General features: G+C 47.5%; 2 protein-coding genes, 1 long non-coding RNA gene and 1 other non-coding gene across 5 annotated transcripts; 3 read left to right on the top strand and 1 right to left on the bottom strand.

Annotated features, from left to right (window-relative positions):
- Window positions 1-42074: 42074 nt before the first annotated feature.
- ALDH1A3 (aldehyde dehydrogenase 1 family member A3) lies at window positions 42075-81225 on the top strand. Of its 2 annotated transcripts, none has more exons than XM_060617825.3 (13): window positions 42075-42338; window positions 47456-47560; window positions 49552-49692; window positions 54142-54271; window positions 55019-55080; window positions 57296-57424; window positions 58991-59104; window positions 61538-61640; window positions 64289-64473; window positions 70073-70237; window positions 71435-71592; window positions 72893-72967; window positions 79325-81225. In XM_060617825.3, exons 1-13 carry the CDS (start codon window positions 42240-42242, stop codon window positions 79395-79397), a joined length of 1539 nt encoding a protein of 512 aa, XP_060473808.1. In that variant the 5' UTR covers window positions 42075-42239; the 3' UTR covers window positions 79398-81225. The 2 variants fall into 2 exon arrangements, with proteins under 2 accessions (XP_060473808.1, XP_060473809.1); XM_060617826.3 differs by lacking the exon at window positions 42075-42338 and adding an exon at window positions 46366-46467.
- A 3119-nt stretch (window positions 81226-84344) lies between these two features.
- Window positions 84345-217557, top strand: LRRK1 (leucine rich repeat kinase 1). The gene is made up of 34 exons (XM_060617827.3): window positions 84345-84753; window positions 90074-90289; window positions 131301-131464; window positions 139809-139980; window positions 142630-142809; window positions 143235-143383; window positions 164346-164572; window positions 165798-165925; window positions 166039-166202; window positions 167026-167163; window positions 169743-169855; window positions 170943-171019; window positions 176121-176250; window positions 176919-177031; window positions 177465-177679; window positions 179727-179891; window positions 180606-180778; window positions 181818-181938; window positions 182480-182639; window positions 183029-183305; window positions 186581-186752; window positions 189519-189682; window positions 190665-190804; window positions 192592-192841; window positions 195911-196077; window positions 198399-198596; window positions 200445-200722; window positions 202342-202536; window positions 203507-203658; window positions 209126-209243; window positions 210321-210437; window positions 213032-213879; window positions 214260-214361; window positions 216159-217557. Exons 2-34 carry the CDS (start codon window positions 90193-90195, stop codon window positions 216334-216336), a joined length of 6042 nt encoding a protein of 2013 aa, XP_060473810.2. The 5' UTR covers window positions 84345-84753; window positions 90074-90192; the 3' UTR covers window positions 216337-217557.
- LOC132670534 (U1 spliceosomal RNA) lies at window positions 132123-132286 on the top strand. The gene has a single exon (XR_009606766.1). It is a non-coding gene; the product is annotated as a U1 spliceosomal RNA (small nuclear RNA).
- Window positions 178624-180610, bottom strand: LOC144616726 (uncharacterized). The gene is made up of 2 exons (XR_013556400.2): window positions 180105-180610; window positions 178624-179975 (listed from the first exon to the last, which is right to left on the bottom strand). It is a non-coding gene; the product is annotated as an uncharacterized LOC144616726 (long non-coding RNA).
- Window positions 217558-282595: the final 65038 nt, after the last annotated feature.

A 282595-nucleotide genomic window follows, 5' to 3' on the forward strand; every position in this document is an offset into this window, starting at 1 on the left:
CAGCCCTGTGGAACTAAGGCCTACTATAGTCGATAGCATGTAATACAAAACACATTTGTCATTTTCCTTTATATCTAAATAAATAAATGTCCAGGGGGAAGGGGAAGCTTACTACAGTAATCAGATTTGGTGATGTGTCTCAAGAAAGAATGCACACCCAAGGACTGGCACGGAAGATGTGGACAGCAACCAGCCAAGAGAAACAACCAGAAAAGACCCACCACATTGGGACAGGGTGGAAAATGGCAGATGGTGTGGGCAATGGAACCAAATGAATCCCCTGAGAATTATATCATTTTCATCAGATTGAGTCATTGTGGGAAGATTTGGGGGAACAAATCAAACTCCATTACTTAAGGGAGCATTCAGGGCTAAAGTCACAGTTTTATAGGTTGGATGTGAAAATTCATAAAACCAAGGTCGGGTTTTAGACGCCACGTTTCTGAATGATTTGGGAGCAACACCTTCCCTTGGAGACGCATGGCAGAGGAGGGAGGCGTCTGTTGGAGAGGCTCTTGATGTCCATAGTGGCACATAGAAAAACAAGGGATGGAGTGAGAATCACTGCCCATCTAGGAAGGTAGCCAAGCTTATCTGTTCTGAGGTTGTTGACTAGATTCTGAATTTCACTCCTTCCGCAGGGCACCAAAGGGCCTGGATTATTTCTAACAAGGATTCCAAGAACATCCTAGGTTAGTTCTGGGGGCTAGAGTCACGTGGCTTCCCCGGGTGTGAAATTCACAGAGTTAGGAGAATATTTCAACACTTCTTTCTCCCCTCTATGTCCTATATGTCTCTATCTTCACAGATGCTAAATTTCTAAGCCCATGCAACCTCTCAAAATGGCATCATTTAACTCTGTAGGTCCTTTCATTTAACTGAAAGCTCAATCCCACCCCTGGTAAATTGGGAAAGTAAAGTTAAATAAGCAAGGAAAAGAAAGTCGAATTTCTCAAAGTGTCGGGGAGCATGGAAGAAATGAACATAAGTGTTTTGCTTTTATCTGCTTTTGATTTATCACAAATATTCAGGATCAAATAGCATTCATAGAGAAAAACATTAACAGCAGTTACTCACCTGTAAGGACTTTTTCACAAATAAATATAATCAATCTAGCAAGAGTTGTTTTTATTTTTTTAATTTAAATTCAAGTTAGTTAACATACAGTGTAATCTTGGCTACAGGAGTAGGACACATTGATTGATCTCTGCATATGACACCCAGGGCTCATCCCAACAAGTGCCCTCCTTAATGCCCATCACCCATTTAACCCATCCTCCCACCCACCTCCCCTTAAGCAACCCTCAGCTTGTTCTCTGTATTTAAAAGTCTCTTCTGTTCTTCCTCCCTCTCTATTTTTATCTTATTTTTCTTTTCCTTCCCCTATGTTCATCTGTTGTGCAAGTGTTGTTTTGAAAAGCAACTGATACCCACAATTTTTAATAACTTTCTCTTTTACAAATCTCAGGCCCTAAATTAAATAGAAAACAGAAGTATAGAATATTAGAAAATAGGGGTGCCTGGCTGGCTCAGTTGGAAAAGCATGTGACTCTTGGTCTTGGGGTTGGAAGTTCGAGCCCCATGTGGGATATAGAGATTACTTAGGTAATAAATAAATAAAACTTTAAAAATATATTAGAAAATAAAAATACTAAGTATATATCATAAACTATATATACAGCTAAAACAGTACTCTGAGGAAGTTTCATAGCCTCAGGTACTTAATAAAGTATGCCCTTAAAAATATTAGGGAGAAAGTAATAAAATAAGTCTGAAGACATTTCAGGGACATAAATAGTAAAAATAAAAAGAGATAAGAGGAAAATGTGGTCCAACCACCAAATAAGTCTAAGAGATGCCTCACACCCCAAGGAAAAAGGAGTAAACTATGGGGCGCCTGGGTGGCGCAGTCGGTTAAGCGTCCGATTTCAGCCAGGTCACGGTCTCGCGGTCTGTGAGTTCGAGCCCCACATCGGGCCCTGGGCTGATGGCTCGGAGCCTGGAGCCTGTTTCCGTTTCTGTGTCTCCCTCTCTCTCTGCCCCTCCCCCATTCATGCTCTGTCTCTCTCTGTCTCAAAAATAAATAAAAAACGTTGAAAAAAAAATTTAAAAAAAAAAGGAGTAAACTAATTATTAAATAAAAAAATTTCAATTTTAAATAAAATAATTTACCAAATGGAGGGAAAAGGACAAAACCACTAGAAGAAAGAAAAAATATAAAAACAGGGAAAATTCTCAGCTACAAGGGAAAATTTTGAAATAATAAATGACTTCCCTGCCCAGTTCTACAAAAGTAAACGTGAAAACCTCTATGATTTTCCAACAAAATATAATTACTAAAAATAGAAACCAGAAGAGATATAAATAGAAACAAAATGACTTGCATCGTAGATAGTTCACAAGTTATCAAAAGTTACTTTCCAGAAAACAGTCCAGTTGGTATTGTAAATGGATTCTACCAAACATCCGAAGTACAGATACTTACAGTGCTCTTTAAACTGCCATGGATCGGGAAGAAAGAAGGAAAGCTTCCAAACTACTTTTTATTTCAGAATTTTTTATTTGAAATACTTTTAGATTTAAGGAAGAGTTGCCAAAGTAGTAGAAAAAGTTCCATATAGCCTTCTCCTAGCATCCCCTAATGTTAATGTTTTATATAATCAGAGTATATTTGTCAAAACTAGTTAACTAACATGGGTATAAAACTATAAACTACGGACTTTATTTGAATTTCACCAGCTTTTCTCAGTAATGGCCATTTTTTTAAATTCCAGAATCCAATCTAAGATACTGTGTGGGCATTTAACAATTTATTTTTATGAGGCAAAAATTAGATATTGATAACAAGATGTGAAAACATGCCCCAAAGGAAAGATATAGATTAATTTCACTCACAAACATAGCTCCAAAATGTCTAAATAATCCAACCATGTTTTAAAAGAAAAATATACCATAGCCAGATGGAGTTTGATCCAAGATGTGAGTATGTTCCAATTTAGATAATCTATTAACACAAAGTAGGTCAAAGGACAAAAGTCAAATTAATTTATCTATAGCTTTGGGAAAGGCATTTATTAATTTCAACAGAATTCATAATTTAACATTTTTAACAAGTTTATAAAATAGACACTGGCGCTCACAATTTTTACACACACAGACACACACACACACACACACACACACACACACACAGCAAGCATTTTGCTTAAAGACAAAAAAAACATTGGCAGTATTTCTATTGAAGTCAAGAAAGAGATACAATTACTACAGTTATGAAAAACTTCACTGGAATTACTAGCCAATTTAATAATGTAATCAGACAAAAGAAACAGAATGCAAAAAAAAATTGAGAAGGAAGTAAATTTTTCATTATTTGCAGATGACAGAATAGTATGCCTCAAACAAACACATACACACTCACATACATACACAAGAGAAAAAAACTATTACAAACAAGGGAATTTAGTAATATGGCTGGTGAAAAAATTATTAAAAAAATTAATAGCTTTCTCATGTGAAAGCAATTACTCATTAGAAAATAAAATGGAAGTAAAGGTTAGAAAAAAGGATAGAAATGGAATGTCTAGAATCATACCTCATAATAAATGTACAGGTGCTGTATAAAGAAATTTTAGGGATGCCTGTGTGGCTAAGTCAGTTAAGTGGCTGACTCTTGGTTTCAGCTAGGTCATCATCTCACGGTTTCATGAGTTCGAACCTCACGTGGGGCTCCAAGCTGACAGTGCGGAGCCTGCTTGGGATTCTCTGTCTCCCTCTCTCTGCCCCTCCCCCAATTGCTCTATCTCTGTTTCTCTCAAAATAAACAAATAAACTTAAAAAGGAAGAAAATTTAAATGATATTAATGGTCATAAGAGAAGATTTTAAAGTGAGAGACATTACCTTATCGAGTAGGAAAAAACATGTAAAGATTTGTAAAGATGGTAATTTCCTTCAATTAATGTGATCTCAATAAAAATACCAACTAGATCTCCATAGCTTTTCTTTTTCATTCTTAGATTTTATTTTAAATTATCCCTACACCCAGTGTGGGGCTCGAACTTACAACCCTGAGATCAAGAGTTGCACGTTCCGCTTGACTGAGCCAGCCAGGCTCTCTACCTTTTTTTTCAACTGCACAAGCTAATCCTGAATTCACATAGAAAAATAAATAAGCATTTGATTATTTCCAGAAAAACTGTTAAAACTCAAGAGCAATGAGAGGGAATCTGCCCTACCACATGTTAAAATATTATAAAGCTGTAGTTTGGTTTTTGCACACGAATGGGCAAAACGCAATGGAACTGTGTAATGAGTACAGAAACAGGCTAAATGCATATGGGAACTTGGCATATGATCAAAACTGGATTTCAAATCAGTGAGTAAAAGGGTAGATGATTCAAAAGTAGAGTTGGGGCATGGCATAGCTATCTGCAAAATACAATATGGAAATCCTTATCTCATTCCATTGAACCAAAAACTTCTAGATGGACAAAAGATTTAAACACATACAAGATGAAACTGCTGACATATTAGAATAAAACTCAGGAACATTTGAAAGAAATACCCTTGGATGAATAGGTAAAAATAATGTGGTCTTTACAAACAATGGAATATTATCCAGCTTTAAAAAAGAAAGAAATCCTGCCATATGCAATAACATGGATGAACCTGGAGGACATTATACTAAGTGACATAAACCAGGCACCAAGAAACAAATGTAGTATGATTTCATTTACATGAGGTATCTAAAATAGTCCAATTCAAAGAGTAGAATGTGTTTTCCAGGGACTGTGGGGAAGGGGATATGGGAAATTGCTAATGAATGGGTATGAAATTTCTGTTATGCAACATGAATAAGTTCTGGAGATCTGCTCGACAGCAGCGTGCCTATAGATAACAGTGGTGTATTGTACACTTAACAATCTGTTAAGAGGGTAGATCTCATGTTAAGTGTTCTTACCACAATACAGAAAAAGAACTAAAACCCAGAAATTATAGCATAGCATAGCATAGCATAAAAAGACATAAAGTAATTATTATATATACTAAATAAATAGACGAATAAATACCTTTGAGTGTTTTTAGGAGGTCTTTCAACATAAGATATAATATCCTGACATAATAAGGGCAATGAATCTGACCACACAATTTTGTTTAGGAAAACTTATCATAAACAGAATCAAAAAAGAAATGACAATCAGGGGGAAATAGTTGTTACAGATAAGATAGGAAAGTGGCTGATTTCCATAAAGTGGAATGATCTGTTGAGATTAAAAAAAAAAAAAAAAGAAAGAAAGAAAATAAAGAATTAACAAAGAAATAAGTAAGGCTATTTTCATGTAAAAAGGAATATAAATGGCTGCCCAACCTTAGTGATAACTAAATAAATTTTACTTGATTTAGAAGAGTAAAACTTCTACTTTTCACAATGGCAATGATACAAAAGGTTTTTTTTTTTAATTTTTTTTAATGTTTATTTATTTTTGAGACAGAGAGAGACAGAGTATGAATGGGGGAGGGTCAGAGAGAGGGAGACACAGAATCTGAAGCAGGCTCCAGGCTCTGAGTTGTCAGCACAGAGCCCGACGTGGGGCTCAAACTTACGGACTGTGAGATCATGACCTGAGCCGAAGTCGGATACTTAACCAACTGAGCCACCCAGGCGCCCCGATATAAAAGGTTTAAATTTCACACTACTGTGATGAAGTGGGCCTCCCGTTCAGCAGCCACAACAGGTACAGCTTCTCAAGAGGCAAATTTGGCACCATCAACCCTTTGACTCAGTTGACCTAGGACTGTATCCTTCATTAAACTCACAGAGGAGTGCCAAGACTCACTTAGAAGGAGGTGCACAGCAACAAAATTTGGTCCAAACCACCTAAATGGCCATTGGTTAGAAGACAGATGAAGTCAACTATGGTACATCCAGACAAAGGAACACAACACAGTTGTGTAAATGAATGAGGAAGAGGCAAAAATGATGAGATCCTGTTTACAGATTATTACCTATAAAGTAAAATGGTATTTATTTTTTTATTTTACTTATTTACATTTGACTTGAAGTAAAATGGTTTTTATAGAGCAAGGTAGTGCACACGAACCCCCGTAGTGTTGGACAAGATCTGGTTCTAAGCAGCATTAGTAGGTTCAAAGGTCTGAGTTTTATTACTATGCTTAATACTATATACACTCCTTATAGGTCCTATCATACCTACCAAGTATTGTGCAATAAGAGCTGTCTTTTGGAAATGAGGTGGCTCTGGGATTTCAACGTCAGTAGCAGTCACACAGGTTCTGAGTTCTGAATCCTGGGCTGGCCTCTCAGACCGGCGGCTTTGGGCAAGTCATGCCCCCCTCCATGCCTTTGTTTCCACATCTGTAAAGTGGTCTTAATAACTGTACCTACCATATAAGAGTGTCGAGGGGAGGAACTGAACTGAACACAATATCCTTCCTGCACAGAAAAAGAGCATGTAAGAGTCAGGCATTCTTGCAGCGAAGGAATGACCTACAAAAAGCGAGAGGCAGAAGTGGGTGAGGGGCCACTCCCTTTGGTGTTGTAGGTGGGGGAGAAGCACATTTTGTGAACTCCTGGAATACTTACGCCCACATAAGTTGGGCAATAATGACTCCTCTGGAGAGAAGAACTCAACTGAGTATTTAGGACAGGATGGAGACTTGCCTTTCATGGTACAGTCTGAATTTCTCCCCGCCATGTGTATGAATTCCTTTTTTAATTAAAAAATAAATCTTGCATTAAGCCAGTACTAAGCTGAAAGTTTTTCTGCTCTGGCTAAGAGGGATTCCACATGCCCACAGCCTTTCTCTCTGCCCACTGATGCTTAAGCTATCAGTAATCATGGAGCTTGATGTCATGCCAGTTCCCAGTGGTGTTGACAGACTCCGGCTCAAAAGTCCCTTTATTAGACCTTGTCCCTCAGTAAAGCTTGCAAATTGCTCTGATCTTAGCAGACAAAACCATCGCTCATTCTCTGAATCTCTGAGCATCCTACACAATAACGTAAGAATTGGCGAAAATTACCCGAGATAAAGCGTCCTTTAGAACATCAAAGTCCCTGATTTCCAGGCTGTAGGCTGCAGGTATGCGACAGGCCTGACAGGCCAGGTGGACGGCAGAGATAAAGCAAAAAGTGAAATTCTCCAGCCAGGGTGCCCGAGTTGGATTTGGTGCTAGGTTCTCTGCGAAGGGGATTAATGTTATCCTCGGAGGCGTGAGCACATTTTGCTTTTACCTTCAAACCCAGGTAATCAGCAGAGGATAACAATCAGCGAATGAAGCCTTTAAACCCAGCTGCAAAGGAAGCTGCAAAGTCTTCCTCCTGCCGGGTTTAATTTTGGACTGGTCATTTCAAATTGTGTGCACATATTTTATTTCCCATGTTTTGACTAAATTCTTTGTTTCTAACTTAATTTATGACGAGAGCATCTTTCTCTTGTTGCTTTTAGGAGCAAGAGCAGCCTATGCCTGCATTTTTTTTTAATGTTTATTTATTTTTGAGAGAGAGAGAGCGTGAGTGGGGGAGGAGCAGAGAGAGAGGGAGACACAGAATCTGAAGCAGGCTCCAGACTCGGAGCTGTCAGCCCAGAGCCCGACGTGGGGCCCAAACCCACAGACTGTGACATCATGACCTGAGCCAAAGTGCGACACTTAACCAACTGAGCGACCCAGGCGCCCCTGCCTGCATTTTTGAAGATGGGTCCTGGTAAACTTACCACTTCACACAGTTGACATAAATATTGTACGTAAATACAGCCAAGGTGGAAGTTTACATATTTCCCCAAATACAAGCACATCCAGTCTAAAACCAGCAAGATGAGTTAGAAGTTTAGATATCTTCTTAGAGGAAAGTGATGGTGTCTTACAACTCACAGAGAAGTTGCCCAGCTTGACCACTGAGCTCTAGCTGTCTCCCTGGAAAGGAAAGATTTTACCACATAACAGAAAGAAATGTGAAGCTTTTTATATTTAACAGCTGGATTATTGGCTTTACCTTGACTATTTAAGCATTAGGGGTTCTGTTCATAAAAACAAACTCAAGTCATGGAATCGAATATGCCCTTGTTCCTTTAAGGTAGATTATGGGAAACTAACAAGAAAGAGGTCAATAATGTGGACATAATAACTGAAGGTTCTGCTAAAAACTTAGACGTGAAAAAAAATTGTTGCTGAGTTCAAAGTAATGTGGATGTAAGTAGAGTTTGTAAATGTCACTGATCCACCATAGCCCTGGAACAGTGTTTTTAAGGGAAGCAGAATATAATTCAAATAATTCCAGGGCTATGATCTCTGGCTCAGGAAATTTAATAATATATAGAATTTATCGTTTAGAGAAATGTTTCTTGAATCTGGAAGCAACTAAAATGCATGTGGATCAGTCTGTGGGGAAACGCTATGAAGTAGAACAGACAGCAAGATGACGTGTGTCTGTCTGAGAGCACAGTTAGAAAGCGTAAGGCCCGACGAATGAAATAGAAGGATTCCCGAAAAGTCGAGTCCAAACCTGCACATTTAGTGGAGAACAGCCTTCCGAAGCCACCTCCTCAGGAGGCTGGACACCCACTCTCACAATGAAGCTTTGGAATATTCTTGGAAGTGCTGATTAATACACCTCATCAAAAAAGTGGTTTCATTCCTTTCTTAAGATTGCAAGATTTTCTTTTCTTTTTTTTTTTTAATTTTATTTATTTGGGGGGGGGGGCGGTGCAGAGAAAGAGGGAGAGACAGAAAGAATCCCAAGCAAGCTTTGTGCTGTCAGCTCAGAGCCCGACTCAGGGCTTGATCTCACGAACTGTGAGATCATGACCTGAGCCAAAATCAAGAGTCAGACGTTTCACCAACTGAACCACCCAGGCGTCCCTAGATCACAAGGTTTTCTTAAATTAAAAAATGGCATTACCAACTCACAATTATTTTTTTCACCATATCTGAATGATTTTACACCTGTTTTCAAACATCAACATCACCCTCAAAGAACAAATATTTGTCACCCTTGAGAAAAATCAAAATCATTCAGCGTCAGCCCTGAGCCATCCAGTCACATGTTAGACAGAGCTGGATGGCTGGAATGAAGCATTGGTCCCCTGAAGAGCCCGCTCCTCTCAAGACAGCATCGGTTGTTTGTGTGACGGCAATGTGTTTTCTACACGTCGGTTTCATGGCTTCTATTGACACCTGTGCGCTATGTGGTCCACACCCTGAATGCTACCCCCATGTCGGGTCTCTGGAATCTGATCTAGTGAAGGTCTGAAGGCCTCGGAATCTGGACAGGATGTACTGGTATCTTGCCTCACCTAGCCATACTTCACCATTGTCCAAAGGTCATTTAGAGCTACTGTCCCAAGGTGATATGGAGTCACTTAAGAGGGTTCCATCTACTGACCTAGTCTTGCTCCTGAAGGGCTCAGGTCACAGTTGCCTGATTCTGGCAGCTTAGGAAGGCCCTTCAGCATCACCAAGGGAAGCAAGGGAAAGAGGTGAGAAGGGTGAGCAGACAGCTGAACATGACCTTGTGCTTCACAACCTTCTCAAGTAGCAGAAGCTCAGTCACACCAAAACCCTCCAATTGTGTATTTCAGAAAGACAGCAGGGCACCAGGAATTATAAGGCAGCTCAGTTTTTGGTTCATGGTTAGGTTCAGTTCAAGACCCCAATGAGAATAACTTTTTATTCACCTAAAATATCTCAACCCAGGGGCAACCCAGGGGCAACCCATGTTGAGCATCCAACTTTGGCTCAGGTCATGATCTCACTGCTCATGGGTTTGAGCCCCACATTGGGCTCTGTGCTGACAGCTCAGAGCCTGGAGCCTGCTTCAGATTCCATGTCTCTCTCTTTCTCTGCACCTTCCCTGCTCACACTCTGTCTCTCTCTCTCTCTCTCTCTCAAAAATAAATAAACATTAAAAAAAAACTTTAAATAAGATCTTTATTTAAAAAAAAGATATCTCAACCCAATGAACAAACAACAAAATGACATATTTTTCAACTTAGAAGCCATCCATTTTTAATGAAGTGGCCTCACTTAGAAATAGCTTCTCTGTCCTCACCTCCGGGAACCAACATTTAAGAATGCTTTGCAGTGTGTTCCGATACGGTTAAGGCATATGCAAATTTGGGATCTTAAACTTTAAAAAAATTTTTTAATGTTTTTATTTATTTTTGAGACAGAGAGAGACAAAGGGGAGGGACAGAGAGGGAGACACAGAATCTGAAGCAGGCTCCAGGCTCTGAGCTGTCAGCACAGAGCCCGACACAGGGCTTGAACCCATGGAGTGTGAGATCATGACCTGAGCTAAAGTCGGACGCTTAACTGACTGAGCCACCCAGGTGTCCCTAAACTTATTTTTAAAAAGAGAAGAGAGTGAGTCCCTTCAGGCAGGTGAGTTGAGTTGGGGGAGCACTGGACAGGGCAGAGGCACATCAAGTGCTCAGCCATGCTTCATGAGCAGTCATCATTATGATGCTTTATAAGTCACCCATGCTTCATCCCCCCAGTTGCACCTGTTAATATTGTTTTCAAAGATAATAAAGAGAAAAAAGTAAACGTCTTCAGTTGCTCAAAAAGAAAACTTTGATACACACACCTACACACACACACACACGCTGAAAATTATTCAGCCACAGAAAAGAAGGCATTCTGCCATTGGTAACCAGCATGGATGGAATTTAAGGGCATTATCCTAAGTGAACTAAGTCAGACAGAGAAAGACAAATACCATATTACCTCACCGATACGTGGGACTTAAAAACAACCACCACAAAACCCCCAGAACTTATAGATGCAGAGAACAGATGGGTAGTTGCCAGAGGAGAGGGCTGGGGGGTGGGCAAAATGAGCGAAGGTGATCAAAGTTACAAACTTCCAGTGAGAAAACAAATGAATCCTGGGGGTGGAATGTACTTCATGGTACTCTAGCTAATAATACTGTATTGCATATTTGAAAGTTGCTAAGAGGGTCGCTCTTAGAAGTTCTTACCACAAGAGAAAAATTTGTAACTGTATATGGTGATGGATGTTATAAAAATTGTTTTTTCAACTTTTAATGCTTCAATTTATGAAAGAAGCTTTTTTTAATGTTTTTTAATTTATCTTTGAGAGAGAGGAACAACACAAGCAGGGAAGGGGCAGAGAGAGAGAGAGAGAGAGAGAGAGAGAGAGAGAGAGAGACTGGGGGGTGGGGGGGAGACACAGAATCCGAAGCAGGCTCCAGGCTGTGAGCTTTCAGCACAGAGCCCGACACACAGGGCTCGAGCCCACGAACAGTGAGCCGAAGTCAGACACTTAACCAACTGAGTCACCCAGGTGCCCCAAAAGTTAAAAAAATTAAGTAAAGGTTGTTATTTACTAAGAGCCCATACTCACCAGGCACATGATCATCAAACACACCTGTGCTCTGCACTGACAGGTGCTATGTTACCGTTGTACAGAAGTAGCATCTGCAACTTTCAACACACCACCCAGCCGAGAAAGGTCCAGAAAGGTCCAAGCCAGGACTGAGGCTCGGCAGTGTCTGACCCAAAGCTGGCATACTGGCCGCGCCCCGTGCCCTCTTTGAGTTGGACCATGTGTTGGAAAAACAGGCTGTCAGTGACATGGTCCTGACATCCTTTGTTTTTATTTGTATGCAATGTGTTGCTGGGGATTTTAAAAAGTAAATAACTCTCCTAACACATGCCTTAAGCTGAACAGAATTATGAACCAAACCTGGGGCAAAGCTACTAATTAAAAAAAAAAAAAAGATTTTGTTTTGTTTTAAAACAAAAAAGGGGAAATAATATATGAATAAAGACAGTTGCACTCATAATTTCACTGTCTTCTCTTTCAAAAGAGAAGTTACGTCATAATTATTTTCCCCATTTCTTGCACTTACATAATTTTTAATTGCTAAATATCATATCATACATTTGGCCTATTGATATATATATATATATGTATATGTATATATATTATATTATATTATTTTATATTATATATATTACATATATATTAATTCCAGCTTTTCTGCTATTATATACTATAATGAACACCTTAACATATACAGTATTTTGTTGTTGTTGTTACCTTAGGATAAATTCCCAAGTCAGCAGCATGGAATATTTTATAGCTCCTGATATGGAGCATGAAGTTACTTTTTCAAAATTCTAGGGCCAGTCCACTGCCACCAGAGCAACCACCATAAGCAGTACCACTGTTTTTGAACATTTTTTAAAATGTGTATTTATTTTTGAGAGAGCACAAGCGGGGGAGGGGCAAGGAGAAGAGGACAGAGGATCCGAAGCAGACTGTGCTGACAGCCGAGAGCCCAATGTGGGGCTTGAACTTAAAAACTGTGAGATCGTGACCTGAGCCCAAGTCGGATGCTCAACCGACTGAGCCACCCAGGTGCCCCCAGAAGTCCATTCTTATTACAACCTTGCCAACCCAAGTGGGCAAACCTTCTAGATAATACTAACAGAATGGCGTGATCATTAACTGTTTAAGATGTCATATATTTTCTGAAATGATTACAGTGGAAAACAATGAAACATCAGAAGAAATGTAAAACAGAATTTAGGTATGATTCTAATTACCGAATTTTAGAGCTCACAAAGACCTCAGGAGGAGGGGAAAGCTGGAGACACTTCACCCTCATCCTTTATTTAGCACATGAAAAATCTGAGACTCATTTGCCTGAAGTCACAAATCAGGTCAGTAACAAAACAGGGTGGACAAACTGACAGAGACCTACTGAAACTTTTGGTAAGAAGTCCAGAGAGATGAGCAGACTCCACCCCTCCTCCCTCTCAGGCAAAAGCCCCAGCAGGAGTCCACTACTTCCTCTGGAAGGGACATCCGAACATGTCCCTGTCATTCCTGGTGACCCAAATCAGGGTGTTAGAGCACTTCCAAAGTCACTGCACATGGTCTCTGAGTTGCAAGAGCAACATGTCCCGGACGACTACCCACTTGGATCTCACCGTCTCTCCTTCCTCCACCCTCCTGCCTTCTGTTTTTAATTAGGACCTTGGAACTCACTAGGTCAGATCCAAGCAATTTAAAGAATGACTTTCAAGTCGTATCTTTTAAGGAAAATGACTCTTGGTCTCCAGCCTCTATCAGTCATTACGCCCTCAGGGAAATTAGCAACCTGATTCTTCCCCCGGCTGTCATTTAAAATAAAAAGCCTTCTTATTTGCCATTCAAGAAAAAGTACAGTAAACCTAGCAGCAGGCGGATAGGGGTAATGAAACATAATTAACCGTATTCAACAGGTTCCCAGTATCATATGTACCTGCATGTTTCTCGGTGATGTAACTTGGGGAGGATGAGTATTGGCAAATTGGGATCACGCTGCCCGTGAGTGTGGAGTTTGTCCGGGATGGTGAGAACAGTGTATCTCACAAAATGACCTCGGTGTTCCCAGGGCTGTCCACACTGCCCCTATGCGGGGTATAGAGAACCAGCATCTGGGTTCAACACAGAGCCCTCAATGAACCCCACCGTGTGGTACTGGGGTCTCTGCACAGAGGCTATTAGAATGGCACTTACCTCCTCTGATGACTGATCTCCTCTGGCTAAACACACGTTTCCTCAAACCTCACGTTAACCCGTGCTTACCATGTACCACACTGTCCTGAGCACTTTCCAGGTATTAGTGTTGTAAGCCCTCTCAACAAAACTACAGGAAGATTCTGGTACTCTCCTCAGATAAGGAAACTGAGGCACAGAGGGGGCAGGTACACACCCAAGTTGCCACGGTTTGAAGCCAGGCAGCTGGGCTTCTGAGGCCACCTCTCCCGGTGGACAGTATTCTGGCTCTGCCTCTCAGGCAGCTGTGAGTACCCTACAGAGACCTGTACATGCACACCTCACCTGGGAGATATTCCTGCCAGTAACATGCAATCTGCATCCAAGCCAGTCTTTATTTATTGTTTTTTTTTTAATTTTTAATGTTTATTTATTCTTGAGAGGGGGGAGGGGCAGTGAGAGAGAGAGGGAGACACAGAATCCAAAGCAGGGTCCAGGTTCCGAGCTGTCAGCACAGAGCCCAACGTGGGGCTCGAACCCATGAACTGTGAGATCATGACCTATACCTAAGTCAGACGCTTAACTGACTGAGTCACCCAGGCACCCCTAAGCCAGACTTGGGATTGAATTCTAGAAGCACAAATTACAGAATGCCATGAGGAAATAGGACATTCAGTTTAAGTAAAGCATTAAGCCAATCTCTTAAACACACACACACACACACACACACACACACACATATACACCAATGCCATGGCAGAAAGAGCAAGCAGAGGCAGGATGGCTGTCTTAGATGAAAAGAAACTAAAGAGACATCGTGTGTCTTCTCAGATGATGTTACAGTATCACAGGCACTAGAGTTATATGATATCTCAGCATTGTTCATTTTCTTAGGAGTGATTTTGGTGCCATGTCATGCAGAAAAATGCACTTATTTCTAGGAAATGCTGAGGTCTTTAGGTATAAAGCATGATAGCGTCTGCAACTCAATTTCCAGAGGTTTACAAGGACACACATACACAAAAAACAAGGCAGATATGGCAAATGTTAGTAATTGTGGGATCCAGGTAGTATGTACACGGTATTTAAAGCTTTTCATAATTTAAGTTGGAAAAAAAATAGATCTGGCTAGACTTATTTTGGAGTGTGCTAACTGAAAAGAGACTCATAACCAAAATCTTAGAATATAAAATTGTTGGGAAGAGGAACCTGAGATATCACTCAGCCCCTCATCACTTTAAAAATGAGAAAAGTGGGATGCCTGGGTATCTCAGTTGGCTGAGCATCTGACTCTTGATTTCGGCTCAGGTCATGATCTCAGGGTCGTGGGATCGAACCCCACATTGGGTTCCACACTGAGTGTGGAACCTGCTTAAGATTCTCTCTCTCTCTCTCTCTCTCTCTCTCTGCCACTCCCCTCGTGCTCTCTCTCTTTCTCTCTAAAATAAAATAATAATAATAATAATAATAAAGATGAGAAAAATGAATATGTTTCTTAGCTAAAAGCTATTTAAAGTACAGTGTTATAAATATTTCTGTTAAGTATTCATCTTTTTAATGGCTTTCACAATTTCGAAGTTGGAAAAAAATGAAAGTGTAAAGCATCTAAATATTTTACTAATTATTTTTAAGACGTTTTAAAATTTTAACAAGTTAATAATATTGCTAGATAATCATGCAGTATAAATATAAGTGACTGGAGTATTTGGCCCATGTTGTAAATGAAAGTAAAGAACAGAAAAGGTCTGGGACTTTACTGGAAGAGTGAGTGGGCCAGGCAGTCTCGGGTTTAGTTCCAAATGACTAGAGTGGACAAAAGGCGAACATTTTAAAACCTAGGAAAAGGGATGGAGAGAGGGTGTAATGTGATGATTTTACCAAGTACTTCTACGTTATTTATACCAACCAGGCAGCACCTGGTGCAATAAATAACTCTGGGAAGCCAGGTCCAACATGAAGGGACCAAAGCACATCTTAGCAGTCATTATTGATGTATTTCCAGATGACAACTTTGTGACGTGACTGAGGTGCCCTGGTTGGACCAATGCAGTATGCATCTGTATCCAACATGGAGTGTGCCCAACTGGAGGTCTAGGATAGAGGTGGTAGGCCAGGAGCACGGATCTGGAAGTTACCAATAACTCAAAGTGCCTACATTCATGGTTTTCAACCTCTTCCTAAGCTACCCCCAACCTGTGTATGCCACCCCCAACCATAACTGTCCTCTCCCACTCCCCAAATCGACGACTGCGGGTCACACATCAGCTCTGGCTCCCCAACAAATGGTCTCAAAAGAATGAGAAACAAGGGCGCCTGGGTGGCTCATTTGGTTAGGCATCCAGCTCTTGATTTCGGCTCACGTCATGATCTCACCGTGACACCTGACAGGGAGGAGCCTGCTGGGGATTCTCTCTCTTCCTCTTTCTCTGTGCCCCTCATTCTCTCTCATGATAAATAAATAAACTTAATTTTTTTTAAAAAAACAAACTTAAAAAAAAAGAATGAGAAACAAACACATAATCGTTTTAACTGTTGGTTTACTACAATACCTGTCATCCAGGTATTTAAAAATTCTCCACCTGTTGTCCTTGTTATGTGCTTGAGAAAATGACCATGGGCACCTCTTAGAATTGTGAGGAAAAGTGAATCTGAGGGCTTGCAGAGCTGCTCCAGAAAGGTTTCCACTCTTCCAGCATTTTGCTTCCTGGCCCTGGACAGCAAGAACCAACTCTTTAAGAGTACTTGAATAAATACATCATCAGATCTGGGAACAGATAAAAACCTTCCTCGAATTACCCTCACACTATATGCAAGTGTTTCTTAATGCTCTTGGTCTTGGATAAAATATGTTCCAATAAATTAGATTTTAAGCCATTCATACATATCATAAATGGAATATACAATTATTTCAATTTCACTCTTGTTAATTGATATGAATCTTTATTTGTATTTAATTGATATAGTAGTTCTAAAAATAAAAATTCCTGGAAAGATATGAATTAATAGAATGTGTTTAGAAAAATCTGTGGGTATTGTTCCAAGTCACCTTAGGTACTTTATAAAATTATGTTCTGCAGGTACCAGCTATATGGCACCCCAACAAATCTGTAGCAGGTGACTTTCGACACTTTTACAGGTTGGAACAAATGCTATTTGTTCGGGCTGTAGAGTTACACATTAACAATCACTAGAAAGATGAAGTCAGATGGAATAATGCAGGTCATGGAAACTGTTTGGGATGTTATACTTAGAGCAATGCCAGCTAAAGTTCCCTCCTGACCCTGACCTCAGAAGGCGGCTGGGGACCTGGCAGCCTATTGTAGGAGGTTCTGCTCAGAGGGCTCAACACTGACCCCACTGAACGTTGCATTAATGAGCTGGGATCTCCACTCCCCCCAGCTCCCGCCCGGAGTTTTCCCAGTTACTACATGAATCAAATTACGGGCACCTCTGCTGGGTTTCCTGTGAAATAACAGATCTTACTGTAACCAAATATTACCATCTCGGAAAAACTTTATGCAACTAGCGAGGACTCTTCATTCTCAGGCAACAGAGAAAAGCTTCTTTGTTTTGAGATTGAACACCTGGAACAAGTTATCCAGGGGGGCCTCCCCGGCCCACAGTGGAGAGAGGGCTCCCAGGACCCAATCACATCCCTGCCTGTGGACGGCCAGCCGCCCAGAGCTTCCTCCCATCTCCGTCTGGCCCAGTTTCATTGGAACTTGCAGTTGGCTGTAGCCCCATGGCCGAGGAAGCCTTGCATCTATAAGGAAAGACGACAGTGATAAGGAGCCCAAAACTCCAAGGCAAGTTCCACAAGACAGAGGAGAAAGAGCTAAGGATTTGGAGATGGGAAGCATGGAGCCTATCCTGCCCCTAGACCGCTCAGACCCCCCTGAAGCAATTACCAGATAAGAATGCTGGCTGTGTCTCTGAGAGAGCAGGCAGACATCTGGCATGGGATCAGTCAGTGTGTGCATCTGTGCATGGCTTCCCTTGGAAACCAGTGAAACCCTGTGTTTCCACCTTTGCCTCAAAACATTTACTTTCCAGAAGAAAACCTCGTGTTGCTTCTTTTATCTCTACAACCATGGCTGATCCAGCAGTCCCAAGGAGGAATCTAACTCGGGCTAGGGTGGAGGCAGGAGTCAGGGCTGGTGTGGTAGGAGTTAGGATGCAGACCCTGGTGACCTCACCTGCTGAGAGGAAAACAAGACCACTCCTCAGTGTGGAGAACCCAGGCGATCATAAGACAGACAACCATCCACCCACAAACGCACCTTTTTGAACCCATCTTTGGTCACATCTTAATAAAATATGGGCTCCTTGCTGGAAAGGACCAGCTCTCACCCATCTTTGGGCCCCTCATTTGCGATGCCCAGATAAAAGTGTGTGGTCTTCAGCACATATATGACTAGAACTAGTCTTTCGAATCCTCCTGTGCACAGCAGTGCCCTGGGGGCTGGGGACATGCAAATTCTGAGTCAGTGACAGGGTCAGGCCTGACGCAGCACTTTTCTAGCAAGCTCCCATGAGATGCTGGAGAGGCTGGTTCAGGTCACACTGAGTTAAGGGATGTCCTAATGACAGTTGTTTGCCTACAGAACAGGCAATTTCCCACATCCGTTGAAATTCCCATCTTTGACTGAGTATCCAAGATAGTTGTGTGAACATAGCTTCCCCCACCCACCACCAAATAACAACAAAGTGTAATTGTGTTTCTTGTTAATTCTTGTGTCATTAATTCATCCATTTATATGTGAATGGCAAAAACAAATCTAAGCAATTCCCTAGGAATGCCTCACAACACTTTAGATAGGACTTGGGAAAACAAAGCTGAGAAATGCACACTTTTTTACAGAATGGCAGGAATTGTATATTATTACCACTGAGCTATTGCTATATTTAATAATTTTAAATAAATTTTAATAAAAAACCATTAATTCTTGCTAAATACACAGATGTGGGGTTTTTTTTAATTTTTTAATGTTTATTTATTTTTAAGAGAGACAGAGAGACAGAGCATGAGCCAGGGAGGGGCAGAGAGAGAGGGAAACAGAATTTGAAGCAGGCTCCAGGCTCTGAGCTGTCAGCACAGAGCCTAACGCAGGGCTCAAACTCATGAACCCCGAGATCATGACCTGAGCCAAAGTCAGACACTTACCCTTAACTGACTGAACCACCCAGGTACCCCTACACAGATGTGTTTTGAGAGGAACAGAAAACCAGTTAAAGCCACTCTGAAGACTCTATCCTTTGCACAAAAGTGATTGGGAATCTCTACCTGATTGATGCTTTAAAAATGTATTCCTTGGCGTGCCTGGGTGGCTCAGTCGGTTAAGCATATGAATTTGGCTCAGGTCATGATCTCACAGTTCGTGGGTTCGAGCCCCATGTTGGGTTCTGTGCTGACAGCTCGGGGCCTGGACCCTGCTTTGGATTCTGTGTCTCACTCTCTCTCTGCCCCTCCCCTGCTTGCAGTCTGCCTCTCTCTCTCTCTCTCTTTCTCTCTCAAAAGTAAATAAACATTAAAAAAATAAAAATGTTTTCCTTTACTTCTGAACTGTTGATAAAGGGCTCTAGCAGTTAGCAGAATGTTTCCTTAAAATGGTGGGGGGGACTATTAATTCTTTCCTTCCCAGTGTTCTGTTTCAAGGGACCCAGTGTGATTTTACTCAACGAAGCTGGTCTTTCTAGCAAGATGCAATTTGGCTGCTTCTTCTTGCTTTAAAGCAAGTTTAATTTACTTGATTAAAAGTATGTCTATGTTCATCGTGTCTCCAAAGGGCCAGGGAGAGACATTCATGAAGACTTTCCCTTTGAAATAAAATATACAGATTTTGTTTCCCGGTGTTTCCATGTCGATCTTCCTTGCTTTGTTAGTTTTTATGTAGTATCCAATATCACAGAGGTTGGCAGGAGCAGGACATGGAGTTGCTTCTGATGAGGGCCCATTCTCTGGGCTTGTAGGCATAACATATATTTTACGGGAACAATGAGAAATCAGTGAGGGGTCCACTTGTCATGTCCCCATGGAAGAAATGCTCACTGCGGTAGAGGTGTGGGGGTGGGTAAGTGGCTTTGATATAAACCCCTCACCAGAAAGACAAGCACCCCCCATTCCTTGGGATTTTCTGTCACTACAGTCTCTTCCACAAAGTTCTTCTCCCTAGACTGTTCACACAAACCAGAAAAATTCATGAAGAAAAAGGAGCCCTACTGACTAGAACTCATTACCCATTTTTTTTTAAAAATTGAGTGTTTTTTATTTATTCGTATATTTATATCCTTCAGAGGAAAATAGGTGACATATCTTATTTTTACCATGATGTGCAGAAATTCCTTAAGCAAATACGTGATCAGGCATTTTGAAACGTAAGACGTATTTATTTATAGCTCACACCCACGCATTTACTTTTATTTATCCAAAAGATTAAAACTGTACTTTTTCCCTGGCCCTTTCTTTGGTTTCCTGTTAAAATATATAATTAGGCAGATTTTTTAATGTACCTAATAGCCCTGAGGAGACTAAGCAGTGATCTTTTTGAAACTTTAAAAATATTGGTAGGAAGCGGTTCTCTTTTCTTTTTTCCCCAAGTTCAATAGCTCAGCTATTCGTTTCCTGTTTCCAATAGCCGAGGTAATTAGACCATAATGAGAACTCTTTGCTTGGAAGATGACATCTGAAAATTGAAACTATTTGCTGCACCAACCTCAACACAGAGGGGAGGGGGCAGGGATCGCCTCCTTAGGGAGAGAAAATTCTACAACTAGAATGTCATTCCTCCAAAATTATTTCTTCCTGGAAGGACTCTAGTCTGGGAGGTAAAGTGACATTGGTACTGTTTTTTTTTTTTTCCTTTTTGGTTTTTTGTTTTATGGAGTGATCAATTCTTCATTGTCACAGAAACATCTCTAAAAGCTCCAGAAAGAGCCAGAACATACAGGAAACCTGTTCGCCACATTAACTGTTTTTCTTTCTAGGCACAGCACCCATACAGTAAAGTGCACGTCTGTCTTGATGGCACAGCACGGGGAATACAGCAGTGTTTTAACAGTGTTGTATCATGGTGTATGTTCACAGATGGTAGCTACAGTTGTGAGCACAGCATAACAGCATAGACTTGTCCAATGACTACGTTACACCTGAAAACTAAAGTAACCTAGTGTGTCAACTATATTTCAATAAAAAAGTATATCTTGATGATTTTTTCAGCTATGATGTACCTGTGAGGCTACCACCAAGGTAAAAAATTAGTGCATTTCCAGCTCCCGAAGGCTCTCAACCCGTTCCTGTCAATACCTATCCCCCAAGGGAGCCCCCATTCCTCCCCCAGAATGGTTTTGGCTGTCCTTGGATTTCACATAAATGGACCTATGAAGCATATACCCTGTCTGTCTGGCTTCTTTCTTTCAGTTCTGTATCAAATTCAGCCTCATGGTTCTGTATACATTGGGCTCTCACATTTTCATTGCAGTGTGTTTTTCTTTTCTTCATGTGGTTGTCCATTCTACCTTTCTATCTATACATTTGCATGTGTCCTGGTTCTTAGAAAGTTGTTATGAAAATTCCATGTCTTTGGGCAGAAGTGCTTGTTTCCCTTGGGTAGGAGTGGAACTCCTGGGGTGTCAAGTATGTACCACACTGACAGATTTTGCCAAACCTCTTTCCAGCAAAGTTTTATCAACCATCCCTCCCACCGGGCACCCACTGAGCACTTGTGAATGGCAACAGGGGCACAGCCTCACCACTGGAAGTAAAGTCTCAAGTGTTCCCAAAAGGGAATACACTGGGAGTGAGTGACAGGAGAGGCAGGACAAAACAATTTACAAAATGAAAACTATTCCCCAGGGAGGAAGCTCGCCCTGGCTAAGTGGGCTTTGGTCAGGGTCCTAGGGGTCCTAGGGCTTCCCTGGGGGGACCATTTCCCATCCATGCTGGTCGGGAAGTCATGGCCAGTGGCACCAGCTGGGAAGCTCACGTCCTCAGGGCTTTTGGCCACACACATGTGGCCAAGGCTCTTCCCAGACAAGCAAGACTTTCTCAGGGTCACAGCCCTGAATAGGGACACTCACACGAGATGACTACTTGACTCAGTAAGTTACCCAAGCTTTTCTCATTTGGATCAAATTCCATATGTTCTCTTTTCCAATAATCTTTCTAATGATTGACCAAAGAGTGAATAGCAGAACTATTTAAGGAATAGTCCTTGTGGCCAGTAATCCCCCAACCCACAGTGGCCCTGCTGCCCTCTATGGGTCCTGTCTGCCCTCTGGGGACCACATCTCATCCTCTTGATTTATATGCAAGCCCTCAGAGGTTCCCAAAAGGGAGGCTTGGAGCTCTGGGCTCTACATAGGCCTGAATCCCAGGGTAGATGAGAATTCTAACCCCCACCCCCAGCAATTCTAGAAACAAAGGAGATACGGAGATTCCTAAGAGACCATTGCTCCTACCAACAACTTTTCTGAACAACTAGCAGGATGTCGCTTTTAAAGTTTAGTATTTCTGCTGCTCCCTCTGCAAATTGAGACTCCTCCGCGGATGGGAGCTGTGTGGGTTGTCAAAGGGTAACTTGGGAGGCCCTCCCAGCCACTGGAGGCCAGAGCCCCTGGGTCAAGGCCGGTGGCCGAGCAAATCTTGCCACCTCACTCCCCGCCTCCACCGCTGCATTTGCCAACTTCCCACTGGCTTTCTTCTCAGAGCTTCTGCTCTTTCCACTTCTCTGGAGCCCTGATGGGTTGAAATCTCTGCTGGGAGTTTCACACAGGCCAGGATGTTTCAGTTTCACTCAGGATGTTCAGCTGAAGTTTCACTCATAACTCAAAGCGTTACGTGCGTAGTAGTTTGTCATTTCTCTGTAGCACAGACTTGAACCCAGGCCCTGGCAAGCTTATGTGTTTCGTATCTACTTAGCTAGTGAAGGAGCCCAGTTGTCAGTTCACCTTTTGCACAAAGAGGCATCCCAATCTGCCCAGGCAAAGACCCCTGACTCCAACAGGCCATACCCACCAGTGGCAGAGTAAAACTGGCTTAAGCTAGAGAAGTTGGTAGGGCAACTTCAAGGACTTAAGTATTTCCCTTCTTTCTCTCTTTGTCCTTCTTCACCAGGAGTCTCTTTTGAAATGTTTGCACTCCTCCCCTCCCACTGTCCTCCAAGTTGGAGAGGAACAGGGATGGATGGAAAAGCCCTGGCTACAACTAAAGAGGGCTGAACTGGGGCCATATGAACTCATGGCTCTGCACACTGGTCCCAGGCTCCAGACAGTTAGCTGGGGAGCACATGCAGGCATGAAGGTATTAAGATATAACCCCAGGTTCTTGAATACTCCTCCCTTCAAGAGACAGAGTCTAGGAGCACCTGGGTGGCTCAGTGGGTTGGGCAACTGACTCTTGATTTAGCTCAGATAATGATCCCAGGGTCATAGGATCCAGCCCCACATCAGGTGCCGTGCTGAGCATGGAGCCTGCTTAAGATTCTCTCTCCTCTCCCTCTGCCCCTTCCCCACACATGTGCTCTCTCCTTCTCTAAAAAAATCAAAAAAATTTAAAAAAGAGAGAAAGAGCCTAATTCTCTTCAACTTAAGTGTGGGCTGGACTTAATGTCTCCATTCTCCTGAATAGAAGAAAGCAGGAGTGATGGTGTACAACTCCATTATTTTTTAAAGTGAACTTTTAAAAAAAATTTTATTTATTTTAAGTAATCTCTACACCCAATGTGGGGCTCAAACTCATGAGCCCAAGATCAAGAGTCACATGCTCCTCTAACTGAATCATCCAGGTGCCCCAATAGTGTACAACTCATAAGACTAGGTCCTAAAAGATATTGCAGCTGGCTGCTTGTTCTCTCTCTCTCTCTCTCTCTCTCTCTCTCTCTCTCTCTCTCTCCCTCTTTCTTTCTCTCTCAAATCACCAGCTTTGAGGAAAACCAGACTCCATGTCATGAGTACTCTTGGGCAGCCCAGGGTGCTTACCCACGTGGTAAGGAACTGAGGCCTCCTGCCAAAAGCCATGTGAATGTTCCACCTCCCTACAGCCCCAGTCAAGCCTTCAGATAACCATAGCCCCAGCCAACATCTTGACTGCAATCTCAAGAGAGATCCTGATCCTGAATCACCCAGCTATGCTGCTACCAGATTCCTGAGTAAGAAAATAAATACTTGTTGATTGAAGCCACAAAGTTTTGGAGTAACTTGTTACACAGCAATACATAACTAAATTAAAAAGTTACTGGTACTACTAACCAATACTTCTGGTCTACTTCCTAGAAACATAACAAGGCACCTCAAGAGCCAGTGCACAGTCTTGGTCTCTTTCTCCCTCTACCAAACCATTGGTAAATTTTGCTGATAATGGGACAATGCCCCATCAGCCCAGGACCCAGAGTGGGGATGATGTGGTGCAGAGCTCTGAGCCAACCCACCACGGACATGTAACAGAAGAAGAAAAAAAACCTTTGTAGATTGTAAGCACTTACATTTTGGGTGTTTGTTACAGCAGCAGGACCAGAACTATATGAGCATAAGCAAGGACACAAAGGGGTCTCCATCCCTCCACCTCCATTTCTTCCTGCCAGCATCTCCATCGAGGGCATCAGGATTGCACTGCTAATGTGGGATCCCTACCATCTGCACAGGGAACAGCGCTCTCTCCTGAGGAAGCCTCGTTCAGGAGTATGTTCGGAGGTCAGGCACTGTCACTGTGGCTCCTGTAGTTTAGTCCCCAGAGGATGGGAAAAGCTTGTGTGTGAGTTAGAGGAGTTTAAGGTGTTAACAGCCAATGTGATCCAGTTCTGAAAGTCACAAAGTCAACACTGATTGATCCTTTGCTTTCTTTTCCGGAACCATAGAGAATTTGGGGGAAGTTACTGTCTGGCCACCCAGAAAACAAAGGCCAGTTAGGATTTGTTTTATTTTCTTTTCTTCCCAGATCAATCCCCAGTTCCCCAAGGATCCGGTGTGGTTTTGAGCTTCCTCTGTGCCTGTTCTGCTCTTCTCCACACACCCCCTTCTCGCCCCTCCCAGCCACCCCCCCAACCGTCTTCTCCTTCCTCACAGCCTCCTCTCCTTCCCCCTGTCCTCAGGCTGTGGCCTCCTCATTAGGAAGTGTTAGAAAGTTGCTGGAGTGAGAAATGAGCCTGTGAAAGCTCCTTGTCCTAATTAAACTTCAACGAGGAGAGTGACAAGAGGCGACGGGGAGGAAACGGGTGCCACGGGGGTCTCAGACTGGGTCCAAGCTGGGGAGGCCATTGTCCTGCAGAACAAAAGCCGCTGTTTGCATGTGTTAAACCTCATCAAACTTCATCAGACCCAGGTGCAAAAACCCACATCCCAAATGCCATCCCGGCTTATGCCACCTTCCAGAGCACTGTTGGGGCCCCAGCCGTCAGGCCTAATCAGGACAGGGCCCCACATCAAAGCTGCACTCCTTCCACAGACAGCTTCTGCTCCAAGATGCATTGTTGTTACGACTTCCTACGCTCAGCCCTTGCCCCATGAATTAGGGCACAGAGCCCCCCATGGCATGGCTGGTCCCTGCTGGCGTTGTTGTTAATGAGGTAGGAAGGGCGGGTTCATCCTAGCCTGGGACTAACATAATCACATAAAGCTGTTGCTTTGGAACAGACCGAACTGCCCCAGAGTCAATTTCCCTGAAAGCAACGCAGAGCAGAGCTTCCTGGGAGAAGACACAATACTGTCTATTGTCTCTGTCATTTCCTCTGCACCCTCCCAGCGTTGAAGCATATAGTTGGGAGCCACAGCCCTTTGCAAAAGCTGTTTGCTGAGGCCCAGCCGCGGTTTTCTGAAAACCCCCGTGAGAAGCAGTTTTTCTCCGCAGTCATTGTTTCCAGACCGGCCAAGCCGGCTGGGGAGGAGAAGCCAGACCCAGGGAGACTGTCTTCCAGGCTCTGGGAAGAGGCCGGGCTTGCGACACAGGACCTTGTTTGCTCATGGCGTCTCAGGGTCTCTAGACGCAGCCCCGCATCTGGGCAGAGGCCAGGCCGGTGCCAGGCCCAGGAAGAGGCTCTCATGGGGCGGGGACCTGTGTGAGGGCAGAGCAGGGATTATCTAGGAGGTCCTCAAAATGTTGCTGGGCCCCTGAAAACGAGCCTCCGGGCCTTTCTACTCACCCACCCCTCCTTCCTAATTACAGCCGGTTCCCAAAGGCGCCGGCCTTCTCCCGGAAGAGGCCAAGACTGGGCGGAAGTTCCCCTCACACCCACCGAATATACCCACGTTTCTCTCTCCTCCTCTTGCTACATGTTCTGAAGAACCCAGGCGGGAAGAGGGTGGGCTGGGGGATCCCCAGTGTGGGCCAAGGAGGGCCCAGGGCAACACTGGGGTCGGGCCGAAGTGCAAAATGGGGGGAACCTGGACAGGGTGTGGGTGCTTGGTCTGTGCTGAGTGCCAGATAGGAGGTCGGAGTTTGCAATGGAAGCTGTGACTCCCCATCTCTCCGGCTGTGCGTTTGGGAGGTTCTGCTGCATTCCCCAGGTCACCGAGAGCTCTGGAAGGCCAACGAGCTGCTAGGGTGATCAAGACATGGCTCTTCTCTTACCAGCCAGGAGATTGAACAATTAATCCTAACCCAAAGCAGAATTTTCTAAGGGCTGTTTAAAAGGTGGCCTGAATGAGGAACAAAGAGAAAGGTTTGATGTGGGAGGAAAGACTCCTTCCTGGGAAGGCTGCCCTCACTCAGGCCTCAGTGGCCAAGCGGATTTTGCAGAGAGGGAGCATAGGTGACAGGAAGGCTTTGCTAAAGCATTGCTTATGAAAGGGGTGCAATCACTTACTTCACTCCCAGCCCTGGGTTAGCCTGTTTCTCCAACCGAGTCTTTGGCATCCCTAGAAAACTGTGCCTTTTCTAACCTGTGGCCAGCCCACCGCGTCCTCCCACGTCTCATTTTGCAGTCTGGTGTGTGTGGTGGGCACTCCAAGAATTCTTGCTGATCCTGAGGGTGAAGCCATACTGTGGGGCCCCTGGAAACCAAAAGGGCCTACTTAAGCAGATCACTCTTGGATGCTGGCAAGAGTGAAATCACTCGATAGGTATTTTGTCGTGTGTTTCTTTTTAACTATATAAAAAAAGGGTGGATGTGCAAACCCAACCCAAGAATACCTTGGCTCAGGCTCAACTAGATGAAACTTTAAAAAATGATTTAATGTTATGTTAGACTGTTGCATATTAAAGCAATGTAATGCCTTCTAAGAGATGAGAATCAGCTCCTAAAAGTGATGACTTGGACACATTTAAAGAGTTATAGCTCACTTATCAAAAGAGCAACAGTAAACATTTCGCCCAATATGTACAACAGGCTGGACCTCAGAGAAATGTATGGAAATGTCCTTTTCTTCCCAGATTATGATGCCATCACCTTTACTTCCTTTCCTGAGCTGCACCCTTCCAAACAGCAACTGTGTGAGGGGCAAGAAGCTCATGGGAGAAGGGGAGTATTTGGGACCGTGTTGGCCCATGGAGTGGGGCTGTGTGATCACTGGTTTGCAAAGCCAGAATTCTTCCTGGTAAACACAAGTTTCCAATGCTGTCTGGCCAGGGTTGGTGGGGGGCAGGTGGCGGCAAGTGTATGTGTTGGGTATGTTGCAGCTGTGTAACCTTTTGGTACAGAGGCATTCGTGGAAAATTATTGGGCACTTGGCCCACAGCAGATGCGATGAGAAATCAAGCCAGCAGGAATTGGGATGCAGAGGAGACGAGACATAGAAGGACCGAGGAGCTTTGTGAGGTGACCACAGGCGGAATCCTGAAAAATGAAGACATTCCCACCAGTTCCAGAAAATGGGGCTAACTCAAAATGTAGGTTCTTTCCTTGGAGTGGGCTTGGCAGACCCAATTGTTGAAAGGTAAAAATAAAATAAAATAAAATAAAATAAAATAAAATAAAATAAAAATAATTATAATTTGTTTTTAAAAAGAAAGGAAAGAAAAAAAATCAACATGTTTGACATTTGTCTAGCCTACAGATCTAGCTGAGTTCCCTCCAGGCCCCCTTCACATGCTGAAATGATGTGTGAGATCACAACAAAAGGCATTTAGTCTTTGCCATAGGGTCCAAAAGCTAGGGAGGCTGTAATGGGAAAATATTGTCTCACACATTCATGATGTGAAATCAGCAAACAGGTAGCCGCATGCTGGGTCCTCTTGGATGCCACCCGAGTCTCACAGCTATAGCCTCCCCAGCCATTGCTTGGGAGGGTCACGTGTGCCCCTTGCCCTCAGCCCAGAAGCCAGAGGAAAGGATACATCTCCCCTCGCAGAGTCCTTTCCAGCACCTTAGCTCTTCACCTCCCTCCATCCTCCAAGTCTGTTCCTCTGTAGAGAGTGGAGACCTGCTTACGCCCTAATGTGAATGCCAACCCCAGATTTTTCTTAGGATGGATAAGAAGGCTCTTGTTCCCATTGGGCCTAAGCTAAAGTACACTGTTACGCACATGAGGGAATTAGATTTAGGGGCAAAAGTTCCACACTGGACTCCTATGAGTTCCTTGAAGTCTCCATGAAATTTCTTACCCCCAGGCTTTATGCAGAAGTTGGTTCTCTCCATCTGCAATGCTTTCCACCTAATTGACTCATGCTTTCTTTCTACTTGAAGATGACACTTCTCCAGAATGGTCTTCTGGGATTAGGCGTGGTCTCTGTAGCAGAAACTGCTAGTTGTCTACCAACACCTATTCCCCTTTCCTCTTGACCAACAGACCCCTATGTTGTTGGGAGCAGCAGTGGGGCCAGCTGGAACAAACAAAACTGCATTTCCCAGGTTTAATAGATACCCGTGGCCAAGGAGATGTAAGCAGAAGACATTGGGAGGGCTTCAGAGAAAGTTCTTCAAGAGGAGGATAATTAAGCCAGGAAGCAGTTTTTCTTCTTTCCCTGTCTCCTTGAAATGTGGTCATGATGGTTGGGACCTCCAGCAGCCATCTTGGGACAAACTTGAGGATGGAATTTACAAGCTAAGATGGCTGAGAAGAAAGAAAGAGATGTCAGGTTTTCTGATGATTGCGTGTGGAGCTGTCTTATCAGCCCTTGACTTCCCATCTCTGTATTTCTTTTATGTGAAAACAAACTTCAGTCTTCTTTAAGTCACCATGGTTTCCAGTTTCTGTAGCTAGCTGAACTAAGCCTAAGTCCTCCTCTTTCTGCACTTCTCCTGATGGCTATTTACACTTCCAGCTCCTCCTTCTGAGTTTGTCTTCTCCCCAGTCTGTAAGAGCTATGAGGTCAGCAGTGTATCTGTTCTTTTCACCTTTGGAGCTTCAGTGCCTGCCTTGGAGTCTGGCTCATAATGGCAGCCCTATACATGTTTGTTGAATGAGAGGCCCCTGACCTATGGCTCTGCCTTTGGGTGGGCACACTTGGAGCCCTTTTCCATGGAGTTAATCCAGATTCCAGGATATCGAGAGCCAGAGCCCATGAGAAGTCCGTGTTTAGACTAATTTGGACTCAGAAGAGGGAAAACCACCTACTTACATTTATTCATTTATAACAAAAAAAAATGTCTATTTTTGACCACCTGCCATGTGCTCCAAATATTGGCTCCCTCTGTCCCACTTCATCCCATTCTTTTAAGATTTCTCCCTCTGCATCATTGTTGCAGATTAAAATATATCCCCACATGCACCTTGCCTACCTCACCCTCTCCCTCCTCAGCCAGGAATTTCCCCCATTGAATCTCTGCAGGTGCAACAGGAACCAGGGGCCTCCCTGGGTGGGTGCTCAGGAGGTGGGAGACGGAAACATGACTTCAGGGCCCGGAAGAAGCCCCTGAAGTAAGGTCCCCACAGAGCTTGAGAGTTTCCTTTGTCCACCCTGCATCTATTTTGCCCAAGTGTGTTTTTGGACGAACAGTTACCACGGAAGAGCAGGCCAGGCCCCCTGGCCTCAGAGCTCAGCCTTCAGGGTAGGGCAGAAGAAAGAATGTAATCAGAGTTATGGCTTAATGAAGTGAACCGTGATGACCATAAACAGACAGTTTGGGATTTGGTTTGTTATTTTGTACAAGGCAGTACCTTTCAACAGTGACTGGTGTTAGGGTCAGGCTTGCACATTTTCATGTCACCAACAAAAAAACAGTAATGCCATTGTTACACTGCACTTTTCCACCTTAAAATGGGATTGGTTTTGTGGGTTGGGAAAGTTACCAAAACTAAGTTTCTTCGATCACAAAGGTTAGCACAAAGGAAGTTGCTAGGTCATTTGAAAGATGAGAGAGGACTGTAGGTAAGAAAGAGCTGTTACAGACAACAGAATGCCAGACCACCTATACTTTAGCTTCTTTATATTTAATGTATGTAATAGACAGTAAATGCAGCACAACTGGGGGAGAAAAGTACGTTTGTCTACTAGTCCTTATATGTGGGGCAGAGCCCAAGTAGTTATCTATGTGTGATAGCTTATAGCTGTGTGCTATGCTTTAAGAAATAGCAATAACTAAAAAATGTTCTCCCCCTTGAGAACCAGCATCCCAAATGCAGCAAGCCCAAGATGGCCACACCAAGCAGCCCGACAATGGAGGGAGAGAGATTGGGGGGGGGGGGGGGAGGGTACTACCTCTTCTTTGAAAAACGGCTCAGCTATAAATTGGTGGCCTTTATTTCACATCCAGACATGTAGGCACCACCTAGTGACAGCCCAAATCAGGCTATTTTTGGCACTTTCAGAGTTTACAGCCATTTGGGGATACCCTGAGGGGTTGTTCATATTTAAAGCATGCCCTAGAAATGCTTTGCATGGGAGATGCTGGGAGCCAGGCAGAAATGGCAGGTCTGAAGGATGACAGGGTGCTGAGGCCATACATTGAGCCAAGACTTGCCAGGCCCACGGCCGCAGGGTGATCCTAACACCAGAGGTGAAGCTGGGACTCTGGCACCGTCAATGCAGCTGAGTCAATGCTGCCAGATATTATTTTGTCAAAGTGAGTTGACAACACAAAGGTCCAAGTGTATGGCCTTGAATATTTCTCTTCTTAAAAATCTGCCCTGTACCCAAGAGTACCATCTCTTACCTCTATCTCTCCCCAGGAGGGCATATGATACATTATTCTACCTGGACATACTTTCCTAACTAAATTAGAAACTCCTTGAAAGCAAAGACCATGTCCCATTTTTCCGTAGTCATTATGCCCAGCTCATAAAATGCTTTAACAGAGTATAAAATCCTTTGGCTTCCCAGAAAGTCACTTCACTCAGGATTTACCTTTTTACTTCTCACAAGATAAAAACCAAGAGGGTGCTTTGGCATATGCAAGGGATCATGGGTTTCCGCCTGGTAGAGAAGTCACCACGTGGCTGGGAGCCAGGTGGCTGGGCGTTCTAGTCCTGGCTCAGTCACAACTAACACCATGACTCTGGACAATGTTGGCCCTCTGTGTCCAGTGTGGATTTCCCTGTGAGATAAAGAAATAGGTTTCAGAGATCTCTGTGGTCTCCACCAGGTCTACAACATAGGCTAACCAAGAGAATGTCATTTCATCTATTAACATCCCAGGAATGGGTGGGAAAACAAACAAAACTTGTTTGTATTATTCCAACTCAAGACCTTTAATTTGTTCTAGAAAGCAAATTGACCATGATGCATTCACTGCAGACTTACAAATAAGCTATCCAACTCACAGTTGATGAATGTACTGAACATTAAATTACCGTTTGCATTTTGAGTATTTGGGGCCACTTTCCATTATCTAGTACCAAGCTGCCCTGGGTCAATGATGCCCCCTGGTGGCTACTAGTGTGTGTGTGTGTGTGTGTGTGTGTGTGTGTGTGTGTGTGTTTGTGTTGCGGGGTGGGGGGGGGGGGGTCTCTGCAGTTTTACATTTGGATTCTAGAAGCAGGAGTCCAGACAGAAAGCCAACTTGACAGTAGAACAGAATGCTGTGAGGGAAGGATGTTGTGTGGGCTAGGCCGGGAAGCCTTTCTGATGAGGCAGCATTTGAGCTGAGACTCTCATGACAGAAGAGGTCCCCAAAGAGCATTCCAGGCAGAAGCAATTTGCAATTGCAAAGGCCCTAAGGTAGAAATTAGATGAATGTTTTTTTCAGAACAGAAAGAAACGCTATACAGCCAGCACCTGGTGTGCATGGATGAAAGACAGATCAGGAGAAGCCTTGCGGGGTGTGAGGAGTTGCTTCTGAGTGGGAGGGGTTAGGAGCCAAAAAGGAGAGTAACATAGTACCACTATGCTATATGCCTTCTTTTCTTTCTTTTTTTTTAATAATTTTTTTTAATGTTCATTTATTTTTGAGAGAGACAGAGCGTGAGCAGGGGAGGGGCAGAGAGAGAGGGAGACACAGAATCGGAAGCAGGCTCCAGGCTCTGATCTGTCAGCACAGAGCCCAACATGGGGTTCAGACTCATGAGCCGAGAGATCATGACCTGAGCCAAAGTCAGACGCTTAACCGACTGAGCCACCCAGGCGCCCCATGCCTTCTTTTTTTGCATGCTTCTCATACTACAGTCAATTCCACTCTAGAAAATATTTCTTTCTCTTCCAGCCTTTGTTCAAGTTTCTCAGAAAATTTCTTCCTTTAATTAGCCTTCCATTCCATCCTATCAGAGGCAAAATGACCCTGACCTTGGCCAATGTATGCACTGTGGCATTGGAGAACCCCTCTTTAAGAAGATGAAGAGTGAGCACCCACCCAGCCTGACCAGCTCCCCTCACCTGGACAGGCCCATTTCCAGAACAGCGGGGCACCTTGACACCAGCCATCCACATAGCTGTGTGCTGCTAAACTGTCCTATTTTACAGAGTAGGAAGCCAAAGATTAGAGGCCTGCCCAGGTCACACCGCCAACAACTGCTGGAGCCAGGATGCTGGATACCAGAACCTTGGCCTAAGTCCATAACATAAGATGAAAACAATGCATTGACTCAACATTTAGTGATTTTTCTTTTTTATATCCGCTGTGGTGGCCACTTGGCTAGGCAAAGAGGGGAGAAACTAGACAGTGTTCCTGCCTTCAGAGTTCAGTCTCTTAAAGGAGACCACCATCAAGGGGTGCCTGGGTGGCTCAGTTGGTTAAGCACCCTACTTCAGCTCAGGTCATGATCTCAGGGTTTGTGGGTTCAAGCCCCACGTCAGGCTGTGTACTGAAGGCTCTGTGCTGACAGCTCAGAGCCTGGATCCTGCTTCCGATTCTGTGTCTCCCTCTCTCTCTGCCCCTCCCCTGCTTGTGCTCTGTCTCTCTCTCTCTCTTTCAAAATTAAATAAACATTTAAAAAATTAAAAAAAGAAAAGAAAACCAACATCGAATCAATGACTACACAAATAGATGTAAAATTATCTTTTGCATATACAAAATCATATGTATATTATAATGTAGCTACCCCATGAGCTGGAGTATATACAATGGCTAGAGTTGACATTCCTACAAAGAAACCTGTGGCTTGGTGCCATCTCCCTGCTCTGGCTGCTCATTTTCTCCAATGACTGTCCACTGTCCACATTTAACCCCTTTGATGTCACCACTTCATCAAAGGTCAAGGTAGGGGTGATCTTCCCTACCTTCTCCAAGTCTGTATCCCATTCTGCTAAAGCTGACTTCCTGAAGCCCCAGGATTCAACATCAGTATAAAGAACAATTTTTCCATGTAATGAAGTTACAACCTCTTCTTCATAGTATTGCCCTGGTGTTTCTGGTCTTTGATATTGTAAAGTTGTATTGATTATAATTCTGCAAAGCCATTCCTTTGGGAGACACTATAACAAGCCTCTGAAGAGTGGGGGGAGTTTGCTCTTGGCTAGGAGTGCATACTGGACCTTCCTTATGCTCATGGTGAAATATGAGCTTAAGGTGGATCTCCACTCTGAAAAGAAACAGAGACTCACGAGATACAACAGACTCATTTCAGCCATCCTGACAAAGTGGGCTTCAGGTTAGGGGTGGGGAGGGGTGCAGGTGGGGTTGGGGGTGCCTTTCATAAGTTGTCAGGTATTGGCCAACCGGAGACCAGAGCCTGGTGGCACATCCTCAAGCCACAATGTGCATACAGAATTCCTGGGGCTCTGGTTAAAATGTAGATTCCATCTCTGTAGGTCTAGAGCAGGGCCAGAGAGTCTGCATTTCTAAAAAGCTCCCAGGAGATGCTGATGCTGCCAATCTAGAGAGGACGCTTCTTACACACTTGTTAGTAGCTGGTATGTAGTGCAGAATCCTGACCTCAGACCCATGAATTGCGTCTGCACACTCACAAAATCCCAGTTGATTCCTGTGCTTGGTACAGTGTGAGAAGGCTGGTTTCTAGGGCTTCCCCCTGTGCCCACAACAGACATTACTAATCAATCACCACACTGATGATGAGTTGAGGTCCTTCTCTGCAGTGCTGCAAGTGCCCTACTAATGCCTGAGAGTCAGCCTGGAAGAAAACCCTGTGGCCAGTACACACTAGAAAATTGGGAAGAATCAGCCCTAACATACATCTGATGAAATGGGGGAGAGAGAAACAAGTTAGGGCAAAGTGGGACTTTCAGGAGCCCCCAAACCAAAAAGATTTCTAGGAGCCCAGGAAGTGTCTGCAATGTCAGGATGAAGCATAAATATATGTGGAGGGGATGTGTTTCAGGGGGAGTAGGCCAGGAGTCAGCCATGGAAGGGTTTCTGTCCACTGACATCTGGGGCCACTGAAAGCCACTTATGACATCCATCAGAGAGAAAACCAGGAAGAAGGTTCTAGAAGGGCTGAGAAGCTGCCTACCCAGCTGGGGATTTCTTGGCCAGGGCTGAAGGAAGGGACTGGGGTCTGTCTCACTCGCATGAGCATCTCAGGTGGCATACATGGAACATTCACCATACACCAGGCAGAGACTAGGCCCTGTCACATCTGTGATCTCATTTACATTTCTCAGGCTGTGAGGGAGGTCCCACCATCCCCTTCTGACACATGTGGAAAGTGAAGCGCAGGAAGTTTCAATAATGAGGCCAATAAATGCCTTAGTGGGAATCCTATCCAGTCTGTCTGCCTGTAAGGCTGACCTCCTAGGCTTATACATATTTATTCTCTGGCATTAAAAAAAAGTCTATTTCCTGCAGTCTCTCGGCAAATTTCCATTAGAGGGTCCTTGGCCATCTTGCCTGTGTGAGCGGCAGGAAAGGATAGCACCCAGAAGGGAGTGATGCCTGGGAGGGCAATGAGGACAGGGCTCTGGCATGATGCTGTCAGGTCAATTATGACTTGGGCAGCAGTGGTGTCTTCCTGTCTGTTTTACTGCAAGTGTGCTTGGCACATCACACCTGCTCTCTTGTTCATTCCTGTGACCTTGCTGGGAAGGCATTTTTACTCTCATTTTCAGAAAAGGAAGTGGAGGAAGAGGTGCGAAGCGCTTAGCTCAAGTGCCAGTCACACCCACATGTGTCTGATCTCAAAGTTAGGACTCCTTTTCAGGCTCATAAAGAAGTGAGTGGCATTCTGTGGGCTAGTCTGGGCACTAATCTCCAGTTCTAGCATTGTGTCTATGATACAGTTGAAGTTTGGGGCACTATCAATAAACTTTTGCAACACCATTTATTTGTAAGTTGGGAAATTCCTGTTTCTCACAGTGGGAAAAACTTTAGTGGCCACTTCCTACTGAACTTGGTCCCATGACATCTAGTGGCCACCCGGAGGAGTGCAATGGAACCACCGGACATTGGCTAGCAGGTGCAAACGCTGGTACTTCCTGGGATAAGAGATGGGCTGAAATGCACAATAATTGAAGTGTCCATGGAACTTATGAGATGTACACTTAAGCCATGTGAAATTTGTAATTCTTATTTTTGTTCCCAATATTTACGCTTATTTACCATCACTGGTGGAAAATACACCTTATCCAGTCCATTGTCTTTTAATTGATAAACTATGTTTAATGATTATAATATAATGTAGTAAAATATAATATAATATAATATAATATAATATAATATAATATAATATAAACTTAATTCTTGCATTATGCTCAATAATGAAAAGCATTAGAAATTTGAAAATGCTACAGTTCACTAATTAGTCTATTCCCCTGGGAGTAGGGTGGCTGTTTTAGGATCACCATAAAACCGTATCAAAAAAAACCCACACGACAATATACCTAAATAGGCTTCCCGTCTGTTATGCCTAAACATATGATAAGACATGAATGTGCTTTATAGAGACTTTCTGATTACAGGGGACCTTCCAGAGCACTGCTTAAGTAATTTTCATACCACAAAGACGCAAAGGCAACAGGATCCCCAGGCTATTCTGTGAGAACATTGATTTTAACAACTTTTCTACTCTCCATCCCCATCTTTACCCCAGGATTCAAATAATGGCAAAGATCCAAAGGAAGATTCTTCTATAATTGATGCTCCTTTACAGGGAGTCCCGGCTGAAAGGCAAGTCTTGTCACTGTGGGGCTAGGATAGATGAGTCCAAGAGTGATTCGCCAAACTAACACACTCAAATTAGTTTTCAAACATTTTGGGTTTGGCAAACTGCATCTTGCTAAGCCCCCTTTCCCAACATTTTTATACCCATGTGGATTTCAAGGGAAATTTAATATGTATGTTTCTGATTCACTTAGGCTTAACTGAGCACAATTGTTTAGTGAAAGCCACTTTTTGTCCAAGAATCTTCCAGAACCCTTTTATAAGCCCCTTAAATACCTTTCCTTCTAACCAGGAAGTGCATTTTGCCAGAATAAATTGAGCTCACCCCCCTCCCAAAATAATTCAAATTTGGTTCAAAACTCAGAATCTCTGAATTTCAAAGAGGGTTGCAAATTTTGAAAACAATTCTTCACGTCACTGAGAAAGTCCAGCGGCAATATTGAGAAGTGGGGAGTGTTCCAAGGGAGATGCAATGATTATATGTAGTGACATTTTGTGTACTTTAAAACAAGAAGTCTGGCCTGAGTGCTGGCCTGGCCAAGCAGCTTCCAGATCTGGGTCGCCCAGGGAATGGTGCGGTCATATCAGCAATCTGAGCATTGGTACCTTCCTCAGTAGGCTGGAGGGTGACGCCCCAACAGCTAACACCCCCGGGCACCACGGGATGGTGAGCTACCTGCCCAGCCCCATGAGAGCCTTTGTACCAAAAAGATTCTCTTCCCTGGGAAGGACATCACCATCCAATTGAGGTCATCAAAGCTGTGGATGAATGAATGAGCTAGCTTCATTTATTCCATCCCATGGTTAGGTTTATCTTTGCTTTTTATTTTCCTATAAATCTGAGCGCAGACATTCAGAACATTTGCTTAAAGCCAAAGAAGGTAGAGATGGCGAAAGATTTCAGATGTGCTGCTCATTGTATATAGAGATAAAGAAAACATAATTACTCCACCAGAGTTTAGAAGAGTTTAGAGTTGTTTTTCCAGTCATGGTGATATAGCATGATTTAAGCAGCCAGTGGTATCACTTAGGATTAGGTTCAACCACATATTACAGAAAGCCCAAATCGCAGGCTGAAATGAGGTAGGATTTCACCCTGGGCTCACATGAAGGAAATCCAGGGGAGGAAATCCAGGGCAGAAAGCCTGGTTCTAGGATCATCAGGGACAAAGGCTCTTCCAGTGCATCTGCTCCAACTTCCTTATCATATAACTTCCATTCTCAGAATTGCTTTATGGTCATAAGACAGCTGCTGGAGCCCCAGCCCTTGTATCTATGTTCCAGGCAGCAGGAAGGAAGAAGGGCCTCTTAGCTGACTCAGCCCCATATAAAGAGCTTCTTCAGAAGCCAAAACCAAAGACTTTGGCTTATATCTCATTAACCACTCCTGTCTGCGAGAGAGGCACGCTGTTCTCATCAAAGCACACTGCTGCCCTCAATAATATGACATTTTACTGGCAGGAAAGAAGCGAAGAATTGGGCGGTCAACCAGCTGTCCCTACTTTATCTGCCATACTCTTTCCTGGACTGATGACAACTCTTAATGCTTCTGTGGGATAGTCTGGGCACTAATAGAAGAAGGTGTTACTGGTAGAAGAAGGTGGACCAGGGGGAAAGTTCCAGAAGCATAAATTGTCAGGCTGAGCATGTGTGAGGCCTCACCAAGGCCTGACCCACAAATATTTTGTGTATCTTCTTTGCTTTGATATAGTTGATTCTCTGCTTCTGCGTGGCCTAAAACTGATTTACCTCAGACCAATCTTGTGTGTGAAGATTTTCCCTCAGGTCCACAAAAGACCTGGAAAAGAAGCAGCTGGAAAAAGAGGTTTTGTGGCCCTTTTTGCTTTGACGTGGTTGGGTGTCAGCTGGCTCATCTTCCTCAGGCCTGGATGCTCCTGTCTCTGGTGTGACCACGGATGAAAACTCACAGGAAAACAGCTCAGTTTGGTTGTTCCCTGAGGACAGAATGATGGGGAAGCGTAGAGCGGGCTTGACGGATCTTGAGTTATAGTGACTGTGAAAACCAAGTAGTTCCCTATTCAAGTCAAGCTTAGGCAATATTGAGTAATTCGCATGAATGGTGGAATCCACTTCATGGACACCAGTAGGGAGATACTGGCAGTAAAAGTAATCTTCCCTCATTTCAAGGGCATCTATCAGCCCATTTTATAGTCAAGAAAACTGAGGTTAGGTCACCTGTCCTGAGGCACCGAAGAGCCTCACTGCTTCCCAACTGCAGAGAACCACCTTCGCCTGAGAAGCCTGGCTTTCCATGAAAGTGTTCCGAACGCCCATGGGTCCCAGAGCCTGGCCTTGACTTCCAGAAGCTGGGTGAGGTGAGTGGCCTTCGGGCGACAGCTCTGCAGCCAGCCACCAACTGTGGGGATGCTGAGAACCCTCCAAAGTCTCTGGGCACCCCCGTGGAGGCTTAGGTAGCGGACTTGAAATAAAGTATAACAAAATGTGGGATCCATTACTGCTGTCATCATTGTTAATTACATTTACTGCAGACCTCAGTATCTCCCACAGTGTTTTATGAATTTAAAAATGGAATTCGGTTGAGCTTTCAATGCCAGGGGAGGAGTGGAGAGGTAATCTAACTTTGATTTTATCTTAGTTTTTGTCTTCATCATTACTTTTATCGAATGTCTCGGCAGCAACACAGGGAAGCTAGGGGTGCAAAATGGTAGCAAAGAAGCCAAGAAGCTTCAGCATGAAACGTCTTGGGCTCATAATTTGACACGCCAGAAAGCAGCGCAATACCACCACAGAGCTGAATACAAAATAAAAATGATATTTTTTACAATGAAATTAGTAGAGTGACTGTTGATCCAGAGAAGTTTCAACACAAGTCAGAGAAGCTAGGAGACCTTGCTAACTTCCCAGAAGAACAGCCAACTCAGAGGAATCAGTCTCCAAGGAGAACAGGAAAATGAAGAAGAGGCATGGATACAGCACTTTACAGTTCGTAAAGCATTCCTTCGCACCGTGTTCTTGCTTGGGCTTCCCCAGACACTCTAAAGTGGGAAGGAGATTATTTTGTAGGAAAAAAAACCCAAAACTGAAGGGGCACCTGGATGGCTCAGTCAGTGAAGCGTCCGACTTCAGCTCAGGTCATGATCTCACGGTCTGTGAGTTCGAGCCCCGTGTCGGGCTCTGTGCTGACAGCTCAGAGCCTGAAGCCTGCTTCGGAGTCTCTCTGTCTCTCTCTCTCTCTTTGTCTCTCTGCCCTTGCTAACTCACACTCTGTGTCTCTCAAAAATAAGTAAACATTTAAAAAGAAAAAAAAAGAAAAAGAAACTGAAGCTCCACGTGATGAAATGTCCAAGCCAAGAACACACAGCTGGAATCTCGATCGGGGATGGGGTCAGAAGGGGCTGGACCTCTGGTACCTTGGCATTCAGGCAATCTCTCTGGCACCCAGACACCCAGTGGCGGACTGTGGGAGAAAATGGTCCTTCCACCTCCCTCAGCAACTGCGGTCACCACCTCGGAGGCCAGGACCTCAGGGGCTGACCCCTAACAGGCATATCCTAGAGGGTCACTGCTCCCATTCTGTACCCCTAGCTTCCCTGTGGTCTATGCCGCTCCAGAGACATGGGGCCACAGGCCACAGGTGCTCACTTCGATGAAAGAACATACAGAAGAAGGTAAGAGAAATCCCTCCTCCACAGTCTGCACCACCCACCCCCACAGAGTCTGGCCTTGGTTTCTCCACGGCTGCCGATGTCTGGGGCAAGTATCTGCATGCCTCTGTTTACTCACCTGTAAAATGGGGAGAAGAGCATCTTGCCTTCATCCCTCCCACTGGGTGGCAAGACAGGGGAGCAGTGGTAGCCTGCTGGTCTAGACAAGTCTAGAACCAGGCTCATTCTCCTGATCTGTTCCCGGGGAGCTGCCTGCTGTGTCTGGGTGCTCTGCTCTGATTCCAGCCTCCCAGGATCATGTGGGTGGCTGTCAACAGGAGGAGCTGCAGGTGAGGTGGTCAACGTCACTGCAACTGGCCCCCGAGGCCAGATGCTGCAGGTCACAGGGGCGTCTTTGGGTGTGAGTTGAGGTGGCCTCTGTGTCTGACTTCATGATGAGCAAGATGGCAGCTGTCTAGCTCCGAGCAAACAGGCTCCACTCTCTGAGGGAGCAGAGTTCTAAGCCCCACCCTGTTTGCCTCCACCCAGACAGCCAGCAGTTATTTAAAAAAAAAAAAAAAAAATTAATGTTTATTTATTTCTGAGAGAGACAGAGTGAGAGAGAGGGAGAGTGCATGAGTGAGGGAGGGGCAGAGAGAGGGAGACACAGAATCCCAAGTGGGCTCCAGGTTCTGAGTTGTCAGCACAGAGCCCGACGCAGGGCTTGAACTCACAGATCACGAGATCATGCCTGGAGCTGGAGTCAGACGCTTAACCAACTGAGCCACCCAGGTGCCCACCAGTGGTTATTTAATAAACACAGTTGCTTCTACAAATCTTTAGACTTTTTTTTTAAAGCCTGGCACAAGTGATTTAAGTTCAACCATCCAGAGTCCCACAGAAACTTCTGGAATGAGAGTTCTGTTTAGAGAGTTTCTCAAACTTGCAGGCTTTGTCGTGCTTGGTGCACCCACCAGCCTTGCACCAAGCACGACAAAGGCTGCTAGTTTGAGAAACTCTCTAAACTGGGGCCTGGGCCCCAGTGCAGGGAGAATGTGCTGCCAGGACCCTGCAGGCCTTCCTGGGCTCAGCATCCAGCCAGGGGCCCTGACATGAGACATCCACCCACAGTTTTCCAAGAGCTGAATGGGGGCCACGGGGCCAGTCAGGCAGGGCAGGGAGCCCAGGGACTGGGAGGAGCATTGCTCCCCGATGCCTCAGTGTTCATGAGCCTGGCATTGAAGACAGACTCACTGATGTGGGTCGGCCCTAACCCACAGAGGGGACCCATTATCCCCTTCCCCTGCATCACCTGTGTGTTCTAACCCATAACAGCATCGGACCCTTTCACCCCCAGAGGGCAGGTGTTATGATGAACAGTTTGTAAAAGCTTAAAAGCTTGTTTACCTCACTATTCAGAAGGACACACAGTAGCACTGCAGTGAGGAAAGGGAGAGGGACGCTGAGACCCGCCAAACCAACAGAGCATCAGGACATTAAGACACCAAGGAGTGCCGCCATTTCCGGTCTCCCCGTTGAGATTACTCACAGAAGGAAATGGACTGAGGGGCTGAGCCTAACTGGGGATTAAACCACTGCTTTTGTTGCCGAGTTCATGCCCCACATCATTGTTCCAGAAACCCGAGGTATGACAAGCATGAGAAGCCACTTCCATGTCTCAGATGGGGCCCGGGGCAAGTCCCTGGGGTTGGTGGAGCTTTTCCCAACGGGCAAACCAGGGGGAGATGAATATGCCTCGGCTTCCCTGGGAAATCAGGAGCAACCTACCAGACAACCGCCCAACTCTTAAAACACAAAGCTGCAAAGATCTGATGTGATTTCTCTCTTTGTTACTTCATTCTTTTAAATTGAGGTATAATTTATGCATCCGAAAAGTCCAGGGCCCCTGCTGCAGGGCGGTCCGCGCCTGTTAAGGACAGAGGCCCAGCTCGCCAGAGGAAGGGCTAAACGATTTTCTTGCCTTCTGGCCCTCGGCGTGTGAAGCCCCAGGGCCTCGGGGAAAGTCCTGGCCATCTGGGCCAGCAGGGCCCAGGAGGCCGTCCCAGCAAGGGGCCGAGTGGGGCGCGGCGGGCGTCTGTCCTGAGAGCGGGGACCTGGCGACCGGACTCCAGGCCCAGGCACGTGGGCAGCGAAGCGGGGCCGCCCCGTGGGGCGCCCCGACCCCGGACGCGGCTCAGGGCCCGAGGCGGGGGGGGGGGGGGGGGCGCGCATTACCGGAGCGCGGCGCGCCGACCGAAGTCAGCCGAGTGCGCGGAGCGGCGGCGGGCAGGGGGCGGCAGGTGCGGCGGGGAGAGCTCTCCCGACTCGGGGAAAGGGCCGGGCGCTGTGGCCCTGGCGCCCCCGCTCCCTACCCTGGCCGGCTGCGGGAGCTCTGGCACTTCCGGGGCCCGGTGGCTCTTCGGGGGAGCTCCTCCAAGGGCAGCCTCTGGGGCGGGGGAGCGCGCGCGGCGCGGTGGCCGGGCGGGGGGTGGCCGGGCTCCCGCAGGGGCGGCGGGCGGGGTGGGGTGAGGCGGGCCGGCCCCCTCCCCTCCTGCCCGCCCTCCCTTCCTCCGGTCCTGCAGCCAATTAGACGGCCCCCTTGGGCGGGAGGCGTGGGTCGCTCCATAAAGCGGCGCGGAGCTGTCACCCCGCGAGCAAGCTGCGCACCATCCAGGCCGGAGCCAGCGCCGCAGACTCGGGCGCCTCGGGCCAGGGAGCGCAGAAGAGCCATGGCCACCACCAACGGGACCGTGGAGAACGGGCAGCCGGACAGGAAGCCGCCTGCCCTGCCGCGCCCCGTCCGCAGCCTGGAGGTCAAGTTTACCAAGGTAAGGTGGGCGCCCATCCCACCCGACGGTCGCCTGGCTCTGATCTGGGCAGTCCGGCCCGGGTGGCGGGGATGCGGAGCCAGCAGGCCCGGAGCCCCGCCGCTCCGCTCCGAGGGTGCCGGGCGCTGCGGGCGGCGCGCCTTCAGTCGAGTTCGCCCGGCGTTCCCGCGACCGGAGCCTCTCCGCTTGGGTCGGGCCCTCTCCAAGCGGCGTCCGGCGCAGGACATCCCCGGCGGGAGCGCGTCCACCGCGCATCCCGAAGGCGACTCCGCGATGTGCCGTCCCAGACAGGCCCTCGGGCGGCGGGGCTCAGCGCTTTAAGCCACCGAGCCTGGCGAGGGAGGCTGCGCAGCGCCCGAGCGGCTCCAGGCTGCCACCGGCGCGGCCCCGACGTGCCCTTGCAGGGCCCGCTTTGAAGGCGAGTGGAGGTGCGGGCCGCGGCCCCTCGGGCCCGCCGGTCTCCCGCAGACCCTGCGACAAGGTTTCCGGGGACGAACGGGCCAGGCTTTGGGAGGGTCAGAGGGTGCCTGAGAACACCGAGAGTTGGTCACGGAGCTCGCGCTGCACTGGGGACCCGCCACTTGGAGACTCCAAAACCATGTCATCGGGAGCCAACTGGAGAGACGTCGTACCTTCCGAGCCTAGCCTACCTGGCTTACCAGCAGAGCGAGGGGAAGTAGGAAGGTGAGCCCTGGTGAAACTGCCTTGGAGCCCAGAAGCACTGGTGCTGACAGACGGAGAATGTGTTCCCGAAGGTCTCTGAACTGGGCCTGGGAAGCCGCGCTGGTGGCAAGGCCCCGCCGCACCCCGTGGAGTCTCTGCTGGTTTGCGCCGGGCTGGGAGGCCGGGCGTCTGCAGGGCGGTGAGATCACCTGCCTAGGGCAGAAAGGAAGATGGCGAGGCCTGGAGAGCCGGCCGCGGAGGGCTGCCGGGAGCGCGTCCCGTGGGAGGACACGGAGAGGCTGTTTGGAGGCCGTGGACACGGGGAGCGCTGCAGGGTCGCAGGCCGAGAGCCTCCGTTGGCATCTCTTTCCCCAGCTTTCCCTCCTTTTTATTTTTTAATTTGCATCTTATCCCTAGCCCCCAACTCCAGCTGACACAGCACTTAGAAAATTCCCCCCCAATTTTACTTTCAAAAGTAGCAATTATGCCTCTCAAATAGTTTTAATCAAGCGGAGAAAGTTGTAGGCCACTATGTGTGGCCTTCACATTTGGGTCTCTTGGCACTTAATGTCGGCTCTGCCTCAGATCACATGACATTTAAATTAACTGTTTTCAGAGGGCTCTGTAATCAGTGGAGACACTTCACCATAAATGCTGGAGATTATTTTTAATGTAGTTTCCGTAAGTAGTATCAGCTTTGGAGCGAAAAATTCCACCACACGCTCTGGGAACATAAGAATAGTGCCTACGTCTTTGTAGATCGTTAACACTGCTGGTGCTTGCTTGCCTGTTGGTGGTGGTGACGTTTGGTTTTATTTTTGTTTTGTAAGTTTTGGGCTTTTTTTTAAAGGAGGCAGAACCCAGAAATCACCTATGTTATTGTCCTTTTTCTTTCTGCCTTTTTGAGTCCTATCAGAACAAGGAAGCCACATGGAATGTTTCTTTCTCTGCGATTCTTTATGGCCCTTTACAAGTGTATATAGAGAAGGATCTTAGAAGATTCACAGAGCGACCAGTCTGTTGTCTTGCTGGGCACCCCCTTTTTCTTAGTGGAACAGAGCAGGGTATGTGATTAAGGCTGAGAAGAGATGGGGAGGGGGAGGCTCCAAAGAACCTGGAGACTTAGGGGCTCCCAGGTGACGATGGCTGCTGTGGCCTGATGTCAGGCCACTGTACTCTCCTTCCCTGTGGAGGGTAAGGCCTCTGCCTGTTTTGTCTTTGCAGACCCACCACCGCAGAGGCCTACTGCTAGCACCTGCAGGGCCCAGGCAGCCTGTGTGGTGGTGGCTGAGGGACAGCAACCCTGGCGAGCAATGCTGAGGGAGCCTCTGGCTGGAGAGACAGCAGAAGGGGCCTAGGAAAGAAGCAGGAGACACAGAATTGCAGAATCCATCGAGGCCCGGGGCAGGCGGTGGGGAGGGGTGCAGTGTGTGAGCCAGTAAAGGCCTGTTATTTTTCAAACCTGACTCATGGTACTTCTTGCTAATGGAAGAAACGGCGGGTCTGAGCCCCAGCCTTGGGGGTGCCATTTCCTAGGGTAAGGCCAGTTTCCAGAAGGACGACCTTGTCGGAACTTCCTCATTTGTTCTCCCGTTTTAACACTGGGCTCTGCTATGTGACCCTGGTGTGAGGGAAGGATCCCCTTGGGCACCCCCTCCCAGATTCAGAGGATACCAAGCTCTTTCACTTCAGGGGGACCCTTTTCTTCCCTTATAAAATTTCTTCCGGTAACAGAGATTCTCCTTAAGAGTTTCTGGTTCACTAAAACTCCCGTTTTTATGATCTCTTTTGTGAAAAATAAACTGCCCTCAACTCTCCTTTTCTGAAAACATACTCCTCTGAGTTTAGCCGAAGTCCAATGGAAGTTACTGTAAATGGCGCCAGCACACCTCCCTTGCACGACCCCCGTCTTCTCCACCCGGGACCCAGGTCTCCTCAGAGCAGCTGTGGTTTTCCAGCTCAGTTCGGAGAACACGCCTTTCTTCTTCAGGAAATTTCGAGTTCGCCTACAGCTTGGTGTAACAATTTCATACCTCTGTGAGGTTTATTTGATACCAATTCACAAGTGGAAGAGAACATTTTTTTTTTTCTGGAGACTTTCTCCTTATTTGGGGCTCAAGACAATACAGGCAGCATAATTGGTAAGCCACACTTACTGACCCCTTCTTTATTTGTGTTTTTGTTTTGTTTTCGTGGAGAGAAAATCAACAGTTAGAAACCACTTCCAAGATTACTTTACTAGTGTAGCAGGAAGAAAAAAAAATCTTGCTAAATTGGCAACATTGTGATGGGAAAATATGGTCAAAGTTGAGGAGTCTGAATGTTGTTGTTGTTGTTGTTGTTGTTGTTTTTTAAGTTGCTGGTTAGGAGGGACTACAGACCAATGTCATGACCTACCAAGTAATTTTTTTTTTTTTTTTGGAGGCACATGCTTGGAGATGAAGTATAACAGACATCTGATCGTTGCAATCTGTCTCCATCTTCCTTATTTATATTCTCTTCTACCGTCTTCTCATTTCCCTCCCCCTTGGAATTGATACCAGGAAGGACCCAGAATCAGCAGTTTTCACTAACAGTCTCTATTTGCTAACCCACGAAATTTCATCTTCCAACAAATGGCACCCCCCCCCCCCCACCGCCCGCTCTGGCTCTGCTTTCGTCCCTGCGCTAACTGAACCCCTCTTCCCCACTTATTAATTTCTCGCTGTTACCGAGTGATTGCTCGCTGGATGGCAAAAGTGAACGCTTGGATTTGGTTTCAGCTGGAAGAATAAACCTGTAATTGTAGCCTGGCCTATTCCACGTGCTTCCCTGGGGGCCTGGCCTCATGTTGAAGAAGCTGAGCTTCCAGAAGTCAGACAGGCACGTCCTACAGGCAAGGGATGCCCTCAGCCCTGGATTCCACATGGGGGACAAGGTGCCTCTACCCACCTGCCCCGGCAAGAGTTGGCCTTCTGTGCTTTGTCCCCGCCAGGATGAGACTTCCCTGCTTTCAGAGAGAGTTACCAAAACGGTCTTCCCCCAGCAGCTTCGCAGAGCGCGCTTCCTTCTCAGTGAGCTTTGGAATTTTTACAGCAGAGTCCAGGACAGAGACCGTAATCAAGCCACGCACAAGCTGGATGAGATGTCGCTCTGCCTGCCTATCATCACTGGGGAGTCAAGTGTTCCTAATGAATAAAATTCACGGCAATTGAAAATAGCCCTTGGAGTGACACAATTCTTTGAAAATTAATGAAAGGGAAGCAAAAGATACGCATATAGATGTAGAAACGGACTTTGATGAGCTAGCTTTGTACTTAGAAATTATTGATGGAAATGCTTCTAAGGTGTCTTACCCACGTCTGTGACTGGGGTCTTTGTGACGCCATGATGGGCTGTGATGACAAGGCTGTCCCAAGCTGGTACAGCAGCAGATCGTCTGTCCTCTCTGGGTTACGGGGGCCTCCACGCTGTCAGAACGTGTTTTGTATGTTAGCTGTCACCTCTGTTCCTCATTCCTTTCCCAAAGCCCTCTCTTTTAATGTGGTGCTTTTTTAAGGTAGTTAGCAGCTAGAGTAAAGTAAGAGTAAATAGTACATACATTTCAGCATGGGAACTTTGTGAATTCCTTTTCGTGTGCTCATCATGTCTTTTTATTTTTAACATCCTTCTTCTCAGTTGTGTTCTAGGTAATTGAGGCCCCGAGCTAAATGATTTCTGTGGGTTAATTCCTTGGTTCTAGATATAGTATATGTGCTGCCAAAGCGAGCACTCCTTGGTTCTAGATATAAATGACTATTTGCTACATCTTTTCGTATAACCAGACCATTTCCTAACCCAGATATTGATCTTTGTATTCCAACACTGGCTTTTATCAAGCCCAACATGAACATAGACATTTTAAAGAGAATGGGGGAGGAGTGCCAATGTACGTTTAACAAAGATTAGGGATTATGGTAAGATCCTTGTAGAAAGCCAATTCCTTGGCAATCTGGCTGGGGGTTTCCGCAAGAAGGAGGCAGAAGGGAGTGCTCACTGCCGACCTACCCTTCAGGGGTAGGTGATTCCTTGGCACTTATAGGTCCAAACTTATTTAGTCTTCGCCCAAACTCTATGAGGGTGTTGGATTTAACCTATACCCGCTAGCCATTCTTCCATGAATCCATATTAATTCTTTTTAAAAAGAGAGAGACAACATTTTAGAAAAATTCTAAATGACTTTAGTTTCATTATGACAAAAAGTAATTCTCTGAGAATGCATTAGAAGTTAGGAGACTTGGATTCTAATTCTGAGGGTGATCCGGGGTGGGCGTGGGACTCCACCTCCCCTCCAGGTCTCATCTATAAAGGGGTGGGCGGGTGGGTAGGTGGCGGGGGGTGGGGAAAGGACAAGACATTACCTAAGGTCCTCAGCATGTTGGAATGATATGATTTTGATTTAACCCTAATGCATTACAACTTCCTTTCCTGGTTAGATATTCATCAACAATGAATGGCACGAATCCAAGAGTGGAAAAAAGTTTGCCACATATAATCCTTCAACCCTAGAAAAAATATGTGAAGTAGAAGAAGGAGATAAGGTGAGTGCTCCACCTACCCCCCCATCCCCCAAGTAATTAAATTGCTGATAATTAAAGGATAAGGAGGCAGTTTGGCTCAGTTGTAAGACAGAACGGGCCTGTCCTCCGGGTACGACCTAAGTTAGCTGCTTCCCAGACACATGGCCCAGAATGGGATCAATTAGGGACAATCCACTGCAAACAGTCACTCTCCTTTGATAGATGTTTCCCCATCTATAAGGATGACCTCAGCTTTCCTCAGCACAGGGATAAAGGAAAGGTTTTTATCAATTATTTGAACCTGGAGGCATTAAAGAATCTTTCCAGAAAGCATTTCCGGCTGGTGTGTTTCACCCAAATGCAGCATTCTGGCAGGAGACACTTTAAAAAAAAAAAAAAAAAAAAAAAAAAAAGACTTGAAGGGAAAAAGACTCAGTGGCCAGATTTCTCTTCTGCCAGAACCTGAAATGATCATGTAAAGCTATAGTCTTTATAACTATTTATAACAACTATATAACCGTAAAACTATATAATTATGCATATATATCTATGTCTTCTGGATGTGTCCTTGATACGTTTCAAAGCCGGAAAGTATCTTTTAAATATACGTGCCATTAGAAGAAATGTTGAAGGTAAAGCTTTTCTAAGGAGGGAAGGGAAATTGAAACCTCTCCTCCACCACTAGAGTAATCATCTGATGTTCTTATAAGCGTATGGGTAATGTCGAATGTGGACAGGGTGAAAGACATGTGTAAAATAGGCTTGAATTTGATCCCACCAGTAATAGTTCTGTGCCACGCAGGAAACACAGTGGTTCTACCTATACAGACCCTTCTGTGTGTAGTGCTTCAGGCTAAGCTGTATTTACAAAGATAATAGCATCGGGGAGCTCGTCTTTATATGATGTCAGTACATGGGGTGGCTGGGGTGTGGGGGCACAGAACAGGATTCCCAGTGGGTGATTCCCAGGTGCATCATTACACAGGAATCAAGGAGGAGAATGAGATCCCTGCCTCAGGCTCTGGCTTTTCTCTTGGTCTGTGTGAGTGCTCTGAGCCCGTGGAGTCAGAGGCTGTCCTGTCCCCTGTGCCTGGAGAGGCTCTGGCTCCCAGAGCCTAGAACAAGGAATTCAAAGTCTTAATATCTCCTTTGCCCAAGTTTTCAGTGGCCTCCAAGCATGCTTTGGAGACAGAGAATCTTGGTGGTGTCCCCCTCTTGATTGCATCCGGCATCACCTTCCTAGGGAAATGAGGCTCTGAGGGGCCTGGGGGATGAGCCGTTGCCCATCAGCAATCAGACCCTTGAACTCATTTTCCTGAAATAAGAACGGGTGACCTTAAACAACTCTAAATAATTCTCACCTCCTTCCTTTTACGAAGAAGTTTTGATTATAATTCTATGGGTGCGCAGAAAATCCAGTTCCTTGTCTATAAAATGGTGCAATACTTCTGCCCCCAGGGGGGTAGGTGAGGCTGAAGGGAGAGAAAAGTTCCAGATCCTCCCCGTCTGTGGACTTTTCCGATGTGGTCAGTTCCCAAGAAGCACTCCTGCCCCATTCTCACTGTGGGACCAGAGTCCTCAGCTTGAATACAATGCCAAGCTAAAATAAAAAGACAGACATTTCCCCACCTAATTGAATAACTGCGGGAGTGTGTGTCCAGACTGAGCTAGCAAGTGGAAAAATCTTTTCCTACTTGGGTCACCAAGAAAAATAATTAAGGTCGGTAGTTTTAGAAACTATTTTAAAACGCTTTTATAATCAGAAGGATGGTTCATGCTTGGCCATTGTAGGAATCTTGAAAAAGACCTAAGATGTAAAGAAGCAGAAAGTCACGCTGAAGCCCCGAAGAGGTCCAGAGATTTGAAATGTAGTTGCCATTTTCCGATTGCCGCCAACCCCCTTCCTCTGCTTGTGTGATGGAGGCAGGTCTCTGCTGTTCTCCAGAAGGGACAGCTGAGTTCTCCCAAAATGCAGTCACAGCAAAAGATGATACACTCACTCTGGTTTTCAGCCCGACGTGGACAAGGCAGTGGAGGCCGCACAAGCCGCCTTCCAGAGGGGCTCCCCGTGGCGCCGCCTGGATGCGCTGGGCCGTGGCCGGCTGCTGAATCAGTTGGCTGACCTTGTGGAGAGGGACCGCACCGTCTTGGCTGTGAGTAGGCGCACGTCGGCGGGCAGGTGTGGGACGACTGGCTGGCCTCACAGAGGGGGCCTGTCCCCCACGGAGTGTGGGGGAGACCCAGGGCGCTGGTTCTGTGTGGAAGTGGATGTGTTAGGCCCTTTGAGGTATGGCTCTCTGGCAGTAGGCACGTGTCCACGCCCTCTGCCGTCACCTGTTTGGTTTTGAAGTCAGACTGTTGCCCCCTGAAGTTCACATTCGGGACCAAGAAGTTGCCTGGATGCAGTTCAGCTGCGTTGGCGGTTCCCAGACTCAGAGTCACAGCCAGCCAGTTGAGCTAGGCCATAACCTGGCCCTGCACCTGTATGTTTATGACATTAATTTTTTTTTCACATGAGATCTCTTTCAAAGTTAAGTTTAACTTCCTCCTAAGTGACAATATCCATGACATTACAGATTTAATGTGCTGGTGTATATATTTTTTGAATATTTATTAAGATAAATGCTGCCATTCAACATAGAAAAAACTGTTCCCCTATGACTTAAAAATCAATTCGGATCCCGCCTCTGCCACTTGCTAGCTGCGTGGCTTTGGACAAGTTGCTTTACTTCTCTGAGCATATATTTCTTTGTGGAAGATATCAGTAAGAATTGTATTTAAATGTTGTGAGAGTGCTCCATTTAAAATCCTTAGCAGAGGTCCTGGCATGCAGTAATCACTAACTAGATGACAGGTATTATTGGTAACAGCATTCCTCATAAATAATGAGGAAATAATGAGGGTATAGAGCTTCTCACCCAGCTCTATACCCTCCTGGCCAGTAATTTCTAGTAATCTTAGTTCTGCTGCTGCAAAATGGGCACATGAATTCCGCCCACCCCATGAGGTAGGGCTGCTCCGATCAGACCGGACTGTGAAGGCAATTATAGGTTGTAAATGCATTATTCACAGGGGTCCAAAGACCTTCCTTTAGTCTTGCAATGAGTGAGCAGAGGAAATTTCAGGGCCATCTCCTGCCTTGAAGTCCTCTGCACCCTCCACATGCTGCCCTCCTATGGCTTTGACTCCTGTTTAAAACTTGCTCCAAACCTTGAGGCCCAGTTGGTAGGGGAGAAAAATCTCCTTTTCAGCCTCTGATTTGGAAAAATGGTTCTTTCCTTTCTTGATCGGGTGTCTGTAACGAGCCATAGAATATCTACCGTCATGGAGAACAGCGTCATCCAGGACACTGAGATTGTTTTTGTCCCTGGATGTGTGTTTTGGGGGTGGAGGGCTCAAGAACCCTGCATCTCAGGTCCTGCTCTTAGGTGCAATGCCCAGAGGGTGTGTCTACACAGAGACCTGAGCTTTCCTTCCTTTCTTCCTTCCTTCCTTCCTTCCTTCCTTCCTTCCTTCCTCCCCAGTCGGCCCTTGCCCGGTATGTGTGCCCCAAATCCGGGTGAGGGGTGGCTCCCTCTCAAGGTCAGCATTTCTGTCCGAGGAGCCTCTGGTTTCTTCCTGCAACGAAAGCCAGCCTCAACTCTCAAGCTGCCAGACTGGCTTTTTCAAAAACATTTCTGTTTTCACCCAGCATGAGCTCATCAGTCTGCAATGTCCGTGGGGACTAATAGCAGGCGGGAGAGGATGTGCCCTGGGCACCCCTCCCCACCCTGTCCTCAAGTGTCAGTATCGTCTTAGGGAGCAGTGGCCATAGAACCACCTTCGCCGGCAGCCTACTCCACGGGCCCGGCAGGACTGGGTCGTGATAGCAGACGGAGCGAGTTGCCTGTGTTGTCGGGACCTGGCTGTGCACGAGAAACAAGATCCGGCTCTTTGCCACATCGTGAAAGGAACAAGAGAATTAGTGGGAAATATGTTTTTCAAACCAGGACCACATCATAGGAAAATACCCTCACCCTCCACCTTGATATGGTTTTCTTGCATTTTCATGCAGCGTAGTGCTTCTTTCCATCATGTTCTCTTGCCGGCTCAGTGGTTTTGACAGAGCTACGTATTTACTTCTGTGTTCAATGTTTAGAAACAGATGTGGGCGATCCAGCAGCCCCAGCTTTCTCCCCCTTCCTGAGGCACCTGGGGCCCAGACTCTGGCTCTGTGGGTGCTCTCTCTGGAAGCGCCCCAAATAGAGGCCCTCCCTGTTGACTCTCTTTTCAACCCAAGCCCCATTTCTGGGCCTCCTCATTTTCAGCCTTGGAATACTGACTCGGGTGAAGGGACAGGTTCCTTCGCACTTTGCCTCGTTCTTTAGTATCTGAAGGTTACGATGCATTCGTTTGTCTGAAGGCATATTTTTCTCTTAAAATGCTAGAGGAAGTAAACGCAGGAGCGGCTGCGGTTCACTCCTGGTCCAGCCACAATAACTGTTTACAAGTCCCAATCAGTAGCTAACACTTGATATCTCAGGTTCAACCCCGTACACTCATCTGCGATTCTTTTTCTTTTTCTTTTTCTTTTTTTAACGTTTCAAAAGAATTTCCTGTCTAAACCTATTATGACCCTGGTTTTGCTTGGACAGATTCCATAAAACCAACCTGGCAAATTCATGTCGTCCCTCTGGGAAGCAAAGTGGCCCAAGTTAATAGTGACAGCTAGCCGATGCTTGCCGAATCCTCACCATGTACCAGGCCTGTGGTGGGCATTTGGCCTGCGCATTCATTATCCCGTTTCAGAGATGAAGACACTGAGGCCCAGAGAGGTTAGGTAACCTGTGCAAGGTTATCCAGCCAGAGGAGGTAAGCCAGGACTGGAGGCAGGACTTCCATACGATGGTACGCCATAGTCTTCTGCCTTTCTCCTCCTTGTCCCATCCCAGAAAAAGGCCAAGAATGATTCCCTCATCCCATCGACAGATATGCAGATGCCGTCAGGAGTAGGCCCATCCTGGACTTTGGGGCGTTATTTGCAATGCTTGGGTTTCCTGTGGGAAGATAAAAGTTTCAACATGGAATCGATAGGAGAGTAAGGGACGGCACACTGGATCTTACGTTGGCCTCACTTGGTCCCTGAACAGCATCCGCTGGGGGTGGGACACACCCCAGACCCAGACCAGCCCTGTCATCTTCAGCAACTCACAGTCCTCTCTCTTCAGTGTCCCCAAGTAAGGATTGCCCAAAACGAAGCCTCCCGAAAGGAAGATGATCATGATCATACAGCTGTCACCGGCAACAGTTAACATGGCACTTCCTGTGGGCGGGCCCTGCTCTAGCCCCCCCACTAGCCCCATGAGACAAGTACTACTATTAGTAGTAGTTATTAGTATTATTGTTATTATTATTATGATTATTCTCCTTTTACAGATGAGGAAACTGAGGCAGAGAGGGATTCAGGGGCTCGCAGTTCAGCGAGGGAAGCGGTTGCTCCTGTTTAGAAATGCTTGGAACCCCAGTTCTGACAGAGCTGCCCCGAGCACCCTGTGTGGCCATTCTCCAATCTTCCCAGATGCAAATGTCTGGGGGCAGCCACCTCAGGAGTGGTCACTATGCCGGCTGGAAGTTTGATGCCCTGAATTCAGTGCCACTGACCCGCTAGGTGACCTTGGGTATCACCTGGCTCCGTTAGCCATGGTGTCGGCACCTCAATGTGGGAACACAGGTGTCAAGCTCAGAGATGAGGCACACACAGGTGCACGTGGAGGGGGCCTCTCTTCCCTAGTAAGTCACCCTCTCACTGCATCGACGCTAAAATGAGAATCCAGCCCCAGGCTATGTGTCAGGGTGGCCACTTCCTGCAGAGATGGATGAATGGATGACAGGCGGTCTCAGCGCTGGACTCAACTGGGGCCGCTTGTCCAAGGGACAAAGGGGTTCTCTTAAACCCCGGCTGGAAATAGAAAAGAATCCGGACCATTGAGTGGCTGCGCACTCGCCCTGGGTAATCACCTCCCTCACTGCCAAGGGCGAGCCTGCTCCCTTCCGACCGACAGCGCATCCGGCTTGGGCAGCCCAGTTGGGGAGGACTGTGCCTTTGGCTGGTGGCACTACCCTTCGGGGCTCTGTCACTCTTTCCACAGCCACAAGGGTCAGCCTAGCCAAGAAAGAAGAACTGCATCCCCCCTTTTGTCAGAGGAAGCCAGCTTTTGTCCAGCCTCCCCAAAGCCTAACCTTCCAGGAACTTCCCGGGAAATGCACAACGTGTGGCCAGGTCACAGAGCGAGACAACTGTGCTCCAGACAGAAGACCAAATGCTACCGTGTCCTCCTTCCCAGTGAGGCTCCAGATCAGACTTCTATCCACTGTCCTTCACGGGGACACCTGCCCATGCTCTGGCCAGCCCCCCAGATCAAGGTGTTTTGAAGGGAAAGAAATCCTCGACCGTCTGAGATAGGTCTTATGGGAAATGTGTGTCTTGCTTTCTGAAGGGACACACAGAACATTGCACACACAGTGTTCTAGGGCTGTGCTCTCCTCCCCTGTCCCCTGTCTTTAACAGCCCAACAGCCAAAAGGGAAACTATGTCTAAAATAGATGTTGTCTTCATGTTGCAGACCCTGGAAACGATGGACACAGGGAAGCCATTCCTTCATGCCTTTTTCATCGACCTAGAGGGCTGTGTGAAAACCCTCAGATACTTTGCAGGGTGGGCTGACAAAATACAGGGCCGGACCATCCCCACAGGTGAGCCAGCGCAAGACTCCTAGCCTCATCTGAGCCTTCTGGGGGCCCTGTCTTCTCGTCACTCCAGGTAGCCTCTTCATAGCACCCCTGGTTTCCCCTTCAAGGCGCCTTCCCTGTCCCCAAAGGAAATGGTGCTGTGCTGATTTCTTCTCTTAAGGAATTTTTTCTTGTTTAATTCTTTTTTTAATGTTCATTTATTTTTGAGAGAGAGAGCGAGCACGTGCGCGTGCGAGCTAGTGGGAAGGAGACACAGAATTGGAAGCAGGCTCCAGGCTCTGAGCTGTCAGCACAGAGCCCGACTCGGGGCTCAAACTCACGAACCGTGAGATCATGACCTGAGCCAAAGTCGGAGCTTAACCGGCTGAGCCACCCAGGCACCCCAAGGAATTTTACTTAAAAAAAAAAAAAAAGTTTACTTATATTTTAGAGAAAGAGAGCATGAGTGGGGGAGGGGCGGTGGAGCAGTGGATCCAAAGCAGGCTCTGTGCTTATAGCACAGAGCCTGATTTGGGGCTTGAACTCATGAACTGTGAGATCCAAAGTTGGATGCTTAACTGACTGAACCCCACCCAGGCACCGCCCCAGGAAGTTTGCTTTTAAAATTGAGTTCAAAATCACTTCTTTGTAGACTAGACAAGACTTGGAGCTGATCCCATTGTGGGCTTCTGGGTTTCTTGTTGTTTTGCTACGTAAAATCCTTAACCTAGATTAATCCCAGTGTGTTCTCCTCCATGTAACCTCTTCCAGATGACAACGTTGTATGTTTCACCAGGCATGAACCTATAGGTGTGTGTGGAGCCATCACTCCGGTAAGTATGATGACTTTTCTAGATAGATCCATGTAGATCCTGCCCCACTCCCCTGTAGCCTTTGGAACCTGTTTCTGATGTGTTTTGATTTGATCACATCAGCATTAACTGAGCATTTGCTCTGTGGCATTGAGTTCAGTGCTTGAGAGTTATCAGGATAGATTAGATCCCGCTCCTGTTCTCAGGGGGCCGACCCCAGGAGCACAAGAGAAGGCACCATGGATTCCAAGCAGAGGGCTCAGGAATAGCAGGCTTAGCCTAGAGCAGTAGTTTCATAAGCCAGCCTTGAAGGATGAGAAAGAGTGGTTCAATAGGAAAGTGGGTTTTCTAAGCAGCAGGAATGGCCTGAGTGAAAGTGTAGGGTTGTCTGGGCTACTTGGAGGGCAAGGACAGCTGGTGAGGCCACACTTAGATGGGGACAAAGTGAGGAAGAGGAGGTGTACACATCAGGTGGTATAGACCCAGTGGGCTGTGGCTGCCAAGGGCCTGGGACTTTATTCACCTTGCAGTGAGGAGCCTGGCAGGAGCCAGGGAATGCGGTAATGCTGCCCGTCTGTTGGAGGAAGCCCCGGGCCACTGCAACACCAGGGCGGGAGGCTGGGCAGACAAATGACAGTGTACGGAGAGGATTGGAAATGTGCTCCCAGGGACGAAGGAGATATGTGCACTCAGTAAACGGTTGAGAGTCCACTGTGTGCCAGGCATGGCACCAGGGTACCAGGTACTGAAGACCTGAAGGAAAAGGGTCCAGCCCTTGTCCCTGAGAAACTTGCAGGTCACTTAAAAGGCTGAGGGGCGTATCCCCGCCAAGAAAATGATAAGACAGGAAATATTTGAGGACCTAGCAGAAGCATGGATTTGAAAGCTCCTAAGGACGTAGAGTTGGTGGAGTTCAGTGGCTGATCAGAGGTTGGGGGTGAGTCCTGGCTGGAATTGGGTGGATCGTGTTGCTGGTTGACTTGAAGAAGACGGGGGGAGAAGTAGGTTTGGGTGGAATGAAGTGAAAGATGAAGGTAAGTCTGGGCAGGTGAGGCAGAGGGGCCAGTGGGTCCCATCAGGCATTTGCATATTTGGGTCTAGAGCTCAAGAGAGAGGGGAGGGCTGGAGCTACCCACAGGCGATGGTCAGAACAAAGGTGTTCCCACCCATCAAGTTGGGAGGGGGGTCATCCAATGAGGGGTTGTAGAGTGACAGGAGAGGACCTGGGGCCAAATCCCAAAGACTATCAGGGGGTCCCGCTGAGAAGTCTGAGCAGCAAGGGTCAAGGGCATCCCAGGAATGGAATACATTCCCAGACATTGATCATTCCTGTGATCAATGGGGTCACCTCCTTCCTTGAAATTAAACAAGACAGAAACACAGCTGTTAGATTTGCTCACCAACAGTGTTGTTGGGAAATTTGGGTGCAGCGGGAAGCCCCACTGCCGGGGCTTACAGGAGGGGACCTGGGCACGTGGGCACAGCTCTGCCAAGAAGCTTCGAGGAGAGGGAAGGGAGCTGCTGGAAGCAGTACAGGCCAAGGGAAGGTGTGGCTTTGCTTGTCAGATGGGAAGGAGGATGGTATTTGCATGCTAAGGAGTGGAGATCCAGTAAAGAGGGGACCCCAATCATTAGGGGGGAACCCAAAACAATACCTGCCATCATTTAGCCAAGCATATCGACCCTTGGGAACTGAGATCTTATGTTTGTTGTCTATGGTAGGAATTCCAGACAGAGCTGGGGAAGAAATATATACATATAGCAGAAATATAAACATACAGCAGAATCCTCTTTGCAAAGACTACCTATTAACATCTCCCAGAATGCAGTTTAGGAAGCACTGGCCAGGAATGAGTTTCTTTTTCATTTTAATGTTTATTCATTTATCTTTGAGAGAGAGAGAGAGAGAGAGTATGAACTGGGGAGGGGCAGAGAAAGAAGGAGAAAGGGAATCCCAAGCAGGTTCTGCACTGTCATCACAGAGCCCAATGTGGGGCTCATCTCAAGAACTGTGAGATCTTGACCTGAGCCGAACTCAAGAGTCAGGCGCTTTACCGACTGAGCCACCCAGGTGCCCCAGGAATGAAGTTCTGATCATTGCCGTCCCGTGTTACCTCTTATGCCCCAAATCTAGACCAAGTGAAGCAAACCTTCAGGGAGGTATCGCGGGGCCTCCAGGACAGGGGAGTAGGGTGGATCTAGGCCCTCCCACGAGTTCCTCTGTGTTCTGTTGTAGTGGAACTTTCCTCTGCTGATGCTGGTGTGGAAGCTGGCCCCGGCTCTCTGCTGTGGGAACACCGTAGTTGTGAAGCCAGCGGAGCAGACCCCCCTCACGGCCCTTTATCTGGGCTCTCTGATCAAGGAGGTAAGGCATCCAAAAGAGAAAGACAATAGTGTGCGTTGTTGATAACATTTCCACTCCCAGGCACCAGGCCACCGGCACCAGATAATGCTGCCCCATCGAGCTGGGCTGCGGGTGACAGTGCCAGCCTGCTCACAGCTGAGTGGGAGGAAAGGGCTTCTGTGTCTCACTTGGCAACTGTACATTCTTTCTCCTGCTTGCGGTCACTGAGCTAGAAGAAACTCCATTCCTCTCACTTATCCTAATGAGAATACTTAACTCTTATTATGGGTTCAAACCTATGGTTGAGGAGCAAATGTTGTGTCTAGAGAATTTGTAGGAGGGGCACTTGAGAGGGAGCCAAATATTTGGGGGTTCTTCGGTCCTTGCATTTGTGGCGTATGAAATGGTCTGGTTTTCTCCCGGAGGGACGGTCTTGCGGGCTCCCACGGAAGCGGCTGCCTGAGCCGGGCCCACTCACCAGTGCTCTTGCTCTCCGACGACCGTCCTCTCCCCCGGGACAGCCACCGTTCCGGGAAATAAGCCTCCCAAAGAAACACCTCCTTCCAGACACACCTGGCAACATGCTTCAGTCCTTCTGTGCCCAGCTTGTATGCTGCAAAGAGGTTAAAAAAGAAACAGGAAGGGAAGAGGGATGGGAGAAAAGATCCATTCATGTCACTTCTCAGCTGGGCGAATACGACCAGGAAGCGTGACATTTACCGCTTAGAAGTAAGGCTGCAGCAGCGGCCAGGAACTGACCAGTTTCCCACTTTCCTTTGACTGGTGATGTTGGACATGATTACATAATATTCATGAGACTGACAGAACTGGTAAAACACAGCCCCTAGGACAACTAAGACTCAAGCACCATGTCCTAAATTCTTCCCTTTTAAAATAATGTGTTTTAAGAGCATTAAATATTAAATTAATTAAACATTTGTTAAATAGCATCCTCCCCCCCACCCCCCACCGACCTCATTCACTTGCGGTATTCTTGGTTAATAAAGAGGCCTCAGATGTGCAAAGCAGGAGGCATGAATGTGGAAGAGATGGCAGTCCCCACCTTGAGGACCTGCCAGTTCGGGGTGTGGCCTGAGAGCTTTGAGGGAGTCATTACACTGTTGCCATTTGGAACATTGATGAGGTGGGTTTAAAAAATGAAAAGCTGAAGGTCATAGAGGATATTTTGCAGGTGCCTCTGAGCCTTGGGGCTTGTGAGCAAGGTATCTCTCTTCTCCCAACACACACATAGACAGTTACACACAGACACACTCATGCACACGCACGTGCACACGCACAGAATGGTGCTCGGCTGTGGAGGCTCACCGCCGTTTTGGTCAGAGGCCCTTTTGGGTTATTAAGTGCTGCCTGGAAGGAAGGGTGTGCACCTCACCCTGGCCCAGCCCACACACTGGCTGCATGGGGCTGGGCCCTGGGGTGGACGTATGACCCAGGCCCTGGCTTCCCAGTGAGGGTGCCGCTGGGCTCGTGGACATCCTACAGCGGTTGGCCTGTTGGCCCAAGCATGGTCTGTGGTAGACGCTGGTCCGTTGTCCTCCTCTGAATGCCACCTCAATTTCCATCCAGGTCGGATTCCCTCCAGGAGTGGTCAACATCGTGCCAGGATTTGGGCCCACGGTGGGAGCAGCCATGTCTTCTCACCCTCAGATCAGCAAGCTAGCCTTCACGGGGTCTACAGAGGTAACCTTCCTCACTGGTTGTGGGCAAAAGTCACTGCATGATCTGAGACCTGGGAACTTTTCCTTTGAGGAGCCGAACTATGGTTTATTATCCTTCTAAATATGTCCGTGTTATTTAATACAGAACAATCAGTAAAAATAATAACGTAATAATAAGTAAATAAATAAAGTCACTGGTCCAGTTTCCAAACTAAATAAATGTCTAATAGAACTCAGAAGCCTTAGAAGAAAAGATTGGTAGATAAGATAAAATAAAAATGTAAAACATCCAGAGGACAAACAACATCACAAATGAAGGGAAAGGATAAATAGCAAGCTGGGAGAAAACCAGTTATAATTCATGCAGCTCTCCGAGGCTTAAAATCCATAATATCCCTAAAAATCAAGGGGGGGGGGGGCGGTGCAGAAAGCACACTGAATGATAAGACAATGGGTAATTCAGAAAAGAGAAACACCGAATGTCCAATAAGCTTGACCTAAGTTCCTGGTTTTGTCTGACATGCAAAATCCAATGAAATTCAGATTCTTTTTTTGTCCATCAGATTGGTAAAAATTGGAATCCAGTGTCATTGACGTTACCAGGAAATGGGCACTCACCCACCCCAGTACCAGGATGCAGGGCAATGTTGCAGCACTGACCACAAATTTGAAAGCGTCAAACTTGTGCTCCAGAAATGCCATTTCAAAGCAACTAGTTACAGAAATATTCCCCGTATACTGTCAGGTATACGGTATCCATTCTGTACGCCATGTTGCAGACCCTACAATAAGGAAAACTGTCCCCCTTCTGTGATTTCCCACAATAACGTGGGAAAGTATCTTCAGGACGATCCCACTGGTAAAAGCATGGGTGTGGAGAAATAGAAATCGTTCATAAGGGTACCCAAGAAATTCTCAATTGTGGCCACCTCTGGGCAGGTCCTGGGCCACAGGGTGAGGGGAGATGAGAACTTCCCCCCTTTTTTTTTTTTTCAACTTTTTTTTTTTTTTTTTAATTTATTTTTGGGACAGAGAGAGACAGAGCATGAACGGGGGAGGGGCAGAGAGAGAGGGAGACACAGAATCGGAAGCAGGCTCCAGGCTCTGAGCCGTCAGCCCAGAGCCCGACGCGGGGCTCGAACTCGCGGACTGCGAGATCGTGACCTGGCTGAAGTCGGACGCTTAACCGACTGCGCCACCCAGGCGCCCCAAACTTCCCCCCTTTTTAACTGACACACATATGCGTGTCAAATTATTTTTTAATATTTTGTCCTTGAGAACACTGAACACAGAATAAACAGAATAAACACTGTCCGTGCAGTGAGTGTCTCCTTCTTCCCCCTAAGATTCGTCCAGCTCAGAGCCTGAGAGGGCAGTACCATAACCACCCTCCTCTGCCGGCTGGGGTGAACCTGCTAAAGAAGCCTAGTCAGAACCGAATTGGGGCCCTGCATGGCGTCATAACAGCCGGGGGGCACTCAGCACGTTTTCCTACCCTAAGTGCCCCTGTTCCGTCCACCTGTGAGAGCACCCCTCAACCCCACAAGGAATCGCCAGCCCGTGGCAGACTGGTCTTGCTGTGGTTGCTCTCGGGGGACAATCACTGTCACTCTGGAACTATTCCAAGCATCATTCCAGTCCAGCAACCGTGAGCTGGACAATTTTTAAAACACACTCACACTCAAGTTTTGGGGAAACGGCCTCAGCCCTAGAAGAGCCCAGCCCTGCCTCTTGCTAGCTTAGCTGCCTGGTTCCAAGCCTCTGTGTGCACATTGGTCTCTGAGAGTCTTCCCAGCTCTGAGTGTGCGGCACCAGCTGTGTGACGGGCCCAGCCTGGCTTCTAGCAGTACGTGGCTTGATAAGAGAGACCCGTCAGGGACATGAAGGAGGTTGGTAGGTGGTCCCTCTGTTACTGCACAGCGCGCCCATTCTCTCCCTCCCCCCTGGGGAAGCCTCAGTCTTGAGTCTGTTTTCAGAGAATTGGCCCTTTCTCATCCTGAAGGTCAGCTTCCCTATTACCCCAACATTTGGAGGTTCCCTGAGATTATACCACAGAGCCACACGGAACCACCTCCCCTACTGGTGGGGGCTGGTCCCCTCAGGCCCCTTGCCAGACTAGCAGGACCAGCCTGCTGCCAGGATGGACAGGCACCAGGACAAGCGGGTAGCTGGCTGTGCCCCTCGCCAGCTGTGTGGCTGTGGGTGAACCGCTGGGCCTTCCAAAGGCTCCCACTCCACCCCTGTAAGTGGAACAGTTTGGACCAAGGATTCCAGTGATGTCAAGATCTGATGCATGAGATGCAGGGAGTGGGAACACACTATCATGGCCCGGGGCACCTGGGCAGAGAGGCAGGGGAGCCCTGGGCATGCTGTGCTCACTGCCTCCTAGGCTGGAATGTTCAGGCCATGCCTGGCCCCATCTGAGGTTTCATCTGGTCTGTTTTTTATCCTGAAGGTTGGAAAGTTGGTTAAAGAAGCCGCCTCCCGGAGCAATCTGAAGAGGGTGACACTGGAGCTTGGGGGCAAAAACCCCTGTATCGTGTGTGCTGATGCCGACCGTGAGTCTCTCCCCTTGTGGGCATTGCTGGGGCTTTACGGGATCCATAAACCTCTCCCTGTTTCCTTGCCCAAATTCAGGACCAATTGAGACAGACAGACACACACACACACACACACACACACACACACACACACACAGGCTGTTTTTCCACCTTGGGTTGTCCTGCCATAAGTAGGCAGATGGAGATCAAAACACCAGTTTTATTGCTGATAGAAAGCTGCATTGGAGGAAAATATGTCCCATGTGGTGGCGGAGAGGCTGCCTGTTTCTGTCTTTGAAGATTAAGTTTACGTCGCCTGTCCCTGCAGAGCTGGGGCCATGGGGAGCAAGTCCAGATTCTTCTCCAGAGTCCTGTGTGCAGGGAGGGGGCCAAGACAAGGAGGAGCAGGGCAGATGCTCCCCACTCACAGGCATTAATCACTCTACCCTCGCAGTCAGTATTTCCTACAGTGCTTCGAGGCTCTCCGAAGACTTGAGATGTTTCTTCCTCCTTTGTCTCAGGCCTGACAGATGAGAGGACAGTGGCAGCTGACCCTTAGAATTACCTCCCTGGTCTGAGTGCTGTCTCTCTCCCTCCACCTCGAGAAAGCAACCCTGCCCAGCTGCTTGAGGGCAGTTTGTGTCTTGCTAGAGCTTCATGGATGCACAGTATGAAAATAGATGCTATTCTTGGCTGCTGTGTCCAGAAGGAGGAAGAAAGGGCCACATCGGGCATTCATTCACCTGCCGATAGGGTCAGCCGCCAAAAGGTGTCACTTCCCAAGTACCCTGAAGCGCCCTAAAGAGTAGCCTCTCCCACCTGCCCACTGGTGCCAGAAATTCCTCTCATGGAAAACAAAGCCTTCCATTCCACGCTCAGATAAGGTTGGAACTACAAATATCCCTGAGAAAAATGACCCTAGCCCAATATCTTGCTAAGGTGTAAATGACTAATATGACTTCCTCTCCTTGAAGCTGGCTTTCAATGGGAGAGTGGCCTGAGGGAGGAAACAAGCTTCAAGGAAGTAGAGGGAAGCTGGGCATGAAGACAGGACTCGTTTTTCACCTGGATTGGTAGCCCTTGTGGGAGCATCATTAGTGTTGCTGATGGTTTCTGGAGCCACATGAAACAGTTCTGGGTATTGCCACATTTGGGCTCCCCAACTCCAATCCTGAAGAGCCAGGACCCCTGTTTTGCATTCTTGTGCCACCATATCTGGGTGCCCCGTCTGCACCTCAGCTCATCTTCTTACCCCCTCGGTGAAACAAACAAACAAACAACAACAACAACAACAAAAAACTGCAGCTAAAACACAAAACCCTTCCATGTTTGAGGCTTGGTTTTACAAGGGTCATAAACACCCTATGTAGCCATTTCCTGCTTCTCATCCAGGCAGCACCAGTCCACAAAAGTAAATTCAGACATCGCTGGCATCCAGACATAGTGTCAATGGTGACATGCCCCCATTCCCCACCACTTGCAGCCATTACCCCTGGCTCCTGTCAGGATGCGGGAGGGGCAGTTGGCACAGAGGGTCCGGGAAAGCCAGAACCTTACGGTGCTGTCTGCTGATCCAGAGACTTCTACAGACTGTCCTGCTGGAGAGCAATGGCTCGGTTCTCAAAGTGGAGGCCAGCAGTCCTCAGAGCTGCCCCAGAGCAGTGCTGGGTGTCTGTGGATCACCTGCTCATGGCAAAGCTGCATGTCTTAAGCAGCAGTGTGTGCATTGGAGGGGTGGGGGATGTGGAAAAACCAGCTAACAGTGGAGCACACACAAGAGGCCATCCTGTGAGCCCTAAATGGAAACCCACTGAGCACTTCTTTTTCATGAAGCACATCCCCAAAGGTTTTACTTACTAAGCACCCTTCTAGTTTTAACTCGGTGCCTGCTCTCCAGTTCAGATTCAGCCCCCATGAGGCAGGATCCCTGCTTTCTTTTTTAACCCATATAAGTTCTACATGGAGTTCATGCTGCTTAGTAAGGCTTCATAAGCAAAAGAAGCTTGCTTAATAGGACTTGATAAGTGAAGGAAGCACAAGGTGGAAAATGTGGGCTGTCACCAATTGGGGGCGCCTCGGTGGCTCAGTCTGTTAAGCAGCAACTTTGGCTCAGGTCAGGATCTCAGGATTCCTGGGTTCCAGCCCCACCACCGCTCTGTGCTGACAGCTCAGAGCCTGGAGCCTGCTTCGGATTCTGTGTCTCTCTCTCTGTCCTCCCCTCCCCTGCTTGTGCTCTCTCTCTTGCTCTCAAAAATGAATAAACATTAAAAAAAATTTTTTTTAAGCTCTCACCAATTGGCCTACATCCAGACTTACCAAAGGTTAATCTATAGAACTGGGGTCCTCCTGAGAGGGGGAGGGGAGGGATCCACGAGCAGGTGAACGGAGGGGGGTGGAGGGGAGGATTACTACAACTCTCCGAGTTCATTAGCATAGTAAAGAAGTCCAGCAGTCCCAGGACTCACTTAACCCCCCACTCCCAGTGCATCAGAAAATCCCTTTTCCCATCCTCTCTGTTGGGAAATGCCGAGAATAAAATTAATTTCTGAAACGCAGCCATTCCGGGGCCTGTTTTCTTGCGCCGGCAATTAGAGTTGCAGCTGTCACCAGTCCGGCCCTAACGACTTAATCGCTTCCTCTTGCCCCCGCCGCTCCCCTCCCTCCAGTGGACTTGGCGGTGGAGTGCGCCCATCAGGGAGTGTTCTTCAACCAAGGTCAGTGCTGCACGGCCGCCTCGAGGGTGTTCGTGGAGGAGCAGGTGTACGCCGAGTTCGTCAGGCGGAGCGTGGAATACGCCAAGAAACGTCCCGTCGGAGACCCCTTCGACGTCAGAACGGAACAGGGGCCCCAGGTAACCTACCGATGTGTGGGAACCCTGCGTTGCGCGTCTGGAGGCTGGACCAGGCAGCCCCTTTGACCACAGCCCCTTACAGCTCTGGCGCTTTTTGATTCCACGGTCCCTCCCGAAGCAGAAGGGAGGCTGCTTGCCTCCTGAGGCTTTTGTTGAGGCGCCATGGAGGGACAGTGCAGTCCCACCAGGTCTCTGTGGGCTTCTAAAGTGGGAGTGGACACACACCCCTGTTTGTTGCTCTTTGCAGCAAATAATGCCAAGCTCAGGGCCTTGGCAGGAGGGAGGCGCTCCCAGATCAGAAGGCCTTATGCTTGCACCCTCCAGCCAAGAGGACCATCCAATTTTTGAGCCACCAGGATCCCCAGAGGAGAGACCCAGGCAGAGGCTGTCTGACTTGGCTGGTTTCCCTACAAAAGAGGGGTTGTAACCCTGGGCGAAAGGCAGCAAAGTGCAAGCAGAGGCAAAGTACCCAGAGCAGTCTCAGCCTCCGGGCCCTGGAGCTCACATGTGCTATAGGACAAGGTGACTGTCAGAAACCAAAGAGTCCCAGTGGAGAGGGCTCTGGGAACCAGGATGCCTCTCTGGGCGGGCGGAACATGTCACTGGAGGCCTGGTTTTCGAAACTAACGGCAGGATGAAAATGATCATAACCACGAGGTTTAATAACCTCTTTAAAAGGGCACATCCTGTATCACTTTCTTGCTAATTATGCAGTGCTCGCAGATGGATAAATATTTAAAAGAGGGCAGCCTGACCATCCCATGCATTACTGAAATAGAGCTCAACAGCAACCCACTTTTCTCGTAGCCAAAGTCCTGCCCCAGCCACGAAGTTTCAAATCACGTGTCAAGACTCACCTACTTAGGTCTATATCCTGGGAACTTGCTGCTTACCCACTGCAGTGGCACCATGTGTTTACATGGGAAGCCATGGATCTGAGTGCAAGTTTGGCTCTATGACTTTGAGAAAGTCCCAAGCTCCTTCCAAACCTCAGTTTCCTCATCTGGAAAATGGGAGTAATGGATGAATATTATGAGTATTTCAAGGCACCTAATAAGTCTTTATTTTTTAAGGAGGGGAGCTGAGCATTAAATGACAGCCTCCCTGATCTAGGTAGCAATGAATGTCTGTGCATGACTTCAGGTCACGTCGGTCAGGTCTTGCTTGACCATCCCGTGGGGATGATCTGGCTGGGGAAGGGGGAGGACCACGTGGAAAAGGTGCATTTCTGGCCACAGTGCCCATCCTTGCCTTTTCCCAGCCCACATGCTCTGTGGCTCCAATGCCATGTGACCCTGGTGGAGAGAAGCATCTCAGCTTGTGGCCAAAACTCCCCACCCTGCCAGACCTCAGCTCCAAACCCAGCGGCCAGTGACACAAAGTTGTCCAGTGGCCTTGGTTGGATTTCAGGTCTGAATGCAAACATGGCCACAAGTCATTATCAAACCCACCGTCATTGTAAAGCTAATCCAGACTCCGTGGGAAATATGTGAGCTGATCCCATAGTAAGGAAACCCTTTCACCCCATCATTATTCATAAGTCTCTTTCCAAGGCTCCAGGCTTGACTTTTGAAGCCAGATACAGAAACCTCTTCCAAGAGAGCAGATCCAAGCAGAATGGGTGTTGATTTCGTCGGTGCTTTTGATGCTGCTGCTAAAAGTCCTTTTGAAAGCTCACTTAAGCCGCCTAACCTCAGCATATTATTTTAGGACACTGTTGGATTTTTTTCTCCCAAAGTGCTTTTTCATCTATGGTAATAAGATTTTTACTCAGAGAGGATTTACAGCTGTCCAAATAGTCAGTCCTGTCTGTCTCATGCCTGTAAAACAGCTAGCTGACCTAGATCGGTGTCCACTGCAGGCAGTTGCTTTGCCGAATGCTCCAAAATCTCTTAGGTTTATTTGGCAACGAGGCACATAAACAGTGCACAGGCCACCTGGTGGGGGCAGGATCCGGTGCCCTCTCCAGCGGAGCCCAGTGCAGCTTTCCACCTGTCCTTCGGGGTCCGTCTGACTCCGTCTCTGGTGTTGTGCCCCACCGGGCCATTCACTTCTGGCAGGTCTTCTTCCAGCACTGGAAGTCACCAGCTGCCATTTCTTGGAGGACTATTAGATTTAGACAATGTGTTCACATGGACTCATCGGGAAAAGTTGAGTCTGGATATGCAGGCTTTCCACGGGGACCCCAGCACTGCCTATAGGACAGACAGGTGAGAAGTCTGGTCTTACAGGCAGAGAATGGTCACAGCCACTCAGGACCCATAGTTTGATAAAGCCCTACAAGCCCTCTTGGCCTCTGGGGAGGAAGAAAGAGCAGTCCTGGAACTTTTAACCCAAGACCAGGTTCATCCAGAGACAAGTTGAGAGAACCCTGAAATATTCCTGGATCCATTACAGTTGTTTAAATTCATTCTCTAGGCGGGAATGCAGACATAGGAGTTAAAACCTAGGGCACATCTAAATGTCAATAGAGAAAAGTCTTTCTTCCATCCTTCTTCCTCTTGCACGGACCTGGTTCTTAACCTTCCCTCCGTGGGTACCCCACAGTCTTAGTTTCTCACATAACCCTCCAGAATTTCTTTATGTATATATAAGCAAACAGGAATATGTGTTCTGATTTCCCGTTTTCACCCACAAGATAACTATGACATCTATACTGCTTGCACCTTGGTTTTTGTGTTCTCATAAGAAATTTCCATACCAGGCCATGAGAACCTGCCTCATTCTTTTTCACAGGTAGATAGAATCCTGCTTTATGAATTCACCAGGATTCAAATCACATGTTCTTTTTTTTTTAATATTGTATTTATTTTTGAGATGGAGACAGAACATGAATGTGGGAATGGTAGAGAGACACACACACACGCACACAGAATCTGAAGCAGGCTCCAGGCTCTGAGCTGTCAGCACAGAGCCTGATGTAGGGCTCGACTCGAACTCATGAACCAAGAGAACATGACCTGAGCCGAAGTCAGATGCTTCACAGACTGAGCCACCCAGGCGCCCTTACCATGTTCTTTTTCTAATTAGAGTTTATTTTTGAGAGAGAGGGGGACAGAGCATGTGCATGCATGCGTGTGCTAGTGGGGGAGGGGCAGAGAGTGAGGGAGAAAGAATCTGAAGCAGAATCCTGATCTGCGCTGTCAGTGCAAATCCTGACGCAGGGCTCGATCCCACAAACTGTGAGATCATGACCTGAGCCCAAACAAGAGTCAGACGCTTAACCAACTGAGCCATCAGGGCACCCCTCAAACGACATGTTCTGATGAACATGTCAGTATGTGCAGTTACACACGATGTTGTATGTCATTTTGTAAACATACAAGGACATCAGTGGGACGGAGTCCCCAAGTGGGATTACCGAGTGGGAGCACATTTGTAATTTCTGCAAGCATTGACAAATTACCTTCGAAGAGGATGGACCAACTTATGTTATACCAACCTTGTGTGAGCTTGTCTGTTTCTCCAGCCTTACTAATAGGATATGGATTTTGCCCATCCGAGAGTTAAGAACCGTATCTCACTTAGTTTTAATACGCATATATCTCTTATAAGGAGTAAGGCAGAACATCTTATCATGTTTAAAAGCTATTCGCAGTCCCTTTTCCATAAACTCTGCAGGTGCTTTGCATATTTTTTCCTTATATTTCTGGTCATTTTTCTCATCATTTCCAAGGACTCATTATTTTACTTATTTATTTTTAAATATTTATTTATTTTTAGATAGAGAGCAGGGGAGGGACAGAGAGACAGAGGGAGACAGAGAACCACAAGCAGACTCTGCACTGCCAGCTCAGAGCCATAAGCGAGACTAGATCTCACAAGCCCTGAGATCATGACGTGAGCCGAAATCAAGAGTCGGATGCTTAACAGACTGAGCCCCCCAGATACCCCTCTAAGAACTCTTTAATTTTTTTTAAATGTTTATTTTTGAGACAGAGAGAGACAGAGAGCATGAATGGGGGAGGGGCAGAGAGAGAGGGAGACACAGAATCTGAAGCAGGCTCCAGGCTCCGAGCTGTCAGCGCAGAGCCCGATGCAGGGCTTGGACTCACAGACCGTGACATCATGACCTGAGCCGAAGTTGGAAGCTCAACCGACTGAGCCACCCAGCCACCAGGAACTCTTTAAATGCTAGAGAAATTAGCTTCAGTTCTATGAAATGACTTGTCAGTTTTTTTTTCCAGTTTGTTTTTTGCCCTTTGATTTTGCTTATGATGTTTTTGCATTTTTTTATATAATATACTCAAATTTATCATCTTTTCTTTTTGGCTTTTGGGTTTCACATCATAGAAAGACCATCAACACCCAATATTTACAGAAGCATTCTCCCACATGAGAGAATTTGAGAACTTCCCTGCGTTCATTTTTCATGGTTTAATTTTTGATCTGTTTGGAATTTATCCCGGTACAAGGATCCAAAACTTGGAATTTTAACACTGGATCCGCACTTCAGGAGATGACTGGTCTAGGGACGTGCATGATTTGTGCCCACTGGTTCTGAAAAAGCCAGCCTGCTCCTCAGGAACAGTCATCCAAATACACCATTGGGTTTGCTTATTTCTCTTTTTTAGTTTAAAATTGTTTTAAGAAAACCAGTTTTTCTGTCTAAAAATCTCAGTTACCGCAAACCAATCACAGTCAAAACTCTGTCTCTCTCAGCCAAAGAGGAAGGGACTTAGCAGCTGGGTCATGGTCATGAACAGGGCATCCATGGATTAGGGAAGAAGGCCTACTGGGGATGAGGATAGCACTTCTTCCCTTGAGCACAGTCTCGCAAATAGGGTGCCCTTTGACAGCTATTTGGGTGCCATGTCCAAGAGCAGAGTGTTAGGCTAGTGATACAGGGTGCACGCTAGCCCAGGAGATTCCTAGGCAAGGTGGCAGAAGGTGGAGCCTTTCTGATGACCTGGCTCCTTACAAACAAGCAGCCCATCCATCTCACCTTCAGGCTTACTCTGCTGTATTTCTGGGGGTTCTGGGTACAGTGGTTAGCTCTCCTTCCTACTTCTCCACATTATGGATGGAAAATTCCAGTAACTGTTACGCTGATCCATGGTGCCCTGTGCGAAGGGCACACGGGTGCCAGATAACATACATGGCACTCAACTAGATTTGACATTCAAATAAGCAATAAATGACGTTTACCAAACATTGGTTTGGTATATACTTATGCTGAAAACGTCATTTATTGCTTTTCAAAAATTCGAATTTAATTGGGCATCCTGTAGTTTCATTTGCCAAATCTGGCAGCCTTCCCAGGATGCGAAGAGTTGGGAGAGCAAAGAACGTGACCACTTCAGATCTTGTTTCATTCATGGATTTGCTTAACAGCATGGAAGAGGTCAGTCATATGAATAAACCCTACACCTAGAGAGGATGAGAAGAGCCTATCTTCCCCTCTCTCCCCTGCTCCAAAGAGCCTAGATATGTGCATCAGAGGAGTATTTGTATACAAGGCACATCTGCTCCATGACTTATGACTTGGCAAGAACATTTAGGGGTAGGACAGCTGATCCTGTGAAAGGCCATTGGACTCATAAGATGGCAGCCACTGCCCAGAAGGAATCCAGGCTGTACTTCTCATTGTGTTTTGCAGATTGACCAAAAGCAGTTTGACAAAATCCTCGATCTGATCGAGAGTGGGAAGAAGGAGGGAGCCAAACTGGAATGTGGGGGTTCGGCTATGGAAGACAGGGGGCTCTTCATTAAACCCACGGTCTTCTCAGAAGTTACTGACACCATGAGGATTGCCAAAGAGGAGGTACTGGGTGCTGCAGGAAAAGCTTCATCCCATGGGGACTCTTATGGGACTCGAAGGGGGAGAGGGCTGGGCCTTTCAAACAGAAGTCTTCTCTAGGGCTTGGGCATCCCAGAAGTCTTTGTGCAGGGAACGTTTTCTTTTCTCCTGTGGCCTTCTTCCTCTCCTTTGGGGTCCTGAGAGAAGCCATCTTGCCTACCTGCCTTTGGGAACCCCAAGCACTGTATAGCAGGTGCAGAGTTTGTTCTAAACCCCCCATTTTCACACATCTCTGGGGATCAACCGTCCCTCTTCTGTCTTCTGACACATCCTTGGGTTAGCACATGCTGGAAGGCTCTTGCTGCCTATAGGTTCACCGTCCAAAGCTGCCTTCATTCCCCCTAGACTGAACTGAAATGACAAGTGTGTTGATGCAAAGAACACCTCATGGCTGGAATTCTCTATGAAGTTTTCCACCATAAGCATCTTTGCAAATGGTCACCTCCATATGACTTCCTTATGACCTCCATAAAAGTGTGATTCTAACTTTGTCTTTCAATCTTACCATTAATCTAGATGGAAACTGGTTCCCACCTAGGGTCCTGGGTGGTTCGATCCTGGGATGTGGTCTTTTGGGACGTGTGAGAAAGTGAATCACTGCCTTCCTGTGGGGGTATTTTACAGACTTTCTCCTAGAGATTTTTATGGGATTTTTATTTTTATTTTGCATAACAAGGAACATTGTCTCATCCCCTCCCCTGGGAGTTATTAGGGAAACATTTTATGGCATCTTCATTGATGGAAAATGTACCACCAAGAGGTCGGGGCACACAGTTCTATGTGTGTTCCGTGCCTTGCAAACACCCTTGGCAATAACTTTCTCCAAGAAAAACTTGGAAAGTTTTGTCTTCTGTGTATGTCAGTATGCAGGGTCTATGCCAAAGCTCAAGGGCTGGGGCTTCTCAGAAGCCCTGATGACAATAAGAGATCATAAGCCTGAAATATATTTTCAGTTGATATTTTAATTTTTCATTGTAATCCTTCCCTTCAGATGTCAACCATTACGTAAATAAAAAGATCTCTGGACATTCTTTTTCCTCTGGTCGTCATTTCTGCTGCATGTAAGCACATGGAGAAGGCATAAAACAAAGGCAGTGTTTGCTCAGAGTGTGTGCTTCGTTCGAACATGACTCTCATGGCCATTCTTGCAATTAATCCTAGATTTTTGGACCGGTGCAGCCAATACTGAAGTTCAAAAATATCGAAGAAGTGATAAAAAGGGCAAATAGCCTTGAATATGGACTCACAGCAGCCGTGTTCACAAAAAACCTCGACAAGGCCCTGAAGCTGGCTTCTGCGTTGGAGTCTGGAACAGTCTGGTGAGTAGAGGGTGTGCGTGTTTCGGCTCTCCTGAGTTGCTGACTTGCTAACTTCATTACTCTTCTGTCGACAGAGAGATGCTAGTTGTGTGTTATGTGTGAAGCACCGCCTTAGTGCTTTGCTCAATACTCATGACTGCCTCTGAGATAGGGACCGTCATCGTCTCCATGTTACAGATGAGAAAATCAAGACACAGAGAGACTGGGTGATTTGCCTAGGGTCACACGGCTAGTACGTGGCACAGCAGAGCCCACAGCCCGCTGGGCAACTCTGGTGTTCGTGTAGCTCTGATGTCTATGTTCTTGACCACCGTGTCGTGCTGTCCCTTGGACTTCACTCCCTCTCGCTTTAATTTTGTATTCTGGTTCTAAAAGCAGCGCATGGTCCTGTTCAAAGTGTGGGTGAAAGTCCCTGCTTTACCAGCAGTCCTGCAGATGACATTATCCTCATTTTATTTTTTAATGTTTTTTAATGTTTATTTTTGAGAGACAGAGAGAGACAGAGTGTGAGTGGGGAGGGGCAGAGAGAGAGGGAGACACAGAAGCAGAAGCAGGCTCCAGGCTCCGAGCTGTCAGCACAGAGCCTGGTGTGGGGCTCGAGCCCACGAACTGTGAGATCATGACCTGAGCCAAAGTCGGACGCTTAACCAACTGAGCCACCCAGGCGCCCCATCCTCATTGTAAAGATGATAATGCTGATAAACATGAAAGGGGGCTCAGAGAGGCTGGGTAACAAGACCAGAATCCTATGACCAAGCAGGAGAACTTTGAGGTCAGGGCTGGGTCATTTCAAAGCTGAATCTTACTCCCTTATGCCATAATTTCACTCTCCTTTCTTCTCCCCCTTGACATTCCCTTCCTATCCCAGTGAAGAGCTTTATTCTTGAGAATATTTGAATTTTAGGGGCGCCTGGGTGGCTCAGTCGGTTGGGTGTCCGACTTCGGCTCAGGTCATGATCTCATGGCTCGTGGGTTTAAGTCCCGCGTCAGGCTCTGTGCTGACAGCTCAGAGCCTGGAACCTGCTTCCGATTCCATGTCTCCCTCTCTCTCTGCCCTTCCCTCGCTCATGCTCTCTCTCTCTCTCAAAAATGAGTAAACATTAAAAAAAATGTTCGAATTTTAGCTTCTGGTGGGAAGAATGAGAAGACAGAAGTTGAACACACCTGTTCCCATTATTAAAACTTAGACAAAAGTCACTCTTGAGGCAACAGTCTGCTTCAAGTGCCTGACAGCCGAGATGCACGCACCCCAGGTGGGTCTTCTCCAGGTAATCATGAACGTCTTCTGTTCTTCCTCCAGGATCAATTGCTATAATGCCATCTACGCACAGGCTCCATTTGGTGGCTTTAAAATGTCAGGAAATGGCAGAGAACTGTAAGTATTTCTGTTACTGCACGCCCACCAGCAGGTGGATAAAAAATATACTACATTCACAGGGTGGTGGGGACATGTACTCCAGTCCGGTGACCTTGCCCCGTGCTCCTGGGTGGCAGGCTGGGTCAGCTGTGTCAGGAAGGCTGGTGGCCCTTTCCCTCTGGGGCTGCGATGGATCCCTTCCATCCACCATCTCCTTCCCACCTTCCCACTCCTGCCCTTCCCTGCCCTCATTCTCATGCTTCCCTCCTTCTGGCCCCAGGACCAACCTCTAGCCTCAGCTCCTGTGTCCTCCCCAGCATCCACCACAGGTGGAGATGTTCCATAGAAACTTGGCATAGGCTCCTTGAGTGAGGACAGGGGCAGAACTGGAAAAGTGCACTCTTTGCCAGACTCCCACAAACTCTAGCCCTCAGCAGGGGAGATGGGCTGTCTCCCAGGTCGGGCTCTGGTGCTGTCCACCCCACCAGCAGAGGCTCTGGGGACAGACTCTGGGCTACTCTGGCTCCTTCTGGGTACTGCTTTGGGAGACATACTGCCCCGTCCTCTGTGGTTCCATCAAACCCACTCATATTCCTGCAGAGCTCCTTTCCATCTTGCCCGCTGGGAAGATGAACTCCATGCGTAGACTAACAGACAGGCCTTCTTGTGTCTGGCCTGAGATAAAAGGTCCAGACACAGGGCTGGACAGAGCGTTCCGGGAGTGGACGCACTGCAGTTTCCAGCTGGACGATGCCTTCTCTCCCACATCCTTCGTGGTGGTGCTTGGGGTTTTATTAGTCTTTGTGGACAAACAGCTTGTAGGATCACTCTTCCCAGGGGGACCATCTGTGACAACATGCAGGGCTGCTCCTGGAACATCTCAAAGGGCTCCAAGCTCTTCCTCTTAGTTAAACAGTTTGTATTATTTATATACAAATGCATTACCTCGTCCTCATTTGGGCATCTTCCAGTGGGAGCACTCAAATGCTTCTCCTCAGCTTGGGCCCTATTGGGGCTTTTGGGCAACTCCCCTTCCAGATTCTTAATAAAGATGTTATTATGAAACAGTGGGGCTGGCTTCCCTTCCTGAACAAATGCTTTTGACCAGTCTCCACAGCATTGGGGTCCCTTCCCCTGTGTTGGTCTTTCTCTCTAATCCATTTCTGAGTCATGGCAAATATGCCAGAACCATCTGAACGTCTGAGTAGAGTGTATCCATTGGTGTCGTCCTAATTCCTATGGCTGGTTTTCCCTTCAGGGAACTTCAGTAAATTCTTGGCGGTGAAAACCCTTTGCAGAAATCATGTTTCATCCCCTGAGTGGCTTGTTTGTGTTGTGTTCTGTGAGTCTCTGCTTCATTTTCTTTTCACACCCTCCTGCCCAAGAGAGACATGAGGCCTGGGCCGGGGTCACCTGGGTCCCGGTCAGGGCCCCCCAACAGCCATAGTATGGGTGACAACTGGCATTTGCTGAGAACAGAGTCGGCCAGGCTCTGTAAGAGCACTTTCGCGTGTGTTCATTGATTCCACACTCACACCATCTATGAGATGGTGTCTCATTGTGCTCTGGTGGCTATAGCAACACCACAGACAGGCGGGCTTGAACAACAGGCATTGATCTCTCAAGTTCTGGAGGCTGGAAGTCTGCGATCAAGGTGCCAGAAGATTTGGGGTCTGGCGAGGGTTACCTTCCTAGTCCATAGATGGCTGTCTTCTCACTGTGTCCTCACATGGTGGAGGGGTAGGGGAGCTGTCTGGAGTCTCCTTCATAAAGACGCTTATCCTATTCGTGGGGATAACCACCTCCCAAATGCCTTCACCTTGGGAGTTAGGGCTTCAGTGTATGAATTATAGGTGGGCACAAACATTGTCCACTGTAGATGGCTAGTACTACTACCCTAATTTTTGGATGAGGAAACCCAAGGGTGCTAGGGAGGGTCCCTGCCTTTCCCAGGTCACACTGCCCATAAGTGACAGGGGTGGGGTTGAACTCTTGGACCCACCACACCACAAGGCCTTCCTCAACAGGGATATCATGCCTGTGAGCCACCTGGAATGAAGTCAGCCAGGACATTGGTGTCCTCTACTCAGCTGTCTTCGACCAGTGACAGCTGAGGGCCCCAGAACCCCACACAGTCCTCCTCCCAGAGGCCAGACACAGCTTCCTGCTGCAACAAGAACTTGGGCCCCCAACCAGACGGCCTTGGATATGGGAGCCGTGGCAAGGGTGTGTGGGGCCCACCTGACTTCTAGTGTGCACTCACTCACGCCGACTATTGCTCATTACTTTCCTCACCTGTGTCACTTCTGTCCCCCTTCCCCTGCTCTGACTGTGCCTCCGGGTCCTCAGCACCCCCGCCTGGCACGGAGCACAGCCCATGTTTCATCCTGCCACAGTCGGGACTTTTCTCGATGTGTTTTTTTGACCCTTGGCATATACTTTCCCAAGGCTTTAGATAAAGTACTTTAACATAATTCCCAGGGAGCCTGGAAACTGACTTGCAAACCAATTTCCATTTTCAGTCGTTCCTGATTAATGTCTTCATGTTGCATCTAGTTCTCCTTTTCTCTGTGCTGGAGCACTGCACGGGGGATTCCGTGGTTTTCCCCACCTCCGGCCGCCTGGACTGGGCTGGCTATCTGCCGCCCACCCACAGGCCCCTCCGGGGGCTGTTCCTGTGCAGGTCTTGGGCTGAAGCCTACAAGTCCTCTTCCTCCTGGGCAGTTTTCTTGGTTGTTGTGCAGTAACAACAACAGAAAGCAACAACAACAGAAATCCACACGGTAGAGGCATGTGGGAAGCCTAGGCTTCCCACCACGGATCTTCAATCCCATTTGTTAGCGGTCACTACTGTTCAGTCATTCATTCTGTTCATGTGTTCCTTGGTTCACTCAGCAGCTGTTTAATGAACACCTTTAGCGCACCAGGCACGTGCTGGGTTCTGAGCACATAGCAGTGAACATATGATCCAGTCTCTGCCCCTTGCAACGTTATGATGAGGTCTACTAGGAGAATGGCTGGGCTCATGGATGGCTTTGCATGCCAAGACAGTCATGACTGGGCAGGAAACCCATTAGGAGACGCCACAGTGGGTTGAATAAGAGCAGCATGAACTTGAACTCTGGCAGTGATTGCAGCAATAGGAAGAACGAGGCGATTCATGTACTTCATCCTATAGGAATGGTTGAATACTGGAGTTAATAGTTCATGAGCTAATGCAGCGTGCTTTCATCATTTGGTGTACTTCTGTTTACTAAGTTGATAAATCCTTAACCACTTTGGATTTAAAAAAATTTTTTTTTGAATGTTTATTTATTTTTGAGAGAGACAGAGACAGAGCACCAGCGAGAGAGGGGCAGAGACAGAGGGAGACACAGAATCCGAAGCAGGCTCCAGGCCCTGAGCTGTCAGCACAGAGGCCGACATGGGGCTCGAACTCATGAGCCGTGAGATCATGACCTGAGCCAAAGTTGGACGCTCAACCGACTGAGCCAGCCAGGCACCCCAACCACTTTAGATTTTAAACAGTGCAACACAATATGCTCACTGTTAGAAATATTTTGTAATCTTTTCTAAATGTAGCACAAAATACAAAGGACCTATGCATTTTCTTTGCATGCAGTGGGTGTGCATGTGTGCGTTCTTTACTGTTTCCAAATGAAATGGGAGAGAAAGCTACTTTTTGCTTTTGAGAATGGGCTTTGGATACCCTTCCGTCCTTTGCATTAAGCGTCTCCCATGATGGACTCTTGTGCTGTTTCCAAGCGCTTTTGCTATTACAAACCATGCTGGTGTTCTTTCTTGTGCAGAAATCTTTAGGCACTCGTGGGAGATTGTTTTCAGAATAAATTCCTAAAATTGGGTAATCCGCCACACAAAACATGAGCTTTCCACTCTTTTCGTTTGCCTGTCTTTAATTGTGAGGGTATCGAGCGCATTTTTAACACTTACTAAGTAATCTGTGTTTGTTTTTCTGTGAACTGACTGTTCATGCCCTTTGTTGATTTTTCCATTTGGTTGCGTGTGGGTTTTTTTTTTTTTAATTGGGTTTTAAGAGCTCTTTGTATGTGAAGGAAAACAGCACTGTTTCTCACATAGAATTGTGAACATAATTTTTTTCTAGTTTGTCATTTGTTTGTGGGGGTGGGTAGATGGATTTCCTGCTCTATAAAAGTTCAATTCAGCATTCTGCATAGGGCTTTTATATTTTGTGTTACGTTTAGAAAAGATTACAAAATAATTCACTCATTCTCATGGGTTCTTGAACTATTTGTTTTAGGGAACTACCAAAAACTCTCAGAGACATATTAATTCAAAATAATGATGTTACTTTCTGGCATTCATTTTTTGCCTAGCACATAGGAGGTGCTCTATACTAAATTATCTCCAATCATTATAACTGCAAGGAGGTGATGATATGCCCATTTTAAAGATAATGAAATGGAGGCTCAGGGAAGACAAAGAACTTGCTTAAGCTACATTGGTCTAAACCAGTGGTTCTCCAACTTGAGCTGCATCAGAATCCCCTGGCTTGTTAAAACACAGATTTCTGGGGGCACCTGGGTGGCTCAGTCGGTTAAGTGTCTGACTGTTGATTCCGGCTCAAGTCATGATCTCATGGCTTTGGGAGATCAAGCCTGGAGTTGGGCTCTGCACTGAACATGGAGCTTGCTTGGGATTCTCTCTCTCTGCCCCTCCCCCACTTGTGTGCATGCTCTCTCTCTCTCAAAATAAATAAATAAGTAAACAAACTTTTTAAAAACGTTAAAAAAACACACAGATTTCTGGATCCCACTTTAGTAGGGTGTATTAGTTTTTTTGTTACTGCTACAATCAATTGCCACAAACTTCGTGGTTTAAGCAGCATAAATTTATGATTTGATACAGTTCTGGAGGCTCCAAATCTGACAGTCAGCAGGGCTACCTTCCTTTCTGGGGACTCCAGGGAAAGAATATGTTTTCTTGCCTTTCCTGGCTTCTGGAGGCTTCCCACATTCCTTGACTGGCAGCCCCTTCTTCTGTATTCAAAGCCAACAATGTTGCACCTCTCTGAACCTGCTTCCATAGTCTCATTTCCTTCTGGCTTCCTTCTCCTTACATTTTTAAGGATCCTAGTGATTACATTGGGCCCATGCAGGTACTCCAGAATAACCTCCCTATTTTAATTTGCAAATTTAATTCCATCTGCAACCTTAATTCTCCTTTGCCACACAGGTGCAGCGGGTTGAGATGTGGTCACCTTGAAGGGGGGCATCATATCAAGGGCAGGGTAGGGGGCCTGAGAATCTGAATTTCGAGCAAGTTCTGAGGTGTTGCTGAGGCTGCTGGCCTGCGGACCACCCTTTGAGAACCCCTGATCTAAGGGGTGAAATGGAACAATGTCTCAAGTCTTCCTAGCGACAGAGCCTCCAGGGGCCACCTCTGCGTCTACCTCTTTTCCTCAACAAGTACACATTTTTATGTGCTTAACAGCAGAGCAAGTGTTGGAGAGGCAGTTAAATCTGTCCAAAGTTGCATCTCAGTTCTGGGAAGAGGGACCGCCCAGAGGATGGCCCATGACGCCCGAGAAGGGTCAGCTGGGCTCTGCCAGACTTAAAGAAGGGACAGATAGCAGAGAGGCTAACTCAAAGGCTGTGGTCCCCCTTGTGTCCAGGCTGTGCTAATGTCTGCTGCCCTCACCGCTCTGGGCTGGCCTTATTCTTCTTACAGCTGGTCCCCAGCTGCAGACTCTGAGGTCAACTCCAGGCCCTCCATGTCTCTGCCCCTTGCACATCCTCAGGCCACATCTCCAGCTCCCCTCCTTGTTCACCCATGCAGGCCCTCTTCTCGCTCTGTACTCCGCACTCAGGGAATCCAGCTCTTTATTTCCATCCCTTTTTGTTCTTTAAAGACAAGCACTTATTCCTTCTGAAAATATTTCCAAAGCATCACACACCAAAAAACGTGATACTTATTTATCTCTTTTATTTATTTAAGTTTATTTATTTATTTATTTATTTTGAGAGAGAGGAAGGGAGAGAATCCCAAGCAGACTCCGCACTGTCGGCACAGAGCCTCATGCGGGGCTTGAACTCACAAACCGTGGGCTTGTGACCTGAGCCAAAATCAAGAGACAGACGCTTAACCGACTGAGCCACCCAGAAACCCCCCCGAGAAATGTTATATTTAAACTTAACTTATAGATCCCGTTACTTAAACATAGTAATGATGTTACAGTCCTGGCTTCTCCTCTATAAAGTCATCACATTCTGACCTTTTGTGTAGACTCCGAACTGCCCCTCAGAGTAGTGACCAACCAAGCGTTTGAACACAGGTTCCCACAGAACGGCTAAGTGACATGCCCATTTTATATTCTCCTCTTTTCTGTAATCGCAGTGGTGAATATGCGCTGGCTGAATACACAGAAGTGAAAACAGTCACCATCAAACTCGATGACAAGAGCCCTTGAGGGAACGACGGGCTCCTGCCTCAAACGTTGGACAGCCGAATGTGGCAGATCAAACTTGCCGAAGAAAACGTGCATTGCCCGCCTTCCTAGGTCACTTTGTTGTGGAGACTTTACATCTACTGGATTTGAACGATTTTTCTTTTCCTCTCACACTCCTGTGTTATTGACCATTATGTTGTGTGTGAAATTGCAGTCCTGCCTGGGGGTGGAGCTATTGGCTGTTTCTGTGTTTCCCTTTCAACCAGGTCCCCAGGGACAGTAAAGAGGCTCAGGGTGTGGCCAACGGGAAGTGGCATTTCAAGTATCCAGCGGTCACTTACAAATGTTTTGCCGGCTCTGACTCCAGTAAGAACTTGGAAAAACTCCCGGGTTGTTCTGCAAACAGAGCCCTGCACCTGTGGCTTCCTCAGGGTCACCTGCCCACAGAACAAGCCCCTCCCAGCATTCAGTGGGAAAGAAACAGCGTTAAGTTAAAAACAGAAACAAAAGCAGGACTGTGAGGAGCCAAAGTGGGGAGTTCTGGGGAGTCCGGTACTATGGAAGGGTACTGAAGGTCTTGGGTGTGAATGGGCGTGCGTCTTCAAGGACTGCATCTCGACATTGACCATGGGACTCAGCTCAAAAACCAGTGTTCCTTTTGGAATATGATCGAATCAGCGCCCAAAATGCTTATCTAAAACTATGTCACGGTCGACCTTAACCAAGGCACTTTCTTAGGCAGAGAACATCACTGGTGTCACCATTGCTGCTAAGGACCCAGTGCTCTGACACTACAAGAGCATAGCCAATGCTAGGATAATTAACTCTCGTGTTTGACAAATCAGAGCCACACTCCGCTTTTACAGAATATCAATTTCTACCTTGCATTAATGGTTTATGATCAGCCCTACGTAGTTTTCTTTTTCTCCAGTTTGGTTATCTGTTTTAGACTAGCAAAACATACACAACTGGAAAGGCCGTTGGCCGTTGTTTAAATACAGCCTGGCTTTTTTAAAGTCCTATTTTGATATTAATTAATGATTAATTAACAAATAACACCCAGACTCCGTGGAAGAACTGGGTCTCCTACTACAGTGGCCTGAGTACTGCACTAACATGTTGCGAAATTTTCTTTTCCTGTGTGTGCAAATGCTGTGCAATTCCAAGTTTTAAAGCGTTCCCAGATAGCTTTTAAAAAACGAAAACCAAACGTAACTGCGTTATTTGGATACTTTTACCGTTACTAACTAGTACTTTTCTAATGGTGCTTATGTTTGGGAATTAAATTATGTTTGAGAATTAAATTGGGGGGAGGGCAATAATACAATGAAAATCGACATCAAAAGCAGTGTACAGATGAAGAAAGTCCTATGTGAAATGGGTTTATCATTCTTGTCAGAAATAGGCAATACGCTATTCACCTTCTCTGCCTCAGTTAACACTTATCACTTAAACTGTCAGCAACTTGCTAAGTCAGGATTTGACTTCAGACACTGAATTTTCAGGATTTTATCTCAAGCAACTTTAGACACTAACCTTGATAGTAATACATTAGAGGGTTCTTAATCTTCTGTTGTATAATAATGCCTTTAATATGAAATGCTACATTATTTATAATTGGTATAGTTAATGTATCTTTTTATAGTTGTAAGTAAACAGAGGTGGTATATTTAACCTTCTGTAATATACTGTATTTAGAGATGGAAATCTATATAGTATTAGATTTCACTTCTTTTAAGGTTTACTCCTGTGGTATGGTTTTAAAAAATCTATTGGCCTGGGAATTCCGACCCTAACTGCAGATTGTGTTCAACAACGCAACGATGGTAAAATAAAATTGGATATTTGACATACGTGTTTTTTCCTTTAAGGACCAAACTCATTTTAATTCTACGGGTGGCCTCTCTCTTTCTCAGACCTTCAGTACAAAATGGCTTGGAGTAAAGCAGTATCAGTAGTTGAAGATGAAAATTCCATTTGCTGAATCCATCAGGCCACGCATTTAGCCTGCGTGGGAAACCCGCTTGCGTGGGTTTGTGGGTGGAGGCAGGCAGCAAGCTTGGCTTCAGAGGCTGTGCGTCTTAGTTGGCGAAGTTGAAGCTGTCACCTAAGCTGCCCGAGTCTGTTTCGGTGAGGGTGTGATTGTGGAAAAGGGTGGGAAGGACAGCACAGGAATTGAGGGGAAACAGAATTTAGGGAAAATACTGCATCCCACTTCTGTGTGCACAGGTTTGCATTTTCGTCGCGAGGATCTAAGTGTTTGGGTCTCACCCACCTTAAGTTTCTAAGGCTTTGAACCAAGAAGCTTCAATCACCAAGTCTTGAGCTGACACAGGTTGGGCCAAGAGCATCCTTTGTTCACTTTGGCCATGAGGTGGCAGGGTGCCACCTTTTAAGAGAAAACTTAAGGGAGGCTTGGATCAGATCTCTCTATTTAACAAAAAATTTTTTTTAATGTGTATTTATTTTTGAGACAGAGAGAGACAGAGCATGAACAGGGGAGGGTCAGAGAGAGAGAGAGGGAGATACAGAATCTGAAGCAGGCTCCAGGCTCTGAGCTGTCAGCACAGAGCCTGACGCGGGGCTCGAACTCACAGACTGTGAGATCATGACTTGAGCCGAAGTCGCACGCTCAACCAACTGAGCCACCCAGGCGCCCCAAGATCTCTCTTAATGTATACACTTAATGTATGTATGAATTTCTTTAGAGACTTTCCATTTCTCAAGCTAAATGTCAGCAGAAAATTCTAGAAAAATGGCCTTTTCCTTCATTTGGTTTGCTCTCTGACGGGAACCATTCTGGGGACACAGACTGGCCGCCATGTGTGTGGATGTACATGCCTGCACTTGTGTGTTTGTGGTGGGAGGGGGCCACCAGAGGTGGGCACATCCTCTAAAAGCAGACACTTTGGAATTTCCTAGATTTTCCTGATAGTGGATAAATAATTTTTTTGATGTTTATTTATTTTTGAAAGACAGAGTGTGAGTGGGGGAGGGGCAGAGAGAGAGGGAGACACAATCTAAAGCAGGCCCCAGGCTTGGAGCTGTCAGCACAGAGCCTCATGTGGGGCTCGAACTCCCGAACTGTGAGATCATGACCTGAGCTGAAGTCCCACGCTTAATGGACCGAGCTACCCAGGTGCCCCTGGATGGAGAATTTTTAATGTCCTTTCCCCTAGCATATATCTGACTTGAGCTTGAAGGTGGATAATAAGGGATTTTTTTAAATTTTATTTATTTTAGAGAGAGAGAGAGACAGAATGCAAGTGGAGAGAGGCAGAGAGAGAGGGAGACACAGAATTCGAAGCAGGCTCCAGGCTCTGAGCTGTCAGCACAGAGCCTGATATGGGGCTGAAGCTCACGAACTGTGAGAACATGATCTTAGCTGAAGTTGGCTGCTTAACTGACTGAGCCACTCAGACGCCCTAAGGGATTTTTTTTTGGTGTCCAGGAAGTAATGTCTGAGGAAAGTGAGTTCCCAGCTGAAGAAATGACTAGAAGACAGTGTGGGTGGGGTGGTGGGGTAGCAGTCAGCCACAGAAAACAGTGGGAGTGGGGAGGGGGGCAGCAGTCAGTCACTAGGCCTTAAGGAGGCAGAAATGTTAGGTCGGGGAGGTAGTATCCACCTGACTCCACCTTAGGAAGTATCATTCCAACATGAGATGCTGAGAACCCGGGTAGGCAGAGCAAAAGCTAGAGGACGAGCAGTTAGCGCGGGTCAAGAAAGCAAGAATAAATCCTAACTGACCTGTAATAACCTTCCCATGCAAACCCATGACAAATGCATGCCTAACGAATAGAGTTAAATGCTGGGATGCAATCAGCTCAAAGAAGTCCACTCGGCTGTTCCCTACTTTGTAGACATTCCCTAGCCTATTCCCAAACTCATGTAAAAAAGGGAAGTTCAGTTGCCCCCTGCCACACTGGCCATAGGAGCTCGAGTCCGCCCCGGGTACTGGGCGTGCTCTTCCTCCTGGCGCCGCTAGATGGCGGGGCCGTGCTCCTCGGAGCCGCCGCACCGCGATTGCCGCGCTCACTCAGGAAGGCGACGCCACGCCCTGCAAATTATTAGGGACTTTTCGGTAGCAATCACACTGCTGCCTTTTGAGTGTTGGAATTGGGACCGAAGTATTGAGGACAGGATTGCAAAACTGCACCCACCCTTTTGCAAGGGCGTTCCGTGGCAGGAGAGCTGGAGGCGCGGCCTCCTGGGAGCAGAGCAAAGCTGCCCGATTGTGCCCTTGCCAAGGGGCCACTACTGAGAGCGTCCTCGAGTTCGTGCGGGGGTCGTGCGGGGGACCCTGCGGCTGCCTGGCGTTTGTGAAATGGCAGTGAGGGTGATGGCGATTTGTCTGTCTTACGCTAAATCCTGGGAATGTTCCAGTCATAACATTACATGAGTCTAGGGTGAGGGTCCTGCTGGGCTGCAAACCATTTACTTTATTCCAAGCAGGCTTCTCTTGCTGGGGTGGGCACGTGGAGCCAAATCTGATGCCTGCCCGCAGCATGGACGTATGTCTTTGCGATCTGCGTTGGTATAATGGCCGCAGGGGTGTGATGAACATACTTACATTAGGTTGAAACCTAAGAAATTGCCAACATTCCATGTTTTATCTCCCCCGCCAAAACGCCCCACCCAATTAAAAATGATTCACCAAATAGTGACATCCTCATACACACATCCATAATTAAATTGGTACATTCATGTGATGGAAGGGGTACAGTTTGCCTAATACGAAAGCTTTAAAAATATGTATTTCCATACCGCCCTATAGTTGTACATAAGTGAATATTCCCGGCCTTTTAAATATTTACTGCGAGTCTACGCCTAACAGCTGCAAGTCTGAGGTTAATTGGCATATTTAGCTCCCCGAGCAGAGCAGAGGGAAAGCTGGGTTGAGCTGAGAACCCACCAATCTTGTCGCTGAGCCTGCCCCGAGACGAGAGAGCAGGGGACCCAAACCTGGAGGAGACCTCGCGCTACAAGAAGGGCTCGCGGGCCTTGCGGCCTCCAGGGTAGGAGCGGCGAATCTTGGCACCTCCGGCTTTCGGCTAGGGAAACTGAGGCAGGCCACCGTAGGGACCCCTGGCGCCCCTCGTGGGCAGAAGCAGCAGCGGCCGACCTTCACCGCGCGCGCTCTTCGCGCCGCCCGCTCACCCGCCCGCCCGCGGGCCGCAGGATTGAGGAAGTGCGTCTGGGCCCTGCCCGGCCCCGGCGCGCGCGGCCGGAGGCGCAGGGGGGCGGAGGGCAGGGGGACGGCCAGGCCCCGGCCCGCTGGAGTCCGCCCCTCCCGGCCCGCGGGCCCAGCCCCTTGTCCCAGGCGCCCGGGGCCGTGCCCCGCCGCCGCCGCCGCCGCCACCGCCGCCGCCGCCGCAGGTAAGTGCCCGGGTCCGCGCCCCGTGGGGGGGCCTCGCTGCCTCCCGCGGCGGGTCGCGGGGAGCCTGACTCCGCAGCCCAGGCCCGCGCTCCGGGCGGCCTCGTGCTCCGCCCAGGTGGCCCTTGCCCGGGGGCCCCCGAGGGTGCGGGCGCGGGCGATCCCCGTCTGGCAGCCCCCCGGCCTCCCTGGCCCGCGGGGTGGGGGAGGGTGCGCGGTCCCGGAGAGGCGGGGGTGCAACCCCGAAACCCCGCGCGGGACGGGGCCGCGGGAGCCGGGGCAAGAAACAAAAGTCGGAGGCTACACCAGGGAGTCCACAGGTTTCCTCCGCCTTTGGAGAGAACCTCTTCCTTCAGCCCGGCACGGGCGGAGTGTGAGCGCTCTTGTGTGCGGGCGAGTGTGAATGCGTGTGCCCAGGTTCTGGCCGATCGTGGAGTGGTGGTGGGGGGGGGGGTAGGTTCTGCTGAAGGGGGCGGCCCAGCGCGCCTGCACCCCCCGAAGAGTCCACGGGACGCGCGGCTCTGCCCAGGTCCGGATAAAACCCGCCATCTCTGTGGCGGTCTCTGAGGGCCACCTTTCCTGGCAGGGGTTCGGAGACGGAGTGAGGACCGGGACGGGGCAAGGAGCGGAGCCTAGGAAGGCTGAGGCCAGAGGAAGATGGTGAGGGAGAGTTTGGGGACCTGTGGCCGGCTCCACCTGGCCCTGCGCAGTTGGAGGCCAGGAAATTTTCTCCCCAAACAGATCCGCAGGAGTCAGAGAGGTAGAGAAACAGGCGCCTGTAGTGAAGTGTTCAGCAAGGCTCTCAAAGAATATGCTCTTTTTAGAGTTTGGAGGTCATCCAGCGATTGTAACAAAGTACCCAGACATTAAAGGGACAAGTGGACTAGCACGATTTTGGAAAACATTAACATTAAAATGCCTTTTGTGATTTGACTTTAATTACCTTTGCTTATGTCCCTGAAGAATAAAGGAATTAAGTTAAACACATACAAACCTCACACCTGATTTGTCCGTAAAGGAGGTTTTGGGGTCAGCCAGACTTTCCCTCCCCCAAGCTTCCACATCTCAGGAAATAGCTCCCTAGTCAACTCAGTTGCTCAGTTGCAGGGAATTCGCCCCCAGCCTGTACCTCCATCCCTTGAATTCAGTGTTAGCAAGTTCTGTTGGGTTTACCTAGGTGTCTGGGCTCAACCCTTCCTTCCCACAGTCTCAACCCTAGCCCGAAGGTATCAGCATCTCTCTCCGGTATGATTGCAATCCTCCCCTCTCCAATTCTTTATTTGACAGCCAGAGTGATTTTCTTTTTTTTTTTTAATAAGTGAATCAGAATGTGATTTAATGTGAATCAGTCCTCTGCTTAGAACCCTGCCATGGCTTCTCTCCTTGTGATTGGAGTGAAATCTAGGACACCTCCTTCCCCTCAGTTGATCCGGCCTCTGCCATCATCAACCACCTGGCCATTGCCCAAGCCACCCCTGCCCCCCACCAGCCATCCTGGCCCAGCTCACTCTCCAGCATGTGGCCTCTGCAGTGCTGGCCCTGGAGTCTTCACATGGCCAGCATGTTAAGCTCAGCCTCTTTCTCAACAACCCTCTGTCGCTGTCCTTCTGGAGCCTCCCCTGGTGTTGTGTTCCTTCTTCATGTATTTCATTTCTCCTTTAATTACCTGGCAGTCTCTTCTGGAGCTCCAGGGACACAGACCAGTATTGCTCACTGCTGGGTCTTCACTCCTAGAACTAAGAGGTGCCCAGGACACATGGTATAGTGATCGAATGGTGAATGGACAGCCTTAACCCGTTTGTGGTTTCAGACTCCTGAAGGGCTTCTGTTCCCAAACCCCTTGGGTGCTCATCTGAGATGGAGACCACACATTTCTCTGGTCTGCAGCTCCATGATATTTTGAGGCTCACAAATCCATTAAACACATTTTGTAGCAAGCCAGTAACTAGTCAGGGAGACTAGCAGTGCCAAAAGGATGTCAAGGACCATGGGCCAACCATCCCTACCAGGCTTCTCATTCAAAGAAATTACTGGATAATATGAGAATTACTCACATGCTTTATTTGCAAGGGTCTTCCCGGTACTGGCAATCCTTTCCAAGCCTCCTGAAAAGACAGGTGAGGAGGTGCAGGTCCTCCTATGTTTCTCTCTATTTATCCTGTGTCTGAAACTTTGTAACTGTCCCTTCCTGACCAGCTGTACGTTTCATGAATTACATGGCAGTTCACTCCATGGAAAGGGCCCAATGAAAACATCTGTACAATGAAGGTCAAGTTCCTTTTTTTCTTTTTTTGTTAAGTATTCAGGTTTATTCATTAATGCAGGTATAAAGAACTGGCAAATGAAAATTGGTGAGGTTTTAAAGATTATTAAAATAATTATTACAAAAAAAAATCCTCTCGAAACCCTCTTAAGAATGTATATACACCATGATGGCAAGATAGACCTGTAACTTACAACCATGATTTGTTGCATTGATCTAAACCCAAAAGGAGCAGGAAGAAGCAAAGATCCGTTTGAGGGCAAAAATTGAGCAAAAACTGAGTTACCTCATTTTAAAACTTCTACCTTAGAGTCTAAGCCAACATACAAATTGCAATTGAAAAACTACTCCAGTGGTAAAAAATCCTTCATTGGTAAAGTGATTTTTCAAAAGGAAACTGAAAATGAAAAGGGGAACAAAATGTGCTGGGCAAGGGTTGGCCTAAAATATTTTAACGATTTTTTTTTTTTATCACTTAAAAGCATTCTATGGTAAGACACTTCTGTTTTCAGAAGGAACATCTACTAGCATTTGGATTTTGAGGTGTTGTTAGGTGTATGTGGTAGCTGATTTTAAGAGGTGTTTGAAAGCAGATAGGAACTGTGCCTCTTGGTTTCTGAATGTTACTGTAGGATTTGGAGCCTTTTTATTTATTTAGTTTTTTTAATGTTTATTTTTTTAGAGGGAGAGAGAGAGACAAAGCATGAGTGGGGGGAGAGGCAGAGAGGGATGGAGACACAGAATCTGAAGCAGGCTCCAGGGTCTGAGCTGTCAGCACAGAGCCTGATGCAGGGCTCGAACTCACGAACCGTGACCTGAGCCAAAGTCGTACGCTTAACCAAGTGAACCACCCAGGCGCCCCTGGAGCCTTTAATTTAAGACAGAGATTATTTTCGTCTTCAAGTTGATTTTCCTGTCTCAGTTTGATTTTCCTAATCAGGTTTTGCAATGTACAGTGCTTTGATGGTCTCCTAAATTTTGTCCAGATTGATCATTTCTCCTTGGAATTTTTAGGCTCCCAAACTTCAGACACAAGCTTTCCTATGTATGGCTTCCTCAGACCTTTCACTCTTTAGTTCAGAAAGGTGGGGGTGCATCATGGACGAGTCCTCTGGGGCAGGCTTTCCAAGCTCCCACTTCCCCTGCCTGTAGGAGTACAACCCACCTGGGCCAGGTGCCCGATTTCCAGACTCTAAGATGAGACAGCCCCAGTGCTCTGCCCTCCAGCCTTGATGTTCTGAGCTTGTTAATCAGAGAGCAGCAGGGAGACCCTGCTGGTCTCCCAGGCCTCCCGCTGGTATTGTAGGTAAGAACCACAACTCTGGCCCTATTGTAGAAAGTGATTCCAGAAAATTTACCTTACTTGAAGTCACATAGCCACCCCAAGAGGTTCCCTGGGTGAGAGGCTGCATGTCTATTTTTAACAGATGGGAAAACTGAGACACACATAAGTTTTAGCTTGAGGTTACACTGCTGATCTGTGACGGAGACAGTCCAAGCCTTTGACATCCAAACTGTGCTTTTTTCCTTTCCATATTGTCTTGGGTATGATTTATATGATCTTGATTTTTTTTTTTTTTTACTACACTTTATCAGTCTCCATTTCAGAGGTATCTGTCTCAGAGAATAGTTGCTAATTACTTATGTAATGGTTCTAGAAGGTTCTGAGCAGGTTCTAGAAGGTGCCCTGAACAGTATGGGCACTGAGCAAGCTACCAAATAAGGCTGGAAGAGCACAGGGGCTGCCTCATCTAGAGCCTGGAAATCGGGCACCTGGCCCAGGGGGGCTGTACTCCTAAAGGCAGCGGAAGGGGGAGCTTGGCAAGTCTTGCCCCAGAGGACTTGTCATGATAGTATAGACTCTACACCAACACTAATAGAAACACACACATTTCATATACTAATCCCCTCCCCACTGTGCAATATATCCCATGCCAGGCCTGAGCTGGACCTGGGTCTTTCCCTCAAGGCAATGGATGTCACCTGTGTTGGGGGCACCCCCCCCCCCCAAGTTCAGTGGGAGCCCAGCATGAGAGAACCGCACTCTGCTTCAGCATTTACCATAGTTGTGCTAGTTTGGGGCCAGATAATTCTCTGTTGTGGGTGGTGCCCTGTGTATTATAGGAAGTTCAGTAATATCCCTGACCTCTACCCACTAGATGTCTGTAGCACCCAGGCCCTGAGTTGTGACGACCAAAAATGCCTACAGACATTGCCAGATGTATCAAGGCAGGCAAAATGTGGGGCTCCTTTCTGTTATCCCCCAGGGTGCACACTGACTTGTCTTCATAACCAGTACCAATGCCTTCTGGAACCCTCACTTCAGGACTGTTGCCTGGTTGCCTCTTTGGGATTACATGCTTGCCTCTGGGCTTCTGGAAGAGCTGGTCCTGGGCAGAGGGAAAACCTTATATTGTGACCAGTTTAAAGTGAGTCTGCCCCACCCCAGCTGGAGTGTGAGCCCCTGAAAACAGAAGCCTCATGTAGTCATATCGATGTCGCTGTGCAATTGACAGGGGTTATGTGTTGACTAAACAATGGCTGAGCCCTTACCAGTAGGTGTCTGTCATTGTTGGGGTTTCTTAGGACTGTTTTTAAGTAGACATGATCAGCGGGGTGCAAGTTGGGGTGGGGGCAGCTCATCCTTTCACTGCCCCCACCTGACTGGGCATGGCTAGACAGACAGAATGTCAAGAATGTTGCAAGAAGAGAAATACCTGTGCGATGTATAAATAGTAAATGTATTGGGGCGCCTGGGTGGCTCAGTTGGTTAAGCGTCTGACTTTGGCTCAGGTCATGATTTCATGGTTCGTGAGTTCGAGCCCCGCATCAGGCTCTGTGCTGACTTCTCAGAGCCTGGAGCCTGCTTTGGATTCTGGGTCTCCTCCTCTCTCTGCCCCTCCCCCGCTCATGCTCTGTCTCTGTCTCTCTCTCAGAAATAAACATTTAAGAAAAAAACATTAAAAAAATAAAATAAATAGTAAATGTGTGCAAGGGTACAAGAAGGAACTTGACAATTAAGAAAAGCTTTCTGATTTTATAATGTTTTTCACCACCAGAACGAGACTGCTTTCTGCTCAGCCATGACGGCGTGTCTGTGCCTCAGTCCACCCTCCAGGCAGCGGTGGCGGCGGTGACCCTGGCCAAAACTGACTTGGAGAATAGCCACCGAGAGTTGATGGCTGGCATGTCTCGGCGACCGCCCAGCATGTACTGGTGTGTGGGTCCAGAGGGCTCAGCTGTGTGTCCAGAACGTGCCATGGAGACCCATAATGGTAAGAGCAGGGCCAGTCTCACATGCTGGGCACAACCTGCAGTTCCTGTCCTGTGGGGAGTCTAGAACCAGGGGTGTTCAACCTGAGGGTTAAAGTGAAAGTCTCATTATAAAACTTATCGTGGGATTCTCACTTAAATTCTAAACATTAGGGGGCTGTGGGCCAAAATTTACTATGGAGTCAAGGATCCTAAGAATCAGGGCATTACTTCATGTTGGTTAAAGGTTTTTTTGATGGGGATTTGGTTTCATGATAAAAATGATGCATATTTATTAAAAAAGAGAGAAGTAGGAAAAAAAAAAAAAATATTGCCCAGAGTGCCACTGCCCTAAACACAAGCACTGCTACTGTCTTGAGATGTTCTCTTCTAGTCTGCTTCCTTCTGGGCTTCAGGGATTTTGTTTTAATTTTATAGTGTATAGTTTACTATCCTACTTTTTTCCTCCTAAGTTCACCAGTCACCTAGCTCGTATGATCTGGTGAAACATCTTATGTGGGAACACTGTGTAACATGATTGACCTAGTCCTCACTCTCCTATGGGGTGTGTGGGGATATATAGGTTGCTTCTAGTTGCTAAATCTTACCAAAAACATCCCCTCCTGTTTTTACACTTAGTCTTAAGACTATTTCCATAAAGTAGATTTGTAGGGAGATTATTAGGTTTGAACACTTTTAAGCCTCTTTATACGTATGGCCAGATTTCCACTAGAGTTAGTTGAGTTAGTTACACCACTTTTGAAAAATTTTTAATGTTTTATTTACTTACTTATTTATTTATTTATTTTTAGAGAGAGAAAGAGAATGTGAGTGGCGAAAGGGCAGAGAGAGAGGGAGACAGAGAGTCCCAAGCTGGCATCACACTGTCAGCACAGAGCCTGACACAGGGCTCTATCCCACGAACCGTGAGATCCTGACCTGAGCTGAAATCAAGAGTTGGACACTCAACTGACTGAGCCACCCAGGCGTCCCTATGTGTTTTACCACTTTTAACACTATTAACACAAGTTAAGAGGATGGCAGTGACACTGCTGAGGTTTTTTTTTTATTCTTTTTTTTTAATTTTATTTTTTTTCATTTCCTAATCAGTATTTTTTAAAATTTAAATCCAAGTTAGTGAATATATAGTATAATAATGGTTTCAGGAATAGAACCCTGAACACTTACATATAACACCCAGTGCTCATCCCAGCAAGTGTCCTTTTTAATGCCCATCACCCATTTAGCCCATCCCCCACCCAGTACCCTACCAGCAACTCTCAGTTTGTTCTGTGTATTTAAGAATCTCTTATGGTTGGTGCCCCTTCTGTTTTTATATTATTTTTGCTTTCCTTCCCTTTTGTTCATCTGTTTTGTATCTTAAATTCCACATATGAGTGAAGTCATATGATATTTGTCTTTCTCTGACTGACTTATTTCGCTTAGCATAAGACACTCTAGTTCCATCCACGTTGTTGCAAATGGCAAGATTTCATTCTTTTTTATTGCTGAGTCATATTCCATTGTATGTATATACCACATCTTCTTTATCCATTCATCCATCGATGGACATTTGGGCTCTTTCCATACTTAGACTACTGTCAATAGTGCTGCTATGAACAATGGGGTGCATGTGCCCCTTAGAATCAGCATTCCTGTATCCCTTGGATAAATACCTAGTTGTACAATTGCTGGGTCATAGGGTAATTCTACTTTTAATTTCTTGGGGGACCTCCATACTGTTTTCCAGAGTGGCTGCACCAGTTTGCAATCCCACCAGCAATGCAAAAGAGTTCCTTTTTCTCCACATCTTTGCCAACATCTGTTGTTGCCTGAGTTGTTAATTTTAGCCATTGTGACAGGTGTGAGGTGCTATCTCATTGTGGTTTTGATTTGTATTTCCCTGAAGATGGGTGATGTTGAGCATTTTTTCATGTGTCTGTTAGCCATCTGGATGTCTTTGGAAAAGTGTCTATTCGTGTCTTTTGCCCATTTCTTCACTGGATTATTTGTTTTTTGGATGTTGAGTTTGGTAAGTTCTTTATAGATTTTGGATGCTAACCCTTTATCTGATAGGCAGAGATACTGTTGTTAACAATAAATATTTGTTAAGTCCCTAGTACATACCAGGCACTAGATTCAGTGTTTTAGGTTGTTGAATTCTCACAATGACCTATAAAATGGATATTTACCCCCATTTTATAGCTGAGGAACTTGAGAGTAAAGAGATGTGTAGATACGTGGTGAAGATCAACAATTTATAAGTGGCAGAACTGCTGTTTGAACCGTGTCTTAACTCTAGAATTTCTCGCCCTTAAAATCTAGGCCATCGTGTAGGATATGAGAGGGCCCATATGTTGGGTTTGAGAGGGCCAGGGTGTTTGTACCCTTCATCAAGTTAGCGATCCAACAGTGCACCTGGCTCACCAGATATTGTCCAGTTACTCGAGTGTTTTTCTTCATTGAAAATGCCCAAAAGCTAACTAGGGTGATGTTCCTGGAAGATTTCTTTGTGCATAAATCAGATTATGAAATGGGAAAAGAATTTGTTTCTTGACATTGCCCAGCACTAAATGTTCCCAGAATGTTCGACTTGCATCCTTTGAAAAGTTATTTCTCTCTTAACGACGTATGTCTTTTTTTTTTCTCTCTTTTTGGCTGCTTGTTAGAAAGGTGACCTGTGGCAGAACATGATACCCGCTGTTTGGGTAGCACCTCTACTTTCCAGCTCCATTATTCTACCTATCTCTCCTCTTTGCAAGGGACATTGGGGTTTACTGGGTGGGTGACTGTGGCATCTGAAAAAACCCTAGAGGGGATCTGCCTAGTCCCCTTCCTGGTCAAGAGTTGATGACCTAAATGAGTGGCTCTCTACCCTCGCCCTCAGAAACACTGGGATGTCTAAACTACCATTGGCCAGGAAGCCCCTAGGCATAAGCATTTAAAAAAAGTGTTCCACCCCCTCTCCATGATTCTAATGTGCAGCTGGGACTGAGAATCAATTGGTCTAAATGGGTTGGGTCCGTAGAGCAGCACTTCCCAAATTGTAGTATATACTTGAGTCCCCGGGCGATCTTGGTGACCTGTGGATGCCCACTGGGTAGGTCTGGGGGCCCCCAGAGCCTGTGTTTCTAATAGGCTCCCAGGTCCTGCTGATGTTTTGGTCTACCCGCCAAGTGCAAGGCTGAGATGATACTTTCTGAAGTGTCCACAGATCCCCACTGATTCTTATGGATCCTGGGGACCTGGGCCAGTGGACTCTGAACAGACATGGATCCAGCCCTGCCTCCAGGCCTGAGATAAGACAGATAACCAGAAAATGTTCATGTGCACTGAGAGGCCAAGCACTGAAACTACCCAGCCCCCATTTTTTCTTCCCTTTGAGGTCTGTCTGGACTTTACCCTTCTCCCATAGAAGGGTTCCCCACTAGCTTAGAAGAAGCAGGCTCAGAAAAGTCTTTTCTGCTCCAGGGGCCTCTTTCCCCAGTGGAATCTCAGGATTTGCCACCACCCTGCTCTGAATGAACCATAGGACACACACAAGGGTACAGGAGCTTATGGGAGTCATGCAGCCCCCACTGGGGACTGCTCTAGGTGCTGGGGGTTGGAGGGAGGGGGCCCCCAGGGGAGGTGATGTCTTGTGAATCCCTGATGCTAAGGGAGGTGTTTATGTGAGGACAAAACACATAAACCACAGAGTTGAAGAAGATAAGAGGAAAGTGGCCTGAAATGCATGGGACAATTCTGTCCTATGGCTCAGCATTACGGCAATTATTTTCTCTGTTAAGGAATTATAATAGTAATTGAATTCTCCTAAGGACTCCATGAAGAAGTGAAAATTTATGCCCGCACTCCCAAAGTAGAAAGGTACCACAGGTGGTTGCAGAGGAGCTGAGGGTGGGAGTCCCGCCTTGGGACCCTCAGGGACGACTTTCAGCACTCCCTTCCTGCTGGCAATGGGCTGCTTACTTGGTGGCCAGACGTCAGGCCCCTTCTGGCCTCCTATAGCCACCATTGAACCCCCGTGAGAGCAGTGGAAGAATGAGGGCAGAGGAGGACACCCCCCCACTCCTTGCCTGTCCCCTCCACAGAACAGCATCACCATGGGGACCTCCACAGGATCCCACAGGCACTGGGAATGTTAAATCTATTACCTGTGGCTCTGATGTTAAATCTATTACCAGAGGCCCTGCTAATTGCATGTTCGCTAGAGTGACGAGGACTTCTGTGACTGTCTTGTTTGAACCCCACAGGTTGCTTCTGACGGTGTTTTCTTTTTTTTTTTTAAGTTTACATATTTATTTATTTTGAGATAGAGAGAGAGTGCGCACACAAGCAGGCGAGAGGCAGAGAGAGGGAGAGAGAGAATCTTAAGCAGGCTCCACACTGTCAGCGCAGAGCCTGACGCGGGGCTCGATCTCACAGACTGTGAGATTATGACCTGAGCCAAGATCAAGAGTTGGACGCTTAACCAACCAACTTAAGCCACCCACGCGCCCCATGACTGTGTTCCTTTTCTTTTCACTGAGAGGGAAGCAGTGGGCAGACACACAATGGGATTCACACAATGTAAGGTCGGGGTTGGGGGAAGGGTGGGGGGCTTAAGGGCCTGCCTGTGGGGTTAATCGGGACTGCATTCAATTCGTAGTGCTGGGTGACCTCCACTGAGTGGCTCAACTTCTCCGAACCCTGATTCAGGCAGACACAGGATCTCAGTGGGATGCACCAATGACAGTTTATTTCTGGCCTCCACACCGGCAGGTGGCTGGGGGGGGCTCTATTGCACGGAGCTGTCTGAAGCTCTGCTTCACGTGACTCCTGTTCTTCTGAGACCAGGGGACGCTCTTCCCCTACCAATGGCAGAGATGTAAGTGGAGAAAGCAGAAGCATGCCAGGTCTCTTAAGGCCTTGGCTCAGAATGGCACGCCGTTGCCCTTGGCCAAAGCAAGTCACAGGGGAGAGCCCAAATCAAGAGCTCCATCTGTGAGGAGGCCGTGGCCAGGCTGTGGATACAGACAGACATGAAAAATTGGTGTCCGCCGTTCCATCTGCGATGATGGGAGTTGGCGGGCTTCAGTCCTTTGGAAAATCAAATGTACCTTATGTATATATTCTTATTTATTTATTTATTTATTTAAGCAGCCAGCAGAGTGCCTTCCTCCCCTGAACTCCTACCTGGAGCCTATGTAACAGCTAACAGTGGAGTTGCTTTGATGGGCAGTAGTGAGGGGTGGGCTTGGTGAATCCCACCTGTGGGTCTTCACCTTGACCCCAGAGCTCTGCAGGCCCAGTTTAAAAATATCGCGTGTTGGATTTTATTTTCACAAAATGCAAATACACACACCAAGACCACAGCCTGAGGGCAGGTGACACTCAAAGGGTAGCACAGTCACATGGACATTACAGCCACTGCTCTGTGCTCACCTGCAGGGTTTATGTTTTCTGCACTGAACTTGTGTTCCTTTTTCTGTTTGCTTCTTGTTTGTTTGTTTTTTGTATTATGTTTGCAACCAGAAGAATAACACTGCAATTTATTTTTAAAAGTGTTGACTTTTTAAATACCAGTGTGTTGTGATTAGGATCTAACTGGCACACCTCAGCGCTCACTTTCAAGGTCAAATCCACGTCAGCTGGCCTCTTTCCTCCTAATTTCTTTCTGGAACAAATGGAATATTTGACTCCATGAGCCTGAAGCTGTACTCGCCATCTGGGTTGTTCCCCCAGCAAATGGGCTGGCTGTGTCCTGCCCACCTTCTCCCAGACCTTCTGGGATCACAGGGAACCCTGCTTCCCCACCCCCACTCCAATCCACCTAAGGAAAATTGCCAGGAAGCAAACCAATGAGACTCTGATTATAGTCAATGTAGGAGCAGCTTGCTTTCACTCCAGAAGCTCTCTCTTTTACAAATGCTTGGAAGAGGGGTGCCTGGGTAGCTCAATCACTTAAGCATCCGATTCTTGATTTCAGCTCAGGTCATGATCTCACGGCTCGTGAGTTTGAGCCCGGCATCAGGTTCCGTGCTGATGGTACAGAGCCTGCTTGGGATTCTCTCTCTCTCTCTCTCTCTCTCTCTCTCTCTCTCTCTCTCTCTCTCCCCCTCTCTCCCCCTCTCTCCCTCTCTCTCTGCCCCTCCCCTGCTCATTCGCTCTCTCCCTCTCTCTCTCTCTCTCCAAAATAAACTTTAAAAAAATGGTTGGAGAATAACATACTTTGGAAATGATAAAGTTATTATGATGCCTCCAAACATAGTTTAGAAAAAGATCCAAACATTAACAAAAATCAGGAAAGAACTCACGTTTTACTTTCGAGTTTGGGGTGCTGAGACATTTTGTGTGTGTTTACAGATGTGTACGAGGTGTGTTTTTCATGCCCTTACCTGTATGGGTTGTATACCTCATCTTGTGCCTGTTTAGAATGGCTAGCCCTTCCAAAGCCCAGGAAGGTGCAAGTACTTCACCAGTTGCCCAGTGGTCCCAGGGGGTTCTGCCTGTGCCTGTCCTGTGTTTGCTCAGCACAGCTGTGTCCCAGGAAGGCTTGTTGCAACCTTATTAGCTCTGTCAGCAGTCAGCTTGCCTGAGGTTCAAGAGGAGCATTTAGAAAGTGTGGAGGAGTGTAGAGTGTGTATGGATAGATCGAGGGTCAGTGAGATACTGGGCTGGGGCTGTGGGGCCATCTATGTGAACAAACACATCATTATGCATTCTTCCGAGTCTGACACCAGTCAGAGTGGAAAAACCTGTCCTGCCAGCTGAGGTGAGGCTCCCTGGAAAGTTGAGAGGTGAACAAACTTCTAGATAATTCAAGCCAAGAACTCTTGGTGAGCCTCTTCTGGATCGTGGAGGGTGAGGGGGGCTTGGGCAGACGTCACTGGCGGTGGCTCACATACCCCACAGCTCTGTGAGCAGTCCTGACTTCAGCTGCCTGCCTCTCAGAGCACTGTCCTCCACTGAACGAGCATGGACCAAAGGAGGAGAAGGAACATTCCAGAAGCTCTTCAAATCCCAGGTTTTTACATAGCCGCTTTTAGCGTCCTTCTCTTTTTCTTTTGCCTTTTTCAAATCTGTATTAAAAATAGCTTCCTAAGAGCCAAGGGGTTTGCTCGAGTAGGGGCTCTCTTCCTGCCTTCCAGAAATAGAACAAGGAAACAGGCTGAAATAGGAAGTGCCACTCCGGTGGTAGTGTGCTTTCTTGGCGGGCCGCTGGAAGAGATCCTACAGGGGACAGGTCCACAATGACGTGTGCCTTCCGGAGTGGAACTGCCAGCCCATGTGCCTGGAGGCGGTGTCCTGCTGGCGTCTGCCAAGCTGTGTGCATACCATGGGAGCCAGGAGGGCGGACAGGGCTTTGCTTGGAAGGAGACCGAGGTCCAGGGGGATGTCCCAACCTCAGCCTGGCCTCAGGGGCAGCACTGGGCCTTCCAGGGACCACAGCCAGCATCCAGTAAGGAATCCCTTACTCAGTGAGGTGAAAGGAAGGGAGGCCAACCCGTGGCCCTAGGGGTGGGAGAAACGGCTGTGGGCATCCGTCCACATGGGTAGCAGTTGACACAGCTGTGCTTCATGCCCACAAAGCCCTGCCCCACTGCAGAAAGCTCTGGATTTGATGGGGGTTTTAACATTAACCTCCGTCTGTGGCTTACATCTTCTGATTATTTGTCCAGAATGCACTTGCTTACCTCTAGCAATGGGAAACTGACTACTGTTCAAATAATGCCAGCCATTCTATGGGCAACTCTGTTCGGAAGTTTATGTGGTGGGACCAGTCCTGCCTTCCTTGCATCCAGCTCCACCCACCTGAGCTGATAAGAATTCCTTAACCCCTTTCTTGAAATAATGAAAAGCAGATGTCTTGTCCTCACTCCCTGCGGATTCCTTTTTTAGGCTGAGTAAACCATCCCGCAGCCTTCAAGAGCAAGAAGGCTTCCACTTGGTTATCACTGGGATTTTGCTCCTTGGTCTGTGCACCAACATTAGGCCTTGGCCACCTGGGCCCAAGGAAAGAACTGCCTCCCACCCACTCCCTGCATCTTGTCATGGCGGCTCTTGGGAGCACCCATTCTAGGTGGCAAGAGCCTGAAGGTCACCCAGGGCCTCGGCCCCTACCCACTGCCCATCTTCCCCTACCCGACATTGGTCTTTACTCGGTTCCCTTTATGAGAGATGGGCAGGGCGGTCCCACCTGAAAGCCTTTGTGCTCACTGGGGACCAGCCAAGACCCACCTGACATGCATTCAGTGGCCAAGAGAGGGTTTTTTTTTTTTTCCCCAGCCCTGCACCTGGGCCCCTATGGAGCCATCAGTGGCCTGTGAGCAGGAAAGTATCTGTGTAGACATTGCCAGGTCCCAGTACAGAGGAACAAGGATTTTCTTCCACCTGTCTGGTTTCCTGGTCCACATGAGTCAGACCTTGAAGCAGCCATAATTAGGGATTTTTATGAAATTCTTTAATTCTCTGGGAATAGACCCCTCTGTCTGCAGTAAGATATAAGTCCAAACTTTAGTGTATGGATTTCACACACATTTTCAGGAACCCTGATAAATGAAAATAGGGGGCTTCCAATATTCTTTGGAAGTCCTTTACCATCCTGGCCTCCCTTGTGTTTAGTTTGTCCAGATTCCACTTAAACATCTTGTTGTATATTGGCATTTATCATGAAGACAGAAGAAAAAAAAGAAAAAAAAAAAAAAAAGCAGTAACACGCATCTCAAGCATCCTGAGCCCATAACCCTGATGTTATAGAAGAAATCATACATTAGCAGGGACGCCTGGGTGGCTCAGTCAGTTAAGCATTTGACTCTTGATTTCAGCTCAGGTCATGATCTCATGGTTTGTGAGTTCAAGCCCCATGTCGGGCTCCGGGCTGACAGCACAGAGCCTGCTGGGGATTCTCGGTCTCCCTCCTTCTCTTTGCCCCTCCCCCACTTGCTTTCTCTGTTCTCTCTCAAAATAAATAAATACTTAAAAAAAGAATTTATGTAAAAAAAATCATACACTTGTTAGAAATTATATTTTCAACTGTAAATAACTTCTTAGGATTATACTTAATTTTGCTCATTCTTACTGGGGTTGTGCTTAGCAGTCTTTATCCCATCTACCGCCATCCAACATCCAGTGGCCAGGACACGTCCCTAGGTGTTGATTGAAAATCGTCCACCTGGTGGTTTCAAGAGAACCAAGAACAAAAATAACTTAATTTTGCCATCTTGAATTTATCAGAGACTTAGAGATATTTATTTTTTTATTTTTTATTTTTTTTAGAGATATTTAAAAGTATTGAAAAATTGTAGTGCATTATTTTGGATACAGAACCATGTGATAGGGTGCCAGGGTGGCTCAGTCAGTTAAGTGTCCAACTCTTGATTTCACCTCAGGTCTTGATCTCACAGTGTGTGAGTTTGAGCCCCACGTCAAGTTCTGCACAAGAGGGATTCTCTCTCTTTCCCTCTTTCTCTGCCTCTTCCCTGCTCACTCTCTCTCTCTCACAAAATGAATAAATTAAAAAAAAAAAAAAACAAGAACCAATGTGATGATGTAAATTTGAGATTGGAATTTAAAAACAAAAGGACAAGAATTGACACTGGAAAGTTCCTTTTAGTAGCTTATTTTGGACTTGAGATGAGCGCTTAAACACTGGCAGGTGACCTCAGGTGGCTTCCTGCGGAGGAAGGCCAGGACAGGGCCCTCAGGCAATTCCACCTCAGCCTGGCGGTCAAGATCGAAAGTCTCCGGTGGGCAGTTGCCCATGTCTTGCTGCAGACATCACCAGCACCTCTGGGTTCAAAAGCAAAAAGCAAGCAGAGAGCCCTTGCCCCACAGTGGGCAGGAAGCACCCCAAAGTTAAGAAAAAGGTTTTTGTGTATAATTACACACATTTCTCATAGAACATTCATACAATACAGATAAAGCCACTGTACTTTTTGGTTCCTTTTCCATCTTTTCCAAGTGATCACTGTTAACTGAGTGTGTTTCCTTCCCAGCCTCCCCCACACTTGTGCACATGCACATGCGCACACGCGCACACACACACTCCATTCTTTTGTATGTGTTTCTGGTTTTACATGCATGATATTCAATTGTACATGTGTTGTGCAACGTTTTTTCCTTGAGTTGTCTTGGAGTCTTTTTCATGTGCTCGTGCATAGCATGACTAGAATAAAATCGATGTAATCAGTCTTCCATTAAAGTGTCCTTAGATTATTTCTACATTTTGCTTGTTATTGTAAGAGTTATTACTGCCTGTGACCCAGCAGAATTGCAAGATCAAAGAATAAGCACATTAAAAATTATCGAAGTAATACACACCCCTGAGTAAAGAAGCGAGTGACACAGAACAGACATTAAGGCAAAGCGCCAGTGTCAACTCCCAGAAGGGTGTCTATTTCCTGTTTCTAATTCCAGTTCCTTAGGTCATTACCATTTCTCTACATAGGGAATATATGCCTGCACATCTGCTCCATCGGCTGAGCCAGTGTCCGTGGCCTGCCTGCCGTGATAAATGATTTCCTTCACTTCTGTGCCACGTCTCCCAGCTGCTTCACCCATACTGATTCTATCAGTGTTGGCGCACCTTTGGGTTGCATTTGTGGTGTTCAGTGATATGTTCCCATTACTGCGATTTGGCCCAGGGACTCAGTGTCATCCTTGCCCTGTGGGGCCCAAGGGGTGAACACCTGTTCTCTTCTTTTTACTTCCACCCCCCATTTCTGACTCCTACTCAGAAGTCTTTGGCCCCTTGCTTATATGAAGCACATCATCCAGAAGACTCCTAGCACAGGCTTATGCAGGCGCACACAAGAGACTGGGCATTCCTGGAAGCAGGTTCACTTTGCCCTCCCTGGGTCCCAGCTGGAAATTGTCTGCCTTCAGAACTTGGAAGAGCCCTCTCTATCGTCCTCTAATGCAGTTTGATTCTCCTTGCTTTGTGGATGACTTTTGTTTTCTTCCCCCCTCCTCTGTGGCAGCTTTTAGAATCTTCCGAATGCTTGGTCTTCCGAAATCTCATCACCACAAGATGTGGGTGAGGGTCTTTTTTTCATTCATGCTGCTTGGCACTGCGTAGGCCAGCTGTTTAGGGCTGGAAAATTTATTGTATTCTCTTTGATAATATCTTCCTCCTCTGCTTTTTGTCTTTGAGGTTTGGTTTTGTTTGTTCTTCTGGAACTCCTTTTAGTTACAATAGATGTTGCTTATCTTTTCTCTCACATTTTCTGATTTTTCTTCTTCTTCTGAAAATTGTAGACATGTTTTTTAAAATTTTTTAATGTTTATTTATTTTTAAGAGAGAGAGAGAGAGTGTGAGCAGGGGAAGGGCAAAGAGAGAAGGAGGCACAAAATCCAAAGCAGGCTCCAGGCTCTGAGCTGTCAGCACAGAGCCCAATGTGGGGCTTGAACTCATGGACCTGAGCCGAAGTCAGACACTCAACCAGCTGAGCCACCCAGATGCCCCAGAAAATTTTAGAGATGTTCTTGACTTCATCTTCCATCTCCTGTACTGAAAGCTTCATTTTGGCATACATTTGTGATTTCCGAAAACCTCTTTCCTATTCTTGGCGGTTTCTTTCATAGCATTCTGTTCCTTTTGTGTGAGGTGTCTTCTTGAATTCTCCTGAGGATCGTAACTGTCATTTATTTTATTTTATTTCAATGTCAATCGTATTACTTTCTCAGCTAATTTTTAAATTGATCTCTTCTATCAAATTTATTCAAATAAATTTTTTAAAATGAATTCCAGATAAACCAATAATTTGAACTGTGAGATCATGACCTGAGCCAAAGTCGGACGCTTAACTGACTGAGCCACCCAGGAGCCCTTTGGGGAGCTCTTTTTAATGTCCTTTGTTATCTGTGTGTCTTCTAAAGCCTGACTTCCTGTTTGTTGTACTAATTCAGCATTATCTTGTGAATAGGTATCAAGCATCTTTCTGTGGTGGACACTGTTCTAGATTCTTAGGACATAGCAGGGGTGTGGCCTCTGCACTCCTGGAGCTTGTAATTCTAGCAGGAAAAACAGACAACAAAGAACAGGAAAAATCAGAGAGTGATCCTTGATGAAGATAGCATTACAGCAACAGGAGGTACTCAAGAAACTGTGTGGCTATTTTTAATTGTTATTTGGTAAGATGTCTCTGAGGAGGTGACTTTGAATTTCAGGTCTGCTTTGGTTGGCCAGGAAGGAAGGGGTCATTGGAAGACTGGGAAGAAGAGAGATTTTGAAATATAGTGAAAATAATATAGCATGAGGTGCCCAGCTCTCCTTCCCATGCTCCTTCATTCACTCCTTCATTCACTCCACACTGTATCAGAACCTTCTACAAACTGAGCACTGGGAAGGTGGAAAAATGTCCTCCTAATACTTCTTTTTCTGGGGGTGGGGTGGGGTGATAAATAGACTGTATGCACCACTGTCAGGAATGAAAATTAACCAGTGTGCAGGGGATGGGGGGGTGATGGGCAGAGGACACGTCTTTCGATCAGATGTCAGGAAAGACATTTAGAGAGATGTGGCACCTACTCAGAATCAGGTGAATGGAGGGAGGAAGTCAGTCCCATAAAGCGCTGGGGAAAGGGCCCTCCTGTCAAGGATACCCGCCAGTGCACAATCTGTGAAGAGGGGCTGAGCTGGGCAAATTGGAGCAGCCACAAGATGGCCTGTGTGCCTGGAGCAGAGTGCTAGAAATGTCAGGTGGGACTGGAGAGGTGGGCCTTCCTGGCCGGCCAGGACAGGGGCTCAGATTTTATTCGGAGGGTAATTAGAGCTGGCGGTTGGATTTGGGAACTAGGGGATGGGGGGGCGGGGCATGACCCAGGTGGGTGGGGCAGGAGCAGGAGCAGGAAGAAGAGGCTGGACCTGGGATTTGTTCCCAAGCGAAAGCTATCACGACTTGTTTAAGTATTTACTGTTACACAGCAAGCCACTCATAATTCACTGGCTTAAAACAACAGCAATTTATGGCTTCCCAGGATTCTGTGGGCCGGGAACCCGCAGGGCACAGCTGGGTGGCTCTTCTGGCAGCCTTCCCACGACTGACGCCTCAGTGCTCCTCCGCATGACTTCTCCCCCTCCACGTGCTTTGTCATCATCCAGCCGCTTGGCCTGAGCTTCCTTCCAGCATGGCAGGTGGATTGAGGGCGTTGAGAAGCACAAGCTCTCAGGCCTCCCGGAAGGTTAGGCCCGGTGCTGTCTCTTCATCACTTCTGCTGCCCCCTGTTGGTTCAAACAGGTGAAAAGGCCAGTCCGGGTTCCGGACAGGATGGGAGAGATTCCACGGCTTAAAGGGAGGAAAAGCAAAAAGTTTGTGGCCATCTTTAACACACCACAGAACTTGATAATGGATTACAAGTGAGGAGGAAAAGAAAGAGGCATCATATGTATAACATGACAGGTGTAGTTAGAGCCCCCCACTTTGGGCGTCTCCCTGATTTCTGCCCTCCCATCAGCCCCCAAAGGTAGCCATTATTTTGAAAATAATTCAAACCCTTTGCCATGTTTTATAACATTGCTATATAGGTATATATAGATATTGATATAGATAGATATAGATATATCCATAAGTATGTAGTGTTATTTCTGTCCTGCCAGATGAGTCCCCTCTGGGCTGCCACCTGGGTCACCATAAATTCCACAACATCATCTGCCTGGGTTGAGGAAGAGGCTTCACTGAGGGAAAGGAAATCACAAAGCCTGGCTTTGCAAGGTGGATTGCATGTGGTCCCCAGGCTCTCATCCTCTCCTAGGGAGGCATGCCAGGCCTTCAAAGAGGTGGGTTCCAGTCCAGCAGAGGTTCTAGCATGGACCTGCCTTCTCAGAAGGCTAGCCTGTCAGTGGTGTGCTAGGTGTGATGCTGGCTGTGCAGCTTCGAGCCATGGGACAGAGCTATGGCACGTCACAATGCCTCAGCCCCTGAACCCACGGGAAACTGAGCATGGGCGCCAACCGTTTAGCTGAGAAAAGGGGGCACCCCTCAACTGGCTTGTTGTCTGTGTTTGTGGAATGGCTGCAGGGAGGGGGTGCTAACCAGAGTCACGTTTGGCAATGCTGCTCCTCGCAGAATGGTTTCTGTATTTAAATTTTTTAAGTAAGTATTTTCATACCATGCCAGTCTTTTGCTAACTTGCTCTTTCAACCAACATTAAGTTTGTACAGCATAAGAGCTGTGTTTTCCAAGAAGCGGGGTAAAACCTTTTGCCTATAAAACTATCACTGCCTGGTACTTTTTTTATGGGCAGATGTTTTACCATTGATTCCATTTCTTTAAAGGTTATATGTTGGGGCGCTGGGTGGTTCAGTCAGGAAGCCTGACTATTGATATCAGCTCAGGTCGTGATCTCGAAGTTGTATCTCGCGGTCATGGGATTGAGCCCCGCATCGCACTCCATGCTGACTGTGGAACCTGCATGGGATTCTCTCTCTCCTTCCCTCTCTGCCCCTCCCCCATTCACATGCAGGCACATCTCTCTCTCTCTCAAAAATAAATAAGTCAACATGTAAAAAACTAAACAAAGGTTACACGTTTATTTAAAATTTCCATTTCATCTTCAGGTAAATTTGGCAATACGTTTTTCTAGGTAGCCGTCTGTTTACTCTAGATTTTCAAGCATGTTAGCATAAAGTTCATAGTAGCTTTGAGATTCAAAAATATTTTTAAATGATTTTACTCATTTGTCACAGATAAATCATACATTTGATATAAAGTTCAAAAGTGCAAAAATGGGGGACGCCTAGATGGCTCAGTTGGTTGAGTGTCTGACTCTTGATTTTGGCTCAGGTCATGATCCCAGGTCATGGGATTGAGCCCTGGGTCAGACTCTATACTGAGTGTGGAGTCTGCATAAGATTCTCTCTCTCTCTCTCTCTCTCTCTCTCTCTCTCTCTCTCTCCCTCCCTCTGCCCAGCTCCCCCACTCACGCATGTGCTTTCTCCCTCAAAAAAAAAAAAAAAGTACAAAAGGGAATATAATGAAAAGTTTCTCTCCCACCCTGGCCCTCAGTCTTTCAGTTCCTTTCTCTTTCAAAAAACTCAGGGGAAAAAAAGCACCCCCTCTTGATTTTCTTCCCCCTCAGAAACCACAGTTTTTTTGGCCTCGATTTAAAACAGCTGTTTTTCTTTTCATAAATCTTTAGCTTAGGCAGAATTTTGAAATGTTATGTTTTCATCTTAGTTATTTTTCATTTTCTATATTATGAACAATTTTGGACACCTTACAAAAGTATCTTTGTATCTATAGCTCCAACTTCCAGAACTGTCACGCATAGCCAAACCTCCATCTCTCCATATCCCATTCCCTGTCTCTCTAGATTGTTTTAGAACCCAATTCGAGGCTTCCTATGTTAAGAAGACAAAAAAAAAATCACAGTATATTTTACATACATTTTTAAAAAATGAAAACATGTTTCATTAATAACATCAGATATCAGTGTCCCTTGATTGTCTCATAATGTGTTTGTATCACTGTTTTGTCTGAATCCAGTTTTTTGAGTCAAGGTCCCTGCATTCTGTTGGGTGATTTGGTTCTTAATTTCTGCCTTTCTCCCTCACTTACTTTTTCCTTGCAATTTAATTGTTGATAAAACCACATTTGCAGTTTCCCACAGTCTAGATCTTGGTGATTACATCTGGTGGGTGTGGCTTCACAAATTCCTGTTTCTGTGTTTCCATAGATCCAAAGGCCTGCTTAGATTCAGTAAGATGTTTTGGCAAGAATGCGAGGTAGTTGGTTTATATTTTCTATTGCATCATTGCGGGAGTCAAATGATATCTAATTGTCTCTCCTCAGTGTTTAGATTTTTCAGTGATTTTGGGTGTTGTTGCTCTGATAATCCATTACGGAGGTCCTAACGGTTTTTCAGCTCTTCACCTAATAGTTTAATTAGTCATGGATCACTGCCTAGATCAGTTACTTCATTCGAGATTGCAAAGTGGTGATATTTCCAGTCTATCATTCCTTCTTCACCTGTTGGCTGAAATCCATCTCTAAAAGGATTTTCTCCCATCACCTCTGTGATGGGAAAGTCCAAATAAATGTGTGATTCTTTGCCTTAATTTATTTATCCCTTTTCCTGAAAATGAGTCAATTCCCTAGTAGTATCTTTCAAAGGTTACCGGTGAGGGATCTTTCTCTTAGTATCGTTATTAGCTCATGAATTTTAACTTAATTGATTTTTGATGCTAAAATTATTCATCTTTGGCCAGTAGAACCTCTTTTGGGTTGGTTCTTCTGTCTTTTCCCATGACCCCAAGAGTCCTTGAGCACCGTCTTGCTTTCTGATGTGAAAAGATATTCCAGGCTTGGAATTTGTTGCCTGATTCCTGCCATCTGCCATTTCCTTAAAGAACCCGCTTCCTCTGCTGATCTCGTGATTTAATTCTCTACTGTATAGTTTTGTCCCCATTCTCATTGCAGACACTATTTCCTCTCTCTCCCTCCCCCTCCCCCCTCCTCACCCCCCCAGCCTCTCTTATTTTTTGTTGATCAATCTTCTAATAAGATTGTTTCATGAGTCTTTTGAAAGAATCAGCTCTCTGGGTCCTGTTTTTTATTTCTCTTCTTTCTATTTTCTATTTCTTTTTTTTCTAAATTCCCTTTTCCCTTTTCCAACTTGTGGAGTAGTATCCTCTCACTTCTGAGAGCTCATCTTTTTTCAGTGGGGGCATTCTTCTCATATATTTGAGTGTGTAGTTCTGGAATAATTACCAGACACGTTTTGGAAAGCTTCGAGCATCATCTTCCGTGTCTCTTAATTTTTTTGTCTGTACCCTTTGTGTCTGGGTGCCGCACCTTCTGGTTGGTCTCGCAGATGATCCATGTGTCCTCCAGCCCTGTCCATTCTTTTCCTGCCCTCCATTTCATGTGTTTTACAGTGCAACTCTTCTAGTGTTAATTTCTCAGCTTTTTAGTCAAGTCTTGTTTATAGATGCCACATCCTTCTATAGATGCCACATCTATGTCTCTCCAAGATGCCAGTCATGTTCATTCTGAGGTCTTGCTCTTGTTTTATAAATGCAGGTTCTGGGTAGGGATGGATCCCTGAAGTGCGGGAAAGCCAGAGCCCAAGATTTCGCTTTGAGATGCTCAGGCGTGGACTCGTCCTTTCTTCCTGGATGAGGATGGTGGTTGTTTTATCAGGGACTGGGAGAGTCCAAAGTTTGCCCTTAACTGGATTATTTGTATAGCTCCCCGTGCCCAACCCCAAGCAGTGATGTAAGGGTGCAGCAAACAATGCAGGCTTTAAGATCTGGCAAGACCCTGCCTTGTACAGGCATTGCCACTGTCAGCTGCGCACTTCCCCTTGGGGACACTGAGGCCCGAGGAGGGCTGCGATGAGATATGCCCCAGCTTCTCCTGTCTGGGTGGTCAGTGTGCTCCAGTGGCCCTGGGTCCTCGGCTATAAGCAGGGAAGTTAATTCAGCTTTACTTTCTGCGTGTGGGGGTGGGAGGTGGGAGGTGGGGAGGTCTCTTCCTGCTCACGTGTCGTCTGCTTGTTGGCTCGGTTGGTGAAACTAGGTGCTTCTCCTTATGGTGTTCATCTTCCTCAAATGTTTGTGGGTGCGTCGTTGGATGCTGATCTTTGTGGCTGGGACTCCCCGGAGCTGTCTGTGAATGCAGCATCAGACACCCCAGCCCTGGGAGAGAAGGGCAAGGAGGCTGCAGTGGGCTTCCCTGGGCGTGGATGTGGGGCATGTCTTCTGGGGTTGGGGGAGCTCCATGTGCCTCCTGGGTGCCACCTGCCACCTGGAGTTCCACACTTCCCATCTGACACATAAGAGGTAGCTTTAAAAAGGAAAAGAAGGAGGGGCGCCTGGGTGGCTTGGTCAGTTAAGCGTCCAACTCTTGACCTTGGCTCAGGTTGTGATCTCATGATCTTGCAGTTCATGAATCCAAGCCCCATGTTGGGCTCTACACTGAAAGTGCAGATTAGGATTCTGTTTCCCCCTCTCTCTCTCCCTCCCTCTCTTTCTCTCTCTCTCTCTCTCTCTCTCTGCTCCTCCCCTGCTCTTCCTCTCTCTTCCAAAATAAAACAAATTTTAAGAGGCAGAACCCTAGACCCCTCCACTGCCTGGCACAGGCTGGCTGGGGCTCCCTCTACCTGTGCTTTCTCCCTCCCTGCAGTCCCCTGCTGGTGACCTTGGTGGCTCTCCTACTTCCTTTGTGCACCCTCGGCAGCCTGGGAGCACTCCCCAAACCACCTCCAACTTGTACACCATGACCTCCTGTCCTCTTAGGTCTCCTTTTTGTTTTCTGATGCTAATATGGTTTGATGGTAATTTTTTTTTTTTTTTATAAAATCTCCAAGGAATTGGGGCAGGAGTTGATGACTGTATCAGGGTTCAGTCTGCTGTCTTAATTCCCTCTTCTAGCGTCTTCTTGATAAGTTATTTATATCTCTTTGGTATCTTCTTGATATCTCTGATATGTGTGATTTATAGGAAAAAGTGAGTGACAGTGTCACGAAGGTGGGCTTTGCAGTCAGAAGGAGCTGGATTCGAATCCTGGTCCCTCCACACGCTAGTCCTCATCGGTAACACAGGCATCATGAGTGTATTTGCAGAGCACTTAGCACCACACCAAATGTGATCCACTGCTTGTATGATCCGTAGCCCCTCAATTAGTGTTTTCTTTCTCCTTCCCTGTTGGGCAAGTTATCTAGCCTCTCCTGGACTGTATTTTTGCGAGTGAAAATGATAATAACATTGATGAAAAATATGGGAGTTCTTAAAAATGGAAGAGGGGGTAGTCTTTGATTTTATTTGAAGGCACAGGATTTAAAATGTGGCCGGTCCTCATTTTCGAATATGTGTAGAACTACAAAGTGATGAGTTCAAATCTAATCATCAAAATAGAATCGTTTTACTTAAAATGGAATTGAATCAAAGGTTGTTTAATTAAAGTTTTACATCCAAGACCTTTTCATTAACGTCAAAATCTTTCCTTGTCTCATGTTCGCAATGCATTTTTTTTTTTTTGGACCAATTAACAAAATGTGTATGTCTCATGGAAGAACACTCCTAGTAAAGCTCAAAATTCTAATATTCTTGAGTATCTTGAATGTTCAGCCGCAAGCTGTCCATAGGGAATTCCTTGAACACAGGTCACAGAAGCATCGAGAACGGAGGCGGGAGGCGGGTTTCGGTGGCCCAGGGGCCATGGTGGCAGAGCCCAGGCATTCTTGGGATGTTTGCGGTTACACAGAGTCATGGAGCTCCTTGCTTTAATAATGAGGATATCGCTCATAAAAACAAAGAGCCATATTGTCATCCAGCCAAGGTTGTACTGCACTGAAGAAGCTTGAGCTACGCGCTTGGACATTTCCATACAGGAAGAGGCTGTGAAGGTGACAACCACAGAGCAGCAGGGTGCAGACTGAGCCACACACTAAAAACCCGGCCACAGAGGAGCCCGGCTCCCGGGAAAGTCAGCCCTTGCTCAGACTGAAGATCTCAGCGTTTCTGTCTTAGGGCAAAGGGGAGAGGCTGCCGGCATTCGATTCTGTTAAGCATTATCTCCTGCGCAGATGTGTCTGTGGCTTTTGCTTTTAACTCTTCGGAGGCCACGTTGTAATCCCGCGTTGGGCTCCCCTCCAACCCCCACCCGTTAAGTACACCAACTCACAACTCTGCGAGCCACCGAGGAGCCCCGATCCTGGGTTTTGCCTCTTTGGTGTACGCCTGCTTTGGGATTTGGAAGGCAGATGGCAGTCCCAGTATTGAGGCGAATCAGCTGGAATCAATTTCAGTTGTGTGAACTTGAGGTTGTGTGTCTCTGCCTGAAGACATGCAGAGGAAAAAGAAGAGCAAATGACCTCATTTCTTCCCCCTTTGCCAAGATTCAGAAAACGTTGCTTGTTTCAAGGCAGATCACACGGTTCCAGAACCCTAAGTATCGGTCTGCAATTCTTAGATTCTTACGTCATTCCAGAATCGCCTTATGTGTATACAAGCAAAACTGATTCCTATTTCTCCTCCTTTCACACGGAACATAGCTGATCACATCCACTGATCTGTACCTTGCCTGTTGCCTTCACACATTTGTACATAAAAGCTATCACAATCATCATTGTTCTTTTTGACAACCGCCTAGTATTCTATTGCACAGATGTCCCTCACTTATTTAAATAGCTTTCTTCCAAAAGGCATTTGGGGGGTGCCTGAGTGGCTCAGCCTGTTGAGCGTCCAACTTCGGCTCCCGTCATGGTCTCACGGTTCATGGGTTTGAGCCCCGCGTCGGGCTCCGTGCTGACAGCTCAGAGCCTGGACCCTGCTTCAGATTCTGTGTCTCCCTCTCTCTCTGCCCCTGCCCTGCTCATACTCTGTCTCTGTCTTTGTCTCTCTCTGTCTCAAAAATTAAATAAACATTTAAAAAATGTTAAAAATAATAAAAGGCATTTGGGCCGTTCCTCGTATTTTGCTGTAATGAATAATGCTGGAATGTCTTTGCATGTACAGAAGCACACCCATGTAATAAATCCCCAAAGTGATGGATCAAGGGGTAGATGTTTCCAAAAATCTGCCAGGGACTGTCAGTCACCCTCACAGGAGCTGTTCCTGTTACCCCCTCCCCCACAGCTCATGTGCTTGCCTGCTTCCTATAGACATGGCAACAGTATTTGTTCACACACTTTTGGTTTTTCCCAGTCTGACCTGTGAAAATGGTGTCTTGATATAGTGTTACATGCATTTCTCTTACAATAAGGGAGGCTCGGCCTGCATTCGCATGTGGAAAACCTGGTTATATTTGCTTTTATTGAACCCCCTCTTCACACCTTTTGCTTCTCAGTTTCTAGGAGCTCTTTGTGTTAGATGGTATCCAGTGTTAACACATAAATAGATGCCCTCTAGAGATCCACTTTAAGAACCAAAAAACTGAGGGGCGCCTGGGTGGCTCAGTCGCTTAAGCGTCTGACTTTGGCTCAAGTCATGATCTCACAGTTCGTGGGTTCGAGTCCCGCATTGGGCTCTGTGCTGACAGCTCAGAGCGTGGAGCCCGGTTCGGATTCTGTGTCTCACTCTCTCTCACTCTCTCTCTCTGTCCCTCCCACACTTGAGCTCTCTCGCTCTCTCTCTCTCTCTCTCAAAAATAAATAAATTGAAAAGAAAAAAAACGTACCAAAACACCGAAATGAAAATGTTGAATGTTCAAGGGAGCTATAATGTTTTACTTTTGTTCTTAATTTAATTATTAAACTAATATTAATTAAATATAAAATATTCAGGGAAATAATGATAAATATACAGGGCTCGTCTGAGGAAAACTTCAAGCCTTGGACAGAAAGCATATTTGAGTAAATAAAATGACACCCCCTCCTCTTATAAAGGAAGACAACACTGTAAATATGCCAATTCTTCACAAGCTGGTTCTGTAATTCAGAGCAGTAGCATTAGGATATTGGGGGAGGGGAGAACACGAACAAAATTTATTTTTAAAAAATGGGGTTTTTTAATGCATATTTTTGAGAGAGAGAGAGAGAGACAGAGAGACAGAGTGTGAGCAGGGGAGGGGCAGAGAGAAAGGGAGACACAGAATCTGAAGCAGGCTCCAGGCTCTGAGCTGTCAGCAGAGAGCCCGACACAGGGCTTGAACCCATAAACCGTGAGATCATGACCTGAGCCGAAGTCAGATGCTTACCCGACTGAGCCACCCAGGTACCCTAAACACGAACAAAATTGAATATGTTTTACCTGGAAAAATAAACGTGAGAGTCGCCACAAAAATTAAAATGGAGGGGAGGTTGGCTGAGAGAAGGAGGGGAGATTCCTTCCACTACGTGTTTGAATTTATTACATCACAGTAGTGAAAGAGGTTGGAGACTATAGAGAGAGAGTGATGGAACGGAGTAGCAACTCGAAAACAGACCAAATGTGACCAAAACGCACATTGATTTTGCTTTACCGTTTGAGGTTTCACATCAGTCTAGAAAAGAAAGTGAATTGGGTAATAAGATAGAAATAACATCGCTTTCTCACTTCTGGACCAAAATCAATTTCGGATAAATCAAATATTTAAACATAAGAATTAACACCATTAAAAGTCTAGGAATATGATAACTTAAAAATAATTTTGGAGCGAAGAAGGCCGTTTTCTCCCTAAAACATCAAACCTAGTTAACATAGAGGAGGCTAATAAACGTGGTTACATAAGAGTTGAAACTATTTTGCGGAAAAGCCTCCTCAAATGACAAAAAACAAACAGGTAAAAACTGTTTTCAACATATACTATAAAGAGCACTTGAAGATCATTGGGAAAAAGAACACTCCAGTTTCCAGATGAACCAAGAAATAGAAGCAGAGAGTTTTTATTTGCTGAAAAAGATAGAAATGGTGGGTTGGTGTATGAAAATAAGCTGAATGTCATTCATATGGGAAAAAATGCAAACCAACGCCAACGATGAGATGTTATTTTGCTTTTCAGATCCGGAAAAATCAGAAAGTTTGATGTTATTTAATATAGCAAGGATATAATTTTTGCTCCATTCTTCATATTAAAAAAATTTTTTTAATGTTTATTTTTTGAGAGAGAGAGGTAGAGTGTGAGTGGTGAAGGGATAGAGAGAGAGAGGGAGAGAGAGGGAGGGAGACACAGAACCCGAAGCAGGCTCCAGGCTCCACACTGTCAGCACAGAGCCCGATGTGGGGCTCGAACTCACGAACCGTGAGATCACGGCCTGAGCTGAAGTCAGACGCTTAACCAACTGAGTCACGTAGGTGCCCCTCCATTCTTCATATTTTTAACTGATGTTGGGTTGATAACTAAGTAAGCGTTCAAGTGGTCCAACTTTTAGAAGAGCAAATTGACAATCTTGATAAAAACTAAAGCTCAATCTATCCGCTGCTCTGAATTAACCTGAAGATATAGTTCACAGGTGAGCAGAAACACACACACAGAATGTTCAGCACAGCATGAAAAGGGATTACAAAGACACTACGAGTGCCCTAAAAGTCCATCAATGAGGACAAAGAACCACCGTGAAATAAAATGTCTGGATCTTCATGTGCAGATACAGAAGAACTTTTAAGTCAGAAAAGCAAGTTGGAGAACATAACCCTATTATAATCTAATTGTTAAAAAAAATGAAGAAAGAGAAGGAGGAGGAGAAGAGGAGGAAGAGGAAGAAGAGAAGGAAGAGAAATGAATATTTATGTGAGATCCAGGGAAATCTGAGCCACTTCGCAGCCTCTGTCATCACAATACAATGATGTATTCCAAGGAAGCTCCAGCCTACAATCTTAAAATGAAAAAAACACCTTAAATCCTTACTAAAGTTTCTTGACAAGACATCTGTGGGGAATTCCATTTAAAGCACACAGCCAAATCCCCAAACGCCTCTGCCCAGATCTTCCTCAGAAATTCACAAAATATAGTCTCTGTGCTCAATCTCTAAGCTCATTCTGTCAAGAGATCCCCAAGTATTTCCCCCAAAGTCAGCTTGCCTTAGTGTTTGGATGTGTCTGCAACGAAGGTGCACTCAGACTCCGCCTGAGAGGTGGGGAGGAAAAGTGGGGACACCTCTTGGAGGTTCTGTCCCCACCATCAGTACTTATGGATGCGCAGAGATTATGGAAAGACATCAAGAGAGTCCTCGGAAGAGTGACCCGTGGGCACAGTCACAGGGAGGAAGAGAGCGGGCCTCTCCTTCCAAGAACAAAGGTCTCTTTATCGTCTGAGCAAACCAGGCCTGAGTGTCACAGCTACCCCACCGCATGGTGCCACTTGGAGGCACCGTTCAGCGTCTCATTCACCATCTGCCAAGCCTCTGTCTTCCTAGCTCCAGGATGGGGTGAGCAGACCCAGCACATCGTGTTATGGGGACTGCACTGTTGTCTGCTCACCCCCAGAAGGAGCATGCCCTGAGAATCATAGAACAATAGGAGATGACTCCAGAGTGGATAGAACTTCACTTTCCTTCTTACCACTGCAAAGGACTCTCTTCTGTGCATATCCCAGAGTTTATTTAGTCATTTCTCTATGACATCTGCATTGCGTCCTCTGCAGCAATGCTGCAGTAAATAGTCTTGTGTAGATATCATTTTGCATTTTTGACATTGAATCTTTGGTGTAGATTTCTAAAAGCTAGAGTGTTGGCTAAGAGGGAAAATGCGGATATAATTTTGCCGGGTATTGTTAAATTCCCTTCCATAAATGCTGCACTATTTTGCATTCCCTCCAACAATGCAAGAACATGCTTGTTTCATCATATTGACCCTGTCTCTGTGATATAAGTTGCAGTTTTTTTTTTTCTTATTTGTCATTTGTCTTCTTACCCTGCTTGTGTGTTTTGGGACACACAGATTTTTGTGGGAGGGGGGTTTCCTTACATGTTTAAATTTTATGTTTGGCTGTAAAACAAGCCTCAAGAAGTTTAAAAGGACTGAAATCATACAACCTATGTTCTCTGATTACAATGGGATGAAATTAGAACTCAATAACAGAAGAAAATTTGGGAAATTCACAAATATGTGGAAATGAAACAGCATGCTCTTTAAGTAATCAGTTTAAAGAAGAAATCACAAGAAGGGCACCTGGGTGGCTCAGTAGGTTGAACGTCCAGCTTTGGCTCAGGTCATGATCTCTCAGTTTGTGAGTTGGAGCCCCATATCGGGCTCTGTGCTGACAGCTCAGAGCCTGGAGCCTGCTTCGGATTCTGTGTCTCCCTCTCTCTCTGCTCCTCCCCCTGTCACGCTCTGTCTCTGTCTCTCTCTCTCTCAAAGATAAATAAATGTTAAAAAATATTTTTAAAAAAATCACAAGAGGAATTATAACATATTTGAGGTAAAAAAAAAAACAAAAACACAACATACTAAAACTTAGGAGATGCACCTTAGGCAGTACTGAGAAGAAAATTTCTAGCTATGATCATCTGTATTTAAAAAGAGTAAAGATCCGAAATTGATAAACTAACCTTCCATCTTAAGAAACTTAGAGGAGGAAGAACAGACCAAACCCAAAACAAGCAGAAAGAAGAACAAAGATTAGAGCAGAATTAAATGAAATAGAGACTAGAAAAACAATAGAGAAAATCAGTAAAACCAAAAGTTGGATTAAAAAAAAAAATCAACAGTATTGGCAAATTTTCACTTCGAATGGCCAAGAAAAATAAGAGAAAGGGCTGAAATTACTAATATTGGGGATGTAAAGAGGACATCACTACCAACTGTACAGAAATAAAAAGATTTATAAAATACTATGAGCAATTGTACACCAACAAATTCAATCAGCTAAATGAAGTGGACAAATTCCTAGAAAGACACAAGCTGCCTAAATTGGCTCAAGAAGGGATAGAAAATCTAAACAGAATTATAAGTAGAGACACTGAATTAGTAATCCTAAAACTCTCCACAAAGAAAAGCCAGACCCAGATGGCTTTTTAAACCATTTAAATCATTTAAACATTTAAAGAATTAATATCAACCTCACAAACTCTTCCAAAAACTGGGAGAGGAGTGAACACTCCCCAGTTCGATCTAAGAGCCCAGTGTTACCCCAAAACCAAAACCAAAGACAACACAGGAAAAGAAGACTACAGACCAATATCTCTTATGAATGCAGATGCAAAAATCCTCAACTAAATATCAGCAAACCAAATCCAGTAATATATAAAAAGGATTATATAACATCACCAACTGGAGTTTGTCCAAGGATTGCAAGCCTGGTTTAACATCAATCAATATAATACATCATAGTAACAGGAGAAAAAAAAAAAAACATGATTATCTCAACAGACACAGAAAAAGCATTTGGAAATATCCAACACCCTTTGATGATAAAAAATTTAGTGAACCAGTAATGAAAGGGCACTTCCTCAACCTGAAAAAGGACATCTGTTAAAAGTCCACAACTAATATCATATGTAATTATAAAAGACTAAATGCTCTCTCTCTCGCATCAAGAACAAAACTATGATGTCCACTATCACAGCTTCTATTCAACATTATCCTGGAGTGGCCAGCCAGGATAATGAAACAAGGAAAAGAAATAGAAGGCATCCAGATTGTAAAGGAAATAGTGAAACTATCTCTATTTGCAGATGACATAATATTTTATATAGAACATCCTAAGGAATCTACAAAAAATTAGAACTAATCAGCTCAGCAAGTTATCAAGATACAGGATCAAAATGTAAAAATCAATTTTAGTTACATATACTTTCAATGAAAAGTCTGACAATGAAATAAAAAAAAAACACATTTACAATAGCATCAAAAAGAATAAAACAATTGAGAATAAATGTAACAAAAGACATGCAAAATTTATACACTGAAAACTACAAAACACAGTTGAAAGAAGTTTAACCATCCTGTGTTCATGGGTTGGAAGACTTAGTAATGTTAACATAGCAATACTCCCAAAATTGATCTACATGTGCAGCTACTATCAGAATTCCAGCTGAAATATTCACAGAAATTGACAAGCCAATCCTAAAATTCACGTGGAAATGCAAGAGATTCAGAATAGCCATAACAGTTGTGAAAAAGAAGGACAAAGTTGGAGAATTCAACACTGCCTGATTTCAAAATGTACTACAAAGTTAGAGTAATCGAGACTGTGTGGTATTGGTGTAAGGGTAGACATGTAGATCAGTGGAATAGAATTACGAGTCCAGAAATAAACCCGTACATTTATGGTCAGATGAGTTTTGATACAGGCACTAATACAACTTAAAAAAAATTTTTTTTAATGTTTATTTTTGAGAGAGAGAGGCAGAGCACAAAAAGGGGGAGGGGCAGAGAGGGAGGGAGACACAGAATCCAAAGCAGGCTACAAGCTCTGAGCTGTCAGCACAAAGCCCGACGTGGGGCTCGAACTCACAAACTGTGAGATCATGAGCTGAGCTGAAGTCAGACATTTAACCAATTGAGCCACCCAGGCACCCTGGGCACTACTAATACAATTTAGAGGGAAAACAATCATCTTTTCAACAAATGGTTCTGAGACAACTGGATATCCATATGCAAAAAAAAAAAAAAAAAAAAAAAGTTGGATCCCTACCTACACAATATAAAAAAAAAAAATTGAAAATGGATCATAGACCTAAATGTAAGAGCTAAAATTATCAAACTCTTAAAAGAAAACAAGGGATTAAATCTCATGACCTTGGATTACGCAATGGTTTCTTAAATAAGACACCAAAATCACAAGTGACAAAAGGAAAAAAAATAAATTGGACCTAATAAAAATTAGAAGTTTTTATACTTGACAGACATCAGTCAAGAAAGTGAAAAGACAACTCCCTGAATGGGTTGAAATATTTTCAAATCGTATATCCTGTAAAGGGCTTGTATCCAGATTACGTAAAGGCTGCTTACAAGTCAACAATGACAACAAATGAGCAAAGGATCTGAATAGACATATACCAAAAAAGATGTAAAAATGGTCAATAAGCACATGAAAAGATGCTCAACATCACCAACCATCTGGGAAATGCTGATCCAAACCACAATGGGACGCCACTTCATACCCACTAAAATAGGTAACATTAAAAAAATGGACAATTCTCACTAAGTGATGGTCAGGATGGGGAGAATTAGAACCTATGTTTCAGGTGGGAATGTAGAATGGTACAGCCGCTTTGGAACATGGCTTGGCAGTTTCTCAAAATTTTAAACATAGAGTTACCATCTGGCCCAACAATTCCACTCCTACATATATACCCAAGAGAACTGGAAGAACTTGTACACAAATAATCATACCAGCATTATTCACAATAGCCAAAGAGTAGAAAAATCCAAATGTGCCTGGGTGCCCAGCTGGCTCAGTTGGTTGAGCATCCAACTTCAGCTCAGGTCATGATCTCATGGCTTGTGAGTTCGAGCCCCACATTGGGCTCTGTGCTGACAGCTCAGAGCCTGGAGCCTGCTTCGGATTCTGTGTCTCCCTCTCTTTCTGTTCCTACCCACTTGGCGCTCTGTTTTTGTCTCTCTCAAAAATAAATACCCCCCCTTTTTTTTGAATCACAGTAATCATTTCCTATCAAGGATTTTACAGTGATTAACCAAGCGGTTAACTCCGAACACTGCCTTCAGGATTAAAAACTATATTGCCTATATTGACTATAACCATGTAAGGTTACCTCTTACATGGGAGTATTTTTGGGCATTTCTCATGCTTTTAAGCAAAATCACTGCCATGGTCTGAATGTTTGTGTCCCACTAAAATTTATATGTTGAAACCTAACCCCCAAGGTGATGGTATTAGGAGGTGGGGCTTTTGGGCGGCAATTGGGTCACGAGGGTGAATAGGATTAGTGTTCTCACAGAAGAGACCCCACAGAGCTCCCTGGCCCCTTCTGCCATGTGAGCATGTAATGAGAGGCCAGTCACCCAGAGGAGGGTTCTCATCAACCACACTAGCACCCGGTCTCAGACTTCTAGCCTCCAGAACTGCAAGAAATAAGATTCTGTTGTCGATAAGCCATCCAGTCTGTGCTGTTTTGTTAGAGCAGCCCTAATGGGATAAGACAAGTTTTAAAGAAGAGTTATTAACCAAAATGAACTCTAAAGCCACTTACTTGAACTTGGCTGATCTCATTCAGCAGCATTTTTAGATAAGGGCACTGTTTGCGTAAACAATCGGGGCTCCCTATTTTGGCCGTTAGCATATTTATTGAGCTTCAGCTGTGTGCTAGGCAGCGTGCAGGGGCCTCGCTGTGTCCACTGGCACATACTACCCTGTCTGGAGTTGATTCCCAGGCATTTGGGGTGCCTCTGTACCCCTGCTCCCCCAAAAGTTCAGCAAGGGTGCTAGAGGAAATGACTTCCACTGTCTGGCCCCCACTCACGTCTGCCCCAGAGCTCAGTAAACAAGGTACAGAAAACAACCAACTTGTCCATTTAAACTCACATGATTTATCTTAGATGCCTGAGAAATAAGATGGAACCCCAGACTTCATAATTTTTAGACACAGGCCACATTTAACTTCATGTCAAAGAGCCATACTTAAGAGCTAGCATTTATCCAGAGCCCACTGAGGGTCAGGTAGTGTTCTAAGCAATTCCCATGCTTCCATACTTCCATTCATGTGACCTTACAACCACCCTTTGCCGCTGTCACCTCCAGGAGGCACAAGGAAGTGATGTAGATGTGGATGCCCAGCTGGGTGACCTGACCATTCCACTCTTCCACTCCTCTACGTGGCTCTCTGTGTTTTGGGGCCTCCTTCTCCCACTGTGTAGGACTAAGTCCTGGGCTACTTTCATGAGCTGGAAAGCCCCAGAGTATTATCTTGAAACAGTCTACATTTTGACCTGACATGAACCCCACCGCCGGAACACTGAAGCGGCCTCACTGGAGCAGGTGGGGTGGAGCGAGCACGGCCAGGTGGAAGTCGTTCATGGAAAGTAAATCCAGAAGGACCTGAAGGTGTCCTCCTGCTCTTTCACCAGGAGAATTCTGTGCCCCAGTGCCCATGCTGAATGATACTACAGATGAGCCAGATTACAGGTGAAGCCCCTACTGACACATAGAGAGCTCTGGAGGGTGGACAAATTGACTCCAAGAAGCTCTTAATGAGCATCTATGGTGCGAATGGCTCAGTGCTAGGCACCACGACCCTGAGGAAGTGGGGCCCAGCCTGTGGCACTTCTGGGCAGAAAGGAGGTGGACAGACCCATCACAAGAGGATGGTCCTGGTCAGGTAGAGGAAGGAGAAGGGGGCCCATGGAGAGCCCCCCTGCCCAAGTCCTCCCTGGGGGAGTAGCGTCTGTGCTGAGCCTAGAAGCAGAAGGAGAATTTTGATAAATGGGGAAGGAGCAGGAGCTCCTTCCAAGTTGGAGAGACACCAGAGTAAAGGCTGAGGGAGCCTGGGGTCCGTGGAGGAAATGAGGGTGCAGCGTAGGGGGGGGGAGCACACCCCCTGGAAATAACACTCTGTTTGTGTACTGGTCCAATTTTTTTTTTTTGTCACGAATTTTGCAGTAGTTTTTTGTTTTTGTTTTTGTTAACTTTTTAAGTTCATTTATTTATTTTGAAAGAGAGTGCAAGTGGGAAAGGAGCAGAGAGAGGAGAGAGAACCCCAAGCAGGCTCCACATGGTCAGTGCAGAGCCCCACGTGAGGCTTGAACTCACAAACCGCGAGATCATGACCTGAGCTCAAATGGGACACTTAACCAACTGAACCACCCAGCTGCCCCACAGTAGTTTTTTTTTTCCCTGTGCCATTTTGTTGTTGTTTTTTTTTTTTTTTAAATGTTTATTTGTTTTTGAGAGAGAGACAGCGCAAGTAGGGGGGGAGCAGAGAGAGAGGGAGACACAGAATCCGAAGCAGGCTCCAGGCTCTGAGCTGTCAGCATAGAGCCTGATGTGGGGCTCGAACTCATGAACTGTGAGATCATGACCTGAGCTGAAGTCAGATGCTCAACCAACTGAGCCACCCAGGTGCCCCTGTTGTTGTTTTTAAAAGAGATGACAAGATTCAGACATAAATACTTGTCAAAACCTTGCAGCCATTAAGCAGCGAAGGTAGGACTTGAACCCAAGTCGTCTCATCTGAGTTGAGTGGCATTTCTGTCACCACGTTTTAGCATGGTTCACAGTTCTTGGGGAAAAGACACCACTGGAAAGAATCTGGGTGCCTCATCCTTAGTTTCCTTCTAGACTGAGATATTTTCTTCCTTCCCCTGTGCCCATGTTTGCCAAGAGGAAGTTGGAGTCAGCCAGAAGTTTTACAATGCTAACCTGGAAAGTGTATTTTTATTTATTTTTTATTTTTTTATTTAAATCCAAATTAGTTAACATATAGTGTAATAATGATTTCAGGAGTAGAATTTAGTTATTCATCATTTACATATAACACCAGTGCTCATCCCTGAAAAGTATATTTAAAACACTACTTTTCCATTATAGCAGTAACGTAAGTAACTGGAAAACTGAGCAAAGGGAAGGGATCACCTCAAATGCCACCACATAAGGAAAGCCAACGTTATTCTCTTGGAGTCTTTCCTTTTTGTCAGTTTTCCTATGTGGTGTTGCATTGTCCCTCTGTGTGTTCAACATGATAAGCATTTATAATGCATTAGGTACTTGGCATAACCTCCATTCTTTGCTCTACGAAACAATACCGCAATCAGCATCTTCATGCATACTTTTTTTTTTCCTTTGCACAATGTCTTTAAATGTGTAGAATTATTCCCTCAGAGTCAGTTCCCTAGAAGCTGGGTTGCTGTGACAAAGGATGGCCTGGCCCTCAGTGTGTATGCCCACGATCGCCTCCCCACAGTGTGACCACTTTCTTTTTCTGTCTTCAGATTGTGCCATTTTATATTATGGGAGTATTAAACAAAGGAACTGTCTTACTTCTGTGATTTTTACTTCCCCAGAAGGATGGTTCCTCTTTCTTTACCCGGGCAGCGTTTGTCTCTCGAGCATGCTTTCTGTTGTAGCTGTTTAAGATCTGGGAAGAAGACAGCCTCACACACTGGCTCTTCCCTCCGTCTCATTAGGCTGTGTCCCAGGGTCTAGCTCAGCATATGCTGGGTGTTAAACATTTCTAGAATGAATGAGCAATAAATAAATGAATATTTGGAAGAGGAACTAAGTATAGGAAAGAATTCATCTTTGTAGCTCTGTGTTTCTGGGTTTTCTCTTCTGCTGCTGCAGAAAATTCATGGAGAATTTGACTTCCATCGTTTGCTCTCTGGTTTTTCCATCTAATGAGACAGGATCATCTCACCTTTTAGTTTCCATGTGTTTGCCAAGCACATTATGTTCCAAATAAGTACCCCATGTTTGGTTGGGAGCACACAGCCTGGGTGGGGTGGGGGGAGGTGGGGGGGAGGTGGGGAGGGTCAGGGGTTAGACTTTGGTGGCAGGTGTTGAAGGGTCCAAGTCCCAGCTGTGCTCTCTGACCCCTCAGAGCACTGGTCAGCTCATGAAGGACAGTGAATAGAACCCCTGCCTTCATGGGTTTGGCAGGAAGGTGGAAGTATGGAGGACGTTTCTTACAACATCAGGCGGAACTCAATAAATGGCACCAATTACTGGCATACTAAATATTATTATTATTGTTAGACTATTTTATTTTGTCTTTTAGAAATCTGTGACATGCTTACAGACTATTGTCCCAAGAGACTTTCTTGCTCTACCCAGAACCAAAACAATTGGTATATCCAAGACAAAGAGTTGTTTCAGCTTAGATAATGCCATCAAAGAACTGGTTTGTGAAGCCAGGTTGAAAATAGTCACCCTTGGGCTGAATATACTTTTTAAATTTCTTTTTCTGAAGTTCGAAGTCAATCCAAGCTTGGTAAGAAAAAACAATATTGGAAAACACAAAATTTTAAAAATCTCCATCCACTGCACCTGCTGAAGGCATCTGCTACTGTCATATATACAGACTGAATTTTTATTAACAAAAATAATAGACTGTACACATTAGAAACCTTTTTTCTCCAAGCATTTTAATCCCATATAATCTAAATTCTGTTACTCTGCATATTTTCAAATGATGTCAACCAATGATGCCTCAACCTGTGCCCCATGTCCTACACTTTTAGCTTAATATTATGTATGTATTTTTTATTATTAGTCTTCATTATTATGTTTTAATGGCTCATAGTAGTTGCTCATTTTGAACTACCCTGAGTCACTATTTTAAAAGTCATCTCAGGCTGCTGTAACAAATTGCCACACGCTGGGTGACTTAGACAACAGACATTCATTCCTCACATTTCTGGAGGCTGGAAGTCCAAAGTCAAGGCACCAGCAGATTCTGTTTGTGGAAAGGGCCCACTTCCTGGTTTGCAGACAGCCATCTTGTTATTGGATCCTCACTAGGCAGAGAGCTGTGAAAAAACTCTCCTGTGACTTGTGCCACTAAATCCCATTGTGGGGGCTCCATCTTCATGACCCAGTCACCTCCCAAAGACCCTGCCTCCTAAACCATCACCCTGGGGATCAGGATGAAAGCATGGATGTTGAGGGTATACAAACATGCAGTCCACAACAGGAATTAAATGGGAAAGCAGGGTGGCAGGAATTCTATGAACTCTGGGGTCAGAAAGACCTGCTTCCACTCTTGCAGCTACCTGCCAACTCTATAACTGTGAACAATGTCTGTATTCTGGCCCCCTTCATCTGTAAAATGGCAGCCATGACACCTACCCACAGCACTGCGGTGAGCATTTGATTAAATAACAAAAATCAAGCAGCAGTCAGTGCAGGGCACCTAGACATTGCCTTTCTATAAGCCATTCCCTAAAACCTGATATCGGCCATTTACCTGGTTAGCAGGTTCTTCCCTCTGCTGTTGTAGGTAGTTCTGCAAGGTAGTGTCATAGCTTAAGAGTGTATCTTTTTGTGCATGCCATGTTATTTCCTCAGATAAACTCCTAGGAGAATAGGGTGTTGTTATATAATATTGCTATATATATAACATATATATGTATACATGTATTATATATGTACATATACACACATATAATATTGCTATATATATGTATATATGGCTATATATATGCAATATATATATTGCTATATATATATGACATAATGTATGCCAGAATATGTTATATATGTTATATATATATGTATATATGGCATAATGCATGTTATATGTGTTATATATACACACACATATACGTATATATGGCATAATGCATGTTATATATGTTATATATACACACATATATATGTATATGTGGCATAATGCATGTTATATATGTTATATATATATATACACACACACATATATATGTATATATGGCATAATGCATGTTATATATGTTATATATATACACACACACATATATATATGTATATATGGCATAATGCATCAACACCGTATTCTATATATAGCTACATATACTATATATATAGTATTACTATTGCTTTCTGAAACAGTCATACAATTTGCCAGGCCTCCCACAGTGACAAATGTCACCACACTCTGGCCAGCCAATGCACGTTAGAATTCATTACACTTTTCGCCATGTCGGTGGGCATAACATGGCATCTTAAGATGAATTGTATTTTTTATTTCTAAAGAAAATAGCACTTTTTCTTGTGATTTTCTCTTGTGTGAGCTGTTTGTTTATATAACTGCTCATCCCCCCCTTATTAGCAAAAATCCATTTGGTGAGAATATCCTCAGAGAAGCTGTGCGTCTGTGCTGTGAGGCTCTGAAGCACGAGAAACACTCAGCGTCCATTGTGGAGTGCTGTTCTGTGTGAGCCATGAGCCAGGATGCCACCGCTGCCTGGGCTTTCTTTTCTGATGCTGGTCGATCCAAGTGGCCCAGCGTGATGGGGCTGAGCAGCAGCCATCTGGAGCTGGTGAGGAATTATCACCGAGGGTCACCCTGGGGGTCACATCACCCTCCACATCCCCCAACCTCTGCATCTTCCCTGAATAAATAAAGGGTTGGATTTCACCGTAATACGACCCAGAGACGAAAACTGCTACTGAGGCTAAAATCCTAGAGTGATAGCTGCAGAAAAAGAAGCATCCTTCCAGCTGAAGGTTGGTGAACCCAGGGCTACAGCAGGTGAGCCCCTGCAGAGCCAGGAGGGTGTCCCCTCCAGAGAGGGACAGCCCCTGCCCTCAGTGCTCTGGCCACCCAGGGACTCGGGGAAGGATGCAGGACAAGGTCCGTAAGCGATCATGACCAGGTCAGTAGCATCCTGAAGTTTACTTTTGTGTGCTTTGCTGTGAACTATGGGTTGAGAGATATGTCTTTACTTTTTGCTACTCTGTTGATAGAGATGAACGGAATTAAAAAAATCCATAGATGTACAAGTAAAATGTTAGGGTCTTTTCCAGGATATACAGAGGATGCAACAGATTTTGAATGGACAGACAGCATTCTCTTTCCATCATACATGTTTTCTTTGGTGGGGAAGAGAGAATTAAAAATAATATATATATAACGATAATATATATAATTGTATATAATATATATTATTGATATAATTATACATAATTAAATATATATATGAGAGGCCAACATTTAGAACTTAAAGAATTAAAGTCACTTTCGTATTACTTCTCCATTGTCCTAGATTTGTAGAAGAAAAACAGTAGAGAGAGAATTTTATTCTGATATTTGGGTGCGGAGGGATGACTTAACAAATGTTGTTCTAGAAGAAAAGGTAAAAGACTCTCCTTAGGACTCTCCTTAATGGACTCAGAACCAACAAACAAAGGAGGACTCTCTTTAAGGGGGGAGGTTCATGAGGAACTCTTCGTGTAAGTGATATGGCTTTTAGAGTTGACATCACTCAATCATATTCATGGAATTCTATTTTACTATGTCCCCAAAATAGAAGAGAAGAAAAATTTCCATTCATTTTCCTGCAGTCAGAATACTCTGCATTTCCAAAACCTGAATTGCAGAAATGATATTTAGAGCCTGAATTATTGGCAACCGAAACCATTTCTCCTAGCAATGGCTGAATACGTAGAGCACACAGTGTTGCTGAAAATATTTCTTTTATAAATAGAGTACTACATTGAAAGTGATTCTCGAGGACAAAATAATATTCTCATGCCACAGGCTAAAATACTGTTTTAACCAAATGCTTCTTCACATTCTGAACTTTAATTAGCATCATGTCCAGCATATTTAAATACCAGGCTATGCTGATATTATTGTTTGTCACCAACCAGGAATATGTCCACTATCATTTCACAGCTTACTGTAGATGTTTCCTGTGTTCTTGAATAGTTCTACATGGGCCAAATCCATAACCCTAGCCATCCACTCTATTTGTAGCCTCTCCTCACTAGCTCCTACTTCTAATTAATTGATTCCTAAAATCAAACCAAAAACCAAAATTGTGCTTTTGATTTTCCCTTCTCCTCCTTTATTTGTCTGACTTCATTAAGCATATTTATCATGTTAATTTTGCATTAAAAGCAAGTGAGATGCCTGTTTGTAGTGTATGTGAGTATGTATATATTCATGTATATGTATATATATATACATGTATATGTATATGTATATATATGTATATATATATATATATGTATATATATATATATAGGGGATTTTCATTGCTCTATAGGAAAATAATGACATTGCAATAGAGAACAAAAAGGGATTTTTTTTTGAAACTGAATCATTCTAATGTTCTACAATTATTTTCCTAGTGGTTTTAGTGACTTATTTGGTATTTTATTGAAATAGGATACATTTTGGGTGTTTATATTTTTAATACGAACTTTACATCTGTATGAACAAAATACTTAGAGCTGTCACATTTTACTGCAGAGAAGAATAGAATTATGGACAATGGCTGATTAACAGGCACAAATCCCTGAATAATCTTGAGTGGTGTAAATACAGTCCTCCGCTTTAAGTTTAAATCAGAAGTCACCAGTTGTCAAATAAAGAGCTGTAGTATTTGGGGGGAAAAGTAATATGAAAGTAAATATTTACCTCAAGAAAGGTGTCTGATGGTGGGGAGGAAGGCTTCTGCTTTATTACATCATGAAGTTCTGTATTATTATTTTTTTTTTCAGTGAGAATGTGCTCTTTTATTACTTGTGTAATTTCTTTAAGGTTTAAAACAAAATAGTCATCTATTTCCATTATGGGGAAATAAAGAACAAAAATCTTTTCTAATTCCATTGTTAAGTCCACCCCAGCCCATCCTTAATACTAATTATTAACATTGTGGTCTTTTTTCTTTCAATTTAAATATATGCTAACCATTATTTTTATAATTTCAGGAAATTAAGAGAAGTTGGCAGATTAAATTAAATGCATGCACATTAGTGGATTTTTTCCTGTAATGTCTTTCCAACAATTTGAATGTGCCAGACCACCCCCCCCCCAGCCGCCCCAGCCCTCAGCATCAGTGACAGTGGACGTGCATTGTCCATGCAACCTAAGAAAATCAGATGCAGAACTGAAAACACCACAACGTTAAAAATTATATAAATAGAATTGAGTAGAGTCTTGGTTCCGATTGCATCATTTACTGCACATATGCTGCATTATTTAAAAATCAAGTTAAAGTAAAATCACCCTTGTAATTTGACATGCACCCTATACCCTAGGTTCTGCCTTCTCAGTGTCACTCAATTGAGGCTCAAAGGTGAACTGTTTTTATTTATGTTCCTAACGTGAACAGAAGAGGTTACTTTATATTTGCTTGTGTACACACACATACCACACACACACACACACACACACACACACACACTCACGCTTGTAATCTACAGAGATAAGGGAAATATTTGTTTAATTTTGAAAGATGGGCAATGACATAATTAAGTGCCCCTCCCGATGGATGTTGCTGCTGTTGATTTTACCTCCTTCTTGCAACCTGCCCATGCTTTTCTCCTCCCAGTCAGCTCTCTGATGTCCCAGGGTCTCTGATGGTAAATAATTAATGGGACAGTTAGCTTGTGTTGGGGAGCAAAGCTGTCTTACTCACAAGTGCAACCACTATACCCTGAGCCGTTTTGTGATTCCTCTTTACAAAAATACACAACCAAAGATCCCCAGTAATCTCCACTCAGACACAGCAATCTTGCATTGGTGTTTTGGGAATGATGCAGATGGTGTGTGATGCTTATCCACTTCCGTGGATTTTTCAGAATGGTCCCTTTGAAGTAGTGAAAGTCATGGCTTAGAATCAGCTGTAAAGACCCTGAACAGTGTCAAGCGCCTTTACTGTAAGCCCTTGTCTTTGCCTTTCTACAGAGCAGGATTTTTCTGCCCTGATGGTGGCGCTTACACAGTATGCCATATGGTGGGCCCTGCATTTAGGGTATGATATTTTGATTCACTTCTGTACATTTTGTTACAAAAACAAACAAGCAAACAAAAAAACGTAAATGTGAAGTTGAAAGAATTGAACCATGTACATCCATTACCCACTACCTAAATTCTACCATTAACATTTTCTAAAGTTGCTCTCTCACATTCTATCCGTATTTGTATCCCTGTGTGCATCCATCAATCCAATATTTTCAGTACATTTCAAAGAAAGTTGCAAGCATCTGTACACATCACCCTCAAAATCTTCAGCACTTGTGTTATTAACTACAGTCCAATATTGTTTATAGTGCTTGTGGGTAAAATCCATATAGAGCAAAATGCACAAGTCTTCATTAGACTGTTTGATAAGCTATGACAAGTAACAAACAGCAATTTTCTCATGCCCCCGCCCTGGTAAACTTCATGCTTGCCCCTGCCCCCCAGGAACCACCATTCTGATTTTTTTTCACCCATCGATTACAACAGCGTATAAACGGAATCATTTTGTGATCAGTCTTTCACTCAGCATTATGTTTTGAGACTGCCTGTCACTTATTTCATGGATCAGTAGTTCATTCCTTTTTATTGCTGAGTAGTTACTAAACCACCGTAGTTGTTTATCCGTCCTTCTGTTGATGGACACGTGCTATTTACAGCTTGGAAACAGTATGAATGAAGCTGCTATGAACATTCTTGGATAAGCTTTTTAGACATATTTCTCTTGGCTAAATATCTGAAAACAGAATTGCTGGATCATAGGGTAGCTGTATGTTTAGTTTTATAAGAAACCACCAGACTTGTTTCCATTTTACACTCCATTTGTGCCATTTTACACTCCAGCCAATAAAGCATGAGTGTTCTGGTTGCTCCATAATCTCACCAACTATTGTAAGTCTTCTTAAATTTTGGTGATTCTGGTGGGAGTATAGCTGTGTCTGCTTCTGGTTTTAATTAGCATCTGTCTGATAATTAGTGATATTGAGCCTTTTGAATATTTTTAATATCCTCTGCTGTTCCAATCTTTGCCCAGTTTTAATTGGGCTGTCCTTTATTACTGAGTTTTGGAATCATTTTTGTATTCTGGATACCATTCTATTTTTTTCTTGATTTACATTTGGTAAATATTTTCTTCCAGTATACAAGTTGCCTTTTCACTTTTAAATGGTAGCTCAATCTTCTGATGAGCAGAAGTTCTAAAATTTGGTGAAGTCTAATTTAGTAATTTTTCCTATGATGGTTATTGCCTTCTGTGTCCCATCTAAGAAATCTTTACCTACTCTCAAGACATAAATATATTCTCTTATGTCTGTTTTTCTAGAAGTTCCATAATTTTAACCTTTATGTTAGGTCCATGGTCTGTCTCAAATTAATGTGTGTGGGGGGGCGGGGGTGAGAAGTAGGAGTCCAAGTTTCTTTTTATTCATTGTGGGTGTCCAGTCGTTCCAGCACCATTTTTTGAAAAGACTGCTTTTCTCATTGTATTGCTTTGGCACTCTTGCAAAAATCAATTGAATGTACAAGTATGGGTACATTTCTCAATTCTCTATGCTGTTCCATGGGTTTATTTGTCTATACTGGTACCACAATGCCTTTATTACTGTAGCTTTATAGTAAGTCTTGACATCACATGGTATCTATCTTCCAGGGCTGTTCTTTTTCAAGATTACTTTGGATATTTAAAATCCTTTGAATTTCCATACAGATTTGAAGATCAGATTGTTAATTTATACCCCCCAAAACCTATTAAAATTATGGCTGGGATTTTATTCAATCTGTAGATAAAATTGAGAAGAATTGACCTGCTAATAATATTGATTTTTCTAATCCATGAACGTGGAATGTCTCTTCATTTATAGAGGTCTCCCCATCTTTGGTTAAATTTGTTTCTAAGTGCATAATTGTATGTTATTATAAATATATATTTTTTTAGTTGTCCAAATGTTAGCTGGTATAATATGATTCACTTCTGTGATATGAGAGTTTGGAAGCCAACCTTGCCCCGCATTATTTTCACATGAGAAGAAGCTTCTTTTATTCATTCCTTCAAAGAGGTAGCAGAGAGATGGAGGAGGTTCACCCTAGCCTGAGAGCTAGGGGTCCAAACTTCAGTTCAGGTTTGCCTTTTACTGACTATGTGAACTTGGCCAAGCATGGTAGGATTCTCCCCCTATTTCATTCAACACATTCAGAACATAACTCCTCATTCATTGTGGTATTTTCAGTAATATTTATAGAGGTAAAACTTTTAACTCTGATTCACTTGTGCATTTGGAAATCTGGTAGAAGCCTTGAATTTTCTCCTCAGAAAAATGTACACACACACACGTGCATGTGCGTGTGCACACGCACACAGACACACACACACACACACACACACACACACACACACACACACAGAGTTTTGTGTCCAATTTAGGATGTTCAGGCAACCTCAGAAGGCTGTTCATCAACCTTTGGGGTCCACAAAACCCCTGTTCTAAAGGGAGAGCTCAATGAGGGTAGGAGCTGACTTCCTTTACTTATACATCTTCAGCACCCAGTATGGTGCTCAGCCAATCATGACTGCTCAATGAATGCCCCATCATTGCTGCAACATGCCTTCTGCAAAGCTCGCCATTTTTCCCAAGTAGCACAGCCAGTGTCACAATTAGAGGACAGCAAGATATTGCCTGATGGATGAGCCACATTTCATATAAATAGACTGGCAGAGTCAAGAGATATCTTAGGGACACCCTGGGCCAGTCACACTAGTGGCCCAAGGGCGTCCCAAGGCCTAGAGTTTCAGAGGATCACCAAGATCAGAATGTGGCATATTTGTGCAGGGGTAAGTATGGATGAGGGCTGCTAATTCTAAATCCCACACACTTAGTGGGGTTTTCTAGGCAGAGTGAGTATAAATTTCCAAATCCTGAATATTAGACCTGTCTTTCTTCCACCACTAGATACTATACCCCTGTGAGGGAAACAGAAGGGGAACAATTTGGCTGGACTTTCAGCTCTCCCACCAAACCCCTACTTTTCTGCCGCTGTCAGTGAGATCAGCCTGGCAGTTCCCAGCCAGGCAGCTGCCATAGGTGCCCTGGATCCACTCCACGGCAGGACAGTGTTGCTGCACAGACAGCCTGACTCAGCACCAGCCCCAGACAGAAAGTCCCTCCCACAGGGCTGCAGATCCCAGGGTCTGCTGTCCTTGGTGACACTGGCATTATTTCAGGGCAACCCTTTTCTCTTCCTAAAGCCCCAGATTTATTTCACGGAGAGCTCATCCTGCTCTCCTCCCCGTGATTCCCATGAGCGGCACTGGCAAGTGATGGTGACATTGTGTGTGTGCTTCCGTCCACTCAGGTGCTGGGGACATGGGCAGCAAACCGTCCACACCAGGCAGTGACCCCACAGCGCGGTGCCCGGGGACGGAGGGCATTCACGCTGCATACAAGCAAGGAGACCCCAGCAGGGCCCGGCACTTGCTCCGGGAGGCTTGTGATGACAGCACATCCCAGCTGGAGAAGGTAGGGTCAACGCCGGCTCCTTCAACCAGACTGGGGATCTGGCTTGGATGAAGGTTATCATTCAGATTATTTCCTTGTTATCCTCTAATCATAGTGGGGATTTTTTTTTTTACCTCATTTCACATGTAAACTTAATGGCTGCCAGTCTTGTCAAGCCAGTTCTCAGCCTGCCACTATCTATGCACACCCTTTCACCTTACCAGTAACTGAAATGTGAACAACAAAAGGCCAGTCTGAAGGTTTAATGTACTGTATTCCTCTACATTTCTTTTCCATTATGAAATAGCGCAAGCTAACAAGAAAATTTAGAAAAATGTAAAAGTAGAGAGGAAAAGAATAAGAAAGTAACCATATTCCTAATGCAGCCAAACAGTCCCACTTAACAATTTCATTATATTTTTCTCTCCATTTGCTGATCTGTGCGTACATTGTTGTTTCTAACAGAGATAAAGTCATTTTGTGTATATAGTTTTGCATGCTGCTTTTTCTCACCTAATATTATATCAAGCATTTTCCATATGATTATAAATTCGTGTGTGCTTTAAAGCAAGAAAGGTGTTTACACTTCACTTTAACTGGTGAAATGTTGAAACCGGTAGACTTGGTTAAGCTGTGTGTAACACCCAGAGCAACCACTTTAAAAACTATACAAAGAGGTACACTTACCTGGCACGGGAGATACCATGATCACGAAGATGGTTTTCCCAGGGTGAGGCTCATCCATTGCACTCCAGATGTGCTGACCCCTGCGATTTCCCTAAATGTGGGAAACTGGACTACGTAATTTGTGGTAGTGGGGGACTGCGTTCGCACTTTCCCCTGAAAAGAAACAAAACAAAACCATACAAAGAGGTATACTCAAAAACACTATTGACCAATCAAAATGGGATTTGAAAAATGTTTAAGAAGCTCACAGGAAGACAGGAAAATAATCAGAAAAATGAAAGAGTAAACAAAACAAAACAAAGAAATGCATGGCAGACCTTAGCTTTAATATGTAAGTAACTATATTAACATAAATTTTCCAAAAACATAAACTTGAAGAGACTGCAGAGTAGATCAAAATAAATAAATAAAAGGGGCGCCTGGGTGGCTCAGTCGGTTAAGTTGCCAACTTCAGCTCAGGTCATGATCTCGCGGTCAGTGAGTTCAAGCCCCATGTCGGGCTCTGTGCTGACAGCTCAGAGCCTGAAGCCTGTTTGGGATTCTGTGTCTCCCTCTCTCTGACCCTCCCCCGTTCATGCTCTGTCTCTGTCTCAAAAATAAATAAACGTTAAAAAAATAATAATAATTAAAAAAATAAATAAATAAATAAATAACCATGAGCAGCTATATTCTGCCTATGGGAAACTCACTTCAAAGAGGATATATGTGGGTTGAAAGTAAATGGATAGAAAAAGTTATACCATGCAAATATTAATCAAAAGAAAGGAGTGGCTAAGTATCAGATAAAATAGACCTCAGACTAAAGGAAGTTGCCATGGACAGGGAGGAACATTTCATAACGTTGAAGGAGTCAGTCCATCAAGAAGACATAGCAATCCTAAATGTGCATGCACCAAACAACAGAGCTGTAAAATATGTGAAACAAAAACTGACATAACTGAAAGGAGAACGAGATAAATCCACAATAATAATTGGAGACTTATAATTTGACACCCTCTCTCAACAAATGATAGAACAACTAGGCAGAAAATCAGTAAGGATACAGAACTTCACACCATCAGCCCACAGAATCAAACTGACATTTATAAAACATTCCACACAACAAGAGCAGAATGCACATTCTTTTCAAGTGTCCACAGAGCATATCTCTAGATAGACTGCACATCCTAGGCCGTAAGATAAACCTCATCACATTTAAAAGAATTAAAATCAGACAGAATATGTTCTCTAACTTCAGTGGAATCAAACTGGAAATTAATAGCAAAAAGATAATAGGAAAATCTCCAAGCACCTGGAAACTAACCACAAACTTTTAAATTACCCGTGGATCAAAGACAAGGTCTCAAGGGCAATTTAAAAAATACTTTTAACTGAACAAAAATGAAAATACAACATGTCAAAATTTGTGGGATGCAGCTAAGGCAGTGCAGAGAGGGAAATTTATAGCACTAACTACTTACATTAACAAAGAGGAGAAGTCTCAAATTAATGATCCAAAACTTCCACCTAAAGGAGCTATAAGAAGAGCAAAATAAATCCAAATCAAGTGGGAGAAAGGAAATACTAAAATTAAGAGTAGAAAAATGATGAAATTTAAACAGAAAAACAATAGAAAAAGTCAGTGAAAAAAAGGTAATTTTTTGAAAAGACCAACAAAATTGACAAACCTCTAGGAAAACTAACATAGAGACAAGAGAAAAATATCTAATATCAGGAAGGAAACAAGGAATGGCACTACATACCCTACAAATATCAAAAGGATTGTAAAGGAACAACTTTATACACATAAACTTGACAACTTAGATGAAATGGACCAATCCTGGAAAAGTACAAACTATAACTCACCACTATAAAATACGTACATGATTTTAATAGCCCTTTAACTATTAAGGAAATTCAATTCACAAGTTAAAACCTCCTAAAAAGAAATCTATAAGGGGGCCTGGGTGGCTCAGTCAGGTAAGCAACAGACTTCGGGTCAGGTCATGATCTCATGGTTCATGGGTTCAAGCCCCACATTGAGCTCTGTGCTGACATGACAGCTCAGAGCCTGGAGCCTGCTTCAGATTCTGTGTGTGTGTCTCTCTCTGCCCCTCCCCTGCTCATGCTCTCTCTCTGTCTCTCAGAAACAAACATTTTAAAAAATTAAAAAAAAAAAAAAAAAAAGAAATCTATAGACCCAGATACCTTCATGGGAGAATTCTACCAAATGTTTAAAAAAGAATTAACACCAACTCTACGAATACTTTTCAACACTTCTATGAGTCCAATATACCTGATACCCAAACCAGACAAAGACAGTACAAAACAGAAAAGTACAGACTGAGCCATCATGAATATAGATGCAAAAATTCTTAACATATTACAAATAGATTTCAACAATATATGAAAAGAGTTAAACACCATGATCAAGTGGGATTTATTCTAGAGATACAAGACTAGTTCAGTAAAGTACTCAATAATCAGCCAATATAATCCTCCATATTAATAGACTGCTACAGACTGAATGTGTCCCCCCAAAATGCCTATGTTGAATAAAGTGATGGTGTTTGGAGTTGAGGCTTCTGGAAGGTGATTAGGTCATAACGCTGGAGCTCTTATGAATGGGGTTAGTGCTCTTATTAAATAGATCCCACAGACCTCCCTAGCCCTATTCTGCCATGTAAGACAGAAGAGATCAGTCACTAGGAGGAAGGCCCTCATCTGACCACATTGGCACCATAATCTCAAACATCCAGCCTCCAAAACTGTAAGAAATAAATTTTTGTTATTTTTCTGCCACTCAGTCTGTGGTATTTTGTTATATCAGTTTGAATGGATTAAGGCTTAAAGTGAAGAAGAAAAAATCACATTATCATATCACTTGATGCAGAAAAAACATTTGACTAAATTTAATACCCTCATGATAAAAACTCTTAGAAAATTAAGAATGGAGGGGAGCTTCCTCAGCCTGATGAATATCTACAGAAACCTACAACAAACTTCATACCTGATGGTGAAAGACTGATTTACCCCTAAATTGGGAATAAGACAAGGATATCTATTCTCAATAGATAGTTTTATTTGAGAATAATTATATAAAATTATATTCAATATATTACTGGGAGTTCTGGCCAATGCAGTTAAGACAAGAAAATGAAATAAAAGGCATACACATCTGAAAGAAAAATAAAACAATCTCTTTTTGCAGATGACATGACAGTCTACATAGAAAATCCAAAAAAGAAATTATCCATAAAAGAAAAAATTGACAAATTAACAACTTTTGCTTTGAGAAAGACCCTGTTAAGAGAGAGAAAAGATAAGCTACAGGCTTGGAGAAAATACTTGCAAATCACATATCTGACAAAGGACTCATCTCTGATTCATACATAAAAAATCTCCCAACATTCAACATAAAAGGCAAACAATCCAGTTAAGTAATGTAGGAAATAGATGAAGAAACATTTTGTTGAAGAGTATATACAAATGGCCAATAAATCCATGAGAAGATGTTCAACATCATTAACCATTAGGGAAATGCATATTAAGACACAATGAAATATAACTACATATTGATTAGAATGGCTAAAATTAAAAAAAATAGAATGCCAAATTCTGATGAGGATGTAGAGAAACTATCTCTCATTCATTATGGTGAGAATATTTCCATTCCGGAAAATAGTTTGGCAGTTTCTTTAAAAACAAAAACACATAGGGGCGCCTGGGTGGCTCAGTCAGTTAGGCGGCCAACTTCGGCTCAGGTCATGATCTTGCAGTCCGTGAGTTCTAGCCCCGCGTTGGGCTCTGTGCTGACGGCTCAGAGCCTGGAGCCTGCTTCATATTCTGTGTCTCCCTCTCTCTGACCCTCCCCTGTTCATGCTCTGTCTCTCCCTGTCTCGAAAATAAATAAACGTTAAAAAAAAAATTAAAAAAAAAAAAAAACAAAAAAACAAAAACAGACTTACATTATGACCCAGCAAGTGCACTCCTGAGCGTTTAACCTAGGGAAATGAAAACTTATGTGCGCGCAGAAATCTGTGCATGATTTGTTCTTAGCAGTTCTACTTGTAATAGGAACTAGATACTACATAAAACTCTTAGCAGATGAGTAGTTATACATACAATGGAATATAATATAAAAGTATACTACACATATATAAAATGTAATATATAGTATAAATATATTAAAATATAAATATACTAAGTAACACAAAGAAACTCTTTGAAATATGCAGCCATTCAGGTGGATCTCAAGGGCATTATGCTGAGCAGGATATTAAAAAAAAAACAATCTCAAAAGGTCACATTCTGTATGATTCCATTCGTATATAAACATTCTCAAAATGGCAAAATTATAGAGATGGAAGAGACATTTGTGGCTGCTGGGGTTAGTGATGGTGGAGGGCAGTAAGGTGAGTGTGACAGTAAAGTGGGGGAGGGGAGGCTGGAGAGACTGGTCTCACAATGGAGTAGTTCTGTATCTTTTTTTTTTTTAAGTTTTTTAGTGTTTATTTTTGAGAGAGAGTGGGGGGGGAGGGGCAAAGAGAGAGGGAGACACAGAATCTGAAGCAGGCTCCGGGCTCCAAGCTGTCAGCACAGATCTCGATGCAGGGCTCGAACCCACAAACCATGAGATCATGACCCAAGCCTAAGTCGGATGCTTAACCGGCTGAGCTACTCAGGCACCCCGGAGTAGTTCTGTATCTTGATCACAGTGGTGTTTGCACAAGTGCAGAATGATATACCCACATTGTACTAACATCAAATTACTGGGTTTGATCTTGAAGTACAGTTGTGTAAGGTGTCACCATTGGGGGAAACTGAGTTAAGGAAACATGGATGCTCCTCAAGACTGTCTTTGCAACTTCCAATGAGTGTCTACTTCAAAGCAAATAGAAAAAAAAAGAAAAATAAGTGAAGTCTAATTCCACTTTTATAACATTTAAAAACTGGCCAAGAATGAATCTGTGGTGTTAAAAGTCAGGATAGTGGTTATTCCAGGTAGGACAGTGACTAGAAGGGGGACTTTGGAGCACAGATAATCTTAGGTTCCGAGGTCTGGATGTCCATCACATGAATGTGCTCATTTGTAACAGTTCATGAAACTGAACACACAATTTGTGTCCTTTTCTGTAGGTGTGTTATATGCCAATAAAAGTTATAATGACTGCAGATGCCTGGGTGGCTCAGTCGGTTAAGCATTCGACTTCAGCTCAGGTCATGATCTCAAGGTTCATAAGTTCAAGCCCCGTGTCAGGCTCTGTGCTGACAGCTCAGAGCCTGGAGCCTGCTTTGGATTGTATGCCTCCCTCTGTCTGCCCCTTCCCTGCTCGTGCTCTCTCTTTTTGTCTCAAAAATAAATAAACATTAAAAAAAATTTTTTTTTTAAAGTTACAATGACTAAAGTAAAAAGAGTTTGGTTTCATGTGGGACTACCCATGTGTTGATATGGATGAACATGTTCTGGAAGGCTGTGTAAAAGCACTTTCCTTTGCAAAAAGGTCATTGGGAAGTAGAGGTATGGAGGGAGGCCTCCTTTTTTATTTTATACTTTTCTGTGCTATTTGAATTAAAATAAATACACGCTATAGAGCCTCTGCGCTGTCTCCAGCCAGAGTGCCAGCCCTGACCTTTCCTGCCTTCTGGTTCCTCTTGGCTTCAGGCTGACTCCTAGGAAATTACCACTTCATGAGGATGGGGCTTTTAAGCCTCCAACCCACTAGCGTCTAGACAGCTGTTGGTTGTGTGCAGTGAATCATTTAATCAATCCCTGTGGTTTTTCTCCCTAATGCAAGTGCTTTCCTGGAATGGCAGGCCTCCCGGGCCCCACCCCGGGCAGATTGGCAGGCCAGTGGGTTTTGCTTTTTCGGTCATATTGAATGAGTATGTCACGTCACCAGCTCATTCACTCTCCTTCAGAGCCCAGGCCTCCCTCCAGGTCCCACAGTTCCTGGGAAGTCTTGGGTAGAATGGGGAGAACATAGGTTTGGGGCTAGACAGACCCCAGTTCAAATCCTGGATAGTTCTGCAGACTGTAAATTCCCTCGCTGTGGGCAAGCCTTCATTTCCTCACCCACAGGATGGAAATACAGTGTGAAAATAAATAAAAGAAACCTCACTTAAACTGGAGTCTGGAAGCCCTGAAGGGGAGTTCTCACGCACTATCACTCACCTTCAGAAGCAAACCCTGCATTCTCCAAGGAGGCTTACTTACCACACCGCAGCTGGAGGAAGGAAGAATTTCTCCTTGCCCAGCAACAGCCCAGCCAATGGGAACTCAGTGAAACACCCTCCCAGCTTCTTCCTTTTTCCCTTGTAAAAGTAAGCCCCTCTCTTCTGTTCTCCAGACTTGGCTATGGTTCACTGTAGTTGGCTTGTCCTGAATTGCAATTCCTCTGCTATTCCCAAATAAACCCATTTTTCAGGTAAAATAAATGGCTCTTTACTTTTTAATTTTAAGTTTATTTATTTATTTTTGAGAGGTAAGGGGGAGGAGGAGCAGGAAGAGAGAGCATCCCAAGCTGTGAGAACAGAGCCTGACGTGGGGCTCTATCCCACAAACCGCAAGATCAATACCTGAGCCGAAATCCAGAGTCAGACACTTATCTGACTGAGCCACCCAGCCACCCCAGGCTCTTTTCTTTTTTTAAGATCAACAACAGATACAGTCCTCACAAGACTGTTATCGGGATGAAGTGTGACCATGTAAATAGGATGTTCAGTGCATGATAAGAGCTTAATATATCTGTCCCCATCCCTGGGATTCTGTTGACCCATCCCTGTCCATCTCACCCTACAGTGACTCCGAAAGCACAGGTTTCCTAACCTGTTCAGCAAGCAAAATGTGCTCTTTCATGCCGCGGATTGGTTCTGGCACCCTCAGTGCTCATCCCAGCTTCTTACACACAGTACGTCCTCAGTAAATGTCAGTGATGGCACAGACTGCCTCAGTTCCAATGTGGGTTCTGTGTGCACCTCCTTGAACACCGCTGATGCCCAAGTCCATGGGGAATAGTCAAGTTCCAGGAGGACTTCACGTTTCAGTAATGCAGTCACACCCTGCACATGCCAATCCAGCATTCTTTTGGCAGCCCCAGTGAGCCCATGAAAAGCCAAGGCCATTTTTATAGTCTTTGAAAGCCATTTTCTAGCTGTGTGATCACAGGCAAGCTACAAAACCCCTCTGAACCTCCATGTCCTTGTCCATGTATTAGTATCCTGCCTCAGATGGGGATATTCACATGGTCCCCATCCTCGTGAAGCTTATGGCAGCTTATGCTGTCCCAAAGAAACAGAATGGGAGCCACATTTATATCAAGTTGTCTAGCAGTCACATTCAAAAAGGAAATAGAAACAGATGAAATATTAACCGTATATTTTATTTAATCCAAATGTATTAAAGATCATTTCAACACGTGATCAATATAAAAATTATTGACGAGGTCGTCGACAGTTTTGGGCTGAGTCTTTGAAAATTGATTTTCAAAGCGTGATTTTATGCTCCCGGCTCCTCTCACTTTGCGTGAGCCCTCATTGCAAGTCCCCAACACCCACATGCGACCCATAGTGCCATCCCAGACAGCACAGCCCAGTCTTGCCCACGGACTTGGCGAGACATTTCGAGTTGATTCTCTTGGTACTTCCTAACAGCACCCAGCTCCCCAAAGTCCTATTGTTCCTGCTCTGTTTTGACCAGGGCCGGCTCCTGAGCATCTCAGCGGCCTATGGGGATCTGGAGACCGTCCGATACCTTCTCACCGAGAGACGGGTGGAGCTGCCCACGGAGCCCACCGATGACAACCCAGCTGTGGTGGCAGCGCATTTTGGGCACACTGACGTCGTGCAGGAATTGCTTGAATCTTTGCCAGGTAAATGCCAGGGTGTGAGTTTCTTGGCTACCTCTCAGGACACCCTCTTCTTAGGAATCAGATCGGCATTCGGGGGGGGGGGGAGGGGGAGGCGGGGGAGGGCTTCCCCTCCAAATGCTGGTTTCTTCACACTTTTAACTAAGCAGGAGCTCCAGAAATCTGGGGCATCAAACTGACAACCAAAGTCAAAGCTGCCTGCCAATGGCAACACCACATCCCACATCTCACTCCCTTTAGCTCAGGAGGTAAATGTTCTCATGCCATATTTGATAAGGAATGTGGATCTACATCCCTTTTTTAAAAAAATTGAAAGGTTATATTCTTTAAAGCAGTTTTAGATTTTCAGAAATACTGATTTGAAAGGACAGGGAATTTCCATATACCTCCCTGCAAAAAGTTCCCCTGCTATTTTTACTTTGTATCAGTGTCATACATTTGTTACAACTGAGGAACTTGAGAGACATGGAGACTTTCAAAAGGTGGTCCTGGCTCTTTCAGAGCTCCTGGTCAAGCCGAGGAAATCAAAACAGAACGGAGTAACTCCGTGCAGTGTAACTGTGCTGAGGTTGAAGTATTTACACAGTGGTCTGTGTAAATACACAGACGCGAAGGGAATGGCTTGTCTGGGCGCAGGACAGGGTCTTCATAAGGAGATGACATCTGAGCTGGGTTTTGCAGGGTGAGTAGGAGTTTAGTTGGGAGACAAGAGAAGGAAGGGCTGAGGTTGCCTACTTTTGCAGAGAAGGGGCCTGAGCATGGCTGGACCTGAGCATTGTTTTCAGCTGCTCTTGGGGCATCCTATCTTCAACTCAACTAGGGACAGAGTTGCTGAGGACTGAAGGAGTCTAGAGCATTGTTCTGGAACCTGCAGGAAGTGCAGAGATGGGCGGAACAGTGTGTGTGTGTCCCTGTGAATTCCCAAACTGGAGGGGAGGGCAGCCATTGTTAGGAGTAATGTAAGACCAGGAGACACACAAGACACAACTAGAGAACAAGGGAGGGTTTGAGAAGAGGAGATTCGAGGCTCGCAGGGGGTGGGTACATCATTATGTAATTTCTGGTCTCTGTAGCTGAGCAGAGATAGCACAAGGGAGGAAGAGGCCAGATGGAGACCAAAATGGGGCTCTCTCTGAGTATCACTGGATTGGGACTTCAGAAAATACATGTGGGGGTTTCATATGGTTCAGAAAGAACCCTTTGGTTTCATGTGTTTAAACCTTTTAGTTTTGCATGGCTTAATCCTTGACTTTGCCATTTACTGTGGGACATTTGGCAAGTTCCCAGACCTCTCTGAGCTTTGAGTTCCTCATTCGAAAATCATAGCTTTGAAATATAGCCTGATACAGCTTCCTAAGACTGGTGTACATCCATCCTCAACAGCAGTTAGCAGCATGATGACTGGATTTCTCATCTCTAGATATCCTGGCGGTAAATGAGTTAGGGATCCCTTGTCAATATGTGTTCAAATACCACCTCCTTTGAGTTGTTAATTCTAGTTACCAGAGGGAGAAGACGGGACATTTATTTACCATCTGCTGTAGCCCAGGCACTGCACCGGATGCCCTTTGTGCTGAATCTTCATTTCTTCCACCCCCTCCTCACCCCTATGTCCTGGTCAATTTCTTACCATGGAGGGGAGGGTCCCCATCTCCATGCTTGGGACCACTTTGGTTTCTAAGGACTTTCAGCCTCTGGAAATGAGACAATGTTATAGTGCACTTGGCAAGTGTCAATGTGGAAGATGAGATCATTTTTCCATGGCAGCTACATCTAAAAGGCATTGCATTCCTTTGAACTTGAAGATATTGTAACACTTTAGCCCACACTGTCTCTGTTCATTCAGTGGACTAAATGTTACTTCATTCGGGAATTAAGTAGGTGGTTCTTGCAGGGAGTAATTCTCAAAATTCTAGGCTGGATAGTTAGATCTATTTCTTTCATCACAGCTTTTTTCTTTTCATGTATGAAAGTAGTATATGTGTCTTACAGATATTTTCGAAATGCAGTAAAGTGTTAGTACTCTAAAAACATGATGACATATAATGAGTTAGAGTGTTTTGAGCCAGGCACTTGACATACATTATGTCATGCAACCCTCACGTTAAACTTGGGAGGGTGAGTGTTATTATTCCCATTTTAGCAATGGGTAAACTGAATCATGGAGAGGCAAAGAAATTTGTTTTAAGATTACACCGCTGAAATGTTTTAACCCTAAGCTGCCTGTCTACAAAGCCCGTGTCCCTGTATGTAATGCTATTGATGGGGATGGGGATGGGGAGAAGGATGAGGGGAATAATGGTCATAATCCCACTACCCAGAGTCAAAGCTGCAACACTGGGATGGTACCTTTTAGTCTTACTTCACACATACATTTTTTTTTTTTATTCAGTTATAATTACACTATATATGCTGTTTCAAATGCTGCTTTTTCTCCTTTGGCATTATGTGATGAGCAAGTGGGTTTATAATGATGTGGGAAAGTGTCCCATGCAATTCAGAGGGACTGTTCCAGAAAGCAGCATCAACCTGACAGAAGGCACTTTCAGCTAGAGACAGGCCAGCTCTATCAATGGTCCAAGGGGACATGGGAGTGGGAAAAACCAGAACCCTTCAGTGACACTTTCCCTTTGTCCTGTCATCTCCTCCCAGGTGCCTGCAGCCCCCAGAGGCTGCTGAACTGGATGCTGGCCTTGGCTTGCCAAAGAGGGCATCTGGGGGTGGTGAAGCTCCTGGTCCTGACACACGGGGCCGACCCGGAAAGCTACGCTGTCAGGAAGAACGAGTTTCCTGTCATTGTGCGCTTGCCCCTCTATGCAGCCATCAAGTCAGGTGGGTCCCCCAGCCAATCCTGCCCATGGGAAGCCTCAAAGTTTCCAGATGTGGGATGGTGGCTTCACCCTCACTTATAGCTCTTAAAGAGCCTGTATGGAGACATTTGAAAATTCCATTATTTGCCTCTTTTTCAAGATGTCTGCACCTTCCCTCATTTGCCCCACTCACCCCTGCAAGGGGATTTCAGTGACAGGGACCAACTGTGGCAAATGGGACTGTAGTAGGAGGCACACCACAGGTCAGGGTCCCACAAAAAGTCTCTCACTAACAGGAATTTGACGCCTCAAGGGAAGTAGTAGAGGAGCTCTACCAGCACAACTACCCTTTGCGTTCCCATTTCACATATTAGCGTCTGCCATTTTGGACAGCTGTGCCACACTCTACATATGAATGACCTTAGCTTCCCATTTTCTGTCCTTTAGGAAATGAAGACATCGCCATATTCCTGCTTCGGCATGGGGCCTTCTTCTGTTCCTACATCTTATTGGACAGTCCTGACCCCAGCAAACATCTCCTCAGGAAGTACTTCATTGAGGCTAGCACCTTGTCCAGCAACTGTCCGGGAAAAATGGTGAGTTGTCCCTGCCTATGGATGAATGGATAAAGAAGAAGTGGTACATATATATGATCGGATACTTTTCAGTCACAAGAAAGAGGGACATCCTGCCATTTTCAACTAGATGGATAGACTTTGAGGACATTGTGCTAAATGAAATGAGTCAGACGCAGAAAGGCAAATACTGTATGTTGTTATTTATGTGAGGAATCAGAAAAAGCCAAACTCATAGAAACTCAGAGTAGATGCTTTGCCGGGAGCTGGAGGGTGCAGAAAATGCGGAGATGTTGGTCACACTGTATAAACTTCACTTATAAGACAAAGAAGTTCTGCAGATCTAATATACAGCTTTGTGATTACAGTTAATAATACTGTATCATATACTTGAAAGTTGCTGAAAGAGTAAATTCTAAATGTTCCACCCCAGAAAAGAAATGATGATTAGGTGACATGATACAGGTGTCAGTTAACACTATGGTGGTAATCATTTTGCAACATATAAGTGTATTAAGTCAAGTTGTACACCTTCAACTTACCCAATATTATATGTCAATTATATCTGAATTAAACTGGAAAAACATGCAGAATGTTGTTTTAGTTAGTTTTCCATTGTAATAACAAAAAATCATGTTGCGTTACTTCCATTATCATCAATTTGGCTTTTTATTTTTTTTTAATGTTTATTTATTTATTTTGAGAGAGAGAGAGAGAGAGAGAGAGAACAAGTAGGGGAGGGGCAGAGAGAATCCCAAGTGGGCTCCACACTGACAGTGCGGAGCCCAACTGGGGGCTCGATCCCACGAACCATAAGACCATGACCTGAACTGAAATCAAGGGTTGGATGCTTAACTGACTGAGCCACCCAGGTGCCCCCAATTTGGCTTTTTAAATCTAGCACTCTAGATCAGTCAATGTGGCTAAAAGCCATTCTTTTAAATACATGCCTGAGATGCTTAGGTGGCAGTTAAGGTCAGTTAAGGTCAGTTAAGGTCAGTTAAGCATCTGACTCTTGATATTGGCGCAGGTCATGATCTCACAATTTGTGAGATCAGGTACCACATCAGGCTCTGTGCGGACAGTGCAGAGCCTGCTTGAGATTCTCTCTCTCTCTCTGCCCCTCCCCCACTCTCTCTGTCTCTCTCTCTCTCTCTCTCAAAATAAATACATAAATAAGCATACATAAATAAATAATCAAACAAACAAATAAATAAATGTATCGAGTAAATGCAGCTTAGTTGCCTCCGCCCTTTTCCTGTTGGTGGACATTTGGGTTATTTCTCGGTTTTGCCCCTTGTAATACAGCCTGGTTTTCTAGGATATTTGCTTCTGTAGATCTAAATCCTAAAAGTGGATCACTTTCTCAAAAACCTATGGGGATTCACACTTTCACCAACATTATATGGGCAATCTCTGTTCCCTTGGCTCTAGATATCCAGAAGCCTTTTAATTTTCATCGGTCTGTTGGATGAAAATGTGAGCTCCTTGTTTTTTTGTTTGTGTGTGTTAATTTTTTTAATGTTTATTTACTTTTGAGAGAGAGAGACAGAGCATGAGCAGGGGAGGGGCAGAGAGAGAAGGGACACAGACTGTGAAGCAGGCTCCAGGCTCTGAGCTGTCAGCACAGAGCCTGTCGTGGGGCTTGAAATCACAGACCATGAGACCATGACCTGAGCCGAAGTCAGATGCTTTACTGACTGAGCCACCCAGGTGCCCCTGAGAGCTCCTTGTTTTACTGGCCACGCTATTATTATTAACAATATCAAACATCTTGTCATATCTTTATGAACTATTTGCATTTCCCCTCATTCACATTAGTTGCTTGTTACTATTTGTTGATTATTTTCCTAAAGGGTTGGTCATCTCTTCTCATCTTGGAGGACCTTTTGTATATCAGATTTTAAACGTTTTTTAATCATACATATTGCCAATATTTTCTCCAATTCCTTATTTTTCTTTTTTGTCTGTTATCTTTTGTGATAACAAAGATACAAGAATATGTAATCAGGTATGTCTTTTTCTTATGGCATCTGGGTTATATAAGAAAGTCATTCCCACCTCAATTTTATATAAATATTCTCCTCCTGGGGTATCTTGTAATATTTTTATTCTTTTATTTTTTATATTTTAAGCTTTAATTTTTGTGATATGTATTTGTATGTGTGGTATGAGGGAGGGAATCTAGCTTTCACCTTTGCTAGATGGATGTTCAGTTATTCCAGCACAATCTTTTAAATAGAACTTCCTTTTCCTTCTGAATTGAGATGTCACCATGGCTATTTTCCCCAGGATCTATCTGTATGGATTTTGGGATTCTCTGTACTGGTCCACTGGCCTGTTAATCTATTTCTAGGTAAATGCCATACTTTTTTGATAATAGACATTTTTTTTTTTTTAGTCTTACAGCCTATTAATGCATATTTTCTACTTGCTATTTGGGTTTTTTCTTTGAAAATATATTGACTGTTATTACACATTTGTTCTTCCATTTTGTGCATTTCCAGCAATGACTCTGTGTAGCTTTTATGTTCTTTAATGAGATTTTGAATTTTATTTTATATTTTTATTTTTCATACTTTAAAAAAATTTTATAGTTTTATTCATAAAGAACCTGGACCTGTCTTGTTTATTGCTTTTCCCACTATTTGAATAAAATACAATTCTTTTCCATGTCTGTTTTCAACCTGATGTTACTGATATGGAGGAAAGCTCTTTTGTTTATTTATGTTTAATCCAGTCCCTTTACCAACTTCTCTTATTAATTCTAAGTTTTTAGAAGAGTTCTTGAAACTTTTAGGCATGTGATTAAGTTATCTGAAAATTCCAAATAGGTTTGTCTCTCCTTCTCTAATATTTATATAATGCATTTTATTTCATGTCCTGTGGTATCACTAGAAATGTCAAAAGTTGAATCATCATGATAGAGATGCATCTCTCTTGTTCCTGATTTTAAAGGTCTTGTCCTGAGCAATCTATAGGCATTTGCTGTAGATTTTTGGTATATAGACTGTTGTTATATTTGGGTAGTTTCCATATCTTTTTTTCTGCTTAAGAGTTTTTATTATAAGGGAAGATTGTGGGATTTTGTCAAATTCCTTTTTGGAATTTTTGGCAGCTATTGATACATTCATGAAACTTTTCTACTTTAATTTGTTGATGTAACAAAGGATGATGATAAATTTCCCTTTTCATTTATGATGTTGGACAGTTTTACTTTACTTTTTCTCTTTTAAACTTAGGGGCGCCTGGGTGGCTCAGTCGGTTGGGCGTCCAACTTTGGCTCAGTCATGATCTCGCGGTCCGTGAGTTCGAGCCCCACATCGGGCTCTGGGCTGACAGCTCAGAGCGTGGAGCCTGTTTCGGATTCTGTGCCTCCCTCTCTCTGTGACCCTCCCCTGCTCATGCTCTGTCTCTATCTGTCTCAAAACTAAATAAATGTTAAAAAAAAAAAAAAAATTAAACTTAATCAGACCAGCCAGGGATTTATATGTTTTAGTGGTTTTGTCAAAGGACTTGCTAGATTTATGTATGTATGTATGTATGTATGTATGTATGTATGTATGTATTTAATGGTTTGTTTGTTTCTTATTAATTTTATCTTTATACTGAAATCATCACATCTCCCTCTTTGAATACTGAGTGTTTGTCTTTGAGTATTTTGGGTATTGCGGTGTGAGATTTCCTGGGCTAATCCAGGCTCCAGACTTCACTGCTCTAGGACCTTCATATGGTAACTTTACTTCTCTGTTTTGTTTCCTTATCTGAAAGATAAGAAAGATAAAGAGAGATAAAGTATCTGTCTCAGAGGGATGCTTGACAGTTAAATGTGGTAATATTTGTAACATTCTAAAAACAATGCCTGGCACATGATAAGTACCTAATAGAAAATAGCTATTATTATTGGAGTTCTTTTTTAGATTTACTAAGTTAAATACTTCAGTCTTTTTTTCCCCCTAATTTTAGCTTGTCATTTGCATTATTCAAATATTTTGTGTGCTATCAATTTGTGCTGGCTTTCTTTATCAGAATCTGAAATATACACATGGATGTACACATAAACATTTATAAAATACATGTTTATGTATTATGTGTATATATGTATTTCCTGCTTCTGATTTTTTTTTCTACCTTGTCACATGGTTCTATAAGTTTTTGCTTCATATGCCTGGTTTATGGCTTTAGGACCCATTTTGACTTATTTCATTATGTCAAATAACCGCTTTAATCCTGTTCATGCTTCTATCATTAAAATTGGGATTGTCTGCTCTTCACATGGCCCCAGGACATTATTTTTTTTTTTTTTGAATCAACCTTTTATAAGTTTTCCCAGACATTTATCTTCAGTTTTTTGATTGTCTTAGGTGTATTTTATAAACAGCATTTAGTTTTTAATCCCATCTGAGAGTGTGTCTTTCAGGAATCCACTCAATTCACATTTATGTGGTACCTGTCATACTGACTTATTACTCCCATCTTTTTATATTCTATTCATCGCTATTTCCTTTTAACTGGTCCCTTATTTGCTGGTTTTGTAGTTTTTAAAGAATACCAGGGGTGCCTGGCTGGCTCAGTCATTAGAGCATGCAACTTTTGATCTTGGGGTTGTGAGCTCCAGCCCCACACTGGGTGTAGAGATTATGTAAAAATAAAATTTTTGAAAATAAATAAATAACATAAAGAATACCAATATTCTTATCAATAGTAAATGTACAATAAATGTTAAAGATTAACCTCATGTTGTAAAGGAAATAGTCACCATCCAGCCTCTACCTTTATATTGTCCTTGGTGTTTTTCCCAACACCTTCTTACCCTATTTGATCCCTACAACACCTTGGTATGAACTGCAGGGATATAATCTGTTTTCCAGATGAAAATATTATGGTTTAGAGACATTCTGTTACTTGTCCAAGGACAGCAAATACTAAGCAGTAATACTCAGACCAGAACCTGAGTCTTCTGAACTCAGGGCTTTTCCCATTTCTTGATTCCTGAACTGTACCTTCCAAGTTCATCAGCGGTTATCATATTTCTCTGTACATGGACTCCCTGGGAACTTCTAAGAATCCCAGTGCTCCTGTCATACCCTACACTGATTGAATCTGAATCATGGGTGGGACCTGCATCAGTTTAGTGTAAAACATTCCCCAGGTGATTCCAGTGTGCCCCCAAGCTTGAGAGCCAGTGACTTTGATTTTCTTGGCTAAAGGTTAAAAGCAGAAATGGTTGGCATCTATATCTGCCATCTTTTCCAGGGTAAATCCTGCTACGTTTGCCAAGATAGTCATAGAGCATAAAAGTCATTATTGCGTGTTAGAAGGAGTAGACAAAGAAAAGACAATGTTACTTTTCTTCTCCGTGGCCCAGAAGAGAAAATGAACTTTACAGTGCAGACTGAGTCATAAGGATTTTTTGGGCTTCCCCAAAACAGGTGGTATTTTGATTATTCACGTGAATTTCAAAGGCAAGTGCCTTTGTGTCTGGCAGTGGGTGTGTCGGGCTGCCTGTGATCTCTAACCTATGATAGCACATTCCTTCCGTGCTTCTGGCAGAGGAAAGGGAGGCAGGCACAGTCCAGAGGGACCCAGCAATCAGGAAGGATGACTCAGGAGCCAGAGGTGAGTGCTGCTAACTTTCCAGGTGAGCAGTGGGTCTGAACTGGCATTTTGGGCTCAGAATATTAGGCAAGAGCCGTCGTTACAAGGGTGCTTTGCTGCCATGGATGCACGGCCTGAAAACTACCTTGCCTTTGCTGGTGTTTGTGGCAGTGACCTTGCAGAAGTAGTCCTCTTGTTTTCTGTGCCTTTATGCTCTGCCTCCTCCACCAGCTGGTGGGTATTTTGTGTATAATCACTGCCTCTGTGGAAGCCAGAGCCAGTGAAGGTTCAGAGCCTTCCTGCATGCCTTCGGGTCAGACTGCCAGAACCTGCTTCTGCCCACAAATGGGGAAGTGCAGAAAAGTCCACATTGATTTTCCACTGGCAACAGCAGGTTGCTTAGGTTGTGTTGGTGTTTGGCGAGGAAGGTCCCAGAACCCCCACCACGTGGTCTGGACATACTTTTAGAAGAGCAAACACAAAGCCAAGTCGGACCTGGCCGGAGCTGTTTCCTGGCTCTGGTTTGCTGGCCCCCCTCTTGAAAGCTGCCAAACCCTTGCCTGAAAGTTTAACGAGACGGCCTGTGTTCATGGCAGAGGTCCTGTCAATGTTTGCTTTGTTGCCATGAGAAATAGCAACATTTGGCATCCCAGAAAGGAACAGGAAAACTCAGAAATGCCAGGAAAGGCCTGAGCAGGTCCTGGAATAGCCATGATGTTTGTCTCCATTCAAGCAGTTAGCAGGCCTGGCAATAGGGCTTTCTGGGGCTGCTCTGAGTATTGCAAGTAGACAAGAACTGGAATTAATCTTGAGGCAACCCAATGGAGAAATTGTTAATTTCCTTCTAAAAGTCTCTAATGGTTTTAAATTGGGCAGCTCGCCTAGAGAGGAACATTGGTTATCATTTACCATCATCATCATCTTCATCATCATCATCACTTTTTGGATCAGCTCTGGCTTATGTGCCTTAAAAATTCCTGGTGGCCCACCATTCAGATGCCTGTGTCTGTGCCCAGGAACAAACGTTCTGGCTGCACATTTTCCGAGCTGAAGCAGCTCTTCTCCATCCACGTGATCTGGGGCGGGAGGGGTAGGGGTAGGGGTGGTGTCCAAGGATTTGTGTTTGCAGGATGCTCAGAAAGGATAGGAAGCAGCAAATATGGCCTCTTGGCTGTTGCTGGGGCCTTCATGAGTGGCTGACGGATTGACTGACAGGTCGGGCGAGAGCACCTGAAATCCCATGGGAAAGCAGCCTTTTCTTTCTTCTTTTTTTTTAATGTTTATTTATTTTTGAGAGAGAGAGCGAGACAGTGTGAGTGGGGGAGGGGCAGAGACAGAGGGAGACACAGAATCCAAAGCAGGCTCCAGGCTCCAAGCTGTCTGCACAGAGCCCAATGAGGGGCTCAAACCCACGAACCGTGAGATCATGATCCAAGCTGAAGTCGGAAGTTTAACCAACTGAGCCACCCAGATGCTCCATGCAAGAAGCCTTTTCTGAGGGACACTGAGTCCTCTGGGGAACACCCTTGTCTTGGGTTAGGCCTACTGCTTGATGCAAAGAGTTTTTATTCAAGAGCTTTATGCTCTCCAGGGGCATCTGGGTGGCTCAGTCAGTTAAGCATCCGACTTTGGTTCAGGTCATGATCTACCGGTTCATGAGTTTGAGCCCCACGTTGGGCTCTGTGCTGACAGCTCAGAGCCTGGAGCCTGCTTCAGATTCTGTGTCTCCCTCTCTCTCTGCTCCTCCCCCACTCTCTCTCTCTCTCTCTCTCTCTCTCTCTCTCTCTCAAAAATAAGTATTAAAAAAAAAGAGTTTTATGCTTTCCAGAGTATTTCGACGTATGCACATTCCCACCTTCTTAGACCCTCACACCCTCCTCACAGCTGGCAGTGTAACAGGTGTAGGAACTGGTGTCCCCAGAATTCAGTCTCTGGAGCAGCAGCACCCCAGCGGGTAGGAGGCGGCTCTGGGAGCAGACTCACCACCCAGGGCCTGCCCTTCTCACCACTTGCTTGTGTGAGAGGAAGAGAAAGCCTTTCACCAGCCCCTCGAAAAGTCACAAACTCAGACCTCAGGACTGTTGCGGCCTCTGTCCATCAATTCGACCTTTCTTGTGCTTTCGTGAGGAATTTAGCTGATGATTCTACACGTGTCTGTTTTCTCCAGTTTCCAAATACTGAATCTTTCCCTGCCCTCATGCCTTCCTTCTCCGGACGATTTCTGGCTATACCATCCATGCTGTTAGTTCTTCTTAGAACTTGAAATAGGGTAGTGAGGTTATACAGTAGAGGAAGTGAGCAAGGACACAGGATAACCTTTCAAGGAGGCTTTCGTTACAGACTTCCTCCCAGATCTTAAACCATGATATGAAACAGCAGTGAAAGAAACCACTTGTATTTAGTTAAAATGAAGAAACTGATGAATAAAACAGAGATGCAGAAATATTAAAACTATGATTTGAGCTTAAATGACAAACTGGAAAACACAGTAAGGGAAGAGTGCAAAGAAACAGTATCAGATGTGGTTGCTATGGTGGGTATCAGTATATAGACAATTACATCTGTAGCGATGCAAATACACTTCAGACAGGTGAGTTAAACACTGGAAACCCATCAGAATATATTTTTAAAAGGGCATTTATCCCAGTTGTGAAAGAGAGATGATTACATTACCAAGTTTTTTACAAATATAAAGGTACATCGCCAGAAATCAGATGAGTGATTTATATATTAAAGCCAAACACTTATAGGAAAATATAATTTTGAAAAGAAATATAAAAAAGAGAGCAATAGAAGATTTTTGAAAAAAAAAACTGACCAAAACTTAAATTCAAAATAGATCATTGGTAGAATGTACATGGCAGGCGATAACTGAATTTAATTCAGCCAGTGTTTATAGATCACCTGCTACGTGCTCGGGACTCAGGGGTAACCAAGCCAGAACCATGGCCCTTACCACCACATTGCTCATAAATTCTGTTGAGTAAGAAATTGAGAGAAATTAAGGATTAATTTACATATAAGAAAACACAGGCAGCAAATCATGGCATGGATACATACATAAATTCAATGATAATTATAGAAAGTTGAATTAAAGCAACTTAAAAGAACTGGCAGAAACCTGTTAAACTAGCAAAAATAAATATTAATGCTGAGTAAGACACTTGGCGGGGTCATAGAGAAATAGGCACACCAAGGCCTTACTGCTGGCACTGTAAATCTGTTCCGTATGTGTGCAAAGTTATTGGCATCATGTGACAAAACCCATAAAACTCTTTCTCCCAGTGAACTGTTCTGAATTTGTCATTTCCTTTCTGAGAGATACCTCTAGGACATAATTTAAAAGGAAAAAAAGCTATTCCCACAAACGTGGTCAACACCCTGCTATTTATAATAAGAAGAAATTAGGGGAAGGGAAAAAAACGTCCAGCAGCAGGCGAAATTGTACCATTCGTGCAGGGTGGATACCACATAGCCAGGAAGAAGCATGCCTGTCTCCCCAGCACTTAGCACACACTGTTCCTTGACCCTAGGACACCCTTCAAATCGTAACCCCCACACGACATCCTCAGGAAAGCTTCCTTGATCCACAGGCCTGGTCAGATCCCCTTATATCTCTCAGAGCTTCCTGTCCATTGTATTCACAGCACTTAACAAGGTTTGAGATTGTCTGGAGGACATTATTGTATAATGTCAGCTCTCCCATCTGACTGGAAGCTTCTCAAAAGCAGGGGAGTTAGCCAATTTGCTTTGTGTTTGACCCCCAGTGTAGGGCCTGGGAAAGATGAACAGATGGTTGCATGCGTGAATGGATGGATGGATGGACAGATGGATGGATGGATAGATGGACGGATGGATGGATGGATGGATGGATGGATGGATGGATGGATGAAATTTTATAGATGCAGTAACCTCCCATTTACATAAGACTTCATAGCTGACAACTTTGGCAGACGTTCTGCTTTATTCCCCTATACAGTCCTGGAAGGTAGAAATTTTTGTCTTTGTTTAAAAGTTGAGGAAGGGACGCCTGGGTGACCCAGTCAGTTAAGCCTCCAACTTCAGCTCAGGTCACGATCTCTTGGCTCGTGAGTTCGAGCCCCGCATCGGGCTCTGTGCTGACATCTCGGAGCCTGGAGCCTGCTTTGGATTCTGTGTCTCCCTCCCTCTCTGCCCCCTCCCCTACTTGTGCTCTGTCTCCTTCTGTCTCTCAAAAATAAATAAATGTTAAAAGAAAAATTTTAAGTTGAAGAAGCAAAGGTTTGCTCAATAATAAGCTAAATAGTTTAGTTAACTGCAGACATTTTATTTCTTGTGTTTCCCCCCGCCCCGCCCCTTCTCAAATAGATGTTGGCAAAATTAACTTGGAACTAGTGATGGAATATTTCTTGTAAGCTTCCCATTTTTAAAAGGAATGACTGAAATACTACAGGGGAAAAAAAAAACACACAGTGAATGTTTAAAGAAAAAAAAAAAGCCCTTCTCTTTATTTTAAAAAAATTTAGTGAAGAAAAAGTGATAAATTTTATTAAACACTTTTTGGCGTTCAGATACTCTTAACTATGAAGAACAAACTGAGGGTTACCAGAGGGGAGGTGACTGGGTGGATGGGTGAAGTAGGTGATGGGGATTGAGGGGTGCACTTGTCCTGATGTGCTCTGAGTAATATACAGAATTGCCGAATCACTGTATTGTAGACCTGAACTGATATAACACTGTACGTTAGCTACATTGGAATTTTAAAAAATTAATAAAAAAATAAAAGTTAAAACTTTGGGATAAAATACTAAAAAAGACACATACTGAATTAGGAAACTTTGGGCAGTGAGCCACTAGTTATTTTCCTTATTTGTTTGTCTTATGTACATGATTTTGTTTTTTCTCTGTTTATGTCACTTTGAGAATTTCTATCTTTGAAAGTGAATCTGCAATTTCAACATCTTTATTTGGTTTGTTACCTGTGGCCAAGGACAACACCTTCCATAACTTAAACATTGTTTTTACACGGTTGTCAGATGATCATTTTCATTCTCAGATTATTAAAAGTACATTTAAACTTTTTTTTATTTAATCTTTTGTTATTGACTTTATTATTATTATTTCAAAGACCCTTGAATTCGCTTTATTTACCTTGGCTTTATTATCTTCCTTGTCTTCACTTCATTCTGGTTTTTCTGTGCTTAATCTATTTGTTCTAATTTTCCTGTTTTTCTACGCTTAGTCTAATTGATCTAATTTTCCTGTTTTCTTTTAGCTTTCTAACTTGGGTGGGGCTGGTTTACAATGTTTTACTTTTTCTTTTTGCAATTCTGATCAGAGTTGTGCATTTTCTTTTTCATTACTTCTAATGTTTTTGTTGTTCTAAAAATAGATTCTGTTGTGACTTGGTTTCTCTCTGCCACACACGCATTACTTAAAAGGGTGTGTTTTCATGTTCAAAGAATTGGCCACCTTCTAATCCTGCCTCCATCCTTGGTTCTACCTGTACTTTGCCGTGGTCTTGAGATAAGATACTATCTTCTGTCTCAAGAGATGTTTGCCTCTCCCTGCTCCCTTTTTTCCTTTTCCTTTTTCCTATTTACTTTTCCTTCACACTCAGAATTTAATCAGTAAATGTGCACCTTCCTATTTGAACACAAAACTCATTCTCCTGCCTCCTACCATTGGTGTCTCCCATTTTTATGGCGGTGTGTACCTGTAGAATTCCTCGCTTCATTTTTTGCTTAGTGGATCTGTCCTAGTCTGCTGGTACTTTTCTTCAATTTTCATTAGTTTTTCTTTTCCCTTTTGCCCTGGGTTGGACCACAAAGACTTAGCATGGCTGTTTTTTGGGGTGGGGGTTGTTCGGGTATCTTTATTACTCTCAGGAAGCCTTGGTTATTTCTCGTCATGCCTTTGAAACAGTGTCAGCTTTTCCACGGCCATGGGAACATGGCGGTATGGTAGGATGGGACCAGACAGAGCACTGGGCACCTGCATCGCCATCCTGGTTCTGTTACCTTTGAGCAGATTGTCTCCCTGAGCTTCTTTACGGACAAATGGTGCCTGACCTTACAAGGTTACTGTGAGAGTCAGCCAAAAGAGTGGGCAGGAAAGTCGGTACGTGCATCGCAGAGAGTCACCAAGAATGTGTCATCCTGTGATCCTAGCTCGACTTCCAGACGGTTTCCCTACAGTCTGACCTTGAGTGTGCCCATGGAGGCAGCAGACAGTTCCGTGTATACTGTTGAACATGCCATCATTGGTTTGCTTGTAAGTTATTTTGGTACTTCTGTGTCCCATTGATCTGGTTTCTATGGTAATATTTCCTTGTGTTTGTTTGTCTTGAATGATATTGGCAGCGAACCACTATACTAATTCTGATATTGCAGCATTTTGAGCAGACATGCTTTTTCAGAACAGATTACATTGTTTTTCCTCAGTCATTTCATTAACTGCCTCATAAAATTAATCTTCCTCCTGAGTTTGAAAAGAAGGCTGACCTCCCCTTTCTCTTTATCTGTCCCTTCCTTTACTCCCTGTAGTTATTCTCAGGTCCCTTTTGAAACGCTCCTTTACACTATGGAGCCCTCCCAGGCTTTTTGCTAATTTCATGACCGATCTTGCTGTCCTTTCCCTTACCTTTTTATCATATTTCTAATCTACTTATCTCAATAGGCATCCTTTTGGACTTCAAGAATCTCTGTTTCTTTGTTTTCCTTTTTTAATGTGTGGGCCTCTGTTGATGGGATGTTCCAAGATCTCAGGTCTTGACTTCTGTAGTCTTCGTTTCACTTGTTATCTTCTATATCACTGCTACCGTAACAAAGTACCAAAAACTGGTTGTTGAGAAATGTGTTGTCTCAAGTTCTGAAGGTCAGAAGTCTGACATCAAGATGTCAGCAGCAGGACTATGTTCCCTCTCGGCTCCAGGGGAGGGTCCTTCCTTGCCTCTTCCTAACTTCTGGTGGTAGCTGGCAGTCTGCGACTTTCCTTGGCTTGTAAACCCGTCACCCAAGAAACGTGCCATTTTCCCCTGCACGTCTTTGCACCGTCCTCTCTCTGCATGTATCTGCCTTTGTGACTCAGTCTCCCCTTTTCAGAAGGACACCAGTCAGTCATATTAGATGAGGACCCGCCTTAATAACCTCATTCTAACTTAATTATCTCTGTAAAGACCCTGTTTCCAATGAAGCTCACGTTTGGAGGTACTGGGGATTGGGGCTTCAACGTATCTTTTATGGGGAACGCAGTTCAGCTCATAACACCATCCTTGTGGCCGCCGCTCTGTTGCCCTTGACCTGGGTCCACCACTTGTGCCCACTTTGTGTGCATGGGCAGACATCCAGTGTCCTGCTCATCTTTACATGCTGAATGTTCCCTCTCTTCTCGAGAGCCCTACACTCTGGCAGGGACTTGAGCGGCAGGGGTTTGGAAGGTCTCACATGGAGCGTTCCTCCTGGGGATGACGAGGCAGGCACAGACGGTTCTTATGTGTCATAGCCCTCACGCGCACGAGGAGGCTGGGACAGAGCTGTCGTCCCCAACATGCTGGTCCTCTGTCCAGCCAAACCCTTGTCATCCATGACCTCCTCTCACAGTCCGGCTTCCCAGAGAACATTTGCAGGCATCTTCACTTTTAGGGTTTCTTTGGGTTTATTCCTCAAGCTTTTTAGCAATTCAGTTCTGTTTAGATTAGACCCATTGGTTTTGTGGCCTCCGCAGCGGTCTGGTTGCCCTGACTGCTCCTTTCCCTATCAGAAAGTTGTTCCTGTCTTTCTGGCTGATTCAACAAGGAGAAGACCCCTCTGCCATCATCCCAGGAATTTTCGCTTAATCATAGAAAGAAGGGCTTGAGTTTTATGTTGGCCAAGGATTCACAAATACATTTTAGAAGATTCTATTTATCCTGCATCCCCTTTTATTTCTTTTTAAGTTTATTTATTTATTTTGGGGCGGGGGGGGGGAACCATGTGTGAGCATGGGAGGGGCAGAGAGAAATGGAGGGAGAGAATCCCAAGGACGCTTCACACTGTCAGTGCAGAGTCCAACGTGGGGCTCGAACTCACAAACTATGAGATCATGACCTGAGCTGAAATCAAGACTCAGACGCTTAACCGTCAGAGCCACCCACGTGCCCCTCCCCCATCCCCTTTTAACATGTACGTCTTGATTGAATAGACTAATTCAAGAAGCTGCCTTTTTGTATCATTCCCTAGTGTCATGGAGCTCCAGTCGATTACCTCAAGGGATTTATAGTCTCTAGGAGGGAAGATTCTTACACAGTTAACCATAGGCCGCAGGTCAAATGCTGACCAACTGGGAGGAATGATGAATTGGCAAGACAGGGAGAAGAGGTACGAATTCTGCTCTGTGGGCCCCCCGCAGAGACAAGTAACGATGTAACATCGAACCTCTACTCTAGTGAGGCTGCTCTCCACCTAACCAATGACAGAGGCCCTCAGCGCAACCCCCCACCCCCACCCCACCAACCTGCAACTGTCAACGTTAAAAACCAGGCTGAAAGCTTTGTAGACCACAGCCCTCCACTTACCAATTATTTTTCTTCCACCAATAAAGGTTGCACTGACATAAAAGCAACCATAAGTGAAGTCATTGTGGTCCACTGGCTCTCTCACCGTGACATTTTGTGTCCGGTGGCTTTAAGAAGGATTGTATAAAGGCAGGTAACTGGACCGCAGCCTCCACTACGGGACAAGGAGGTTTTTCATACACACAGAAGCACCCCAAACATCACTATCCGTATTGAGCCATGCCCTTACATACACCTAGTCCTTCTTGATTCGATTCTAATCACTACCACTGTCCCAGGAAATATGTTTCTAAGCCATCACACTGTGCCTCCTGGAAGAGTAGTACTTCCTTCTCTTTGGCCCGAAATTTAAAGGGCTCGTGATTGAGGACAAACAGGAACACGTATCTGTCTGTTTGCTCTGGAGTGGGGGTGCCTTAACCACAGTGCTGGTGAATTGGGGGGGGGGGGTCTCCGCATCCAGCTGTCTTTGATTTTGCGATTCCGCGTGCATGGATTTCATTATGCAATCGCTGGCTTCTGTCCCCCAGAACCTTGTTTATTGTGATCCTTCCCGGACTAAACACAAGTAAGTAATGAAGGCTTCGGGGCTTACCCGGCTCCGTTTCCATGTGACGTATACTATTATCTTCTTAACTCTGCGTGGGTTAGACTCCTTTCACTGTTCCGTAAACGCTTGGGCACCCTACAGTGTTTGTGCGCCCAAATAACTTTTGTAAATGAAAGTTTTCACACCAACCCAAGACCAGGTAGAAGTCTCACACATTTATTTGCAGCTCCCAAGCCCAGAAATCTTTTCACAAGGATGTTTATAGTCTTTTTTTTTTTAATATATGAAATTTATTGTCAAATTGGTTTCCATACAACACCCAGTGCTCATCCCAAAAGGTGCCCTCCTCAATACCAGGATGTTTATATTCTGAGTGTGTTTTCCTGTTTTCAGACTTCTGCTTTTTCTGACTTCTCTGGGAGCTTGACTTTAACAAATTTCAACCCTGCAGAAGCTCTGGCGGGTGTAAGACCCAGAAAGAGCTAAATATTAGGAACTGGCAGCATCTGCTTCCCCCTCTTCCTCGTGTCTGGGGAATTCAATGGCACACAGCCACTCACTTGTTACTGATGATTTTCTTCTGCTAGAACAGTGCCCCCAAAAAGAAGCACGTGTGGTTTCCCTACAAGTGTTCTTTCGTGGCTGTGTGGTCAGCATCACCTGCTCATAGTCCATGAAGATCAAGAAACCCATGAGTTAGGGGCGCCTGGGTGGCTCAGTTGGTTGAGCGTCCGACTTCAGCTCAGGTCATAATCTCATGGTTCGTGAGTTCGAGCCCCTCATCAGGCTCTGTGCTGATAGCTCAGAGCCTGGAGACTGCTTCAGATTCTGTGTCCCCCTCTCTCTCTCTCTGCCTTTCCCCTGCTCATGCTCTGTCTCTGTCTCTCAAAAGTGAATAAACATTAAAAAAAAGAAAAAAGAAACCCATGAGTTAGGGTGACCAGATGCATATTTAACACACACACACACACACACACACACACACACACACTTCTGTCCTTTAAACCATAATCTCCCTGCGCCTTGGTTCCACTTGGTAAGCCATTTCTCTCATCTGCCCCAGTGCTCACAGAATGGCTTACAAGTCACAGTACTCAAGCAAACGTGGCTAAATGTACAAACGCAAGTGAAGCAAGGTGGTGTCCCTGTCACGTAACTGGAGGCGATGCAGACCCTGGTTGGGGATGAGGAAGGCAGTCCTTGCACTGAAGCTTGCACAAGTAGGATGTAGACAGGAGCTAAGAGGACTGTGAATTCCAGGGGAGAGAAACCGGAGCGGGGTGCAGAGCCAGGAGGAGGTTTCTTGCCCCCTTCATCGTAGTGGCAGAGCAGAGTGTGAAGGCAGAGGCCGGCCAGCCAGGCCTGCAGAAACTTGGTCCTTGAGTGACCTCATGACACCCACCATCAACAGAAGGCCAGTTTTCAGGAAGAAGCTTTTACAAAAAATGTCAGCGCCCACAATGTGTTTGCCACATGTCCAAGTGTTACCAAACAATGCACGTTCCGGGGGGACTATCAGCAGCCCCAGCAGCCCTTTGGCAGATGGGACAGTCAGTTACTGACAACAAGGCCACACTCCCTTAGTCCCCACAGCCTACCTAGGAATTTCAGTGTTGGGTCCACTTTCTGAGCCATGTGGTTCATTCATGAACAGGCTGTTGCTGTGCTTTAATTGGCGCTTTATCCTTGGCCTTGAATCCTCTGCTCTTGGGAGCATGCCCATCCCCCAGCTTCTTCTACCTACAACAAATTATTAACTCCACAAACCTTCTGCCAACAGGAGCGCAAAGGGCAAGCAGAGGGCAGGTAGGAGACAGGGAGGTGTAAAGCTGGAAAGAGGCTGGGGAGACTGGCAATGTGGGGCTGCCCAGGGAAGGAGCTCGGATGTCCTGCTGCATTCAGGCAGGGGGTGTGGGGAGCCTGAAAAGTTCTGAGCAGACCTTGACATCTTAGGATGATCGATGTGGTTAGAGGTGTGAATATGGATTGGACTGCGGTTTTCGGTGGTTTGATTCTTGTCAGTGCACAAACATTTATTTAGTGTCTGCTACATGCTAGGCATGCTGCTGACCTTCAGACACTGTCAGTCAAGGCTCTGCAGGGAGGTGCACGCGGACCAGGCTCTGGACAGGCCACACCTGCTGGGGCATAGGAGATAGTTTGAGTTAGCACAGTACAAAATCAGCAGGCAAGTTCATATAAAGGGAGTTGAGCCAGACCAAGCCCAAGATGGTATTCACATCCACCGCGACTTGCCCAAGACCCCCACCTGGAGGGGCTCAGACACAGGGCTCAGAGTCTCCTGAGGTCAAGTCCCTGCTCTTCATGCACTTACAAGCTGCAGCTCTGGACTCCCAGAACGTGCAGGAGATGCCGGAGGGAGATTGCCATTGTGAGGAAAGAACACCTAAGCTCATCCACCAAGGATGTCTAATGCATTTGTAGCATAAGTGGTTCGTGTCACAGTAATAGTCTGATGCATTTCTCATTTTCATTTACTTTTGATGGTCTTATAGTTTTATGTATGAGACTTTCCATAGACACCTAAGATTTATTGTTAAAAATCAAACCCAGGGGCGCCTGGGTGGCTCGGTCGGTTAAGCGTCCGACTTCGGCTCAGGTCATGATCTCACGGTCCATGGGTTCGAGCCCCGCGTCGGGCTCTGTGCTGACAGCTCAGAGCCTGGAACCTGCTTCGGATCCTGTGTCTCCCTCTCTCTGTGACCCTCCCCCGTTCATGCTCTGTCTCTCTCTGTCTCAAAAATAAATAAACGTTAAAAAAAAAAAATTTTTTTAAATCAAACCCAAATCAGCCTCCTCGTCAGCTTACATTTGGCTGCCATTTCCATTCAAGTCCAATCCGCTTGATATTGATTGACCAGAATGGCCACACAGGGTGAGTGGAGAGTCAGATTGCAATCTGAGCCCTCTTGGCTTTGTGTCCAGCTGTCTGGGCCTGGGACCTGTGTGTGTCTCCAAGAACCCAGGAAGAGGAGGCAGCCAGGCCCTTGGAGGGCCTTCTTTGACTTGACATTGCAAAACCTGACACAGTGACCTTCCTGCCAGCCTGCTCCTAGGTTGGCTGTCTTCCTTATCCCAAGGCTCCCGGTAGGAGAACACTGTCCTTCAAAGCACACGAGCCAGACAGAATCCTGGGTCCAGAAGTGACTTAGACATCATCAGGTCCAAACCGCTTATTTAACAGATGAAAGCCAATAATAGCCAGATGAAGGGTGATACAATTAGGAATTATGGAAAGATTAGGGAGAAGTGCATGTGGCTGGATTTGAAATGAAGGCATCAGGAGGGACTCCTGTGTAACACAGAGCTGTGTTGGATCAGTGGGCTGAGAAGCAGTGACACCCCAGTAGCAGTGGGTACACCTAACACCAGATCTTGGTTTCTAAATACCATTTTCTGCTAAAGGGAATCGGGGCTGATTCCAGGGCTGGGGGTTGGAAAGCACCAGAAGAGACTGGAGCACCTTATCTTGCCAGGAAGTAAGGAAGTGTCCAAAACATGTAGGGACATGTCAGAGGAACACAGGAGCCCCGTTGATGGGACTCCCACTGGCCAAACTGGGGATGATCTGAGCAGCAAAAGAAATAATGATAATAGTAATGGCAATACTTTGAGTAAAAAAAGAATCCATGAGTCCATAGTGATACTTAAAAGGAGAGGGAGACACCCTTCTGCACAGAAGAATGCCAAGTAACAAGTGTAGAAGGAATGATCATTTTAGAAAAATCACTGTTTTGCAACCATCAGTGTACTAACTGAGTCAGGCCAGGGTCAACAGTGGATGCTGAAATCAGTGGATGAAATGATGTAGGAACACAAGATACTCACTAGTCTCAGAGTATCACCCCACAGCTTGCTCATTAGTCACAAAGAGCAAAATGTACCTTTATAAAGGAGGGATCTGACAGACACAACCTTCAACAAGAGGTCAGGCCTGGCATCACCAACAGGGGAATAACCTGACATCGGTTGCCCTCGCATGAGGTCCAATTGGTAGGACTCATCATTGTCTGAGATTTTTGCCAAAAATGCTTCACTTGAATCTCAACATTGGGAAACAATTGAGTCGATTCAGATTGTGGGGTATTCTATGAGACAACTGGAATGACTTGAAAAATCGCAATGCCAATGTTGGAAAAGACATAAAAAGCCATGAGGATTCTTCTAGCTTAAAGAAGAGTAAAGGGACATGACCAATAAATTCAGTGTGTGATTCTTGATGGGATCCTGGATCAGGACATAAAATAATTATAAAAGACATGTCTGGGACGGCTGGGACTATTTGAATGTGGACTGTAGATTTGATAATATCGTATCGATTTCATTCCTTGAAAATGATAAATAATGGAGGTCACCTCGAAAAATATTCTTGTTCTTTAGAGATACATGCTGAAGTATTTAGGGGTTAAGTGTCCTGGTGGCGCTAATTTACTTGGAAATGATTCCACAAAAAATGAAAAGTGTCTGTGGAGAGAAAGGAGAGAAAGCAAAATGTGGCAACAGAGTAACAGTGGTATCTAGGTGCAGGGCATTTTAGGGGTGCTCACTGTGTCCAAGTTCAGCTTTTCTGCAGTTCTGAACTTTTTCAAAATAAAAAATTGTGGGGGAAACAGTAATGACAGTAGAAACAGCAATAGAATGACTTGTCTTTTTTTAAAAATCAGCTGAAGTTAAAACTCCATTCTTTTGTCCTGAAATCCAGTATGCCATCACCTGTCTCTCTTCATCCACGTGAATGGAGAGAGAAATAAGACAGAGACACAGTCCTTCATCCCCTGGTTCAAAGACCAGAGCTTTGAGAGGGCGTGATAGACCGACCCTTTCCAATCCTGGCAGCTCAGCTAAGGAGATAAAGACGACACACTATCACCATCTAGTGGCCACATAAGCAGTCTGCTGCTGCCAATTTTGAAACCAAACTTTACCCCAAGTTATTACTGGTCTTTCCCGCCATGGGCTTGGTGAATACATTTTCCCATCTGCCAAGCCCTGGTTTTTGTTCCTCTAATTTTCTCATACGCCTTTCCAGCTGCTTTGGAGAAACAAGCCCAGAAGCTGATTTCCTCCTCCCGCCCCCCACCGAAACCTAACTGAGCCCCAAATTCTTTGATAATCCAGAAGAAAGAGAAAAGCCCTGTTCGTGTGTACTTAACCAGATCTCTTTTTACCAGATCTCTTTTTACCACCACACACCAGCAAGCTTCTGGCCTTTCTGACTCTGCCTTGTGGAAATAAACAAAAACTAACCCGATGAGGAAAGCAAAGGCGATTTATTCAGAGCTTGCTGTAGGAAGGGAGTCAACTACGTTCGCTTGTGTTTTGGCAGAAGAGTGAGAAAGCTTCATAGTGGGGAAAAGGGAAAGCCTTGGGTGTTTCCCAATTGGAGGCTCTCAATGGGAAAGCTGGAGGCAGCTAAATAGAAGCGGGGCTGGGGGGGGGGGGTGTTCTACATGTTTGGTTGGGGGAGCATTTTGGCTTTCTCTGGTTGGTTTAAGTTGGACATAGGGCCAAAGACTAGTGAAACTGTCCATTATGAGTCAAGCCCTGGCGATTTGAGTTCAACTGTTCCAGAAGCTATTGTGTAGCTTCCTGGATTGATGTTAGCCATGGAGGCTTGGCTTCCTATGAGTCTGGCTTAGAACAGGCTGGCTTCCTGGGCTGGTTACTACAGATAAGGGGGTTAGTTTTCTGGGCAGGTTGCTGCTTGTGTGTCAAAGTTCCATTTTTTACATATGGCCTGGCCATTGTGTATTCAGTCTCTTTGTCTCTCTCTCTTTCTCTCTCTCTCTCTCTCTCTCTCTCTCTCTCTCTCTCTCTTTCTCTCTCTGCAAGCCCATCCACAAAGCACCCAACATGGGGCCCTCCATGTTGCCGGCAGCAGCATCTCTAATCACAGGGAAGAGGCCCCTGGAGGGAGGTCAGAAGACCTTCAGCCTTCTGCTCCAGTCTGGGGAGGTTCCTCTAAGTGTGGGTGGCCTCCCCCCTGCACACAGCAGGTGCCATTCCTGCTGATTCCTGCCCTGTGAGAGGTAACGCTTGCTCCCTCTAGAGGCCGGAGAGTGAGGTGGAGTCTTGCAGAGATTACCTGTGAGACACAGGTGCAGATGGGAACAGGTATGTCCCCAATGCCAGCTACAAGTCAGCCAAGATCCTGACGTCCAGGGACCCCAGCCGAGATGAACAGACAGACTCACACATGAATAAACCATTGCTTTATCCCAAGCCTATGTTGGCCGTGGGCTCACCATCCGTGGGTGCTTTTCTCCTTTCTCCAAATCCAGGCGCTGCGTGTGAAATGGTCCCATCTCAAGTTGCCCTGGGTGGATCTAGACTGGCTCATAGACATCTCCTGCCAGATCACAGAGCTGGACCTTTCTGCCAATTGCCTGTCTTCCCTCCCCTCCGTCATCCCCTGGGGACTCATCAACCTCCGGAAGCTGAACCTCTCCAACAACCACCTGGGGGAGCTGCCTGGCGTGCAGTCATCGGATGAAATCATCTGTTCCAGGTGGGCACTCGGCCCACTCAGGCCTCCCAGAGTGGGGATGGGGACCTCCGCACCCAGCCGCCACCACTGCCCTCCTCCTACACGTACTCCCTAAGTGTCCTTTGTGGTTTTGAAAACAAACTCTCAGGAATGGGAGAGAAGTTCTGCCTGCCCTTATACAAGCTCTGAGGAATAAGGCCTCCCCGCTTTTTGGGGTGAACGCAGAGAAGTCTAGAGGGGCGGTTTGTCCGGCCCACATTTATACTCCCACTGGTGGCCATGCAGACCTGCCTGCCTGAGACATCCAGTCTTGGTCTCACACACAGGAATCAGAGGATGCTGAAATACTCCTGGTTGGTGCAAAGCTTTTATTCCACCTCCCAGAGAAAGTTAAGTGAGAAAGGCGTCATAGAAAGAATTAACAGCGGGTGGATAGTGTGGGCAACTCCTGGTCTCCTTTTGCGGGGGGGAGGGAGAGCGTGGGAACAGGCCTGCACCTTCCCCCTGCAGCACATGGATGTACTGATGATGCCTACCTGCAAAGCCCCATCTTCCGAAGGACTGGAGCCTTAGAGCTAAGGCTCTAAGCAAAGTTAAGGGAGAATGTTGCAAAGAGCATAGGGTCAGACATAACCCATGAGGAAGAAGGTTGCACACAAACATTTAATTTTTTAATGTTTATTTATTTTTGAGAGAGAGGGAGAGACAGAGCGTGAATGGGGTGGGGGGGGAGCAGAGAGATAGGGAGACAGAATCCGAAGCAGGCTCCAGGCTCTGAGCCATCAGCACAGAGCCCAATGCGGGGCTCGAACTCACAAGCCGTGAGATCATGACCTGAGCTGAAGTTGGACGCTTAACTGACTGAGCCACCCAGGTGCCCCAACTGCACACAAACATTTAAAGGTCAAGTGCCATCTGAGCGGGGGTCCCTAACCAGGTTCCAGATGCCTGAAAGCACCGCCCTGTGGCCTTCCAGGAACTTTCAGGACACCAGCTTCTTTTGCTATCATATATTGAGAAAGGTTTGCAACCCTATGAGTCAGTGAGACCAGGGCCCACAAAAGAGACAGTTGATTTTCTTTGTCTACACAGTTAATGCAATGAATACCAACCCTACTCTGCATTTTCAACCCACACTCTTTAGCTTGGTGCGAGGGGAAAAGAGAAAGACGTGTGCAGAGACATGGAACCTTGATGCTTTACCTCTTTGTTCTGATGCCTTGCCTTCCTTCTTCCCCAACCACAGGCTCCTGGAAATTGACATTTCCAGCAATAAATTGCCCCATCTCCCACCAGGATTCTTGCACCTCTTAAAACTTCAAAAATTGACAGCTTCAAAAAACTACTTGGAAAAGTTGTTTGAAGAAGAAAGTGGTATGTTGGATCATCAGTAACCTGACTTACTTTGTTGTGGTGTACTTCTTGATAGGACCTTTTTTGTTTGTTTGTTTGTTTACTGATGCATTTATTTATTTATTTTCCCCTAGCCACTAACTGGATCGGTTTGCGGAAGCTGCAGGAACTCGACATCTCTAACAATAAATTGACGGAACTCCCTGCCCTTTTCCTTCATTCTTTCAAGTCACTCAGTTATCTGAATGTCTCCAGAAATAACCTGAAGGTGTTTCCAGATGCCTGGGCCTGCCCTTTGGTTAGTATTGTGCCAGAAGCTGGTCATTACCCAGGGCTCTCTCAGTGCGCTCACTTGCGCCCCCTGGGTGGCCACACTGGGTAGTAGCACTGCCGTCCCCCTCTTACCCTGGGAAGAGTGTCCCTCAAGAGCATCCAGCCCCTGAGTGTCTCAGGCAGGTAACTCAGTGAGAGCCAGCACCTGGCTCCGGGCTTGAGGTTCACGTCATGACGCCCATAGAACTTTCCACAGTCACAGCTCATATGTCCGGTGTAGGAAGACTTCTGCCCCAGAATGGGGGCACAGTTCCTTTCAGATAGCTGTGAAATCAGAATAAAGAAGCAGAAATCATCTGCCTCCACAGCACTGCCAATTAAATGGTGGTTGTGCTTCTTGGGAAGTTTGCTTGTTAAAACAGATGGAATACCATAAAGAATATTTATGTTTTATTGCCATTGGTTTTGAACCAAGAAATTCTCTGTCACTAGCATTAACATTCTGGTGGAAACATATGTGTGTGGGAAACTGTTCCTCTCTGGAGCATGGTCCTGAATGATGCCATTATTTCCAAGGACAATGGGCCAGATGTTCTGGAATGAAGGGAAAGGACTATGAGCCACCTTTGTCTCCCTCAGGAAACCATTCCCGTCCCTTTCTTGGGGCAAAAGGACAGGAAAACGGGACAATAACAGTTTGTAGCGTCTTGACTCCGTTGCACTTATGACAGAAGCTTATTGTAGCATTCTGATTTTTAATATCAGGTTTGGAAACAGTCTTTCTCCTAGGCCCTCCGGCACTTGACAAGCTAACTAATGTCTCATTCTCTTTCTTGTCGAACTCTTAGAAATGTTGTAGAGCATCCAAAAATGCCCTGGAATCTCTACCAGACAAAATGGCTGTCTTTTGGAAAAACCACCTCAGGGATGCGGATTTCTCAGAAAACGCTCTCAAAGAAGTCCCCCTGGGGCTTTTCCAGCTCGATGTGAGTCGAACAGGCCCTCTATTTCTCATTTTCAGCCTTTGTGAGGAAATCGCTCTACATTGCAGTGCAATTCACATGCTTCTCCTGAGCTTCTGAGACCAAAAACAAAAAATGTTGAGCTGTCAAAAATGTGCATGTTTATGAGCAAAGATTGGGAGGAAGTGAGCCAAATGAAAACAGCTATGTGAAGGGGAAGGGGGAGCGTGGGGTTTTATCCACCAGGACTCTGCAGGGTTGAAACTTGTAAGCACAGCCCAGCAGCCCTCTGTCTGACCTGCTCTGGCTCTGTCCTTCCCGCCCCCGCCCCCGGGGCCCACTGAGGCCCGTGTGCAGAGCAGAGGGAGCACTGTAGGCGGGGCCTTATTGCCCCCCCACCCCCCACCCCTGTCTCCCTCCCCAGCTGGAATTCCTGAGGGTTAGAAGCTTCTTTGGATGTGAATTCAGGAAAGTGCCTTTTGCCACAGTCCCGAGTCCCCCCGCCCCACCCAACCCACCAACACGGGCTGCTTTCTTATCTTGGGGTATATGCAGACCTGTTCCCCCCACTCGAATGGGAGCCCCTAAAGGCCTAGAGCACAGATCATATTCATCCCTTGGCTCTGGGTCCTGCCCCAGATTGGGGCTGACGAGTGTTGCCGGAAGGCATCAGGGCAGCCCCGGGCAGAGGGCACAGGCCTCGGCCCTCAGTCCTGCCGCACCGGCTACCTGGGCCCCCACAGGTTCTCCTGCAGGGAAAAGTGAAACTTCCCCCCATGTTCAGGGACCCCAAAAGGGCCAGGAGGGCACCTTGCATCTGTGTGTTCTCAGGGAGGATGGGCATCGAGTCTCAAGCCCCAAGGTGTGCATGTTTCAATGGGGACAGAAGTCACTGCTACCCCCAGGGGGACCCCGGGCCATACGCTCAGTCCACCGCCCCAGCTCCGCCCTTGGGGAGATCGCCTGTATCAGCCCCCAGCTCTGGGTCCATTTCTTCCCACCAGCAGCTTGCCAACTCGGTTTTCTGGTTCCTAGTGGGGCCAGAAGCCACAAATCAGGAGGGAAAGAACTCTGTTTGGGACCTTACTGTTCGGCCCTGGGGGAATTCATGTTTGCTTGCGGTCTTCCCCTCCCAGTGGGGGTACTGGGAGGCCCTGCACAACTTTCGGTGACAAGCTGGTTGTGATGGCGGGGGTGGCGTGGACCCCCTTTGACAAGGGAAGAGACAAGTGCATGAAGTAAGGAGTTCAAAGCAGGCAGCCTGTTCACACTGCTAAGCCACCACGTAGAGGACAGGATAGTCGGTGTCCCCAGTGGTGGCATCAAGAAAGGTCACAATATGGGGTGCCTGGGTGGCTCAGTCAGTTAAGTGTCTGACTTTGGCTCAGGTCATGGTCTGGCAGTTCATGAGTTCAAGCCCCAAATCGGGCTCTGTGCTGACAGCCCAGAGTCTGGAGCCTGCTTTGGATTCTGTGACTCCCTCTCTCTCTGCCCCTCCCCCGCTTGTACTTTCTCTCTCTCTCTCTCTCTCTCAATCTCTCTCAAAAGTAAACACTAAAAAATACTTTAAAACATAAAAACCTAAAAAAAAAAAAGGTCACAATCTGCCCCCTGTACTTCCAAGTAAAACACATCACAAGTCCAAGGGTAGAGTTGGTGCCCCTCTGTGACTGGTGGGTGGACAGAGGGCCGAGGGCCGAGTAGTCACCAGGGGGCACCACAGGCACACGGGTGGTGCCAGGCACCTGGCCAGCAGAGGGCACCCAGCTGGGGCAGATGACCCTCTGTGTCCCTGCCACCCTGCCCCTGCCAGGGGCATCACCTGAGGAGGTCACGGGAGGCAGAGGGACCCAGCACTGTGCAGCAGCCCCCTCCCCTGGGGTGTGATGCCTCGGCCTCCAGGACCCTCAGCATCGGCTGCTGTTCCCAGGACGGGCCGTAAGTAACTGTTACTCTTAAGAAGGCCCAGTGCTGAGAAGCACTTGGACTCCTTTCAGCCTGAAATGAACTGCCTCCCATTGATCTGGAGGGAAGGATAGTGTATAAACTGTCCTGTTTGCTGTATTTGATACAATTTCATGAGTTCTTTTTTTTTTTTTTTTTGTGGGGCTCCATCCCACAACCATGAGATCATGATCTGTGCCAAAATCAAGAGTCGGACACTCAGGGCGCCTAAGCGTCTGACTCTTGACTTCAGCGCAGGTCATGATCTCACGGTTCATGAGTTCGAGCTTGGCATCGAGCCCTGTGCGGGCAGCCCTGAGCCTTCTTGGGATTCTCTCTCTCTGTTTTCCTGTCTCTCTGCCCCTCCCTCACTCTCTCTCTCTCAAAATAAATAAATAAAGTTAAAAAATTAAAAAAGAGTCGGACACTGAACTGACTGAACCACTCAGGTGCCCCAATATAATTCCGAGTTCTAAGACACTATGAAGCCCCACACTATTGGAATCTTTGCTAAAGTGAATCCGTTACAATCATTTGTGCATTTTGTCAGGCACATGACCTTTCTCTTCAGTTTCTGCTCCCTTTGGTGTTTGATGGTACCTTTGACTCTCTCTCTCTCTCTCTCTCTCTCTCTCTCTCTGTGTCTCTCTCATTCCCAGGCCCTCATGTTCCTGAGGTTACAGGGGAACCAGCTCATGGTGCTGCCACCTCAAGATAAGTGGACCTGTAGACAACTTAAAACCCTGGATCTCTCCAGAAACCAATTTGGCAAGTAAGCATGGGGTCTCCTTACCCTGGCGAGCTTGAAAATGTGCGTGTAACCACAGTCAAGCCGACCCTTGGCTTGGTGCCTTCCTTGGTGTGTTAGGGCCGCCATAACAAAGTACCTCAGGCTAGGGGGCTCAAACAACAGGCTTTTATTTCCTCATGGCTCTGGAGGCTGGGAGTCTGAGATTAGGGTGCCAGCAAGGTTGCTTTCTCCTGTGGCCTCTCCCCTTGGCCTGAATATAACTACCTTTTCCCTGTGTCTCGCATGGTCTCCCTGTGTCCTAATCTCCACTTTCTTAGAAGGACACCAGTCAGACTGGATCGGAGTCCATTTGTATGACCTCATTGTAACTCGTGCACCTCTTTAAAGACCCCGCCTCCAAATACAGTCACATTCTGAGGTCCTGGGGGTTAGGACTTCAAAACATAATTTGGAAGAAAGAGGCACAACTCACCCAAAACAGTGTCCTGCCATCTCTAAGTTTTAAAGGCTCCAGGAGACTCTTCTCATGTCCACCTAACCTGTCATTCTGTTCCAAAATTTTGGCCAATCACTAGCCAAAATGAGCATCCAATGAATAAAAATCACTCCCAAAGCCTTCTAATAAAACAGGAAAATCTGAGGATGAGCACAGCTGGTCCTTGGGGCCCTGGAGACCAGACTCCCAATTTCATTTGCTGAAGTCCACTTCTTAGCAGAACTTACCCCACAAAGAGAGCCCCCCACTCCTGTGAGAATGTGTAATATAGAAGAGCCACTGGAAAAGGCCTTCCTGCCAGGCACAGAAACGCTCACATCTGCCTCAAATGGAGAAGCTCAAGAAAGGAAATCATCATTGATCATGCCAGTGTTTGATCACCTCCTTTAGAGGTTTTTTTCCCCCAAAGACTTGTGAACATCACTAGTGCAATTAGCGGTCAAGGGCTATGGGTGCTTACATAGGCAGCTGCAGGGGAGCCCAAACATCCTGCTGATCGACTTTTCTCCCTTATCTCTGCATGGCTTGGCGTTGTATAATCACAGCAAAATAGTAATGTCTTTGCCATGCTTTCCTCAAAATCTGACCTTTTTTTGGTTTTGGCCCCGGCAGAAATGAAGACGGACTTAAAACAAAGCGTATTTCCTTTTTCACCACCAGAGGGCGCCAGCGTTCTGGGACGGAGACAGGTGTGTAAGGCGGTGTGGGCAGGAGACAGCTGGGCGGGTGTTCCCTGCTCCACCACCGGGGGTCGCCCTTGCATGGGGCTTTTCTCTCCCCGTTTGGCCTGCAAGTATCCTGAAGTCCCCTCTCCTGCTTGCGGTCCGATGAGACTGGTAGCTGCTGTGTGGGTGGGTCTGCCATGAGCGAGCACCGCCCTAGATATGGTGCACGTGTTAGAGCCTTTCTTGAAAGTCCACAGCATGAGGTATGGATTGGGGTTCCCCATTTTGCAGGTGAGGAAACTGAGGCTTCCACCGTCTTACATTCAGCTCAAACTTCCATAACAAAACATCACAGACTGGGCGGCTTAGACAATGGAAATTTATGTTCTTACGGTTCTGGAGGCTGGCAGTCTGAGATCAGGGTGCCAGCACAGTCGGCTCCTTGTGAGAGCCTTCTTGCTGTGTTCTCACAAAGACCGACTGACAGACCGAGCCCGCCGGTGTCTCTTCTTGTGAGGGTACTAATCCCATCGTGGGACCCTACCTTCGTGACCTCATCTAAACCTAATTACCTCCCAAAGGCTCCAACTCCAAGTATCATCACTCTGGGTGTTAGGGCTTCAACATATGAAGGGAGGAAGACAGTTCAGTCTGTAGCACCTGGCTGATATGCCCAGGTCACACGGCTGCTTGGTGACAACCAGCTTTCAGCCCAGCACTGTGGCACTCCAGCCCCGAGGTTGGGAAGGGCAGCACTGTGAAGTCCTTACTGCCACACCGTAGCATCCACGGGAAGTCCACGTGGGCACACAGTCACCCCACCCCCACCCCCGCATGCTATCCTGGCCAGCCTGACACTCTGTGGGGGGCTTAGGGTCTTCCCCCAAATTCATCAGAAACAGAACTTTTCTTAGAGTATTTTTACTGGTCTTAAAACCAGGCCAGTTCAGCAGACAATATTCCAGGAAAACAAATTTTTCTGGTTTCATTTTGTCTTCTGTGAGGTATGGGGGCAGGTGTGAACCTGTCCCTGGAGCTATTCAGCTGGCCCTTTTCTTTTTAACCTGAAAACTAAGACTTCTAAACCCAGCAGGGGTCACAGAAATATCCCTCAGGATGCTGTCCCGTAGAACCGGAACCAATATTTAGGTCATTTGAAATGTAACATAATGTTCTTCTTTGGCTCGATTTATGTTGGCAAGTGCTCTTTCAGTACAGATGGTGTAAGATGGGGACGAGAAATGCCAGAGGCTAAGACATATTGCAGGCATGACCCAAATGGTCTGTTCACCTGTTACGCCTTTTGATGAACTGATATGTTCAGTATATATATGGATATATGCGTATATAGCAGTCACGTATGAGTGTGTGTGTTTACATATGATTGAAAAAGTAACATGTCAGCAGTGGAACAGACCTAAGTAAATATAGGAATTCAGTATATGACAAAGGTGGAATTTCAATTTGGTAGGGGAAAAAATGTTTTATTGTTTTAATAAATACTGTGGTGTAACTGCCTGTCCAGTTGGAAGGGGAAAAATCACAAGGCTGGGGTCCCTTCCTTATATCAACTACAAAAATTTCCATGTGGATTTCAGATTTACATATAAAAGAAAAAGAAAACAAGAAGCATTTAAGAGAATATATGTATAATCTGGGAGTGGAGAAGACCTTTAAAAACTAGGCGGAAAACCCAGAAGTCTTTAGAAAAGGACCAAAATCTTGGGCTTTGTAGAAATATGAAAGCTTTGTTCAGTAAAAGGCATCATAAACCAAGTCAAAATGCAAACAGACAAGAAATGTTTGCAACACAAATTGTTGCAACATAAACTGGCTTAAGTCCTAATATACAAAGACTGCTTACAAATTGTTTTTGCTTGTAAAGACAAACCAATAGGACAAAAAAAAAAAAAAAAAACAGGGGAGGGCAATGGATATAAACAGTTTGCAGAAAAGGAAGTCCAAATGGCCCCTGTAACAAATGATGAGGCCTCGAACCAACTACTGGGGACACACAATTAGGAATTTCATAACCGGTCCTTTTTTAAAAAAAATTTTTAACGTTTTATTCATTTTTGAAAGACAGAGTGCAAGCGGGGGAGGGGCCGAGAGAGAGAGAGAGAGAGAGAGAGAGAGACAGAATCTGAAGCAGGCTCCAGGCTCCAAGCCGTCAGCACAGAGCCTGACGCGGGGCTTGAACTCACAAACCATGAGATCATGACCTGAGTGGAAGTCAGACGCTCAATCGACTGAGCCACTCAGGCGCCCCTCATAACCGGTCCTTTTTAAAATGAAGGGCCTTGGGGCGGCTGGGTGGCTCAGTCGGTTAAGCATCCGACTTCGGCTCAGGTCATGATCTCGTGGTCCGTGAGTTCAAGCCCCGCATCAGGCTCTGTGCTGACAGCTCAGAGCCTGGAGCCTGCTTCACATTCTGCGTCTCCCTCTCTCTCTGACCCTCCCCCATTCATGCTGTCTCTCCCTGTCTCAAAAATAAATAAACGTTAAAAAAAAAAATTAAAAAAAAATAAAATAAAATGAAGGGCCTTGGGACTTTGGAAATTGAGTCCAGACATAAGGATTTCACTTGGAAGGAAAGAGAAACACACCCTTTCTTCTTGTCGATGCCCAAACGGGATGATAACACACGAGAAGTGTAGTGGAGGTGGATCTCAGTCATGTTTCCATTGCTGCGGGTTGAGCCTCGTACTTCATGAGTGGATTAGAAAGGTGTCTCCGGTTTAGAAATGTAGGCCTCGCAGACGGAGGTGGGCCCAACGCTGAGCGGGACCAGACGCTCCCTCATGAGGCTACCAGAGCGCAAGGCCAAAGGCACGCATGAGCAGCGTAACTGGAGCGTGCACCGTTCTGGAAAATGACCTTGCTGGTGGCCCCTCAGGAGCCTGTCTGGGGAGCGAAGTGAGGGGGGCCACACGGCTTGGCAGTTTCCCTGGCAGAGGTGGGCCGAGGCATCAGCACACGACAAAGTCCGCTTGAGTTCCTAACTTTCGCCTCGTGAGTTGAGGCCCACACCTGGGATTGCAAATTCTCCCTCGGTGGGGCGATTCTCTCAGGGCTGTTGATCCTTGGGTGAGGAATTATCTGTAAAAGATAACTTATTTGCAGAAGGAGAGTAGAATTCCGAGGAGATTTATGTATGTTCAAGTAGTCATGTTTGTGTGGCGGCCTTGTCCAAAAATAATTTGGACAGCCGTTTTTACGGTAAAATTCAGACCAGCAGAGTCATAAATTACTTATGAATAAATAATTACAGTTCATAAATACCTCGAGCTGTGCTCGCGCAGCCCCGTTTCCATAGTTTCTGCACCGGGCCGAGAACTCTGTGACAGGTGCTGTCTCTGTTTGCAGTGGTAATTGCTTGTTCCCTCCGTCCGTTACTTAGAGAGGCTTCATAAACACCAAGGTCAAACTGGAAAATCGAGATGCGCAGAGGCCAGGTGTTGAGAACGTTCTCAGGGTAGAAAGGGAGCCTTTCTTATTGTGCGTGTGTTTTCAGTGTGTGTTGCGGCAGGTTGAAGTTGATCATTCTTTTTCACTGGGGGGAAAAAAAGAAAGTCCTTTTGAGCATCTTCCTATGTCCAAATCCATTTTTTTTAGAAAGCGTGTTACACCTTTGTTTCTAAAGGAGCCCCTTCACTGAGTCCCCTCCCTGTGGCTGCTAGCTGGATCGGTTTTCCGGGCGCTGCTTTCAGTATTCTGTTATCGTCTCTCCCGGAACATTCTCTGATGCCAGGTTACCCCCATTAGCATTGATACCTCGGCTACATGTGTGGAGGAGAGCCAGAGGACAGGGAGGAAGTTGTGATCAAGGACAGCGGAAAGTCGCTCGGCCCAACAAAAGAATCCCAGCTTCTCTATCTCGCTTGGCTGGCAGAGGGCCGGAGAAGAGGGCTTTGGGCCAGTCTTTTATCTTGAGTTCTCAGAGCTGGAGCTGAAAGGGACCCTTGGGGGCCTGCAGTCCTGCCCCCCTCTGTGCCTGACCAGGGAGGATAAGGCACTTCAGAGATTCTGCTAGAAACCTAAGCCTCTCATCCCCATCAGAGTGCAAGCACAAGCTCCCTGCCACGGTCTTTCTCCGCCCCCACCCTCCGGTGCCCCTGGAAAGAGCACAGGTGACATGAGTTTAATGGGAATCTCCTAATTAGCCTAATTAATGAAATCACTGAAATACTAGAGAGCTGGCTACTTTTTCAGAGAATGCCATCTTAGGAAGCCTAAAAACTGAGCCCATCGTATTATTTTCTAGTTGCCTGGCTCTTTCTTAACTGGAGAGGTAATTCATGTCCGCAGTAAACAGAATTTTTGAACAGTGCTGAAGGTATGGAATGAATATCCAGCCTCCTAGTCATCCCCTTCCCCAGAGACAACCACGGAATTTGCTGTGTCTCTGGTAACGGATATGTTTGTGTCTAACATACTTGTAGAACACGTACGTGCATACGTGCCTGTGTGTATCCACATGCCTATAGCAGCACGTAAAATGCACGCACATGGGTGGTGTGTGTGCATACGCCTATAATATCATATAACACACTTATATACCTGTGTGCCTGTGTAGTGTGCACATAAACAGCATCAGATAGCATATCCATGTGCATATACCGCACATACATGTAACACATTCATGTAAATGCATGAGTGTGTGTTTGCTCACATGCCTGCACACGTTTTGGTGGGTCACAAGTTAAGCCTTCTAGATGCCTGATGCCACCTCCTTGCTTTTCAGTTCACCAATAGCTCGTGAGTATCACTTCATACCCGCACGTGTAGACCTGCCCCATGCTTTGTAATAGTTGAATACTATCCTATTATTCATTAGCTACCCCCCTTTGGGGCAGACATGTAAGCCATCTTTTGTCTTTGCTGTTACAAACAGTGTGCCATCGAGTGTCCTGTCTTTGCATCTTTGCCACACGGACAAGGGCATCTGTAGGACCATTCCCTCGAATTAGAATCCCTGGGGCAGTCAGATGGGCACCTCATTCAGATTGCCTTGCCCAAAATACCCTCCAGAGGATGCAGCATTTTGTATGGCCACCTGGCCTCCAGGCTGTGACGGTCCAGAATTATCTGCAAATATCCAGTCTGCTTTGCCATTTCTTTGCAGCCGGTGTGCTGGAATTTCCGGCCTTCCTAAGTGAGTCTTTGGAGGTCCTTTGTCTGAACGACAATCATCTGGATGCAGTCCCTCCCTCGGTTTGCCTACTGAAGAACTTATCAGAACTCTACTTGGGAAAGTGAGTACCCAGCCAGAGCAGCCACACTGGCCCTTCTGGCCCGGGGAGGCAGAGTGTCCTGTAACCCATCTGAGGACACAGACACGGGGAAAGAGAAGCCATCTATGTACCAGGAAGCAGCAGGTGGACTTTGAGAACCGGGCTTAGTCAAAGAGTCGGGGTGGGGGGTGAGGGTGGGGGGAAGGCTGGCAAGTGACGCCATGATGCATCATTTGCTACTTGACTCAGTCGTAATGAAAGGAGTGCTCCTTCATCCTTCCATTTACTGGATACCTACTGCCAGGCACTGCTGGGGGGGTTCAGACAGTGTGCAAAACAATGAAAATATGAAAAAAAAAAGTTCAGGTTATGTTGCCTTTTTGAGAAGAGATACTAGTAATCTTTATGGATCATCGTAATACATAGAAGAGAGGCGGACGTTGGGGGTGGAAATCCAGTTCTAAGCCACAGGGCTTTGCAGAAGACAGGGCTCCCATTTGTACTGCTGGCTTCCCAGGGAGAAAGGCTTTGGAATTACTATATAAATGGGAGGCGAGAAAGCAGGGGCCCATGATGTCAGGCTTGGGGTGCGGGCCCCAGAGGCTGACAGGCTGCTGTGTGTGTGTGTGCACATGTGTGTGTTCTCCCACGGTGTGTGTGTGTGTGTGTGTGTGTGTGTGCACCCTCAGCAATCCTGGCCTCCGAGAACTCCCTCCTGAGCTGGGGCAGCTGGGCAACCTTTGGCAGTTGGACATTGAAGACCTGAACATCAGCAACGTGCCCACGGAGATCAGAAAGGAAGGTAGGGCTTCCTCAGCACCGCCCCCTGGGAAAAATGACTCAAGTCCACTTGTTAAGGACCTTGGGGTGGAAGCTGCTGGGTGTCCCATGGAGCCCAACTGCGGGCTCCCATGGTTGGGAAGGTGCTGTAAAATTACCCAGAAAGTGATAGTTGCTGGGCACCGTGGTATTGCGATTGACCACATGATAAAAGTATCTTTGGTTCTGTGGGCAGGAAGGATTTTGTCTGGACGCCCTTGACTTTTGGACTCCACTTTTGGGATGATTAGTATCGCACCTTTTCCCCATCAAACCCAATACTGCTCTCAACTTGCCCCATTAGAACATGTGCAAAGTGTTCCTTCAAGACAGGATGTTGTTTCCCAAGGGCCGTGAGCATGTTCTCGTCTATACGTCCACAGTGTCTACTTTCCCCGCTCTGTGATTTTGCATAGGCCCCAAAGCGATGTTGTCTTACCTGCGCGCTCAGCTGCGGAAAGCAGAGAAGTGCAAGCTGATGAAAATGATCATCGTGGGTCCTCCGCGCCAGGGCAAGTCCACCCTCCTGGAGATCTTACAGACGGGGAGGGCCCCCCAGGTGGTGCACAGCGAGGCCACCATCAGGACCACCAAGTGGGAGCTCCAGAGGCCAGCTGGCTCGAGAGCCAAGGTCAAGGATGTTCGGTGTGCAGAGTCCCCCATGGGTGGGAGGGAGTTTTCCCTGGCACCTTCTGTCTCCTCTCCAGAGAGCCTGGGATTTTCACAGCCTGGTGTCTGGGGCCCAGGATATTTACAGGGGCCGCTGTGTGCTGTTTCAAAGTTCCTGCCAAGGGCCAGTGAATAATTTCTTAATATGACTTCATAGTTCTGTTACGGTTAAGTTGAGGCTTCGGGCCAGTGGTTTGGCCGTCCGTTAGATTTCTTTGATGAGCTTTTGAAGGCAGCAGTGGCCAGGCTCTGCCCTTCCTGGCTCTAAGGATTACAATTCAAATGGTCTGGGGTAGCTGCCCCCCAGAGCTGAGAGCAAACTGCTACCATAGACAGTGAGACCCAGCAGCACCTGCCCCTCGCGGGGAGGCTGAGAACCCACCCCCTGGAATGAATGCACTGTCCTGCCTAACACCTGCTTCCACCCCAAGTTCCGAAAAGTCTGGTTTTCAAGCCCTTATGTGGTGAACCTGTTAATCATCTTGTTTTGCGTTCAGCGTGAGACAAAGGAAAATGAAACTTGCCTCGCACTGGAATCAGAGAAGAGAGCCTGTAGAGGAATGCAGGGGTAGAATATCCCAGAATATAGAACGCTGGGAGCAACAGCTCAGGGGAGAACACACCCCTGGAATGCCTCCCTTACCTGTCGCAGTATTTGTAGGCACACAGAACCACACAGGGACCCAGGTGCAGGGAGGCTGTTCGGGGAAAACCAAGGGGCGTTGGGGCCAGAGGCTGCATGGTTTACCCGCCCCCTCCCCCAGCCCCAGCCCCCAGCACAGTGCCAACTAGAGACAACAATGTCTTGTTGTAGGATCTTTTTTACAAAATCACTTTCCAAGTAGAAAATTCCGGTTCGGGTCGTTAGGCATTTAGGCTGTACATTTTAGCAGACTCAGAAACCGGTCCTCTAAAGGGCAGAGCCCCGCCTTTTAATGCCATAACAGTCAAATAATACCAGCCCCACCACAACCCCCCAAAAGGCCCCAGGAGTGAATCTAACTACCCCGTGTCCAAAGGTTCTCTAAAGCCCCCAGGATCTCTGGATTCTCTCCTGGTTTTTTAAGCAAAACTACTCAATATCACTTTCTCCCAGCTATTCTTTAGCAAATGATTGTCTGACGTCTGGGGGGTGAATTGCAGTTTCCATTTTTCCTGTCCTTTGGCCCCTACTTCCTTTCTGCCGTTATTATCATTTCCCCTCCTTTAGTGGAAGGACAACCACCTGATGTTTCAGACGCCGAGCCCCGTAACGCCCTGTGTGTCTGGGCCTTCTGCCAGTTTAGAACAGCTGCCCGTTTTCATTTCTTTGCAAAAGCAGGTCAGCACGCCTTGTCTTGGAGGCCAAAATGCAGCATATTGGAAATGATTCTTTGCTACAGAAAACTGCAATCTTAGCTGGTGGGGCCAGACTCTTAGCTCATAGAACGATAGAGAAACCACCGTTTACACAGTCTTTCCCGGCAGCACTACAGCTAATCTTTTGTTTGATTCCCACGTCGGGGAAGTTTCCCATCATCCTTGGTGGGCGCCGCCCTCTGGCCTACTCAAGTCCGGAGGCCGGAGGCCCGTCTCCTTGGCCTCGCCCTTGCACAGATGGAGGTTAAGCCTTGGCGTGGGCGCTGACGTCAGCACCGGGGTTCCCTCCAGCAGGATGTCTCCTAACTGTCTGCAGCAGAGACAGAGGCAGGACAGAGCCCCCAGTGTTTGGCAGATACAGGTGGACGCGAACGGGAGCCAGCCATCCAGGAAGGCCTGCCCTCCCTCCTACCCCCGGGCTCTGTCAGGGGTAGATAGATGCTTCCAGAAGTCCACCTCCACACTGCTGGGCCCCTTTCCCTCCCTTGGGTCACTTGCTTCCTGAGACAAACAGCAGGATGGGCAAAGCCCTTCCACTGCTGGGCCATTTTTAGGCCCCAATCCCAGCATCTGAAGTGATCAGTTATCCCAATAACTGTACAGCCTTGGTTCCTAAATGCCTCCTGTTGCTGCCCTTGTTGCTCAAGCAGGTTGAGTCCGTGGAATTCACCGTCTGGGACATCGGTGGCCCCGCCAGCATGGCCACTGTCAATCAGTGCTTCTTCACAGACAAGGCCCTGTATGTGGTGGTCTGGAACCTAGCACTGGGGGAGGAGGCCGTGGCCAACCTCCAGTTCTGGCTGCTCAACATCGAGGTGAGGAGATGCCAGCCAGCCCTGCAGTTGCCAGTCCTCAGAGTGTCACAGGGGTCTGCCACTTCTCTGAAGCATCCCCCTTCGCTGAGGAAAAAAAAGAGAACAGAAAAGAAATGGTCAGGGAGAAACACTTTGCGTTTGGGCTGGTTTTCGGAGGACCCAGGATCCTAGGTCACAGTGAAACACTTCACAACCATCCTGAGCCAGGGGCACCTGGGTGGTTCAGTCGGCTAAGCACCCGACTCTTGATTTCAGCTCAGGTCACGATCTCATGGTCGTGAGATTGAGCCCTGCATCAGGCTCTCTGCTGAGCGTGGAGCCTGCTTGGGATTCTCTCCGTCTCTCTCTGCGCCTCCCCTGCTCATGCTCTCTCTCTCACTCTCTAAAAAGAAAAAGAAAAGTGAAAAACCCTCCTCAGCCAGATTGTTGGTGGTGCTCTTGTAATTTTCTTCTACCTTAAATTTAAGAGCCCCCCACCCTTGGACCCAAAAGGAAAACAGAACTCCCCTCTCACGAGCAGAGGTGATGAGAGCCTGGATTCAGGCCACTGCCCCAGGGAGCTGACGTGCTGGCTGCAGGGATCAGAAATCCAGACCCTCCGGGGTGCCTCATGGAACCCCTCAGGGCCAAACAGGTTTTGCAGAGAGGAGCGCGGGGCACCTGGGAGCTGTTTCCCAGTGCCCCGATGCTCAGCCACGGGGTTCTCTCTGGCAGGCCAAGGCCCCCAACGCTGTGGTGCTGGTGGTTGGAACACACCTGGACTTAATCGAAACCAAATTCCGAGTGGAGAGAATCGCAACCCTGCGCGCCTACGTGCTGGCGTTGTGCCGTTCGCCCTCCGGGTCCAGGGCCACGGGCTTCCCGGACATCACCTTCAAACACTTACAGTGAGTGTCCTGCTTGCTCCTACCTTGTGCCTGAGGCTGCTGCTCCCTCCGGTGTCCATCTTTCCCGGGGACACTGGGATCCGCCTGCAGAGGGCTCCCCGAGCCGGGGACTGGGCTCCTCGGGGGCCCCTTCCGGGCTCAGCCCCCGGAGCAACTCGGCCCTGGGGAGGGCAAGGAGCCGCTAGAGGAGTGGCAGGGCAGAGCCTGGGCACACCCTCTCCACGCTTCTTTCCTGGTCCCCTCCTTCCCCGGGGCCAGTGCTGAGTGTGCATGGCCCCCACGGGACCAGGAGATTTGAGCTCGTGCACCACGCATCACATTTGCTGATCCCTGACCAAGGACAGACCCCACGGGCAGTCTTGGTCCTTGCATTGGGGCTGAGCGGTCTGGGCCAGTGCCAATGGAACTGGTGCCCTGGGCTTGTCACTTCTCTCACCTTCTGAGCTTGGACTCACGACAGCCCCGTGGGGTACAGGGACCGTTGTGCCCACTTCACAGATGGTAAAACAAGCCGAGCGAGTGAAGTAAGCGTTCTCTCAGAGGAATCAAGTGTGTGTTACTACAGCCGTGCCGGTGGCTCTCAGCTTCCCTCACTCTGGGTGCAGTGCCGCGGACCTGGGTGCAGGTGACAGCCTGGGGCCACTTCTGCCCCGCTCAGAATGCGGGATCTGGCAGATCCTGACGCAGAATTTCCAGAATTCTTCGTGTGTCCTTGAGAACACCCCTGAGTCCTGTGACAATAGGAGCGCTGGCTCTGAGCCAGACACCTGGGTCCACCCCAAGTCTGCTCCTTTCCAGCTTGGAGGTCACCTTGCACCCGTGTGCAAGGTGTCACCTTCCTCCTCTGTAAAACGGGCGCACTCAGAACACATACTGCGTTGCTCCTAGTGAGACCTGGATACATTTGTCCGTGCCCACCTCTCACGAGCTCCCTTGACTTGCCAGCATTAGGGACAAAACCTGGGGAAACAGAGACACTACAGGGCTTGTCAGAGGGAAGATGTGTGATGAGTGATTGCCTTCTGTGTTACACTCGCAGCGAGCTCTCCTGCAAGAGTCTGGAAGGCCAGGAAGGGCTACGGCAGCTGATCTTCCACGTCACGTGCAACATGAAGGATGTGGGCAGCACCATAGGCTGCCAGAGACTCGCGGGGAGGCTGGTGGGTACCCGGCGCTTCTGACCGGAACCAGAGGGGCTGCTCCCATTGCGTTGGGAACCCAAACTTCCCTCCCTCCCTGCTGTCAAACAAGTATGCTGGGTCCTCAGGCGCGGTGGTCCCAACACAAGAACCGTTTTCGGGAGGCGGGGGGGGAGGGAGGCAAGGGGATGGGGCAGTGAGGGGAGAGGTTCACCTACCCGGGGGACACCTGGGTGGCTCAGTCGGTTAAGCGTCCGACTCTTGATGTCGGCTCAGGCCGTGATCTCACGGTTTGTGAGTTCAAGCCCCTCGGCGGGCTCTGCGCTGGCAGTGTGGAGCCTGCTTGGGATTCCCTCCCTCCCTCTCTCTCTCTCTCTCTCTCTCTCCCTATCTCTCTCTCTCTCTCTCTGCCCCTCCCCTGCTTGTGCTCTCTCTCTCTCTCTTTGCAAATAAATAAACATTAAAAAAAAGAAGAAGAAGTTCACCTGCTGGGCCTCAGGGGCTGGCAGGCAGGGCTGGGGACCTGGGGACCCAGCCACCCACCTGTCCCCGCCCCCCCCAGATCCCCAGGAGCTACCTGAGCCTCCAGGAGGCAGTGCTGGCCGAGCAGCAGCGCCGAAGCCTGAGCGACGACGTGCAGTACCTGACGGACAGGCAGCTGGAGCAGCTGGTGGAGCAGACACCAGACAACGACATCAAAGACTATGAGGACCTGCAGTCCGGTGAGTGGGGGGCGGGGGGGGGCAGGCACAGCGGCCCAGGTGGACTCCCACCGGCACAGGCGTGTCTACGAATGGCTGGCAAAGCACTTCAGGTGTTTGTGATTCGGGGGCCACAAAAAAAATTGTCAGGAGCAGGCAAGTGTGCCAAACTGGAACCCATGAGAGGTGGAGATCAACGGCCGGGGGCTCCCCCGCTGGCCGCGTCGGATTAGCACGTGGGCAAGACTTACGAGACTGGGCGGCCGACCCGGCTAAAGGGCCATGCGTTTTGGGAGCCTTGGTTGCTTTCCTAGGAAGAACGTGTGGCCTGGGCCCCTCGGGATGAGGCCACCCCAGAGTCCTTCGCCCCTTGTCTGACGCTGCTTCCTCCCGCCCGCTTCCCTGGGCAGCCATCAGCTTCCTCATAGAGACCGGCACCCTGCTGCACTTCCCAGACACCAGCCACGGCCTGAGGAACCTCTACTTCCTCGACCCCATTTGGCTGTCCGAATGTCTGCAGAGGATCTTCAACATCAAGGGCTCCCGCTCAGTGGCCAAGAACGGGGTGATCCGGGCCGAGGACCTCAGGATGCTGCTGGTGGGGACCGGCTTCACACAGCAGACAGAGGAGCAGTACTTCCAGTTCCTGGCCAAGTTCGAGATCGCCCTGCCAGTGGCCAACGACAGGTGAGCCCTCGGCCGGGCTGCCCGCACTGCTCCCTGGAGGAAGGACTTGGGACTGGGGGCACTGGTGGCTGGAACGAGATGTCCAGGGATGGGCCATAGTGAGGACCCACCTGCCTGGTCTGGCTGCTCCTTCCTGTGCCGTGGGATTCCCTTTTCAGGGGATTCAAAGAAAATGCATTTATTGAAAAAGTGCCGGAAACCGTGCAAGAATGGCATTAAAAATATTCTGGAGGCTGGGGGAGGGAGTTCATGTTTTAGAGGGTTGACTGCTTGGGTATTTGGTGAATACATATGGGTTAAGTGACGAGGGTGCCCACGCTAATTACACAGCCTGGCTTCAAAAGGCAGAGAGGGCAGGGGCTGGGGGCCGGGTACTCATGGGTCTGAGCTAGTGATGATACATCTAACCCAGCTGGGTGCTCAGGGCCTCCTGGCCCTAATTTCCTCCTGGGTCTAATACCAGTGCCGCCCAGGAGGCAGCAGCCGGGACTCCAGATCCATAGACCAGACCACACAGACCAAATCCACCTACTATAGACCTTGTCACCACCCACCCCCGACCCCAGAGCTCTGGGTAGATGACCACTGGAGGTCATCTGGAGCTCCCGCGAAGCTGGCCTGGACCCTGTGTGGCCAGCCCAGAGACTCTGCCTGCATAGACTGGGGCCTCTCAGGAGCCAGACCTCAGTCGCTGTGCCTGAGGCACGACTCAGATTTCCACTCAACCTTATAACTACAGGAGAGGGCCTCAGTCCTTCTTGTCGCTCCAGCCCCCTGGGGGCCATGAGTGAGTCCTAAAAAGAGAAACTCCAGAGAGGAACTGAGAGTCCGCAAGATACCTCATACCGTGGCCCAGGGTGTGTCCTGGGCTTTGGTCCGTGCAACATGAGGCAGCCTCTGAGTTGACAGCATTGCCAAAATCTGACGATTTTCTGGTTATTTTACCGACAGGACAGAGAAAGGTGGGAATTCCTGCACTCAGGAAAGGCAAGGCAGTTGTCCACACATGTGTGTCCGGGTGGACCATAAAATCAGCCAGGTCATGGCCAAGTGTCCAAAGAGGCTTATAGCACAGCGGGTCAGACCACAGAGCCAGAATGCCTGAGTATGAACCCCAACTGCCCTTCTTGCCTCACCTGTAAAATGGGAATAATGCGATTACCAACGAGTATTATAGTTGTTGTGAGGATTAAATACAACAATGCACATTGGGGTACTTGGGTGGCTCATTCGGTTAAGCGTTTGACTCGATTTCAGCTCCGGTCATGATCTCATGGTTCATGAGATCAAGTCCCGAGTTCGGCTCTATGCTGACAGCACAGAACCTGCTTGGGATTCTCTCTCTCCCTTTCTCTCTCGGCCCCTCCCCCACTTTCTCTCTCTCACCCTCTCTCTCAAAATAAATAGACATTTAAATAATAATAATAATAAAATTAGATAATACACGTAAAGTATTCAAGGTATCTCTTGCACTTGAAGGCTCCAAAGACATCAGTACAACTTACTGTCACTCTTCCTTTGTGTTAAGTACTCAGAGCCAGTGGCATCTGGTTTCATATAAAGTAAGGAATATCCGAGCATTTTCCATTTTAGCACAGGTGTGATGGTTCCCCTGTGCCCTAGGCTGAGTTCCATCTCTTTGCACATAAGCCTTTATCTGGTCAGTGATGCTACTGACCATCTCTGAGAGCTCCTGTCCCACCAAGGCAGTCATGGTGGTGTAGCATGAGTGAACCAGCTCCCGGGTACAGACCCGGTGCCCTGCCCAGGGTTTCATGGCTTTATGTTCAACAGGCACATGAACATAGCCCCCATCTTGCTGACACTGTGGTTATCCCCTGGTTCAGGCTTCCCAGCTAGTAACTGCTCTCAAGTAGGTCAGCAGGCGTCCGTGGTCTTGCTCCACACACCTTGAGAAGAGCTTCCGTTGCCAGTCTGGATCTCTTCGTTTACCATGCTGGCTTCTGAGTCATCTCTGCCTTTGGAAATATTGAGCCCCTGCTCTGTGTGTGCCGTGTTGCCTGCGGGGGCTCCTGCGTCCAGAGCAAGCTCTCTGCACTCACTCTTACACCTACAAAGACGTGGGCAGCGTAAGATCCAAGCTGAGTGTGATGTGGGCGAAAGAAGCGGAATAAATCATGCAAGGCACTGACAAGGGCCTCCCACTTGGGGAAGAGACAGAACAGCTAGATAACAAGGACTTTTCAGAACATGAAGGAATAAATCAGGGTGTCCTGCTGGCCAAGGCCAGGGGTGGAGGGAAAGGTGATTGAGAAGGTCCTTTTACTCAGGATCTGAAGTGGCTAAAAAGAACCTAACACTTCATTGCCTGCCCCCTTTGGGCCTCACCTGCACAGCCCCTGTCCATCCTCCACCAACTCTGTGGGATAAGTGTCCTTTCTCGTCCCACGTCAGGGAGGTGGAATCTCAATACGGTTACACTGCATGCCAAAAACACAGAGCCGGGATTAAGTATTCTTTTACAGTATTTTCGAGGGTCTCTTCCAGAAAGTTCTAAAGACATTTTATTGGACCTAAACTGATGTATTTTAAAAGCATCAGGGGAGCTGAAGGCAAGGCTTTGTTGAGAAAAGGGCACACCCAGGGGCTCCCCTGTGCCTGCCTGCCTCCACAGCTCCACACACACACAGAACATGCTGGTTTTCAGGCACGCTCTCAGTGGGACCTCCCCAGGCTTCAGCTGTTTCCCACTGACCACAGTCATGAACAGCTCACTGACTCGGTGACTCAGCACTTTTACGATGAGCAAGAGTGCTCTCATAAACCATCCCTCTGTGCAAAAACAGCCTCATCCTGACTTTGAAGGCGATTGTGTTGTCTCAACTGTCCAAGAACAATAAATAGCTTCGAAGGCCAAAAATGTTACTCTGACCCCAATATCTGCATTGTCCTTGGAACCGTGCAGCTGTATTTGTTTTTCCTCCACCATCCAAAGTTCATTTAAGTGATTTCCCCGATCACAACCCACTTTTACAGAGCGCGAACCGTGACTTGCTATGTCTGACGGGTTTATGACTACAGATGTTTTCATGTCTTCCCTCGGGATATCCTAGTCGCCGTCTTAGAGACCTTCCTTGATACGTGTGCTTGCTGTGCCCATCTTCATTTTCTCTTGGAGCATTTATTCTCAATACAGAAACTACTGTCTCTTTATAAAAGTAAAATTCCAAAGGCCCCAGGGGGGAGGGACTTGGGCGGAGTGCCCTGGCCAGCTCGGGCCACGCTGTTCACCTGTCCCCTTTGTTGTGTTTCAGCTATCTTCTGCCACACCTCCTTCCGTCCAAACCCGGCCTGGACACTCACGGCATGCGACACCCCAAGGCCAATACCATTCAGAGAGTGTTTAAGATGAGCTTCGTTCCTGTTGGCTTCTGGCAAAGGTTTATAGCACGGATGCTGATCAGCCTGGCGGAGATGGACCTCCAGGTAGCTGCGGTTTCTGCATGGGGTTGGCGTGCGGGGGAGGGGGTGGAGAATGTGTGCACAGCAGCTGTAGCTGAGCCCTCGAGGAAAGGAGATGGCCCTTCATGGGAGGGGCTTGATCAAAACCCCTTTTCCTGCAGCAAAGCTACTGACTTAGGGCCAGGAGGCCAGTGTGGCACGGCTGCCTTCTCTTCTGTAGGCTGGCAGACCCATTTGAACCATTCTGCAAATACCAAATCAGCACCTCACTGGCTCAGAATACTCATTTTAGGAGCAGTGGTTGTAAATCAATCGATATCAAAATTCCCCTGGAGGGGTCACCTGGGTGGCTCAGTCGGTTAAGCATTTGACTCTTGAATTCAGCTCAGGTCATGATTTCATGGACCCCATGTCAGCTCCACGATGGGCTTGGAGACTGCCCGGGATTCTCTCTCCCCCTTTCTCTCTGTTCCTCCCCTGCTTATGTGAGCATGTGTATGCACTCTCTCACTCTCTCCCTCTCAAAAAAAGAAAACAAAATCCCCTAGCTTGTTAGGACATAGATGGCTGGTCCCCCTCAGAGGTTTTGATCAGGTGGGTATGGACTGGGACCCATCATTTTGCATACCTAACCCTTGTCCCCAGTGATGCCACTGGGTGGTTTGGGGACCACACTTAGAGAACCATGGCTTTAGAGCCATGTTTTTGCCCACTCAGGCTGTGCGCTAGAAGCCAATGTGAACCTGGGGAGCTTCTAACAGACACGGACAGAGCCCAGACGGCTTAACTTAGAATCTCGCAGGGCAGCACCCAGGCATTGGTAGTTTTTAAAGCTTGGCAGGTTATTTCATCATCCAGTCAAGCTTGAGAACCAGGAGTGTAGAGCTTTAACTTGGTCTGGAAGCAACAAAGACCTAACCCAAGAAGTTACTTTCTGTGGGTTCACCTGGGGTGGTTGAAAGGTGTCCTGGCTGTCCGTCAACGTGAATTTCATGCAAAACAGTAACATGAAAGTAGCATTTGTGTGGAGTGGTGTTTCTCAAAGTGGGGTTCCTGGACCAGCAGAGGCAGCCTTACCTGGGAGCTTGTTAGAAATGCAAATTCTTGGGCCCACCCTGGACCCACTACATCAGAACCCCCAGGATGGAGGCCAGCACTCTGTTTTTCACAAGCCTTCCAGGGGATTCTGACCCACTCTACAATATGAGCACCCCGGCATAAACTTGGACTATTGAATAATTGGCATTAAATTCAGAATGGATTTATTTTTTACCACATTGTAATTAAAAGGCTCTTATAGAATTAGCAACTCCTTGACTAATTAAAGATATTCTTTGATCTCCCCATTTTACTGAAATGTTAAAAAATAAATACAAGAGCCTGAAAATCATAACTGCTGTGGCCCATGTTATGGGGAGTTTGGTGGGGGGGGGGGGGGGGGGGCTTGTTTGCAAGGCCTGGAGGGCGCACTGGTGGGAAGAGCGGGTGCAGGAGCTGGCTCATCTACAGTCCCGATTCGGTCACGCTGCCCTCCCTTTGAACTCATTGTCCTGCCACATTCTAAGTGGGAGGTCACAACACAGCGTCCTCATCCTCGTCATCGTGTGGGGTCTGAGCTCCCAAGTGGGCTCAGTGTTGGGGGTGGGGGGCAGGCGCCCTTCCAGGCAGCATCCCTCACTCAAAATGAGGGGGAAAGTCCCATTGAAATTCAGATGAGAGGGATTTCAGTCTCAGGAGCAATCAAGGCGTACAAATTCAAGCGAGGATGAAATGCTGGCCACTTTTCACCTCTCAAATCAGCAAAGAGTAAAGCCATAGTAGCCCCCAGAATCATGACGCGGTTCATACCCTGTGGTCAGAGTGTATATGTTCTAATCGTTTCGAAAGCAATTGCTCAGTACACATCCAGGGCTAAGAGTATTCCAACCCTCTGATGCAATAATCCCACTGCTAACACTGTGAACTAAGGAAATCAGAGAAAGCTTTGTGACTTTTCACATTCTACTGGCTCACAGTCTGCATTATTAAATAAGGCTTTCTTTTTTTAAGTTTATTTATTTATTTTGAGAGAGGCAGAGACAGTGTGAGCAGAGGAGGGACAGAATGAGTGAGACAGAGAATCCCAAGCAGGCTCTGCGCTGGTAAGTGCAAACTTGGGGCTCGAACTCACGAACAAACCATGAGATTATGACCTGAGTGGAAATCAAGAGTTGGCTGCTTAACCAACTGAGCCACCCAGGTGCCCTGGGAAGTTACTACACTTAGTAAAATATTGAGCTTTAGAAAAATGAATTTTATATGAGTTATTAATGGCATAGGAAAAGTGAGGTTTTTAAAAGCATACAAATTTAGAAAATTAGAAGTACAAATTTAGAAAATATGGCCTCAGCTATTTTCTAAACATACATGTAAACAGAAAAAAAATCCTGGATTAATATACACCAAAATATACCAAAATAGTGTTGTTTTGTGTTCTTTTGCACATTTGTCTGTATTTTCTACATTTTCTAACATAAATTGTTGCTCATAAAGTCAGGGAGGGAAAAGATTTAAACAGAAGAAGCCTATTATTATCAATCCTTTGGGGAAAATGTGCTCCTAGAGTATCCTGGAGACCCGTTCAGATAATGCAGTGTTTAATTTGGCAGCAGGATGTGTGGTGCAGGAGGAGGGGGTGGGAAAGATGGGGGTCATTTATCACGATGGGGCCACACCGGTCTCTCCAGAGCTCTGTTCAGGGCCAGTGAGGAGGCCGGAATACTTAAGCAGCATCTTTTCTCTGTCTTTCAGCTTTTTGAAAACAAGAAGAATACTAAAAGCAGACACAGGAAAGTCACCATTTATAGTTTTACAGGAAACCAGAGAAATCGCTGCAGTACGTTCAGAGTGAAAAGAAATCAGACCATCTATTGGCAGGAAGGGCTCCTGGTCACTTTTGATGGGGGCTACCTCAGGTAGGAATACTTGAGAACCCACGTGACTGGGTCAACGTGGTGCCGTGGAAATAGCCCCGTGGAGGCCTCTTCTGGGAGACTGTCCACTGGTGTCCAGAGTTCTGTTCCCAAGAGCAGCTCATCATGGCAGTTTGCTAGAAATACGAGACTCTCCCCTGAAAATATCCAGAGGCTCCCTGTCTCCTCACCTCCTTCCTCTCCCTGTGAGAGAGGGTATGGTGACCACAGCCCAGGACTTGAGGGAAGTGGGCGGGCACTGAGCTCCAGCACCCCCCACCCCCGTGGTCACTTAGGTGACACCTACAAGAGCCTTGCAACCATCTAGCCCTATCCCCTTGTCCTAAGTGACAATGGCCCAGGTGACCCCGCTGGTTCCCCAGCCCGGATCCTACGTGCAACATAACGAGTTACCTCATTTAGCTCCCTTTTCCTGTCTACCTTTTTGAGAGACAGAAAGACATAAAGTCAACTCAAGAGGTTTAATAAATGACTTTTAATCAGTTTTAATAAACACGCACAATTATTTCATATTTACAATGAGTTTTTCAAAATATTCTTCAGTTGCATGAGAAGAGAAGAGTAATGTATCTTCTTTTGAGGGCCTGACTTGAGCCCCTCTCTTTGCCTAGGGTTTTCATGTAGATGTTCCCACTTAAAGCTCACAGCTGCCACCTGGCAGATGAGAATCTTGTGGTTCAGAGAAGGCGAGAACCTTCCCCAAGGCCACACCTGGAGATCTGATTCTAGCCTGAGCATCCCCTACTTCCAAGGCCTCATTACATCCACCTCATGGCATTGGGAAGTCGTGGGGGCACAAGGCAGGGTCAGGCACACGAGGGGGTCCCCTTGACAGTCCTGCCTGGGCACAGGGTACTGGGGTGGGATGGTGGGGTCCCTGGGGTTTAGGTCTTGCCCTGGCGGCAAGGAGATCATCCCAGGGCCCTCCACGGGCAGATCACAGTGGACTCTTTCTGGGTTGCAGTGTGGAATCCTCGGACGTGAACTGGAAAAAGAAAAAAAGTGGAGGAATAAAAATCATTTGCCAGTCAGAAATGAGGGACTTCTCTGCAATGGCTTTTATCACAGACCATGTCAATTCCTTGATCGATCAGTGGTTTCCTGGTAAGAGAATGTTCTGGAACCAAGTCTTTGCTCATGTTAATATTTCTTTATGAATCAGGGTGGGGCACATTATTTAGGGAGCAGAAGTCTCACTGGGATTTAGCCCAAGGCAACCAGAGAGGTCCTAATGGCCCTTTGGCAGAATCCTGATCTCAGGGAAGTATGGCTGTGTCATGGGGGTGGGTGCTATGGGGAAGACGTGGGCCCGGGCCCCACAGGGCGTGTGCAGAACTTGGCCCCCTGGCTTCCCACAGTGTGTGGGAAGGAAGACTACCCTGGGTACCACGCATGGTCCAGGAAGACGTTGCGTGTGAACTTCACGTGGGTCTTTTCTGCACAGTGAGGCTAGTGCTGAAATCTGGGGGCACCGCATGGATGCAGATTTAACCCTTACACAGGGGTGGGGAGGCAAGAGAGCCACACCTGTCAAGGACCCCCATTTTTCTTTCCTGCCTGCCCCCATCCTCAAATCCCAGAGGTGATCAACCACCCACATGGCCCTTTGATCAGTTTCTCCATTGACAATCCACCCAAAGAAAACACTTTTTGAAGTGAAGCTTTTGAGGCCCTCTGTTTGTTTTGCTACCAGAGTGGAGACAAACCCGCAGGGTGTCCTGCAGAGAGGAGGCTGTCTGGGGCCAAGCAGGCAGCCTCTTCCCCATGAGCCCTCAACCCCTGAAGGCTGGCAGCTGAGAGGGCAGTGCTGGGTTTGGACACCAAGACCTGCTTGGCCAGCCTTCTAACCTCCCCAAGCTGGCTTCTCACTTGAAGCCATCCCTGCATCCCCGGGCAGGGGGTCATCGGAGGACACGGCAGGATGTATGCTTTGGACACCTGGGCCTGGGATCCTTCCAGGGTTGATGGAAAAGCTGACCTACAAGGCAAAAATCTTAGAAAGGAGCCTAAGAGAAGGCAGTTTGGGTGTGCTTGGCCATCCAAGGGAGCCTCCCTGGGCTTTTATGACTCCCCGCCAACCAGAGAGCCCTACAGCAGGTGCTTCTGCAGATGTGAGGGGGGCGGGGCAGGGGGTGCATTAGATAATCACCTGAGACAGGAGGGGCTGGGCCGAGCACCTGAGACAGGGCTGCCCAGGAGAGAGCACCACCCGCCAGCTAGCAGGATATATTATACACAGGGCTGCAGATAGCAAATGTGCCCAGAAGCTTCTAAGAGTCCCCCTCCTACCCTGCACAAGACAGGCCATCAGCTCACCCTGAGGGTTCCTCTACAGGGGGCCATGGAGCCTGTTTCTTTGTACCTCCTTTCCGAGGCGGGCAGCAAAGCTGTGTGTCTCCTGCCCGGGGGAACGCAGGTAAAATGACTAGGTTCTATTTTAATTTGTACTCATTTCTCCCCCCTGCATTGCTCTTCTAGGAAGGATCGGAGTAATTGCAAGCCTTATGTTTCTAATTTTAAGAACGGCTCCTTATTGGTTGTGGTTCGGTTGTTGGAGCGTGACATAGCTCCGACCCAGCCCGCAGCATCCTGTCAGGGCCCGGCTGTGCAGGAGGGATCCCCAACCTCTCAGCCCTGCCTCAGCCAGCCAGCTCAGGGTCTAGACCACCCACTGTCTGTCCAGTGCATCCCTGACCTTTCCCTGTGCGCGTCTTTCCTGGTGAAGGATCTCGCTGTCCAAAAAAGAACCCAAGTCATGGTTCAGCCACTCCCTGGGGTCCAGGCAGGGGCACACAGACCCCCTCCCGTGAAAAGCCCACCCAGCCCAAAATTGCAGGGTGCTACCTGCAGCCACCTTCATGTGAACTGTGTCCTTCTCTGTCCCCATTTAGCCCTGACAGCCACAGAAAGCGACGGGACCCCACTCATGGAGCAGTACGTCCCCTGCCCAGTCTGCGAGACCTCCTGGGCCCAGCACACCGACCCGAGTGAGAAATCAGAGGGCGTACAGTACTTCGACATGGAAGACTGCGTGCTGACAGCCATTGAGCAGGACTTCATCTCCTGCCCCAGACACCCTGACCTCCCCGTGCCTCTCCAGGAGCTGGTTCCTGAGCTGTTCATGACTGACTTCCCAGCCAGGTAGGCCACAGCCCCACACTGCATGGCTGGCCCCCACCTTGGGGCTGCCCTAGCCATGCTTCCCACACAATCTCCTGTGACCTTTACGTCCCTGTCCTAGGCTGCCCGAAGGGAACCAGGCTGTCTGCTTGCCATTTTTGAGGCCACAACAGGCTCAGCTGAGCCGATCACCTGGAGGGGCACACCATCCTGGGTCCCCACACTGTGTTTCCATCACATCGCCTGAGCTCCTTTGCACTAAGTTTGCTATTCCCCCTGATTCCTCCTTTTCCTGCCGGCTCAAGGAATGGGAGGCAAATTCTCCTTGGCGGTGTTCAGGAAGGGGGCGCTCCAGACCTACAGCCGCATTTGCCTTTCCTGGCAAACGAGAGCATTTGGATCCTTGAATCTGTTCTCCTTTTTTTGTTGTTAATTTTTTTTAATGTTTATCTATTTTTGAGAGACAGAGCACAAGTGGGGGAGGGGCAGAGAGAGAGGGAGACACAGAGAATTGGAAGCAGGCTCCAGGTTCTGAGCTGTCATCACAGAGCCCAATGTGGGGCTCAAACTCAGGAACAGTGAGATCATGACCTAGGCCAGTGTTGGACACTTAACCTACTGAGCCACCTAGGTGTCCCAATCTGTTCTTTTTTTTTTTTTTTTAAGTTTATTTATTTATTTTGGGAAGAGAGCACAAGTCGGGGAAGAGCAGAGAGAGAGGGAGAGAGAGAGAATCCCAAGCAGACTCCACACTGTCAGCACAGAGCCCAATGCGGGGCTTGAACTCACAAACCGTGAGATCATGACCGAGGTGAAGTCAGACACTTAACTGACTGAGCTACCCAGGCGGCCCCTCTAAATCTGTTTTTAAAGTTGAGTCTATTCTATAACCCAAGATAATGGCTGGGCAAAGAATGCTGGAGAAATAGAGAATGTTTTGAGGTCCCATCCAACAGGAAACAGTCACAAAATCCAAGTGCTTGGTAAAAGAAGGAATCTTCTGTAGTCATGGAAACCAAAAGGTATGACTTCGTCTCCCTCGAGACAGTTTGACATTGGCCATTACCAACTATTTTGGAGTTATGTAGTCCTATTGTTATCTTATTCAAAGGATTGCTAGATCTGGCTTCTTTAAAGAAAAGTAAACTTTATGGGGTTATTTTCATTTTTCCAGATTGCCCTCTCTCCCAAAGAATAGACACAGAGCACTCGGAGATACTGCAGATGTGGGTTCCAAAGCCTGCTTCTGGATGAGTCTATCAGATTAAGAAATTGCTTCCTGCATTGGTTGATGTCCCCCTCCCCACAGCCCTTTTCAATATCCCCAGTTACCTCACTGGTAGAAAGAGCAATAAAATGCTATTCTTCTGCCAAATGAGCCCTTTATTCCTAGAATTCTAATGTGAGGGTTATCACTTCTCAGAGACCACATGCAGAGTTTTGTATATGTGTGAATCAGATTTCTTGGGGGGGGGGGGGGAGGGGTGCCCAGTTAGGCAGCTCCAAATGTTAGGATTTTCATGTATTTGCTGAACCTTGTCAGGTTTTATGCCCCAACTGCATCCAGGCTGTGGCATCTACTGTATGAAATCTGGAAAGCCAGTTTGGATGTCCCCATTGGTGTGGATCTAATTACAAGCTATGGCATGGTTCTTAAATGACGGTACTTGGCTGGGACTTGAAAAGCCCAACAATGTGAACAGGATTCCCAACCTGGCAGAGGCTCTCTGGAAACTTGGGCAGTGGCCCCAACTGCAGCCCTGAAGCATCGCACTCCCCATGCTGCGAGTTTGGGCAGGTGGGGGTTGGGAGAGTGACTACGTGGCATCCAGGGAGCCCCATCCTGTGGCCCCGAGTTCACAGGAGTCCTAACCGGATGCCCTGAGGGATCCCCGATGGTCCTGCTGCTTCTCATGCCCATCCTGGGAGGCTCCCATGTGCCCACACTGCCCAAGCAGGTGGTTTTGGGGTGGGCACTTGGAGAGCAGCCCAGCTCGTCTTCCGCTGCACCACTGAGGTCCACCGTGGGTGCGGCTGCACCCTCCTGGAGTGCAGTGCGTGCGGTTGAGCCGTGCAAAGTCTGAGCAGCTGCAGAATCTGTTCCTGGAAGGCGTGGGAAACAACAGCCTGGCAGGGTTGGCCTGTGGGGCCAGAAGGGCTTCAGTGGGTGCACCTGGCATAGGCAGCTGACCAGGAACCCAGACAGACCTCAGCAGAGCAGGGGGAGGCCCTGAAATGGGAAGGCATCTCCCCCTCCTTCCCTGCTTCCCATCATCCCTCTCCATCTCCCTCCCTTCCAGGAATGACGTGCAGTCTTTCCAAAGCCCCACAGAAATCTTCCCTTTACCTGGATTAGAACACACAGACCAGTGAGGTCTAAACTGCCTGCCCTTGGGTGAAATCCTAGTCATCCATTGTGCAGACACTGCTCATGACAGTGAGAAGCCCTCTGTGGCTGCCTGGGGCATCTGGGTGGCTCAGTCCATTGAGCATCTGACTTGATTTCAGTCATGATCTCACAGTTCATGAGTTCAAGCCCCGTGTCGGGCTCTGCACTGACAGCGCAAAGCCTGCTTGGAATTCTCTCTCTCTCTCTCTCTCTCTCTCTCTCTCTCTCTCTCTCTCTCCCCCCCCTGCCCCCGTCTCAATTGCTTGATAAAAAGAAATAGGGAAACAACTAACCTAGCACTAGATAAATGCAGTTTGATGGATACCAGTTCTCAAAACACAGAACCTTTTGGAGGAAAACATCCAGAAGAATTATTTTTCTATGTAGGCCACTTTCTAAGGTGTCCCCCAGTGCCAGCCACCATCCACACACAGGAGGCAGTTTCTATTATGAGCCCACTTTACAGAAAAGGTTTGTGGAGGCTGTATGACCTGCCCACGGCCAAGGTTTATCCCAGATCTGTCTGACCCCACCGGCGGCTTTGAACCATGACTCCCTGCAGTAGGAAGAGATGACCATGGGTGTCCTCACACCCACCCATCCTGGGACCTCCCCCCCAACCCCAGTGGGACCCTCTGGAGGGGTGGGTAAGGGAACGGTTAGGGAGGTCTGATCTGCCCCACATGCTGTGTTGCCGGCAGGCTCTTCCTGGAGAACAGCAAGTTGGAGCACAGCGAGGATGAGAGCAGTGTCCTGGGTCAAGGTGGGAGCGGCACCATCATCTACCGGGCCCGGTACCAAGGCCAGCCCGTGGCAGTGAAGCGATTCCAGATCAAGAAATTCAAGAACTTTGCCAACGCCCCAGCAGGTGAACAGGGAGGGCCCTATGTCCTTTCTTTTCAGACATGTGCTCCCATGGTCCAAACTCCCTGCCACCTTAGGGAGGAGGGTCAGTGAGGCCAGCGGAGGCCCCTGGGTGGCCAACCTGCTTTATTCCTGGCAGGATGTGGGACAGGCTGAAAGGTCAGGCTGAGCAAGGCCCGGAAGTTGTTTTGGAAGATTGCTTCCTTGTCTAGATGCAAGCCCCCAAGAGCCTGGGCCATCCTTAAAATTTCCATCTGCTTGCTCCACAGCCAGCACAGGCCTGGCATATGGTGGGCACACACTTAGACCTCAGGTGGACCCCTTACCTTGCAGGGCCCCTCTCAGCCATCCGCACTTAAGGAAGGGAAGTGATACTCTGGCTGAATAGATGGGGCAGCCAGCATGGGGTGGCTTCTACCCCACCCACACGAAGGAGGGGATAGGGTCTTGCCTTGGCACATCAGTTCAGAGATGCTCTCTACCTAGAGCAACCCATCACCTCTTAACACCCAGCCAGCGCGGGTACTGGGCAGCTGCCTCGCTTCCAGCCAGCTGAGTTTCACATTTTCACTGCCCCTGGCTTAGCACATTCATCTTTATGACCACTAATGTAATTTACACTCTTGGTAGAAAAAGCAGAATCCTAGAACAATCAGATCAGAAAGGAAGAGACAAGTTGTTGCTATGGGAAGAGAATGACTTCCTGCACAGAAAATCTAAGCAAATCCACTGGCAGAAATGAGAGCCAGGAAGAGTTCCACAAAGTTGCCAGACGTGAGCTCAACCTCAGAATTCAGCAGCGTTCCCACACACGGCAATGACCCATTGCTAGAAAATGTCCCCGTGGCAGCGATGAAACCACAAAGTATTGAGAGATAATTAGTATATACCATTCAATTTAGTTCCCATTTAAATCCTAGCAAGGGGTGTGTGTGTGTGTATGTGTGTGTGTGTGTGCGCGCGTGTGTGTGCACGCGCATGTGTGGGCTGGGGGGGGAATCTCACTGATTCTGAAATATGCGTATGAAATGACAAAATCCCAAGGACAGCTGACAGCTGAGACAATCCTACAGTAGAAGACAAAGGAAAGTGGCCTGCCCAGCAGATGTCATGACTTAGAACCCTACAGACACGAAGGCAGTGTTCTCCAGGGCTCCGCCAGGCCCGCCAAGGGAGCAGACACAGCCTTGCGTGTGCGTGGGAAGCTGGCGCTTAGCAGAGGTCACATCGTAAGTCAGAGGGGAAAGGCTGACAGTTCCCTAACTGAGGCAGAGACTTGGGTCAGACTTCACACCATAGTCAAAAATAAATTCATAATGGGTTAAAGACCTCATGTAAAAAACAGAACCTTTGTGCTTGAAAAATAAATTTGGCCAGCCTGCACACAAATCTGACACAACTGATGCATTTTAACTGCCAAGGGTTTTTTCATGCTGTTTAAACCTCCATATCCAAACATCCCTGATTTTCAATTCTGAACGTAGGGGAGGAACAGAGAGGGATACAAGAGGACAAGAAAGACCTGGTGGACCCTGTTCGATGACCTCAGAGCCAGCCACAGACCAGTGGGCAGCACCCTGACCCTCCACTTGATGGGAGGGACCCCTCAGCGGGTGGGGGCGCAGGGGGGACTTTAGCAGCCACGGGTTAGACCGGTTACAGCGCAGACTGGCGATCGCCCACCACTGCCCACAGACCTTGCTCCTCTGGCCTGAGATGACGTGTCACTAGGCCTGTGACAGCCCCAGTTTTCTCTCTGACTGAGGAGAGAGTGCTGGTTCTTTCTGCCCTTGGCGGTCCTGGCTGCTGGCAGGGAGCCAGGTGAGCAGTGACGACCCAGTGCTCAGCCCCATTCTGGTCATGCTGGTCGAACCAGGCTCTGGGTGGCACTCAGGGATGCAGAACTGGAATAAGCCACAGCTATGACCCTCAAGTAGCCAGCAGTGGGTGTGGCGAGGGCTACGAGAGTGGGACCTGTGTGACAAGGGCAGGGACGTGTGTGGTTCTCCATCGAGGGGGCAGGAACTGCCCACTTTGTTGGGCCGGGTTTAGCACCTGAGGAGGAGAAGTTTGATACCAGCCTGGAATGCCTCAGGAATGCCAGCGTGTGGGGCCAAGTTCTCGGTGACAGTGTTGCAATCCCTGATGTGTTAAGTGCCTTAGAGTATATATCTTGCCCTCCAGCCTCTCGAGTCCCCATGAGGCAGCTCTGAGTGTGGATGGCCCCCCACCCCGAGTGGCCCTAGAGGGGCTCCCAGCAAGGCAGCAGGTGCTCTGTGTCCCTCACCCCCTGGGCTGCGCTGATGGCTGTGCCCTCTCCCGCAGACACCATGCTGAGGCACCTACGGGCCACGGACGCCATGAAGAACTTCTCGGAGTTCCGGCAAGAGGCCAGCATGCTACACGCCCTGCAGCACCCCTGCATTGTGTCCCTCATCGGCATCAGCATCCACCCGCTCTGCTTCGCCCTGGAGCTCGCCCCACTGGGTAGCCTCAACACCGTGCTGTCAGAGAATGCCAGAGGTACTAGCCACACCCAGAACAGTCCGGAAAGGGATTGCCTGGGGCCCCGCCTGGCCAGATATAGCCCCTCAGGGACCAGAGAGCCCTTGCTGGGCAGCACAGGCCCCAGGGAAGCTGTACCCTGGAGGTTCCCTCCTCCTGCTGGGCCTGGCTGCCTGGGGCAGAGCACGCCTGCCCCACGGCTCACGTGGCCAACTCCCCTCGGGCAAAGACCTACCCTTCCCCAGGTCTACGCCCTGTATGGTGCTGTTGGCAAGGCTAGAGAAGCTTAGGGTTTGGAGTCAGATGCAACCATGCACGTTCCCAGACCTAGTTCTCAGCCATAATCCAGTGAATTAGTGCTTAGTTTGCTGGCCTATAAAAGGGGGATAATAATAGCCCCACTGAGGGGGCAGTTGAGGGCCTCAAGTGAGGCGGGCCAGGGAGGGCCCAGGCTGCAGCCTGGCCCCCAGAAGCCCACCAGCCACGTGTCCATCATCATTAAAACCCTGAGACCCTGGGGTGAGGTTTATCTTAGGTTTTTTTGGTTTGTTTTTTTTTTAATTTTTTAATGTTTATTCATTTTTGAAAGACAGAGAGAAACAGAGCACAAGCAGGGGTGGGACGGAGAGAGAGGGGGACACAGAATCTGAAACAGGCTCCAGGCTCTGAGCTATCAGCACAGAGCCCAACGCGGGACTCAAACTCAGAAACCGCAAGATCATGACCTGAGTCAAAGTCGGATGCTCAACCGACTCAGCCACCCAGGCACCCCAAGTTTTTAAGGAAATTTTAAAATAATTTTCCTTGGGAAATGAATTGGTAACTAAATTCCAAAGAGCTGACAGAAGGAGAGAGGTAGTTGTGTCTCGATTCAGGAAGAAGAAATGCAATTAAACTCAAATCGTTTCTCCCTCAATGGAAGAGAACTTTTTAAATTATTTTATTTATTTTCTAATGTTTTTTTTTTTTAATTTTTTTTTAAGTTTATTTATTATTCTTGAGAGATAGAGACAGAGCATGAGCAGGGGAGGGGCAGAGAGGAGGAGACACAGAATCTGAAGCAAGCTCCAGGCTCTGAGCTGTCAGCACAGAGCCGGATGCAGGGCTAGAACTCACGAACTATGAGATCATGACCTGAGCCAAAACCGGACGCTTAACCGACTGAGCCACCCAGGCGCCGCATAATGTTTATTTTTGAGAGAGCGCAAGTGGGGGAGGGGCAGAGAGAGGGAGACAGAGGATCCATAGTGGGCTCTGTGCTGACAGCAGCGAGCCCGATGTGGGGCTCAAACTCACGAACTATGAGATCATCTCCTAAGCTGAAGTCAGACTCTAACCAGCTGAGCCACCCAGGTGCCCCGAGAGCTTTTTTACTTTTATTTTTTAATGTTTATTTATTTTTGAGAGAGAGACAGAGCACGAGCAGGGGAGGAGCAGAGAGAGAGGGAGACAGAATCTGAAGCAGGCTGTAGGCTCTGAGCGCTCAGCACAGAGCCCCAATGCAGGGCTTGAACTCACGAACTGCGAGATCAGTTCCAGGTGCCCTGAGAGCTTTTTTAAAATGAAGCTCTTACTCCTGCAACCCACCTCTTACAATATAGTAAACTTGGCCTACAGTGAACTCTAGGAATTTTGAATCCTTGCTGTTTTAGTAAAAACACCAACAATTCCAGGCATGAGATACCGGGAATCAAGCAATGTCTATTCTAAGTACTATTGCACTTCAGAAAGTCATTCTCTGTCTCCTCCTATATCCAGCACGGATAATGATGAGAAGTATCTGTAGAATATAAAGTATCTGGGAAGAGAAAAGGTTAGAAAAGACAGTTGTAATGATGGTTTGCTTTTTTTTTTTTCTTTGCAAAGATTCTTCCTTTATGCCCCTGGGACACATGCTCACCCAAAAAATAGCCTACCAGATTGCCTCTGGCCTGGCCTACCTGCACAAGAAAAACATCATCTTCTGTGACCTGAAGTCAGACAACATTCTGGTCTGGTCTCTGGACGTCAAGGACCACATCAATATCAAGCTGTCGGACTACGGGATCTCACGGCAGTCATTTCATGAGGGTGCCCTCGGCGTGGAGGGCACGCCCGGCTACCAGGCCCCAGAGATCCGTCCTCGCATTGTGTATGACGAGAAGGTACCCACCCTGGCCCACTGCTACCCAGCCCAGCCCCACAGCCAAGCCCAGGCCCCGGTGAAGCCAGGAACCTGCAGCCTCTGAGCTCTGTGTTTCCCCAGGCACACGTCTGTCCCTCTCCTGTGCTCAACCAGGAGGGTATGGCTTGAGCCAGAAATGCACAGGGGCCTGTGTCCACCTAGCAATGTCAAAGTTGACCTCTCCTTAGCTTTAGGAATGGTGCTATAGCCTCTGAATTCTCTAACCTTGATTCAGAGACATAATGAAGGTGGTACACAGTGGACAGTGAGCCCAAGACAGAAATGGGTCTGGATTTGGGTCCCAACTCTGCCATTTAGATGGGTAAACTGGAGACAGTGGACCAGCCTCATGGGGACTCGTGAGGGGCAGACAGAGTAAGGATGGCAAGGGCTCCCGGCCCATAGGTGCTGTCCACAAGGCATTGTCCGAACTGAATGGCAGAGATGGCCAAGACAGCATCCTCCAAAGCCAGAAGAGAGTGAATTCTAGCAAGACAGGACTGGACTCCCGAGCAGCTGCCTGGCCCGCCTCGGCCAACATGATGGCTAAATGTTTGCCTTCTTCCCTGAAATAGATGCAGGCACACAGGCAACTAAAAACCATGTTACAGCTGGTGCCATCCCTGCTTCACTAATCGCCTGGCACTGAAACTCCCCTGGTCTATAATTTTTCATTATTTGGTGATTTACAGATGAGTCATTGGCTAATTGCTTCAGGAACAGCCTAAATGGCAATGCTGGACATTACATTCCCATGTTATCTTATAACTAGAAGTTTGTACCACCTTCAAATAAAACAGGAAGAAGAATGACCTTAGCATGTGTAGGTTAACTCATCGCCTGTGATTATTAACCGAAATAGAAAAGGCAAATCAGTGTGATAAAAATAAGAGCTTCTTAAGTAGCAGGTGACACAGGCAAGGCACCTTGAAACTAAGATTATAACAGGGACCTTCATGTTGAAAATTCTCAGGTCTATCTCAGCCATTCTCCCGCTAAAACGTTATTTTTTGGCCCTCATGGAGGCCTATACTAACTTCTCCTTACTGGGCCTTTTGATAACATTAAAATTAGAGGAGTCAACATGTTATGATTTAGGAGACATCCCCCCCTTTATGATTTGCAGACACTGCTCTTCTAGTGCCTAGCACATTAAGCTGAGGGTCCGTGTTCTCCTGCCTTGTCTTGATTGTCAAACATAAAGGAACATGACATCCTTGCAGCCCTTAACCAGTGGCTGGTAGTTAGCAAGTTCTCAGTGTGTGTTTATTGGATGGATGGGTGGGTGGGTGGGGGAATGGATGGATGGATGATGGATAGATGGAAAGAAGGAAGGAAGGAAGGAAGGAAGGAAGGAAGGAAGGAAGGATTGAAAGATGGGTGGCGAAAGGGACAGAATGATGCATGGTCAGATGGTTGGCCAGATGTTTCGACAGGTAGGAAGTGATGGATACATTCATTGGTGGATGATTGATGATTGTATCCCTGGACAGGATCCCTTGTCTAATTGTGTCCTCCTGCTCCCTCCATCTCAGGGCCAGCTTCTGAAAGGTGCTGGGCTCAGGCAGGGGACCTGACTTGGCTTGCCTCTTTGCCCAGGTAGACATGTTCTCCTATGGAATGGTGCTCTACGAGTTGCTGTCGGGGCAGCGGCCAGCGCTGGGCCACCACCAGCTTCAGATCGCCAAGAAGCTGTCCAAGGGCATCCGTCCTGTTCTGGGGCAGCCCGAGGAGGTGCAGTTCCATCGCCTGCAGGCACTCATGATGGAGTGCTGGGACACAAAGCCTGAGAAGGTACCGGGGGCCCAGGACCTGGGGGACCAGACACCTCCTGCCACAGTGGTGGAGGGTCTGCGTCTCCAGAATGCACGTGTACAGCTAACTGCCCATCCTTCACTAAAGGTCTAGAACAAATGAGGCAACCCTCCTCTGCTCATCCCTTCTAGAAAGAGATGTTTACTGTCCTAATACATCCAGCTCATCTCTTTGTGTGTGTGTCACTCTCAGGAAAAATGAGCTTTTTTTCCTCCCCACTTTTATGTCACACCATCATGCAAGCAAAACATACCAGCCCCTTTATAGCAGTACAGTCCCTGTGCAAGAGCAGAGAGAATGTATGTATCTCTTTTTATTTAAAGAAATGGGGAGCAAGTTTGCTCGTGAGAGCAGGAGTCATATTATCACTTTTTTTAAATGTCTATTTTTGAGAGAGAGAGAGACAGTGCAAGCAGGGGAGGCATAGAGAAAGAGAGGGACAGAGGATCTGAAGTGAGCTCCATGCTGACAGGAGAGAACCCAATGCGAGGCTCAAACCCACAAGCTGCGAGATCATGACCTGAGCTGAAGTTGGATGCTTAAGCAATTGAACCACTCAGGCGCCCCGTCTATTATCATTTTAAAACTTAGCTGTTTGGGGAAGAGGCCAGTGGTTTCAAGGTTAAAATGCATTCATCAAACTAGATGGTACTAATTCAATGTATTGGGAGTAAAAGAAGCTTCTGAGAAAAATCCTTTACAAGATTGTATGTCTATAGGCATGGAGGTTGGAATCTTAGAGTTTAAGCCAACCAGATGACCAAAGTTCAAGTTGCCATTGACAGTGATGACCCAGATACTCTGGCATCTGAAGTTGTTTCAGCCTCTTGTTTTGAGCAGTTTCTAGACCTTCCTCCCTTGTTCAAGACCATTGGTTTCATGGGCAATATAGGCATCAATCTGGTTTACGTGACCCTTGCTCATGGCTCTGGTGGCCTCTCTCCCTCAGCGCCCACTGGCCCTGTCGGTGGTGAGCCAGATGAAGGACCCAACCTTTGCAACGTTCATGTACCAGCTACCCTGTGGGAAGCAGACGGCCTTCTTCTCATCCCAGGGCCAGGAGTACATGGTGGTGTTCTGGGATGGGAAAGAGGAGTCCAGGTAATGTCCTGAGGCTTACTTTGCCCTGCTGGGGTGACCATGCACTTGGGGAGCAGTCAGGGCTGACCACGGTGAGGGATGTTTACAGACGGTGGGTTGGGAGCCTGATGGAGTTTGCTCCAGAGATAAAACTGAGTCCATGCAAATGACAGGCATGTATGCATTTGTGCTTAAGAGGAGCAAAGAGAAGGTGGTGTCTGCCAGGGGTGGGGTCAACACAGGGCTTTGCTTTTTGTTGGTTTTTCCTTCTTAATCCCCATCACCTGTTTCATCCATTCTCTCACCCCAACTCCCCTTTGGCAACCACCAGTTTGTTCTCTGTGTTTATGAGTCTGTTTCTGCTTTATTTTTTCTTTTGCTTTTTAGATTCCACATATAATTGAAATCATATGGTGTTTGTCTTTCTCTGACTTATTTCACTTAGCAGAATACATCTAGGTCCATCCAAGCTGTTGCAAATGCCAAGATTTCGTTCCTTTTTATGGCTGAGTAATATTCTGTGTGTGTGTGTGTGTGTGTGTGTGTGTGTGTGTGTGTGTATAAAGTGCCTTTATCCATTTATCTATGGATAGACATTTGGGTTGTTTCCATATCTTGGCTATTGTAAATAATGCTGCAGTAAACACAGGGGTGCATGTATCTTTTCAAATCAGTGTTTTTGTTTTCTTTAGGTAAATACCCAGAAATGGAATTACTATATCATATGCTATTTTAGGAACCTCCATACTGTTTTCCTTTTTTTAAATATTTTTATTTTTGAGAGAGGGAGAGAAAGTATGAGTGGGGGAGGAGCTAGGGTGGGGGGACAGAGGATCCGAAGCAGGCTCTGTGCTGACAGCAGAGAGCCCGACATGGAGCTCCAACTCACGAACTGTGAGATCATGACCTGAGGCAAAGTTGGAAGCTGGTTAATGGACTGAGTCTCCCAGGCGTCCCCATTCTGTTTTCCAGAGTGGCTGCACCAATTTATATTCCCATCAATGGTGCACGAGGCTTTGCTTTTCTCCACATCCTCACCAACACTTGTTTCTTGTCTTTCTGATACTCGCCCTTCTGACAGGTGTGAGGTAATATCTCATTGTGGGTTTGTGTCATATTTCCCTGATGATGAGTAACGTTGAACATATTTTCGTGTGTCTGTTGGCCATCTGGATGTCTTATTTGAAAAAATGCCTATTTAGGTCCTCTGCTCATTTATTAGTCAGATTGTTTGTTTTCTTGGTGTCGGGTTGTATGAGTTCTTTATATATTTTGAATACTGACCCCTTATCAGATACTTCATTTGCGAATATCACCTGCCATTCAGTAGGCTGCCTTTTCATTTTGCTGATGGCTTCCTGCACTGTGCAAAAGCTTTTTAGTTTGATGCAGTCCCATTGTTTATTTTGCTTTTGTTGCCTCTACCTGAGGAGACAGATTCAAAAAAATATTGCTAAGCCTGATGTCCAAGAGTTTACTGTATATGTGTTCTTTTATAAGTTTTATGTCTCACATTTAGGCCTTTAATCCATTTTGAGTTTATTTTGTGTATGGTGTAAAAAGGTGGTCTAGTTTCATTCTCTTTCATGTTGCTGTGAAGTTTTCCCAACACTGTTTGTCAAAGAGACTGTCTTATTCCCATTGGACACTCTTTCCTACTTTTTCAAAGATTCATTGGGGTGCCTGGGTTGCTCAGTCAATTAAGCATCCAACTTCAGCTCAGGTCATGATCTCACAGTTCAGGAGTTCAAGCCCTGTGTCAGGCTCTGTGCTGACAGCTCAGAGCCTGGAGCCTGCTTCAGATTCTGGGTCTCCCTCTCTCTCTGCCCCTCCCCGACTCGTATTCTCTCTCTGTCTCTCAAAAATAAATAAATGTCAAAACAAATTCAAAGATTCATTGACCATATAGTTGTGAGCTCATTTCTGGGTTTTCTATTCTGTCCAACTGATCTATGTGTCTATTTTTGTCCCGGTGCCACACTGTTTGGATTACCACAGCTTTGTAGTATAGTTTGAAATGAGGGATGTGACGCCTCCAGCTTTATTCTTTTGCCTCAAGCTTGCTTTGGCTATTTGGGGCCTTTTGTGGCTCCATACAAATTTTGAGATTATTTGTTCTAGTTCTGTGAAAAATGCTGTTCCTATTTTGATAGGGATTGCATTGACTCTATAGACCACTTTGGGCAGCATGGGCCTTTTAACATTAATTCTTCCAGTCTACAAACACGCTGTTCACTTATTTGTGTCATTTTCAATTTCTTTTCTCAATGTCTTAAGTGTTCAGAGTACAGGTTTTTCACCTCCTTGATTAAATTTATTCCTAGGTGTTTTATTCTTTTTGGCACAGTTGTAAATGGGAACGTTTTCTGAATTTCTCCTTCTGCTAGTGTGTTAATAGTGTATAAAAACACAACAGATTCCTATATCATTATTTTGTATCCTGAAACACTCCTGGGGTCATTTATTAGTTGGAGTAGTTCTCCCGTCCTGAGGGGACTTTGTTTTAACATGGATGCTATTTGCAGCTTGATAGTTGAAGAAGTCAATGATGCTGGGGGTGGGAGGGAGAGGACAGTTACCAGAGTGCAGTTGCTGAGTCGCGAGAGGAGCAGGGGACCCAGAGCCAAGCACAACTGGTGCCCTTAAATGAGAGTTTGTGGGCCTTCCCTTCTAGTTGCATCTTTTTTCTCAGTGAAGTGGCAGGAGGGTCAAAAGCATGGGGAGAGGTTTTGAATATTCAAGGAGAAAATGATGACGTGTGATGTGAGCAGTGACACATGAGACCAGGGTGATTACAGGATGGCACTGAGGCCCACTGGAGGTTGGAGATTGTGCATTGGAAATGAGACTCATCAGAGGGGTTATGTTCCCCCAGCATGCTTTGCTAACCCACATTGCAAGATAGGCAACCGTTGGTTTTAAGCCGAGTTGGGTTTTTGCCAGGAAGGAGAGAAGGACATGGGGGGGTGGGTATTTTCAAGAGGCACATGACAGAGATGGATCATAGAACCTAAGGGAGGCCATAAAACGGATGAGGAACAATGGAATGTACCAGGAAATCCTAGGTCTTGGCAGAGTGTAAACCCGCCCCCCGCCACACACACACACACACCCGTAATGAGTTATGGTAGTAGGTGGAGTGATCTGGGAAACCAGGAGGTAATGGTCAGAAAACAGATGCTTGACACTGAGTGGGTGGGAGGGATGAAAATATTAGGAAAGGCAAGATCTGATATGCAACTTTGGGAGAGGCTGGCTGGGGTAAAGTGGGGATAAGATCATTGAGAAACAAGGAGGAGGTCACCGGACCAAAATGACAGGGTATTGGAAAGAGCATCAAAGACTTTTCAGACTCCCCCCAAATCACCATCTAATATGAGACCCGTCAGTCCTGGCCAAGGTGTGTGGTCTCTCCCACCTACGTAGTGTGACATCTTCAGAGCCACGAGAGCATTTCATGGCATGAGGAGTCTTCTAGTAAGCCTTGTGACAGACATTTATAGGTGCTAAAATATGATAAGGCTTAGACAAAGTGAAGCTTGAGACACAATGAGATAAAGGGAAGGAAATTTGCCATTTTCCTTAGGTCAGCCTAGGTGAGCTTCACATCAGGTTTTATGGCACTGGGACTGAGTGCTCTGACCTAAGACACAGTCTAAGGAACCATGGCCTAAAAAAATACATATATATGTGTGTGTGTGTTTATTAATTTCTATTTATATATGTAAAGATATATGTTTTCAGTTTTTACATCATTGGTAGCAGTGTTGTTATTGCTATTTTAAGGCTTTGCTTATAATTGCAGGGCAAAGTGGGTAATTACAATGGCGTCACGCGTTGCACATTGGGCTCTTTGGCATGGAAAATATCAAAGAGAGGTTAAATAAAAAAGCTGCAGTTCTGAATTTAAATTTTTAGGCTCATGATATATTGTATCTTTAAGAAAAATGAACTCATGTTTCCTCATCCTGCCCATTGAAAAGGCCTAGAGACGATGACCAGTTACCAATGATGAGCTCTGGGACCCACATGATGGTCTCTAAGTACCATGAGGAAGCAAAGCTTATCTGAGAAGTGGCTGACTCCAGGTCTGGGACAGGAAGACAGCCAGAAACATCTGACACAGTAGAATCAAGGATGCCATCAGACACTTATGAGGGTAGATTAAAGGGATTTAGGAGCCAACCCAAAGAGGTTCCCACTGGCCAAAGATAGGGCAGTCAGCCGGCCATGAGTAAGAGGAACTGCAGTGGACTGGGGTACATCAAATTGTTTACATTCATGAGTTTCTAATGCTGTTTAGGAAAAACAAGCCAATAAACAAAAACCCCTCATTGATCACCATTGGAGGCTCCTAGAGAACCAACACCTTATTTTGAAACTCGGCACATACAGAGGAATCAAGATTGTATCCTGTCTTTCCTATGTGTACCCCAGGGTAACAAAAGAGATAAAAGGAGGAAGTTTCTCTTTTGAGAATAAATGAAGCTAATAAATGAGGAAGAAATGCCAGAAACAGAATGTCCGCCTTTTGTGATCTCTATTGAAATAATGCATGTAGACAATGATCATTAACTATCACAAAAGGAGTGAGAACCAGACATTCCCAATAGAAATCCACAGCCCCAATGAGGAAATGTTTGTACCTGAAAAAATCAAACAGAATCTGACCGAGACTCGAGATTGGGGGCAGGGGGCTGAGACAGATGGCACCCCAGGATGTGAGGACCTCATAGGACACCCCCACCCCTGGAATCCTCAGCACATAACCTGCTGGAGAAAAAAGAGAAAGAGGGGAAGGAAGTCAGTCAACAGACAGACACATAAAGACCAGGGGAAGTGTGGACAAAAGATGTGTGTGACCTGGGTAAAGAACTTCAGTCTCTGCCTCAGACAGTGAGCACACTGGGATGCCACTGAGGACAGTGGGGAGACAGAAATGCTAGCGGGTGGCCAGACCTGGTGAGCACACAGCTGCCCTCATAAATGACAGCTTATTAGTTCTCAGAGCACCTAGGTTGGAAGGCGTGTTTTGAGGCCCCCCAGCCTACTATGAAATTCACCCAACTATCTTTAGTCTTGACTTTGTCTACTGTGATATTGAGGGGTTCCCCTGCTACTGGGGTGCAGCAGATAAGGCCAGTGGGAGGGCAGTGAATGGCTTTGGTGGAGGTATAGCCCCCTGTGCCCCTTCTTCACACTGGGGGCAGCTCGTTGAACCCTCCAACATCACAGAAGAGTGTCTCTCTTCCCAAAGGGAAGGCCCTTTCATTGCTCGGATGTTCGAGCACTACCAGTGGGGCCAGAAACCCCCTTGCACCCAATGCCATGAACAGTTCTGGAGTCTCTCAGAACATGGCAAAATTCAACTCTGGGTTCAAGGCCTGTAGCCGACATCCTCCTCCAAGGTGCTTCAGGCCAAGAGCCGACATAAGGGATGTGGCCCCTGGCCACCGTGAGCTGACCACACTGTGGTTGCCCATTGCAGGAACTACACGGTGGTGAACACGGAGAAGGGCCTCATGGAGGTGCAGCGGATGAGCTGTGCGGGAATGACACTAAGCTGCCAGCTCAAGGTCCAGAACTCTCTGTGGACGGCCACTGAGGTAAATGCCACCATGTAGGGTGGGCAGTCGAGGTGGGCAGCACAGGGTGCAGTCCGTGTGAAGCCAGATTTAGCAAATAAAAATATAGGATGCCCAGGTAAGTCTGAATATCACAGGAACCCCATCTGCACATGTGAGGCCCCCAGCACAGTGGCAGCAGCCCTGGGAAGCAGCAGCGTGTCACCAAGGCCAACAGCCTGCCTTGTCCCTGCCTGGTGACTAAGACTCAGCCAAGATAAGTATCAGGGGCAGGATCGCAGCAGGAGAACCCCATTAGGTTAGTGGAGTGACCAGGTTTCTTATAACACAGCCGGATCTACACAGCAAACCCACTCAGCTCTGAAGGCTTTTTGCCTTCCCGTCAAAGAAGTCAGCGGAAAGCCCGAGAAGCTGTCTTCTGAGAAATGCAGAGAGGGATGCCCCAAACAAATGCTGTGAAGCTCCTGGTGGTGTGGGGCAGTGGGGGATGGGTGCAGCAGTGGGGGACGGGTGCAGTGGGGGACGGGTGCAGCCGTCCCAGGTATGCAGAGAAGAGCAGGCAGACGTGTCTGTTCTATTGAATGTTCACCCCAGAGAAACACCTAGTCATGAAAACCTGGAAACAGCCTGAGCTTCTGACAGCAGGTTAGCCAGGCTACGGCGTCCCTGAGCAACGGGCAGCACAGAGGCACTCGGACACAGTTCCCTCACCAGCCAGACAGGGCAGGGCCTCCTCCCGCCTGCTGGGTATCGTCGCGAGATCAGTGAGGAAAACCAGCACAGTCGTGTGGTCCCACGTTTGCCCGGAATGTGGACACAAACACACAGATACCCAGAGGAAACGGAGTCTGGGTCCCACGTCCCCATGGCAATTTTCTCCAAATAATGGGTTATGGGCGATTTTACATTTCTTCTTTAAACTCTTCTGTAGTTTTCAACATTTCTGCCAAGAATAGGAATATGAAAGCAGACAACCAGATAGCCTCAGTACGTGTTACTTTTTAAAGCACAAAGGGATTCCCAAGGCAGAATGCACCTGGTAGGAAATGGCCACCGTGTTCCAGCCTGAGTCTCACGTTGGCTCCTCTGCCTCTGCAGGACCAGAAGATCTACATCTATAGCCTCAAGGGCATGTGCCCCTTAAACACACCCCAACGGGCTTTGGACACCCCGGCTGTCGTCACCTGCTTATTGGCAGTGCCTGTTATTAAAAAGGTGAGGTAAGGGGAAAGGTGGTTGCCCGGGTGTCTGATTCCCCCTTCCTCTTCCGTTGGTGTGGGGCTCCCTCTGCCCACCCAGCTTGGGGGGAACAGTATGAGGAGTGGGAGCAAAGCCGGGCCCTCTTGGACCACCAAACCCAGGGCAGGTCACAGTCAGCCTTAGGAGGACAGACCACAATTAGTGCCTTTTCAAGAACCTATGTAACCAGCAAAGCAAAGCAGAGGGCTGAGTGGAAACTTGCATTCCGCCGCAAATGCCATGGTCCCAGAGTAAAAGAGCAGTTAGACGTGTGCCCTTCCCCTTCTGATAGTGGTGTGAGGGGTTACTTCCCCACCTGTCAGGGCCAGCGCCACCCCAGAGCCACTCAAGAGGCGCCGGTCCCCCTGCCCCCACCCCTGGGGAACAGTCGGTTCCCCCCACTTGTGGTGCCCACTGTCAGCCTGAGACCTGGGTCCCTCTTTGTCCATGTCCTTGACCTTCTAGCCCCCACCTCTCTGAAATGGAAGCCCGAGTGGTAATCTCCACAGCCCGGGGCTCAGGCTCTCCTGCTCCTCCAGTGGGACCCTGCCCTTCTGCAGGACCGGCGAGCCTCCCCCTACTGGCCCCCTGCTCCCCACCTCATCCAGCACTGCACTCTGAGGAGACCCTGCCTGTTAGCAACAGTCCCACCCCACATACCCCTGCAGGACGACCTCCTGTTCAGTTCTCAAGATCAAAGACCCCGACCCTGCTCTGAGCAGCTGGCCTGCCCCGGCCCCAGGCCCCCAGTGGTGCTCTCAGGCCGCTCTGGTCATCCTCTCTGCTCATGGTAGACGCTCAAGGAATCATTATCGGTGTCATTATTGGTGGTGTTTGTTTAAAACATGCTGGCTGTCACCATCCAATTTCAGTTTTCCCATCTGCAAATCGAGGATAAGAAGCAGTCAGAGAGGGTTCCCTGGGCATAACGTGCCCCAAGCTCTGGGCGCAAGCACTTGGGTAAATGTGAGCATTATTATTACTTCCTGGCAGTGGTGAAATATATACGTTCTTCATCCTACTACAGTTTATTTCTTTAAAAAAAAAAAAAAAAAAAAAGTCTGAAATCCACCCTCGAGTCATTTACGACTGTGGCCCCACGGGTGAGGCTGGGCAGTGCGGGACCCGGTCCGCCCCAGAGCACAGGAGAACATGACACAAAGCGCTATTTAAGGCCACTGCTGGCCAGAGCCCCCGAGCCAGGGCACCACCGCCCTCGCGACCAGAGGGAATAAAGCCGGCTCTGTGCGGAGCCTCCCTGTCAGGGGCCTGCCCCTCCGAGGCCAGGCCGCCCTGTGGCCGCGACGGCGGCCCCTGCATTCTTGCACGCGCATGTTCACACCCAGCCGGGCCATGGGGCTCGCCGCCCCAACTGGGGCCCAGGGCCGGGATCGGATAGAGACATTGCTCTTGTTTGCTTTGGCTGTTTTCTTCCCTAAAATTCTGAAGATGGATTTTGATAAATGTTCCTAGGGCTTGTTGACCTCACTGTTGAGCTCGAGCTGGTTCCCTTGTTACCTTGGACAGCCCCGCCTCCCGGGTTCCCAGGGTGCTCAGGTCCCAGAAAGGGGGCTTTCTGCCACTCACCCTTGCTGATACAGGCCTGGATCCCCACTCTGTTGTGGCTTCGGCTCTGTGCTCCCGAACCTCTCCTGTGCCACCCCAGCCCAAGCTGGGCATCCAGGCTTCAAAGCCTCCCTCTGTCCCCGGCTCCACAGGGATGCTCCTGGGATGCCTGGGGTGGGTCCCAGCATTTAGCGCTGTCCTTGCAACTTTGCCCAGTGATCTCTGGTGCCGTAGAAGATCACATGCTTCACTGCAGGGGCGGAGAGCAACCCACAGACCCTAGCACTGCCAGCTAGGCATTTCAGGGTAGGTGTGCTAATTGGGGAGTGTAGGCAGTGTCCAAGAAGCGCCTCCACAAGAGGGTTGAGTTGGAAGCAATTTCAAGAATAAATAAGGTCGGCAGGCTCGTATTGTCTACGGGCGCAGAAGACCGGGTGGAGCCAGAGAAACAGATGAGACGTGGCCCTTCCTGTGGCAGGCCAGCACCCAGGGCAAGAGGGTGGGGGGTGGGCGCGCAGAGCCTGCCCAGTGGGGCTGGCGGGCAGGAGATGGCAAGCAGCCCCACACTCTGCCCACAGCTACTGTCCCGTAGTTAATCAGCAGAGTTCACCGGCAGGGGGGGAGCCACATCCTGCCTCTGAAGGAGGCTCCTGTGGCCTGAAGGAGAAGGCAGACCCCTCCTGTCACACTGCAAGAACCCAGCCTGAGCCAAGGCAGGCCACGTGGTTCAGGCCACATGCGCTCCTCCCCTGGGCGCCATGGGCCTCGTTCTCCCCAGACACGTTCCTCTCCTGCTCAGTGCCAGATGGGCAGGCTGGCTCGGCTGGGCCTGGGTTACCTCCCTTGGGAGCACGTCCAGAAGGTCCCACTGGCAGCCCCTGCCTCTTTAGGAGCCTTGCTCCTCTGGGGTGCACGGGGTGTGTGCCAAGATGAGTCTTGCACCCGTACTGTTTCCTCCCCTGGAATGCGTGCAACCAATGAGCGGTGCTGTCTTTTCCTTGCAGAATTCCTACCTGGTGTTGGCAGGCCTGGCCGACGGGCTTGTGGCAGTGTTTCCCGTGGTGCGGGGTGCCCCGGACGACAGCTGCTCCTACCTGTGCTCACACACAGCCAACAGGTCCAAGTTTAGCATCCCAGATGAAGACACACGGCAGAACCCCTACCCCGTGAAGGCCATGGAGGTGGTCAACAGCGGCTCCGAGGTCTGGTACAGCAATGGGCCCGGCCTGCTGGTCATCGACTGTGTGGCCCTGGAGATCAGCAGGAGGCTGGAGCCCTACTCGGCCCCTTCGGTGGTCACCTCGGTCGTGGGCAGCTCCGAGTGCAGGGGGGAGGAGGTCGTCTGGTGCCTGGACGACAGGGCCAACTCCTTGGTGATGTACCACGCAGCTACCTACCAGCTGTGCGCCCGGTACTTCTGCGGGGACCCCAGCCCGCTCAGAGACATGTTTCCTGTGTGCCCGTTGGGTCCAGAGCCCCGTGGCGGCCACACAGCCAGCCCCAAAGAGCCCAAGGGGGACTCCATCGCGGACGTGAGCATCATGTACAGCGAGGAGCTGGGCACGCAGATCCTGACCCACCAGGACTCGCTGACTGACTACTGCTCCACGTCCTCCTCCTCATCCTCCCCCCACCGGGCCCCCAGGTCGTCCTCAAGCCTGCCCTGCTCCCCGGCAAGCTCTGCCAGCGTGCCTTTCGCCGCCAACTACGAGGACTCTGACAGGCTGCACGAGCCCACTGCGGGCTCCGACAGGTCTGAGCATGACCTGACCCCCGTGGACGGGGAGGCTTTCAGCCAGCACCTGCAGGCCGTGAGGATCCTAGCCGTGAAAGACGTCATCTGGGTCCCCAGGTACATTTCCCGGGAGTGGGGCACATTCCTGTGCTGCCTGAGGGAGCTTTCAGATGCTGTGGCATCAGGGGCCATCAGGGGCCACCCCCTCTGTGCTGGGGCCTGGAGGGATCTCTTTAGCAAACCTGAGAAGGGCCGCGCTGACGCTCACCTGCCCGCAGGGAAGCTGCCGGCAGCACAAGGCAGAGCCGTGGTCAGCTGCGATTGGGTTTCCCGCTGGGAAAGGCCTTCTGGGGCCGGCTTCGGTGCCCTCCCGGTAACTCAATCCATTCACTGAGACTGCGCGTTTGTGGCCGTGCTTCTCTGCACGCCGGCTCCGTTTCCCCTGGAGAGCACAGCCCTGGACAAAACGTTTCCCCTTCTCGGTTTTGGTTTCGCAGGCGCGGCGGCGATGTTATCGTCATCGGCCTGGAGAAGGACGCCGGAGGCCAGCGGGGCCGTGTCATCGCCGTCTTAAAAGCCCGCGAGCTGACTCCGCGTGGGTAAGACTGAGGGCACCTCCTTTAGGACCCGAGGTGTGATGTGGGGAATCTAGGCCCCTCCACCACATCCCCGCACAACGGCCTCTCGCCCTTCTGGCCTCCGCAAATAAATGCCACATCTACCGGTGTGGCCATAAGGCAGAGAAGGAACAAAATGGGGTCCTCCAGGCAGCACCTAGGGGCTCAGCAAATACCATCTGAACCAGGCATCAGCCAGTGGTCATGGCTGTCTGTTTCTGGCATACCCCATGCACCTGTGGACCAGGTCTCCTGACTGGGGTGTGTCTCCAGGGCCGGAGTTCAGCTGAAATGGAAACAGGGAGCCAGGTGATTCACTGTCCTCCCCGCCAAGTGGGAGGGCCCTTCCTGGGTGCTCCACCTGCCCATATAGCACCTACTGGAGCCACAGACCTAGCACCCACCACCCTCCACCATGCCCAAGCCCAGGCTCATCCATGGCTCCATACCTGTTGGGGGGCGTCCGACCGGGAGGCAGGTCTTACCCCACTGTGAGGGTCATTCTGGGGCAGGACAGCATGGCTGTGGGCATGGGAGGCTGGCACCAGCTGGTATCCTCAGAGTCCCCTGCAGCCAGCAGTGTCCACACCTCACTTTGTCTACTGAGCCCCATGCTATAAATCTCGCTTATGGACAAACATCATTTGACCCATTTTCCCCAGAATGGGACGACAATGGGAGGGGAAACATCTATGGCAGGTCCCCTCCTCTGCCTGAACGCACTGAGCGTTCTCAGAGAGTCACCAGATCCATTGACCCCTGCTGTGCCAGTGATTGCAGAAACAAGATCTGGGTGTTTTCGCTGAGTCCCGGCTGAGTTTGTGGGCCAAAGTAGTTACCAGATCGCAAGCTTCTGGTGGAGCAGGCGGGTCCGTAGAGCCCAGGCCTGCTAACCTCAGACTGCCCATGATTTGTGTTCCTGAATTTTTCCCTGGTGTCGTTTTTCCTATTCAGCCCCCAAAGACAGGTTTACTAGGAGCCAGGCATGTTCACTGTAGGGAGAAAGCAGCCCAGGCAGCCAGCTCACAGGCGGGCCGTAGCCTGAACCCTGCCCCCCAGCTCTCTGCAATGCATCTGAGACACTGATTCTCTCAGCAAATAGCTAGTGAGTGCCTGCAGTGTGCAAGGCCCCGAGGAGGCCAGAGGCCCTGTGCATGCCGGTTTGCGTGCTGGCCACAGGGCAAGGCAGTGAGGGCTCAGACGTGGGCTGTACGGCCTGGCAGAGGCCCAGAAGGAAAACCTGTGCGTGCACAGATCAGCAAAACAATCCACAGCTTCAAAAAACTAGTGTATGTAGTTAGGACATGTTGGCACAGGTCTTCTGCCCGATATACCACCCCGTTTCCCTAAGCTGGGCACTTTGCACGGGAGAAGAGCCATGCCTGAGCAGACGGCAAGGGAAGGGAGTCACTGCTTCAAATCCATCATGGGCCGTTCACAAGCAGGAGTCAAAGTTGGTGTTTTCCGGACACTTGGGAGTCTGGGTCCAGTTATAGAGGCTACCTGCTCTCGTTGCATCTGTGGCCTTCCTGAGTCCCTTATAGACAGTCCCCATCAATGTGCACTGCCATGCTAGGCTCTTCTTCAGACGGTAGGAAGTCTCTGCCCGCAGGCTGGACCACCCACGGAAGCAGGGCATCAGAGAACATCGCAGCTGCTAGGCCGGGATGGACAGATGCACCCACTTAGCCAGGCTCCCAAGAAGGTGCAGGCTGGGGGTCCTGGCCCCGACTAGGTGGGGACCCCTGTAGGTTTTCTCAAACCCCCCTCTCTCTGTAGGGCGCTTGTGGATGCGGCCGTGGTGGCAAAGGACACGGTTGTGTGTGGCTTTGAGAACGAAAACATGGAGTGGTGCCTGGCTGTCTGGAGGGGCTGGGGCACCAGGGAGTTTGATGTTTTCTACCACTCCTACGAAGAGCTGGGCCGGCTGGAGGCTTGCATGCGGAAGAGAAGGTAATTCCTATGGAATGACAGTTGTGCAGAGTGGCCGCCCTGGGCCCACACCCTGACCCCTCTGCCTACAGCCCACAGCCTCCCGAGGACCCAGAAGACAGACTGGGTTCTCCCGTGAACCACTTGCTGCTAGAAATGCTGAGAAGTTACCACCCTGGCGGTGGTTTTGGGGTTCTCCGGTTCTCCAGGGCGGAGTTAGCTGCCTACCTCCATTCTCCCACTGCGGAGAGAAGATGGGTGGGAGAAACTCTCCCTGCCTCCTGCATCCACTTCCAAAGAGCAGGGGAGGAGGATCCTGCTCTGTGCTGGGTCACACAAAGTAGGGGTGTGGGCTGGGCCTTTACAGAGCAGGCCTGCCCGTTTTCCTCCCCACGGCTGGGACAGAATTACACTAGAGGCTCTCAGTTGGGGGAGCAGTTCGGGGCAGGGTGGGAGGAGGGCGATGACCCTTGCCCCTTCCCCCCAGTGGCCTCCAGGCTCTCAGGACATTTCACAAGCCTCTGGGTCCCCGGGGCCTGGGGCCCCGCTTGGGCAAGCGGAGATCAGGTATCTCCCGCTCAGGAAAGTCTCTGTGTGAGAAACCCTTGGGGGAATGAATGAGTTCCTTCAAGTGACACAGCCAGAAAGCCCAGAGCTAGTCCAGCGCCCAGAGCACCGCCTCAGCCTTTACATTCTTCTTCTGCCGACAAAAGGCAGGGGAAACTCAATCATCGGGACTTGAGAAAGGGCTGTGTGTTTATAGCTTTGTAAAATACACTTGGACGCAGCTGGAACGCAAACCCTGTTTGTTTGCACATAATAATCTTGCTTATCACTTTAACAAATTAAGTAATAGCTCAGTGGTTGGGCCTCAGTTGTGAAGTCACATTGTATGGGGCTTCTACCAAATGATGTATTTGCTAAACATTTACTACACACATGTACAGCAGAGTAGGAAAAGTGAAATTGTTAATGGGGGGTGTATGGGTGTGACGGCAAGAATTTTTACAAATGATGCACACACACGCACACACACGCACACGCACACATACCGTGTGGTTACCCAGAGTAACTGTTTGAGGCTGCTTCACCCGGGATGGCAGGATGACCGTGAGGTCATACTCCAGTTCAAGTTGTTAATCTTTTTCTAAAATTAAGTTATGAAAACCAAGCTTAAGATTTGCTGGGGTATGCAGGCAAATGTGGTTCCTTTTATCTGAAAATAAACAGACCCTCTTGAGAACGATGTCACAGCCTCTGTCTTAGAGCCCGTGTCATAGCAGCACGGGTCTGTCCCACCCAGGCCCGCTCCCTGCAGGGGTGGAAAGGAAAACCACCCCTTGCCCACAGCTGCCCCCATGCAAGGAGTCCCACAGCAGATTCTGTGGGCAGAAACAGCCACGCTTAGTCTCCCCACTTCATTTTGCTGGCCTGGGCACTGAGTCCTACAGGGGCTGTTCGGCTATGCCTCCTGCCCACATCATCAGCATTGTCCTGCCCTGTCCCTGAACTGGGCCTTGGTGGTCACTGCTCTCCTCTCCTTTCCTTCTCATTCCAGCACACCACAGCTGCCCAGTTGCCCCCCAAGTGCAAACAGGGTCCTGTCCTTCCCCTGCCCAAATCCTGTGCCCTATAACCTGCAGCCAGACTGCTAGAGGCCAACACTCAGGGCCCCCATGATTCAGTCCTAACCTGCCTTTCTAATCTGGCCTCCTCCCAGCCCGAGGCCCAGGCTGCTGTGAGGAGAGGCCAGGTGATCAGCCAACGGCCTCACGGAACCAGCTCAGGGCACCTCTTTACAAAAGTTAGACGCCGTGCAGGAAATGCGTAATGAAGTTCACTACATAAAAAGTAGAAACCTTAAATGGGAAAAACTACCACAAAGTCAAAAGACAGTCAACTGGGAAAATATATTGGTGGCAAATGAGAGACAAATAGCTATTTTGTCTTATAAACAAAGAGTTCATACCTATCGATAAGAAAGAGAAAACACAAAAAGGAAAAAAGGTAGAAGATATAAATAGCACCCAACGTCACCCAACAGTCAGGAAATAGGAGGACAGCAACAAAATGTCATTTACTACCCTCATGCTGGCATCCCTGTGGAGACCTGAGGGCACCAGGTCAGAAGATCCACGCATACAAAGGCCCTGTGGCCAGAATGAGCTGCTGTGCTGGAAGAAAGATGAAGAGCTGGTGGAGCATTTGGAAGAAGGGGGAGCTAAGGGTGGGCCCGCTAGGCCTGACTTTCTAGGCCATGGATCTCCGTCAACACCACTGGCAGTTTTAAGCAGGGTTGTTAGACGACCTATCTTTAAAGATCACATTGCTGAGTGGAAAATGGCCTAAAGGGGGCATATTTACAGGGGGGCCACCCCTAAGGGGGCACTTTGGCCATATCCATCAAAATTTCAAGTGCGCACACCCTTTGAAACTGGGTCCCGTCCTTCCCCTGCCCCAGCAGCCCTCCTTAAGCATTTGATCCTGAAATTTCCATGCAAGTGCCCAAAGATACAGAACAAGGGTGTCATTGCAGCATTGCCTATAGTGGCCCCAAATGGGAGACCGCCTGAACCTCCCACAATGCCATACTCTGCAGCTGGTTAGAGAAGGAGGTGGTGTTAACCATGCTGGTCCAACATGTTCTCCAGGGTATAATAAATGCATTGTGTTTCTAAAAAGCAACTCACAGTGCAGTGTGTATAGAGTTACTATTTGAGCAGAAAATGTTGTCTAGCTACACGGGCACGCATGGGGAAACTATCCCACAGGATGCCCAAGAGTCTGGTAGACCTTGGTTACCTCTGGGGAGGAGAATTGAGGGGGCACAGAGTGGTAGGTCCTTAGCTTTCCCTTTATTCTTTCCTCACTGCACTGTTGGAATTGTATAGAAGTCTCTTCATGATGGTAAGCCAGGCTGGGAGGGACTTCTCTCCTGGACCCCAGGAAGGACACACCTCAGCCTTGCTGTCCGCAGGTAAAGGGAAGTCCCCCTCTGCCCGCTCTCCTCCATGAGGGCACTTGACCCCCACGGAGGGTATCAGGTCCCAGGGGGCAGGGCCAATAATCTCACATCTGTCTGACCTCATGGCATGACTCAAGCAGAGCCCACCCCAGCCACCTTTGGGACGTAGGCAGAGTCCCAGGCAGAGGTGGATGTCCACAGTGGGAGGACAGGTGGGAGGGGCTGGGGACAGTTGACAGAAGCCAGTGAGCTCTGACTCTGGTCCGCCCTTGCCCTGGTATTGTGAACATGGACAGCCCAGCTGCAGGGTCAAGACCCCTCCCGCAGCAGATAGCGCCCAGCTTCCTCCCACCCACCACCCTGCACTAGGGAAGGCAGCAGCCTTTTTTTTTTTTTAATTTTTTTAACATTTATTTATTTTTGAGAGACAGAGCACAAGTGGGGGAGAGGCAGAGAGAGAGGGAGACACAGAATCTGTGCTGACAGCTCAGAGCCTGACACGGGACTCAAACCCACGAACTCGAGATCATGACCTGAGCCGAAGTCGGACGCTTAACCGACTGAGCCACCCAGGCGCCCCGAGAGGGCAGCAGCCTTGCTGACGATCACCGGCTAGTCACTGCCACTGATTACTTGGAGTCTCTGCAGTGACCCTACCTGGGAATGCACAAGACCCCACGCCCCTGCACAGCACCTCGAGCAATGGGAGTGGGTCCTGCTTTCCCTGCTGTTCCTCTTGCAGAAAGCATCTGCTGAACCCCAGAGCAAGCACGATGACACGGAACCCCCACCAAGGCTACAGAAAAACAGCAGCGTGAAACCCCTCCAGATGCCAGCAGGCTGCTGTCCTGGAAGGAGCCACATCTCCTGGAGTGTCGGGGCCTGGGGCCTCAAACCCTCTGCCTCCCTAAGTGCCTGATGGTTTTTCCCATCCTGGGCAGAATGGGGCAGTCCTGAAGGAAATAGGGGAGGGGTAGGCCGTTCATTGAAATAGCCCTTGAAGAACCACTGGTAGAAACTGCTTGGTAACAGACCCTTCTTTTGTTGGCACATCAGTTCCCAGCCTCCCTTATGTGGGGGGGTGGGCCGGGGACTGAGCTCAGCCAGGGAGGGGTGGAGATGGCTGAGTAGAGCTTCAGGGAAGCACCCCCAAAGGTCTGACTCAGTGGGAGCCCCTTCGGCCCTGCCTCTGCCTCCCTGGTCCTCAACAGAGCATGATGGCAGGGCCCTCTGGGGAGGCCGGGAAGGCCTTGGGACAGTGATGGGGAGGCAGCCTTCCATGCCATCCCTGGAAGCTGACCTCCAGTCTCCTCATTACCTCACAGACCAGGAAAGCACTTCCTTGTTTAAATGAGTATTTCCCAGTTCTCCTCTACCAGCAGCCCAGTGCCATATTCCTGGATGTTCGGGTACCTTTCCCACTAGCACAACCAGAGCCCTGAAGGTAAGCAAGTGAAGCTCTCAAGCTGGCCCTCACAAGTTTCTGTTCCAGTTCAGTCAGACACACCTGAGCAATGATGGATTGGAACGTTCTGTGGCCAGACCTGCCCTGAGAGCTTCCTTCTGCACCATGAGGGCTGGACACGGTCTAGTTCTTAACACAATTACAAAGAGGTCCAGGGTTGCGGCCTGCTTACCCAAAAACCAGCTCTGATGTCCTGCAAGTTTAAACCTTCCACTCAGGGCAAGCTACCCCACCCCTGTGACCCTGGTTTCTTCTTTGTGAGATGGCAATGACAATTCTCACCCCGTCAGGATCAGGAGAGAGAGGGTATGTGATAGCCCCCAGCCCAGGCCCAGCCCAGTCCAACCCCAGGGCCAGGACGCCCTCCCTGCCCCCCAGTCATGACCATCCTCTCCCCTGTCATTACAGCCTAGGAAGGCTCACAAACACTTGGAAGAACTATGGCTATAAGTAAGAAGGAGGCTCATGTGAAACAAGGAAGATGTGAATCTAAGGCAGTAGAATTTGGGTCAGTTTTAAAGTACTCTGGTAACAGATGTAGTATTTTATGGTATTTAAAGCACTGAAGGTCATCTAATATTTCATACTCTGATTTTTAGTTGAATGTTTATAGTGGGATTCAATAAAACTTTAAATCAATATCTAATTGGATAAATAGGTCAAAACTCAGGTGTTACACATTAGGAATATAAGGAGTATAACATTTAGAGATCAGCTGATTGTTTTGTATTTGATAGATCCACAGGCCTCATTAATCAGATATCAGACAGTGTACAGGCAGTAACAAATGAGCCTGTAGGATGCCCACAGCCCAATCTCCAGCCTTGCACCAAGAAATGCTCACAGATCTGAGTTAACTGCAAGCAGAGGGAGACAGAAAAGAAAATACTTCAGGTTTGGGGGCTTAAAATTCTGGAATATTCCCCATCTCTCTGACTTAGGTGCCAGAAAGATCCAGAAGGAGATGGCATCCTATTCCCACCTTTCCCCCAAAGTCACACCCACCCCTCTCCAGGACAAACTCCCCACCTCCCCTCTATCTACAGAGGATGCAGAAGAGGTCTGAGTGATGAAAAGAAACATCAGCACAGGAGATCTGTGCATATCTGTGTGATTCTGCAAATGAACCTTCAAGGAGTGGAACTTAGCTGCATTTGGGGAGGCCAGGGACGGCCTGGCACCATCCCACCGGCCGTGCAGCTCTGGAACCTCCCTTTCCCACCCTGAGGGCTGCAGAACAGAGACCCCCACCAGAAGCCACAGTCTGCATCATGGCCCACTGAAGACAGTTTTATCCAAGTTAAGTCTTACCAGCTTGAAACAGCTTATTATAAGATGTTTTATGTAAGCCTCATGGTAACCACAAAGCAAAAATGTAGATACACAATAGAAAAAGGAATGAAAGTACACTACTATAGTAAATCATCAAATAACAACAGAAGTCAAGAAGACAAGAACAAAGAAACTACAAAATAGGCAGAAAACAATTAAGGAAATGGCAAAAGTAAGTCCTTTTCAATAATTACTTTAATAAGTAGATTAATTTCTCCAACCAAAGGACAATGAATGGCTGAATGGATAAAAAACAAGACCCAATTATATGCTATCTACAAGAGACTTCCTTCAACTTTAAGGACACACATAGGCTGAAAGTGAAGGGATAGAAAATGGTATTCCATGCAACTGGAAAACCAATGAGAGTACAGATAGGTAAACTTATATCACACAAAATAGACTTTAAGTGAAAACTATAGCAAAAAAAAGTCATTATGTAAGGGGTCAAATCATTAAGAGAATATAATAATTGTAAAAATATATGCATGCAATATCAGAGCACAAAATATATATAGTAAATATATATAGTAAATATTAACATTTTGAAAGGAGAAATGGATAACTATACAATAATAGTAGGGGATTTCATTATCCCATTTTCAACAATGGATAGATCACCCAGACAGAAGACATTAAGGAAACATTGAACTTGAACTACAGTTGAGACTAAATGGACCTAACAGACATATGCAGAACATTTCATCCAACAGCAACAGAATTCACATTCTTCTCAACATTCTCCAAGATAGATCATACGTTAGGTCACAAAACAAGTCATAACAAATTTAAAAAGATTGAAATCATATCAGCATCTCTTCTGACCACAATGGTAAGAAACTAACATTAATAAGAGGAAAAAAACTGGAGAAATCACAAATATGTGGAAATTAAGCAACACACAAACAACCATTGGATCAAAAAAAAAATTGAAAGAGAAATCAAAGACTATCTTGAAACAAACAAAAATGGAAACACTACATACCAAAACTTATGGGAGGCAGCAAAAGCAAATCTAAGGGGGAAGTTTACAAAGATAATGCCTGCAGTAAGAAGGAAAGAAAAGATTTTAAGTAAACAATGTAACTTTATACCTCAAGGAACTAGAAAGAGAATAAACTAAAAAATAAAGTTAGCATAAGGAAGGAAATAAAGATCAGAACAGAAATAAATGAAACAGAGACTAGAAAAACAGTAGAAAACATCAGTGAAAGTGAGCTCGCTTTTTGAAAAAACAAACAAAATTTGCAAGTGATTAGCTAGACTAAGAAACAAAATACTCAAACACATAAACTTGGAAACAAAGGGAATACAGATTACAACTGATACCACAGAAATACAAAGGGCCATGAGAGCCTACTATGAACAATTGTACCCCAACAAATAGAATAACCTAGAAGAAATGGATAAATTCCTAGAAACATACAATCTACCAAGATTGAATCATGAAGAAATAGAAAATCTAAACAGATAAATAAGGGTAGAGATTCAATCAGTAATCAAAAATATCCCAACAAAGAAAAGACCATGACAAGATGGCCTCACTAGTGAATTCTACCAAACATGTAAAGAAGAATTAATATCAATCCTTATCAAATTCTTCCAAAACATTCAGAAGAGAGCACTTCCAAACTCATTTTATGAAGCCAGCATGACCCTATACCAAAGTCAGACAAGGACACTACGAGAAAACAAAATTACAGATCACTATCTCTGATAAACATAGATGCAAAAATCCCCAACAAAATACAACAACCAAATTTAAAAACACATTAAAGTGACCATACACCACACTGAATGGGATTTATCCCTGGGATGTAAGGATGTATCAACATATGCAATGGACATATTGCATATTGTATATGTCCAATGGACATATGAAGGACAAATTCACATGATCATCTCAATAGATGCATTTGACAAAATTGAACATTGTTTCATGATAAAAAAATATATTCTCAACAAATTAGATATGTAAAGAATGTACCACAACATAATAAAGATCATATATGACAAGCCCACAGCTAACATCAAATTCAGTAAAATTTTAGGATACAAAATCAGCATGCAAATATCAGTTGTGTTCCTATACACTAAAAATGAACTCTCCAAAAAAAGGAATTAAGAAAACAATATTATTTACAATAGCATTGAAAAAAATAAAATACCTAGGAGTAAATTTAAGGAAAGAGGGGAAATATCTTCTGTACACTGAAAACTATAAACATAGGTGAAAGATATGAATAAATGGAAAGATACACTGTGTTCATAGATAGAAAAATTAATATTGTAAATACTATATGAAGTGATCTATGTAATCAATGTAATCCTTATCAAAATTCAAATGGAATTTTTCAAAGAAATAGAAAAAACAATCCTAAATTTGTATGGAACCACAAAAAAATCCCAAATAGCCAAAGCAATCTTGAGCAAGAAGAACAAAGCTGGAGACATCTTCCTGATATCAGACCTCCTGATATCAAACTATATTACAAAACTATAATAATTGAAACAGTATGGTACTGGCATGAAAACAGACAGATGGACCAATGGGATACAATCAAAAGCCCAGAAATAAACCCATCCATATATGGCCAACTGGTCTTCAGAAAAGGCACCAAGTATAAAACAGAATGGGGAAAGCATCATCTCTCTTCAATAATTGATGTTGAGAAAATTGAATATCCACACACAAAGAATGAAATCAGACCCTTGTCTTACACCCTACACAAAAATCAAGTCAAAATGGATTTAGACTTCAATGTTAAACCTGAAACAATAAAACTTCTAGAAGAAAACATAAGGAAAAATCTCCTTGACATTGGTCTTGGCAGTGATTTCTTGGATTTGACATCAAAGGCACAGGCAACAAAAGCAAACACAAACAAGTGAGACTACATCAAAGTAAAAATTTCTTCACAGGAAAAGAAGCAATAACAAAGTGAAAAGGCAATCTACGGAATGGAAGCAAATATTTGCAGTCCATATATCCAACAACACGTTAATATCCAAAATATATCTAAGGAAATTGTAAAGCTCAATAGCAAAATAATAACAACAACAATAATAATAATTAATAATAATAATGATAATAACAAAAACAAACCAAACGACTTGATTTAAAAATGGGCAAAAAACCTGAACAGACATTTTTGTAAAGAAGACATACAAATGGCCAACAGGTATATGAAAAGATGCTCAATGTTATTAATCATGAGGAAATACAAATCAAAATAATAATGAGATATCACCTCACATCTGTTAGGCTGGTCATTATAAAAAAGTCAAAAAATAAAAAATATTGGTGAGAATGTGAGAAGAGGGAACCTTGTATGCTTCTGGACATTTCAATTGTTACAGCTATAATGGAAAACAGTGTGGAGATCTCCCCATGCGTGCTATTCCATGTTGATTGTGGCATTATTCACAGTAGCCTAGATAGAAACAACCTAAGTGTCTATCAACAGATGAATGGATAAAGAAAACGTGGTGTGTATGCATATATACAATGGAATATTAGTCTTTAAGAAGAAGGAAATCCTGGCATTTGCAACACTGCGGATGAACCTGGAGGACATTAGGCAAGGGTGACATAAGCCAGAAGCTGAAAGACAAATACCGCATGGTATCGCATGTGGAATCTGAAAAAGTCAAAGTCAGTAACAGCGTGGAATGGTAATTACCAGGAGTTGGGGCACACGGGAAAAGGTGAGATGTTGGTCACATGGTACAAACTTTCAGTAATAAGTTCTGGAGACCTAGTGTACAACATTGTAACTGTAGTTAATAGCAATACAGTAAAATCTTGGTTTGCAAGCATAATGCGTTCCGGAAACATGCTTGTAATCCAAAGCACTTGTATATCAAAGTGAATTTTCCCATAAGAAATAATGGAAACTCAGATGTGTCATTCTACAACCCAAAAATATTCATATAAAAATGATTGCAATACTGGAATAAAGTACAAAATAATAAAGAAAATATAAAATATAAAGAAAAATAAACAAATTAACTTGCACTCACCTTTGAAAAACCTTCCAGGCTGGTGTGAGGGAGAAAAGAGGAGGGTTATTATATAGAACGATTTTCACCATCAGTAACAGAATTATCACTGCTATCTATTGGCTCAGTGGAATGTTTTTCTGTTCATGCAACTTTAACAAGGAATGTATCCAATGACCTAGAATGAAGCAAAGCATTCCTAAGCTTACTCTTGTCTGGAAAAGCAAAGGACTGTCCATAGGGGCTTTGAAGTGACAAAAGATACACTAGTGCCAATTGTGGGCACCTTCCAACGTTTTGAAGGATCACTGATTTCTGCCAAACACCGCAGCCTGAGATCAAGCATCCGGGCATGGAAAATGATTACCCAAAATCCAGCAGAGAGAGGGAGAGCGAGAATAGAACCGTTGGCTCAGTTGTGATCATGTGACATTCAGCATCACATACTACTCGTATTGCAGGACATCGCTTGCTTATCAAGTTAAAATTGATTAGAAATGTTTCCTCATCTTGCAGAACACTCACAGAATAAGTTACTTGCAATCCAAGGTTTTACTGTATATTCTATGCTTGCAGTTTGCTACAAGAGTAAATCTTAAGTGCTTTCACCACACAAAAAAAGTGGTAACTCTGAGGTGAAGGGGATGTCAATTAGCTTGATTATGGTATTCGTTTCACAACGTACACGTGTATCAAAACGTCACGTTGTACACCTTAAATATACACAATTTTTATTTGCCAATAATACTTCAGTAAAGTTGGAAAGAAAATAACACAGGTGTGGAGGACAGGGCACGTTTTGAACCTGCAGGAGGCAGCTCTCCGTGGGCCCTGGACAGCTGCGTCCTGCCCTCTCCTCCCCTCCAGGTACACACCAGTCCCGCAGGAAGCTTCTAAACAGCTCTGGCTGGTGGCCTGGCCTCCACTGCACAGGGACTGGGAGCCACCTTCTTCACTTCCTCCTCAGGTGGCCTCCCAGACATACTGTGAGCAGCGCAGGGCAAGTGACATCTTTACCACCAGCCAGGAAAGGATGCCTGTCTTCAAGTCCGGCCAAGGCCAGCCTGTGTCAACCCTGCCCTCGGAGCAGTGGTGGGGATGAGGGAGTGGGGAGGGGGGACGGGTGGGGTAGAAGCTGCAGCAGAGGACATACTCCACACCTGGGAACTAGAAGCCCCCTCCACCTCTCAAATAGCTGGACCAGGTCACTGAGGCCTCCAACCAAGTGCAGCTTGACAAGGGAAACTGAATCACATTTTACCTGGATTTTATTTATCAAAATGGTCTAAACTGGATCTAAAGTACACTAGGTGGCCGTGGCCTTCAGTGGGAAAGAGAACGGGCTGGAGCTCAGCCTGACGCGTCGGTGAGGGAGACATCCTTCCACAGAAGCCTGCTGGGTGGGGACCCAGGGCCACTGGTGATCTCTGGACCCCTTCCAGCCCCTGGGCCTCCCATCCCCCAAACTCCTGTCCTTGAAGCCGCCCACTCGCGGTTTCCCTTTCATTCGCTGCTGTGTCCAGCGGTGGGCATTGAGCGAGCAGGGTCACAATGAACGGTGCAATGTGGTAAAGCAGTGGCTGGGGTGGGAGTCCGGAAACTAGGCCTCGTCTCCACCTACCACCTCCTGGCAGCCCCACAGCAGCCCCCTCTCTCCTGGGACCTCCTCTCCTCTGTCCCACCCGCCTCCTAGGTGACAAAGTAACAAAGAACCCATGGTGAGTGTGCAGTAAATCACTTAGCCCCCGCGTGAGGAGGCCGGGTGTGTCCTCAGAACAGAAAAGCCCAAGACCCCAAGCAGAGGGAAGGGGTGGCTGGAGGTCTCTGCCTGGTCCTGTCGTCGGCCTCTCTAAACCCCCAAAGGCCAAATGCCCCAGAGCTTTCCCCCCGAACTTTCCTCGAGGACTAAGGGAGTGCCCATTCCCCAGTGTGGTGGCCAGGGAGGGGTTTGGAGACACGGAGAGACCCAGGTTCAAATCCTGCCTCTGCCGATTGCCCTGAAAGGCCCAGGAGGGTTTCTCAGCTTTGTGACTCCCGTTTCTTCAGTCACAGAATACAAGGGTGACTTCATGACAGCTCCAGGCACACAATAAAGTGAGTGAAAGTGAAAGTGAAAGCCTCTGACCCAGCAGTGTGCCCAGCAGCGTGTGTGTGTGTGTGTGTGTGTGTGTGTGTGTATGTGTCTGTGTGTGTGTCTGGGACGGTGGCCAGGTTTTGAGGGCCCACACAGGCCTGGAACAATTGGTTGTGAGGATATGTTCACAGGTCGACCTTTGACTGTGGAGAGGACGACATGAGAGTCAAACCCCTGAGGGCACAACACCTCTGGAGGGCCAGGGGTCCCCACCCTGATTCCCAGTGCCTGTGTCAGGTGCCTGCAGGAGGCCTCTGACCCTTTCCTGTTGACACTTCTTGGGTGACATCCACAGACCAGAGCCGAAGACGCACGTACCCATACACATGCGTGCGTGCATGCACACACACACACGTGGGAGCACGCTGGCACAATCAGGGCTCTGGGCTGTGTCAGCCCCTGGTGGGAGAGCCATCTCCTGCTGTCCACGTCTGCTCAAATCAGGGAGGAGAGCTGACCTAGATGCAACTTAAGAGTTGCAGGTTAACTCATTCCAGAGTTGCAGGCTAAGAGCCAAAAAACACAAGACCCAAAGCCACATGGGCATGCTCCTCTTCTGCCCCTGCACACGGCTATCCCTGTCACAGAGAGCAGGGCTGTGCACAAAACCATGCCTGAACATTACCGTCATTGTCCCCTCCCGGTCCCCAGCAGGGATAGCATGGAAGTCAGGGACCAGGCCCAGAGGACCTACGAGTTAAAGGGAGACAGGTGGGCAGGTGGACCCTGGTCCAGGGCAATGTAGAGGTGGGGGTGCAGAGGCGTCCTCCACACCCCAGCATGTGTGACACTTCTGGATGTGGTCCCTTTCTGAAAGCCAGTCTGCCCCAGTTGTCGGTAGCCCCCAGATGGTACCAGTAACACCTGGGGTAAGGCCAGGGGCTGGGTCCCACCCTCTTCCACAGCAGAGAAAGAACTGGGCAGACCATGGTGGCCAGCTGCTGGGTGCTCAGCCAGAGGATACAATGTTTTCCAAAACATGAGAGCTCTTCTCCCTCCCTGGAGCCCAGGGGAGGAAGGGAGTTGATGCGGCCTCTGCACCCCCCATTCCTCACAGCTACAACCTCCCCCTGCCAAGTTCACCAGACTCACTGCCAGCAGTTCCGTCACCCGCGGCCAGGGGGCGCCCTGGTCCAGGAGGCCCAGCCCCTGCGCTCCCCGCCTCGACAGCTCCCCGCCTCGACAGCGCCTGCTGAGAAATGGATGCCTCTGGGCTCCTGGCCCTCTGAGGAGGGTTTGTGGGCTTGATGAGTTTACTTTACCAAGTATTCCCAAGTATGAGCCCATCTGAGGAAGAAGGAACCCTGCGGCTGTGTGTGGACGTCGGTAAATACAGACACTCAAGCAAGCTGCTGGGGCGGGCAGAGGCCCAAAGGAGCCCCGGCTGGAGGAGAGGCGTGGCCCATTTTCTCCACTTCTTGGAACTTTCTAATCGACATCTTGCATTCTCTGCGTATTAGAACGTTTTAAGAATGTGACTTGGCTTTCCTGCATATGCCACAGGCTTGCGAAGAGTCTCTTCTCGGCGTGTATGTGTGCTTATGTGTACATGTGCACGTGCATATGGAGGGGGTGGGTGCGTATGAGATGTGTAGTGTGAGTCCCCACGTGTGAGAGTGTATGGTGTACATGTGTGCGGTATGTGTGTGTGCATGCACGCGCGGTGTGTATGGTGTGGTGGGTGTGTGTACGTGTGTGGCACGCGTGGTGTCTGCACGTGAATGTGTGGTGTGTGTACATGTGTGAGTATGGCGTGTACATGGGTGAGCGTGTGTGCATGTGTGGTGCTGTGTGTGGTATACATGTGGTGTGGGTGTGTGTAGTGTGTCGCATGAGGTATGCAGGCATGTGCACACAGTGTGTGACATAATATGCGGTGCATACGCACATGTGTGCACGTATGTGCAGTGTGTGGGTCTGTGTGTGTGCGTGTTGCCGCACGGCCAGATGCAGGCTGAGTGGGGCCCTGCGTCCACTCTGGGATCGCTCAGGTCTGAGGGTCAGCAGCAGTGGGAGGTCGCTCAGGTCAGTGGGAGCAGGCAAAAGAATGGAGGGAGGTCTGGAAAATCCAGAGAAATTATTTTCTCTGATAATAATTTTTTAATTTTTTAAATTTAATAAATTTTTTAAATTTTTCTCTGATAATAATTTTCCGGAGAAAATTATTCCTGTGAGAGTCTCTGGAAAAAGCAGCTTCTGGAACTACAAAGGTCCCTCAATTCTCCCAGCTAATTCACCCACTAATCCTTTCAGGGTCCTCTGCTCCTGAGCCACCAAAGGCAGCAAGAGGCACCACTGGAGTTCACTCTGTCTCAGCCCCACAGACACTGTCATCCACAAAAAACCAACCTTTACATAAAAGGAAAGGGCACCTCAAGGGTTCTGTCCCAAGACCCCTGAACCATAGCCACCGAGGGGCAACCATCCACGGAGGAATCCCTGGACCACTGTGGGGGCTTGTGGGGCCCCAGGCCACTTGGCTCCAGGGTGAGGCTCTGCCTGGCTCCCCTCATTCCAGACTTGCAGGTTAAGAGCCAAGAAACACAAGACCCAAAGCCACACGGACAGCCACAGATACAGAGGGAGGTGGGCGAGCCCAGGCAGTCAGAAGGCAGAGGTGCGGGACCTCCCCCACACTGTGTGGCCCAGCTCACTAATGGGCCTGTTGAGGACCTGCCCCACCACTGGTCAAGAGGGAAAGAAAACATGAGAGAGGCCTGGTCAAGGCCAGCTGTGCAGACTGAGGAAACCCGATGAGTGGTGCATTCTGCCATGTTTTCCAAAGATGGCCACAACAGCATCCCCCACCCCGTGTGCTTTACTACAACTGGCCTTGATGTTCCTCCCATCAAAGGGGGAGGAGGGGTGTCTGGACCCCCTCCCTTGAATCTGGAGGGCTTGTGACTTGTTTATAACCAAAGGAATACCATGGAAATGATGCCGTGTGACTTTGAAAGCTCAGTCAGAAAAGGCAATGAAGCTGAACACTCACCCCTGGAGTCCTGAGCCCCCAGGTAATAAATAAGTGTGACTATGATGAGGCTGCCATGCTGTGAGGAAACTCAAGCCACATGGAGGTGCCCTTACCTATAGCCCCAGCTGCAGTCCCAGCCAGCAGCCAGCACCATGTGAAGGAAACATGAGGGAAGGAGCTTTCAGATGATTGCAGCCATTTGGTCACCCTTCTGCTGTTGCCAGAGGCCTCAGACACCACAGGGCAGAGGCGAGCCAGCCTCCTATGCCCTGTCCAAATTCCAGACCCACAGAACCATGAGCATTGGAAGATAGTTGTACACTACGAAGTTTGGGAATGGCTGATTATTTCTGACAGAAACTGGACCGAGTGGGGTTCTGAAAAGCTGTGCCAATCCACCCTCCTGTCCTTTTCCTTTTCTCAAATGCTGCAGGGACCTAAGAGGCCACAGGTCCCTTGGACAGCTGCCCCTCCTTGTTTCAAGCCACTAATGACCTGGGCTCTGGGCTGGGAGCTGTCTCCTAGGGGGCAGTTTAACCATAAGACCCTGTGGCCCCAAGCCCAGGGAACCAGAGTCAGTGGGTCCTGCTGGGAAAAGCTGGCCTGCCTGCTCCCAGGCCTGGGGAAGGCACTGGTGGCCGAGAACTGGCCGTTTACAACATGAGCTCCAGGGCTCCATTTGCCAGGCTGTGCTCAGTGTTTCCGAGCCTGATGGATGGACGGAGGCTCAAGTCATGGGTTACCACAGCAACGAAGTCCTCACGAGAGGTAAGCAAACCCCTACCACTATGGATGGTCAACTGAGAGAGGGAACGGGCCTTCTCCCCTTGTTGTTGGCCTGGGCTCTGCCCTCCCCTCCATCAGCCACTCTCACTGCTTGGGAGTAGACAGATGAGTGGGGATTTTCAAGAGCAGAAAAAGGGTATCAGGTTCCTGTGGCTGCAGAGATGGGGCTGGGCTGGGAAGCCTGGACAAGTGCTCCGGGGACCCAGGTTTGTCCACAGCAGTCAGGGCCCTGTGGTGGTCAACAGCCGTCTTCATTAGCCATCAGGTATCTGCTCCCAGGCAAGTGGCCTTGGGAAACCAGCACCACAGAGGCCTTTATTCTCCCTGCTGTGATGCCCACCAGGGGGCTCCGGGACAGGAGAGGGGCCCCAAGGTATGGGTTTGGCTTCCCAGAACATGCAGCCGGAAAACGACCTGACCTTTTCCCAGCCCGGTTGTTGTGCATGAGGGAAACAAAGACCCAGCGGAGCAGCTAACCCAAAATGTGTCGTCACCAGGGGCAACCTGGCCGAGGGGTTCGCTCGCTCCCTGGGAAAAAGTTGTGGTTCACCCCAGTCGGCTGTTTGTTTTGTTTTGATTTTTTAAAAGCCTGAACCAAATCAGCTTTTTAAAATTCTGCTCCAGGACACAGCACGGCTTGCAGACGGCCCGAAGGGGCAGATCCAGGCAGAGAGTGGACACATTCCAACGGAAACCCTTGCAGATTCCCAGACACCCGTGCGCAGCTCCCGCCCAGGACCAATGCTTCCTGCGGGTATCTGTCCCCTCTGCTCAGTCAGCAACGTTGATGCCTGAATTAAAGTAAAAGATTGAGTTCCTTGTCCATGATCTGATTCAGTTGCCACAACTTCCCTTCTCGGAAAACTTAGACATCTCAAGGTGGAGGGGTCGTTTGTCATGAGCTCATGTTGTCACATACATTCAACTAATTGTCACATCAGACCAAAAAATGGCACTAATCCAGCTGTGTGGGACGGGACTCCAGACTTCTTGGTGAGTAAGAGAGATAATTATGGCAGAATTCCAGCCTCTCTGGTTTCAAAAGAAATCAAGTCAGCATAGCCCAGCTGGAGGTTCCTTCCACTCATTACATCCTGAGCGTTTTTGCTGAGACAAACCTCTTAACTCCTGGCCATGGCCCCAGGCTCCCCATACCCTCTCGCGGGGCTGCCCTGCCCTCCTCACCCTGCCTTCTCCATACACCACTGGGCTTGTCTTTCCACTGAGGTCCAGTCTGAAGGAGGATCTGGGGACAGCTCCTGGGGACCCACATGCAGGACTGAGTGAGACCAGGAGACCGGGCAACCAGGCAGAGGGGAGGGGAGCTGGTGCAACTCGACCTTGCTGCATCCTGCCCTTGCCAAGGACGGACCGCAGGGTTCCAAGAGACAGAATGAGGAGATCTTGGAACTCTAGCCACTTGGGCACCTCTTTGTGCCCAGCTGATTGTCAAGTTTTTAAAAGATTCATAATATCAAATGTTGGTGAGGTTGTGAGGAAAGCTTACTCTTCGGATGCTGCTAGCAGAAAAGTAGGTAAGAGCAGCCGCCGTGCAGAGCAATTTGACAATAGCCACCAAACATTCAATCCACGTGCCCTTGGACCCAACTGGTCCATTTCTGCGTATTTGTTTCCTAAAGAATATGTTAAGACACTGCATGTGTACTAAAAAAAATAATGATGAGTCAGGTAAAATAGGAGAAATAGAATATTTATTTATTTATTTATTTAATGTTTATTTTTGAGAAACAGACAGAGAGACAACCAGCTAGGGAGGGGCAGAGAGAGAGGGGGAGACAGTCTGTGAAGCGGGCTCTGTGCTGACAGCTGAGAGCCCGATGTGAGGCTCAAACTCACAAGGCACCAGATCACGATCTGAGCCAAAGTTGGACACTTAACCAACCAGGCTACCCAGGCATCCCTAGAATTTTTTAATTGGATATGAGGGTTCTAAAAAGTTAAGAGGCACAAACCACACTATCAGGGTAGCTCTTGCAAAAGCACACAAACAGGGGCACGTGGGTGGTTCAGTCCTTTAAGCGTCTGACTCTTGATCTTGGCTCAGGTCATGATCTCACAGTTCGTGAGTTTGAGCCCTACATAGGGCTCTGCACTGACAGTGCAGAGCCTGCTTGGGATTCTCTCTCTCTCCCTCCCTCTCTCTCTCTCTCTCTCTCTGCCCCTACCCTGCTCTTGCTCTCGAAATAAAGTTTTAAGAATAAATAAAGTACACAAACTTAAAATAGCAAGTGTTGGCAAGAATGTGGAGGAAAGGGAACCCCATGCACTGTTGGGGGGAATGTAAAATTTCGCATCCATGGAAAACAGGATAGCGTTTCCTCAAAAAATTAAACGTAGAATTACTGTGAGATCCAGAAATTCCACTCCTAGGTATAGGCCCAAAGAGCCAAAAGCAGGAACTCAAACAGGTATTTGTACAACCCTGTTTATTGCAGCATTATTCACAATAGTTAAAAGGTGGGACCAGCCCAAGTGTCCATCAACAGATGAATAGATACACAAAATATGATATACACATGCAGTGGAGGGGTGCCTGGGTGGCTCAGTTGATTAAGCATCCAATTTCAGCTCAGGTCATGATCTTGCAGCTCAGGCTCAGAGCCTGGAGCCTGCTTCGGATTCTGTGTTGTCTCCCTCTCTCTCTGCCCCTCCCCCACCTGCATTTTCTCTCTCTCTCTCTCTCTCTCTCTCTCAAAAAAAATTAAAAAACATTAAAAACATTTTTCAATAAACATACAATGGAATATTATTCGGCCTTAAAGAAGAAAAATTCCGACACTTGTTGGAATATGGGTGAACCTATAGGACCTCATACTGAGTGAAATACGCCAATCAGGAAAGGACAAATACTGTATGATTCCACCTCTATGCCACAGAATTGTACACTTTTTTAACTTAAATGGTTAAAAAGGTAAGTTTTGTGTTATGTGTATTTTACCATAGTAAAAACAAAACAAAAAACAAAAAAACAAAAAAAACCCATAAGTTGTGAGGCAATCTCACGTCTGTAAATAAACCTTCTGGGAACCCAAGAGGAAGTCAAAACAGAGTAATGTGGTTTTTGCAATGCAGCATCTAGAGGGTCAAGGGGTTAAGGGGTGGCAGACCAAGGCCCAGCCTCCCCTCACTGCTGCCCGGGCTGGCCTCAGGTTGGGGCCAAGACAATCAGTGTGGAGAAGTCTCCAGGCACTCCTTGGGAAGGCCCCGATCCCAGTCCTTTATCCCCACAGCCTGTGGGGGGCATAGGCTTTCCGCTGGCACCTCCTTCACACTTGGGTCTGGAGTTCATTATTTCCCTGCTAGACCATGATTCTACTGTGACAACCGTGATCTGCCAGATGTCTATCTGTTGGCAGCCTCGTGGAATGCACAGGGCACAGTCTGAGGGGTCAGACTCCGTCCAAATCCTGTCCCTCCCTCTTACGTACTGACTAATCTTGACCAAGCCTGAGCTTTCTCAATTTCTTCACCCAGAAAACGGGAAACAGCCCCTCACAGGACTCCTGTGAAGCTCAAATAAGAAAATGTAAATCACCGGGCAGAGAAGGTGTTCAGTAAAATGCTACATATTTTCTCTCATTGATTCATGAGTTCTTGAAAACCTAACGTTATGTGTGAAAGCTCCCTCCCAGGGAGCACCCGTCCATCCATGCAACATCTAGTCAGCAACCTTCCGTGTGGCAGTCACAGGGCTGAGTGCCAGCCTCAGAAGGCACAATCTCTGCAGCTAAGAGGCTGGGGACCTTGCCTCAGAAGAAAAAGAGTAAGTCACCCATGGGGCCAGCCGGAGGCCCCTGGTGCAGTCACCACCTATGAAGCAACCGTGTTACTCATGAGGTGAGAGGGCCCCTAATATGGTGCCTGGCGTCTAGAAACTGCTCACCATCCATGAGCTTCCTGTGGCCTATTGTGCAAGCAAGAAAACCGAAGCTCACAGAGGTTGGGGGACTTGCCTGCGATCACACGGCGAGGGGCAGCCTCCAAGTCCAGGCCTCTCTCCAAATTCCACTGGAAGAGAATCCACATGAGAACGAGAATCCTACATTCAGAGCTGGAAGCAAAGGGTCTTTCTCTTGGGGCTCCGTGAAGTGTTTCAACAAGCCTAATTTGGCTGGGACTTCCTAAAAAGAAACCTGGGCTCTTTCTCCCCATCACGCTGGCCCCTGGCTGTGCCAAGACCCTTTCTAAGTGGATGGCATTGGGAACTGCAGACTGGACTCAGCTGGGCCTTGGCACGGCTTCCCCTGTGGAGCGGAGAGGACGGCCAAGCAGCTGGAAGCCTTCAGAGCCACTGCTGGGGGTCGGGACGCCACAGTCCCCTCAAACTAAATGGTCACGCTTTTCAGGAGGACAGCCGGGGTCCACTCAACTCACACAGGGGCTGACACAGACTCCGGGTGTATTGGTGGCTGTCACAGCCTCTTGTCATGAGGGGAAGTGGTCTGGTACCTCGGTTCCTCTGTCGGCCGGGTCCCATCACCAACACTGGCTCTGGAGCTCCACTCCGTGCTGATGGCCACAGGACTCGGGGCCAAGGGATATGGGACAGATGCAAACACCCTGGACTCTGCATCAGCAGCTACCCCAGGATGAGGATATACGAGACGGGCACTCATTCATTCCCAGGCAGGGTACCTCTCAGTGGTGGGGGCAGAAAATGGGGACAGTGGGTCCATCTGAATATTATACAAGTTTCCTAGGAAACATCAAGACCATCGATTTCACATTCCGGAGGAAACCATAAAGGCATTTAGACTCCTCACCCACACTGAGAGTCAGAAGCACCAAGGATATGAGAAGCACCAAGGGGGTGAGAAGCCAAGTTTTAGAAAGAGCCATTGCTATCCTGGGAGTCCCCTCTCTACCCTCCAGAGGGGAAGAAGAATTGAGAGTGTTCCCCCTTCCCCTCAAATCTCACAAGCAGGGCGCAGAGAGGACCTCTCGTAACCTTCATATTGTCCCCGGCAGCATAGGGCACACAATGGACAGACACCCCCCTGGATGATAGGAGACATGCACTGGGCTGGCACACTGCTCTGATGACAGAGTGAGGGCGAGGCAAGACCGTACCCCCAAAGTCTGTCCAAAGGTTAAGTACCGTGGACCATATGTGATGAATAACTGCCGAGGGGCCCAGCAAGAGAGAGGCTGGGCATGCTGGGCCTTACGGAAATGCATTCACTGAGGCCAAAGGCACTCAGCAGAGCCTATCCCAGAGAGTGTAAGGGTAGGGTTCCCTGGAGAGCTCAGACAGTGCTCAGGAAAGACAGCTCTTTTTAAAAAGCCAGCTGGTGAGCCACCTGGGTGGCTCAGTCGGTTAAGCTCCCAACTTCAGCTCAGGTCATGATCTCACAGTTTGTGAGTTCGAGCCCCGCATCAGACTCTGTGCTGACAGCTCAGAGCTTGGACCCTGTCTCCCTCTCTCTCTCTGCCCCATCCCTGCTCATACTCTATCTTTGTCTCTCTCAAAAATAAACATTAAAAAAAAAAGCCAGCTGGTCTAGGGGGAGCACATGTGAAACGACAATGACAGTACCAGCCAAGTAATAGCTTCTTGATTGCCCTCCCCCACTCCTCCCCTCTGAGGGCATCAGAACCTGAGCAAGATAAGGAGGGGGAGGAAGAGAGGACATCACCCTTTTCCCAACTCCAGGCTTCCTGGGAACACCTCCAGAAACAGGTGAGTACCTCGCTGAAGCAGGGAGAGACCAGACACCAAGGGCGACCAAGGGCCCTCTAGGCAGAGGGTGTCAGAAAGGGCAGAGGGCTTGGCTTGCATGGTGACTTTGGGGCTGGTCCAAGGAAGCAGGACTTTGCTCTATAGATTGGGTGTTGTTGGGAAGCAGGTGCAGGTCAGGGATTGTGTGTCCGGACAGTCTGCAGGGAGGGCAGTCCAGAGCAAGGTGAAGAAGCAGTGGTCGCTGATTTTAATCGAGAGACGACATTTGCTGTTTTGCGGTTTGCACCCCGACCTTGCTTGTGTCTGTGCTTAGACACGGTTATGAAGTGGCCTTGTTCTGTGACACTTCATCACGGCCTCAGGGTCATCGTGCCTCGTGGTGGTGCTCCATGGTGCCTATGGGACACCAGGCCTGGGCTGAGAGGGTCCCACCAAAACCAGGGCCCAGCTCTAGGGGCCAGGCCAGCTCCTGGACACCAGGGGCTGCTTTTCTCTTTCTCTGCGAAGTCAGCGGTTCTCAACAAGGCCTGCAAGGCCATGTGGTCTGGTCCTTCCAGCTCTCCAGAGTCAGAGCCCATCTCTGCTATAGCTACACTGGCCTTTCTTTTCTTTCTTTTTTTTTTTTTTTAAGTTTATTTATTTATTTTGAGAGAGAGAGACAATGTGTGTGTGTGTGTGTGTGTGTGTGCACGCACAAATAAGGGAGGGGCAGAGACAGAGTGTGATAGACAATTCTAAGCAGGATCTGCACCATCAGCACAGAGCCTGATATGGGTTTCGAACTCACGAACCATGAGATCATGACCTGAACCTAAATCAAGGGTCAGATGCTTAACCGACTGAGCCACTCAGGCACCCCCTACACATGCCTTTCCTCCCCTAGCTACTACCTACTTCCCAGAACTCAACTGTCACTCCTCAGCATCCCCAGGACAAGATATCCTAGTCCCACCTCCCTCTCCTACCACTGGTGTAATTGTGTGTGTTTTCCTGGGGGCCCCTCACCACGTTGGTACCTTCTTAGACTGTAAACTTCATGACAGCCAGGACTTTCTCCTCTTCTGCTTCACCAGAAGCGTTGCTGAGGTACCATGTTGGGAAGGGTATGTGAGCTGGACAGAGATGCTGTGATCAACTGGCAATGTCGGCCATCCTCTTCAAACCATAAAGTCTGGGACATTCTCCCCATTGGGACACAGAGGAGCTGGACTCCAGACTGATATTCCCCATCCCCACAGATTACATTTGAATGTTTGAAAGGTGCTCTGAGGAATTTAAAATATGCAATGTTGTTTCTCTCCCCAAGAGCTTTGAACTAGAAAATCCACACCAATTACGCTGGGACGGGAGGTTTTTGCTTGGGAATGGCTGTCTGCGCTGAATGCAAATGAAAACATTGATTTCTTGCCATATTAGGGGATTTCTGAAGCTTTTTTCTTTTTTAAAAAATGTTTATTTATTTACTTTGAGAGAGAGTATGCATGCGCATGACTGGGAAAAGGGCAAAGAGAGAGGGAGACAGAGAATCCCAAGCAGGCTCCACGCAGAGCTGGATCTCACTAACTGAGACATGAGCCAAAATCAAGTTCAGACGCTTAACCGACTGAGCCACCCAGGTGCCCCTATTGAGCTCTTTTCAAAGCCCCACATACTAATAGGAACTGAGGAACCATGCTCAGTCAATTCCAAATTAAAGGCAACTTCCCTTTCACATCCACTTCACAGTTGCCAACCAATGTCAAAGCCAAAGGCACAAGCTGCACCACCTCAACCTTCAGAGCTGCGAGTGCACTCACAGGGGCGGCTCCCTTCCAGGTGCTAGGCAGCACACGTTGTAGTTGCCATAAAGGTAGAAGAGAACGTACAGATAGCATGACTGTTTTAAAGCACATGGGGTTTTTTGGTCATAATCCAGAAGCCGGGCAGCCCAGGGCCATCCACCCGTCCACAGTCCGACTTCATTTGCAGAGTCTGTGCCTGCACAGGAGCTTGAGGGACAAGCACAGGATTCACTCCCTTGACAACCAGAATGACACAGCCCTGGACAGAGTGGAGGACAGTTCCCTAACAGAGCCAGCGTGGGATGAGACTAGCACACACCCACACTTCAATTAGAAACCCTCTTCTATGGGTCTCAACCACCTGTTCTCAGACACCTGGATGCAGAAATTCCTCCAAGGTTCCAGAGCCACTAGAGAGCCTCCCTCAAGACCCATGCCACAGATCTGACAGATGTGTAAATAGTTGGTCACACTGGATGAGTGTGTGTATGAGAGAGGGTGAGAGAGAGAGAGAGAGAGATGTTGGGGGAGGGAGGGGAGGCAGGGAGGCAAGAGAGGGAGAGAGGGAGAGATTTTCAGGACAATTTGCAAATATAGTTGAATTAGGAGCACCAACTCTTTTGCCCCACAGTCAAAAATCCACATATAACTTTTGAATCCCCCCAAATTAAATCACAAATAGCCTATTGCTGACTGGGAGTCTTACCAATAACATAAACAATAGATCAACACATGTTATATGTATTATATATTGTATTCTTACAATAAAGTAAGCTGGAGGAAAAAAACATTAAGAAAATAATATAAGGGGTGGGGCACCTGCGTGGCTCAGTTGGTTGAGCATCTGACTTTTGATTTCAGCTCAGGTCATGATCTCATGGTTCATGAGACGGAGCCCCTCAACGAGCCTGCTTGGGATTTTCTCTCTCTCTCTCTCTCTCTCTCTCTCTTTCTCTCTCTCTCTTAAACATAAATAAACTTAAAAAAAAAAGAAAGAAAATCATAAGGAAGAGAAAATACATTTACAGGACTGTCCTACACAAAATCCACACATAAGTGGACCCACCCACACAGTTCAAACCCACTTTGTTCAAGGGTCACATGTAGTTAGAAATCTGATAAATGAAATTGGAATCAAACAAATGGGCAGTCTCCCGCAGAACCTCAGGATTCTGCAACCCACCTCGTGCAGTTTCCTCCCACTCTGTTCTGCAAACTTCCCCCTCTTACTAACCCTTCATCCTTCTGTCCCCCCTCACCCAGGCCAGGTGCTGAGTGATCGCAAACCGACAGACAATCCCATTTAATCACTCACCCTTCATTGGCAGATTTTAATGACTTAATTTTCAAGGGGCTATATTGATATCCTGGGGCTGCCACGATAATTACTGCAAATTTGGTGGCTTAAAACAACAGATCTTTCTCTTTTAACCATTTTGGAGACGGAAGTCCCAAGTCAAGGGGTCACAGGGCCATGCTCACCTCCACAGGCTCTAGGGATGATCTGGTGACTCAGTCGCCCTAGTGGTCACACAAGCTTCTTCTTTATGTGACAGTATCTCCTCCTCTGTCTCTCATAAGGACACTTGTCTGTGGATTAGGACCCATCCAGGTAATCCAGAATGATACCATCTTAAGATGCTTAATTTAACTACACCTGCAACGACCCTTTTTCCAAATAAGGCAACATTCACAGGTTTCTACAGACTTGGACATGGACATGAGTTTTGGGGAGTCACCCTTCAACCCACTGCTGGGGCCAACCTTTCTCCCCTTTGTTACTTTGTGTCTAAGAAGCAATCCACATGCTTCCTGGCACTCAGCGGGTGCTTGCTCAAAGGTGGCTGATCTTATGCCCCCCGCCTGCCATGTTCTCAGGGTCACATCTCTCTTATTCATTCATCCCTTCCACATGGACCAAAATGTCTTTGGGAAGTTGATCATGCTCTGTTTGGCTGACTACACTTTCACAAATGGCTATTTTTTCAAAACCGGTCTCATTGTTTAATGTCAATTGCCAACTGGTTCATTTGCTTAACCAATATTAGCTAAGTGACACTGTCATCATCCATTTGCAGACACTCAGTCTAACATCTCAACAGTCAGAACTCCCCTTCCCTCGACCCACATCAGACTCATGCCAAAGCCATACTCTGGAGCCATGAGCTCATCACATTGCCTTTTCTGACTCTGAGCTTCTTTGGAAATGTTGTGTCCCTGCTGAGGCAGCATCACACGAGGAGACACCTTGGAGGCAAGACAATGGAAACCCTCCTTGGCCTTCTCAAGGAATCTCTTCTGTTTCCTGACTCCCACTGTAGCCAGACACCAGCAAAGAAAATATTCATGACATAATTAAAGAAAAAAAAAAAAAGCAGTACATAGATGTTCACAGCAGTATTATTCACAATAGCCAAGAAGTGGGAATAACTCAAGTGTCCACTGATGGATGAAAAGATAAACAAAATGTGGCCTTTCCATCCAATGGAGTATTAGTCTTAAAAAGGAAGGAGATTCTGGAACCTGGGGGATGAACCCATCCCCTCTCTCTTCCTTCCCAGACCTGCCCACCTCCATCATTCTGGGAGGCTTGGAACACTGAAGAAGCCCCTTAGATCTAATCAGATGGGAGCAAGGAACAGACACAACTGGGGGCCCCAGGGGGCTGCTGGGATGGAAGCCCCATACCCGGGCCCCAAACTCAAGACCTTTGCTGGGTCTCATTCCCCTTCGTTTCCAAGCTTCCTTCACCCCTCCTGCCAGCCCACCCTACCGCCGCTGCTGTCCTTCCTCCTGCCCCCACAGGATCTGTATACCCTGCACCCGAGCACTGACTTCCCCAGCTAGAAGCTGAAAGCATCTTCTTTACTTCTCTCAGAGCAGGAGAACTGCGAGGAGGCACAAGCTACCCCTGGAGGGACTGGGGTGTCCTGTCTCTGTGCGTTCCACGACGCGGAACCAATTCAGAAGAGGCATCAGGGCTGTTTATGTATCCAGCCAGCAAGCAGTTAGCAATTGCAGCGGGGACCAAAGGCAGTGTGGGGACTGTAGGACCTACCTTGGAAGGCACTGTTCGTGAGGCCTGCTCAAGCCCTCTTCCAGCTTGGCCAGTGGTATGTGGGTACAGGGGATAAGCCCACTCAAAAGCCCCTGTCCCAGAGCCCAGAACCACCCCCTACCATCACAAGCCTGCATGGGCTTCTTGACAGACCCATCCTCTGTAGGGAGGCCACACCATTGACGGTGCGTGCTTAGGATGCACATGAGGAAGTTGGATAAAGCTCAAATGTCTGGTCACATGGCCCCTCACAGACAGAGCCTGGGGTGGGGAGCAGGCTGGGGCTGGGTTCCAGACCTCTCTTCTCTATCACTTTCTCATGCAGTATTTATAAAGCACTAAAATCCCTTATTTGAAGCAGGCCTTTCATGTCATTACAAAAATAGATCTACCAAGGTAGGAGGGGAGAAAATATTTTACTAAAAATATAGCTTAAGTTATAACTTAGTAAATATTTTTGCATATCGTATTTGCATGTCCCCTTGTGCCCTTGCTTCAGGGCCTGAAGATATTAGAGGCAGGCCCAGGGGAGCCCAGGCCCCCAGGGAGGAATGTAGTGTCCCCCACCCCACCCCCAGCCCACCTTGGGTGACTTCCTGGGACATGTTCCCTGCTAAGCAATGAATCCCGCCAGGGCAGCCGAGGGTGTGTGGCCTGGTGCAGAGTCTCAGAAGGAAGGGTGTAGATACAGAGGAAAGGGGTCTGCACTCCACCCCTACCCTGGAAGCCTAGCCCTCACCAAGCCCATCCTGTGGTGTATTATGGCATCCATTGGCGGCCCTGTGCCCCCCAGGCTAATCTGAAGAAAGGGGAACTTCAGCCTGTCCAGACTGTGAGGGCTGAGGGTAAAGTTTCCAGTTCAAACTTTCAAATATCCCCATTCACAGATGCGTTCTTTGCAGTATTTCCAATCTTTGATTATACAATGTCATTCTTCATGTGGCTTTGCTGACTGAATAACAAACCATACTTAAATTTTATTTATATATATTTTTGGTAAATAAGTAATACATTTGTAAAAATGATTTTGTACTATTTATAACAAATTTACAAACTTGAAAAAAAATTTTGTCCAATAAGGATGTCATTTGTTTGCTCTGAAAGGATGACCCTTCTTCATATATATGTGTATATATGAAGCCCTCACTTGAAATTGCCCATGCACAATCCATAAAGGAGTTTTCAGCACCGCCTGGTGGGAGGCAAGTTTAAGGAGCCGGCTCCCCCTCAGCCAGGTGCAGGGACCACATCCTATGGTCCAGGCTGGCCAAGTGCTGTAGTCCCAAGGACATGTACTTGGTGGCTGGTTGTCTTTGGTCCCGGCTGAGATCTCTGAACCATCACCAGGGCTGGTGGGAACAGCTTGGGAATGCCCAGAACTGTGGGAGAGACTCCAGGCTCAGCAGCAGCTGCTCTGAGGCTCTCAGCAGCTCCCATGGGTGCTACAGAGGCTGGCCAGGCCTGGGTCCAACTCACCCCACAGGATGCTGAAGGATATGACTCCTTCACAAGAACTGATCTATTCTAACAGTTGGGCCTCATCCAGGTCATTCGCTGGTTCCTAACCACAGGGCGTGGACACTTTTCTCCTTTACCTGCAAACTAGAATTCCCGGGGTTCTCCCGGGACACTCCATCTGCCTCTCGCTTCTCCACTTTTAGTAGCCCTTTGCACCTGCCTAGAGTGCAGTCTGCTCCCTTCCAGGAGCTACATACCTTCCATCCCAGCTCAATCCCTATCCCTCCCACCATGACCTCCCCAAACCCATCTCAGCCATCCTTGGGGTACCCCCTCCCTTTCTGTCACTCATGGCATTTATGCTTATCAGGTGATCACCAGACACCCTAACTTTCCTGAGGTCATCCTGATAGCAAAAACTCCACCCGGGTGTCCCCACGTGCCATCCAAATGCCCTAGAAATCACACGGAATGAAACACACCCATAAGATTAGAACGAAAACATGCCAACAGCAGGAATAAGAGCATCTCAGTTACTTGGAGAAAAGTCCTTTCCCTGTGAGCCGCTGAAGCCAGGTCCCACCTGCAGTGACTGACTTCCCTGGTGGAGACGTGGGCACTGGTCTTTGGAAGAGCTCACAGCACCTCCAATGCAGGGGTTCAGGGCTCATCAAGAGTGGAGGGCCAGAAACTGAGCCTCTTCCCCAGCCAGCCCTGTACCTGCCGGGGAGAGTGATGGGGGGAAGGGGCATTATTTCAGGCCTTCGAGAGCCCCCCTGACCAAGACCACGGTCAAGGGAGCTCTGGTTACCGATTGCTGGTATGAAGCTCCCTGCCTGGGGGCCTGGGATGCCCGCTCCGGATGGAGGTGTGTGCGGCCCCACCATGGTGCTGAGATCTAGGACAGGACATCTGGGACACCCTTCCGCACAGCTGCAGAGGCACAATTTAAAGATCAAAGTGTTCGATATTCAGGTTGAGCTGTTTTAACTTCACCAAGGGATGTGCACATCAGCGCCTTACCGAAATCTCAGGGAACCCTCCTAGGGGCGGTTTAGGGTATGAGGGTGAGCAAGATATCCCAGATCCCTGGGGCCCAGTGCAGGCTGACCTGGTGCTTAGTCTGGGGTCTGCCAGCCCCTCTTTGTCCTGGACAAGACCCCAGGTTCTCAGAGGACCTGGCCCTTCCAAGGTCATCAGAGAGGGGGAGGGGGGCCCTGGGGCGAAAGCAGCAGACACTACCCTCCCGCAGGGGGCTTGTCCTCTGGTGTTTTCCTGCTCAGCCCACTAGGCCAAGAGTTCCTCAGGACTGGCTTAGTCACCAGGGGTCTTGGTATTTCAGCCTCAAGCCAGACAGGACATCTGAACCCGATGAATGGATCCCCCTCTTCTCAATGATTCATTTGTCCACACACTCAGATCATGCACCTTTCATGGGGCAGGCACTTTGCATGACCCAGGGACCCTGTGATGGGTGCGACAGCCAAGGTCCTGCCTGCCACAGGGATCCATTCCAACAGGAGGCTGACATTAATGAGCGCACAAATAAATGAGAAAATCCGTGCAGTTCACGATACGTGGCGGGAAGAGGATAGGGCCAGTGGGACCCAGAGGTTCCTGGAGTGAGGCGTGCAGAGTCAGGCTGGGTGGTCATGAGGCCAGAGGAGGTCGAATAAACTCAGTGTGTTTACCAAAAAAGTCAAGATTTCACTCAGAGCAATCACCCCAGATCCAAGGGGGAATACCCAAGGAGGCCAAGACTTAGGCAAGCCAGACTCAACATCTTTCAGGGTGTGCAGGTTAGGGACCTAAGCCCAGGCCCAGCCCTGCTTTCCTGGGCAGGTCGTGGCTGCCTGTGTGCAGAAGGCCCTGACATCCAGGCCACACCCCGGCCAGTAGATTAGAATCTCTGGGGCTGGAGTACAGACATAGCTCTTTTGTAAGCTCCTGTGGGGATAGTTAGGGAAAGCTTTAGGGGAAGCAGCACAGGAAAGCAGCAAAGCCCCACAGGGGTGGAGTGGGTGAGACCTTTGGGGTCAAACAGGGCTGAGTTTCCATCCTAGCTCACTTAACACAAGTTACTTAAGCTCTCTGAGCCTCAGTTTCTTATCTGTAAAATGGGTCAATACCCACAGTCCAGGTGTGGTATGAATATTGAATGAGGAGACCCAGATAAAGGCTGGTGTAGAGCCTGCTCCCTACGAGGCAGTGTGTCCTGTGAGCACCCCAAGATTGGAGCAAAGCCCCAATCCTAACCCTTCCTGGCTTTGTGAACCTTAGTTTCCCTGGCTGTAAAATGGGGAGAATCAGGATCCATCCTCTGGTAGAAGATGGCACCTCCCAGGGCGAGCCTGCCTGAGCATGTGGCCTCCCACGGTGAGTTGTGTCTAAGGTGGACAGAGGCCCACAATTGCAGAGAATACACCTACAACTCCGCTGGTGGCCTTTCCATGGATGCGGAAGCCTTTACTGTAAAACAGTTGCTTTCCTGCATAAACGGTGTGAGTGGAGAGGCCACCCCCGGGATGTGGTTTTAGTGGAGTGCCTCCAGCCTGCACAGAATTTCACATGGGCCCCGATGTCTCAACTGCCAGATCCAGTGTTTATCAGTGAGCTCAACGGCTGCCAGCAGCGGTGACAGTGAGGCCACCTAGGGAGGCAGTTTGGGAGCCACAGGAAGTGCCATTTCTGAAAAGCCCCCCCGCCTGGGGAGGGGCCTCTGTATCAGCCTCCATATGGGTCTGGCTTCTGCTCGGAAATGCTCTGAGATGAGTGCTCTGGAAAGATCTGGAACCCTGGAGCCCGGTAAGAAGGATCTCAGAGGGACCCTCCGTCTCCTTCTAGTTTCTGTGAAGTTCACTCAGGAGCCTCCTCTTCTCTGGGGAAGCTGGGGGGAGGTCTGGTTTCCCTGGAGCCCCTCCTACTCCTACCCTCAGTTCCCTGCTCGGTCCCAGCAAGGCCCTGGAGCACAGAAACATACCGGTGACCTCCCCAAGGAAGCACTGCTCCCCGCCAAAGGGGAGGGCAGGTGGGCCTCACTTTCACTCCATCAGCCCCCACCCCGGGATGGAAAAGAGCCCTAAGGCCAGGCCAGGCAACCGGGACATACCACTTCCTCCACCAAACCTCCAAATATCTAGGCTATTGTTGCTGGAACGAAAGCTGGGGAGTTGTGAGACCCCAGTCTGATAGCCAGGCCAGCAGGGGATGGCAGGGAGGGGAGGCTTACCAGGGGAGGAAGAAGAGGCCAGGCACCAGGGAGTGGGTCCTGGGGTGGGGGTGGGGGGTAGCCTAGGCCACAGCCGCTGCCTTGAAGAATCCCAGCCACGCGTGGGTCCTGGGCCAGGTTCATGGCCAAAGAAGCCAGGCATCCTCCCCGCAGGCCCCCGAGGGCCTGCTGTGTCCTGATGCCTGACAATGGAGGGCCCTGTGGGCTGACCTCCCCCCTTGGGACCACCACCGTGAGAGGAGGCCTAGCTTCGCTGAGATCATGGAAGTGCACCTACTCAGTTTCCTCAGGGATACTGGGAACGAGCCCCCCACTGCAGGCTGGTTGGAGCTGGAGTGTCCCCTTTGGGTTGAAGACGGATTCTCAGCCCAGGGCCCACAGGCCTGATCCCCTGCTGTCCATGAGGGGCATGCTTTGGGAAGGGGCCTACGCTCGACATGGTACAGGGGCCACAGGCACACTCTCCACCCTGGGAAAGGCTGGCTCGACCACGCAGTAGGTGTCCACGTTGGGGTGGTCTTAAGCCTCTGTACCTCTGAGCCTGCAGTCCCCAGCCCTGCTCTCAGCTCCCATCAGGCAGCTGTGACTCCACTTCCCAGAGGGACAGATGAGGCCCAGAAAGGCTTGCCACCTTGCTCGAGGTTGCACAAGATCCCCGGGGCTCTGAGTCTCCTACACCCACAACATCCTGGGGCCCAGCACCTCCTAGGCCTTCAAGGTCACCCAGGTCGGCCCTTCACAAACTTTCTTTGAAAAACCTTCCTCCTTAAAGTCCGACCTGGACGTTCATTCAGTCAAAACTTCAGAAGCATAGACGTGGGTGTGGTTGCCCCAGCCCCGCCCGCCCTGTATGAGACACCCCCCCCCTCTGAAAAGCCCCCGAGAAACCAAGGAAACCCTCTGATTTACTTTCATTCCAGGGGATGAGGACCCCACACTATGGGTGGGGAAGCAAGACAGTGGCGGCAGGGTGTGTGCTGAGGCCGCAGGGAGAGAGGCAGATGTGGGCTGCCCCCCCCACAGCCCGCCTTCGGCTCACACTGGAAATCCATTCACACTGGCTTCTGCGGCCTGCAAACCACACTCACCCTGGCTCCTGCCGGAACCCTGATGCGTCCCATATTTCTGGTCGGACAGCCAGGAAAACTCAGTCTCCTCCTTGTGATCGCCAATCCGTTTCCCGTTGGAGGAGCTGACTTTGAACAAAGACCCCTTTGTGAGTGGCTTTGGGGCAGGGAGATGGGAGAACATCGCATAAGTAATATGCGAAACGGCGACCCCGATCATTTTTTGTTCCTCCCTGGTGAACGTGAAATGAAAACCACTTCTTCGGAGACGAGCAAGTGGAGCCAAGCTTCTCCGGCCTGGACGTGTGGGCCTCCGGGCCAGAGGGACAGCCGCCGTGTCATCAAGGGCAGCAGGGCTGGCTGCGAGCACGCCAGCCTGCTGTGGCCCTACCCCGCCAGGCCAAGCATCGCAGGGCATGGCATTAGTACATTTTCCCGCAGCTGCAGGAAGTCCAGCTTGTGCAGGAGGAAACTTGTGTCTTTACCATTAGGAGGGGAAAGAAAATGGCCATATCCCTCCCTTCCCAACCCCCTGCCTCCCCCCTCCCGCCCCCGTTCTCAACCGTGCATGTCCTCCCAAGCTTGCCTTCAGTCTCTTCCAGCCGACGACACCGATACCACGGGCAGAGACAGAGTCAGAGGGCCGGCCCCAGGGCCCCTGCAGGAGCCGGGCCCGGGGCTGCCGCTGTCCTCCTGCCCTCCCCGGCTCCGGGGACACTGGCCTCCAGCTCCCTGCCTGCGGTTTCTTCACACACTCTGTATTCTGTCAGCTGCTTGGCCGGTGCCTCCATGGCCTCTTCTCTCTCTAGCCAAACCCCATCTTTTCCCTCAAGTTCAAGGCATATGTCACCTCCTCAGGGAAGTCCTCTCTGATTTGGTTCCCCTCCCCCACACCCCTTCTCTAACACTCAGCATGGGGCAGCGTGGAGCTGTCTCAAATCTGCCCCCTCAGCCCAGCAAGGTCCTCACTGAGGATGTAATCTGAGTTTGTGCCCCTTCATTGTCAGAGGTGCACAGGGGCTGCTCAGGGGCAGTGAGGGCCCAACAGGACCTCCAGGACCAGTAGCAGTCAGTGGCCCAGAGCAGGCAGCAGCCCCCGGAGGACCTGCTTAGGAGAGCTCTAGAACTTTCCTGGGACAAGGACAGGAATGTCATTCTGATTTCACCCATTCACATGTGCCTGCAGGTTGGAGGCCTTGAGATTTTCACTCTGGCTGTAAGATTTCCCCGCATCTCCTCTGCTCCAAGCCCAGGACTTCCCAGTCCACACTGGCCACTCAGGTCCCTGTTCCAGTCCCACCCCAGCACTTCCCTGGCCAACCCCACATGTCTTTGGGGCTTTGCTCAGTGGCCGGGGCGCAGGCCCTAACCTCACCCCCACAGTGTTCTGTCCTGTGGAGCAGGTAGGTGAGCAAGCTCGTGTCATGAACATGGAGAGGACCAAGTGACACCACCGTGTGATGTGTCCCAAACAGGCTCCACAGCTCAAGTGCCGGCACCGGGTGGAGACGTCACAGGCCCGGCAAGCTCTGAAGTGGTCACCCTGTCACAGCAAGTGGGGACTCACTTCTGCAACATGGCGTCACCCACCTCATCAGGTGGATGCCATTCTTTGGAATCTCTTCTTTTCGTTTTGTTTGTAACTTTTGAACAGTCTTGGGGGGATGGGTCCATAACAGCTACAAACAGAAGAGGGCCATGCCTGCTTTCACGTTTTCATGTACTTAAGGAACGTTATAATGAAAATCATCTAGATCAGTACTAGGCATCCAAGATAATTTTTTCTTCTAAAAGGGGAGTGGGGAGGGTCCTGCATTATTTGGGTTTAAGAAACACTGTGATCAAGGGGCGCCTGGGTGGCTCAGTTGGTTAAGTGTCCAACTCTTAGTTTCGGCTCAGGTCATGATCTCACGGTTTGTGAGTTCAAGCCCCAATTCAGTCTCTGTGCTGACGGTGCAGAGCCTGTTTGGGATTCTGTCTGCCCCTCTCTCTGTGCCTCCTCTGCTTGCGTGCTCTCTCTCTCTCTCTCTCAAATAAATAAACTTAAGAAAAACACTGTGATAAAATAATCAATCCCATCTGAGGTGTCAATAATCAATAAGGGACTTCGTGAGGGAGTAGCCTGGAAGAGGGTCAAAAACCCAGAGACAACTTTGGGTTTGAACTCACATTCTTTTATGAGCTCTGACCTGGGAAAAGGAACTTGGAGTCTCTGAGGCAGTTTTCACATCTGAAAACCAGAGCACTGGTAAAGATTAGGTGGTCTCTGTCCTCTGGCATCACTCTTCCCAAGGCAGACGTGCTGCACCCTGGAGAGACACCTTGAGCCAAGAAAAGCCCTTCCCCAGTGAGGATGCCAGGCCCCTGATGAGCAGGATAGGAGAGGGTTTGGCGGGGGCCTCTGGAGCAGTGGCCCCCAAGACCCACGAGGGGCCAGCTTCCCTTCGGGCTATGAGGCAAGGACTCTGTCATCTGACGCTCTCAAATCCAAACCAAAGGGTGAACTCGGCCTCCCCTATGCCCTCCGGGGCTAGCACAAGAAAAGCTATCGCCCCTGACCTTAAAGCAGAAGGGCTCCAGCAGGTGTAACCCCGAGAGCTGGTGCTATCAGGTCACACAGATGAATTTCCAGAGCGTTTAAGCCAGCAGACTCTTGTGTGCCTCTCCGAGCAGGCAGGACCTCCTGACCTGAGCTGAGGTCAGAGAGGTCAAGCCGGTGCCCTTGCGAGACCCAAAGCCCCTGGTCCCGGTCAACAGCCTGCCAGCCTCTGAAGGACCCAGCATGATGCAGGGGAGCTGGGCCCAGGCCAGGAGGCTGGGGACAGAAGGGCTGAGGTCTTCCCAGTGAGGGGCTGTGGTCATCACCAGCTTGGCTCCGTGAGGGACCCTCAACTAGCCTTGATGACTGCCCTGGACATTTGAGGACTGGGCTCAGGGTCCACCCAGCAGGGACCAGTGCGATGTACTGACAAGGCAAAGATCTGATTTATTTTTATTTTTCAGGGTTGCCCCCATCAAAGTGAAGGCTCTATTTAACCAGTGGCCACTAAAAATAAATATTTAAACACCACATTTGTGTGGCTGGGCCAGGCTGCGTTGGGCCTCAGAGGCAAGCCGGCTCCCCCTCAGCCTGCTGGGACAATGACACCCTCGTGCCTCCAGCACTGGAGGGGCCAGGACTGGCCTAGAAAGAGGACAAACCCTGTGAAGTCCACGCGCATCCCCACGTCCCAGCCTCTGGGGAAAACACTGACTGATCCGGAAAGAAGGTCAGAAGGAGACCAAGAAAGGAAACGCCTCTCCAGAGCATTCTATCCACACGAGAGTGTGGGCGGCCCTGCAAGAATGCCCTCACCTCCCCCGAATCCTTGGCCCTTGGGGGCCCCACCGAGACATCAGACACCAGCACCCTGGCCCTGGCCCAGGCCAGACACCACACACGGCAGGGGGTCCTGGGGCAGGGCTGGTCGGGCCCTCAACTGGGAGAAAGCCAGGCCAGAGAGAAGAAAGTCCCCACCCTGCCGGCAAACTTCTGCTGTTTTCCAACCCTGAGATGTCCGAATGCAGCTTTATTGTGAGGAGGCCAGGCCGTGGAGGCAGGAAGGCCTCTGGAACGAGCGAGAGAGAAACAGAGACAGAGAAAAGAAAGACACACAAAGAAGAGAGAAGACAGAGATAGAAAGAGACAAGAGACAGACGGAGAGGGAGAGAGACCTTCTAATGCTCAGACAGGGTAAGGGCAGCTGGAGAGCGGAGTAAGGCGCTCAGGTCCCTGCTGGAACCCCGGGCCCCCCCTGAGCTGCCCCCCTGCTGGACCGATGCCCCAACCCGTGCCGGAACAGAGCTCCCCGCTGCTGAGGCCCGGCTCCCACTCGCTGACCCTGCCCTGGAGGGCATCCCGGGCCACCTCTCCCCAAATGAAGCTGGACCTGGAGTCACACAGGGGATGGACAGAAGCTACAGCTCACCCGGTACGAGAGCCTTGGGCTGCGCTATGAAGTAAGGTTTTCAGGAAGCCCATGACTGTGTTGTGAATAGCGCACCGTGCTAGTTTGTTCAGCTGTATCTTGTGGATTAAAACACGGTCAGGTTTGTTCATATGCTGAGCACACCCCATGCTTGCCGGCTTGTTTTTTTCTGAATCTATTTCTTCTTCCTTCTTCCCTCTCCCGTTTCTTTCTTCCCTCCTTCCTTTTTTCCTTCCTTCTCTCCCTTTCCTTCCCTCCCTCCATCCTCCCTTCTTTCCTTCTTTCCCTCCCTCCATCCTTCCTTCCTTCCTTCCCTCCCTCCCTCCTTCCTTCTTTCCCTCCCTCCCTCCTTCCTTCCCTCCTTCCTTCCTTCCTTCCTTCCTTCCTTCTTCCCTTCCTTCCCCTCCCTTTCTTTCCCTCTTTTCTTTTTTCTTTTCTTTTCTCTTTCTTTCTTTCTTTCTTTTTTTAATATATTGAAATGCTCCAAGAGCACAAGTGTGGCCAGGACTTGCCTCCAACCTGAGGTCACCTAGAAGGCTGGTGTGGCTCTGTAAGTGCCCTCACTGAGAGCATGACAGGCTTCCCATGGACCCCATCACAGGCCCCAGGACCTATAGCAGTCCCAGAGAAAGCCTTGTACCCCAAAATGCTAAGACCTTTGAATCCTCTTGCCCCTTAGAAGTCACTGGAATCAGGGACCCTGAAAGCCAGGGTAGCCTGGGAAGCCACCTGGCTGTGGCACATGAGAGGGCCCCTAGCTGGGGCTGAGAAACCAGGAAGAAAGGGGATCCAAAGCAGGTACTCAGCCTACCTGGGAGGACTGGCCCAGGTTCCCAACGCAGTGCCCACTTTGGGTAGCAGGCATTGGACACTAAGGGGAATGTGGCATGCCTGATGCTCGTCCCTGGCCCTGATCTAGCTGGATGTTATTACCAAGGGTATCTTCTTTTGTCTTCTCTCACCCTCTGGAAATATCTTGGGAGAATCTCAGTGATAGGAAATAGCCCACCTTTCTCATCCCATAATATAACTTGCTTACATATTTTTTCCCATTTGATGTTCACAACAGCACCACTTCTCTCCTGTCACACTGATCTCTATGCTGTTCCTTGAACACACCACATGGTTTCTTGCCCCAGGACCCTTGCACATGCTCTTCCTCCTGGCTTAAATACTCTTCCTCATGCTGCATTCCCTTCACTCAGGTTTCTATCAAATGGCCCCTCCCCTGAAAAGGGGGACACCCCCTGAACAGCCTCGTGTAATCTATGTATAATCCAGAATTTCCTCGTTCTTAGAAGATACAAACTGGTGTGTTTAGAGATTGTTGTGAATTCAAAATGGCCACAGATACTTTGGAAATTCTTTGCAGCTTCTTCCATCAAAGGCAGTCTATGTCCACACCCTTCTAAGATGTGCCGACTTGTAAATTTGCTTTGAGCTGCAGAGTGTGGCACAGATGATGCCGTGTGACTCCAAGCAAAAACTCAAGATACTTGCAGCTTCCATTCTCATTCCTTTGGAACTCCCTGGGAGGAGGCCTGAGCCAACCTGCTGGAGAGGCATGTGCAGGAGAACCCGGGCAGCATGCCGACAGCCCAACCAACTACCAGGGTTGTGAGTGGGGCCACCTGTTGACCTGTTTGGAAAGAATATCTCACCGAAACAACACAGAAGAGTCAAGGTCAAGTCAACTTATATTTTTCTTTTTTAAATTTTTTAAAATGTTTATTTATTTATTTTCAGAGAGAGAAAGCGCAAATGGGGGAGGGACAGAGAGAGAGAGAGAGAGGGAGACACAGAATCCGAAGCAGGCTCCAGGCTCCAAGCTGTCAGCACAGAGTCCGATGCAGGGCTTGAACCCTTAAACCACGAGATCATGAGCTGAGCTGAAGTCAGAAGCCCAACCAACTGAGCCACCCAGCACTCCAAATCAATTTACATCTTTCAAAATAAGATGGAGGGGACAAACATAAATAAAACTTCAAATAGCTACATCTATGGTCTATAGATTTTCACTAAGGGTGCCAAGACAAGTTAATGCGTGAAAGAAAAGCTTTTTCAAAAAATGATTTGGGGACAATTGGATATGCACTGGCAAAGAAGTGAAATTGGACCCCCCAACTCATACCATAGAAAAAAATTAACTCAAAATAGATTTTTTAAAAATGTCCAAGGAGCACCTGGGTGGCTCAGTCGGTTGAGCGTCCGACTTCGGCCCAGGTCATGATCTCGCGGTCCATGGTTTCGAGCCCTGCATCGGGCTCTGTGCTGACAGCTTGGAGACTGGAGCCTGTTTCAGATTCTGTGTCTCCCTCTCTCTCTGACCCTCCCCTGTTCATGCTCTGTCTCTCTCTGTCTCAAAAATAAATAAACATTAAAAAAAAAATTTTTTTTAATGTCCAAAAGTGAGAGCTAAAGCTGAAATACTCTTGGAAGCAAACATAGACATAAATCTTGATCTTGTATCAGGCAATAGTTTCTTAGATATGATACCATAAGCAAAAAAGGAAAAAAATAAATCACTTGGACATCATCAAAACTAAACACTTTTGTGTCTTAAAGCACACCATCAAAAAAGTGAAAAGACAACCCAGAGAATAGGAGAAAATATTTATGAATCATACATCTGATAAAGGATTTGTTTCTGGAATATGTAAAGAATTCTAAAAACTGAGAATAAGACAATTAATTTGGCTTTAACATGGCAAAGGATTTGAATAGACAGTTCTCCAAAGAAGATTTACAATGAGTGTTTGTACAAAAACATGTACAAAAAGATATTTAACATGATTAGTTATTAGGGAAATGCAAATCAAAACCACAATGAGATTCTACTCCAAATACATTAGGATTACTCTAATTTTAAAAAGGCAGATAATAAGTATTTACAAGAATGTAGAGAAATTGGGACACTTAAACACTGCTAATGGGAATGCAAAATCACGAAGCCACCTTGGAAAACAGTGTGGTGGGTCCTTTAAAATGTAAACGTAGTGTTACTACATGAGCCAGCAGTTCCACTTTTGGGTATATACCCAAGAGAAATGAAAGCATATGTCTCCCCAAAATCTTGTACATGAATCATCACAGCAGCATTACTCATAATAGTCAAAAAGTACGAACAACTCAGATGCCATCAACTAATGAATGGATAAAGAAACTATGGTATATCCATAAATTTAAAGGCCTGCATCGGATTCTGTGTCACCCCCCCCTTTGCCCCTCCCCAGCTCACACCCTGTCTCTCTCTTCCCCAAAATTAAATAAACATTTTTTTTTTAATTAAAAAAAAATTGGGGCACCGGGTGGCTGAGTCGGTTGGGCGTCTGACTTTGGCTCAGGTTGTGATCTCACAGTGAGTTCGAGCCCCACATTGGGCTCTGTGCTGATGGCTCAGAGCCTGGAGCCTGCTTCAGATTCTGTGTCTCCTCTCTCTCTACCCCTCTCCCACTCATGCTCTGTCTCTCTCTCTTTTTCTCTCTCGAAAATAAACATTTTAAAAATAACTTTTTAAAAAAGATAGCAGTCTGACTTGGTGTCAGTGTCATTATTGTCCAGTTTTCTACAGATGGCCCCCTTTTTATTGCCTAAACCCAAGCCGAAGGCTCCATCACTCTGCCCTTGCTTCACCACCTACACTTTCTGTTCCCCAATGCCTTATAGTTCTTATTTTAGCCAACCCTCTGGAGAAACTTAAGAGGTTAGCTATTATAGTCCCCGTTTTACAAATGAGGCCCAGAGAGTGAGTGGTTTGTGCAGGAGCTAGGAGGAGGGATCAGAGCCTGAAGCCAGGTCTGCCATTTTGGTTCAGGGCCTAGCTTCCCACCCAGACTGGCCTCTCTCATTGCTGCTACTGATTGATCTACTCACCACATTTCTGCTGTCAGACTCACCCCAGGTGGGTCATGTTCCTAAGAAACTGTCCTCAGCTCAGTGTCTGTTATAAGCCTGGATAGAACCTGGGAATTCCTTCACACTAAGGTGCCCAGAGCTGATAACAGCCTCTTTTCTCAGGAGATATTTGCCTTTAACAAAGGGAGTACTTCGTAAGTAGCCAAAAGAATGCCTCTACTAAGCTGCCAGAATCATCCGTATACACATCCCTCCTCCTCCATATCACCTCAGGAGTATTTTGCTCCCCAGACATGAGTTCTGCCTGAGGATAAGAGAGACCCCAAAGACAACTCAGCTTCAAAGTGCATTTAGAGTAACAATTGCATGACACATTCTCATGTGTCTGGTTATGTGGGGCCAAGAAAATCTAGCTTCTTCCCCAACCGGAGCTAGCATCCAACAGCTTAGCCTCTGCCCGTGAATGCAGGCAGGCTGAGCAGGGCCCAGGAGAAGAGGCTGTGAGAGAAAAGAGAACGCTCTGGAAGGGGGGCCTTTCCTTCTCAGTGCACTCAGATCTTCCCTCCAGAGTTGCCAGATTTACCGAGCTCATCAAGTGCCGATGTCTTTATTATTGTCTTCCCAGACCTCATGACTCATTAACATCCTTCTGCACAGACAGATTAGGGAACAGATTAGAAAAATGTCTATCTGTTTTAAGGAGGAAAAAAATGATTTCAGATTCAACTTTATATCATCCAGGGTTTACTTACAGGAAATAGAAACCACTCAAACAATTTTAAGCAAAAGGGGGTTTAGACAGGAAATTATGGGCTTACAATTTTATTGAAAGGGCTGGAGGAGCAGGCGTGGGCCAGGATGATTGGAGAGATGCCCAGAACAATGCCTGGGGACCAGGCGGCCGGGTGCTGCTGCCTCAGCCCCAGCAGCCAGGTGGGGATGAGGAGGTCACCCCTGCTGCCTCCACACCTGCCTCTTGACCCCACAGATGGACTCAATGGACCCTGGATTCCACTGGAGCAGAAACAACCACCACAACCCTGCTTGCCAGCAGGAATAGCCAAAAGCAGCAGGGGGGGATGCTCTTGGCCTTGAACTACGTATAGTCCCATGCAACTAATTGGCAGATCTGGGCATGTGCTGGAGCCGGCTCACCCAGCAAGGGTCGATGGCACACAGCAATCCAGCTTCACAGTCAGTGACATAATATGAATAGCTTGACTGAAACCGACCACGGTCGGAGTATACACGGCCAGAGTGTACTTTTTAATTTTTTTTTTTTTTTTTTTTTTTTTGAGAGCTGGCTGAACACACCACTGGGCAAAGCCCGATTCACAACTAGAACTCTAGCTGCAAGGGAAGCAGGAAATGCAGCTGTTCACTTACCAACCTTTGAAGAAAGAAGAAGGTGGTAAGGATGCCCGCTGCCAAGCCACCACCCATCCCCCGCACTCCGGGACTACATCTTGAAGGAGACGCACATGTGTGCGGAATGACCTACGACTGATTATGTCATGGGGTTGTTAGTAATTGTGCTCAAGCTACATTTCTCAGCACAAATTGCTCCTGACCATATGCCGAAATTTATTAACCCCCCAGCAAAGGGAACTGGCAAAGTGACAAAATAGTGTGTTGGTTCAAAACAGGGTTTGGAAATTGCTGATGTGTGTCCACAGCAGGGAAAGAAGGCTTGCATAAGCAGCTCATTAGGAAAAGAGGCAGCTATTAAGGTCAAGATTACGGCTTCAGTTGACATGATCATTGACATGTTACTTCCGTATCAGCTGTAGCCAATGAAATTCCAGGCACAATAATCCTAGAGACAATTTTTAGAGAGGCCAACTGTTCGTCAGAAATAACAAGAAACAACAGTAAAAAAAAAAAAGAAAAAACAAGAAAAGAAACAAATCCAAGACACCGTACATCTGTGGGTATCAATTAGACATACAAAGTTACCCAGTTTCGTGGCCCAGAGGAGCCAGATGCGGGCCCGTCAGCCCCTAGGAGCTGGCAAGTGCATCGAGAAGAGGTAAGACCCGAGGGCCAAACAACCAGGCCCCGCTTTGTCTCCTTAGCCAGCATGACCTTCTGGCTGCCTAATCATTGTTTTTGGTTTTTATTTAATAATAGGCAAATATGGGAGCACCTGAGTGGCTCAGGTAGTTAAGTGTCCGACTTTGGCTGAGGTCATGATCTCATGGTTTGTGAGCTCAAGCCTCACATGGGACTCTGGACTGATAGCACGGAGCCTGCTTCGGATCTTCTGCCTCCCTCACTCTCTCTGCCCCTTCCCTGCACATGCACATGCACACATGTACATGCTCTCTCTCTCTCTCTCTCTCTCTCTCTCTCGCCCTCTCTCAAAAACAAATAAACATTTAAATAATAATAATAATAATAGCCAAATACAGAAATAAGCTATAGGGACTGAACTGCATTCCCCCCAAATTCATATATTAAAGCCTTAACCCCAAGTGTGACTGTATTTAGAGATGGGACCTTTAAAGAGGCAGAGTTAAATGAGATCTTAGGGTGAGGTCCTCATCCAGTAGGATTAGTGTCCTTATTAGGAGAGGAAGGGACTCAGAGCTCACTCACTCTCTCTGCCATATGAGTACACTGTAAGGAGGTGGCCGCCTGCAAGCCAGGAAGAGAACACTCACCAGGAACCCACCATGACAGCACCTTGTTCTTGGACTCCCAGGTGCCAAAACTGTGAGGAAATAAATGAGTGAAGCCTCCCAATCTGTGGTATTTTGTTACGGCAGCCCAAGTAGATGAATACCCAAGCAAATGTCCATTAACAGGGAACTGGTCAAATAAATTATAGTGCATCTATCCAGGGCCACATTGAATACCACGTGAAAGACACCTCCCCAGAGCTGCACGAACAGCAATACTGACTCCTGCACTGAAATACTATGCAACCATGAAAACGGAAGAGGCAATTCTATAAGCATAAGGAAGACCCTCCATAATATGTTAAATGAAAAAATGGATTTTTTTCCAAATCATTATGTATATAGTATACTGTCACTCAGGTTGAAAGCAGTCAAAGGAATCTATAAATGTATTTACTTAGCTAAGTAGAACAGTCTCTAGAAAGATACCCAAGAAAATGAGTCCAAGCAAAAGGTTTGCCTCCAGGGGAGAGTAGGGGGAAGCAGGGATGGGAAAGGATATTTTTACCATATGCCTTTTGATACATTTTGAATTTTGTACCAACGAACAACTATTGCCAGTTCAAAAATATTTGTTTTAATGGTTGCAGAAATATAATACATCGGCCATGGGAATGTGGTGTTTGGCCAGGGAAGAGCAGAGCTTGGGCTGGAAGTCAGCACCACCTTACATGCCTGCTTTTCTGGAGGAATCAACACAGGACTTCGGGGCACACGGGGGCCTGGGCCTGTTCTGACCTTGAGAGAGTCATTCATCCCTGTGGCTTCAGTGTCTTCATGGGCGACCACCCAGCTCGGGGGCAGCCATAACCTATGCACGACCGCACAAACCTAGGGGTGAGGGGGGCTCTCATCCTAAGCGAGGCAGGGGTTCAGGCCCAGAATGGACCCCAAACCAGACACTTCTATAAAACCCCCACCCCAGGCATCCACAGGAACGCCACTTCTGATCTCCGCGGGGAGGACAAGCAGGCCAGCGGAGCTAGCGGTCAGTAAGAGCGGTGGCAAGTGTGGGCGCTGGAGTCCCTGCTTGGCTTACGTCCTGGCCCGGCCGTCACTACCCTTGCCTGCGTCTCACCTTGGCCTGAGGGACAAGCCTGGTCCATTCTAAACAGTGCTGTGGGGACTGCAGGGGACACGGCCCATGGTGTGGATGATGGCATGGGGCTACACAGCTCATAAATGCTGGCCACTGCTATTTCCTCGGCTTCGGCTCTGGCCAGGAGAGGCCACCACAGCTGCTTCATGGCATCCCGGTGACTAAAACATCATACAAACTCAAAGGCTCGCTCGAAGGAACAGATGGCTTAGCAATTGGGAGCAGGCAGGTCTCACTGAAGCACGCATGTAGATGTCCTCAGCTGGCCTTGCTGGGCCAGGTTAAGGGGGCCCGGCTCGGCTGCAGCGCCCACCACGGCTCCTCTCCCCTTCCTTCCATCCTTCCCCACAAGGAGCCTCTCCTCCTCCCCTTGCCGTCTCTCCTCCACACCCAGGCCGAAGCTCCCCTTGGCCCTGACCTCCTGTAGCTGCCTGGAGAGTGAAGGGAAGTGAGTGCCGGGAGCAGGCAGAGAGGGGCAGGTGCATTGTTCTCCCCTGGCCTGTTCCAGGAGGCTCGCCAGCTCCGACCCTTCCCCCCCCATCGGACCATGGCATTTCACAAGAGCCGCTCATGGAGGATGGGTGTTGTGACTGCCTTTGTCCATCAAAGAAAGGCCAGAGAGGCTAGGCCAAGGCCCCTGGAAGGAGAATGGAACCCAGGCCCCCAAGCCCCTCTCACCTGAGCATCGCCCCCACCCCCACCCCCACCCCTGAGACAGGAGCGAAGTGACAGGTCACACCACCTTGCCTTGCCGGTCCTCACGGCAGCCCTGAGGTCAAGGATAAAGACACTACAGCTAAGGGCCATGGGTCCAAGTGGCACGGGGTCTATGCACCCCCGCACCTGGGGCTGACTAGGGGGCGACTCTCCACAGTCCAGCAGCCCAAACCTGGTCACAATATGCTAGAAAAAGGCTCTGGTCAGCCCCACAAGACAGCAGCCACGCTGGCCCGGCCCGACGGCCCCCAGCACCACAGGGGCCCTGCACGACTAGCAGCTCTTCCCTGACTTATGCAGTATTCTCCACTTGCTCTTTTCAAAGTCCCTGTGCTCACTGACCTTTCTCCTCTGACCCTCCTCTAGCACAGCCTCATGCTCCCGCTTGACAGGGCCCCGGTGTCCCAGGGTCTGGGTCTGGCAGGGGCCACAGCTGCCGGCACCTCTTGACATCTCCCCTGTCTGTCAAGCCCTTCAGTCACATGTTTCTAATTCCCTGACACTGGGCCTGAGGTGGGAGGGGGCAGCGCCTGGCAGGAAACTGCAGGCTGCCAGGCAGCCCCGGGGCTGGGGAACCAGGAGGGGCAGGGCGGGGGCTGCCCACGCAGGCCTGGCCTACCCCCAGGGAGCTCCTGTCCCCTGCCCAGAGCCAGCGGGGGAGCAGCGAGTAGCCAGCAGGGCCGGGCTGAAACGGGCCTTTCCCAGGCTGGATGTTTCTAGAATCTAGCCTGGAAAAGTCCTGACAGAATCCCTCCCCAGAGATGGGCCTGCCCAGTGTTCCTGTAAAGGAAGCAGAGGACAAAGCCATTTCCCCAGAGCCTGGGAGATAGAACCCCGGCTCCTTTGTGAGTATGATCCTCTCCTTCCCAGCTCTGCCCTGTGGTCTCCTCCAACCCGGGTGTCTGTACAGAAGATGGTCGCTCACCGGCATAGCCTGACAGCTGATCATATGGTGAGGTTTGGCCCTTCAGGTTGAACTAGTTTTTTTTAATGCTTAATGTTTTAATGTTCAACGAGCAGGGGAGAGACGGGGGGGGGGGGGGGGGGGGGGGAGGGGGGGGCGGGGGGGGGGGAGCATGGTCAGAGGAACTGAAGCGGGCTGTGCTGACAGCAGAGAGATCGATGCGGGTCTCGAACTCACAAACCATGAGATCATGTCCAATGCTTAACCGACTGAGCCCCCAGGCGCCTCCCAGGCGGAACTATTTTTAAATCAAATTTATTGACGTGTCCTCTATATATAGTAAAATTCAGCCTTTGTCGGTGTACAACTTGATGCTTCGGGACAAGCGCATGGTCATGTAACCACCACCACAATCTAGGGAAGCAACATCACCGCCTCAAACGTTTCCTGTGCCTTTGTGGTCAGTATCCTTCCGCCTCTCCAAACCCAGCAACCGCTGATCTCTTTTCCATCCCTAGAGTTTTACCTTTGCCAGACTGTCATATAATTGGAACCATAAAACAAGGAGGCCTAGTTTTCTCACAGTGTTTTTGAGCTTCCTGCACATCAGTGCCTGCTTTGGAACTTCCTTCTCTTACTGCTGGGTACCGTGTTCCCCTGTGTGGTGGCTACACTATGCTTTGTCTCTCCGTGCACCGCTTGAGGGACATTGGGCTGTTTAACCTCTTAGCTACGGTGAAATGTGCCGCTGGGAACCATCACGCACACGTTTTTGTGAGGACCTACGTTTTCAACGCGTGGGTGAACCTAGGGGTGGGATTACTGGTCATATGGTAGGTATATGTTTCCTTCTGTAGGAAGCAGCCATACTGTTTGCTAGAGTGTTTTTTCTGCTTTATGTTCCCAGCAGCGGCGTAAGGAGGTTCCAGTAGCTCTGCATCCTCGCCAGCACTCAGTGTTCTCAGTGCCTCTCATTTCCACTGTTCGAACGGGTGTACGGTGGCATCTTATCATTAATTTATTTTGCATTTCCCCTAACAACTGATGACGGTCCATCTTGTCATGTACTGATTGGCCAGCTGTGCATCTTCTTTGATGAAGTATCTGTTCAGATCTTCTCCCCCAGCCCCCGCACCCCACTTTTTTAAAAGGCTTAGAAAACTGTCAAAAGGGCTCCCTAGAATTTGGGGAAATTAGCAAACTCTCATCAGGAACACAGGTCGGGGAAGGGCCCGTTTATTCAGCACTGGGCTCTCAGCTCAGGGTCATGCTGTCTCTCCACCACCAGACTCACTTCGCAGGCTGCACCGAAGTGAGAGCCAGCCACAGGTGGGCCAAGGGGAGGCATTGCCTTGGGCTACAGCCAGGACATGGCCCTGCCCTGCCCTGCCCTGCTGTGCCCTGTCCTTCCTGTGGGCAACACCCCCGGGGATCCAGAGGGGTAGTAATGCCGAGTTCCCTGAAAAAGTAAAAAATAGTACCTACAAAGATGAATTACATACAGGGAAAGCATTTAGTCAGTGCCATGCAAACCACAAGTGCTAAGTGTCAGCGTTCATCCTTACCATAATCTAGTAATTCAGTATTTTGCTGAGCCTGAAATCCAGGCCCCCAAGTTAAAGACCAAGGCTAGGAGGAGGTCTTGCAGGTACCATGGGCCCCCCAGACCTGTCCATCTCTGCAAAGCCAGGCTCAGCTCCCACGCATTACCCACAGGGTACTATTGCCACTCCTGCAGCAGGAGTCCGAGGGCCTCTGTTGGTGTCATTCGGTGTCACCTGCCCTCTTCCAGCGGCCTCAAGCAGTCTTCCATCTCACACACACACACACACACACACACACACACACACCTCATGCCTCTGTGCCTCTGAGAGGAACACCTCGTCCCAGATGCACCAGATGCATCTTCCAGGAAGAAGTCACTGTCATGCCTCTGAACTCCTAGATCTAACATCTCCTGAGTAGTGCCTGTGGGCAGTGAATGCAGGGCAGAGACCAAGGCCTGAGCACTTGGTCCGCAGGGAGCAGCAGTCTTAGCTGGCACCAGGCAGTGTGGATGGCACTCGGGAGAGAGGACACAGAGAGGGCAGGGCTGGGCAGCCATGCAGGAGCTGAGCGGAGGGGCCACCTGGAGCCTCACTTTTCTCCTCTGTGGAGTGGGCCTAACAAGCCAGCCTGCCTCTGAGAAGAGGTGGGGAGTCAAGGTATGATGTGCTGTGTAAGCCAAGAGGGAACATGACGCCACAAGTCGCCACATTTGCGCTAGTGAAAGTGGAAGAGAAGGTGGTGTCACTGAGGTGGCTGCATGGCTTCCTGAGCAGGGATGTGATGGAGTCTGATCTGGACAGAGACATCGAACATACAGGTACCTACAGTGCCTTCTTATGATTCCCTGCTCCACACACATGCCAGATCATGAGGCCTCCCTTTTTAGTCTTCTGATTCCACAGATAACATACAGGACAGACCAAGCCAGGCACATGCATGTGCGCACACACACACACACCAAACCCTTGATCCCTCCCCACCATCAGTAGCAGAGTGGGCCGGGTCCTGTTCTTCTATACTTAGTACACATGCTCAGCACCCCAAGTGAGGAGTGTGTGTGTGTGTGTATGCATGTGATTGGCTCTTAGCATATGTGTTGATCCAACCTGCTTTTGTCACTTAACACCAGGACTTAGGGACGACCTTGCTCCTCCCGGCCACCAGGACATCCTCTGTGGGAAGCGCCAAATTTCACAGGGCCAGTTCACTGCAGGGTTATCTCAGACATCACTCAAGGCAAAGAAAGACCGAGAAACTCTGTCCAGAGTCGGCAGCGATGTTTTTCCAGGTTAGGAGGCCAAGAAGTCCGGAGCCTGCTCCAAGACCACCCTTCAGGAGAGCAGAGTCAGACCCCCAGGGCCCAGCCCGCCACCCTCAAAGGAAGCCTCTCTGCTCAGAGGAAGGCATCTCTGAGGAACCCAGTCCCCAACACCATGGATTGTCCCTGTACCTGGAGCCACACATGTGACCAGACTCACTGCCCTCCATTCCAGAGGACTAACAGAGGGGTCTGGGAAGCTGGGGCGGGGACCCTTGCCCAGGGCAGCCCTTTGTCAGCTCAGAGATGGCTAGATCTCTTTCACAAAGGGCTTTTTTTTTTTTTTTTTTTTTTTTTGCTTTTGTGATTGTCAAGTTATCCACAGCGTGATACTTCCATGTCCCATGGATACCCCAATCCCCAGGAGCATCTCACTAAATGGTTTTAGCCTCCACCGATGGTCTTGGCCTGAATCAGTTACACACTGAGGGCTGCAGATCCGTGACTTTCTGATTCTCTCCTTTCTACATTATCCGACATTCTTCTGTGAAGAAGAGCTTCCCTTACCCCCCGGGGCAACAAGTGCTTCTTCTAAAAATGTGTCATGCTCACCTCCAATGGTGGGAAATGGGCTTTTCTTTCTCCTTCCCTTCCTTCCTTCCTTCCTTCTTTCCTTCCTTCCTTCCTTCCTCCCTTCCCTTCCCTTCCCTTCCTTCCTTCTGTCCTTCCTTCCTTCCCTCCTTCCTTCCCTTCCCTTCCTTCCTTCCTTTCTTCTCTCCTTCCTTCTCTCCTCCCTTCCTTCCTTTTTTCCTTCCTTCCTTCTTTCCTTCCTTTCTTCTTTCTTTCTTTCTTTCTTTTCTCTCCTTGATAATCACAGTGGGCCCATGATTTGTATGTATGGTTCTTTCCACTCACTTATGGTCATTATGCTTTTCAGTGCTCCAATTGCCCCAGAAATCTGAGCACTTGCTTACTTTCTGGCACAAGATGTCCCAGACCTGCCTTGTGCTGTTCCTGCCCCAGATCTAGGACCAGCTGGTCTCCCAAAGAGCCACGGGTCCCCAGCATGGGAGCAGGATTTAGAACCTAGGATTTGGCTCTCGGTGTGCTCACTGCTACAGAGGTGGCCCACTTCCCTTTACAGAGGAAAGATCTGATGGCAGAGAGAGTCTGGGGGCCCCCAGTTCCCACAGGCAGCTGGGAAAGAGTGGGGACTAAGCGTCCAGCCCCTTGACTCTCCACAGATTCTCTGGGGTGGGGAGGCATTGCTGAGCTGGTCAGTTCCAGGCATACAACATGCGGCTCATGGTTCTCCCAAGGGAGGCCTTGTGAGAGTCCTTTTCTTATCCTTGGTCTTAACCCTGCAATCAGGGCCTTAAACCCAGATGATGAGTAATTTCAAGAGCACTGGAAAAGGCCAGTCACAGAAACAGAGCTGCCCACCCACTAGCTGACGCCTCAAATTCCACCATTCATTGCTAAATGTGGAGTAGATCCTTGTTCAAGTACAACCTCCCTGAGGAGTTCACTTGAAGGGTTCAACTGTTCCTAAGAGCAGACGTCACCGATGGGACAGATGACTCTGAGATGCCTGGGCCCCAAGGTTGGCAAGAGAGGTCACCCTACATTAGGGAGGGGCCTGGGGACTTACACACACCTTGGGGACCGTCTAGGTCTGGGGCACCACTGCATAGATACGTGTCACAATCTGGCAGCCTCAACCCCCTGCCCACCCACTGCTCTAGGAAAAAAATGCATCACCCCTCATAACCTCGGAGACCCCCCTGGGGCTCCTGGGGCTAGATGTAGAACACCTAGCTTCTGCTGGGCACAGACGCTCTTTATGGCTACAATGCATTAAACTCATGATGGTCAGTGAAGAAATCTCATTTCCTTTTCCACCACAACGCCTTAGTCTCCAGGGCCTAACAAAGTACCAACAAATGGAAATGTTATTCTTTGACATAACTGAGAGGCAGGAAGTGAAAACATCAAGCCAAGAGAAGTGGTAGGTGGAGTGGGTGTGTGGGCGTTGTCCGTGTCCGTGTGTGTGTGTGTGTGTGTGTGTGTGTGTGTGATGGGGAGGTGTTGGGGGGCCTGACTCGGGCTGCATCTGCTTTGAGGAGTAGGCCCCAGAAGACCTCAGAGGGGCTACAACCTTTGAGATGGGCTCACCCCACCCCTCCACTCTGCCCTTCCCAACTGTTCCCCAGGGGATCCAAATACCTTTTAGGCCAAAAGGTTCTTCGTCATTAACAGAAAGAGGGAAAGGGTTGTTTTCAATCCACAGGGAGCTATTTCTGTTTGTGACAGGATACCACCTTGACATATTAATCAAAGGGCTTTGTTTTCTGTTCGGGGGTGTTCTGTACACTATGTTTACTCCATCAATTAGCCCGTTCAGAAGGGGGTTATTTCAGAATGGTGGTCCTCAGAGGGAGGACCACAGAGCACACATGGGTAGACTTTTGATGTCCACTATTGGCTGCTGAGACTCGGGGAAGAGGAAAGACAGTAGGAGCCAAAGCTTCACGTTGCAAGAGCCCAGCTTGAGAGAGAAAGTTTTGGTTTCGGGTTTTGGCCAGAGGACAGGCGTTAGACCATACAAAAGAAAGGATGCATGCAAAGCCAATTGGAAGAAATCTGTCCAGGAGGAGGGGGTGGCAGGCAGCAGGAGCAGCGGCCGCGCTGAGCCCCTCAGCCCAGGTCACGATGGTGCACAGGCTGGAGGTGAATGGACGGAACCCCTGTGGAGTCAGGAGAGGACAGAAGAGAGTCGGGCCTGGTAAGCCTCATCCCGCCAGGATTTCCCACCACAGCAGGTGAGCTAGTTGTGCTTAAATATGAGGCCCAGGCCACCTCTGGCTTTCCCCTCCATCATCCCTGGGGGTGGGGGGTTGGCTGATCCTCATGACAAGAGATGGACCTCAGCACAGTTGCACTCAGCAAAGGCCACCCCGCAGACATGTCTTCAGGATGTTCCACATTCGCTGCCTGACAGCACTTCTGCTCTCATCCTTTCCACCAGAACAAAGACACCCACCCAAGTGCCACGGAGGCTGAGAACACACGTGGTCTTAGCTCAGGAGGCCACGAGCCAGCTCAGCCAGGAGTTTCGGAGGGGGTGAAGGGATGTGGGGGAGGTGACCTTCAGGCTCAGCCGGCCCTGACGGGCTCCAGCCTCTGCAAAACAGGGAAGGATACCTGAGCCCCCCAAGGCTGTGCCTGCCCATGTCTATGCTACAGTGACATCTCTCCCCCTGCTACATTCTGGGTTTTCAGGCTCAGGAGTCAGGGGCATCCCTGTCCTGGGACTCTTCCTTGAATGAGGTTGTCTTACAAATTAGAGCTGACCCAGCCCACCAGAGCTGTGCCTCCTCAAATGGTTCACCGCCACTACTCATCTGTGGCTGTTGAAATATAAATTTAAATTGAACTTAAATAGATTTTGGTGCCCAACATCACTAATCATCAGGAAAATGCAAACAAGACCACAATGAGACATCAGCTCTCAGGTATGACGATGACAGGAGATAACCAGTGCTGACAAGGATGTGGAGAAAAATCCTTGTGCGCTCTTGGTGGGAATGTGAATTGGTGTAGCCACTGTGGAAAGCAGTGTGCAGGTTCCTTGAAAATTAAACACAACTACCATATGATTCCCGCGATTCCACTTCTGGGTATTTATCCAAAGGAAAGGAAAACACTGACTCAAAAATGTATCTGCACCCCCATGTTTATTTGAGCACTATTTACAATAGCCAAGACATGGAAGCAATGTAAGTGTCCATCAAGAGATGAATGGATAAAGAAAATGTGGCACACGTGCACACACACACACACACACACAAGAATATTACTCAACCATAAAAAAGAAGGAAATCTTGCCATTTTTGACAACATGGATAGACCTTGAGAGCATTCTTCTAAGTGAAATGAGTCAGACAGAGAAAGACAAATGCCATATGATCTCACACGTGAAATCAAAACAAAACCAAACTCATAGATACAGAGAATAGATTAGTGGTTGCCAGGGGTAGGGGATGGGGGTGGGTGAAAGGGGAGAAGGTGGTCAAAAGATACACGCTTCCAGTTATTAAAAAAAAAAAAAAGTCCTGAGGATGTAATGTACAGCATGGTGGCTATAATTAATAATTCTATATTGTATATTTGGAAGTTTCTATGACAGCCAATATTAAAACCTTTCATCATGAGAAAACAATGTAAGTGTGTGCGGTGATGGATGTTAATTGCATATATATTAATATAATGTTATATGTAATTATATCTCAATAAAAAATAAACAAGAAAATTAAATAAATTTAAAACATCAGCTCCTCCATCACACTAACATTTCAACATTTTAAGTGTTTAATAGCCACATGGGCTAGTGGCTACCATATTGGACAGCACGGACATAGAGCAGTCCATTATTGAAGAAAGTTCTATTGGCAGTTCTGCCCCAGAGGGTGAGGGTCCAGAATCCTCAAGTTTCCACCTGGGGAACTACAGCTGTGGGCCCCATTCAGTACTCTTGCTTCTTCTCTCACCACAATCCCCACTTCTGGTGACCAGAACCACACCCTGGCCCTGTCACACCCACCAATGGAATGGACAGTCGGCCTGATGCAGGGGCCCAAAGGGAGGAGAGACCAACAGGGACAGGAGGAAGACAGTTGAGGATTGGAGTACCTCTGTGATGGCTGGCTGGGCAAGTGGAAGCAAATCCCCTCCCTGATCTCAACTTCCTCATCTACCCACCCATCCACCCATCCATTCACTGAAACATACAGCCAACCACCCTTCCATATCCACCCATCCATCCACCCATGTAACCATCTACTAACCCATCCACCCACCCACTCATTCAACCATCCATCCATCCACCCGCCCCTGCATCCATCCAACCACCTATCTACCCATACATCTACCCACCTACCCATCCACCTCTCCATTCATCCATCCATTTATCCACCTATTACCATACTCTTACCTTCCAAGTATTGTGGGTACAAAAACAAATGAACAACAGCAAGTGTCTGGGTGGTGTCATAAGTGCTCTGATAGTGTGGAATGAATGCCCCATGGAGACACAGCAAATGATAAAGACTGATGAGTGCTAAGGAGCCTGCCCAGGTCCCTCCTCCTCTGCAAGAGGGCGCTTCTCAAGCGAGGCTGTCAATCCACATGCTGGGACTGGCCCAGACACCCTAAGGGTGTTGTGGGAGGCTGTGTGACCTCCCACGACCTGGTGTGGTCAGGCCACTCAGCCAAGGTGGGACCCAGGTCAGCCCCCCACCTGCCCGCCTGTGGTCCCATTCCCAGGCTGCCAAATCTCTGCCCCCACAAGGGGAACAAACCCAAGAACCCCCAAGGGGTGACCTCACCTGCAAGAGGAGCCTGGCCTAGGCTGCCTTTTCAGCTTCAGCTTCCCTTCAGGGGGGTTGGAAAAGGTGGACCTGACCACAGTCCCAGTTCTTCCACTCTCGAGCTGGCAGGGGGACGGGGGGTGGGGGGAGGGGCTGCTCAGAGCTTCAGAGCCTCCTTCTGTAGAATGTAGAGACCTTTCAGAATCGCAAGAGGATTGCACACGGTGTGAATAAAGGCCTATCTGGGGACTGGTATACAGCTGACGCCTAGCAAATGCTACACATGGTTACCATGCGCAAAGGGCTCCCTTTCCACTCTCACATGATTCTAATGCTATAAACTGGAGATTTGAGGCACGCGGGATTGCTCCTGTAACTTCACAAAGCCTGAACAAAACCACGCTGTACATGGTCTCCGGCCTGTACTCAACAGGAAAGGGCAACACATCATAAATCAAAACACCTTTGACCTGCCTGGGAGATCTGCTCCCCCACACACTTCACCCGAGTCTTTAGAGAATTTTCATCACACATGTCAACGTGCCAAACAACCAGGAGGTCCGAGGCCTCCGGGGAGCCGCCTTTTACAAGCGTGTGAACAGCCACGGAGCCTGGATTCCTGGCGGGCGGAAGATTAGGCTTGCGCACACCTGAGGGCGAGCTGGTTGGCTGCATTTCACTGCTGGTTATTAAAAGGTTCAAGATCAGATCCATTCGTTGTAAATGCAGTTTGAGAGCTGAGTGGGCCACAGGGTTTGCCAAACCACTTCTCCCCCACAAGAACATATCTTACGGGCAACATTTGCCCAAGCGTTCGAGCCAGAGGAGTCGATAAAGATTTCTGGAGCACCAGGTGCCGGGCTATGTTTGAGGGACAGACAGATAATATTCAAGCAATTTGAATCTGTGGAGAGCCTACTTTTCCCAGTATTCTGCTAGTCAGTGAGTGAGACAGGGTTGGTCTCACCCTCATGGGCCTGCAATTCAAGTTGAGGAGCAGATAAGGAGGCGGTTGAATAAATAAAATGACTGAATCCATAAATGCTCAAGTATTGTCAAGAAGATAAACAGACTGAGACAATTATAACACCAGGTGATCAGAGTCCTCTTTGACAGCAGGACATTTAAACTGAGATAGGAAGAATGGAGAATGAGCCAGTCATGGAAGAATGCAAGGAAAAAACATTGCAGACTGAGACTAGCATGTGCAAATGTCCTGAGGCAGGGAAGAAGTTGCCACGCTCAACTCCCTGAGAGAGACTAAGGCGGCTAGCGCAGGCAAAAGAGACACAGGAACAGATGATCGGGGCCACACAAGCTATAAAGAGTGTAGGTTTCCTCCTTAGTTAGATGGGAAGCTGTTGGGAGGTTTGAGGCAGAGGACCCACATCTTCCCACTGCCAGTCTTCTGCTGCCGTGTGGAGAATGGGCTGGAAGAGACACAAGTGCAACGGAGAGGCCTTCAGAGCACTCCAGGGGGAAAACCAAGGCTTACCTGGATAGCAGTGAAGTAGGGAGAACTGGGATAGTTTTGAATATAGAGCCCAATGCAGCTTGCTGCTGGGGGTGGATCTGAGATTGGAAGGAAAGAAGGAGAACCCCTTACGCTGCTGGCTTTAACATGGCAGTGTCAGTGACTGGACGGGGTACGCTGACTGAGAAATTAAAGAGCGAAATCGGGAGCTGTGCGGTGGACAGAGGAAGTAGGGGTGGACAGAGGAAGTTAGGGGTGTCTGTGGAACAAGTACACACAGGGAGTGTTAGGGTCTTAAGGGAGAGGTCTGGCCTAGAGATGGAAATGTAAGGCCATGACTCACGGGTGGAATCATCTAGGTGGTGCAGGACCCCTCAAACATAGAAGCCAGGAGGAGGAGGGGGAGGAAAGGGAGGAGGCAGCTGAGGAGCCAGAGGAGTGGCCACAGGAGGAAGGGGAACCTGGGAGATAGGGTGCTGAGGAAGGCAGGGACAAGTGTTCTAAGGAGGAGGTCAACATGTCCCCTTCTGCTGAGAAGTTAGATGAGCACAGAGACCTGCCCGGGGATGGTCACAGGGGGCCACTGGTGCCTGGCCAGAGCAGCTCCATTGTGGCTGTGGGACAGGAGGTGAACGGGGGTGGAGAGAATAGTGACCGAGAGGTAACGAACAGGAAATGGTGCATGGGGTGACACCCGTCATGTTTTCTGGCTGCCCTATACTTTGAGAACACTCAGGCTATGTTTGTGAGAGTCCCGTGCCCCTGAGGCAGACTGGAGAAAATTCTCCTCCTGGTCTCCTTTGCACCCAGGGCTCAAAACAAGCAGATGCAACCTCATGAAATTTCTAACTCTCTCTCCAGCTTCCTTTGCAGCCAGGCACAGGCATGTGACCTGGCTCCACCAATCAGATTCAAGGGCATATGGCATCAGTCCAGAAGGAAGCTCCACTGGGCAGCCGTGGTTGAGCTCCAAGCATCAAAGGGCACTGGTGGTGGCACCAATGCCAACTTCAGTAAGGTCAAGTTCCAGGCAGTGGACCCACTGTAGCATCTGGTGGTCCGTGGAGCAGCGGTAGTGGTTTCCTCTCTAGCTACTCCATGGCGTTGGGGGGGGGGGGGGGGGAGTTGCTGATCCTTAGGGTTTGGTTTCTAGCCTGCTCCTCCAGCCTTCCTCAAAACTCCTCTTAATAAACTCATGTTTTGTTCAATGTTCTTAACTTGGCTTCTGTTGCCCAAACTAAGAATTATGCCTGATTTCAAAGGCTAGAAAGAACAGAAAGGGCAGAACAGAAAGCAAGAAAGAGCCTGAGTGCCTGTCACTCTCAGATGCTGGGCCAGCCCTGGACTGCCCCAGACTTCCTGTTGCATGAGACCAATAAATCTCTCCCCAGTTTTCATGTTTTCTTACAGCCAAGTGCACTCCTAACTAAGCCAAACTCTGGTAGCTGGCAGTGGAGGGCTGCAGGGATGGGCTGCGGGGGGAGGAAGGGGCAGGCATTGAGAACCCCAGCGCTGCAAGATGGAAAGCTGGCGACCTCTGCAAGACATTTGGCCAACCGGTTGCCTGCTGCATAGTGGGACACAGACTATATGCAAACTGGGTCTGTAGAATTGGGGAAATGTGAGAGAAAACCCAGAATGGGGTTGCTGTTGGCTACTTTGGGCAATGTCTTACAAGAGAGGAAGAATTGAGACCAGTGATGGATGTGAAGCAGTGACAGAAGGGAACGTGACAGCATTGAGAGAAGCACCCATTGCCAGTGGCCTGCCGTCTGAATGGATGGAATGTTCCAGAGTTTAGAGTCTTGCAGTCTTGCACATGTGCACACACACACACACACACACACACACAGTTTCTTTATCCCAGACTAAAGCAAGTTCTTGCCTGCAAATGACAGCCATGGGGGCATCTGGGTGGCTCAGTTGGTTAAGTGTCTGACTTTGGCTCAGGTCATGGTTTCATGGTTCGTGGGTTGAAGCCCCGTGTCAGGCTCTGTGCTGACAGCTCAGAACCTGGAGCCTGGAGCCTGTTTTGGATTCTGTTTCTCCCTCTCTCTCTGCCTCTCCCCTGTTCTCACTCTCTCTTTCTGTCTCTTTTCCTCTCTCTCTCAAAAATGAATAAGCATTAAAAAAAATTTTTTAAGTGACAGCCATAGTGGGAGAGAAAATTAAGACACAAAGTCTTTTTCCAGAACTTTCTCTTAAGAATTCCAACTAACAGAGGCCCCTGGAAAAGAGCATATAAAGAGACAGTCTCCCACCGAGGTCACTGTTTTGAATTGCCTCAGAACAGTAACCATTCAGTTAGGGTGAGGGCACCGCAGGGGTCAGTGGGCACATAATTGGAGTTGTCACATGTAAGGCTTGGCCAGACAGCTCTTTGGCTGGAGTTACTCTCAAATGGAACTGACCCCTCCTCCCCCTGCCACCAAAAGACCAGAAGCCAACCAAGTTTTTGAGAGAAATGTATTGCCCCAAATAACCCAAGGCTGATGGGTAACAGCCAATCCCTGAAGCTACCCCCAGGTCCCCAAACTCACACCAACAGGAAGCTGCGTGGCCCCCAGAGATGGCATACCTCTGGTGTGGCCATGGAGAATAACGGACAAGGAGGACCCCTCTGAAGGGCAGAACCGAGTCCACAGGGGCTACTACGGGCAGAGTCTCCCAGGAGCAGAGCAGGCAACTTGTGGCAGCCTGAGGAGCCGGGCGTCCTCGCAGAGGAGGATTTTACTGCTGCCCGTGCTCCCTTTTCTTGAACACAAGCTGTTTCTGCATTCTGCCATTTCTCACCAATGCTAATTGGAGAACGTTGGAGCAGATAACTTATCTCGTAGTTGAAAGGTCGCAGGACCACCGAACGTTATGGAGAAGCCTGTCCTGGGTGGAGCAGGCTGAGACCTTGGCTGTCTGCCCTGGGAGACAGACATGTCTTCTGTGTGTGAGGGAAGGGAGTGACAGGTGTGAGCTAGCAAGGGGGCAGACTGTGAGGCGGCCACTGCTACTGCCTATCCAGCACCCATCCCCCCACCCCACCCCCGCCCCCCAGCCGCCCCTTCTTTCTCACTAACAGAGTCCTGGTTTGGAAGGGATTGTAAGTGTGCCCTGGGAGCCTGGGTGGCTCAGAGGGTTAAGCATCCGATTCTTGATCTCAGCTCAGGTCATGATCTTGCAGTTCATGAGTTTGAGCCCCACATCAGGCCCTGCACTGACAGTGCAGAGCCTGCTTGGAATTCTCCCTCTCTCTCTGCCCCTGCCCTGCTCTCTCACTTTCTCTCTCTCAAAATAAATAAATAAATAAATAAATAAATAAATAAACTTTAAAAACACTCATCTTCTCGGAGGTGGCCACTGACACAGGTCTGGCCAACAAAATGTAGGTGAAAGTTTCTGGGGAGAAGAACCCTGTTTAGATACAAAGTTGAAGCCTTGCTATAAGAAAGACTGCCTGTGTTCCTTTGACTCTCCCCCCTTCCTCCTCTTCCTGCGTAGAAAGGAGATGTGATGCCTGGTGATGCAGCAGCCATCTTGGGACGATGTGGTGTGAAGGGAGGCCATCAGCCAGTGGGAGGGAGCCAGAGAGATGTGGGAGGTTAAGAGAGAGAGGAGAGACATGAAATGGTGGTGAGTGGAAGAGCAAACTGGCCAATAAAGTCAGATACGACACTGCTGTCAAGGAACCAAAGCTCAGAGACGAGCACACGGCACTGTGGGGACACAGGAGGAAGAAGGACACACAGAGGGAAAGAGAGTGCAGCCCAGGCAAGTAAGTGGCCTGGCCAAGCATCTTCTAATACCATCAATTATCTGAAACAGGAACAATATAATCAGTGATATTCACGGCACAGCGAGCTATACACACTTGCAACCCTCCAATCTTTTTAAGTGGGATCGAAAAATCAAACTGAAATCTAAATTAGCATTAAATTTTTATGGTATTAATAAATATTTCACTCTTGCCTTGGCCAGGCAGGCTGACTTTGCTGTAGAATGGGGAGGTCAGGAAGACGAGTAAAATTCCCCAATGGCCCTTTTTGGAATTCAAGAGGTGAATCTGGAAGAAGAAAATGATTACCGAACATAATCCTGTGCCCTGGGCTTGCAGGCTGGCTAGTCCCCAGGGGCCATCTGATGAAACTATAAAACCAAGAGCAGGACATCAGGCAGCTGAACCACAAATCTCCACACAGGCAGGGAACTGTCAGGAAAACATTATCCGAACCCCACAGTTCACAGCTTCGTAGAGAATTCCAGAGGGCACCAGCCTCGTGCATGGAGTCTTATGATGCTGAGTGCATTTGCCTCTTCCAACAGCCTCGTGTGGCAAGATGCACAGAATTGTCACTGTTTTGTGGGTGCTCTCTTGCACCCAGGACAGTGAGAGGACCCTCAGAGGACATACAAGAAAGAAGAGGAGTGGAGCCTGGAGCCCACGCTTCGTAGATGTCCACCAGGGCCGGGGGCTATAGGGCTGTTCATGGTCACGGATGTGATCTCATTTAATCCTCCCAGCCTCCTGTGACGTGGGGATTATACCGCATTTCACCTCAAGTAACAGGTTAATAGAAACACGGTAATTAGGCATAGCCACCTGGCTGGTAGTAGCCGTGCTGGGATGCCGTCCTGGGTCAGGGCTGGGAACCACCACTGTGCCCCTAGACCCAGTCGCGGGCACCTACAAATTTCTTTAGAGAACATGTGTGGGCATTTGTTGCCTTACAGTACTGAAGGTGAGGTAACTCCCAGGCTCGGGAGACAGGCAGCCTCGGTTTGGTTCCCAGTTCTGCTACCCTCCGGCTGAGTGACCTGGGGCAAGTTTCTTAACCTCTCTGGCTTCACTTTCCTCATCTGTAGAATGGGAATAATGAGAGCAGCATCCAGCATCCAGCTAGGCGACATAGGGCACTTAGTGCTGTGGCTCTGGCAGGCGGGGGACGTATCAGTGATTGCTATCTTATTATTTTCATTGCAGCTGATAATGCCAGAGTGGGCGGAGAAGCTTGTGAAACCGTGTGGCAGAGGCAGTAACAGGGGAGGGTGTCTTGAACTCCGCGGGTGCTAGGAGCCCCAAAAGCCCACTTTAGCAGGGCAAGGGTGGAGGGCAGCGAGCTGGGCCCCGACACCCCAGGTGCTGCACGCCCTCCCACCCTCACCCAGGAAGCGGTTTAGTTTTGTGTGACATTTGCTCTGAGTGTTCAGACCTCTTAGGGTTCCCATCCCCACACGGCCTCCCACCCTGCTCCCCAAGGGGAAGTGAACTGATGCCATAATCCTGTCCTGGGCAGGCCTCTGCTGAGGTTTTGGCCTGCTTCTGGGGTGGCCAAAGAGTGGGCTTGGGTTCAAGCCAGGCACCTGCAAAAAGATCAGCCGCCTCTGATGGGGGATGCGTGTGGGTCTGTGGCCCAGCCAGGGTGGAGACACCTGTCCTTCATCCCTGAGCTGTGGCTCCCTGTCTGTCCTGGGAAGGCCCAGCCACCGAAGGGAAATGTTCTGGCTGGTACCACGCACTGCTGGTCTGCCTGGACCTTCCTTTTGTTTCCCTAAGGGTCCGGCTCATCTCTAACCCCCAGGACCCGGCCACCCTGGCTGGGCCACTGGCCTGAGGGCTGAGACCCTCTCAAGGCACCCTTGGGTCTGGCCATAACCACCCAGGCCTGCACCTCTGAGACCAAACAAGAGTGCTGAGTAAGCAAGGCTCCCCGACCCTAGTTGGCAATCCTCTTGGTTGCTTCACCTCTCACCTAAAATGGAAGATCTGGGAGACAGGGCCCCGTCACCGCTTACTGGGCCCCCAGACTGGAGCCCTGCAGAGTGGGCACTTTGGCTGCCCAGAAACAGCCCTCCAATAATCTTATCAGTCCAGATAGCCACAAAGCCTTGCCCTCTGCTGCAGCCTGGTCACACAAAAATAGCACCACTGATTAGAATCTTCCAACGGCACTAAGGCCACAGCCCCTCCGGGAGGTACTGGAGAGACATTCTCGTGAGCTCTTCCTGCCTCGCTCTAGCTTTAGAAAACTGTATGAAGCTTATTTTGGGTTTTGCAAATTAGCACAGCATCTTTGAAAAGAAATTTGCCACTATTTTTAAAAGGCCATAAAAACAATCCATCCCCTTTTACTCAGAAACCTCATTTTCTGAGAATGTAGCTTAAGGTAATAATTAAAAAGAAGAAAAAAAGAGTAACAGTTAAAGCCACCCGCTGCAGGTTTTGACTAAATTATCTAAGATGACTCTGGAAATGGCCTCATGTCTGTCCAAACACCAGAAAGATGGCTGTTATTAGTGTGTGACTATCAACTCAATGACTTCCTGTATGGCTGTGGAAAATGATGTCTGTTTCACAAGGACAAACAGAGCAACACAAAATGGCCTGTGCAGTAACTGACATGAAACAGGTCTGCCCGTGACCTGGAAGGAGGTTGTGTATTGGGATTTGGGGATTGCAGGGGACCCTCCCTCCCTCCTTCCTTGCTTCCCTCTTTTCTTTTTTTCTTTCACTCTCTCTTCCTGCCTGTAAAGGAGGCCATTGGGTTTTCTGTCTGTCTTCAACAGGCAGAGACCAGAGCCCCCATGATGGTTCCTCCTGGCCGGTAGAGAGAGGGAGAAATGCCCTCAAACTCTTTCCCAGCTTTCTTCTTTGTGTCAAAATCCTTGCTCTACCTCTCAGCCCATGTGCAGTCCAAACAACAAAAAGCATCATCGTGTCCACTGCTGTTGTCATTAAAGCCAGAACCATGCTAAACCCCATTTCCCCTGATAAAACCACATTTTCAGAGACTCCAGCCCCAGAGCGGCTGCCCAGGAAGGCGCCATGTGGCAGTCACCTAGATGCATCCTGGACTGTATCCTGCATTGTATCCCAAAGAATACAGGCTGGTCCCACCATGGGGAAGCGCGTTACACAAAAAAAATAAAATTCCAGGCCCGAAGGAGGAGGTGATGATGGTATGTGAAGGCAGGGAGACCGGCCTGGGGTGGTCAGCAGAGTGGGTCAGAGGGTTCCTGTGTAGCAGGAGATTCCAACATGCCCCTGGCGGGTTTGGGAAGGGGCAGACCTCTCCCAGCCTCACTCTGGACTTGGGGTGGCCAGGTTTGTGCTAGAAACTCCTCAGGAGGAGCAGGCTAGGTCAGAACCTGGGCACCAAATCTTGGCCTTGAACACATTACCCAAACATCTGAACCACTGTCTGCTCCCATGTGAACTGGGGACTGAGACCCAGACTAGGCAGGCTTCTCAAAGAAACAACAGAACACCAACCCTTAGGGAAAGATGTATTTGACCACACTACATTAGGAACTTCTGTTATCAGAAGACATCATGAAGAGGGTAAACACAAGTCGCAAACTGACAGTATCTGCAGCGATTATAACCAACAAAGAGCTAGTATTCACTACATATAGAAAGAGCTCCTCCAATCCAACAGGGAGATGATATCGGTCTGGTGGGAAAAATGGGCAAAGGTCACAGAGGCATTTGCAAATGCAGAAACTCAAATCACAAAGAAAGGAAAATTTGCTTAACTCTAAATGCAAAAGAAAGCTAAGATAGGAATGTGGAGTGGTGGGGGTCTGTTAAATGCCAGTGCCATTCAGCACATCCAGCCTGGAGGACGGTCTAGCAGCATCTAATGAGGCTATACATTCCTGCCCTATGAGGGTGTAAGCCCTACAGAAAACATGCACAGTGCACTCGAGGCCAGGGAATTCACTCCCCATCGTCCAAAGCTCAGAACACCAGCAATGATGCAAACCATCCTCAAATGTAGACTGAATTATTTTTTAATAGCAGTACATTCACTTAATGGAATCCAACATTCATTACATGGATAAATCTCAAAAATATTTTGAGGGGTGCCTGGGTAGTTCAGTTGGTTGAGCATCTGACTCTTGATTTTGGCTCGGGTCATGGTCTCAAGGTCATGGGATCGAGCTCCGCTTAAGATTCTCTCTCCCTCTCTCTCCCTCTGTCCCTCTCCTGCTCTTGTACATGTGAGCTCTCTCTCTCTCTCTTTCTCTCTCAAAAACAAAAAACAAATAAACAAACAAAGCCATTTTGTGCAAAAATGGGGGGAGAGTCACAGAATTTAAAAAGAATATATTTAATCTATTCTTGTTTCTATAAGGTACAAAACTAAAGAAAACCATCTAGTGCATTAATCTGAGATGCACACACACAAGGGTGCTAACAGCCTGTGCTCATTTTACTCCTCCTATTTAAGATGTATCTAAAGTGATGTTTGTACAGCATGACTTGTTGTGCCATGGTTTGTAATAGCAAAGGATCGAAACAAGCCCTGTCCCTCGGTAGGGACTGAGGTTCACCAAGTGTCACCATACCAAAGCTTGCAAGCAACCACCCAATGCACGATCTCTGCGTGAAAGATCTCCGGGATACACTGCAAAGTCGGAGAAATTACGCCAAAGTATAGAAGAGGCTACGTGCCGTGCCTTCCCCTTTTGTAGAAAATAAGAAAAATATGAAAACATATTTTTCGCCTGCTCTTGCTCCCCCAAATCAGAATGATTGTCCCCATTCTGGTTTGGGCTTGCTCTCCTGGCATAATTTAATCACACTCTTCCCTGTCGGTGGTAGGGCCTTAGTTTGAATGATAAATGACAAGGGTCACCCTATTCCAAATCCAAAGCCATTTCTCTTTTGTCCTGAGTGCACAGCTGGACTGTGTTTCTTAGTCTCTCATGCAGTTAGGTTTGGCCATGAGAGTGAGTTCCAGCCAGTAAAACATAAGTGGAAGTTACGTCATGACTCTCAGGGCTGGCTGTAAAACTCTGCCCTGTGAGTTCCTTTCCAAGTGGCTGCCTGTCCATGCCAAGGGCAGCCTCATACACCCTGAGCTGGAAATACCAGAGCCCCTGGCAGCCTGGATCCCTGAGTGACAGTGTGGACAACAGCCGCCCACCCCTCCTCTGCCTGCCTCCACTGCCCTGGCCTGCTTTGGCCTGCTTTGGTGAGTAGAAATCAAAGGTCTTTGTGTTTTAGCCATTAGACATATGGGGGCCTATTTGTTACAGTAGTCACCCTGATGAATGCAATTAATTTCCTATTAAAAACTCAAAAATAAATGTACAAATATATTATACCTGCTTCTGTATCTGTAGCATATATTTTACAAGGAAAATTATTTAAAATAAAGATGCTGGGGTGCCTGGGTGGCTCAGTCAGTTAAGCGTCCGACTTCAGCTCACGTCATTGTCTCATGGTTCACAGGTTTGAGCCCCGCACTGGGTTCTGTGCTGACAGCTCAGAGCCTGGAGCCCGCTTTGGATTCTATGTCTCCCTCTCTCTCTGCCCCTTTCCCACTTGTGCTCTATCTGTCAAAAATGAATAAACGTTTACAAAAAATTTTTTTAAATAAAGATCCTTCACCACAGGATTTCTGTGAGAATTTTAAAAATAATGCCTATAAAGCCCTCCTTGGTGACCGGACCAGTGTTGGTGCCCTAAAATTTGTAGCACCTATTTATCTAATGGTTAAATCAAGGGCCGTTGTCAGGGCTGATAGCTGGACAACTGCCCTTCACCCTGGTTTCCTGGCCCCCCTGACACTCTAGTCCACCCTCAGGGCATATCCAGCCACCTTGCCCGCAGGCACAAGACTCAGGCCCTGGGCAGTGGGGGCTGGGGATGAGATCCAGACAATTCACTCCCTTACTTCTTATTGCTTTTTAAATTCTTAAAGTGCTCTTCGCCTTCCCCTCAATTATTAAAGTAATAAGTGCTCTTTGCAGAGAGTTGGGGAAATATATTAAGGCTCAAGGGAAAATACTAAGATGTCCAGAATCCCATCCACCAGGGGTGCCTGGGTGGCTCAGTCGGTTGAGCTTCTGACTCTTGATTTCAGCTCAGGTCATGATCTTGAAGTTCATGGGTTTGAGCCCAGCATTGGGCTCTGCATTGATAGCACAGAGCCTGCTTGGGATCCTCTCTCCCTTTCTCCCTGCCCCTCCTGTGCTCAAGAAAGAGAGAGAGAGAGAGAGAGAAAGAAAGAAATAAAAGAGAGAAGGAAAAAGAAAGGAAAGAAAGAGAGAAAAGAAGGAAAGAAAGAAAGAAAGAAAGAAAGAAAGAAAGAAAAGAAAAAAGAAAAGAAATACAGAAAGAAAGAAGGCAGAAAGAAAGAAAGAAAGAAAGAAAAGAAGAGGAAAGAAAGAAGGAAGGAAAGAAAGAAACAAGAAAGAAAGAAAGAAAGAAAGAAAGAAAGAAAGAAAGAAAAGAAGAGGAAGGAAAGAAGGAAGGAAAGAAAGAAACAAGAAAGAAAGAAAGAAAGAAAGAAAGAAAGAAAGAAAGAAAGAAAAGAATCCCATCCACCAGAAACAACCTCGGTGCTTCCCGCTGAGGTGAAGCACTGAAGAGCAGGGTATGGTTCGTGTGTGTGTGTGTGTGTGTGTGTGTGTGTGTGTGTGTGTGTGTGAAACTATACACAACACAAAATTTACCATTTTACCCATTTTTGAGTGCATGGTTCAGTGGAATGAAAGACATTCACACTGTTGTGCAGCCATTACCACTGTCCATCTCCATGACATTTTTCATCTTCCCAGACTGAAACTCTGCACCATTAGACACCGACTCCCGGTTCCTTCGTTCTTACAGTCCAGGCCTGGCACCAGCATTCCACCCTCTGTCTCTGTGAATGTGCCTACTCTGGGTACCACATTTGAGTGGGGTCATGCAGGATTTGTGCTTTTGTGACTGGCGTGTCACTCAGCACAATGTCCTCAGGGCTCTCTCATGCTGTAGCAGGTGTTAGGATTTCTTTCTTTTTTAAGGCAGAGTACTAGTCCACTATACGGAGGGACCATATTTTGTTCATCCATTTGTCCAAACGCTGAGTGTTTTCTGTGGACTTTTCTCCCCCTGACTTAGTGGTGTCCCGAGGGCCATTTCCCTCTCCCAGCTCATGATGAAGTCTCAGAGAAGGTGCCAGAGTAAGAAACAGAAAGATCTGGATATGTGCTCATAGGGCCAGATGAGGGGCGTCTCCTGGAGACCAGGGAGAAGGGAGGGGTCAAGGTTAGCTGGAGTCATCACAGGGACTCTCCTGTGACCTGGGCCTGCAGGTGACCTGGATACCAGGAGGGGTGGGGGTGGTGTGAAGGAAAAATCCTGCCCCGACAAGGGGATAGGAACCAAACCAGGGAATGTCTCAGGAACCTTCCTCCGAAAGACAGTGGTAGGCACAGGACCCCTCTTCCACACCCATACATACCTGTGGCCAAACCCTCCCCCAAACAGTAGGTGGGCTAATTTAAAAAGACAGTTAAAGCGGGGAATCATAAAAGCACTCTTACAAGTTGAAGCTTCTAACTGAAAGCACACTTAGTAATTACACTTTGATTCAGGTTCAAGCCCGCAACAAGGAGCCACTTGATAGAATTCCACGTCCGCTTTTATTTTTTTTGCATCACTTGTGTCTATAATGTGCATCTATGATTTTCCA

This window comes from Panthera onca, chromosome B3, assembly GCF_046562875.1.
Source record: "Panthera onca isolate mPanOnc1 chromosome B3, mPanOnc1 haplotype 2, whole genome shotgun sequence".
NCBI lineage: Eukaryota > Metazoa > Chordata > Mammalia > Carnivora > Felidae > Panthera > Panthera onca.

Coding starts and splice junctions, on each gene's coding strand:
- ALDH1A3 (XM_060617825.3), top strand. CDS start 42,240: ATGGCCACCACCAACGGGACCGTGGAGAACGGGCAGCCGGACAGGAAG. Junction 59,105..61,537: donor CCTTCACGGGGTCTACAGAG/GTAACCTTCCTC, acceptor TTTATCCTGAAG/GTTGGAAAGTTGGTTAAAGA. Junction 72,968..79,324: donor TCAGGAAATGGCAGAGAACT/GTAAGTATTTCT, acceptor CTGTAATCGCAG/TGGTGAATATGCGCTGGCTG.
- LRRK1 (XM_060617827.3), top strand. CDS start 90,193: ATGGCTGGCATGTCTCGGCGACCGCCCAGCATGTACTGGTGTGTGGGT. Junction 131,465..139,808: donor GCACATCCCAGCTGGAGAAG/GTAGGGTCAACG, acceptor TGTTTTGACCAG/GGCCGGCTCCTGAGCATCTC. Junction 186,753..189,518: donor TGGCGGAGATGGACCTCCAG/GTAGCTGCGGTT, acceptor TCTGTCTTTCAG/CTTTTTGAAAACAAGAAGAA.